Source organism: Neofelis nebulosa, chromosome 9, assembly GCF_028018385.1.
Source record: "Neofelis nebulosa isolate mNeoNeb1 chromosome 9, mNeoNeb1.pri, whole genome shotgun sequence".
NCBI classification, from domain to species: domain Eukaryota; kingdom Metazoa; phylum Chordata; class Mammalia; order Carnivora; family Felidae; genus Neofelis; species Neofelis nebulosa.
Genome location: NC_080790.1, coordinates 112,242,719 through 112,525,922, shown reverse-complemented (window position 1 = coordinate 112,525,922; position 283,204 = coordinate 112,242,719). Strand labels below are relative to the sequence as shown.

General features: G+C 48.6%; 6 protein-coding genes, 2 long non-coding RNA genes, 5 other non-coding genes and 1 pseudogene across 22 annotated transcripts; 9 read left to right on the top strand and 5 right to left on the bottom strand.

Moving 5' to 3' along the window:
• Positions 1-4,015: 4,015 nt before the first annotated feature.
• TGM3 (transglutaminase 3) lies at positions 4,016-43,020 on the top strand. Its single transcript, XM_058685103.1, has 13 exons — positions 4,016-4,148; positions 15,542-15,715; positions 16,066-16,308; positions 16,938-17,056; positions 18,284-18,412; positions 20,841-21,018; positions 21,109-21,244; positions 30,757-30,860; positions 32,002-32,247; positions 35,881-36,189; positions 38,581-38,738; positions 41,886-42,019; positions 42,393-43,020. The coding sequence occupies exons 1-13, from the start codon at positions 4,142-4,144 to the stop codon at positions 42,538-42,540; spliced, it is 2,085 nt and encodes a 694-aa protein (XP_058541086.1). The 5' UTR covers positions 4,016-4,141; the 3' UTR covers positions 42,541-43,020.
• A 32,996-nt stretch (positions 43,021-76,016) lies between these two features.
• On the top strand, positions 76,017-114,679 carry TGM6 (transglutaminase 6). 2 transcript variants are annotated; one of them, XM_058685101.1, is made up of 13 exons: positions 76,017-76,160; positions 89,104-89,277; positions 89,796-90,038; positions 90,803-90,921; positions 92,508-92,636; positions 93,950-94,127; positions 94,922-95,060; positions 97,259-97,362; positions 97,440-97,682; positions 107,626-107,967; positions 110,923-111,077; positions 111,351-111,484; positions 112,504-114,679. In XM_058685101.1, the coding sequence occupies exons 1-13, from the start codon at positions 76,154-76,156 to the stop codon at positions 112,655-112,657; spliced, it is 2,121 nt and encodes a 706-aa protein (XP_058541084.1). In that variant the 5' UTR covers positions 76,017-76,153; the 3' UTR covers positions 112,658-114,679. The 2 variants fall into 2 exon arrangements, with proteins under 2 accessions (XP_058541084.1, XP_058541083.1); XM_058685100.1 differs by lacking the exons at positions 76,017-76,160; positions 89,104-89,277 and having other exon boundaries at positions 89,499-90,038.
• Positions 114,680-114,805: 126 nt separating this feature from the next.
• LOC131485526 (uncharacterized) lies at positions 114,806-128,385 on the bottom strand. Its single transcript, XR_009248888.1, has 3 exons — positions 126,924-128,385; positions 120,732-120,783; positions 114,806-116,649 (listed from the first exon to the last, which is right to left on the bottom strand). It is a non-coding gene; the product is annotated as an uncharacterized LOC131485526 (long non-coding RNA).
• A 710-nt stretch (positions 128,386-129,095) lies between these two features.
• SNRPB (small nuclear ribonucleoprotein polypeptides B and B1) lies at positions 129,096-139,767 on the bottom strand. 2 transcript variants are annotated; one of them, XM_058685099.1, is made up of 7 exons: positions 139,610-139,767; positions 136,661-136,812; positions 133,680-133,791; positions 131,241-131,393; positions 130,559-130,697; positions 130,115-130,240; positions 129,096-129,381 (listed from the first exon to the last, which is right to left on the bottom strand). In XM_058685099.1, exons 1-7 carry the CDS (start codon positions 139,610-139,612, stop codon positions 129,371-129,373), a joined length of 696 nt encoding a protein of 231 aa, XP_058541082.1. In that variant the 5' UTR covers positions 139,613-139,767; the 3' UTR covers positions 129,096-129,370. The 2 variants fall into 2 exon arrangements, with proteins under 2 accessions (XP_058541082.1, XP_058541081.1); XM_058685098.1 differs by having other exon boundaries at positions 129,096-129,249.
• Positions 139,768-141,554: 1,787 nt separating this feature from the next.
• Positions 141,555-160,770, bottom strand: LOC131485523 (uncharacterized). 6 transcript variants are annotated; one of them, XR_009248887.1, is made up of 8 exons: positions 159,712-160,770; positions 157,698-157,783; positions 154,909-155,040; positions 153,069-153,219; positions 149,938-150,164; positions 148,129-148,254; positions 145,525-146,194; positions 141,555-144,011 (listed from the first exon to the last, which is right to left on the bottom strand). It is a non-coding gene; the product is annotated as an uncharacterized LOC131485523 (long non-coding RNA). The 6 variants fall into 6 exon arrangements; XR_009248885.1 differs by lacking the exons at positions 141,555-144,011; positions 145,525-146,194 and adding an exon at positions 158,137-158,440 and having other exon boundaries at positions 148,125-148,254; XR_009248884.1 differs by lacking the exons at positions 141,555-144,011; positions 145,525-146,194 and having other exon boundaries at positions 148,125-148,254; positions 149,460-150,164.
• Positions 160,771-186,121: 25,351 nt separating this feature from the next.
• On the top strand, positions 186,122-243,536 carry TMC2 (transmembrane channel like 2). The gene is made up of 19 exons (XM_058686401.1): positions 186,122-186,142; positions 188,708-189,051; positions 193,278-193,430; positions 204,603-204,693; positions 208,380-208,461; positions 208,826-208,932; positions 211,351-211,449; positions 215,740-215,882; positions 217,204-217,351; positions 219,820-220,008; positions 222,012-222,191; positions 223,709-223,858; positions 225,846-225,974; positions 228,704-228,771; positions 229,611-229,850; positions 235,999-236,124; positions 240,103-240,181; positions 241,032-241,149; positions 242,948-243,536. Exons 1-19 carry the CDS (start codon positions 186,122-186,124, stop codon positions 243,163-243,165), a joined length of 2,685 nt encoding a protein of 894 aa, XP_058542384.1. The 3' UTR covers positions 243,166-243,536.
• A 10,356-nt stretch (positions 243,537-253,892) lies between these two features.
• NOP56 (NOP56 ribonucleoprotein) lies at positions 253,893-259,242 on the top strand. The gene is made up of 12 exons (XM_058685094.1): positions 253,893-253,974; positions 254,128-254,217; positions 254,617-254,731; positions 255,287-255,448; positions 255,624-255,822; positions 256,190-256,377; positions 256,455-256,606; positions 256,784-256,884; positions 257,251-257,399; positions 257,629-257,750; positions 257,940-258,077; positions 258,784-259,242. The coding sequence occupies exons 1-12, from the start codon at positions 253,972-253,974 to the stop codon at positions 259,156-259,158; spliced, it is 1,794 nt and encodes a 597-aa protein (XP_058541077.1). The 5' UTR covers positions 253,893-253,971; the 3' UTR covers positions 259,159-259,242.
• On the top strand, positions 255,056-255,123 carry LOC131486469 (small nucleolar RNA SNORD110). The gene has a single exon (XR_009249369.1). It is a non-coding gene; the product is annotated as a small nucleolar RNA SNORD110 (small nucleolar RNA).
• LOC131486458 (small nucleolar RNA SNORA51) lies at positions 255,935-256,065 on the top strand. The gene has a single exon (XR_009249359.1). It is a non-coding gene; the product is annotated as a small nucleolar RNA SNORA51 (small nucleolar RNA).
• LOC131486467 (small nucleolar RNA SNORD86) lies at positions 256,947-257,031 on the top strand. Its single transcript, XR_009249367.1, has one exon. It is a non-coding gene; the product is annotated as a small nucleolar RNA SNORD86 (small nucleolar RNA).
• LOC131486445 (small nucleolar RNA SNORD56) lies at positions 257,464-257,534 on the top strand. The gene has a single exon (XR_009249346.1). It is a non-coding gene; the product is annotated as a small nucleolar RNA SNORD56 (small nucleolar RNA).
• LOC131486444 (small nucleolar RNA SNORD57) lies at positions 257,797-257,869 on the top strand. The gene has a single exon (XR_009249345.1). It is a non-coding gene; the product is annotated as a small nucleolar RNA SNORD57 (small nucleolar RNA).
• A 1-nt stretch (position 259,243) lies between the features above and the next one.
• Positions 259,244-264,219, bottom strand: IDH3B (isocitrate dehydrogenase (NAD(+)) 3 non-catalytic subunit beta). Of its 3 annotated transcripts, XR_009248881.1 has the most exons (13): positions 264,156-264,219; positions 263,947-264,027; positions 263,740-263,838; positions 263,519-263,639; positions 261,743-261,803; positions 261,534-261,666; positions 261,297-261,430; positions 261,100-261,202; positions 260,867-261,013; positions 260,526-260,620; positions 260,351-260,411; positions 259,488-259,691; positions 259,244-259,377 (listed from the first exon to the last, which is right to left on the bottom strand). XR_009248881.1 is itself a non-coding variant. In XM_058685095.1 (12 exons), the coding sequence occupies exons 1-12, from the start codon at positions 264,189-264,191 to the stop codon at positions 259,605-259,607; spliced, it is 1,158 nt and encodes a 385-aa protein (XP_058541078.1). In that variant the 5' UTR covers positions 264,192-264,219; the 3' UTR covers positions 259,244-259,604. The 3 variants fall into 3 exon arrangements, 2 of the variants coding, with proteins under 2 accessions (XP_058541078.1, XP_058541080.1); XM_058685095.1 differs by having other exon boundaries at positions 259,244-259,691; XM_058685097.1 differs by lacking the exon at positions 259,488-259,691.
• Positions 264,220-271,207: 6,988 nt separating this feature from the next.
• LOC131485519 (isoleucine--tRNA ligase, cytoplasmic-like) lies at positions 271,208-275,546 on the bottom strand (annotated as a pseudogene).
• Positions 275,547-283,204: the final 7,658 nt, after the last annotated feature.

The window sequence follows — 283,204 nt, the reverse complement described above, 5'->3', positions numbered from 1 at the left end:
ATATCTGCAATTGCCTGGAGGCAAATAGGGAACGGGTTTTGCATTCTGTCAGAGTCACCCTCTTGCCTTTCCAAAGATTCAGATTCAAAGATTCTTGCAAAAGCAAGAATCATTGCTTTAAAGTCTTTTTTTTTTTCCTTGCCCCCTGGAAGCCGGCTCGGTTGGGCAAAAAGGAGGTCTTGGAACCCCAGTCTCTTCCACTTCTGGTTAGCACACCTCCAGATGGCAGGGACCAGAGAGAGTACCCTCCCTAGGCTTAAAGTTAAGCTCTCAGTTGAGAACACAGAACAAGATGAAAGCAAAACCTAACCCAGTTTTTTATATATGCACATTCACAGCTTTAGCTAAGCCCTGGTTCTCTCCGAGCCACACTGATACCTCAGAGGGGTGGGGGACAGTGTGTTGTCCAGCGTGCCTGGTTGGACAGAAGTTTCCTTGAGGTCAGCAGGGGATCTAGTGTCCATCTGACCTATTCTGTGGCCAACTTATTCTAACCCGGGAGTCTCTGGGCAAGGGGGCTAGTGCTCTAACAGCTCTCAAGTGCCCCACCCACGCCCACCAATTTTGTGACTTTGGCTTCCAAGATGTCCCTTGGCAACAGCTTTTTTTTTTTTAATTTAAATTTAAATTTTATTTTATATTTTATTTTATTTTATTTTATTTTTGAAAGAGAGAGAGAGACAGAGACAGAGTGTGAGCAGGGGAAGGCCAGAGAGAGAGGGAGAGAGAGGGAGACACAGAATCCGAAGCAGGCTCCAGGCTCCGAGTTGTCAGCACAGAGCCCGACGCGGGGCTCGAACCCACGAACTGTGAGATCACAACCTGAGCTGAAGTCGGGCGCTTAACCGACTGAGCCACCCAGGTGCCCCTTAGCAACAGCTTTTACCTCGTGGGCATAGTGGCCCACAGCAAGCTTGTCTAAACAGACACTGGTCTGGGAGAACCATGAACTCAGCAGTCTGTGAGGCCGGCTCCATCAGTCGGCTTATAGGACCTACACTTGTGTTCGTACCCTTCTTATGACAAATGACACAGAAGACACAGAAAAACGGTGACTATCTCTGAGAGGAAATGGGTCAGTAAAACCCAAGAGCGCTCTATCAAATTTACCAGAGCCATTAAAACCGAGGAACGACTTCCCCATATGTTTTTTCCCTGCTCATCTCAATTTAGAGACAGAGAGAAAGGACTCCCCACTTTTGCTCCACCAGATGCCACAGACAGAGATTCCGGGCTGCTGCCGTGGTAAGAATTCTTACCTCTGCCGGCTGTTTGTCCTAGGATCTCTCCTCTGCCGGCTCTTTGTCCTAGGATCTCTCCTCTGTAGCGTCTCCAGCCAGGACAGTCTACCCAGCTAGCCGCGCCAACTATTGAGAAGGAAAAGTCTTCCTCTACTCCTCAAGGTTCTTCTGGCTTGTCTAAGAATTAACTTGATATGTGGGGCGCCTGGGTGGCTCTGTCGGTTAAGCGTCTGGCTTCGGCTCAGGTCATGATCTCACTGTCTGTGAGTTCGAGCCCCACATTGGGCTCTCTGCTGACAGCTCGGAGCCTGGAACCTGCTTCGGATTCTGTGTCTCCCTCTCTCTCTGCCCCTCCCCCGTTCATGCTCTGTCTCTCTCTGTCTCAAAAATAAATAAACGTTAAAAAAAAAAGTTAAAGAAGAAAAAGAATTAACTTGATACGAGACAGATTAGCAGGAGGAGATCGAATTTAATTACATACGTGCGGGGAATCCACATAAACGTGAGAGATTCCCGAGACCGTCAGGCAAGATGAGGTATGTGTGCCCTCTTGGACTAAGGGGAATGGGGTAGGGGTCTGGGGCCTCAGAGCAAAGGAAAGCAGTGCACCCCTGGAAGAATGGGAAGGGTCAAGGTTTGGTGAGCAGGTCGCTGCTGGGCCACCCAGGAACAACGGGACAAAGGGAGGATTTGGATCAGACAGGCCTTGCTGGGCTCCTCCCTATTCACCAAGCCAAGTTCATGTCACGCTGCCATTATCTGTGGTGATGGCTCCCTTCCTGGAGGAGGTCCTCTATAAAAAACCATTTTAGGCAACTGGGGAGGCGGGAGGTCAACGTTTCTTCCTGCGTGTTTTGGGCCTTGACTGCTGTCAGCTTGAAAAAAATCCACGTGCCCAAAGTAGCATCTTAGGGCATCAGACCCATTCAGCCGAAATGATCCACGAAGTTCTTCGGGTCTCGAGTCACAGCCAGTGGGGGCCAAGACCCCCACTCAAACCCCCTCGTCAGGGTCCAGCACTCTTTGTCATCCACCCCTCTGCTCTCTTCTTGGTCATTTGCCAGAGCCAAGGTGGGGAGGGGGGGGTCACATTCTGCCTGTCATGGGTGTGATGGCATCTCGCTTGGCCAGCGGACTTCAAACAGGCTCTGGAGGTGTTCACATATGGGTGTGATCTCCCGGTTTGCAGAGACTCAAGTTAACCCCGTTTCTCCCGCTGTGAGATAGAAATCCTATGTCATAGGATTGCTATCAAGATGAGAAAAGGTAACAGATATGAGATGTTTGATCTGCCCACGGCGAGCACTAATTTGACGGCGGTTAATATTTCCATGTTTGGGGCCCCTGGGTGGCTCAGCCGGTTACGATCTGACTCCCGATTTCGACTCAGGTCGCGATCTCAAAGTTCGTGAGCTCGAGCCCTGAGTCGGGCTCTGCGCTGACAGCACGGATCCTGCTCGGGATTCTGTCTCCCTCTCTCTCTGCCCCTACCCGCCCCGCCCCCCCCCCCCAGCCAAATAAACAAATAAACTTTCAACACTTCCGCGTTTATGGTGATTGATTGATTCACTTATCCAAAAATACATGTGCCAAGCCCGACGCTAGGCTCTGAGAAGATGCGAGTAACACACAGCCCGTGTTTCCCAGAGCTCAGTCTAGGGATGGGGGCAGACGTAAACAGGTGATCTGGTGTGGTGACATGCATCGGTAAACGAGGTCCCAAAGTGCGCACGGCACAAAATGCCCGTGGGAGCTGAGAGGCTGGACAGAGGACGCTGATTTCTCTTTTCCAACCCACCTGTCTATTCCGTCTCAGCTTTCTCAAGGCCCAGCCTGCCCACCTTGTCCCTAGAGACTGAATCTTGTCTTTGTGGTGCTAGGTCTCCATTCCCCCTCCACCTCTGGGGGAGGCCTTGAATCGTCTCTGCTCTGTCATGAATCTTTGAAGCATTATGCTACATTTTTTTTTTTTTTTTAGCATTTATTTGGTTGTTTATTTATTTAGTTCGTTGTTTTTGAGAGAGAGAGAGCAAGCCGGAGGAGGGCAGACAGAGAGAGGGAGAGAGAGAATCGCAAGCAGGCTCCTCGCTCTCGGCGCAGGGCCCGAAGCCGAGCTCGAACCCACGAACTGTGAGGTCGTGACCTGAGCCCAACATCACGAGTCGGATGCTTCACGGACTGAGCCACCCCAGCACTCCGGCATTATGATGTTTTTAAACTCCTTTGTCGATCACAGGAAACCTCGGTGCTTGTAAATACCCACAAGAGGGGTTTGGGGGAAAATACGTAAATGACAAACAAGCACACACAAGGGGTAGACTGTCTGGGTCCCCCCCCACCCCCATGCCCCCCTCCACCTTTTTTAAACCGGTGTGGAGCCTGGGCCCCGAGACAGACCATGCAGGACCTACCCTCCCTCTTACAGAGAGCACGAGGCAGAAGTGGCATGACACCGTGTCACGACTACGCGTTCTGTGGCTGTCCCTGCTGCTTCTTTAGAAAGAGTTGACCTCCCGGAGGACTTCTTAGCACCAACTCTGGACAAGGTACCTGGAGAAAAGCATGACATCATTTCCTAAACCCTACAATCCAGGAAGTTTGTCTTCGGGAAAAAAAAAAAAAATCATAAAAGTGAACGCCTGGTGTTTCTTATCTCCCTTCTTCTCCCTAAGCTGGTCTTGCACAAGCAGGATGACCTTCCATTGGGTGACAAGTATGTCGTAAGTGAAACGTTTACACGCACGACAGGAATGACCTGGTGCCTCGCCCACCTCATTAGAATTCTAATTGGATGTGTAGGAGAGGCTGCTATAAATGGTAAGGAGATCCCCAGCTGTCTCCCCATACCTTCTGTCCGTCTGTCCGCGCCATTCCCAGAGAAGAGGCAGAGGAAGGCGAACATGACGGGTGAGTGCATGGCGTCTACTCTACAGGTCCTTGCTGGAAGCTTCTCCTGGACCAGCCTGAGAGGCCAGTGTTCAGCTCGGGACAGCTGCCCCAGGGGCTCTGAAGGCTAGATCTTAGTATTTAAGGAGGGCATTCAAAGGCGCCTCTTTCTCAGTGGCTGCCTAGTCCCTCCAGCGTGGTTCCAGGGGTAGAACATGCTTGGAATGTAGTCCAGAGTAATGGGCCGTGTATTCAACCCAGCTGGACCTCACATCCCTCGGACAGATGGACGAGTCTCGCCCCTTTCAAGCCGGCTGAGACCTGCTTCCCGTATTTCTCAATGCGGTTTTCCCAGCTGTCAGTCATGTCGGCAAAGAAAAGCACATCTCAGAGCTCCAAGGGAGAGAGAGAGAGTGATGGCGTGTAAGTTGATTTAAAAAAAAAAAAAAAATCATTAGCGCGGCTGGAATGTTCCTAAGTAAACCACACATCCGGAAGCACCGCAGGCTCTTTTTTGAAAGGGACTTGATGAGCTGAAACTTCCCCGGGGCGGAAGGAGCAGGTGTACCACAGGCCATCCCTGCAAGCAGCATCGGGGAAGGAGGTGAAAAGGAGCTACAGAAAGTACAGGTTTTTTAGTTCTGCGGTCGCCGGTCGCCGGTGGAGGCTCTGGGCTCTTGTGAGCACCCCTGCCAGGCAGCGTGCTAATTATTGCCTGTCATGGGTGCTCAGCCTAGTGGGTTGCCAGAGACGCCAAACCCAAACAAGGCATGAGTCAAACCTGTAAAATATCGCGAGTGGGGGTTAGGACCTGGGGAAGCTTTGCCAAAGAAATCGCTCAGCACGATGCAAACGGCGAAGGCTGGTTACTTCGGAATCCCAAAGAGCAGGCCGGGGCGGGGGGGGGGGCTGCAAACACGAACCCCCCCCCCCGCCCCCCACGGTCCCCCGTTTCCTCCTGTGCACCTGCAGCATTGCTGGGTTGCCGAGAAGAGATCTGGATCCTGCAGACGTTAGCACGAGGGGATGTCAGGGTCCCCTGGGCCGACTCCCTCCCTCTAGGCGGACTGTCGGGGCCGCACAGAAAGTTGGTAGCAGAAGCCAGACTGCCCTTTCCACTCTGTCCTGTTACCAGAGCTGAGCTCCTAGATGAGCGTGTGTGACCTCTGTGACGTGGAAAAGCGGTACCGAACTTGAACTCTCCTCCCCAGCTGCTTTTGTGTTCCTTAACGTCACCGAGCCTCAGGTTTCCGTTTGCAAGAGGAAAGGCCTGGAGTAAATAGACTCCAGGCTCCTTCTAGTAGGTGTGCTCATGCTGTGCCATGAGAGGAAAACCAGGGGCGGGGAGCATGGGCCCCAGGGCCTAGTGTACCCCCCCCCAATAGCTCTGCAGGCCCTGCAAGCCCCGTCCCCCCAAACCTGCCCGCCGTGAGGTTGCTCCACACGTGTGGGCCCAGCGTGTCAGTGCCTGTGACTCGTGGAGACGCTGAGCTCTAAGAGCTCAGCATCTAAATCGACCAGAGATGTCCTAAGGTCACAACAGAAGGTAGACAATAGCCGGTTGGGGGAAAAAAAAATCAATTTTTTAAAAAGGCAGGGGAGAGACAGGTGAATTATCTTCACTCCCTTCGACGTGTCACATTGTCACACAGGCAGTTCCTAGCTCAGCGTTTAGCCCCCCAGCCAGGCGGTGCTCAGAAAATGTTTTCCGAATGAATGAATTTTACCTGTTGGACACCTCGGGAAAGGAGCCAAGGGGAGGTGCAGACGGGGACAAAGACAAATGAACTGTGGTCTCTGCCTTCCGTGAGCTCTCAGCCTGACAGCGCTTGGAAACACCAGCTGGTAGGCAAGTGACCCGCAAAGTGAACTGTCACGAGGCTGCATTGCGAATCGGACCCCCGTGCTGTGGGGGCCGAGGTGGGGAGGAGATTAACTCAACCAGGGATGGCGCCGGGGGAGCGAAGCAGACGGCATTTGGTCACAAGGAGTCGGGCACGGCGAGGAGTTTTGCGGGGTGAGGAGTGTTCTGGGCACAGGGAACAGGAAAAGAAATGTGGGTGGGCCGGCAGGCGTGACCCAGGGGACCAGCAGGGTCCCACGTGTGCAGGTTTGAGAGGACTCTGTGTCCCGTTCCTAACTTAAGGTTCTAGTTGGAATCTGCAGGGGCTCAGACAGAGCAGTCTGGGCTGCGGTGGGGACCACGGTGGCAGACGAAGGCGTGGCTGGCAGCGGTGGGGGGGGGGGGGGGTGTCCTGGGCCTGCTGCCCACTGGGGACATTGGGCTCACCTGCAGGGAAAGCCTTGTTCCCTCTCCCCCAGAGCCACTTGGGGGCCCGGGGTCAGAGGTACAAACCTGTGGGAGGCCAGGACCGACCTTCTGGGGACGAAACCCTCCGTCCCCCTGGGGCCGTCAGCTTTCTTGCCAATTGCTTTACTGGGCAGACCACTACCTTCCGGGCCTCGTTCCCGATGTGCAAAGGACCCGTGCCATTCTGGGCTGTGGGTCTGCCGCAAAGCATTTTTCCCCGGAGCTGGGACACCGGCGGCTCTTTCTGCTGTAGAAGCAGTCGGGCATTCCTGCTGGGGTCCTGCCTCCGTCTGTAGACCCGGAAGCATCCAAGACTCTCCTCGCAGGGGCCCTCGCTTTGCGTTTCAGCCCCCGGGACCAGAGCAACATCTAGGCTCTCTCTGCAGGCCGAGCCGAGCCGCCCTGTAAGGCTCCGGGGCTCAGGGTTGCAGCCCTCAGGCTCAGCTTGTGGAGGAGGACAGCTGCCCCCTGCCTGCCTCAGGCCCAGCGGCTTCCTCTCACCTGGGGTCGCCGCTGCTGTCCCCCTGCCTTCGTGGGACCCAGACCTGCCAGCGGCTGTATCCCCTTGCAACCCGGGCTGCCCATTTCCACCTTTGCTACCCAAGATTGTATGCGGAGGTCGAATCACCGAAGGGTGACAGACTCACATCCAGACAGGGGCCCTGGGTTGCATCTCAGCTCTGTCTCTGCCAGCTGAGTGACCTTGGGCAGCTGACTTAACTGTGTATCTCAGCTGTCTCCTCTCTGAAATGGGGCTCTTTCAGGGGTGCCTGGGTGGCTCAGTTGGCTAAACGTCTAACTCCAGCTCGGGTCATGATCTCGTGGTTCATGGGTTCGAGCCCCGCGTTGGGCTCTGTGCTGACAGCTCAGAGCCTGGAGCCTGTTTCAGGTTCTGTGTCTCCCTCTCTCTCTGCCCCTCTCCCACTCATGCTCAATCTCTCTCTCTCTCTCTCTCTCTCTCTCTCTCAAAAATAAACATTAAAAAAATTTTTTTAATGGGGCTCTTTTAATATCCCCTTTCTAGATGCTCAGGCCGCATGGCTCATTATTACTTGGGAACTTCTTTTCCTGAGCCTAGTTCCTCCTTGCCTTGGGGTCTGAAGACAGACGCTATGAGATGAAGTCCCTTTTTTTAATCGAGGAGTTTTTCCAAGGAACCTCTCCCACTAAGACCCCCATCCCCGACCCCCTCACCAGCCCCTTCTCAAGTCCCCAGTTCTCGTCTTTGTGTCGTTTTTATTCACCTCATATAACTTCTCAGTCTGTCTCCACCCTGCTGGGCTGTGCTCCACGGATGGGGCAATCCCTCTCCCCAGGGCCCACATGCCGGCCTGGGGTGTGAGCTGAAGGCAGGAAATTCTTTTCCCTATCACCTCGGAGGGGAGGGAACAAGGCCCCAGGGTTTTTGGTAGGGGCTGAGGGATGGGTTCAGAAGGTGTCTGGCCCCCCTGCTCTTAGCCTTAGCTTCCTCCCCCTGTAAAAAGGAGGCAGCGATTTCCCCCTCCTGCTTCCCAGAGCTGCCGTGTGGCTCCGGTGAGGCACTTGGTCGTGAGAGTCCTCTGATGGATGTCCAATGACGCACAGGCCTACGGGAGTGATTCTCAGTCCTGCTGGCATGTTAGAATCACCAGCAGGGTTTAAAACAGCAAAAAACATCCAACAAAACCCACCAATGCTGACCCTAACCGTGAGATCCTAATTTAGTTGGTCTAGGAAGGGGCTCAGGCCAGTAAGACTCTCTAGGCTATTCTTATGTGCGGCCAGGCTGGAGACCCACGGGGCCAAGAGGTTCTCACCTGTCTTTGGAAGTGAAGGGGCCAAGGAATCCTTCTTCCTCCCCGTGCCCCTGACCATGTAATGTCAAGGCAGGGAGTAGGCCATGGGGGCCCCTTCTCTCTGGCAGCTTCCTGGCACCGTGCCAAAGTTGGTGGCAGCTAGGAGTCACGTGTGGTCAGGCAGAACTTGGCTTCCAGTCTGGGCTTGGGTCCAGGAGCTGCCTGAGCATGTGCTACTTGGCAGATGACGTCAGCCAACTGGATTTTCAAATCTCTCATCCGTGAGATGGGCATAATGACATCGTAGGGGTTTTGTAACTATCGAAGGACGTAACGCAGGTAAAAAATGCACGGTGCCTGGTGCATCCGAGGCCCTCGATGGCAGCCCATGAGAAAGCTCAAGCCCTCTTCTATCCTGTGTTGCTATTGCCATTATGTGTGGGAAGGAGCCCAAGGGATTTGTCCCTCTGCCCTGCCCCCGCTGGGGCCCAGGCCTTAGTGAAGGGCACACGTTGGATCCCAATAATAACCCTACAAGGGAGGATGTTCAGGTGTCACTGTCCCTTCTACAGATGGAGATGTGGGGAGCTTGCCCAAGGCCCTCCAGACTGCCAGTGCAGGGCTCATGCCCCAGCACCCCAGGGAGCTTCACCAGCCCCTTGTTCAGCTGCCCGCAGAACCCCGTCTTCCCCACCAGCTGGGTGCCAAGGGACAGTACCCCCCCCCCGCCCATGCTGCACAGGGATTGAACTTGTCCGAACGTGGTGGGGGTGGGGGTGGGACGAAGGGAAATGGGCCAGGCTCAAGAGACCTGAGATCTGAGAGGAAAGCCCTGTGTGCCCAGGGCCAGTGGGAGACTGGCCAGGAACTAGGGGGTGTTCCAGGTGCCTAGAGGGGAGTGACAGGGAGAAGAGGGAGAACTGGGAGTGGTTCACAGCCCCTCAGTGACCAGGATTTCAGACCTGGTTTCTGAGCCAAGCTCTGCTTCTAAACTACCCTATAACCCTCTGGGGGCCTCACTGTTCTTCCTGTAAGACGGGAATATGGGATTACATCACTGTTTTTCAAGCTGCCTGTTGTCACTCATTAGAAGACTGTAAAATCAGTTTAGTGGATTATGACCAGCCATCCAAAAAAAAAAAAAAAAAAAAGGAAGAAGTAGAAGAGAAAATATCAGTACATTGTACATAGTAAATATTAGTATTGTTTTGTGAAACTTAGTTGTAGACCCATGTATCTAAACACTCTAAAATTTCCTTTCTTTCTCTCTCTCTTTCTTCCTTCCTTCCTTTCTTTTCTTTCTTTGTTTCTTTCTTCCTTCCTTCCTTTTTCTTTCTTCCTTTCTTTTCTTTCTTTTCTTTCTTATTTCCTTCCTTCTTTTCTTTTCTTTCTTTCTTTCTTCCTTTCTTCTTTTCTTCCTTTTCTTCCTTCCTTTCTTTCTTTTCTTTTCTTCCTTCCTTCCTTCCTTTTCTTTCTTTCTTTTCTTCCTTCCTTCCTTCCTTTCTTTTCTTTCTTCCTTCCTTTCTTTCTTTTCTTCCTTCCTTCCTTTCTTTTCTTTCTTTCTTTTCTTCCTTCCTTCCTTTCTTTTCTTTTTCTTTCTTCCTTCCTTTCTTTTCTTTCTTTCTTTTCTCCCTTCCTTCCTTCCTTTTCTTTCTTTCTTTTCTTTCTTCCTTCCTTCATTCCTTCCTTTCTTTTCTTTTCTTCCTTCCTTCCTTCCTTCCTTCCTTTCTTTTCTTTTCTTCCTTTCTTTTCTTTCTTTCTTTCTTTTCTTCCTTCCTTCCTTTCTTTTCTTTTTCTTTCTTCCTTCCTTTCTTTTCTTTCTTTCTTTTCTCCCTTCTTTCCTTTTCTTTCTTTCTTTTCTTCCTTCCTTCCTTCATTCCTTCTTTTCTTTTCTTTTCTTCCTTCCTTCCTTCCTTCCTTCCTTTCTTTCTTTCTTCCTTCCTTTCTTTTCTTTCTTTCTTTTCTTCCTTCCTTTTCTTTTCTTCCTTCCTTCCTTCCTTCCTTCCTTCCTTCCTTCCTTTCTTTTCTTTCTTTCTTTCTTTCTTTCTTTCTTTCTTTCTTTCTTTTCCTTCATTCCTTCCTTCCTACCTTCCTTCCTTCCTTTGAGAGAGAGAGAGAGAGAGAGAGAGCATGAGTGAGTGGGGTAGGAGCAGAGAGAGAGAGAATCCCAACCAGGCTCCACTCAGCTCAGAGCCTGACTCAGGGCTCAAACTCATGAACTGTGAGATCATGACCTGCGCCAAAATCAAGAGGTGAACACTTAACCAACTGAGCCACCCAGGCACCCCATACTCTGGAAAATGTATTTCTTAATGTGGTCTCTAACAAAATGCTTGAAGACACTCAGCTAGACGGTTTTTAGTTTATCTATCACCCTAATTAGGTCTAGAAATCTGTAAGATAAAAATCTGTCTTGTCTAGAGACAGGACCTGGGCAGGTGGGGAAGACCTAACCACTTGAGTATCAATTATGTCATGTTGGATCACCTACCAGCAATTGCATGGTGTGGCCCCCCCAGGAATAGGAAGTAAGAACCCCAGCCACACAGCTGGCAACCTCTGTCTGCTGCTGTCCTGTCTGCGGTGGGTGATTCAATTACAGAGCCAGGCTGATAAAGATGGAGACAGCTGACTAGTAGCACAGTCTGGAATCTGTTCTGTGCTTCTCATGCTATCCCTGCCAAAGATAGACCACAGAATAAGTGGGTGGGAGTTACATTTCGGGTGTATGCGATTAGGTTTGGTAATGAATAACACCGAGTTCCCAAGGAGCAATGGCTTAGAGACACAAGACAGGAGTTTACTTCTTCCTTCAACAATTGATCTTGATGTGGGCAGTTCTGGGTGCAGAAGGCAGGCGCACGGATCCCCGGGGGGCCCGGGCTCTGGAGGTAAGCAGATTAAGGGCATTTGTCAACTATTTTTATTTGTTTTCATTTTTTTAGTTGATTTCTTTATTTTGAGAGAGAGAGAGAGAGAGAGAGAGAGAGCATGCAAGTGAGGAAGGGGCAGAGAGAGAGAGAGAAGGAGGGAGAGAGAGAGAGGATCCCAAGCAGGCTCCACACCACCAGTGCAGAGCCCGACGCGGGGCTCCAACTCACGAACTGCGAGATCCTGACCTGAGCCAGAATCAGACGTTTCACCGACTGAGCCACCCGGGGTTGCCCCTGCCAACTGCTTTTAAAAAGAGGTTTCCTCAAAGGAACTGAAAACAGGTATTCAAACAAATGCTTGCATATGAACGTTCATAGCAGCACTATCCAGAAGAGCCAAAAGGCAGAAAGAACCCAAATGTCCCTCAACTGATGAGCGGCTGAACGAAATATGGTATAGCCATATCATGCAGCCAGAGGCAGGAATGAACTCCCCCAAAATGCCATCACATGGCTGAACCTTGAAAACGTAATGCTAAACGAAAGAAACCAACCTTAAAGACCACCTATCTGTGTGGTTCCTTTTATACGAAATGTCCGGAAGAGGCCAGTCCATGGGGAACAGAAAGCAGGTTAGTGGTCACCAAGGGGGAATGGGGATTGATGAGTGGTTCTGAAACCGGATAGTGGTGATGGTTTCACAACATGGTGAACGTACTAAGCGCCTCCGAAGCGTCCACTTAAAACGGCTAAAGTGGTCAATTTCCTGTTCTGTGAATTTTAGCTCAATGAGAAAAAAAAAAAAAAAAAAAAAGAAGTGTCCCGGCAGTTAACGTATAGAACTTCTGCCTACGGGTCATTGGCCAGAATTCATTCACGTGACTACTCTTCCCCATCCCCGCCCCCGTCCCTGGCTGCAGGGGGGCCCAGGAAATGTAGTGCCCAGTTATATGGGGGATTTAATTACCAAGAAAGAAGGGGCAAGGAAATATCGGGAGGGACACTTAGCAGTCTCTGCCCCATTGGGACTGCTGGTGGCAATGCTATTCTCAGGAGAAGGAACTGGAGACGTGGCCCCAGGCCTGACACGAGAGGCGAGCAGAACTCAGGGAGGTGGCATGGGACCAGGAGAACACGGGAATGAGAATCCAGAGTGTCCCATTGAGGGCAAGCCACCTTCCGGGCCTCCCTGTGCTCGCATCCGGAATAAGGACGTGAGCACATGATCCGTCTCCAAGGTTCCTTTCCCTCTGATGTTTTTTTAAGAGTGTGTGTTAATGAGTCCACTGTCGGAGTCACATCACACAACTCTCCCTTCCTCCCTTTGTTCTGTCCAGACTGGTGCAGAAAACTGCCCTGAGGCTCATAAACCTGAGAAGAACCTTACATGGTTGTGTCCCTCCCCCACTCCCTGCCCTTCCCCTCCCTTCCACTCTGGCAGAGGGGGCTGTGATTAGGGGGACATGAAGGGGTGGAGGGGGGAGGGAAATGAGGAAATCCACAGACAGGATGACCAGATCCTCGATTTGGGGGCTGGCAGAGCCAGTCCTAGGGTTCAGAGGCAGGACAGTGACTGCAGGTGGCAGCCAGTGGAAGGAGAAAGTTTCCAGAAACCACACCGGAGGCTTCACGAGCAGGCACTCAAGCTGCCCTGTCCACTCCGGGCGGCAGGGACAGGCTGCTCCCATTTTATGCAAACCCCCCCCCCCCCCCACCCCGTGCAGAGCGAATGCTATTTGGGAACACATTTCCCTTCCCTGCCCTGCTCACTCTTCTTTGTCGGAATGAACATGCCCATGGGGAGGAAAATGCATGGTGAGGTCCACTCACCCCCTGGGTAACTTGGGAACTGAAGGTCCTGCATGGGTCCCCGTTCCAGGCAGGGGCCCGGGGGCCGCCGGCAACAGGACGGTGCCAGTAAGACCTGAGTTCAGAACCTGGCTCTGCCAGTTACTAGGCCTACGGACCCCAACTCAGAAGTTTATCCCCCTGAGCGTCAATTTCCAACGCGTATGAGGATTCCACCCACGATGTCGGCCATGTGCTCTGTGTATTGTTAACAGCAGTTGGCGTATGCAGGAGACCGAGGCCACATGTGAGCCCTGCTCTCCTCACCTCCCTGCTCAGAGAGGCCCCGGTGCATCCCGCAGGCACCCTGCTGCGGAGTTTGGCTCCTTCGTGCCGGGGCTCACGCTTGGTGTTGGGAGATGCAGAGAAGGACACGGGGGTTTAAACCCTGAGCTGGTGGCAAGATCCCTCCCTGGACCCGCTGTCTTTGGCTCACACCAGCCCGGACAGCCTGCATTTCACTTGGGAGTGTCTTTGATGAGCCTATACCCATCTCCCCAGCTGCTTGGGCCGGAGCCCCTGGCCCCAGGCCTGCCTCGGAGGCCCACCCTCTCCCGCCTCCCCTTCCTCTTGTGCGCAGCGCCTCTGCGCTAGCCAAACGACACCCCTGCTTGCCCTGCCTTCGGATTCCCTTCCCCACCTTCTGGAATCCCTTCGCATCGAACAAAACTCTCTCCAAGACCTGGCACTTCCAACGAAGCCTTTTCTGATCTCTACGACTGGAAGTGGTTCTTTTCTGCCTGTCTCTCCTAGCCACCTTTTATCGGGGGAGAGTGGACTCACCCCCTTCCCATCATCCAGTCCCACTTGGGCTTGTCTTACCCACGGCTGAAGCTCTTGGAGGGTTAAAACTGCTTTTCATACATGTTTACACCCCCGGCGTCGTGCTTAATGTAATGTCCTGCAAATACTAGGTACTCTAGATGTGTTTAGTGAGTGGATGCCCCCTACGCACCTTTCCTTATGGACTAAATTTTGAGCTGTAGTCATCATGGCCATTGCGTGACTAGTTTTTTTATTTGTTCAGTTATTCCTTCATCCATTGGTTTATCTACTTGTCCTAACACCACCAAGCAAGGTGCCAGGCATCAGAACGGGAAGATCAAGAAGGCACATTCTGGGTGGCTCAGCTGGTCAAGCATCTGACTTCAGCACAGGTCACGATCTCACGGGTTCTTGGGTGCGAGCCCCGAGTCAGGCTCTGCGCTGACAGCTCGGAGCCAGGAGCCTGCTTCGGATCCTGGGTCTCCCTGTCTCTCTGCCTCTCCCCTGCTCACGAGCTCTCTCTCTCTCAACAATAAATAAACATTAAAAAAAAAAAAGAAGAAGGCATATTCTGATGGAGAGAGACAGACACATATAAAAAAAAAATAGTTGTGCCCAGCACATCTATGGGAATGCGTCACCACACTCCCATCATAAAGCCAGAAAAACAGTTTGGTTTGCAGAGGAATGGATCACAAAACATCTCAGATTCTTGCTTGAAGGAATAAACTTTCTCAGAAGGTTTTTGCAGGTGACACTCCTTGTACATCATGGCGTGGGTCATAAACCCTCCTCAGTTTAGTTGCACAATCACATAAGAAGGGGTTTGGGGGCGCCTGGGTGGCTCAGTCGGTCGGGCATCCGACCTCGGTTCAGGTCATGATCTCGCGGTCCGTGGGTTCAAGCCCCGCATCGGGCTCTGTGCTGACAGCTCAGAGCCTGGAGGCTGCTTCAGATTCTGTGTCCCCCCTCTATCTCTGCCCCTCCCCTGCTCATCCACTCTGTCTCGTTCTCTCTCTCAAAGATAAATAAACATTAAAAACAATTTTTTTTAAAAAAAGAAGGCGTCCGAGATGTTTGCCCTCAGCATCTTATCCAGAGAACTCCTGGAGCTTTGACTTGTTGCTATCTACCACTGTTTTCGGTGAGCATTTGAAAGTCCCCTCCAGACCAGTGATCGCCCCATCTCTAGGCCTAGAAGTGCTCCTTAGAGCACTAAGGAGTCCTGCTGTCCTCCTCAGCCAGCAGCAGAGACCCAGGCCGACATCCGGGTGCTGCACATCTAGGGAAAGCAAGAAATACACGGGTCAGTATTTGTTGGATGTTGGAGAGCGAAAAGGCACTTGGTATCTGGGAAGGCATGAAGGGGAAAAAAGCAAAGCGAGGCAAACCAGCATGGCAGATTTGAGAGACAGCGCCCCCTCCCGGTCCTGCGTGAGCCCCCCCCACCCCCAAAGCAATGACGCTCCCGCGACAGAGCGTGATTACCCAGGGCTGGTTACCTGGTTCTCCTGGCTGGTTGGGTGAAGCTATGCTGAACGCGTGGCCTGTTCTTTCAGGGTCGAGTGACAGTTGATCGAGTGCAAGAGAGGATATTCTCAAGCCGTGTGGGTAGTGTGTGCAGAGAGGCTCAGCTGCCTGAAGGGACCGAACGGGGAAAAGGGTGTCAAGGGCTCACCTTGCTCCATCAAGGTCTTTGAATTTTAATGGGGTGCTTCCTAGAAGTTGGACTCTTCCCCAACCGGCCCCACCCAAAAGCTTGTCCTTGTGGTAACGTACGCCTTTCCCCACCCCACCTTCCCTCGCCTTCCAGGACCTTAGGTCCCCTCTTCTGTCTTCCAGCTTTAGAACCCCAGAGTATCAACTGGCAGGTGACCTCCAACCGGCAGGCACATCGCACAGACAGGTTCTCCGGCCAGCAGCTCACCGTGCGCAGAGGCCAACCCTTCAGCTTCTCTATGAACTTGAACCGAAGTCTTGACAGTGGAGACAGTCTGGGCTTCATAGCCTCCACAGGTACCTACTTCCCGCTCCCACACACAGGCCTAGAACGGCCCTTGGGGCTGTGCTTCCAAGGGTTCGGTGGTGTCACACTGGGCCACTAGGCTCTGGGTCCTAACCCCGCTCTGCCACTGATACTTGGTGTGACCTTGGGCAAGCCTCTGCTGGTCTTTGAGCCCAAGAGTCCTATTCTTCAAATCAAGAGAGATTTGGCCTAGCTGCTCTCTGTCGTTGCTTTCAGGGCTCTTCTGTGGTGCTTCGGGGGATGACGTCCCCCTCCAAAGCACCCCTGTGGTTAGGTTGGAATCTGATCGCTCCCCACTGTCTGGCCAGCTGTTTTCATTGCCCTCTGTCTTCTTCTACAGGGCCTTACCCCTCAGAGTCGGCCAGGACAAAGGCTGTGTTTCCACTCTCCGGTGGGATAAGTCGTGGTGGCTGGAGCGCACAGCTCGTGTCCAACAAGGACAATGTTCTGACCATCTCCATCTCTAGTCCTGCCAATGCGCCCATCGGATGGTACACGCTGAGCACCCAGATCTCCTCCCAGGGCAATGACTTCGTTCAGAAACTTGGGACGTTCATACTGCTCTTTAACCCATGGGTGCAAGGTAGGCATCCAACCAGCCACACGCCTAGCCATCAGCTAAGCAACACCGATGGAAAGGAGATGGGGGGATGATTTTTATAGGCTCAAGTTTGAGTAGCAGGAGTGCGTGGGATATGGAAATAGCATAGAAGCCAGAAGTCAGAAGTCACGGATTTTCATCCCAACTCCACCACCTAATCAGCTCTGTAAGTCTGGGCAGTGGCTCTATCCTTCTGAGCCTCAAATTCCTTACCATTACATGGAAATCCTGCTGTCGCCTCCCGGGCTACTGTGGGGACCCCATGAGCTTTTACAAAGCGCGTCACGTGGTGTAACTATAAAAAAACAATGGCCACAGTATAATTCTACAGCATGGAGGCCGCTTCTTGCCCGAAGGAGCAAGTATCTCCCTCCTAGGGTCTCATTTTCTGCCCTCCAGGTCATTTCAGGTTCTCTTACAAGTTTATAGTTCCCACAATATGAGTTGGAAACATTAGAGCTCACAGGCTTCGTTCCTCGGTGGAGGTTGGGGGACGGGCTGCAGGTGTGGCCTGCTCCAGCCACCAGGCCGGCCCTCAGGAATGGGAGAACGGGTCTCTATAGTCCTCTGTAGGAGTCTAGTTCCTGGGATCTGACTTTTGTGTCAAACAGAGGATGGTGTCTTTATGAGCAACCACGCGGAGAGAGAGGAGTACGTTCAGGAAGATGCCGGCATCATCTATGTGGGGAGCACAAATCGAATTGGCATGGTCGGCTGGAACTTCGGGCAGGTAAAAGGGTCTTAAGAAGCTCTGTGGCAGTCCCAGCGGAGAGGCAGAAGTTCCCAAACCTGCCTACCTGCCTGCCCTTCTAGTCATACATGTACTCGTTCAGAAGACATTTATTGACCAGCCACTGTGTGCCAGGCCCCAGCCGCGCACTCGAGACACGGAAGGTGGAGAAAAGCACATTTTCTGTCTCTCTGAGGGGGACACAGTCTAGGGGGGCAAAACGAATATACAGCTAAATCAATACACTGAGGAATTATTGGTGTCATGACAGACGAATGAGGATAAGACCTAGGAGAGACGCTCAGGTTAACCACACACTTTCTGTTAATCGTAATTCTGCATAAGAATACGACGAAACTTCCCTAGTGTGAACATTTGGCCTCTCAAAGCCGTAGCCTCTTGGTCCTTCGTTACTGTGACCCCCCCCCCACCCCGACCCCCCCCAATCTGAGTCCACAGAGTTCTCAGCTGTGCTCAGCCTAGTTAGATGTTGGCCCTTTGGGTCGAATTGCGTTGGAAGGAAGACAAAAGGGGGAAAAAAATGTATAAGGGCATACAGTGCACCCAGGGGTGGAAGGCAGGCTGATTTTGACGGCATGGTCTGGAAAAACCTCTCTGAGGAAGGAACTTTTAATCAGAAACCTGAGAAAGGGAAGGGAGCCAGATAGATATCTTGGAGAAACACATCAGAGGCAAAAGAACAGCACACACAAAGCACCTAAGGCAGGAGAGAGCGAGGCCTTCTCTGTTTGAGAAGCAGTGACAACAAATAAGTCTTATTTGGGGAACACGGCTTCAAAATCTTTTAGTGAGATATTTTATCTTTATAACTAGTTCCCCGGAGTCTAAAGACTATGCTCAAAATCATAGTCAGAGCCAGATGGAAACTTTGGGATGAGCTTGGCCCGATCCCCTGTCGTACAGATGGGGAAATCGAGGCCCAGGCAGGCTAAGTGATTTGCTCCCCGGGCCATGACAGTGAGGGGGTCTCGTCCCCTCTCGGGACCTCGGCATGGGACCTCGTGCATGGCGAGGGCTCCGGACGAGTTTGCAGGTTAGAGGCTGGCGAGGTGGCTGCTCCTAGAGAGCTCCGTGTCCCAGAGGCCACGGAGCAAAAGGGCCCGAGTCATTCCTGTGGTTCCCACCAGTATGTAGCTCCTGTACCCTTCAATAGTGAACGCTGCTTGTCATTTGTCTCATCGTAACGGATGGTCCCATTTGGAACAGTTTGAAGAAGGCATCCTGGACATTTGCCTCTCAATCCTGGATCACAGCCTGAATTTCCGTCGGGACCCTGCTACCGATGTGGCCCACAGAAGCGACCCCAAATACGTCGGCCGAGTGCTGAGTGCCATGGTGAGTGACAGGAGAACCATAATAACTCGTGGCTCCCATAGATCAAACCCAACTATGGGTTAGTCACCTGCGTCCTTTACACCTGTCATTGAAGACTCACAAAATCTAGTTGGTGGCTATAACCACCCCATTTGGCACATATGGAGGATAGATGGGGAAACCCAAGTGGGAACCGAAGTGGGAACCCATGGGGGAACCAAAGTGACTTGCTCACAGCACACAGCCTGAGTCAAACCAGAACAAGTCTGCAAGCTGCCTGCCCACGGCCTCTGGCATTCACTCAGTTCTTCCACGTGGAAGACCTGTGCCCCCTCCCCAAACACACACACACACACACACACACACACACAGGCTGGATCCTGGAGGACTCTCTCTCTCTTAGGTACTGGCTGTGTAGAGAAAGCGTCCATTAGAAAGGGTCCAAACATGGAGTCAATCTGCTCAAAAGTTACCAGTTAAAAAGCTGAAAGTTGGGGCGCCTGGGCGGCATCCGACTTCGGCTCAGGTCACGATCTCACGGTGTGTGAGTTCGAGCCCCATGTCGGGAGTGGTGCTCACAGCTCAGAGCCTGGAGCCTGCTTCAGATTCTGTGTCTCCCCCCCTCTCTCTCTCTCTCTCTCCCTCTCTTTCTCAAAAATAAACATTAAAAAAAATTTTTTTTAAAAGCTGAAAGCTAAAGAGCTCTTGAACGTTAATCCTCTGAAACTAATTGCCCAGAAGGTGTCCCCCTTTCTGGTTGTTGTTAATGGACGAGGCATTCCTGGTCTCTACTTTTGAGTTGGAGCCTGAGTTAATGAGCTCGTTACGTTGTTAGAAATTGGAACCGTCTTCTGACTGCTTACTAACCAAAGGGCTTCCTGCAAGGGCATGGAGTCTAAAACGGAGCCTTGCAGGAAAGGAGAGGGGAGGCCCAGGGAGTATGGAGGCGGTGGGCTAGAACCAGGGAAGTGGGGCCTGGGCTGAGCTTTGAAAGCCAAGTGGCGCGGGAGGGGTGGGACGGAGCTGAGGCCCAGGTTAAGGGAGGCTGAGCCTCACAGGCCCAGGAGAGGGTGGGTGAGGCCAGCCGGCTCTGACAGCTGCTGACTCACTCTGACCCTGGGGACAAAGCACCGTACCTCGGTGCCAAGTTCCTCAGCTGCACCTCCCTGCCGCTCTCTCCAGACCTCCTCGTCGGGCTGGGCTTTGAGCTAATTATGGCCTGCGCAGTGCTTTGAGATGCTCTGTTTTCAGCTGGAGATGACCCTGCTGATTACCACTCCGGTGGCTGCGGCGGGGGTACCTGTGACTCAGGAGATGGGCTGGGCCGTGCAATCTTCCATCTTGGAGGAGGCCCGTCTTGCCTGATTCCACGATTATAGCCCAGGCCTTCCCGGAAGCTGGGCAGAAGAGCACATCCCTCATACGGAGGGGCTGCGGGAGGCTGGGTGAAGATCCTTCTGGGTCCAGACTATCTGTTCTCACCGGTCTTGCCACTCGCGGAGCCCCACAAAGAGAGGGAGCAGGCCTCGCAGCCTCGATGGTTGGGTTAAATGCCTGTCAAAGTTTCCTAAACTTCGAACACTTGGGCTGCTGGAAGTCATTTGTTTCTAACTTTCCCTGTAGGGGAAGGAAGGTGAAGAGCCAAGGCCCAGAGAGGTTGAATGGCCTGCCCCTAGTCACCCAGCTGACAAGTGGCAAAGTTGGCCTTATAACTTGGTTTCTCCTTTCTTTCTCTTTTAACTTTTCTGTCATGGAAAAGCCCAGACCTTCGCAAAAGTAGAGGAAAGAGTAAACTGAACTCCCGTGGACCCACCCCCAGCTTCAGTAGTTACTTTACCCAAGGCCAGTCTTGTGTCATCTCTGACCCCCTCCTTTACAGATTGTTTGAGGACATCATTTCATTCGTAAAGACTTCAATATGTGTCTCTAAAAGACAATGGAACTCCGGTCTCTTGATTCCTAATCGGGTGCCCTGTTCACATTGCATCTTGCTTGTTACTTCCCCAAGAATCACGTCTTAAGTTGAATGAATGAATGAATGAATGAATGAAGTGAATGAATGAAAAGCAATATTCCATCTTTATACGTTCCAAGAAGAAGTTGGCTGCTTCATAGACTTCCAAGTCAGACATCAACGACAGTCCCTGAGTTCTGGCAGGCTGGGGTACTGACTCTGCCTTGCCACTGAAAAGCCGTGGAGCCTCAGTTGGCCATGTGAGTCCGCTCACAGGATTGATAGATGGGTCATGGGCCATCGATCATGGCCCAAAGCACTTTTAAATTGCTAAACTGTTCCGTGCCCCTAGAGGATCGCTATTACAATGATCATCCCCAAATCAGCCAGAAAGACACAGAGAAACCACTTGACCATCTCCCCGGTTTCCTTCCTCATCTCCCCGCCTTGTCCCCTGAACTCTACGCTGGTTCATGTGGGGTTTTTCCTGCCCAGGTCAACGGCAATGATGACAACGGTGTGATCTCTGGGAATTGGAGCGGCAGCTACACGGGTGGCCGGGACCCACGGAACTGGAATGGCAGCGTGGAGATCCTCAAGGAGTGGAAAAGGTCTGGCTTCAGGCCAGTCCGATATGGCCAGTGCTGGGTCTTTGCTGGGACCCTCAACACAGGTACTCTGCGTCGGTGGGCCGCAGTAGGGGCCCCCAGGAGGGTCATTTCCACAGCAGCCTGGGTCCTCATACGGCCCCCTTGACTTGCAGTGCTGCGGTCTTTCGGGATTCCCTCCCGGGTGGTCACCAACTTCAACTCGGCTCATGACACAGACCGAAACCTCAGTGTGGACGTGTACTATGACGCCTATGGGAGACCCATGGACAAGGGCAGTGATAGCGTGTGGTGAGTAGTTGACCCTTTCTGAGCACCAGCCCTGAGCAGCTTCTGGGACCCAGTTCCCAACAGGAGCTGGGAGGCAAGTTAACGCATCGACACAAGCTTTAGAATGGAGACATGGGCAGTGCTGATTAGACGTCTAGGAAGATCCAAAACACCCCTTCCCAGGGTCCTGGGAAGTCTGGCGGTCCACCTCCCTGCCTTCAGATGAAGGCTCTGATACCAGTGAAAGCCAATGGCTCACGGGCTGTGCGCAATCGCCCTGAATTTACAGGGCCCATTAGACCCTCTGTACTTCAGAACGGTAAATGCTGAAACTATTGATTTTCCGTTGATAAATATAAATTTACCTTATTTCAGGCGACTCGTATGACTTAAGGGCTTTCTTAAAGGAAAGCAACACATTTTCTCTTACGCATATGTACTTTTCGTGTACCTGGATCGATACGATAAAAAGCTAGTTTATTCTGGATTCCAGCTGAATATAAGAAGCTTGGTATGTAATTGAACATATACATTTCTAACCGTATATATGGCATGTGCACGTGTATCTATACATACACATACACATGTAATGTATAATAGATGGGCCCCGGAGGCAGGCTATATAAAACTTATAGACATAGACCTATGACTTCATACGGCAATATATATACGTGCAATAAATATTATTACAGCTATCTGAGATTGTGCAGTAAGCCAAGTTATTACCAAATGGCAACTGAAAATAATTATGTCTATATCTGTACATACACGTAGATATCTCTGTGCCGATATATGCAAAGAACTACAGGCCTATGTCGATAATCTACTGTTTTAATCCATTTCAAAGGCTATCCCCCCCACACACACACAATCCCTCACATGCGTGCATATGGCTAGATAACCTGATGCCATCTATTTCCAGACGTTCAATTCTGAGACAGTCTTATAAAATATTCCCTGTTACTTAATATTCTCAGAAGAGGGAGGTCCAGCTTTTCTGAAATGCTCTTAGTGCAACCGATTTAATGAGTCAAAGGGGACTAAATACTAATGGGAAAAGTTGTTCAGACAAATCAACAACAACCCCCACACCAACAACGGAACTGGGTAATATCAATATCCCCTCGCCTCGGAAGGAGAGTAAAGCTTATGTAGCTCACCCAAGGTCACGTGGATTCCAGGGAGTAATGAGGGAGAGAAAGCTCATTTCAGGATGTCCTTTCTTGATCTGTGCACGTACAACTTCCTCTCTAATGGCATTGCTGCTTTAGCAAGATTTTGTTTTCCAGCTTCTCGTAAGTGGGTACCTTTTCTTCTCCCTGGTTTCTTCTCCCTGGTTTTCTTCTCCTTTTTGTTGTTGTGTCCAAAATCCCACCGCAACCTGTTTTCATCACTGGGGCAATGTCATTCCTGGCCTTGGTTTCCTTCACAAGAGTTGATGCTCGGCCCAATACCATTTGGGAGGGGAGGTCCCATTGGGCACAACCCTTCTGTGATTGTCCTACATGCTAGGAACCTCAGAGGGACCAGAGAGCTCGAGACTCGGTCCCTCTGCTGCTGTCAGAAGACAGGGAAGGGGCAAGCCATTAGTCAAGACCCTTTAGCGACACAGGATGGTGTGTGGTATGCCAGGGAAACACATCAGATGGCAAGCACCGTGGGAGCTCGGGAAAGGAGGCCTCAAGGAAGGCTTCCTGAGAACAGAAATGTGGGGCCTTTAAGCTGAATTTGCAATTAGGATCCAGCTCTCTTGGTTACTGGTCCACACTACCACACCACATTAGCTTTATAATTCAGTCCAGATGCGACCATCTTAGGACAAGCATGGGCCCCTGGAGGCATTCCAGGGTGTCTCTGCTGTCTTTTTGCGGGGGGGGGGGGGGCGGCCTTGTTGGAGGGTGTCAGGCCCCAAAAGCTCTGATTCTTGCTGGGGGTCTCCTCATCCCTCACCCCTCACCCTCTCACCTCCCACCAGCTTCTTCTGAAGTTTCCTCAGAGAGCAGTGGCAACCAGGGGTCCCTCCCCACCCCACTCCCTACCGGTTGCTGGTGGGGACTGGTTGATAGAAGGACAGGGAGGCCTGAGTCTTGGTTCCAGCCCCGCTAGCATCTTGCCCGAGGACTTTCGGTAAGCTACCTCATCTTTCTGGTTCCACGCTTATCCATCAGTGACATACGAGGGTTGGCCCCAGACTAACGCTCCCTTAAGACTCTCACTGGCTTTCGTTGTTTCGATTCCCTGCAACTCCGGCTCACCCCACTTTTTGTCTCCCTTCCCAAGGGACCCATGCTGTCCCTTCTGTGCAGATGCCACCTGGGGGGGGGGGGCGGGGAGGGAGAGAAACCACAAGTCATCCTCTGCCTGGAGGGACTTCGCTAACCTCTTAGTAGAAGGATAGTCTGGGTTTGGACAGAAAAACCTTGATCCGAATCTCTGCGGGTTGCAAATGTTGAAAGCCTGGAGAACCTTGCTCAGATCTGCCTCAGGTAATAAATAGAAGGTAGGGATCAAGTGAGGTGAAATGGCCAATAGTGCCTGATAATGACTGCAGCGACGAATAGCCTGTTGAGCAATCGCTGCTTACCGGACACTTCTCTCGGGCCCCACACGGGGTCTTCAGGAACAATGAGGTAGGGCGGTATCGTCATCACCCCCCGTTCTGGAGTCAAGGAAACTGAGACACAGAGTCACCCCCCCCTGCCCAGGGCACATAACCAGCAAACGGTGGAGGTGGGATTCGGAACCCAGGCAACTTGGTACCAGAGACATGCCAGAGAACATTGTTATTATTCCTGATTAATGTTACCTTGAGCAATCGAACCCTGCTGTCTCTGAGATTTTCCCGGTTTGGCTGGATGCCAAGCAGGGCTGCGGTGAGGTTGGGTGCCGTCCAACCCGTGCAGATGGAGGGGCCGGGTTCTTTGATTCACACTTCCGTGGCAGATGGCTCTTCTCTGGGAGACTGAACGCTCTCTCTCGGGCCCGGCACCTGGGTGACTCAGTCAGCTAAGTGTCTGACTCTTGATCTCAGCTCAGGTCAGGATCTCGCGGTTCGGTTGGTGAGATCGAGCCCTGAGTCCGGCTCGGCGCTGATAACCAGGGGCCTGCTTGAGATTCTTTCCCTCTCTCTCTGGCCCTCTCCCACTGGTGCACTGTCTCTCTCTCTCTCTCTCTCCCTCTCTCTCTCTGTCTCAAAATTAAAAACTAAACATCTTTTAAAAAGACTAAACGCTATCTCATGGGCTCAGTGAGGGGAAATGGCTTGCCCGAAGTCCAACTGTGAATTCGGGTCCAAGTGAGGGGTGGAACACAGATCCCTGTCAAAGGGACTCTCCCGAGTCAGAGAACCTTAGGAGACTGGAAGGATCTTGGGGAGGGACATGCTGATTCCGTACATGAGAAAACAAAGGCCCGGAGAGAAGTAAGAGAGACATTCAGCCTCTCTAAATTAAAGTGTATGACTTTACATAGGTTCCTTAACTTTTTTGTGCCTCAGTTTCCCATCTGCAAAACGAAGGGCTAGGCCGGGGGACCTCAGCAATTTCTTCCAGATCTTTCTTCAAATCACATTAACTGCATCCAGTGGGGTAGGTTTTCTTCCAAGCCATGCTGCTCATGCCAGTGGTTCGGCTTAAGAGGGACAGGGTTCTGGAGTATTCGCTTCTCGAGAATCAGGCTCCTCTGGGGGTGGGGGCAGGGAGCTTAGTTTGAGATGCTTCTTTCATTCGGCTCCTTTCCCAGCCACTGTAGAGGAGGCCTGTGGGGCCTTGTTCTGTCACTGAACGCTAAGCAAAAGATTTGGAACAAGTATGGCCAAGGTTATCGTTCCCTTGACATCTCTGGCCTGTTTTCCTTATTCGCCTGACTCGAGTCCCCAATTTCTGGAGTCACAGACCTGACTCCACTTGCAGACTTTATATAGCTCTGAGATAGAAGGCACGTGGGGCCCGCCCTGCCCGGTCACAGGGAGGTAGAGTTGCCCAGTTCTGGGGCAGAGCTGTTGGCAACCACACCTCAGCCTGTTAGCTGGCTCGTGATGCAATCTCTCCATGGCTACCGGCCTCCACGAACACGCGGCCGCCCCAACGCGCCTCGCTCACACTTGCGGCGAGGAAACCAAGGCTCCCAGAATGGCCCGGGCCCCGGAAAACACGATGAAGTGCGTCCCCCGTGCCAGGCCCTGCCCGGGGCCCGGGGCCCCAAGAGGAGCGAGACGCAGGCACTGGGCCAGAGGAGCTCGCGGCTGCGTAAGGAGACTGGCAGGTGTGGAGGAGAAAAGGCCAAAAAACCGCATCCTGAGCGAGATTCAGAGACAGCCCAGACGTGCGGCCGGCACTGGCTCCCCGCATCAGGAAAAGACTTTTTGGAGGAGGTTGTGTCTGGACTGCTTTGAGGACAAATGGGAGTCTACCAGGGGAAGGGAGAGGGCTTTGGGGGTTCCTTTCTAGATGGGGTCTCCTGACCCCATGAATTCAGCAGAAGGCAGATGCCGTCTCTAAGGCAATGGTTTATAAACTTCCAAGATTATATTAGAACCGACTTAGGTGGGGGGGTGGGGGTAGATAGGGGAATTCGCATCTTTTAGTAAACGCCTCAGGTAGTTCTAACACCTGCAGTGTGTCTTTTCTTGAGCCCCCCCCCCCCCTCCTGAAACCCCTCGAGAGACAGGCACATGCATCCCAAATAATCGTGCGTAAAGTCCTGGCTTCCAAATGCGGGAGGGACCAGGATGTAATCTGTTATCTGCTCTTAAATTCCCGCCCTGCAAATAAATATTAAAATCCAGCGACTTATCAATTTTTGATACAAACCCGCCCTTCCCCTAGGGTTCTCTGCCAGGAAGTAGACGAACGCGAAACTTGGTGTTCCTACTGCTTTCCCATCCCTGTCCCGTCCCTTGATCACCTCACACCCCCTGCTTTCTCCTGGGCGAACTCTCACTGATCTTGGAGGCCCGTTCCAAAAGACTTATGGATCTTCCTAGCAATCCTTTCTATGATGACCCTTTCTCCCCCCCAGTTACAGGCAGTTTCAGAATAAAGAAATGCAAGCCATCTGTAGTCCCACTGTTCACATACTTTGAGTAGTTGATCGTTTTCCAGCCAATCTTTCCTCCATCAGTTGTTTATGGAATTGGGATTATACATTTTACGAGGCAGGGTACAAGACGGAGCGTATCACAGATGCATCCTCCTTTTTTCCGCACCTGGAAACGAACCTCGCTGTTTTGTTTGTTTTCTATTTTATTTGTTTACATTTATTTACTTCTGATAGGAAGAGGGAGACAGAGCACTAGTAGGGGAGGGGCAGAGAGAGAGGGAGACACAGAATCCGAAGCAGGCTCCAGGCTCCGAGCGGTCAGCACAGAGCCCGACGCGGGGCTCAAACTCACGAACTGTGAGATCATGACCCGAGCTGAAGTCGGATGCTCAACCGACTGAGCCACCCGGGCGCCCCCTGTTTGTTTGTTTTAAAGTCCTGGGCTTTCGCCCAAACATTACATGATGAGCATTTTCCCTGTCCTTAAATAATCTCCAAAATAAGGTTTTGAGCGTGTCAAATTCCACTGTATGGTTGAACCATTATTTCTTTTCCTACCTTTGCTATTACTATAATCCCTATTCCCTAGGTTACCTATTTCCCTGTTATAAATAACACACTAATGGACGTTCTCAGATATAAATCTTGAGCACAATCTGTGATCAGTCCCATAAGAAAGATTCCTAGACATGGCATGTCCTGGATTAAAGGGAAGGAACATTTTTAAGGCTTCTGACATCTACTACTGTGGCCTTCCAGAAAGATTGTGATGACCTATGGTCACTGCAGTCGTGAATAAGAGCGTTGTTTTTCTTCACTCGTATCCTTGCTTCGTATTATGCTTACTCATCTGTTTATTCACCTCTTACGGCCTTATCCCCTTCTGCCTTGTGTTGGAGCTGACTTTTTATATCTCCCCTCGTTCCTTGCAGGACTAGCACGGTCATGTGGCACCCCATAAGTACTGACGGGGTGCTTCTAACTCCTTCGGTAGCTGCCTAGCATACACAGATTTCCGTCTGGCCCCACAGGAAGCCTCTTCCAAACATGCAACATGAAAACAAATTTTTCCTGATTATAAAATAATAACAAAGAAGTACATAAGTAATGCGCAATATTACTTCCCAAAGAAAAACACTAATAACATTTTGAGATGGATTCTCCCAGACCCTTTGTCCTGTCCACACATTAGATGGATGTGTGGTGGTTTTCATGACCCAAATAGGATCAAGTTAAACTATTTTATAATTTTTTATATCTTTCTAAATTTGTTTATGTTTTATTTTATGTTAGAGAGAGAGAGAGAGAGAGAGAGAGAGAGAGCTGGGGAGAAGCAGAGAGAGAGGGAGACGCAGAATCCAAAGCAGGGTCGAGGCTCTGAGCTGTCAGCACAGAGCCTGATGCAGGGCTCGAACCCACGGACCATGAGATCGTGACCTGAGCTGAAGTCAGGCACTTAACCGACTGAGCCACTCAGGTGCCCCTTTTTCTTTTTTCTTGGCTTTTCTTCTCTTCTCTTCTCTTTTCTTTTCTCTTTCTTTTCTTTTTGTTGCATTTTCTTTTCTTAAAATTTTTTAAAAGGTACAAATTTAGAGAGACAGGATCGTGTGGTGGTTAAAAATCAGGGACCATGCACCATTTCTTACTTGATATATTTTAGACGTCTTTCCACGTAAATGCTAGGTTGGTTTTGCTCATTCTTTTGGACGGTTTTCTGATATTCTGGTGCATGGCTGTGCCGCAATTTCTCTGGCAATTTCCCGCCTGACGAATTTCTCCTCCATTGTTTTTGCTATTGCAAACAATGCCACGGTGAGCGCCTTTCCACGTGTACCTATGTGAGCCCGTGTGACTTATTTTATAGAAGAAATGCCTAGAAGTGGAATTACCAGCTCAGTGGGTATGTAGATTTTTAAAGGTTTTTCGTACCCATTACCCAATGGCCCTCCATACATGTCACCCCAATTTAAACTCCCACCAGTGAGCTCTGACAGTGCCTGTGTTCCTACATCTGGAAACAGGCATCACACAACCACATGCATCATCCTGGGCCTTTGTCTTTTTCCTTGCATGGGTGTGATGGTATCTCTTTGTCACTTTAATTTTCTTTCCATGGTCATGGGATTAAACGTATGCTAGGGTAATCATATGTTCAGTGATCGTTTGTATTTCTTTTTTTTTTAATATGTTTACTTGACAGTTTTTTTTTTTTTAATTTTTAAGTTTTTATTTTTTTATTTTTGAGAGAGAGCACATGAGCAGAGGAAGGTCGGGGGTGGGGGAGGGGACAGAGGATCTGAAGCGGGCTCTGCGAGGACAGCAGAGAGCCCGATGTGGGGCTCAAACTCACGAACTGAGATCATGTCCTGAGCTGAAACCAAGTTGGACGCTTAACCAACTGAGCCACCCAGGTGCCCTAATCGTTTGTATTTCTTACCAAAATTGCCTGCTCATTGTCCTTTCTTGGTGTGTTTGACCCATCCTCTTGTGTTTTTCTTACTGATTTATAAGTACTTTGTAATATTAATTATAGTAAATCTCTGTCTATGTATATGTTATGTATTTTTTCCCTATTTTATTGATCTTTTTTCAACCACTTTTCTCTTTCTTCTTCAGCTTGGACAATTTCCACTGGTCTATCTTCAAGTTTACAGAACTTTTCCTCTGTCTTCTCAATTCCACAAATAAGCTCACCCATTGAATGGTTTAATTTAAGATATTCGTCTTTTTTCCGTTGAGAATTTCCATTTGGTTCTTTTTTTTTTTTTCTTTCAAATAGTTTCTCTTGCTCGGCTAAAAGTTCTCTTTTCACTTGCTATTGCCGTATTTCCCCGTATTTCACTGAGCCTCGTTCCGAGAGCTGCTTTAAAGTCCTTGTCCAATAATTCCCACATCTATATTGGTTTAAGGTTACTCTCTGTTGTTGCCTTTTCCCTTGAAGAATGGGTCATGTTTTTCTGGTTCTTCCTATGTTGAGTCATCTGGGACTGTAACTCCAGGCATTGAGATGTCTGGATTCTGTTATTTTATTTCAGCAGCCTGCCTGGGCTGGGTCCAAACTGCAAACCTCATCTCACCCTATGGGAGGAAACAACTCGAATCTCAGCTCACTTCTTTTATCTTTAGCCGACTGCTTGCTGTCTGCTGTATACATGCATGGGTCAGAGTCGCCCAGAGGCTTGGGCAGAGTTTATATACAAATCTGGGATTTTCTTTCTCTGACTTCTTCCCTCCAGGGCTTCCCCCTCACTGTCTAGTGGCCCTGGTTGACCCAGGCTGTTTCTTGGCTCCTCGGGTCAGAAACATGTGGGCTACCCGTTGAAGTTTTTACTGCTCTGCACCTCACCCCAGATGTGGTCTGACTTAGGGCAAAGTCACCCAAAGTCCAATTTGCCCCATGCTGGCTCCTTCCTCCAAGTTCAGACTCCTTTCCAAAATCCTTCTGTTTTGTTCACGCTCAGGTAGTTGTCTAGTTTTTTTGGTTTTTATTTTCTTTTTTTTGGGGGGGGGGCTTGTTTTGTTTTGCTTTCCTTTTCCGAGTTTATTGTTACCTGTGGAAGGGACCACGTACAAGGAGCTTCCTCTTCCATACGGGAAATGGAACTACACTTTGCTTGCTTGGCTGGTATATGCAAGTTTAATATCTTTGCCTAGTCAAATTTATCGATCTTTTTCCTTTATGGTTTCTGAGTGGGCACTCGGCTTCAAACTCTCTCCACCTCACGAGTATAAAACGCTGTGTTTCCAAGTCGAATGGAAGTTGGATTCGTGTCCGATGTGCAGTTTCTTCTAGTTGGATCAAAGCTGCCAAAGCCAAGGCTAATGTAGTTGCAGTGGGCGTAGAGAGGACAGGAGAGGGCAGAACCACCAGGTGGGATGACAGAGACATCGGCTAATTGGCTATCCCTGGAGACGCGACTGAGCCCCACAGATTGGGAGACGAGGTGACGCGGTTGACGAAGAACATCTTTGCGCTGGCGTGTGTCATTCTTCAGCCAGACCTCAGCCCAGAAGCACGTGGCTCTTAGCCAGACCTGTCACTCTTGCTGCAGCCCCATTTATTTTCAGCTGGCGTGAGATACAGACGTGTTTCCCAGCAGGACGCGCAGGAAAAAAAGCTGTGTGGGTTTCCCTGCTTGGATGCTCGCTCCCACCTGGGGCCATTCTGCTCCTCAGAAAGGCAGTAGAGCATCGTGGTCGAGGACCCAGGTTTGGGGGTTAGGGGTGCCTGGATCCAAACTGTGACCGTACCGTTGGAAGCTGCTTAACTGCCCTGAGCCTCAGTTTCTCCTTCTTATGAGATCGGCATGAAGGCGCTGTTTCCTAGCGCTGTGAGGACTTAGGTGCTCGGTGAGGTTTAGCACAGTAGCTGGCACAGGGGAAACTCGCTCGGTGACTAAGGGGCACCGCACTGTCAGGCAGAGGTGTGGTATTTTGCCGCCTCCTGCTTCGTGGCCTTTGGCCAGCTCTGCAATCTGTGGTTCTGTCTGCAGGAATTTCCACGTCTGGAACGAAGGCTGGTTTGTGCGGACTGACCTGGGCCCCTCGTACGGTGGATGGCAGGTCCTGGACGCCACCCCCCAGGAGAGGAGCCAAGGTAACCCTCCAGCAGCCCTGCTTACCGCCCCCTCCTCTGGGTTTCGCCCTATGTCCCGGCCTCTCAATTCTGTGCAGCAGTGGACGCGGCTCAGGAAAGCCACCCGAGGGCTCGATGGAAGGAAAGGAAGGCTCGATGTCAGGAAGGCTCGATGGAACGGAGACAAAATATTTTCAGCATAGATTTCCCATCCTAATTTTCCTTGGCTCAGGCTGCTACTTGGACGAGTGGCTTCGCCCACGCGACTGTTGTCACTGCTGTGGAGGCCCTGGCACGTGCCAGGCGACAAGGGGAAGACGCCACTCTCTGCCAACAGGGATTTCCCCACACTGCCTCGAGGAGCCTGTCCCTCCCAGCACAGAAACCTTCCGGTCCCCTGTTGCCCAGGGATTTCGCCCAGAGTCCCCCGCTCAGCTGGAGACCTCCGTGATCAGGGCCCCCAGCACCTCTGTCCCCTCCACGGTGCCCCTCTGCCAAGCCAAGCTCTCCTCATGCAGGCTGGCCCCCTCCCTGTCCCGGTGCCCAGGGCTTCGGCTCCCACTTCCGGCCTCTCCCTTTGCGGCTTGGGCCCCAGACTCTCCAGGAAGTCTTCTTCTTTCCGCTTGTGACCCGCGGGCCGTGTGTCGCGCGGGCTACATTCGTGTTGAATGTCACATGAAACTGTATCCTGTGTATCCACATCTACACCTGTCTCTGCCTGTCTGATCCACCTCGGCCAAGTGCGGGAGGCGCGAGGGGACAGGCAGGGCTTGGGAGCTCAGAGGAGCAAGACCCCTGCGGGCTGGGTTTAGGGTATTCTTCTGGGAATAGGGGGTGAGGATTTGGGAAGGTAGAAAAGGGCACAAGACGGCAAAATTTTCCTCTTTGGGAGACAGCCCCCCGGGGCGGCCAGCGGGTTGCGGGACTGGCCAGTCTTCCCGAGAAGTGCCATCTGAGCGGGCTGTCACCACGACAGATAACAGCACCCCCGGGAGGGCCCGTGCCCAGGGCCAAAGGAGTGGGGCAGGCAGCCGGGGCCGAAGCAGTCTCAGGGGGTAGAGGCAGAGAAGCTGTGTCGCCGTGGGCGGCCTCCCCGGGGTGAGCTCTCGCCCGCCTGGCCTGGCTTTTGGCACGCATCCAATCTCTATTCCTGGGCCACCAGGGGTGTTCCAGTGCGGCCCCGCTTCGGTGACCGCCGTGCGAGAGGGTGACGTGAACCTGGACTTCGACATGCCCTTCGTCTTCGCGGAGGTGAACGCCGACCGCATCACCTGGATCCATGACGTCCGCAACAACACCCAGAAGCAGAATTCCACGGACACCCGCAGCATCGGCAGGTACATCAGCACCAAGGCGGTGGGCAGCAACTCTCGCATGGACATCACGGAGAAGTACAAGTATCCAGAAGGTAGGAAGGGGGCACGGCCCCTGGGGGCTGCGCCGCCCAGGGCTGGGCGGTGGGAAGACGGCTTTGAGGGTGGAGGAGGGAGAGAATTCCTCCTCCTCCTCCTGTGCTCTCAGCCCGTTCGGCCTGAATGGGAGGACTGCTCCCTGGCGCCTAACGCCCAGTTCCTCCGACTGTTTCCAGTGGGGACGGAGCCATCACAGGCAGACGCGGCGCCCGTGGAATGTTGCTGCAGGGCCTGGCAGCTGGCAGTGCAGCTCCTCTCCGGCCGGGTCCCTTTCCCACAACTGGGGTGACAGCCCTGCAATGGGACATCACGAGGAGAAACACGACTCCCGTGGGAGGCTGCCCAGGGACTTTAGGAGAAATTGCTAGCCTAAAAGAAATACAGGCAGGAAACACTCTCCGGACTCCAAAATGGGCAAAGCCCCCGAAGATGTGGGTCCGTGCCTCGGTGCTCCCCTAAAGGGACCCAGAGCACGCCCTGGAGTGAAGCCCAAAACTCTCACAAATGCTGGCTGTTGATGTCGGCTGCAGCTCACAAAAGAGGAAAGCTGAGCACAGGAGACGGGGTCTGATTCCAAGTCTGGTGGCGGAAGGTGGGGAACCTGCCCGGGTAGTGGTATTTATGGGCATTTGGAAGCATAGGCCTAGGGTAATGAGACCGGTAGCCTCAGTTTGGTCCCTAAGCTGCCTCTGCAGGCCATCCCCAGGGCTGGGACCAGACAGCCCTTCTCTCAGTCAATAAACATGGACTGAGACCCAGCTGGTGCCCGCTGCGTGATCAGCTCCAGGGAGGCAATGAGTGACACAGCGGACAGGGGCCCTGCCCTCCCTGAGCTCACAGGCCAGGGGGAAGGGAGATGTTGAAGAATTTTCAACACTGTCATGATGTAGAAACAAGGGTAGGGGCCGGGGGGCAGGAGGTCAGTTCCCGTCATACACCTATAACCAGGAGACCTCAAGCAGGAGTCTTAGGATCTCCGATCCCTGGCTCCCTTCCCGGTAACATGAGAACAGCAATGCCTGTCTTCAGTAGGATTTAAATGAACTTGTGCAGGGGCGCCTGGGTGGCTCCGTCGGTTGAGCGCCCGACTTCGGCTCAGGTCACGATCTCGCGGTTTGTGAGTCCGAGCCCCGCGTCGGGCTCTATGCTGACGGCTCGGAGCCTGGAGCCTGCTTCAGATTCTGTGTCTCCTCCTCTCTCTGCCCCTCCCCTGCTCATGCTCTCTCTGTCTCCCAATAATAAATAAACGTTAAAAAATAAATAAATGAGTAAATGAGCTTGTGCACAGGAAGGGCCAAGAGCAGTGCCTGGCACAGTGAGGATGTATTAAATAGTGGTGATTTTTATCAACTTGGACTTCTGTCGCTGCACTGAAATGATGACCTCCCAAGGTGCCTTTTGAAGTGTACTGCTTCCTTGGACATATGTCCTGTGGATTTCCTTACCTTGCTGTCACCCCTTGATTCTGCTTACTGAGGGGCTCTGCCTGTCCCAGCCAAACCTCCTCACCAATGGAGAAGGGCTGGGCCGTGGCCAGGTTGGGGTGAGTCCATGCAGGACAGTGCCCCAGCCTCTGCGTGACAGCAGAGCTGATGACTGTTGTCCCCGGTTCTCCTTACCTAATGATGCCGCCGGCCTGTCTCCGAGGGCCCCGGGGAGGAAAAGCTCATAAAATGGGTTGCTAAGCATTTGCACAACGTCAACACCAAGGGAAAAGACAGTAGCAGGAAGCTGAGTCTTGAGTAAGCTCAGCAGGTGACCTATATAGGTATCTGGGCTCTGCGCCTCGTTGTGCAAACACGCCTGCTTTGAGGTCCTGGGGACAGAAGGCTCAGCTCCCTGCACAGACACCAGCCCTGGGTGTGGACTTACAACTCTGCTAGAAGATGGGAAGGCACCAGAAAGAACCCAGCCCACCAGGAGCTTTCAGCTTGGGTAATCTGGCTGCCTGTCTCCTTTTCAGTAGGATGTTCGGGGGGAACCTTGGACTACGGGTATAGACACGTGGGGACTGGCCCTCTTCTCTGCTTCTAACCCCATGATTAGACCAGTTGCTTGGATCGGTCGCGTCTTCTCTTAAGGCCTTCCTTTTAACATGATGGCCTTGGATGGGTTGGCCTCTGAGGTCTCAGCCAGTTGTTACATGTCACTTACGGGAAAGGCCTCGCTAAGTTGTAAAGTGCTTACGATAAGTCATCTGGTGTCTTAAAAATGTCACAAGTTGGTTGGGGAAGACGGGGGCCGTTAAGTATGGTCTGCAGATACAAACATGGGAATCCTTCCTTGTGTATGTCTGCCCACATTCCTGGAGGGTCAGTGCACCTTCTCCTTGATCTTGGGTCTATCGTCAGGTCAAGGCAGGGAGCCTTATGTGAACTGTGTGGCCACCATTGGCCCAGAGGTGTGGAGGTGGCTACTCACCTTAATGCCCAAGAGCCACGACCTTGAGGGTCACCATGGCCATTCTCCAGGGGACATCTCTACCGTCACATTTAGCAGTGTTCACAATCTGAGTCAGAGTCAGAAAATCCATCCTTGGGGTTTTAAAACCTGAACTCTCTCGACAATTTAAACCAGTCATAACGCGGGACCAAATCAACCACGGGAAGTTCTTTTTTGACACAGACAGAAGTGCCACTCTTTGACCCCAAAGTACCTCTGGAAACAAAGCAGAATAACACGGTGAAGTGGTTTGGAAAAAAAAAAAAATTTTTTTTTAATGAAGCCAATTCTAAATCATAACCTTTTTTCCCCACTTTTTTTTTTTTTTAATTTTTTTAATGTTTATTTATTTTTGAGACAGAGAGAGACAGAGCATGAACAGGGGAGGAGCAGAGAGAGAGGGAGACACAGAATCCGAAACAGGCTCCAGGCTCTGAGCTGTCGGCACAGAGCCCGACGTGGGGCTCGAACTCACGGACCATGAGATCGTGACCTGAGCCGAAGTCAGACGCTTAACCGACCGAGCCACCCAGGCGCCCCTCCCCACTTTTTGCTTATGAACTCACTCTAACCTTTTTTGACTCCGTTTTTGTTACTTTTTCTGTTTTAAAAGCTCCTTTCTTCATTTTGAGTGGGAGAGCGTGAGAGCGAGCGTGAGAGGGGAAGGGGCAGAGAGAGAGGATCCCAAGCAGGCTCTGTGCTGTCCTTGCAGAGCCTGGCGTGTGGCTCGAACTCACGAGCCTTGAGATCATGACCTGGGCCAAAATCAAGAGTCGGACGCTTAACCAACTGAGCCACACGAGTGTCCCCGTCACTTATTTTTAAAGTACCTGCTTGTTCTCGCCAGGGACCGTTTATCCAAACATAAATAAGTAAAACAAAGAAAAGGGGCACGAAATCTACACTGATTAAGGTGAGCAAAATATCAAGCCAGATGGTAAGTTGGTGCAGGTGTCGCTAAAGCTTTCCCCACTGAAAGGGAAAGCACCACAGACTGGTGGGTCTGGGAGCCTCGCGTTAAGGAGGATGAAATGGAGGCCCCGAGAGCGTGGCCACTTGCTTCGATGAGAATCGTGGCTCAGTGGGCAAAGCCAACTAGTCCCAGGCTGCCTTTCCAGGTAGAGCGCTGTCCTTTGTCCAGGCTCCACCCCCTCCCTGAGATGTTTCCCTCTTTTCCAACCACACAGGTTCCAGCCAGGAGAGACAAGTGTTTGAGAAGGCTTTGGGGAAACTTAAACCCCGCATGGCTTTTGGTGCGACGTCTGCGAGACACTTGGAAGGAGGGGGGAGGGAGCCCAGCATCTCTGGGAAGTTCAAGGTCACTGGCATCCTGGAGGTGGGCAAAGAAGTCAACATGGCCCTGATACTCAAAAACCTGACGAGCGACATGAAGACGGTGACCGTGAACATGACGGCCTGGACCATCGTCTACAACGGCACACTGGTACACGAAGTGTGGAAGGACTCTGTCACGATATCCCTGGATCCCGAAGAAGGTAACTTGCCCTGTGGTTTGTGGGGACGCCATGCATCCAAGGCGGCTCATGTTCTTTTGGGGTTGGAGGGTTCCTGTTGGAACGGATTCAGCTGACTAAGAGAGGAGCAGCCCATGGTCGCTGTGGTTAAGCCTTGGGTTTTGAAGTTTTGAAAGCTGTCACAGTGAGAACAGTGCAGGTCAGGGCGGTGCCAACCCAGATCCTTCTACACCCCTGGGGGGAGGAAGGAAGGAGGCTCTGGCAGTTAATAGCCACACCGCAACGTCCCTTGCAGGTACACGCACTTCGCTCAGCGTGCAGAGAGCTTCTTCACATCCTCTCTCATTTGATCTTCTGAAACGGGCAGATTTCAGTATCCCCTTTCCCAGAGGCAGAAACTGAGGCTTGGAGACATTGTGACCTTGCTTTAAGAGCTTACGCGTCACAGCTAGCGGCAGTACGGGGGTCTCAGCCCTGGGCGTCCTGATGCTAAATCCAGGCCCACCCCCCATTTTCTAGATTATATGTCTGCCTACCCTTCCCACACGCCTCACCCCCACCCCACCCCAGCGCACCCCACCCCCACCCCACAACGAATCACTTTTCAGATTTGCCCCCCGGACGGGTCGCAATACAGAGCAGGGTCTCAAACCCTTGTCCAATGTTCCTTCCCACACCGCAGCCACAGGGGAAGCTTCCCGATTTCCCCCGGCAGTGATGGGTGTTCTTGGAGGCCAGAGAATCTGGGAGGAGCAGAAACTCCCCAGTCCTGGGTAGCGCAGATGGGAAAGGAGCGAGTCGGGGCAGAAAAAGGCCCGGCGCTCTGAGAGGATTAGAAGGCAGGCGTGCCCACGTTGGCAAAATCCGCCAAGCTGTTATGAAAAGTTGGGACTTACAAAGCAGATTAACAAGGGTGGGGTGGCTATTTGCTTCCCATAATAAAAACTGATTAATTATACAGCCCGTCTTGAAAGAAGAGCTCTGTCTATAGGGACACTGAGAGGTGTTACACCTGTCAGGAGGCTGCAGCCCTAGCAACCTGTCTTCTGGCAGAATTTCAGCAGAAATCTTCCCCCCTCCAGAAGCAACCGCCGGGCTGCTGTCTCCCTTCAAGGCTCTAGGGGAGAGCTATTTTTGTGGACCAAAAAGAATTCACGTGAGAGAAAGGGTTGAAACAACAACTCACTCTGCACATCCATCTGTACAGTCGAGGCAGGCCTCGTACATTCCTCCAGTGCGAACAGCCGAGGCAGCTTCCCTCTCAAAGGGCATAGGGGTGCCGGGGCACCCCGGGCCACCCAGCGTGACCCCTGGGAGAGAGGTGGGAATGGCCTGGACCACAGAGGAGGGAGAGGGGCCCTGAGACTTGGGAAAAGCCAGGTGAATGGACAGAAGCTGGGGGAGGCATTTCTAGCCGAAGGAACCTTGTGGTTTGGCCACCATGTGTCTGTGTGGTCAAAGGAACAATGACAATCACTAAGGGCTCTTTCAAGGGGGAGGTGAGTTGGGCTCAGTGATGCAGGGCCAGACGGATGCATCGGAACGTGATTTCTTTTCTTTTCTTTTCTGTTTAATTTATCGTCAAGTTAGCTAACGTGCAGGGTATGCAGTGTGCCCTTGGCTTTGGGAGTGGATTCCCATGATTCATCACTTCCATACAACACCCAGTGCGCATCCCAACAAGCGCCCTCCTCAATGCCCATCCCCCATTTCCCCCCCCCACCAACCCTCACTTTGCTCTCTGTGTTTGAGAGTCTCTTATGGTTTGCCTTCCTCTCTGTTTTTACCTCATTTTTCCTATCCTTTCCCCCTTATGATCATCTGTTCGTTTCTGAGCCAGCAAGGAGCTTTTTGAAGTGGCATGGGAGAGGAGGAACATGATTTTGGAGGGGGTGGGTGGGGGGAGCGCTTCCAAAGCCGCGTCCGCCTGGTGTGCGGGCGGGGGGTACTCAGAAGCAGGAGAGATCAGCGGTGGCGAGGTGGCTCGGGGACGTGTCGCAATAGAATCCCAGGCTATTCGATTTCTTCAGCCGATCCCTGGCTTCCCTTCCTAGTTAAGATTTTGTTGTCATCGCCATTGTCGTCATCGTTAGGCAATCGGCTAACATTTGTATTCTTCCCTGCCCTCTGACATGTTCCAGGAAGGGAAGTGTCTCCAGCCCATCCAACCCATCCTCCTGGGAAGCTGTCCAGCCAGCCGGAGTCCTGGTCCCTCCCCAGCCTCGGCTCTAGAGGCTGCACAGAACAGGGGCCTGTTTCCCACCGGGCCCAGCAGGGAGGGCTCAGTCAAGCCCCGGGCTGCAGACATTCCCTGCCGGCTCCCGAAGCCTTGGCTTGGTATCATCAGCTCTGAAGGTTCCAGAAGTCCACCCCACTCTCTCTCACTCTGCCCTCCCCGGCTTCTCCTTCCAGAAATAAAGCATCCCGTGAAGATTACATACGCTCAGTACGAGAAGTACCTAAAGGCAGACAACATGATCCGGACCACTGCCGTGTGCCAGGTCTCCGACGAGGCAGAGGTAGTGGTAGAAAGGGACATCATCCTGGACAACCCCAGCCTGACCCTGGAGGTAAGGGGGGTGGTGAATGGGCGCCTCCCCAGCCAGCCCAGCCCTACCAATACCCCCAAACCGCAAAGCAGCTCCTTCCCCGCTGAGAGGGTCAGGGACCTAGGTCCAGCCTCCGCCAAGTGGATGGCCCAGCGTTCCCGCTCAGACCGGAATCCTTGTTTCTGGTAATAAACAAACACATTTGCCCCTGGGCTTCTTCGGATCAGGTTCCAGATGCACTGGGGGCATCAGCTGAGAAGCCGCTGGAGGGGTTCCTCAGCTCTGAACACCTGCCGTGTTCCAGGCGGGGCCAGGCTCGAGAATCACAGAGACTCACAAGGGGTGGGTCTAGCCCACAGCCTAGCCGCTGGCCACGTTTGCAGAGCATCGTCTAGACTGTGCTTCAGAGTGGGCAGTGGTCCCCCACCTCAGAAGGGCAGCCCCTGTCCTGGCCAGGGAGTTTAGGGGAAAACAGAGAGGGGCAGCCGTTCAGCCCTTGGGCCTGACCTTGTACCCAGGCCCCAACATTTCCCAGCAGCCACCCTGAGTTAAGTCCCTTGATCTCTGTGGCTCCGTTGCTCTAACTCTGTCATCGCGATAATAAAATACCTTCCTTGCAGGGGCCGTTTCCCCAGACAAGCGTTTCCTGACGCGCCCCCTCCCTGCCCCGCCAAATAAGGCTCGGTCTCCAGTTATACGTCCCTGAGAGCCTTCTGTGCTCTTACTTTATGGCATCTGTTCTAGTTCAAGTTATACCTGTATTTGTGCACTTTGACCTTGGCTCCGTTCCCCTACCCGTCTGTAAACTCCACCCGGGGAGGCGCTGCCCCTGCTCTGGGCCCATCACTGGCTCCCCTGCTGCCACATCTTAGAAGCTAATCAGATTTTGTAAAATAGTCATGAGCAGAGCAGGGCACTTGGCTTCCGGCTTGCCTTCTTCCCCACCCGTGCGTCCTCGTCATCAGCCGGTGCTTGTCCCCTGTGTGCCAAAGCCTCTCCTGCTTCCCAAGGCATTTCCAAGAACCGCGCATCCTCTCCGTGGACGTGATGGACAGCTGAAGCTGGGAGGGGACGCTGGGTAGCAGCTGGTTCAGTTATGAAAACATTGTGTTAAAATGATCAGTGTTTAAGTGAAGGTAATTTTCCCCCCATTATACTCCTTTATCCAGTATCATCAAATATTCTTATAGCTTTATCTTTTTTTTAAATTTTTTAATGTATTTATTTTTTTCATTTTTAAAGCTCATTTATTTTTGAGAGACAGAGAGGCAGAGCATGAGCAGGGGAGAGGCAGAGAGAGAAAGAGAGAGAAACAGAATCAGAAGCAGGCTCCAGGCTCTGGGCCGTCAGCACAGAGCCCAACGCAGGGCTCGAACTTAAGAACCGTGAGATCATAACCTGAGCCAAAGTCAGACACTCAACCACCGGAGCCACCCAGGCGCCCCTGTAGCTTTATCATTTCTCTTTTATTCAACACTGTTGTGCAACACTGTTGCTTTTGGATTTCCATATCGAGTGGCCTTTGTCTTTGAAGAGACTATAATATCTTTAGAAAGGAGATCAGAATACAAATAGGCTGGAAATGTGCCACCAAGAACTCTCTTACTTAATTTTTCAAAGGGCATCTGATCTCTCTTCTTTCGGACATCTCTGTGAGAATTTGCTCCTAACACAATCTCGCCTTGACATCAGCCTGCAGAGCACCACGCATTCTTACCTTGATTTGAAAGAATCCGTGCACAGCTCACTCAGAGCAGGGTGTGGATTTCTAAACCCGTGAGGGTAATCTGTATGAAAAGGTAACCATTTGGATGAAGTCCCGTTCTCTAACCCAGCACGGATTCGCAGCAAACATTGAGGACGTTATACTGTGGAATCAGACCATGAAATCTGAACTTTGTCCCAAAGGATGATGTCCCTCACGTTGGCCCGTGAACCACTGATAATCAGATTCAGATTTCTGGTGGCTCTTATCCTCCCTTTTGGGTGCACATACAGATTTGGGTCAACAGGACAGGGTGGTAAGCAGCAATAAGGCAAGAAGAACAAATAACACGAAAACCAAATATCAGTGTGAACACTACATCAGTGTTTACGTATCCATGAGCTCATCTGGCTCCTTCTTTGGAAGGCAGGGAGGGACAGAAGCACAGCTCTCTCTTCGACAGCAAACAAATAGTCCAGCTTGCTTTCCTGATGGGAACCCGAGGCTTCTCTGGCCAAGGACAGTGCGGGGCGGGAGCCCCGTCCAGACCACACATGACACGCAGGGAAAACTTTGGCTCCAGAAGTTTCAAAGGACATCGATAGACCGGGGTGTCATCAGAGAGTGGCCTGAATTGAGGGGCCCAATGCCATGTCCTGTGGAGAGGAGCATGAGGCTCTGAGTGGGGGTCTGAGTGGGCTCAGGCCTCCCAGGGAGAGGGCTTCCAGGCTGGAAGGGAAGAAAAAGACCGGTGAGTGGGAGCCTCAAAGAAAATACTGCTTTTATCTTTTCTTTTTTTTTTTTTAAATTTTTTTAATGTTTATTTTTTTTTTTGAGAGTGAGAGAGAGACAGAGTGTGAGTGGGGGAGGGGTACAGAGAGAGAGGGAGACACAGAATCCAAGGCAGTCTCCAGGCTCTGAGCTGGAGCTCAGCACAGAGCCCCACGCGGGGCTCGAACTCACGCACAAGTGGGGGAGGGGCAGAGAGAGCGGGAGAGGGAATCCCAAGCAGGCTCCATACCGTCAGCGCGGAATCCCACGTGGGGCTTGAACTCACGAACTGTGAGATCGCGACCGGAGCTGAAACCAAGACTGGGGGACGCTTAACCGACCGAGTCACCCAGGAGCCCCAGGAAAGTTCTAAGTTCAGAATGAAACAGTCCCCCGCCCTCTGAGCAGCCCACGTGGAACGGGCCCTCCTGGGAAGCAGGGCTGCCCTTCCCAGCACGACCAGGAAGAGGGGCAGAGAAGACAAAGTGCTCTCAGTCACTACAACGTGCCGCCTCTCCCTCCGAGCCTGGGGTCCCGTCGGAAGCACGGGGCCTGGCAGCAGTCCCCCAGGGAGCCCCTGCAGGGGTGGCTGCCCGTCACTGAGCTGTCCACCCAGCCTGCGTGGGCTCTCACCAAGTGGCAGGTGAGGCTACCAGCCCATGTCCCGACTCCGGCAACCCTTCTCCTCGTAGGTGCTGGACCAGGCCCGGGTGCAGCAGCCCGTGAACGTCCAGATGCTCTTCTCCAACCCGCTGGATGAGCCCGTGAAGGACTGCGTGCTGATGGTGGAGGGCAGCGGGCTGCTGCTGGGAAGCCTCAGGATTGAGTGAGTCCCGGGCCTGAGGGGCCAGTGTGGGGCGGTGGGCGGGGGTCGGAGGCGGCCTCCCCGCAGCACCTGGGAGAGTCTGCACGTGAGCACGCACGTTTGCATCTGGTTTGGGGGTTGACCAGACTTGAACTCCCAGGAAGTCCAGATCACCGGCGCTGGGAGCCAGTCCTCAGGGCTTTCCGTATGTGGGAGATCATGGGGCTCCCTCTCTCCCCAGCTGAGGAGCCCCAAGCTAGCAGGGGGTGGGGCATGACTCAGGGAGGGAGCCAGAGGGAGCCCCACCAGCGCAGGACTTGAGGCTGCAGGGGGCCCCTCTAGCCCGAGGTCCGCGAACCTCGCCATCAACCCTGACGGTGCGCTTCCCCACCAGCGTGCCGACCCTGCGCCCCAAGGAGCGGTCCCGGGTGCGTTTTGAGATCCTGCCCACCCGGAGTGGCACCAAGCAGCTGCTCGCTGACTTCTCCTGCAACAAATTCCCTGCGATCAAGGCCATGCTGTCCATCGACGTGGCCGAATGAAGGGCGCGAGGGGGCCCCATACAAACTTGGGTAACAAGGGGCAGGCGGCGCTCGCCTGTGGAGTGAGCCCTCCCGCCCATGATGTCCAGCCTGGGAAATCCACGACGTCCCCCGAGCCGGCCCGGACGGGACCCCCAGCCTCCGGCACATGCACGCCCCCGTCCCCCCCCCCCCTTTCCCGGGCTGGGCTGGCTACCTCCCGCCCTGAGACGCATTCACTTTTGCACGTTCCCATGAGCCCCGTGGCCCTGCTCGGCCCTCAAGGCCAGCAATGCTGCAGGACAGAGTGGCATCTGACCCAGCGACTCTCTGAATGGCTGTGGGGGAGGAGACGGTGCGGACGGTTTGCTGATCCCAAGCCTATGCAGTTGGGACATTCCCGCTCCTCCTTCCGGCCACCGCAGGAGGCACTGTCCCGCACTCACACTGTCGTGGCACTCACATCTTTACACTCAAAATAAAAGTTAAAAAGAACACAATTAGCACAAGCTGTACTAGACTGCTGCTTTGCCTAAGGTGGTGGAGGAGGAAGGGGGGCGGGGGCCATGTTCTTTTGCAGAAGGGATGACCCAAGGACATCTTGTTCCCCACATGCCAGTGTCCAAAGGGAGTGTGGGCTTGTGTGGGACAGATCACTGTTCTGCAGTTCAGTGAATAAACTTTCTAATAGGATGTCCAAAAATAGACGAGGTTGCCCGGAGAGGGAGCCCCTTGTCCCAGGCAGGCTTTGCGTGCTCTCTGTGTGGCTGCTGGGCCGAGTGGGAAGGGACCTCAAAGTCCTCCCTGGAACCCTTTTGCAGAGGAGACTCCCGGAGAGGCCCAGCCTCTGCTCACACCGGGCTCTTCCCTCCTCAAAGCCGCACCTCTCCTCCTGCAGCCAGGAGGCCACAGCACTGCTAACTCAGCCGGAACCTTCTCTGCCTTCGAGCACGCTTTGGTGGTTCCTCGGTCTCCCTGCCCCTCGAAATGACCCCAAGCAGAGCCTATAGCTTCCCGGTCCCTTGTGCTGACAGATTCCATTTTGGCAATCATACCGTGCTCTCTTGAGTCGGCCAGTCCAGGCTAAACAGAAGCTTCTGCCTCAACGTCCAGCTCAAAGCGTCTGCCTTCTGCTCGGCTCAGGCCCGACCTGCTCCTCCTTCCTTCCCCCTTCCCCTCATATGGCTTGATCCACTGATGTCGGCCAGCGTGTGAAGGCAGGCTTTCGCCACTACATGTTCCATGATGGGGGCAACATGGCCCTTAATTTCAGTCCCCAGAGATTCACCCCACTACTTCTAACCGCACTGGAAGGTCCTGTGCTTTTTCCTGAGCCCACTTGCCCTTAGTGGGGTCCCCTGGCCCATGGGACGCTCGCAACCTCCTTGATCCACCAAAAGGGCTGGCTGGCCCCAGCTGCCTCTTTCCTCCTCCTGCCACTCAAGCCGCTCCAGGCTCAGCTTCCCACCTCCACGGTTTCCTGGAGGCAGCCGCCACCAGCACTCGTGCCCAACTCTGCTCCCAACATCAAGGAACCATCACCAGACCCCGGCTCCCGTGTCTAAACGCAGCAGAGGCTTCCCCTGCGGAGCGAGGGGCTTGTCTCTCTTCCCGAAAGTTCTGCCACCCTCTCCAAGCGTTCTGGGGGCCTTGGCCCTGCACTAGGCCTGAAGATGCGGTGTTCCGTTCCTCCTCGGAAATTCTGCAGCAGTCCCCAGTGAGGTAGGAGAGGGTGAAATCAACAGACACCTACTCCCGTCTCTGAGAGAAAGAAGGAAATCCGTATCTTGCCATCCCTGGGAGGCCTGCCCCAGACCTTACTTTCCACAAACAGTCATCTTATCAGCAAGCATTTCCGGAGGGACCTACTTTGTGCCAGGCTTTCTGCTGGGCATGGGGTCAAGAGAGATTAAAAATCAACCACAGCATGATCCCTATCCTTGGGTTTCTCCTGGAGTGACACTCCTAAGGTGTCACATTAAAAATCCATCTGGAGGGGCTCCTGGGTGGCTCGGTCGGTTAAGCGCTGACTTCAGCTCAGGTCATGATCTCACGGTTCGTGAGTTCGAGCCCCACGTCCGGCTCTGTGCTGACAGCTCAGAGCCTGGAGCCTGCTTTGGATTCTGTGTCTCCCTCTCTCTCTGCCCCTCCCCTGCTCATGCTCTGTCTCTCTCTCTCTCTCTGCCAAAAATAAATAAACATTAAAAAAAATTTTTTTAAAACAGGGAGGGGGACAAAACAGAAGAGACTCATAAATCTGGAGAACAAACTGAGGGTTTCGGGAGGGGTTGTAGGAGGGCGGTGGGCTACATGGGTAAGGGGCACTCAGGCATCTACTCCAGAAATCATTGTTGCACTAGATGCTAACTAATTTGGATGTACATTTAAAAAAATAAAAAATTAAATTAAATTAAATTAAAAAAAGAAAGAAAAAAAAAGAAAAAAATATATAGGTTTTTATTTACCTTCACCTATTCCTTCTCCAGTGCTTTTCCTTCCTTTATGTAGAGCTGAGTGCTTGAACTAGATCATTTTTTCCTCTCTCCAACGAGCTGCTTTTAACATTTCTTGCAAGGTAACAAATTCCCTCATTTCTGTTTGTCTGAGAAAGTCGCTATTTCTCCTCACTTTTGAAGGATAATTTCACAGTTCTAGGTTGATGGATTTTTTTTTCTCTTGACACTTTAAATATTTAGCTCCACTCTCTTCTTGTTTGCACGTTTTCTGAGAAATCAGACATAATTTTTATGTTTGCTCCTATATAGAGAAGGTGGATTTTTTGTTTGTTTGTTTTTTTGTTTTTCTGCCCCACCTCTGGCTTGTTTCAGGATTTTTCTCTCTCTCTTTGATTTTCTGCAGTTTGAGAATGATATATGTAGATGTAGGGTTTTGGGGGGGGTTGTTTGTTTTTGTTTTTGTTTTTTGTGGGGTTTTTTTGTTTTTTGGTTTTTTTTTGGCATTTATCCTATCTGGTGTTCTCCGTGCTTCCTAGCTCATAGTTTGGGGTCTGACATTAATTTGGGGGAAATTCTCAGTCATTATTGTTTCAAATATCTCTTCTATTCCATTGTCTCTTTCTTTTCCTTCTGGTGTTCTCATTACATGGATGTTACATCATATATAGTTGTCCCCGAGTTCTGGCATATTCTGTTCTTCTTTTTTTCTTTTTTCTTTTTTTTTTTTTTCCAGCCCTTCTTTCTCTTTGCTTTTCTCTTTGCTTTTCAGTTTTGGAGGTTTCTATTGAGAGATAGCAAGCTCAGAAGTTGTCTCCTCAGCAGTGTCCGGTCTACTAATAAGCCCATCAGAGACATTTTTTTTAAGTTTATTTTAGCTATTTTTTGAGAGAAAGAGAGAGAGAGAGAGGAGGGGGAGCGAGCAGGGGAGGGGCAGAGAGAGAGGGAGACAGAATCCAAAGCAGGCTCCAGGCTCTGAGCTGTCAGCACAGAGCCTGATGTGGGGCTTGAACCCACAAACCGTGAGATCATGATCAAAGCCGAAGTCAGATGCTTAACTGACTGAGCCACCCAGGGGCTCCCCATCAAAGACATTCTTAATTTCTGTTACAGTGTTTCTGATCTCTTGCATTTCTCTTTTTATTTTTCCTTAGGATTTCCAGCTCTCTGCTTACATTGTTCGTCCGTTCCTACATGCTGTCTACTTTATCCATTAGTGCTCTGAGCATATTAACAGTTGTCTTAAATTCTTGCTCTGATCATGCCAACATCCCTGCTATATCTAAGTCTGGTTTTGATGCTTGGGCTGTCTCTTTAAGCTGTGCTTTTGCCTTTTAGTATGCCTTGTAAATTTGTTTCTTGAGAGCAAGACATGATGCACCAGGTAAGATGAACTACTGTAAATAAGCTTTAGTGATGTGGTCATCAGGTGTGGGAGGAGGGGAAGCATTCTATAGTTCTATGGTCAGGTCTGGTTTGTAGTGTGTCTGTGCCTCTGACCTGTGAAATTTACATAGGCTTCTCAGTCCCTGCCCCTTCTCCGTAGGGGGTTGGGACTGAAAGGGGGGGGGGGGTTTGAGTTGTGTATTTCCCTTCTCCCACATGGAAGGCTAGAAGAGGCTGAAATTGGGTATTTCCCTTCCTCGGGGTCAGTTAGGCATTGACAAAAGCCCAGCTCTGGTTAGTTTCTCCTGGGGGCCCACCTTGCTAAAAAGAACAGAATGTTCTGGCATATTTCAAAATAGTTTCTTTTCCCTTCCCTTCCTGAAGCCTGAGGAGATTTTTCTCTGATCTTCACTGTGAGAGTTTGGTAGCTTCCTGGGGGGTAAAGCTCACAGAGGTGTTGAGTGCCCTCTAGGATGGGGCCCCTCGGGGATTTTAACTCTCAGACTTGTCCACACCGAGCCTCTAGCCTTTCATCAATAACCATTCAGGTTTCCCTACCCCGGCACTGGCCTCTACAGAAGATGCTATTCGTGGGTTTCTGCTCCTGTAAATTATGATTATTCGCCTGTCAGTGTCTCCAATTTCGGGGAGTGGTTTGCACTGTGAAAAATTGGTTTGTTCAGCTTTTTACTCATTAGGATGGAGTGGCGACTTTGAAGCTTCGTTTGTGCCAGACCAGAAGCTGGAAGCCGGAAGCCTGTTCTAAGCGTCTCATAGGTATTTGTTGATCTACTCCTTCCAATAATCCTTTGAGGAAAGGGCTAATAATATTGCCGTCACTTTACAGATCTGAGAACTGAGACTTAGCCAGTGAATTGGGTCACGGGAGAGTTAGCAAAGGCAGCGCTGGTACCCAGGCAGGCTGGCTCCAGTGCTTCGCCTTGGTGTTATGCACAAATTCTAAAAAGGTATCCAGTGATGAATTCTGTCACAGGTTTGCAAAGAGACAGGGGCTAAAGGATGCAGAAACTTAAGGAAGTGTATCTGTGCAGTGGCACCCAGCCCCAGAGAGCCACTCTTGGATGCCTCCTCCCAGCCTACTCTCCTGCGACTGCTTGGCTCCTGGCTCTCGCATTCCCAACCTAAGGAGGTGCCATAAGCAAGGGACCTTAGAGTCCTTCTTCCCAGAAGCAGCCTCCTTATCTGCCCTGCTTCTGGCTCTCAACCGCTCCTCCTCCCAATCTTGATCATACGTGCCTCAGAAGCCAGCCTCAAACAACTGGATTCAGCCAGCATCTCCCGGACCCTGCCCAGTAGGAGAGGTTCCCTCATTATGTTGTTTTCCCCGCTGGCAACCTTCAAAAAGGGGACAGTACCCACCGTTGTACCAACGGGGAAGCAGAGGCTTAGAGCAAGCGTTCTCCATTCTTCACTCTCATTCTAGCCTTCACATGCCTTTATGATCACCTACAATATTTTATGGCAACCGTTTATCTGCCAATGGTTGCCGATCTACAGGGTGCAAGCATTGGCAAACATGCATAAACACGATTTATTGATATCACATTAGAATATATGATACATTCGGTGACATTGCATGATAAATTCAACGTGTTTGAATTATCGCACGGCATAATTTGTTGTGCTGTGCAAAACTGCGACAAAACTGGAGTGTTAACACAGTGATTCCATTAATCCTGCACGCTGCCTTGGATGATCTATGTCTCTGATTTCCATCGAATAAGCCCACACTTTTAGCATGCCTCGGAAAGTGTATTCGAGGGGGTTCAATCTGGAACAAAATAAAATAATATTACTTATGTATTTTGAGTTTATGGCCACTCCATAGTAAATTAGCTTTCTCTCTTGTGAAATAAAAAATTTAAAATATACACACACATTTATTAAAATATTTTTATGCAAATATGTTCGCAATATAAAAATTGCTTAAATACAAGAGCATGCGAGAGTGAAAAGATAGACGGTTCCCTTTCCCCACTTCTCTTCCACTTTTTCCCCCAGAGGACACCCGAGTTTTGAGATTGGAGTGTGCATCCTTCCTGACTTTTCTGAGTCCTTGAGGGATGAGTGGGGTGCCTCCCACTGTTCCACTGTGGGAATTGCAGGCTTTTCTAAAAGCATCTGATGGCCAATGCTTCAGACTGAAGGCCTAGCCTTCTATTTAAACTTGAAATGCCCTTGGGGGCTGGGGGCACCACTCTACAGAGTGATTTTGGTATTTTTGTGTATGACACCGGCAGTCTGACTCACCTGATCGTGGAAGTTGTGACCTCTCAGGGTCACCAAGCCATTAAAAATTCCATGGCCAAGATCTCACTGAATCACAGATGATTCATGGGCCCCAACCGTGAGCAGGTTCTAGGGATTCAGCACGGATGATCTGTGCTTTCTGGAAGTTTGTCATCGCGGGGAGGCAGAGGTACAGGGGTGGGTGTGGGGAGATAGGTAATAAAAGGAGTAATCGAATAAACACGAACTATAATGGATGAACAAAATCCAGGCTGTGGGTATGTGTTGGGGAAGCCCTCTGACGGGTGGTATCTGGGTAGAAACCCGGTGTGGACTATGAGGGAGAGCCATGTGAAGATCTAAAGGAATGGGTTCCAGGAACAGTGGGGACAAAGCCCCGAGGCAGGAGTAACAGGGGACACAGAGGAAGCACCACTCTTGCTGTGAGCAACGGAGGGTGGGAGGAGCGGTGGGGGAGGGGGAAGGAGCAGAGAATCTGACTCGTGTTTTGTTTTGTTTTTTTTAATTTTTTTTAACGTTTATTTATTTTTGAGACAGAGACAGACCATGAACAGGGGAGGGTCAGAGAGAGGGAGACACAGAATCCAAAGCAGGCTCCAGGCTCTGAGCTGTCAGCACAGAGCCCGATGCGGGGCTCGAACTCACAGACCGAGAGATCATGACCTGAGCCGAAGTCGGACGCTTAACCGACTGAGCCACCCAGGCACCCCTCTGACTCGTGTTTTTAAAGAAACCCTCCGGCTGTTGCCAGGCGTCCAGTGAGGAAGCGATCGTAACCAACCGTCCGGGGCAGGGGTGCCGGTGGCTCTGACCAAGGTGGCAGCAATGTGGCGTGAGACGTGGTGGAGAAGGCAGAACCCACCAGCTGTCCCAAGGGATTGGATGTGGGGCGTGAAGAAAGGAGGCCGGAATGACATCGTCTGATAGTCCGAGCCGTTCGATGATTCCAGACAGACCTCAAGCAGCACGGCTGCTTTGCTCTTCCTCCACCAATGTGAGCCGTGGGAAACAGTAAAGTGGGAGGCTCTTTACCTCCCCCTCCAGACTCCCTCCTGCGCCCCCATCGGCCGCCTTTCTGCGTCCAGCCCCCTTAGCCACTGTGCCGGGACCCTGGCCTAAGCTCACAAAGCATCTTCTTCAGCCAAGTTCCCAGGTGCTGAGAGCTCAACGCTAGTCCTGCAAGGAAGAGCAGAGTCCAGCGGGGAAGAAAGCTTGAGGTCCAGCTGGGAGGCTGGGGCAATCAGGGCGGACTTCTCAGAGGAGCCGGCCTGCAAAGGATGTTAGGGCTCCCTCACCCTGGCAGGGGGAGACAAGAGAAGGAAGCCGTGTTGGCTCAGTGTCAGAATGTGAGGCTGGAGAGGCGGGTGACCAAGGACCAGAGGAAGCCTGACCCTGACTGGCCAGAGTCCACTACGGTTTGGCGGGGCGGGGCGGAGCAGGGGGAGGAGCCCTGCAGCGAATGATGTTTTCCATTTTTCCGGAAAGGGCCACAGCGCTCGTGAGAATTCCATCCATGCTCTTCCAGACTCCATCAGAAGGTGGAGTCTAACTTCCTCCCTAAGAGTTGCCATTTGAGACGGCCTTCACAAATGGGGTGCAGTAGAACATAAGAATTATTAATGGATGTTTTATACCGCTAAGCCTGGGGTAGTTTGTTATGCATCGGTAGCAACTGGAACCATCCCAACACACGTCAGCCTGGTGGATGATTTCCTAGTGCCATTTATGTCTCCATATTATTTCCAGGGTTATCAATGTCTGAGTAGGTGTTATGCACAGGCGTTAAGGCTAATCATGGCCTTTTATCTAAATATTATTTTACTTTTGTTCCCCATCGTGCTTGGTTGGTGCCTGTGCGTTGGGGAGGCAGGCACCCTCCTCACCCAAGGCAGGGACAACCCTTGTGATCCTGTTTAAGAGCAGGGTTTTCTCTTCATGATGCTTTCTCGTAATATGACCTGCCTGCTCTTCGTGAAGGAGGAGACTGGGGGGAGAGGGGGGAGTGGAGAGATGAGACCTGAGATCAGGGGCTTATCTGCCCATCGGGTGCCTCCCACATCAGCCCCGTCCCAAACACCCCATCCACCGGTCATGTCTGTATCGCAACCACCTGGAGCACCTGCTGTGTGTCCAGAACTGCACCCCACACACGAGAACACGATGGTCTGTGGCCTCCTGGAGCCTATACTGTAATGCGGAGCCAGACAGAACAAGCGAACAAATAAAATACAAACCGTTTGCGATCAACGCGGTGAAAGAAAGCCAGGGGGGTTGTCCTGGGGAATAACAGGCCACCTTCCCTCCATGGCCAGCGAATGTCTCTCTGAGGAGTCGTCTTTCAGCTCAGACCTGAAGGGGCCACACTTGGTAGGTCTGTCCGCAATCCACGGAAGCCGACTCTGGCTGGACCCAGGAGAGGAGGAAATCTCTAAGGGACCTCAGGAAACTCCCAGACCGGGTGGAGAAGACAGAGGACAAGGCTTAGAAAGCGGCAGGAGCGGGGCGCCTGGGTGGCTCAGTCGGTTGGGCGTCCGACTTCGGCTCAGGTCATGATCTCGCGGTCGGTGAGTTCGAGCCCCGCATTGGGCTCTGGGCTGACAGCTCAGAGCCTGGAGCTTGTTTCGGATTCTGTGTCTCCCTCTCTCTCTGACCCTCCCCTGCTCATGCTCTGTCTCTCTCTGTCTCAAAAATAAATAAATGTTAAAAAAAAAATTAAAAAAAAAAAAAAAAGAAAGCGGCAGGAGCAAAGGGTGACCACACAGGCAGCATCGCAGCGAGAACTGCATCACAAAACCCACGGAGTGAGCACATGATTGCCGACCTAAGAATAACATATAGAAGAACCCATCTGGGCCCCCAGAGCCATCACCATTGTCCCCGGAATGGAGTCCTCACTGTCCCCAATCTTGCCACCACCTCCCAATTAACAATTCCAGGTGAGGGGCGCCTGGGTGGCTCAGTCGGTTAAGCGTCCGACTTCTGCTCAGGTCATAATCTCAAGGTCCGTGAGTTCGAGCCCCGCGTCGGGCTCCGTGCTGACAGCTCAGAGCCTGGAGCCTGCTTTGGATTCTGTGTTTCCCTCTCACTCTGCCCCTTCCCTGCTCATGCTCTGTCTCTGTCTCAAAAATAAATAAAAACATTAAAAAAAAAAAAAATTCCAGGTGAGCACATGTGCTTGGTTGAGCCTAAGTCACATGATGATGCTCTTGCTGCATCCAAGTCTGGGGACTTTGGACAAGATATCTGGATCTGCAGCAGCCACCTACGAAACAAGTGTGGGGGGCACCTGGGGGGCGCCGCCAGTTAAGCATCCGATTTCGGTTCAGATCACGATCTCACGCTTTGTGAGTTTGAGCGCCGCGTCGGGCTCTGTGCTGACAGCCCAGAGCCTGGAACCTGCTTCGGATTCTGTGTCTCCCTCTCTCTCTGCCCCTCCCCCGCTCACGCTCTGTCTCTCTCTCTCTCTCTCTCTCTCTCAAGACTAAATAAAACATTTGAAAAAAAGAAACCACAAGCGTGAAGAAGAAAAGCCAACAGCCAAGGAGAGCGTGACGGAAAGCCGAAAAGAACGAGGCCCTTGATAACACTGCCAAACTGCTACACCCGCCTTGAGACTGTCTCATTCTGGCCATTTTATTAAGCCGACAATAAAGCCCTTCATAACTTAAGCCACTGTTGTCAGAGGTCCTATTACTGGCAGCAAAAGCACTTTTTTTAACTGTGATCGAGGGAAAGCGACACGTGTTCAAGTAACTCACGTCTAAGATGACTGATAGGATGTGTTCTGATGGGTGAAAGAAGGAGGGCAGTAAGGTTGCTCGCTTTTTTCTTTTTCTTTTTTTTTTTTTTTTAAATAAATCGGGATCAACAGGGAGTTCTTGTTAAATGCACATTCTCACAGCCCATCATCCAAACTCACTGGCTCAGAATCGTGAGCCATATGCATTTTATGGCATCCAGATGTATCTGATATAGGCGCTCGATGAGCATCGCCGATGAATTCTGCCGACACAGGCGCCCTGGCTCAGAGGAGCTTCGGGACAGGCGAACCCGAGTCTACGCCATTGTCTGAGTCCTCCTGTCTGAATGCCGACTTCCCATCTGCAAAACTACATGTGGTCGTGACCATCAAGCACTTAGCGGTGCTTGGACACAGAAACGGTATCGTTAAAAAATTAATAGTAAATTAATCATCAAACCAACGATTTAAATTATTAAATTACATTATTAAATGAATATGGTTAAATGAATTAGATTATTAAAATTATTTAAACTAATACATATTATTTCTCGTACCAGACTGCCTGGGGGACCCCAGCTCTGCCTCTCCACTGGCCGTAGGACTTTGGCAAATTACTTAAACTCTCTGTGCCTCCGTTTCTTCATTTGTACGATGCAGATTAATACCTGTGCCTGCCTCACAGAGCCGAGTTAATCATGTTGAGCTCTTAGAACAGTGCCTGGCAGAGTGTTTGGTAAAGGGCAGCTTTAATTATTATTGCCAGGCCCAAGCACTGGTCCAAGCATCGCCCTGGCCAGAGGCTCCCCACCCCGATCTGAGGGCTAGGGTTCGAGAGTATTAGGGAGGAGGGAGGACTCGATCATTCTGCCTGGAGGTAACTGGGAGGGGAGATTTGATCTCCCCTTTGGTCAGGGTGGTCTAATCAGGGCTGAACTGGCAGCACTGGGGAAAGACCCAGGCTGAGGCTCAGCTCACAGCTCTGAGGGTTTTCCTGGAGTAGAGAAGAGGTCCTCTCCTCCGGAGAATCACAGATATAGACGCTGAGAGATGTGGCCTGGATATTAAGGAAAGGCTCCAGGGTGACGAAGGCTGGGGATGGCGTGCTGCAATCTTAAGGACAACCAACAGAGGGAGACCTAGCCTGCAACCAGCCTCCCTAAAATTCAACAGCAAGCAAAACACTGACCCAGGAAACCAGGTGATTTCGATGGGCATAAGACAGAATCAGCACCATAGAAAGTGCATTCACAGCACTGGGAGCTTGTTAGAGCTGCATGTATTAATCTAGTATGGATTTTTAAAAAGAAAACAGCATAAAACAATACCAGACAGCCTCGCATAAAGGAATAAGGGGGAAAAAATAGAATAAAGGACATAAGAGAAAGGGCAAAACAAAAACAAACAAAAACAAAAACAAAAAAAGCAGAAAACATTCAGTAGAAATGCTCAACAAAGCAAAACATTGGTTTCTTGAAAAAAATTAATAAAACCGACAAATGTATAAAAATGTATAATGTATACATTATAATGTATAAAAACGTATAATGTATACAATCTATAATGCATAAAATGTCATTTGTATGACAATAATTACACGATGGATTGGGGAGGAGAGGAAGGTATCCTAAAGTTTCTTTTTTTTTATTAAAAAAAATTTTTTTTAATGTTCATTTATTTTTGAGACAGAGAGAGACAGAGCATGAGTGGGGGAGGGGGAGAAAGAGAGAGACACAGAATCCAAAGCAGGCTGCAGGCTCCAAGCTGTCAGCACAGAGCCTGACGCGGGGCTCGAACCTATGAACCATGAGATCGTGACCTGAGCCGAAGTCAGACGCTTAACCGACTGAACCACCCAGGCGTCCCTTTTTAAAAAAAAAACTTCTAATGTTTATTTTTTAGAGAGAGAGAGAGGAGCAGGGGCAGAGAGAGAGGGAGACAGAGGATCCAAAGCAGGCTCTGCACTGACAGCAGAAAGCCTACTGTGGGGCTTGAACTCACGAACCATGAGATCATGACCTAAGCTTAAGTCCAACGCCCAACTGCCTGAGCCACCCAGGTGTCCCTGAAGTAAAGTTTCTACACGCAATTCACAGTAAGTCAGTATTCATCCAAATGGGATTGTTTTAAGATACTAATTGTAAGCCCAGGGCAATCACTAAGAAAATAAGTTTAAAAATTACAGTGAAAGAAACAAGGCAATGAAAATGGTATACTGGAAAACACCTACTCAACACAAAAGAAATCAGTAATGCAGGAAGGAAGACACAAAACAGAAAACAAATCGGCAGATATAAATTCTATCCTAACGGTAATTACCTTAAATGCTCTCAGTGTCTATCTCTGTGATTCCCGCCCCCCCCCACCACCCCAAAAGGCAGAGGTTGGCAGAATGCATAAAGAAAAGGACGTGACCCAACTCTACGCTGTCTACATGAGACACGCTTTAGATTCAAAGAGGCAAATGTGTTGAAGGTAAAAGGATACACAAATACATACCACGCAAACAACAACCGAAAGAGCTGGGGAGTCCATTCTAACATTAGACAAAATAGACTTTAAGACAAACATTCTCATTAGAGACATAGTAATGCCTGTTCCTGGTGCAGGATCTGTGTGGACAAAGCCCAGAAATACACACGCTTACCTTCACTCTGGAAGGTTCTCTTGAACACTGATGTTTAAGGACCGTTGGTGTATGAAGTAGGCCGATAAAAGATTTCATTTGGCCCATACTTTGGAATTGGGCCTCCCATCTTTTGGAAGGATGGTCCTAAGGTGTATTCCAGACAGTTCTCAGAAAGTGGCCGGCAGGATGAAGCCCCAGTTGCCCAGAGGAAGTGCCTTGGTCCATCCAGGCTGCTATTAACAAAGCCCCATGGAGTGGCCGAAACTCCTTTCTCACATTTTGGAAGCCTGGAAGTTCGAGAGGAGGGTACCTGTGTGCTCAGGTTCCGGTCAGGGCCCTCTGTTGGGTTGCAGACTACTGACTTCTTGATGTGTCCTCATGTGGCAGGAGGGACAAGGGAGCTCTCTGGGGTCTCTTCTATAAGGGCACTAATCCCGTCCATGAAGTCTCAGTCCTCGTGACCTACTGACCTCCCAGAAGCCCCTCCTCTCAATACCATCACATCGGAGGGTGAGGATTTCAATATATGAATTTCGGGTGGGACACTTACTAATACACGCTTGATTGACCTTCCTCACCTCCGTACCAGCCGGAGTGCTCCTTCTGCTTCCTTGGATCATCTCCCAGATCAACTATGCGCACCCAAGCCCTTGTCTTAAGCCCTGCTTTCAGGGGAAGCCAAATACACCATTCAACACTGCCCCCTGCAGGCCTCCCCAGATACTTGCCGGGGATCCTCCTGGGTGGGTGACGGCCTTTGATTGCCCTAAGCATCCCTAGACCCCATGCTTCTTGACTACTGTGGCCTTGCCCTCTTCACCTCCAAGAAGCCATCTGAACTCAGGAAAAAGTAGCCAAAAGAAAACGATCAAGGCCCTTGACTTCATACAACATTTAAAACACTTCATGTAAAATGAAAGTGTGATAAACAGGCCAGGGTGACTGGAAGCAGGAGTCCAGGGGCCAAGAGGACCAGAGGAGAGAGCTCAGAGCTTCTGGCAGAGACGAAGGTGGAAATCAGAGCAGACTGGGGAGAGATAAAAAGATTGGTTTTCAATGTGTGTTTGTGGCGCCTGAGGGGTATCCTGGGGAAGGTTGGTTATCGGTCTCTGGAATTCAGGAGACAGATGTTCAAAAGATATCAAGCTATAAGTGATCAACTCAAAGTCCTGGCCCTGGATGAGGTCAGTGAAGGTGAATGTTTAGAGCAGAAGTTTCAGAATCACTGTTTTCCAATCTAACTAGTGATTTCTGAGGGGTGGGGTTCTTTTTTGTTAAGTTTATTTATTTACTTTGGGGGGGGGGAGAATGAGCAGGGGAGGGGCAGAGAGAGGGGGAGACAGAGGATCCTAAGTGCTCACAGAGCCGGATGTGGGGCTTGAACTCACGAACCGCGAGATCATGACCTGAGCCCAAGTCAGACACCTAACCGAATGAGCCACCCAGGCACCCCATGAAGGGTGGGGTTCTAGCCATAATGAAGGAATTTCTATCGAAGAGTACTTCTATTCTTTCTGAAGGAATGTCTGTTTTAACTTCAAACACCTCTCTTTTGCAGCTTTGTTGAGGTGAAATGGACAAATAAAATTGTAAGATATTTAAAATGGACACCCTGACAATTTGCTATACGTATACATTGTGAAAAGATCCTCTCCATCTAGTTACTTAAGACATCCATCCTTTCCCAGATTTATCTGTGTGTGTGTGTGTGTGTGTGTGTGTGTGTGTGTGTGAATATTTACATTCCCCTCTCTTAGCAGATTTCAATTACACAATCCAGTGTTATCAACTATAGTCATCATTTTCTACCATGGACCCTCAGATCCTCCTCGTCTTCTAGCTACAAGTTTGTGCCATTTTACCAACCTCTCTCTGTTTCCCCCAGCAGACCCCCGGCTCCTGGCAACCATCATTCTTTCTGTCCCTATGAGTTCACTTTTTTTCAAAAGTACACTTTCCATTTGTTATTTTAGACAAATGTATCTGTAGCAGTCAAGAATGAGAGAACAGGACCAAAGACAGAGCCATGGTGACCCCCATGTTTGTACCTGCCAGATGTTCCTCTTGACCTCGGCTTCCCACCTGTAGGAGGGGGTCCAGCTCCCAACACACGCCCAGCTCAGTGCGCAGGCTCGTTCCAGTCTCTTGTTAATGCTGCTGGGCCTGTCCGGTCCCCCAAACACTGCACGCCACGAGATTTGCTCAAGGGAGGCAAAGAGCGTTTATTTGCTGTGTATAGTTAATACCTGACAGGTGCCAAGTCCCCCTGGGCTGTCTCAGGGGGCGGTTCCCCAAGATAGGCCACCGGCCTGCTCCCCTGTAAAGAGTGCCACCTGTAAATTCAGGATGAGACGCCAGCTCCACCAAAGACCCGGTCCCTGGGGAGCAACCAAAGTCTGGGAAAAGAGGCGTCACCCGTGGTCCTGATGGGGAACCAGGGCCAGGCCACCGAGATGGCGGGGACAGGGGGCAAAGGAGGAGAGGGGTAGACACAGCTCCCCATCTTGCCATAACCAACACCAGCGTGGTCCTTGGCCAAAGGAGCCCCTCTCTGAGCCCCAGTTTTCCTCATCGGCAACATGAAAATAATTACACATTTTTCAGCCTCTGAACAAAATTACATGAGATGATATGTTTCCTTTTTTTTTTTTTTTTTTTTTTTTTTAAGCAATGACCTGGAAAACCAGGCATTAATTTCAGAATCTCTGATTTTGTGCCACAGGCAATGGTGTGGAAAGAGCAAGCCCCCGGCCCCTTCATCCGCTCCACATTCCTTCCCACCTGTGGCCCGGGGCCACCCGTCAGCGTACAAAAAGGACACCTCGGCCTTTCCAGTGCAGACAAGATGACGTAGACTTGATCTCCCTGCTTGTCCCCACTCAATACTGTTAGAAACCCTTGAAATAATTCAAGAGGCAACCAAAAGAGAACCTTCCAGAGGGAAGATGGCAAGATGAGGGCGAGCTGGTTAGAGACCCAGGACTAGCGGAACGACACAACGGCAGGGCATCTTACATCCGCCACCCTGCAGAAGAAGGCGACCCACCCCCCGACCCCAGCATAGCAAGTGAAGGTGGCCCAACCAGGCTCATTCCTCCCCTGGATCAAACAGGAGTCCCCCCAACACCACCCAGCAGACCCCAGCACTGGCAAGCAAGTGGGCCCATCCTAATCCCACAGGCAGCTGGGGCTTCGCTCCCCACCCAGAGATGCCAGGTGCCCGGTGGCCTCAGCAAGGGACATCCCGCCACAGCCATCACCAAGAAATCTCCAAGCCCGGACGGTTTCATTGGAGAATTCTACCAAACATTAAAGAAGAATCGACACGGATTTTTGCGCCGTCTCTTACAGAACATAGACAAAAGAACACTTCTCAGGTTTTCTCGGCCCGCCTGTATCTGGCTGTGGCATCAGGGTGATATTGACTTCAAGTTGTCGTGCGTCTCAAGGTCTCGTTCCTCTTTACGGCTGAGCATCTTTCACATTCTTAAAGCATCAACATGACAGACATGGAGAACAGATTACTGGTTTCCAGGGGTTACAGACGGGGAGGGTGCATGCGGGAGGGAGATGGGTGTGGTTACAAAAGAGCGACATGGGACGTCCTTATGTAGATGACGCTGCTCTGCATCTTGTCTGTGGTGGTGGATACACAAACCTACATGGGTGATAAAAATTTGCACGCAACTAAATACACACACATCGATATGAGTAAAACGGGAAATCTAAATAAAGCCCATGAACTGTGTTAATGTCAGCATCTCGACGGTAATATTGTACTAGAGTTTTGTAAGATGTTACCCCTGGGAGAAACGGGACAAATGGTACCTGAGCTCTCTCTGTGTTATGTCTTACAACTGCGTGTGATTCTGCAATTATCTCGGAATTAAAAGCTTCATTGCACCATCTGCCAAGAGCCAGCCCTGGTCCTCTTTGCGGATCTAGGGGTTCACACAGCAGGTGTCCGGTCCACCAGCAAGAGGACCAACCCCGGGGGAGAGAGCTACTGGGGACGAACGTGGGGAAAGAATCAGAGGCAGGCGTGGAGCTGTTCCATCAGGGCATTCCTCATTCCTAGAGCCTGGTCAAAATTAAAGATGGCGTCACAAGTTCCATGTGGTCATGACCTCTAGCTTCCAAGAATTGTCTCCCTGGTGGGGGCGGGGGGGGGGGCGGGGGAGGGGACACGGTGCATGACCCAGGCTTAAGGACAAATCAAAAAACTCTACAAGGTTTGTCTGAAAAACATCAGTCACCCACTTCCTTTCCCCTAATTGCCCCCTCTCCAGTGACAACTTCTTTCCCTTTTTGTGGTAAATAGAATTCTAAGATGGCCGTTGTGAGCGTTAATTTTTTTTTTCTTTTTATTGGAGTATAATTGCCGTACAACATTTTATTAGTTTCGGGTATACAATGTAATGGTTTTATATTTGTATATATTGTGAAATGATCGCCACAAGTCATTAACCTCTGTCACCATACGTAGTTAACAAAATTTTGTTCTTATGGTGAGAACTTCTAAGAGGTACCCTCTTAGCAAGTTTCAAATGTGCAATACAATATTAGTAACTACAGTCACCATTCTGTATGTTACGTTCCCAGGACTTATTTATTTTATGACTTGAAATGTGTACCTTTTGAACGCCTTTGACCCATTTCGCCAACTCTCCACCCCACGCCTCGGCCACCTACCAATCTGTTCTCTGTATCTACGAGCTTGGTTGATTTTGCGTGATGGTCAATTTTATGTGTCAACTTCGCGGGGCCACACGGTGCCCGGATCTTTGGTCGAACATTGTTCTGAGTGTTTCTGTGAGGCTTTTTGGATGAGATTAACATTTAATTTGGTAGACTGTGGGGTCACTTAGCAAGTAACTGTGGATGGCCCCTCGCAGCCAAGAGCAGTCCCCAGCCCACAGCAAGACGGCAAGGACCACAGTCCTACCCCTGCAGCATTCTGTCAACAACCCGAATGAGTCTGGAAGAGAGCCTCAAGCCACCAATGAGAGGGAAGTCCTGGCCAACAACTTGATTTCAGGCAGGTGAGGCCCTCAGCAGAGGATCTAGTCACACTAAGCCTAGACCTTCAGAAACTGGCCTAAGAAATGGCTTGGGGTTCTTTTGGTTTGGTTTGTTTTTTCAAAAATGGTTTTATTTCACAAATGCAAGGTCATAATTTCTGAGTATTCCTCCCCACACTGGAGAATATGGACTTGTTATATTTGGTTACTACTCAAGTTTAAGGAACTCAGAACATTGTCAAAAGACGCTAATAAGCACGCCCCCCTTCCTCCATCCTTTAAAGAGAAGTGAGGGGGCGCCTGGGTGGCTCAGTCGGTTGAGCGTCCGACTTCAGCTCAGGTCATGATCTCGCAGTCTGTGAGTTCGAACCCCGCGTCGGGCTCTGTGCTGACCGCTCGGAGCCTGGAGCCTGCTTCTGATTCTGTGTCTCCCTCTCTCTTCACCCCTCCCTGACTCATGCTCTCTCTCTGTCTCAGAAACAAACATTAAAAAAATTGAAAAAAAATAAAAAATAAAAAAATAAAGAGAAATGAGGTTCTTTTCAGGGCACCTGGGTGCCTCAGTCAGTTAAGCGTCCAACTCCTGATTTCGGTTCAGGTCGTGATCTCGCAGTTTGTGGGACTGATCCCCACGTTGGCTCTGAGCTGAGCCTGGAGCCTGCTTGGGATTCTCTCCCTCTCTCCCTTGGCCCCTCTCGTTCACTTGTGCTCTCTCTCTCTCTCTTAAAAAAAATTTTTTTTTTAAATAAAGAGAAGTGAAGTACTACTCCATTTTCCATTGATTTAATTCTAATAGAATTAAATCAAAAACCAGAATGGAACAGCCAATGGGGGAGGAGGAGGAGCATGATAGATTCCCTTCATCACGTTAGTGGGTTGCTACATACACTAATCTAGAATGACACCATACAATTAGATTATATGGGATTTTTTTCTTTATGTGGTAAAATTCACGTAACATAAAATTAACCACTTTAAAGGGAACAATTCAGTGGCCTTTAGTACATTCATAGTGTTGGGCATCCACCCATGAAGCAGTCACTCCCTATCTCCCCTCCCCTCAGCCCTTGGCAACCGCCAGTCAGTGGTGTCTCCCTCGATATTTCCTAGAAAAGGAATCATACAGCGTGTGGCCCTCTGTGTCTGACTTCTTCCGCTCAGAATAATGCTTTCAAGGCTCGTCCACCCCGGAGCACGTATTAGCATCTCATTCTTTTAATGGCCGAATGCTACTCCATTGTATGCCTGCCCCGCAATTTGTTCATTCATGCATCCGTTGATGCACGTTTCGATTGCTTCCCCCTTTCGGCCATTGCGAATCACGCTGCCATGAACATGGTATACATGTACCCGTTTGAGGACCTGTTCTCAATTATTTTGAATACACACCTCGAGGTGGAATTGCTGGCTCGTATGGTAATTTTATGTTTAACTTCTTGCCGAGCCACCACACTCTTTTCCATACGTGTTGTGTTAGCTGCTCTTTGCGGTAATTTACTATGCAGAATTAAAAAACAAATACACAGGGGCGCCTGGGTGGCTCAGTCGGGTAAGTGTCCGACTTCGGCTCAGGTCATAATCACATGGTTTGTGAGTCCGAGCCCCGCGTCAGGCCCTGTGCTGACAGCTCGGAGCCTGGAGCCTGCTTCGGATTCTGTGTCTCCCTCTCTCTCTGCCCCTCCCCCACTTGTGCGTGCGTGTGCCTGTGTGTGTGTGTGTGTGCACGCGTGCTCTCTCTCTCTCTCTCTCTCAAAAATAAACATTAAAGGGGCGCCTGGGTGGCTTAGTCGGTTAAGTGTGCGACTTCAGTTCAGGTCACGATCTCGCGGTCCGTGAGTTTGAGCCCCGTGTCAGGCTCTGGGCTGATGGCTCAGAGCCTGGAGCCTGCTTCCGATTCTGTGTCTCCCTCTCTCTCTGCCCCTCCCCCATTCATGCTCTGTCTCTCTCTGTCTCAAAAATAAATAAACGTTAAAAAAAAAAACATTAAAAATTAAAACAAAATACACCTTTCTTGTACCTGATTATTTAAAAATCTACATCCATATCTTCAGATAACATGCTCTGGATAATTTAATTGCTACTTCTTTATTTTCCAGAAATAGAGTAAGAATTGTCCCCTGACTTCCCACCATGGAAAATGAAGGTCAGGTCCTCTTAATTCCCACCCCCCCACCCCACCCCCAGTACAGTCTTCCCGTCCTCCTCCTCCTCCCTGGGTGGTTATGTCATAACTTTGGCTTGATTATTATGTAGTGCTTAGAGTATTATAATATCCATGTAGTTACCATGCTTACTCTTCCTTTCCTGCACAAAATTTGTTTTCTCTGGAGTTAATGATTCAAAATCTAGGCTTTATATTTGCTTCATTGTCTTTTCTTTCTTTAATTTTTCTAAATATTTATTTCTTTTCGAGAGAGAGAGAGACAGAGTGCAAGCAGGGGAGGGGCAGAGAGAGGGGGAGACACAGACGCCGAAGCAGGCTCCAGGCTCTGAGCGGCCAGCACAGAGCCTGACGCGGGGCTCGAACTCACAGACTGCGAGATCATGACCTGAGCCGAAGTCGGACGCTTAACTGACTGAGCCACCCAGGCGCCCCACGCTTGCTTCATTTTTTATGAACTTACTACTATTTCAAAAATCAAACACTCTGCCAGTTGCTAAAATAGCCTCTCAAGCTTTATGGACACCTCAGCCATTCTATTTTATCATGCTGGAGAAGCTTCTCACAGCCTGCTGACCTACTGGACCCTGGACTGGTTGCCCCTTATGGCCAGTGCCCAGCAGGAGTCCTGGGGTCTCCCTTCCGGCTCATTCTGGAATTTGTACCTCTTCTCTGTTGGAGCTCCTGTTTCTTATATCGCCGATCTTTTCTCCTTCCCTGACTTACTCCCTCTTTTATGTTGCAAGATATGCTCCAGTAATTTCCCAAGAAAGGGTCCTTGGAGGAAAATCTTTTGAGACCTTGTATGTCTACAAATGTCTTTATTTTAGCCTCACACTTGGCTTACAGCTTGGCTGGATCGAGAATTCTGCAGCGGAAATTATTTTCCAGCAGAATTTCCCGCATCCTAGTGTTCTTGAGAAAATGGAAGTCACTTCTGTTCCCAATTCTTTGTGTGTGCTCTGTTCCTTTCCCCTGGGGGCTTGTAGGATCTTCTCTTTGTATTTAGTAGTCTGTAATTTCACAAGACCTGGCGGGTGCCTGGATTCAGCTGTCATCCATTCTATTTGTCATTCAGAAAGTCCTTTCAGGGGCGCCTGGGTGGCTCAGTCGGTTAAGCATCCAACTCCAGCTCAGTTCATGATCTCGTGGTTCTTGAGTTCAAGCCCCGCGTCAGGCTCTGTGCTGACAGCTCGAAGCCTGGAGCCTGCTTTGGATTCTGTGTCTCTGGCTCTCTCTGCCTCTGCCCCCACTTGCACTCTGTCTCTCCCAAAAATAAATAAGCATTTAAAAAATTAAAAAAAAAAAAAGTCCTTTCAGCCTGGAAAGGCATGTCCTTTGGTTCTGGAAATTTTAAGTTTTTCATTGATAATTCATGTCGGCCCCCATCTATCTCTTTTTTAATATATTTTTTAAGTTTATTATTTACTTTGGGAGAGAAAGAGAGAGAGCAAGGGATGTGGGGGGAGGAGAGGGCAGAGAGAGGGAAAGACAGAATCCCAAGTGGGCCCTGCGACGACAGAACAGAGCCCGATGCGGGGCTCGAACTCACAAGCCCACAAATCATGACCTGAGCTGAGATCAAGAGTGGGATGCTTAACAGACTGAGCCAGGTGCCTCTGTCCCCATCTATCTCCTTATGAAACTCCCATTGTTCGCATATTGGACTTTATGGACTGGCCTTGAAATTTTCTCATCTTTTCTTTATCATGCACACTTCCTTGTTTTTCTTTTTATACTGCTCACTGTGCAATATCTTCAACTTTCTCTGCCAAGACTTACATTCTAGTTTTTTGTTTGTGGTATCAAATCTGCAGCTTCTTAGAGCTTTTTGTTTGTTTTGAACGTTCCTTTTTTTTTTTTTTTTTTTTTGGTTTTGTTCCGTGACTGCACTATCTTTCCATGGTTCCGAGGTTCCCAAACGTAGTTTATTCTTCTGAAATACTTTCTCCTCAAACAGGCTCTTTCGTCCAAGTTTCTTGTTTCAGTATGTTTATTTTTTCCCCTCGTTCATGGTGAGAAGTTTTCTACAGATGTCTGGTAATGCTTTTCTGCTCATAGTTAAGGATGGGGGCATGAAGGGTTGATAGGAGGTGCTGGGGGAGGCCTGGGGACAGGAGCGTCATGGGCACCGTGACAGCTTTGGGCTGTTTAGCTGGGAAACTCCAAATCCGCATCTTGAAGTCTTTCCTTTGGGGCCGGTCAGGCTTCCGACAGGTGTTTCCTCCTGGCGGCCAGCATCACGGGTCAGAAGTTGAGAGGGAGGCGGAGGAGGGGTGGGCCAGCATCTCAGCCTGGCGTGTGCAAGCCGCCCCCTCGAAGCACCTGTTTTCAGCGCGGTACCCCAGCCCCTAACGCTGTGTCTGTGCACCAGTCTCTGCTGTGTTCTCTCCGAAGACTAAAGCTTCATAAACAGACTTCCAACCAACTCTTATTTTATTAGCAGGAGCCCCTGCACCCCAGCCTCCGATTATGGAGATGTCTGCTGCTCTCTGTTCCAGAGCCTTGGGGGGTGGTGGCAGCGGGTGGGGCGGGGGAGCTCTGCAGTGACTACTGAGTTGGTTTTCACCCCTGCCTGGCTCTCTCCATTGGTGATTCCAGGTTGGGAAGTGTTTTTCAGGTCTGCTAGCGATTTGCCACGCTTCCCTCTGCTCTCCACATTTCTAAGTTTTGCTGCTGTCACCTTCTCTCGGGGGTCTCCCATTCCTGGGCATGTATGTGTTTTGCGTAAAAGTTCCTTCCTGCCATTTTGGTGAGGTTTCAGGAAAGGCCTGCCCGTATCTGCTCCAGTGTCCTTCTTCCCCCACCCCTCCTCGTTCTGCAAAGTTCTCAGTAAGGCCGCGCGGGAGCATTCCCGGCTGGCTTTCTGGGGTGACGGGCCTGAGGACCATCCTGGACACAGCCAGAGCCAGAAGACCAGAAGGCTCTCACACATCGTTCATTTTCTTTCTGTTTCAGCTCCCTTGAGAGTTTGAAGGATGCTTTGGGGCGGCTGAGATTGGGGATTCGGTTGTGGGAGTATTTTTCCCAACTGGTTCCATTTGAGATTTAATGAAAATAAAAAATAAAAAATAAAAAATAAAAAATAAAAGCACTCAGAACTCACAAGAAGACCATCATTCTCCCAACCTTTTAGATTACCTTTAATTCATTTCCTGGGAAACTTTTGCTAAAATGGCCTCTCCCAGCCCTGAGCTAACCCGTTCTCTGTTTATGCATTTCTTGGGAATCATCAATTTCTAACATGTGCTGTAATTATGCGGGGTATTTGGTTTCTCTCTCTTATAAACATCGGAGTTTCTTTAAGGCTGGGGACTCTGTCTTATTCATTTTTATCTCTTTCTCCCCACCCCCCTATTGTCGCTTTGCCAGGAGCAGGTGTTAATAAACATTTTATAAATGATGGAGTGAATGAATGAATGAAGGGCTTCTGAGCAAGATAATACCTGGGAACAGGAGTGTGTCTAACTCCTTAATCTCGCACAGTGCCTTGCCCAGTGTGGGTACTAACATGCATTCAGTAGCTGGCAAGTAGAAATGGGGCGTCTTCAATAGTGCTAACCGGAGAATTAAGAACATAGCAATCTCCTTGTATGCCTGCTGTGTTCCTGCTGTGTCTATCCTCACCCCATAAGTAGCAGCAGCTATTTACTGAAGAAATGAAGAAACAAACAAAAAAAAATTGTCATCGGACTGAACGTTGATCCGCTGCATAACCCGGGTTAAGAATATAGGCTCCAAACTCAGGCTGCACGGGTTCAAGTTTGGCTCTGTCAGTATTCAAATTTGTGACCTTGAGACATATACATACGCATCCTTTCCGAGCCTCGGTTTTCTCCTCTAAAAAGGGGGCACAACACCGGTGACTAATAATACATAAGAGCAGGTTTGAGCAGCGGCACATAGGAAGCACAACGGTACATGGTGACTGTTGTAGTTTCTTGAAAAGGTAGAGAAAAGAAGGATCTTAAATGTTATATCATGACCTAATCTTTGTGAGCCCTGGTCCTGCTGCTCCCAGAAACAACAGATTTTAAAGGTGAGTCAGTCATTCTTTATTCTTCTAGTCCAAGTGGTCCAGAGTGATGATCCAGCTCTTACTGGGTGAATGCCCAGTCTCTCACATCTCTTTCTCTCCCTGTTTCTCTCCAGAACTGTACCTGAGGCTTATATGATGGAGTCCTCTGTTCGCAGACAGGCTGTCTGCTCCTTGACTGTGACAGGTGATGTGTGCCGGACCCCATGCGGCCCCCTGGGAGTGGGGCTGGCTCCCAGGGCCACAGGCTTTCACTTACTCTACTTGGTGATCTCTGAGCTACCTACATCCGTGATTTGGCGTCTGACATTCCCTCGGGGAAATTCTCGTTTGTGATTGCTTTGAGTATTTCTTGTTTCTTTCTCTCTCTCTTATAGTCTGGCATTCCCATTAAGCAGACGTGACACTTTCTGTAGTTGTCCCACAATTCTGGATGTTCTGTTCTGGTTTGGGTGGGGAATTGGTTTTTGTTTATTTTTTTCTCTCTTTGTTTTTCTTCTTTGGAAGTTATCGATCGACATAACCTCAAGCCCACTGATTCTTTGTCAGCCCTTTCCAGTCTTCTGATGAACCCATCAAAAGCATTCTTCATTTCCAGGGGTGCCTGGGTGGCTCAGTCGGTTGAGCGTCCGACTTCAGCTCAGGTCACGATCTCGCGGTCCGTGAGTTCAAGCCCCGCGTCGGGCTCTGGGCTGATGGCTCAGAGCCTGGAGCCTGCTTCTGATTCTGTGTCTCCCTCTCTCTCTGCCCCTCCCCCGTTCATGCTCTGTCTCTCTCTGTCTCACAAATAAATGTTAAAAAAAAAAAAAAGCATTCTTCATTTCTGTTACAGTGTTTCTGGCGTTCCCTTTGATTCTTTCTTAGAATTTTCTTCTCTCTGCTTACATTGCCCATCCTAAGCATATTGTCTGTTTTTTCCATTAGAGCCCTTAGCATATTAATTATAGTTACTTTAATTTTTTAAATGTTTATTTTTTTTTTCAACGTTTTTTACTTATTTTTGGGACAGAGAGAGACAGAGCATGAACGGGGGAGGGGCAGAGAGAGAGGGAGACACAGACTCGGAAACAGGCTCCAGGCTCCGAGCCATCAGCCCAGAGCCTGACACGGGGCTCGAACTCACAGACCGCGAGATCGTAACCTGGCTGAAGTCGGACGCTTAACCGACTGCGCCACCCAGGCGCCCCTAAATGTTTATTTTTGAGAAAGAGAGAGAGAGAGAGAGAGCATGAGTGGAGGAGGGGCAGAGAGAGAGAGGGAGACACAGAATCGAAGCAGGCTCCAGGCTCTGAGCTGTCAGCACACAGCCGGACACAGGGCTCCAACTCAGGAACAGTGACATCACGACCTGAGCCAAAGCTGGGCACCTAACCGACTGAGCCACCCAGGCGCCCAATCATAGTTCTTTTAAAATTCCTGGACCGGTAATTCCAACATCCCTGCTGTGTCTGAGCCTGGCTCTGATGTTTTCTCTGTCTCTTTAAACTGTGTTTTGCCTTTTAGGGTGTCTTGTGATTTTTTGTTGACAGCTGGACATGATGTCGGGGATAAAATAACTCTGGTAAATAGGCCTTTAGTGATGTGGCGGTGAGGTGTGGGGGGAGGGGAAGCATTCTACGATTGGGTCACAGTATTTTAATGAACCTGATCCTCTGGGCTGTGACCTTCACAAGCGTTTCTCGGCCCTCTCCACCCCCTTCGGTGGGGACTAGAGGATGGCTAGAACGGGACGGAGTTGGCTATTTCCCTTGCCCCAAGATAGTTAGACTTCTACAAAACCACAGTAGTTTAGGCTGAGGTTAAGTAGTTTCTCTTGAGGGCAGGCCTGGTTAAGAAAAACAGAGGCATGTTTCTAAATGGTTCCTTCCCCCTCCCCCTGACTGAAGCACGGGGGTGTTTTTCTCTGATGATCGATGATCGTCACTGTGAGAATCCAGGTAGGGTTTCTGGAGGTAAAGCTCACAAAGGTGTGGGGTCCCCTCAGGATGGTGCCCCTGGGGTTTTTATCTCTCAGACTTGTCCACACTGAGCCTCCAGCCATTCATCAATAACAGACTGGGTTTTCCAATCCCAGGACTGGCTCTCACGGAGGTTTCTGCACCAGTAAATTGCTATTCTCTCTCCATGTCTATCTCTCCAAGTTAGGGGTCAGTAGCTTGCCCTGTGGCTTCACTTCTCCAACAAATCTAAGAGGAGCTGTTGGTTTTCAGTTGTTTGCATGTTGTTAGAACAGCAGAAGGGCATCCCAGCTCCTGACATGCAGGTTCTGGAACTGGAAAGCCTCCTCCACCAGCCCTTTCAACTTCTCCGCTTCCCAGGGGCACGTGGGCACATCTGGATCCCCACCTGTTATCTACAAGAGGGTTGTTCTGGGCCCACCTCTCAGGCCTCCTCCCTGGCAACTGCTGTTTTCAGCAAAGAAAAAAAATGAGTAGGGGCGCCTGGGTGGCTCAGTCGGTTAAGCGTCCGATTTCGGCCCAGGCCATGATCTCACGGTTTGTTGGTTCGAGCCCCGCGTCGGGCTCTGTGCTGACAGCTCAGAGCCTGGAGCCTGTTGCGAATTCTGCGTCTCCTTCTCTCTCTGACCCTCCCCCGTTCATGCTCTTTCTCTTTGTCTCAAAAATAAATAAACGTTAAAAAAAAAAAATTAAAAAGAAAAAATGAGTTTTTTAAAAGGATAAGGAGGACTCACAGAATCATCGGGAGCACTCAGCTTCCAGGAAGGATGCCTGGCATTTCACCACTGGCCTGAAGAGGAAACAGCAGGTACTGCTGATGCCCCTGCCCCTGCCCCGCCCAGACCGCCTCTGGGGCGGGAACTCACCCTTGCGAGGTCTGGGAAAGCATAACCGGCATAGAAGCTGGCCTCCGCCACCATTCACGCGAGCAAACGCCGTGGGTGCGTGGGTTACACACTCTGAGCTGGAGTCCGGATGCGGTTTGAGGAGTACCGGTCACCGGCCTGCACCCAAGCTGCAAGGGAGGCTAGGCTTTGAGTGTCCTGTGTTCTGCCTTCGAATATTGGGACTCTTGAGGCTGGAAATTCATAAAACACAGCAAAGGCATCCAAAAGGGGCTGGGAAGCTGGACAAGATGATACAGCATGGAAGGAAAACCCTTTTTCATTTCATTAGGAAAATGTTCAGACATAGCTTTTATAAAATTTTGTCCAAGATTTTTCTAAGTAGGCTCCGCGCCCAGCAGGGAGCCCAACACAGGGCTTGAACCCATGACCCTGAGATCAAGACCTGAGCTGAGATCAAGAGTCAGATCCTGAATGGACTGAGCCACCCAGGCACCCCATCAAAGAGTTTCATAGTGAACACCATATAACTACCACCTAGATTCTACCATTGATACGTGACTATACTTGGTTTATCACACGTCCCTACATCCATCCATCCATCCATCCATCCATCTCATTTTTGGTGCCTTTCAATTGCACCATCATTAAATTCCAGATGTCAATACACTTCCTTGTAAACCAACATGCCTATCACTGACTAGAGTTTGAAATTTGCTTATGGCTTTCTTTTTCCTAAACGTTAAATGTGCATACAATGAAATATACAAACCTTAAGCGTACGTTGGTTGAAGTTTAACGAATGCCGGTGTAAACAAACATCCCAGTCAACAATCCCAATCAAACTATCACCCCAGAAATCTCTTTCACGCCCCTGCCCTCTCAATCCCTGTCCCCACCTCACCCCCAAAGGCAACCACAGTTCTGATCTCCCTCCGCAGGTTAGTTGGCAATTACCCTTTTCATTCTGGCTTTTCCCTCAAACTGTGTAGCTACCAACTATCCCCGCCTTTCCTCCCACCTCTGGAAATTTGGTCTGAAGAGGCGAAGTCAGGTCAAGAAATCTGCCGGCTTCTCCTCCTCTGGTCTCCGTTCTCTTCCCCACAATCAGCAGAGAGGGGCCTCCTTCACTTCCTGGATGGAAAGGATTTAAATGGACTATCTAGAGATCTCTGGCCTTGGTTTACAGTAACCTCGAGGATCATATCCATTAGGCCTGCCTGGCTTCTGATTGCTAGAGGAGGTTTAGAGTTTACTAAGCCCCTTCTTGGCAAAGCCTAGCTTTAAAGGTCATTGTCTTATCAGGCACTAATCAAAGCAAACAAACCAGAACACCCAATCAGGCAGCCGATGCCTGACATCCAAACTCTTGGCTTCAGTGGGGGACGGGGGGAGGGGGCCCCAGGGCAACACAATTTATAAGAAATACAGCTGAAAATACTTCAAAAACATTACCCCTGCTGCAGAATGAGTGAACCACAATGAACCAAGGGGAAGGTCCAGAATAGGTTGGTATCTTGACAATGATTGAAAAAAAAAAAAAAAGTGCAGGTACTGATGTCTCTGTAGGTTTCACAGAGATTCATTTGCCCTCTAGTGGGCACGAAGAAGTGTTTGTTGAATGAATTTTGGAAGGAGTGAATGAATGGGGAATGAATGTATAAGGATGTGAAGAGATCACGAGCACCCAATGCAAAAACACAGTAAGCAGGGGCGCCTGGGTAGCTCAGTAGGGTAAATGTCTGGCTCTTGATTTTGGCTCGGGTCATGATCTCACGGTTCGTGAGTTTGAGCTCCACATCGGGCTCTGCACTGACAGCATGGAGCCTGTTGGGGATTCTCTCTCTCCCTCTCTCTTTCTCTCTGCCCTCTCTGCCTCTCTCTCTCTATCTATCTATATATATATATGAACATTCTTTAAAAAACAACACAGTAAGCTGTGCATGTTCTGTAGATTCATAGTGGCTTCTAGGTCCTGCTGATGTTTGATAGACAGGCAGGTGGATGAACAGGGCGACACTTGGTCACTGGGGGCAGGGATGAGGGCACCTCCCGGCTTGCTTCACAGCTTCTGGCCCCCACACGGTAAGCAACAATAAGGTCCGCTGAAAATTGTGAGACGGCCACCTGCCTTCTCTGGCCGGGCAAACATCTCCCTCCCAGAGCCTGAACCCTGGCCGTCTGTGTCACCGAGGTTATTACTCTCAGGATGAAGTGATGTAGAGATGAGTCATTAGTTCCCCCAATGACTTATCCAATGGAGGGGAGCGGTATCAGCTCCCATGTCAGGGCTCGGGTTGACAGAGGCCCAGAGAGGGGAAAGGACAGCCTGCTACCAGACCAGTCCAGGTCTAACTGAGGTGGGTCCTGATGACTCATTGTCCCGTGAGGATGAATTCCCGAGACAATGTCGATGACTGCCAGTCTGAGCACAGAGGATCCTGTGTCCAGCCGGCTGCTCAGACCTTGGGATTCCCCCATGGGCAGCAGAGGGTTGGCCGTTGCTGGAGCCACGGGACTCTGGAAAGGAGGGCACCCAGCACCAGAGGGCTCAGTGGGCTGCCCCCTGCAGGGCACAGCTGCCCCGGAGTCTTCTGGCCCATGGCCTCATCTTTAATTGAGGCCACAGCCTCAGATCCCCACTCCCCACTTCCCCACTCCCGCTCCTAGAGGGGAGGTAGAGTCTAGACCAGCTGTCCTCAAACAGTTCCATCTCAGGACCTCTTTACACTCAAAAAATTTTTGAGCACCCCAAAGAACATTTGCTCATGTGGGTTACATCAGGAGATACTTACCAATTTAGAATTTAACACTGAGAGGGGCACCTGGGTGGCTCAGTCCGTTAAGCGACTGACTCTTGGTTTCGGCTCAGGTCATGATCTCATGGTTCGTGGGATCAAGTCCCTGTAGGGCTCTGTGCTGACAGCGTGGAGCCTGCTCTGGATTCTCTGTTCCTCTCTCTCTCTCTCTGCCCCTTCCCTGCTCGTGTGTGCTCTCTATCTCTCTCTCTCTCAAAATAAATTTTAAAAAAAGAAATTAACACTGAGAAACTTACGGAAATGTTTACGCATTAACTCACTTAAAAACTATTAAACCATGGAGTGCCTGGGTAGCTCATTTGGTTAAGCATCTGACTTTGGCTCAGGTCATGATCTCATGGTTCGTGAGTTCGAGCCCCGCGTTGGGCTCTGTGCTGACAGTTCAGAGCCTAGAGCCTATTTCGGATTCCGTGTCTCCTTCTCTCTCTCTCTCCCTTCCCTGTTCATGCTCTGTCTCTCTGTCTCTCCCAAAAATAAATAAACATTAAAACATTTTTAAATAAATGGATAAAAACTAATAAACCCTGCATCTTAACACAATTAACATGTATTTGTGAAAAAGAACCACATTTTCCAAAACAAAAAATAATATCAGTAAGAGTGGCATTGTTTTACTTTTTCTTTCCTTTTTCCTTGTTTCTTTTTTTTTTGAAAACCGCTTTAAATAGAAGCCTTCATAGGAAAACAGCTGGAGTCTCAGATCTGCTTTTGCATTCAGTTTTTTGCACTATCACATATCATGCAGCCTTCTGGAAAACTCCACGGTACACCCATGAGAGAATAAAAATGAAAGAGACCCCTTCCACACCCCCCAAAAAACCCTTGATAGCACTATAAAAATAGTACTGACTTCACAGATTCCCTAAAAGCGTCTTGGTGATTCTGGACCTCTCTTTGAGAACGGTTGCTCTCGGTAGAGTTTCTCGAACCGTATTATGCAGATGAATCATGCGAGGAACTGTTAAAAATGCAGATTTTGAGGGGCGCCTGGGTGGCGCAGTCGGTTAAGCGTCCGACTTCAGCCAGGTCACGATCTCACGGTCCGTGAGTTCGAGCCCCGCGTCAGGCTCTGGGCTGATGGCTCAGAGCCTGGAGCCTGTTTCCGTTCTGTGTCTCCCTCTCTCTCTGTCCCTCCCCCGTTCATGCTCTGTCTCTCTCTGTCCCAAAAATAAATAAAAAGTTGAAAAAAAAAATTTAAAAAAAAAAATGCAGATTTTGGTTCAGGGGGGCTGGGGAACGGCCCAGAAGTCTACATTTCTAACCAGCTCCCCGGTGACGCTGATACAGCTGGCCCAACGACCACACACTCATGGACTCACAGCTCTGCCTCTGACGCTCTCCAAGGCAGGGCCGGACAGATGCTCTGAGTCCTGCAAAAGTCATGGTGCCCTCCGTTGCCTACAATTAAAACAAGAGTAAACTTGAAATTAAATAAACCAAAAAAAAAAAAAAAATCCTTCCTTTTCCCAAAGGTGATCATTTTGATATTTTTGAAATTTTTTTTACTGTTTATTCATTTTCAGAGAGCAAGAATGAGAGAGTGGGGAGGGGCAGAGAGAGAGGGAGAAAGAGAGAATCCTAAGCAGGACCTGCACTGTCAGCGGGGAGCCCGGCGCAGGGCTTGATCCTACGAACTGTGAGATCATGACCTGAGCCGAAATCAAGAGTGGGAAGGACTCTTAACCGACTCAGCCACCCCGGCGCCCCCTCTGTTTGATTTTTAAAAAAAAATTTTTTTTAATTTTTTTTTTTAATTTTTTTTAACGTTTTTATTTATTTTTGAGACATAGAGAGACAGAGCATGAGTGGAGGAGGGACAGAGAGAGAGGGAGACACAGAATCGGAAGCAGGCTCCAGGCTCTGAGCCATCAGCCCAGAGCCCGACGCGGGGCTCGAACTCACGGACCGCGAGATCGTGACCTGAGCTGAAGTCGGACGCTTAACCGACTGAGCCACCCAGGTGCCCCTGATTTTTAAAACATTTCTTTTGCTGCTCACACTTTGCTGGTTATATCAATAACCCCTTACTGTTGAAAGGGCAGAGGCCTTGCCCAGATCACAATATGAGCCCAACATACGGCTGAGTGAAAAGGTTAAGTTACAAATTCACTTTTCTGTCCACTTCTTCCCTACAACCCTGAGGCACATTCATGCATTTACATATGTTTGCAGTGATATGCGTATATACTTTCTTCTTGTTCTATGTTGCTTGCTTTTTCTACACGAGCACGTAGTATCTTTAGAGTCAGAAAAACTATTTTTAAAGCATGTGTTTATTCCACAAGCACAGATTTTAACTTGTGAAGCAACATTGGGCTATCCCGAGTTGTCCCAGGCTTTGGCTCCTGCTTGATCATTTAGAACCAGAGAAGGTTGGGACAGGCGGGACCTAATCTGCAACGTTATCAGGCACCAAGGCCCAGAGAAGGTAAGTGACTGGCCAAGGGTCACACAGCCAGTTTGGCCTGGAGATAACAGAGCCCGGGCTTCTGCCTTTTATCCCAGGACATTGCCCTCCTCTAAACTTGAGTATGAATTGTTATTTGGGGTTGTGGGAAAGGGGGGTGTTTTTAAATGCCCTATATTCTGGGAGCCCCAGTCCGGGCAAACCCCAGATGAAAGATAAAGGGCCCTGGATGAGACAGTGATTAGTGGGGAGGAGCTTGACCGGCACAGGCAGAAAAGCAGCTTCAGAAGGGCCCGGGGTCTGCGGGCTGCAGGGCAAGAAGGAAGGAGAACCCTGGGCCGGGGCCAGAAGGCAGTAATTAAAGGCAGGGTAGGCCTCCAAGGAGCCCATTAAACATGTTTGCCCTGCACCAAACTGGCAAGCAGAACTCAACCCCTTTGCCATTTTCTAGAAGAAATCCAACCACATCAAACACTCGGGGTTTTTATACCCTTTCCTGAGTGCTCAGGTGATCACAGAGAGCAAAGGCGCACAGCACTCTCCCACCTCGCCCCTCCTTGCCCCTGTCTCCCAGCATCTACCCCCCCTACCTCCCCTTTCCTCCCCCACCCAGCCCCACCCGGCCCCCGTGGGCCCCAAGTCAGGCGCTTACCAACAGAGAGAAACCTCCCTCCCAGCTTCCAGAAAAATAAAAACCCCCTCCACTTCATTCGACAGAGACAACATGAGACCCGCTTTGCCGTCCCGGGTCTTGGAGCCCCGGGATCTTAGCCTGTGAACTAGGATGACACTTAAGAATACTTTAGGCCAGTCCTGTTAGGTCATAGGTGGAGAAGCCGGGGTTCTGAGATGGAGAGGTCTTGCTCGAGGTCAGGGCCCCCGGTGGCTCCAGGATGGATCCAGCTCACAAAGTCAGGTGAATTAGCCTTGCTTTTGAGCCAGAGAGCCGCTCCCCTCTTTCTTATTAACCTCCTCCCAAGAGCCTAGGGTGACAGAGCTCCGGAATGGGCCGGCTCCCACAGTATGCCAGAGGGGAGGGACAGGGGAGTCGGGATCCCTGGGTGCCCAGGCCCTGGCCGCGAGTTCCCCATGGTTGCATCGTTGCCATGAGTCCCCCCATAGCTGCCCTGTAAGGAGAGGCCTCCGTCTTCATTTTACCGCTCCTGTCACCAGGAGATGAGCTGGCCTTCAAACCCAGGCCTGTGTGGGCCTAAAGTGTCTCCGTCTGACACTCAGGGCTCCTCCCCCGAGGCTGAGCCTGTCGGTGGGGGGCCGTGCAGGAGGTGGAGGGTGTGGTGTGGTGGAGGCATGGCCCGGGGAGGACCGTGGGCCTTTCCCCCTGTACATGCCTCTGGAGGCCGCACAGAAGAGGGCACTGGGGCCCGGGAGCCTTCTCATCCCACCCAGGACGGGAGAAGACGGCCCCGCACCAGATGCCACGAGACCCGGGTCCTGGTCCCTGCTCTGCAGCTTATCACGATGTACCCTTAGGGCACCCTCTCTGAGCCTCCGTTTTCTCGCTGGGAGGGTAAGGACGGGAGACGGCAAACCCAGATCCCCCCCCCCAACTGCTTTCCTCTCCTCCCTCCTCTGTTCTTGCCAGGTCCCGGGACCTCTCTGGGCCTCAGTTTCTCCCACAGCCCAGCCCTCAACTCTGTGTTAGGAAAGCCTCTTGGCTGAGGCCACTCCCACGCCGGACACCTTCGAGGTGCAAACCAGGGCAATTACTGGGCGATTAGGTGCCGCTGCTAGGGCGAGAGGGGCCACGCCTCCGCTTGCACGCTGGGCGTCCTGCCTAGGAGTGCCCCGGGATCTGCCTTGTTAACGCGGGTCCGGCTGGCTGCTGTGACACGCCGTCCTGAAGGTGCACACATCACACGCCGAGGAAGCCAGGGCAGGCCGGCCTGGCATGGCAGGTGAGCGGGCAGGGCCTGGGGGCCTCAGGGCACAGGGCCGCTGAGAGGAGCTTCGGGAAAGGGGATGTCTGCGTGGGGAAACTTGGATCACTGATCCTTGGGGTTGTATTTCTGCATGGTCCGTGTGCCGTTCCCTCATGCTCCTGAGGGAGGCCCAGAGATGGAAAGAGCCGGCCCCAGACTGCCCAGCAAGTCCCTGGCAGAGCCCTTCCTGGGCTGGGGCCAGGCCTTCCCCATAGGCCTTGCTGAACCAGAGGAGGACGAGCAGGGGAAGACAGAGAAGGGGCAGAGAGAGGCCCCAGGGGCCACCTCCTCTTAATTCCCACCTCCAAGATTCGAGGGCAAGAACAGCTCTGTCTGAGGTGAAAGGAGTTATGTGGCCTTGAGCAAGGGAACTTGCCTTTGGTGCCTCCATGTTCCCATCTGTAAAATGGGAATTAGAATACATTTCGCAGGCCCGCTGTGAGGAACTGATGGGACCGAGGGTGCTGAACTCCCCACAGTTTTCACATGTGGGGCCCAGGAGGCAGCAGACTCAGAAAACGTGCCAGAATAGTGAGGGGCAAAGTCCCCTTGACTCTAGGAGCTTGCCCAGTAGCTAACACTTATGGGTTTTCCACCTCCTCTGGCGAGGTACTAGGGTCCCGCGGTGAGTGAGTCAGCACCCGCAGGGGTCCTGCTCTCATAGGTCTTTAAAGGTGTTCCTCATGTGGTGCTTCCTGCTTTCTATCGTCCAGGATCATGTGACAATTACATGAGTCAACTCTTGTTTATTTTTTCACGTTCGAAGCCAGGCAGTTTAGCTTCCTTGTCATATTTGAACTTCTTCTCACTCCACCCTGCGAGCTGCTAACACTTACAGGCATCCTGGGCCTTTCTGGCTCTTCGGATGGGGTCTGCTCCCTGAGGGTCACCCCACCCCGGCTCACACCCCAGACTGCTGCTTCGAGACCTGGGGTTCGTCTTCCCCGTCAGAGCCCCGGGCTCTGCTTCCTTTAGGATCTACTTTTCAGGGAGCACCGAGAGGTCCCTCCACCCCGATTCTCTGATACACTGTGGGCCTTCCGCTGGACAGAGTGTAACTGCTGAGAAAGGACCCTTCTGGGAGGCGACGCCAGTGACAGACAGTTCCAATGTCAGGTCTGTTACTAACTTGCTGGGTGGCCATGCCTCTCTCTGAAGCTCATTTTTCCACCTGTAAAATCACAGCGTGAGATCCATCACGCCTAGCAAATAGCAGTGATAGATAGTTAGGTTGAATTCAATTCCCCGGTCTTCTGGGTCCTCCTGGCTTCTTGGGGACCTACTCCTCAGAGCAGTGGGCGTGCGCCCATCATGCAATCGGTACGTGAATGACCGAGACATCAGATTCTGGAAGCAAAGTGTGTGGCCTGTGGGCTGTTCCTCCTGCCCTCACTGTCCGTGGCAGACGTCGTTGCTTGACCGACCCCCGAACTCCTCCCTACAGGGCCCCAGCGTTCTCCTCAACATAGTTCTTCAAGTAGTCCTAGCAATCGATCGGTGCTAGCAGACGAAATGAGACCCTTCTGCCACTGGTGGATTATAATTCGCTTTTCCCAGCTAAAAAATTCTAAGAATCAGGGGGCATACTCTGTGCATGGTTGGTTCCGGCTGGGATGTTCTCACCACTGCCTACTGGCAAGAGAGGCCAGCAGCTTCCAAGAGGACCCGGAAGGAAAGGGACAGTGGCCCCAGGCAACTCCCCAGTTAAGCATTTAGCTGTGGAGGTCAGGTGCCCATGATGCACACTACGAATAGGGTTATAATAGGGCCTATTAAAAACCGATTATGCTGAGTCCAGTGTCTGGGAGAGATTGCTGGCGTCAGTAGAGAACCTCCTGGGCTCGGCCCCACTGGGTGCCATCCCTGGGGCTGGGACAGAGATCTGGGGAGGAAGGCATCATCAGCTGACTGGTGTCACCCAAGGGTGGGAGGAGAAATAGTCGGGGTGAGCTAGGGCTGGGGGTGGGTTGGTGGTGAAGAGCTGGGCGGGCGGGAGGCAACCTTCCCTCCAAGTAAAACTCGTTCTTCGGCTGGCCTCTGGGACCAGCTGGTGAGCAAGCGAGCTGGATGGAAGATGAGGTTGGCCGGGAGGGGAGTGGGAGGCGGGGGCAGATGGTGAGGGACCTTGAACGCCAGCCTAACGGCCGTGGATCTGATGGCTCTAGAGCAGGGGCAATGACATGCTGACGCTCGTGCGGTCAGAAGGGTCCCCTCTCCTTGCTGAAGCTCGGGTTCTCCATAGTAACAGGATGGAACGAATGAAATGAGCTAGAAAATGCCGGGAGGCTGTGGGAGCCAGGCAGTAATTTAAGCAAGAGGCGAAGAGGGGGGAGTAAAAGGAAAAACAATGGGCGTAGGAACAGGGAGGGGTGGACCGAAGTGGCGGGAGGGATCCGGGGAGAGGAGGAGGACTCCCATCTGCTGACCCAGCTAAGGGTGACCCGGCGCCCGGCTAAGTACCGTATACAGAGCGAGACCACTCGCCGTGGCTGAAGCTTGTGGCTCAAGAGTGTTTATTGATAGCTCCTTCCACTCTCTGGGTTTCCAGGGCTAGGAGACGCATTCTCTTCCTTGCCCTACTTCTGGTCGTCACCTCATCTTCCAGAAAAGTCTATGAGGAAAGTATTAGTATTGCCACGCTTCAGGACAGGCAGTCTGAACCTCAGAGAGGTCCATTCACTTATCCAGGGCCGCACAGCCAATAAGTGGAAGGTTCGGGATAGCACTAATTGGCAGAACACTGGACTGGCAGCCAGCCGTTCTTGTGCAAATACTGACGATCATACGATTAATAACACGCATGCTTACTGAGCACCTAATACGTGCCGGGTCCCGCTCTACGTACTCTGTGGAAATTGTTTCACTTAATCGTTACAACCGGGGGAGGCGGCTACTATCACCAGTCCCAGGATTCAGAGGGGTTCAGTCCCTTGCCTCAGGTCACACGGCCAAGGATCCACGAAGCCTGCATTTGAACTGAAGTGTGTGCCTCTGAAATTGGGCGCCTAATTGCTATGGGAAGGAAGGCCAAGAGGGGAAGGTGGGAAGGAGAAGAAAAAGACGGCAGGTGGAGAGGCCACGAGGCTTTGGGGTGAGAGGGTAGGCGGAGAGAATGCTCTTACGGCTTCTCTCTTTCTGTATGTCTGGCGGGCACAGCCTCAGGTTTGGCGGTCATGGGCCTTGAGCTCGGGGCTGGAGCTCACCCAGCATATCCCCAGGGTGGGGGCCCAGGGTTGATAATACGTCATCCATTCTGTCCTCAGGGCCTCAGGTGTGGACCAGAGAAGGCCTTGGTGGGATGTCGCCTCTCCCATCCCTTCCCCGGTGCCCACCAAGGGGCTGTGTGACAAGCCTACATCAGCACGGGCTTGGGGGTGTGGGGGGCGTGTTGTGGGGAGGGGCTGAGAGGAGCCCTGGGGCTGTCAGAGACACTTGGTCCAGCAAACCCCCCCACAACCCAGTCCCTAAGTGCTCTTCCGGACTCATTTCACAGATAAGGACACTGAGGTCCCAAGAAAGGAAGCAACTTAGCCCACATCCCACAGGGAGCCGGTGGCCAGGGCTCTACCCATGTCCTGGGCCCATGACTGCAGAAGGCAGGAAGACAGGAAGGAAGGGCAGGTTTTGGAATGTGGCCGCTTGAGAGAGGGGATTACAGGTGGGTGGAGAGGACGGGGTGTGGGCAGCTGACAGGGCATAGGTGTTGATCCCCAAGGGTGTGCCAGGAAGCTGCGGAGCTCCCCTTTTCACACCCTTGTCCCAGCCAAGGGACAGGGAGGGACATTCGTTCATCCAACCAATATTCACTGAGCCTCTACTACGTCCTGGGCCCTGAGCGGGGCTCTAACAACCCAGAGAGAATGAGACCCAGGTCTTGCCTTCACGGAGCCCACAGTCCAGTGGAGGAGAAAGACCTGTGAGCAAACAACTGTGACCGGGCTTCCTTGGCGACTGATTAGAGACACAGCCTTGGTCTTGGCAGGATTCACGCCAAACATGTGGAGGGGGTGACATTGGGTTCGTTTTAATTGGGGATCTGGAATCCATCCCCTATCTCTCGTATCTCTTGTATCTCTTGTGTCCCTTGTATCCCTTGGCCTTGGGCTGCCCTCCTCTGTGCCCATCTGTCCCCAGGAGGGCTGAGGAGGACACCAGCTAGGAAAGAACTGGCCTGTAACCACCAGAATAGTTGTTTTCTCCCAGCGGGATCCTGGTTACCTAGCCCTGACAATCGGCCCACCCAGGCCGGGTCGTGAGGGTGTGATGTTCACAAGTACGGACGACTTAGGTCACCGGAGATGCAGCTCTAGGGACAGACAACACAAGGACCAGAGCAGTGACCTCCTGGGTCAGGGCAGGTCTGGCCTGGGGGGATGGGTGGCAGGTCAGGATTTCTCAGTAACAGCTCTGCAAAACCAGCAAAGGGCAAAAAGAACAGCCATGTTCGGGGGTGGGGGGTTAACGGAGAGGCAGAGTGGGAACAGCTGGGGGAGAGGTTGCAAGAAAAAAGTGGTTGAGCAGAAGGAAGGACGTTTTAACATCTGGGCAGCGGGTGAGTGGCCTGCCAGAGGCATGCAAGCTGGAACTATGGTCACGTATCTACCGGAAATTCGGAGGAGGGAATTCGACTCCGGCAGGAAGTTGTGAGAGAGGTGGTCTTTGAGATTCGGGGGTAATGGTGACAATGGCAGTTCTGGCTCATTCTACCCTTCTTGCCCCACTGTGATGCGGCTCTTGCCCGGAGGGTGGTGGGAGATGCTTTGGGCTGTGGCAGGGAAAGGTGAAGCCAAGGCGGGACTCCCAGGACTTGAACCCATGACCTGGAGCCCAGGGACCCTTTTTACCTCCTAACCACCCCCTTTGCAAGAATCCCTGGGGCATGCCAGCACTGAGATAATTACCACCCAACAACCTCACGTCCCACTCCTCACTCATCCCCTAAACACACACACACACACACACACACACACACACACAAACAATTGCACCCTGTGTTGGCCTTTCCCCGCACAAGCTGTGGCTTGGCTTAGCATCCTCAGGCAAGAAGTCTCTTTCTTCCCATCTCTGGGTCTCAGTTTCTGTCAATGAAACAAAAGACCTGGGCATCTAATGGCCCTTTGAGCTCTGCGGCTATTAGACAATCCTACGTACAAGGTAACTGGGGTTCTGGCCTATGTGTGCAGACAAAACAGAGGCCACCCGAGCGCAGACTTCTGGGACTTGAGAGGAAAGTTCCTGACCAAGAACCGCAGGGGCAAAGTCAGTGGGAGGCTTCCACTCTACTCTCAGATGTGAGAGGGAACTCTCCAGTGGGGAAAGTCCCCTGGCGCTGCTGTTCCAGCCGCCGCCCGACAGGGGTCGCTGTTGTAACCAGTCCTTGCTCACCCAGCACGCTGGTTGGCTGTAGGAGCTCCCAAGCTTGGGACTCACGCGTCAGCTATGTTAGTTCTCATTTGCATATTTGGTCATTATCCCCAGATCATGGTGCCAGGCTGGGGCTTCCAGCCTGGTTAGAGTTAGCTAGAACTAACCTTCTCCATGAATCTCAGGCCTGGGGATTGAGACTGTGGTACCAGCCCAGGTCCTCGTAAGTGGAGACCGGTTGGAAGGCTGTTGCCGTCTAGACAAGAAAGACGTTCATTGCTTGGCCTAGGGTAGTGGTGGAGACAGAGGTGTGTGATGGGCTTGATGCAGGTTTTGGAGGTGGTCCCATCGGGACTTGATGATGGATCGGATAAGGGGGGTGAGAGCAAAGGGGAAATCAGAGATTCCTTGCCTTGGTCCTGAGTGCCAGGGCAGATGGGACATCTCCCAAGACACAGGAGAGCAGGGATTTGGGGATGGGGTAGGGAAGAAATGGGGAGTTCTGCTTTGGGTGTGTTAGGTTGGATTTTCCTAGAAGACCACCCAATGGAGATTTCAAGTAGATGGCTGAACATATTGTTTGGATTTCAAGGGAGAAATCAGAGTGGAGATGTAACCTTGGCGTTATCAGCAGGAGATCTCCAATCAAGACCACTTAATTTTATCAGAAAAAAAACCTCCAGGGGCACCTGGGTGGCTCAGTTGGGAAAGCATCCAGCTCTCGATTTCTGCTCAGGTCATGATCTCGTGGTTCATGAATTTGAGCCCCATGTTGGGCTCCACGTTTGACAGTGTGGAGCCTGCTTGGGATTCTCTCTTCCTCTCTCACTCTCTCTCCCTCCTCTGCTCATGCTCCCTCTCAAAATAAATAAGTAAACATTTAAAAAAAAAAAAAACCTCCAGTAATATTGAACCTCAAAAGGCAAGAGTTTAGGGACCCCATTCTTTTCTTCCTGAGTTCCTCCTTCTATAAATGTACCCACCTCTTCCCCAGTTTCCTATATCAAGCAGGACTTAGAGGAGCTGCCTTTTTCAGGCCACAGAGGTCCCATCATTCCTTGACCCAGAGAGGGCCACCTGGTGCCCATAGTCTATGTAAGGAAAGGAGACCACACAAGGGATTTTTTTTTCCTCCAAATCATATCTTTTCTAAGCTGACTTTCTCCTTCCACCTCTCCATATAGAGATGCAATTTCTGAAATCCTTCCTCACTGTAGCTGCATAAAAAAATCACCCCAAGATTTTTTACTGGCTTCAGGCAGTAACAGTCATTTATTACCATCGTCACTCCCCGTTCTGATGTTGCACCTGGCCCAGCCATGCACCTGCTGCCCAGATCTCCTCATCCCTGAAGTTTGACCGTGGCTGGGGTGGGATTATCGTAAACACTTCTTCCCACCCTGTCAGGTGCTTGGGCTTCTCAGACACCTCTATCTTGGTCTTTCCTCAAGGCCTCTCCAGCATGGTGGTCTCTGTGTTGCTGCACTTTGTCAGATAGATAGGTGATTGGTTGATAGATAGATGTGATGGAGAGAGAGACAGACAGACAGACAGAGACAGAGGGAGAGAGTGTGCATGCTCAGGGCTCCAAAGGTGCTTATCCTGAGGAAGAAGTAGCCAGGCAGAAGCTGCATCCTGTTTATGTCTCAACAGCAGAAGGCCCGTGGCATTCACATTCCACCATATAAATCGGTCAGAACAGTCCCAAGCACCTGCCCAGAATTAAGGACAGAGTATATAAACCCCACCCCACAGTGGGAAGGATTTCAATCACATTATAAGAAAAATGTGTAGAATGGCATCCATCCATCATCTATACGAATTAGTGAAGCCACCTTTGAAAAATACAATGTTCCACACTCCCCTTGTGTATTACTCAAGGTTCTCCAGAGAAATAGAACCAACAGGATGTGTGTGTATGTAGACTAGATAGATAGATAGATAGATAATGGATGGATAGATAGATGATGGATGGATAGATAGATAGATGATGGATGGATGGATGGATGGATAGATAGATAATGGATAGATAGATGATGGATGGATGGATAGATGATGGATGAATGGATAGATAGATGATGGATGGATGGATAGATAGATGATGGATGGATGGATAGATAGATAGATAGATAGATAGATAATGGATAGATGATGGATGGATGGATGGATAGATAGATGATGGATGGATGGATGGATGGATGGATGGATAGATAGATAGATGATGGATAGATGAATAGATAGATGATGGATAGATGGATGGATAGATAGATAGATAGATAGATGATGGATGGATGAATAGATAGATAGATAGATAGATAATGGATGGATAGATAGATAGATGATGGATGGATAGATAGATGATGGATGGATGGATGGATGGATGGATAGATAGATAGATAGATGATGGATGGATGAATAGATAGATAGATAGATAGATAATGGATGGATAGATAGATAGATGATGGATGGATGGATAGATAGATGATGGATGGATGGATGGATGGATGGATAGATAGATAGATGATGGATGGATAGATAGATAGATAGATGATAGATGGATGGATAGATAGATGATGGATGGATGGATAGATGATGGATGGATGGATAGATAGATAGATGTTAGAGGGGCACCTGGGTGGCTTGGTCAGTTAAGCATGTGATTTCAGCTCAGGTCATGATCTCACAGTTCGTGGGTTCGAGCCCGCATCAGGTTCCACGCTGACAGCTCAGAGCCTGGAGCCTGCTTCTCTTTCTGTGTGGGTCTCTCTCTGCCCCTCCCCTGTTCATGCTTTCTCTGTCTCTCAAAAATAAATAAGTAAACATTAAAAGAGAGAGAGAGAGAGAGATGATAGGGATAGAGGAGAGAGAGAGAGAGAGAGAGATGATAGACAGGGATAGAGGGGATAGAGAGAGAGAGAGATTTTAAGGAATTGGCTTCCACGATTATGGAGGCCACCAAGTCCAAGTCCACAGGGGAGGCTGGATGGCTAGAGATTCAAGGAAGAGTTGCAGTTGGAGTCCGAAGGCGATCTGCTGGCAGAATTGCTTCTTGCTCAGGGGAGGTCAGTGTCCTACTAAGGACTTACCTGCCTGGAAGAGGCCCACCCACATTACGGAGGGTAATCTGCTTTATTTAAAGCCCACCAATTTAATGCAAACTCATCCAAAAAACAACTTCACAAAAGCATCCGGAATAACGTTTGACCAAATATCTGAGCACCATGGCCCAGCCAAGTTGATACATAAAATTAACTATCACATCATGCAACGGGAGAAGAAACAAAATGGATATTTAAGGAGCACCTAATATGTGCTAGATGCTTTCCACACATCATCTTATTCAATGTCATTATTAGAGCTGAGAGAAAGCGATTATTATACCCATTTTATGGATGAGAGTGGTGAAGTCATGCTGAAGGACACACAGTGAGCAAATGACAGACCTAGGATGCTGACCCAGGACTAAGTGACTCCAGGAAAATGAGAGGGAACATGGGTGATGACAGATTGGAAAGTGGGGCTAGCCTCCCAGTGGAGGTCTCAAGAACCAGACCAAGGAGTTGAGGCTCTTCTTTGGGGGAGGAGAACCACCCCAAGGAGTCATGGAAGCCAGGGGTAGAGTGGCTACAAAGACACTGTTAACAACTGACTATCACTGATCCATCATCATTAGAGGCTAAGGAAGAGTAATCCTGGGACCAGGTCCATTCCAATTATGGCGGAAGTATGGGAGGAATTAGTCACAGGGTCTTCCTCAGGGCTCCCAGGCTGCACAGAGGACTTGGACTTTGCCTTGCCCACGGGAGGAGGCAGAGGGCGAGCAGGAAGAGGGACAGAAGCCTGTGGTATCAGAGCGTAGGTCCCACCTTCTCCAGAAAGATGGAAGAAAATTATACTCGCTGAGTGTCTGCCATATGCAAAATGCCACACCGCTGGATGTCATATGGGGGCAGTCTTTTTGCCTTCCTTCCAAGAGGCCTGTGGGGCAGGTGCCATCAGTACCTGCAGTTTTTAGACCAGGACACCGAGACTCAGAAAGGTGACATGATATGTCCGAGGGCACACAAGACACAGCCCAACCAGGGTCAAGGTCCGGGCGTCTCTGGCCCCAAACCCTGTGTTTTCTCCATTCCACACCCCAACTACTCAAGATTTGCCAATTCCCAGTCTCAGTCCTTGATCATCAGAGAGGCAGGATAGCATGGAATCCGGGCATCACCCACACTAGCTGTGCGACCTTTGTAAAGTTACTTCACCTCTCTGTGCCTCCGTTTTCTCATCTGTAAAAGGAGGGTAATAATAGTGTTTGCTTCAAGATCGCTGTCAAGATTAAATGAATTCATAAATGTAAGTCACAGAGGATAATGTCTAGCTCATAGCATTAAATATATATATAAATACATATATATATATATATATATATATGTTAGCTATCCATCTTATTATTTTTTCTAATGTTTATTTATTTTAAGAGAGAGAGAGAGCATGTGAGTGGGGTAGAGGCAGAGAGAGAGAGAGAGAGAGAGAGAGAGAGAGACAATCCCAAGCAGGCTCTGCACTGTCAGCATAGAGCCTAATGTAGGTAGGGCTCGATCTCACAAACCGTGAGATCGTGACCTAAGCTGAAATCAAGAGTCGGATGCTTAACCGACTGAGACACCCAGGTGCCCCCACCTTATTATTCTTATTGTCATAGTTGGGGGCAGGGTGGTTCTCACATCACTGGGGACAGCCTTACCCAGCCTCTAAGTTAGGATACGCATATTGGAAAGAAGCTGAGTGTTATTGGTGAAGAAGCTCCTAAAGATATATCCAGATCCCAGAGCTGCACATTAAAAAGTTTAACAGGTATGAATGGACAACCCAAACCTGGATGCGAAAGATAGGTCACATTTACTGATACTCTTCAATCAAATGGAATCTGAGTCCTGCTCCCACGGGGCGTGTTGGAAAATTCCATCCAAGTTATTACTGGGGCTCCCCGCATGTTTCGGTTATCTACTGCTGCGTAACAAACGGCCCCAACACTCGGACAGTTAAAGCAACAGCAATCATTCGCTCACTCACAAACCCACAACCTGGGCGGGGCTCAGCTGGGACGGCTTGTCTTTGCCTCACTCAGGATCAGGGGAGGCACGTGACCAGAGGTGGGCGCTCAGGGGGTTGTGGGTGGGGAGTCTTGGTTCCTCTCCACGTGGACTTCTCCACGGGCCATTTGACTTTCTTCATGGCATGGCCGCTGGGTTCCCGGGTCAAGAAACTCAAGGGAACCAGGCAGAAGCTCTATCGACTTTTATGGTCTAGACTTGCAAGTCACAAAGTGTCACTCTGTTTTAGCCACAAGTCCTGTTAGATTCAGGCAGAGGGAATACATATCCTACTTCTTTTTTTTTTTTTAATGTTTATTTATTTTTGAGAGAGAGAGAGGCAGCATACAAGAGAGGGAAAGGGGCCGAGAGAGGGGGAGACACAGAATCTGAAACAGGCTCCAGCCTCTAAGTTGTCAGCACAGAGCCCAACGTGGGGCTTGAACTCACAAACTGTGAGATCACGACCTGAGCCAAAGTCCAACGCTTAACCGACTGAGCCACCCAAGTGCCCCTATCCTACTGTTTAAAAATTTTTTTTTAATGTTTATCTATTTTTGAGAGACAGAGAGAGACAGAGCACAAGTCAGGGAAGGGCAGGGAGAGAAGGAGACAGAGAATCCAAAGCAGGCTCCAGGCTCTGAGCTGTCAGCACAGAGCCCGATGCAGGGCTCGAACTCACGAACCGTGAGATCATGACCTGAGCCGAAGCCAGAGCTTAACCGACTGAGCTACCCAGGCACCCTGACCTTTATCCTACATCTTGATGAGGGCAGTACCAACATCATATGATAGGAAAAGCACGAGCGATGGGCGATATTATTGCAACCATCTCTGAAAAATACAATCTGCCTTTAAAAAGCCAAACAGGGGCGCCTGGGTGGCGCAGTCGGTTAAGCGTCCGACTTCAGCCAGGTCACGATCTCGCGGTCCGTGAGTTCGAGCCCCGCGTCAGGCTCTGGGCTGATGGCTCGGAGCCTGGAGCCTGTTTCCGATTCTGTGTCTCCCTCTCTCTCTGCCCCTCCCCCGTTCATGCTCTGTCTCTCTCTGTCCCAAAAATAAATAAAAAACGTTGAAAAAAAATTTTAAAAAATAAATAAATAAATAAAAAGCCAAACATTTTGGCCGGCTCTCCCCAGACCTTGGTCCAGACGAGCCGCTGCGCATGGTCCAAAGCCATGCTGTGTTTTAAAGTCAGGGATTTGGGGTCTGTGACTCCTGTGGGGCCAAAGGTAAAGGCAGCAGGGCTTGGGGGTTCCGTACAATCACAGACCCGACCGTGGCAGACCATACTTCACAGCATGGTCATATCAATATATATCTAATCCAGCACATTCCCACCATGTAACATGGACCCATTTTTCATCAAGCGGTGGGGTGTGTTCCCTCCCCTTGAACCTGGGCAGACCTTTGTAGCTGCCTTGACTAATAGCAGACAGTGGGGGCGACCCTGTAACTTCGGAGGGTAGGTCACGAAAGGCATTTCAGCTCCCACCTGGGTTTCTCGGATCACTTGCTCAGGGGACCACCGGGGGCCATGCTGTGAGGACGCTTTCAAAGCATGCTCTTAAACATCTGAGCTCTATCTGCTTAACGCCAACCTCCTCCCCTGGCCAGGGCAAGCCCGAGAGAGAGGGAGACACGGAATCCGAAGCAGGCTCCGGGCTCCGAGCTGTCAGCACGGAGCCCGATGCGGGGCTTGAACTCACGAACCGTGAGATCATGATCTGAGCCGAAGCCGGACGCTTAACTGACTGAGCCACCCAGGCGCCCCTAAAATTTATTCTGAATTCCAAATCTTGGTACTTGTGTGATCACCTGCAGCCAGGCACAGAATAGGAAAAACGGAGTCACCTAACATGCTCATTTCCAGATAAGGTTGAAAAAGTCCACACCCTGCCTTCTTGTTTCCACCCTCTTACTGTAAACAGTGTCCTTTTGAGGTCTATTTCATGCCACGGTTTTTTGCATGTTTGTCCCTCTCTGTCGGGGATTTTGCTGTTTAAAAGGGCCCCAAGTGTAGGGCTGAAGCGCTGCCCAATGTTCCTAAACACAGGAGGCTGTGATGTGCCTTCTAAGAAAACCAGTGTGTCAGATGAATTTGGTTCATGCATGAATTACGTTGTCCGTGAGTTCAACCTTAATGACTCAACGATATATTAAATAAGGTGTCTTTAAACAGAAGAACACACAAGAGAAGGTTACATATTGATCGGCGGATGGAAGAATTGTGAACAGAAGCTAACAAGAACCTAACCCTGCATTTGCTGTTAAGAGTCGTGGTTTGGTATTCGTTAATTCGGTGTCGGCGGAAACTTTAAGGAACGTGAACTACTGAGAATGACCAGAATCAATCGCATAGGATAAAAAGTAGCCGCGTGAACAAATGACTGCAGGAGGGCAAGGCGAAGGGGGGTGAGAAACATGTCAAGGGCTTGGCCTCACCTCCCTGTCCTCCCCCGGCTCAGGGATCAGAGTCACCGAGGTGGACTGGCAGAGCCTGAAGAATGGCGTTGCCCACCACACCCAGGAGTACCCCTGCCCTGAGCTGGTGGTACGCAGGGGCCACACGTTCACCTTGGTGCTGGAGCTGAGCAGACCCCTGGAGGACCAGGAGACCATCATCTTCACGGTGGAGACAGGTAATTGTCAGGCCAATGCCCTCTGCTGGTCTACATTCAGAAAGATTTGTCTTGTGACCGGTGACTGTTAAGGATGCCTTTGGTCATCAGCCCAGACTTGAGGGAAGCGTGTCCCTGCCAGGGGGGGCTGAGCTCCGGAACCCTAGAGGTCTTTGATGACAGCTTGCAGGGACGGCTGGCAGGCATTGCCAGCAGGCAGTGGGGGAGATGAGAGGACAGCTCTGGAATTCTCTGCATACCAAGGAATCGAGGGCTCTGGAAGATGATGGAAATTCTTCAGGTACTTTGGGAGCCCAAGCTTTTCTTTCCTAGACAAATGGTGGACTTTGAAAGTCCCCATTACTTTCTCCTAGATCCAGGAGGTGGGTGGGAATCAGAACCGCAGAGGTGGCCCCCCACAGTGTCCCAGCAGTTCAGGGAGCGAAGGTGGGCATTCCAGGGTTGTAGCTTTTCTGCTTCTCTAGAGCTGGGTTCCCTAGGGGCAGCTGGATCTCCTGAGTGCCTCTCCCCTCCGCCAGGACCCCAGGCCTCCGAGGACCGCCACACCAAAGCCGTGTTCCAGATATCGGAGCCGGAAGTAGGCAAGACCTGGGCAGCGGTGAAGGAGGCTGAGACGGAGAACACCGTGACCGTCAGCATCAGCAGCCCTCCCAACGCTGTCATCGGCCGCTACCTGATGAGCACCAGGGTCTCCTCTCGCCGAAAACAAAATGACCGAAAGCTGGGCGAGTTTGTTCTCCTTTTCAACCCATGGTGCCCAGGTAGGAGCTGGCAAGCTTTCCCGGAAGCTGTCCTAGAGGTGGGCCTGCCCTTAGCAGGGGCCTGGAAGACAGACTAAGCAACGGGGAGGTGGATGCCCAGAGCTTGGCGAGAGATGAGCTTAGGCAGAGGTGGGCACTGGGCAGAGGAAGCCGGTAGCAGGTGCTACAAAGGATCCTGGGCCGGAGGAGCAAGAATCAGCGGTTTCTGGCACGCGGGGGCCAGTAGGCAGGGATGGGGCCTCGTGGGAGGAGAGGCCCAGCAATGGGCAAGAGCCCGGCTTGAGCCATCAGCAGTCTTGGCTCAGTCCTAGCTCTGCTTCCCTCTATGAGTCTTGGTTTCCTCATGGGTGACACGGGAGTGATAACTGCCTACCTCCTGGGATTATGGTGAGAACTCCTAGCGCTAATGGTTGTAATGTACAAGGTCCGTCGTAAGGGGTACTGGGGTCAGTATTCTTATTAAATATTTCTAAAATATGAGGCTGCTGTCGCCATCAAGCAGGGCCTCTCAAAGGTGTCAGGATTCCTCGAGTCCTTCTGTCTTGGGCTGGGCTGGGCTGGATGGGTCCCTGCCCCGGGGAACGGAGCCCCCAGGGGGAATGGGGCTCCGCCGGAAGGCAGCCTAGGAGCCCGCAAGCCCCCTCTTGCCCTCTCCCGTCCCAAGCCTCCCGGCACCATCCCGGGGCTCTCCCTGATGTAGCCCCTTCCCCAGGCCTGGAAGGCCAGAGCCCCAGCCCATGCTGAGCCTGACAACTGCTTTTCAGAGGACGACGTGTTTCTGGCCTCAGAGGAGGAGAGACAGGAGTACGTGCTCAATGACAGCGGGATCATCTTCCGAGGCGTGGAGAAGCACATCCGAGCCCAGGGCTGGAACTACGGGCAGGTCTCCAGAAGCACAGGCCAGAGGCGGGGGGGGGGGGGGGGGGGGGGGGGGGGGGGGGGGGGGGCGGGGGATGCGGGCCGGGGGCATGCAGAAAGTCAGGCCAGGAGCCCTTCTGTCTGCTCTGCTCACTTCCTCCCTCCCCAGCAGGGACAAGCCGGGCTGACTCCTAGAACAGATCCATTCATTCACTAATCTACTAATAGCTGCGCTAAGACAGGCTCTGGGTCCTTGGGAAGGGGAGGTGCTTTGGATACAGTGCTTTGTAGAAGAATCGATAACTTCGATCAGGGATGCTCGGTCTTGTGCGTGCGCCGGAATCCCGTGGAGGGCTCTTTAAAACACACGGGTGGCTGGGCCCCACCCCAGAGTTGCTGATTCTGTAGATCTGGGGTGGGCTCTGAGAATGTGCATTTCTAACGAGGTCCTAGGTGGTGCTGAGGCTGCGGGTCTGGGACCACACATTTAAGAGACATTGGCGGATAAATAATTACAATAAAGGGCGTGATGGTGGAGCGGCGGGGGGTGGGGAGGGGGGCGGGCATCAGAGTGGTAGAGATGGGGCCAGAGGGAAGTCAGAAAAGTGTGAAAGAAAATCCACCCCGGGGATGGTGGAGACTTCCCGATAATGGGGCTGGGCACAGCCTGGCCAGGGAGAGGGCAGAGCCCATAGCAGGTGGGAGTTAGGGAGCAGAGGAGGGTCTGCTAGAGGAGTTAGGTCTGCTTGGGCTGCGGGTGTCCTGGAGAAAGTTTGGCTGGGCCAGTGAAGGACCCTGACTGTCATGTTCAGGAGCCAGAGTTTGAATCCGAGTAGTGATGGAGGTACTGGAGAGTCTGGGGCCCGCCTGAGGGGTAACCACTTCTCAGCACCCACCTCTTCCTGCCATGTGGCCAAGGGAACCCAGGGTTCCCCCGACCTTCCAAAGATCCTTCAGGGAGCTTCAGAGACCTGAAATCTTAATTTGTATGTAAAGATCCTCCAGTTTTTAAATGTTTACTTATTCTGAGAGAGACACAGAGAGAGAGAGAGAGAGAGAGAGAGAGAGAGGTAAGAGGAGGGGAGAGAGAGAGAGGGAGAGAGACAGAATCCCAAGCAGGCTCCGTACTGTCAGCGCAGAGACCGGCACGGGGGTTCGATTCCGTGAACCGTGAGACCAGGACCTGAGCCGAAATCGAGAGTTGGATGCTTAATCGACTGAGCCACCCAGGCGCCCCAAGATGCTCCGGTGTTTAAATGTTGTCCGTTCATTCAAATGTATTTGGAAAAAATCATTGAAACCAAAGGAGTGGGCAGGCCGGGTAGACGCGACTCCAGAGTCACTCGTTTACCACAGACTTTACTGCGGGTAGTGGGGAGCGTTGGGAGGCAGTTACGGCACAGGGCAGGGACTTGATTAAGGTTGAGCTTCTGGCTCGCGGTGACTCTCTGAGGGAGGGTTTCTGAGAGGTGGGGAGTGCTCTGTGGTGTCCCAGGGTGGGGGTAGGTGAATTCCCGTGCACAACACAAGGGACCCACTGGGTAAGTATTGTAGGAGGGTCTGGAATATGGGTGAGACTCTGGCCTCTAAGCACAGACTCTCTGGGGACAGTTTGAGGAGGACATTCTGAACATCTGCCTCTCCATCCTGGACCGAAGTCCTCTTTACCAAGATGACCCAGCCATCGATGTGTCCTGCCGCCATGACCCCATCTACATCTCCAGGGCCATCAGCGCCATGGTGAGGAGCCCCACCGGTCCCCGCATACACACTTTCTCATGGGTCCCTGAGCCAACCCCAGGGTCCCATCTATGATTTTCCCAAGTCACCTTTTGTTTTAATTCTCTATCGCTGCCCCCCAAACCACCCCAAAACTCAGTGGCACGAAACAGCCGCTTATTACGCTCACGGTTTTTATAGATCAGGGGACTTGGGCAGAGCGCTCTTGAGGACAGGATGGCTTGTCTCTCCTCTAAGATGCTTCTGCTAGGGGCATCTGAATGGCTTTGCAGTTGGCTGGAATGGTTTGATGAGACCGTATATCTGCGGCCTTGGTTCTAGAAGTCTGGATCTTTGGTTCTCTTCCACGCTGTGTCTGCTGGAGCTGGAATGTCAAGATGATTTGCTCACTGTCCTGTCCCTGGGCCGGGTGGTTAGAACAGCTGAGGCTAGCCCGTCACGGCTCTCTGTCCACGCACCCTCTCCGTGTGGCTAGCTTGGGCTTCCTCACTGCATGGCGATCTCAGGGTCATCAGACGTAAGCAGCTGGCTTCTCTCCAAACAACTGTTCCAAAAAAGAAGCCCTGGAAATTGCCATCCGCATCCCTTCTGCCATAGTCACTGGTCAAAGCAGTCACAGTCCAGCCCAGATTCAGGGAGGGAGTGCACAGGCCCATCTCTCTCCCTGGGAAGAGAGGCCTTCCTTATTATATTACACACAACAACACTTCCTCCTGCAAAGACAGCCAGAAGGCCGACCACAAGCGGGTTGTCAGAGGATGGCTGTGATTCCACAATTGGATGGAGCCGATTTTCTCATTTTTGGTACCCTTCATCCCTCAAGATCCCAGAGGGATGTTGGAACACAGAGACTCAAAAGCAGTGACCAGTTCCAGAGAGTAGAGCATCACAGCCCTGTGGGATAGCAGTGCAGGCTCTAAGTCAAAGTCCTGAACTTGGGGGTCACCCACACTTTTTGCTAACTTGCCATGTGACTGGGATGGGTCCCTCCACCCCTCTTAATCTCAGTGTTAATCTCACTATCTCTATACTTATACCAGCACCAGTCCCCAAAACAGATCATTTAAAAGGGGAAATGCTGCAAAATCATAGGTAATTTTCAGTAACAGAGAATCCTCATGGCAGGTCATTTAATAAATGGTACCCAAAGTAGGTATGTTAAGAGAGCAGATGCCCCTAATTTTCAGGTAATTTAAAAGTAAGGGGTGACCCCAAATGAGGAGGGCGTCCAAAGCATAAGGGGACTTTACAGTGGCGACGCCCTGAGGAGGGAGGCCCTGCCTGGTGACGGACCCATGCCCCCCTCCGTCCAGGTGAACAGCAACAACGACCGGGGAGTGGTTCAAGGCCAGTGGCAGGGCAAGTACGGCGGTGGCACCAGCCCCCTGCACTGGCGTGGCAGCGTGGCCATTCTGCACAAGTGGTTCAAGGGCAGGTTCAAGCCAGTCAAATACGGCCAGTGCTGGGTCTTCGCTGGAGTCATGTGCACAGGTACCCAGGGAAAGAGGGTCCCTGACCCCAGGCCGGCTCCCTCTTTTGCCTCCATTTGTATATATTTGCATACAGTCCACCCCACCCCTCCACCCCCACCCTCACCCCCCTTTAAAATGTGTTTCTCTTTTTTTTTAATTTTTTTAAGTTTTTTTTTTAGTTTTTATTTATTTATTTATTTTTGAGAGAGAGAGAGAGCAGGCACAAGTGGGGAAGGGGCAGAGAGAGGAGGACCGAGGATCTGATGTGGGCTCTGTGTGCACAGCTGAGAGCCCCACATGGGGCTTGAACTCCTGAACCCTGAGATCGTGACCTGACCTGAAGGCAAATGCTTAACCGCCTGAGCCACCCAGGCACCCCAAGTGTTCTTTAATTGGTGATGGGGAAGTAGAAGTCTGGTTAACGATGAGAGAAACCAGATAGTTCGTTTATGTAACTTTTGATCTTTTATTTTGCTGAAGGAGGCCCGGCTCCTGTCTCGAGCTCTTTGAGTGCCTTTGAGCAAATCCTGTGCCCCCCTCCCCCCCCGCCCCAGGCCTCCAGTCCCCTCGAACCCGAACTGGCAATTACATGGTTATTATATGACTTCCAAGTTCCCACTGGCCTCAGAACCCGCGATTCAAATGGGGGTGGCCTAGTGTCTTCGGAAGTCCCCTGAGAGGTTCTACAGGGAAGGAGGCGCTTCCGAGGGCGGAAGCAGGAAAAGCAGACAGACAGACAGACACAGGAAGGGCTGTGGAAGAGATGAGGCCTACTGCCTGCTGGGGGCACCTCGCCAGCCTCCTGCTTTTCAGTCCTCAGGTGCCTGGGGATCGCGACCCGGGTCGTGTCCAACTTTAACTCGGCCCATGACACGGACAGGAACCTGAGCGTGGACAAATACGTGGACTCCTTCGGGCGGACCCTGGAGGACCTGACAGAAGACAGCATGTGGTGGGTCCTAGTCCCCTGGGTCCCCAACCCAGCCCAGCCCGAGGGCTCCCTGACCCTGTCTGCAGGAAGGAGAGGCACCTTCAGGGGTGACCCAGAGGCCAAAGGGGGGACTCAAGATCTGAGCGCCTTGAACCCTGGTTCCCCATCCAAGGGACTCTGAGCCTTCCCCTAGATTCCTGTGACCTGGGGATGAGGACTGAGATTCCCTCTGCGTCCTGGCCCCCGTGTCACGCCCCTGCCTCTGTCAGCTGCCTGCGTGCCATGTGTGTTTCTCAGGTGGGAGGCAACCTCCCTCCTCAGCTGCGACAAGACTCTTCCCCGAGAGCTTTGAACAATTCATTTTAATTTAATGTTTTTAATAGGAAATACACGCATGTGCGTTCACGTTCAAACTGTACAAAATGGGCCACCCGCCAGGTTCCAGCCTCCCGTCCTCCTCACGGAGCCAACATGGCGACTCGCTTCCCGCGTCTCTTCAGAGGGAGGCTCTACAGACACAAGAACATACACGCTCAGTCTTCTCACTGCCCCGCTTTTTACCCACTTAGTATCGGCACCAGAGTGTAATACTGTTCATCTTGCTCATGCATTTCGCAGTTTAAAAGTAAAATTGGGCGGTGGTGGAAGGGTGGGGGGCCCTGGGTGGCTCAGTACGTCAAGCCTCCGACCCTTGATTTTGGCTCAGGTCATGATCTCACACTTCGGGAGACTGAGCCCCGAGTCAGGTCCCACCCTGATGGCGTGGAACTGTGTCTGCAGTAGGCATGGAGCCTACTTGGGATTCTCGCTCTCCGCCCCTCCCCCACATGCACACTCTCTAGGTCTCTGCCCTCATTCTTTCTCTCTGCCTCCCTTCTCCCCTTTCCTTCTCCTGTTGGCTCCCCTCATCCCCTCTCCCTGCAGGAGAACCACCACCACCACCAACAACAACAAGTTTTTCTTCACACAGAATGGACATTTTGGTGCCGGGGCCCCTGTCAATCCACAGGTTATCAGTCTGCCCCCAAATGCCTATCCAGATATTCTCCCAAAGATCACTACCTCCTTAAGAGGAATGCTGAGGTCAGCTCTAAAGATGCCAAGACAGGCAACCCGGGGTTTCTCCCTCCTGCTTCCTTACTGCGTGACCTTGGGCAAATGATGTCACTTTGCTTTGCTGGTCTCATAGTCCCATCTTTGACACGGGAAACTTAAAGTCTGAACTCCTTACCAAGACCTACAGAGCTCTGCGTAATCTGAACCCTACCTACCCCTCATGCTGGCTGTAGCCTAGAGATACATACCTTCTTGGGGTTTTTTTGTTTTGGGGTTTTTTGGGAGGGGGGTGGTTGGTTGGTTTTTGGGGGTTTTTTTGTGGTTTTTTTTTTTAGAGAGAGTGTGAGTGGGGGAGAAGGGCAGAGGGAGAGAGAGAATCTTAAGCAGGCTGCACGCTCAGCACAGAGCCCAATGCGGGGCTCGATCCCATGACCCTGGGACCATGACACCAAAATCAAGAGTCAGACGCTGAGCCAGCTGAGCCACCCAGGTACCCCAGTACTTACTTTCTGTTCCTTGAATACACAATGCCTTTTCTGGTCTCAGAGTCTTTGCACATGCTGTTCCTTCTCCCTGGAACACTGTTCCCTTCACTCTTCGGACGGCTAAGCCTTTCTTATTTAAGCCTCACCTTAGACGTCATTTTCCTAGAGCAGGTCTCCAGCAGTTACTCTCTACTCAGGTCTCTCTCTTTCTTCACAGTATTTATTGTTACTTGTATTTGTTTTATTTATAGCTGCTTCCTTATTTTTGGTGCCTCCCCCTCCTTCTCCTTTGTTAGAATGTAAGCTGCATGAGGGCAAGATCTTCTGTGTTGTCTGTGATTGTATTTCTGATACCTTGAACAACAGTTTCATATATATATGTCATATATATATATATATATATGTATACGCACACACATATATATACATCTATGTACATACATACATATACTTACAAGTGGAATATATATATACATGCATATATACACACATACATACATTTATACATACAGATCGTATATAGAACTGTTCATCAACATGGCGCACTGAATGTTTCGTAAGATTCAGCCACAGTACTGCGGAGTTTGGGCCCAGGGCCTGGCTCACAGTAGAAACTTGCCATCCTATGGGCCTCTGTCTCACTGAAGGCCACCCTGCCCCATCCTCTCTCTGTGGCAGGAATTTCCATGTCTGGAATGAGAGTTGGTTCGCCCGTCAGGACCTGGGCCCCTCTTACAATGGCTGGCAGGTTCTGGACGCCACCCCCCAGGAGGAGAGCGAAGGTAGGGGCTCAGCCGGGTGGGTCCCAGACCCCCGCTTTGCCTCATCCATTCCGCTCACGCTCATCCCTCCTGCCCAGGCGTGTTCCGGTGCGGCCCAGCCTCGGTCACCGCCATCCGCGAGGGGGACGTGCACCTGGCCCACGACGGCCCCTTTGTGTTTGCGGAGGTCAATGCGGACTACGTCACCTGGCTGTGGCACGAGGATGAGAGCCGGGAGCGGGTATACTCGGACACAAAGAAGATCGGCAGGTGCATTAGCACCAAGGCCGTGGGCAGCGACTCCCGTGTGGACATCACGAGCTTCTACAAGTATCCGGAAGGTAAGGACAGTATGGCAGCCTCGAGAGCTTTATTCGGCGCCGTGTCTGTGCTTTGAGCCGAGTGCCTTTAGCTTCTATTAATAGCTTCCTCCGTGTACAAGTAGAAGGCTTCCCACATCTAATAATAAAAGCTGCATTTCATTGACCACTTACTCTGCCAGGCACTGTGTTAGGTATATTCCCCCATGATCATAAATACTAATAATGATGATGATAGTAGCAGGTATTATTTATTGAACACGTGGGCCACGCAGCACCAGGCATAGTTTAAAATAATAATAGCAATGATAGCAGCTTCAGTTTAGCATCTGCCAAGAATTCTAGTGAATTCTAGAAATTCACAGATTGCTGGCTACTGGTTTCTTGAAGAGCCTGTGCTCGTCGGGGTACAAGAACACAACAGGCGTATTTTCTTAATAGCCAACTCCAGCTATACACGCTTCCAGTCACTCTTTCCCGTGGGATAACAGGTCTCTTACCAATGCCATGATCCGATCCAAATATGGCCCGCCAATTCTGCTTATTAAAACAATGTGATTTGAATAACGAGCGGGTCTGTCTCTCTCCGCTCCCCTGAGTGCAAGCCAGTTTCCCCCGGGGAGGCTGCTCTGCAGGAAGGGGGGCACTGGGCTCTCTGGACGCCTGCACCCCTCCCTTGTCTACTCCCCAGCATAGCGGTCTGCAGCTCCAGTCCACACTGGGATCACCGAGGGCGCTGTGGTTCGTTGTGTAGATGAAACAGCTCCTTGTTTGAGCAGGATTCCGGAGCTCGGCAATCTGGGCTGTGCTCGGCTGGATGGTGCACCTGCTCCGTGTGGAGTCGGCTGGGATCTTGCTGTGTCTGGGGCCTTGGATGGGTCCGCTGGGCAGCCTGGTCTTGCCTCCCCCCCCCCCCCCCCCCCCGTGGCCTCTCCTGGCCCAATAGGCCAACCCTGGCTCGTTCAGGAAGGGGCGGGATTCCCAGAGGGGGAGAATGAAGGCTGCGAGGTCTCTAGAGGCCTCGCTCAGAATTTGCATCGTGCCACTTCTGCCGTATTCTGTTGGTCAAAGCCGTTCTCCAGGCCGCCCCAGCTCCAGGCGGAGGGGCGCAGACTCCACCTTTTGGTGGTAGGAGTTACAATGAAAGTATCATGGCCATTTTTGGTCTATCGCTGCAGCCCAGACTGCGTGTGCCCTGCCCAAAGGAATCACAGCGCCCAGAGGGTGTGGCCCAGGCACCAGGACTTTTTAAAGCTCCTGAGGTGATCCCGCCGCACAGCTAATGTTGAGAACACAGTGTGGGTCTTCTAGAGTGTTAGGCCGAGGGGGAGGAGGAGGAGGGGAGGAGGAGGAGGAGAGAGGAGAGCAGATGTCTTTGACTGTACTGGGCAGGCAAGGATTCCCTGCCCCTGGGTGAGTGTGCCCTGCCCCCAGTTCACTCTCTCTGCTTGAGGGCAGGTGGTGGCTCCAAGACAACCTGGGCCATCGGGACCCGCTTCCGGGCTCTACCCTCCCCCACCAGGCACTGCCGATCTCCGGAGACATTTGGCCCCCACTTTAAGCAGATGCCCCCCGACCACACTGGTAGTCACACGGCTTCCCTCTGCTGCACGGCGGCTTTTGACCGCAGGTTCTGCAGGGCCTTTACTCAAAGGCGGGTGAGAGAGAGGCCTTGGCACGCCGTCCTCCCCCTGCCAAGGCCTGTCAGTTCTCCGCTGCTTGTTCGGTCAGCAACGCAGGATCCGCACACCTCTCCCGTGGGGACGCAGTGCCGGCTTCCCCTTCCTGTAGTCAACCCCGATCTTTCCCAGCCAGCACCCCCAAACCCTCACACCGATTCTTGTAAACACCCCTGCGTCCTCATGCACACCAATGTTCTGTCGGTCCCTTCCCTAGGAGCGGGGCACTTCCTTCGCTCTTGATGACCTCCCCCCTCGCAGGCCCCTTCCTGCTGTCTCAGGGTGCTGTGGACGGGGTGGGAGGTGGCGAGGCCTCCTCTGAACTGGCGCCTCTCTCGTTAAGCTCTGCGTGTTGATGTCTGGTTCCGTCCGCTGGGAGCATCAGGAGCTTAGGGCACGGAGTCTTGGAAGTCTTTTGTCCTAACCTCTCGCCATGGCCACGGGACACATCGCCATCATGTAACAGGGGACAGCGGTCACCATCACTGAGCGCCTGCCAGGGCCCGGCCGTCTTCACATGTTATTTAGTTATTGTATTTAACAAGTGCTTGTAAAGTGCTCGCGTGAGCTTGTGGGGTAGACGCTGGCACAGCGTCCAGTCTAAACACGGGTGGAGTAAAGGAAGTGGATTCAGCCAAGGGGCGTGGCTAGCAAACGGGGAGTCTGGCTCCAGAGCCCACGCTCTTGCGGTACATCTTCTGGCCACTGTCTTACCCCATCTACTACTGATCGACCGCCTATGGTGGGTCAAGTGGCTTCACGTCTAGGCTGGTAATAATAATAATCACACCAAGAGCGTCTGAAACGTGTGACGCATGGTGGTAACCGGTGCCCATGCACTATCTTATTTAATATTCATAAAAATGCCATTTTACAGATACTCAAACTGAGGCACAGCTTGGTGAAGTCACCTCCCCAAGTGGCCCAAGCCTCAAAAGAGCGGGGATTCTAACGAGATGTCTAATCTCAGGACCTCTGACTCTCTCTCCCCGCCCCCCGGGGCTAGACCACCCCTCTCTTCCATGAGTGCCCACAATATTCTGTATACCCGCTAGGCTCTTTCCTATGTGCTGGAAAGAGAGTGGCTCCTGACAGCCGGGCATAATTCAGAGGCAGGAAACAAAGAGAAGAGCCCAGAGAACTCGCTACGCGGTGAGCTGATAGTGTGAGGACAGCACAGGGTGGTCAGCACTGTGGTGGGGAGGCCAGAAGGCTGAAGGAGCACAGAGGAGGGAGTCCTGACTCAGCCAGAGGAGAAGTGTCCGGAAAGGCATCCCAGGGGAAGAGAGGCTGAAGGCAACAAGACTTAACCGGGAGACGAAGGGCTGGGAAAGCATGCTGCCTCCTGATTCCAGACTTCCCGTAGGTAGCGCTGTTCATCCAAGCCATGGGCTTGGGCAGCCCATTCTGGAGGTGGGACACCAGGGACTCGGGCCCGTCTGCTCGCTCTGTCTACTGAAGCAGGACACACACAATAGGGCACAAAGATTCAGAGCTCCTGGATGTGGTGTGCTTTGCTCGTACCCCCGAGTCAGCCCAGATGCTGAGCCACGAGAGAGCAAGCCCCTCAAACCAAGGAAACCATGCGTGCAAATAACACACTGACTGTCCTCGCATATTAGGCGACTTTAGATAAAATGGCCAAATTCCTCCAGGAATCGCCAAAACCGCCTCAAGAAGAAATAGAAGTTCTGAATGGGTGTGTAACAAGCAAAGCGACTGAATTAGTAACCCAGAACCTCCTACAAAGAAAAGACCAGGTCCAGATGATGTCACCGGTGAATTTTACCAGACACTGAAAGCATTAATATCAATTCTTCAAATGTTTTTCGAAAAAAAAATAGAAGAGGAGTGAACACTTCCCAATTCATTCATCCTGATAGCAAAACCAGATGATGACATCACAAGAAAACTAGAGATAATACTCCTTAAGAATGTAGAAGCAAAACTCATCAACAAAAATGCTAATAAACTGAATCCAGCAACATTATAAAAAGGATTACATGTCACAACCAAGTAGGATTTATCCCAGAAATACAGGGTGGTTTTCACCTTGAAAATTAATTAATAAAATACACCATATCAATAGAAAGAAGAAAAAGGATGAAGGCTACATGATCATCTCAATATAATCAGAAAAGGTATTTGACAAAATCCAGCACCCCTTTGTGATGAAACCACTTGACAAATTAAGAACAGAAGTGAATTTCTGAGCCTGATAAAAAGCCATCTATAAAAAAAACCATAGCTCACACCGTATTTGTGGATTCCATTTCCTGTGGAAAAATAGTAGGGAGGTTCTTTATAACATTAAATTTATGATGTAAAATAGAGTCATCGTATGACCCAGCAATTCCACTTCTGGATAGATACCCAAAAGAAGGGAAAGCAGGAACTCAAAGAGTTATTTCACTCATGTTCGTAGCAGTGTTATTCACCGTGACCAAAAGGTACAAGCAACCCCAATGTCTGTTGACAGCTGAATGCATAAACAAAGCAATATTATTGAGCCTTTAAAAGGAAGGTATTTCTGACACGTGCTACCACATGGGTGAACTTCAAAGACATGACGCTCAGTGAAATGAGCCCGTCCCAAACGTACCGACAAATACTGTGACTCTGCTTCTATAAGGCACCTAGAGTAGTCGAATTCATAAAGACAGAGAATAGAATAGTGGTTGCCAGGGGCTGGGCAGAGGAGGGAATGAGGAGTTTCATTATTTAAGAGATACAGGGTTTCTGTTTTGCAAGATGAAAAGAGTTATGCAGATGGATGGTCGCGATGATTGCACAACGAGAGGAATGTACTTAATGCCACGGAAATGTCCACTTATTAAGATGGTAAATTTTATGTTATATATAATTCACCACAGTTTTTTTTTAATTTTTTTTTAACATTTATTTATTTTTGAGACAAAGAGAGACAGAGCATGAACGGGGGAGGGGCAGAGAGAGAGGGAGACGCAGAATCGGAAGCAGGCTCCAGGCTCTGAGCCATCAGCCCAGAGCCTGACGCAGGGCTCAAACTCACGGACCGCGAGATCGTGACCTGAGCTGAAGTCGGACGCTTAACCGACTGAGCCACCCAGGCGCCCCTAATTCACCACAGTTTTAAAAAATAAAAAGAAGGAAGGGAGGGAGGGAGGGCGGAAGGGAGCGAGGGAGGAAGGGAGGGAGGAAAGAAGGGAAGGAGGAAGGAAGGAAAGGAGGGAGGGGAAAGAAAAAGAAACAGACGAATTTCCAGATTGGAAAGGAAGAAGTAAAACTACCTCTGTTTGCACGTGGCATGATCTTGTATATATAAAATCCTAAGATATCCAGTAAAAAGCTCTAAGAACCAAAAACTAAGTTCAGCAGGATTGTGGAATACCATATCAATTTACAAAAATTAATCGTATTTCTGGACACTAGCCATGTATAATCTGAAAGTGAAAGTAAGAAAACAGATCCATTTACAATAGCATCAAAAAGACTAAAATACTTAGGAGTAAATTTAACAAAAGAAGAGCAAAGTTTAGACGCTGAAAACTACAAAACACTGTTGAAAGACATCAAAGACCTAAATACATGGAAAGACCTCTCATTTTTATGGCATGAAAAATGGCAATGACCCCAAACTGATCTACAGACTCCGTGTAATCCCGATCAAAGTTCCAGGTGAGTTTTGTTGGGTTTTTTTTTTTTCCAAATCTGACAAGCTGATCCTAAAATTCATTTGCGAATGCAAAGGGCCCAAAATATCCAAAACAATTGAAAAAGAAAAACAAAGTTGGAAGGCTCACACTTCCCAAATTCAAAACTTACTGTAAATATATGATCACTCAGACAGTAAGGTTCTGGCATAAAAATGAACACATGAATCAATGGAGCAGAACTGAGAGTCCAGAAATAAACCTTAAAAATTATGCTCAATTGATTTGGACAAGGGTGCCGTGACAATTCAGGGGGGAAAGAGTAAGAGCAATCTGCAACAAATGATGCTGGGACCACTGATTATCCACATGCAAATACAAGTCAAGTTGGCCTCCGGCATCACACCATACTTGAAAATGAACTCAAATGGATCGCAGACCTACATGTAAGAGCTAAAAGTATAAACTTTTTTTTTAATGTTCATTTATTTTTGAGAGAGAGACAGACAGACAGACAGACCTTGAGCAGGGAATGGGCAGACAGCGAGGGAGACACAGAATCAGAAGCAGGCTCCAGGCTCCGAGCCATCAGCACAGAGCCCGATGCAGGGCTGAAACCCACAAACCGTGAGATCATGACCTGAGCCGAAGTCGGATGCTTAACCGACTGAGCCACTCAGGCGTCCCTAAAAGTATAAACTTTTAAAGGAAAACATGAGTTAATCTTCATGATCTTGGGGTAAACGAAGCCTTTTTAGTTAAGACATCAAGAGCACAAGTGACAACAGAAACAAATGATAAATGGGACTTCATCAAAATTAAAAACATGTGCTACAAATAACTTTTCCAAAAAATGGAAAGATAGCCCAGAGAAGAGGAGAAAACATTTGCAAATCATGTACCCAATAAGGGTACCTATATCTGGAATATATAAAGAACTCTTACAACTCAGTAATAAAAGAACAAATAATCCAATTTTTTGAAAATGGGCAAAGGATTTGAATAGATGTTTCTCCAAGGATGATATACAAATGGCCAATAAGCACATGAAAAGATGCTTGACGTCATTAGTCACTAGGGAAATGCAAACCAAAACCACAACGTACCATTTCATACCCACTAGGACCGCAATTATCAAAAATAGACAATGAGTGTTGGTGAGCTTATGGAAAAGTGAGCCACTCGTACATTGTTGGTGGGGATGTACAATGGTGCAACCACCTTGGAAAACGGTTTGACAGTTCCTCAAAATGTTAAATGCAGAGTTGCCATTCCCAGCAGATGTGCTTCTAGGTACATACCCAAGAGACATGAAAACAAACATCCACACAAAAAACCTGGACGTGAACATTCATAGCAACATTATTCAAAATAGCTAAAGAGTGGAAACAACCCAAATATCCATCAATGGATAAACAAAATGTGGTATATCCATACAATGGAATATTATTCAGCAATGAAAAGGAACCAAATACTGATACACGCAATGACACGGACGAACTTGGAAAACATTACGTTATGTTTAAAAAGCCAGTCACAGGGGCACCTGGGTGGCCCAGTCGGCTAAGTGTCTGACTTCGGCTCACGTCCTGACCCCACAGTTTGTGGGTTTGAGCCCCGTGTCGCGCTCTGTGCTGACAGCTCAGAGACTGGAACCTCCTTCAGATTCTGTGTCTCCTTCTCTCTCTGCCCCTCCCCCACTCACACTCTGTCTCTCTCTCAAAAAAAAAAATAAACATTAAAAAAATTTTTTTTGGAAGCCAGTCCCAAAAGAGCACACATTGTATGGCTCCCTTTATATGAACTGTCCAGAATAGGTAAGTTAGAAATCAGACTAGCAGTTGCCTGGGACGGGCCTCAATGGGGGCAGAGTTGGGAGCCCCCACTAATGGTTATGGAGTTTCTTTTTGAGGTGATGAAATGTCCTAAAATTAGATTGTGGGGATAAGTGGAGGACTCTGTGAACATACTAAAAGCATTGAATTGTATTCTTTAAATGGGTGAATTTTGAAGTTGACGGAATTATCTCTGAGGAAGGCTGTTCTCGAGTGGCAGAGAAGGCCTCCCTGAGAAAGTGACATTAGAATCTTTGGCAGGGAAATGAAACATTTTATAGTAAAAAATATATTGCGACTATATTACAGGGTAGAGTGCAACATTCACACACATTTCAATATTGAAACATGAGATGTTAAAGAACCTTTGGATCCACATGGGTCCCTTCAAGCGGAGGTCACATAGGATCAAGGCACTTGGAAGAAGTTGCTTGGGAGGAAGCATGGTGGGAGACCACACACCACAGGTTTCTTTCAAGTGGGGAAGTAGAGCCATCAAAGCCGGATTTGGGGGTGCTCAGGGCAGCAAAAGGACTGGAGTCAGGGTGGAGCCTACCTTCCCAGGAAGGGAGGGAACATTCTGGAACACAGCGCTTTGTGCCTTGCCTGTGAGCCTCTTGTCTCCACTTTACAGGTGGGAACACTGAGGCTAGGAAGGGCTAAGTAATAATAATTGCAATGCAAGTCCACAGCATCTGCTGGCAAACTGGCCCCATGGTGAGGCAATCTCGAGTTTAATTATTTTGAGAGAGAGAGGGAGAGAGAACAAGTGGGGGAGGGGCAGAGAGACGGGGAGACAGAGGATCCAAAGTGGGCTCTCTGCTGTCAGCACAGAGCACATCGTGGACCTCGGACTCATGAACTGCGAGATCATGACCTGAGCTGAAGTCTGCCGCTCAAACGACTGAGCCATCCAGGCGCCCCTGGTGAGGCAATGTATATGGGGGTCTGAGGAGAAAGGACAGCAGATTCTAGAGATCCATGAGGGTGCTCCTCAGGACTGGGTGACTGATTCACTGTGGGAGGGGAAGGTCTGGGAAGAGCCAAGGGTGCGGCCAGTTTCTGGCTTGTCCACTGGGGGAATGCCACTGGGCAGAAAGAAGATGGCAGGTTTGGTTGGGTTTGGGGCACCTGTGGGACATCATGCAGTGGAGACGGGAGGGCTCCAGTTGGACGTATTGGTCTGGAGGTCAAAAGACAAGTCTGTGCTAGCAACAGGGCAGGTGGGAGATCAGGGGTCCTGACCTTGCCCGTCGCCTTGTAGACAGCACCGAGAGTGCATCAGGCCAGTGGGGATTATAGGTGGGACCGTGAAGAACCCCAAAGTACATCCCCACTGGGGAGGGGGGGTGGGGGCAGCCATTACCCACCTGTAGACTGTTATATCATATTATATTATATATATATATATATATATATACACACACACATATGTATATATACACACCCATATGTATGTACATATACATACATACATATACATACATACGCATATATATCCTTACCTATAAAATATAAAATAATATAATAATGAATAAAAATAAATAATAACAATAAAATAAAAATAATATAAGTAAATAATAAATAAATGAACAAATATATATGTGTGTGTATATACATATCTATACACACACATATATATACACATATATATATATATACACATATATATGTGTGTGTATATACACATATATATATATCCTTACCTATAAAATATAAAATAATATAATAATGAATAAAAATAAATAATAACAATAAAATAAAAATAATACAAGTAAATAATAAATAAATGAGCAAATAAACATATATATGTGTGTGTATATATATATACACACACATATATACACACATACGCATATGTGTATATATACACACATACATATATGTACATATACATACACATACATACATACGTATATATATCCTTACCTATAAAATATAAAATAATATAATAATGAATAAAAATAAATAATAACAATAAAATAAAAATAATACAAGTAAATAATAAATAAATGAACAAATATATATGTGTGTGTATATATATATATATACACACATATATATACACACACATATATATACACATATATATGTGTGTGTATATACATATATATATCCTTACCTATAAAATATAAAATAATATAATAATGAATAAAAATAAATAACAATAAAATAAAAATAATACAAGGAAATAATAAATGAACAAATATATATATGTGTGTATATATATACACACATATATATATACACACACATATATATATCCTTACCTATAAAATATAAAATAATAATGAATAAAAATAAATAATAATAAAATAAAAATAATATAAGTAAATTATAAATAAATAAATATATATGTGTATATATATTTATGTGTGTGTATATATGTGTGTGTGTATATACACACACATATATATCTCCTTACCTATAGAACAGGGATGATAGCAGAACCAACCTCCTCGGGGAGAACACAGCATCTAGAACTGTAGAACCCGGCACATCATAGCAAGTGTACAAAAGCGTCAGCTATCCGCGTCACGAGTCTTCCGACCCAGTTGTCAGGGAAGCCGCGAACCTGCACTTCTGTGCGAAATTTCCCGATTTGAAGTTGTTGGCGACTGACTTGAAACGTATTCAAATGGTCCCAGAACCGAACACAGGGCACCTGGCTGAGGTGCGCCTCTGGCTCCTGGGCTGTCAGTCTGTAAACGGTGCTTTTGTCTGGAGAGGAAGGGAAATGGGCAGGGACGGCCCTGGGGGCCCCGGGTCGGGGGGAGGAGGAGAGGGGGGCCCGCTTCACCTTGCACGATACCTGCAGGATCCCGGAAGGAGAGGCAGGTGTACCGCAAGGCCGTGAGGAAGCTGTTCAGTGTGGAAGCCTCCGGGAGGAGGAGCCGGGTCCGCAGGGCCGGCGGCCGTGGTCTTTGGCGGGAGGACCTCCTGGAGCCCGCCACCAAGCCCAGCATCACCGGCAAGTTCAAGATGCTGGAGCCGCCCATGCTGGGCCACGACCTGAGACTGGCCCTGTGCTTGGCCAACCTCACCTCCCGGGCCCAGAGGGTCCGAGTCAACCTGAGCGGCGCCACCATTCTCTACACCCGCAGGCCGGTGGCGGAGATCCTGCACGAATCCCATACCGTGCGGCTGGGGCCCGAAGAAGGTAGGGAGGCCGCCGGTGGGAACCCCTTACTGGGGGGACGGGGGCGGGAGTTGGGGGGACGGGGCGGGACTTCCCAGCATCCTGCTCCATTCCCAGGAAAGATGGGCATGCTTCTGGCCATTTGTACAGTGCCTTGCCTCTCGTCCCCACTTGGCGGGTGAGAAAACTGAGCTCAGAGGGGCTAAGTAATGGGACTAATAATAAAAGCCCCTGGCCGTCTGGTGACAAACGTATGAAGAAGAGGGGATCGCAGTTCGTGTGAATAGTGACACCCCGAGTAAATACCTGCTGGGAGCGTTTCACGACATAGGCCCCGTGTTACCTTTCTAACATCCAACTTATTCTGGAGCCCGTCTGGCTACAAGAGTCCTGTGTGAGAGGCGTGGACCAGTAAGAAATGGCTGCCACGTGGTCGCAGGTGCAAGGGTCTGTCCCGAGAATTCTGCACACATGAGCCAGCATCCCTACAACCCTTCTCTGTCCTCACTCCTCCCTTCCCTCCCCTCCTGCTCTTTCCCCTCCCTCTCCCCCTCTCTCACCCCTCCCCCTCTACCCTCTCCCTTCCCCCACCCCTCTCCCTCTCCTCCCTCACATGACATTCGGAACTCTCAGGATTCAATTAAACAAAGAAACTGCTCCCCTGGGCCCGTTTCTGGGGAAGCTTGTGTGTTTTGACAGAGTGAAAACACATAGAGGAGATGTCACGCACCTTTTCACGTTTTTGCTTTTTGTTTTTCACGAAACCCAAGTCACACAATAACACTGCATAAGGAAATATTAACAGACACTTTCTCCTGGGTTGGTTTTTTTTTTTTTTTCATATTAAAAGTAAGTGTATATTAGGGGCGCCTGGGTGGCTCGGTCGGTTGAGCGTCCGACCTCAGCTCAGGTCATGATCTCACGGTCCATGAGTTCGAGCCCCGCGTCGGGCTCTGTGCTGACAGCTCAGAGCCTGGAGCCTGCTTCACATTCTGTGTCTCCCTCTCTCTCTGCCCCTCCCCCGTTCATGCTCTGTCTCTCTCTGTCTCAAAAATAAATAAATATTAAAAAAAAAAGTAGTATATATTCATTAAGGATTTCAAGAGCACAGAGAAAGGTCACCCGTGATCCTGCCACCCACCTACAAATTGTTAACATGTTTTCCTTCCATATTTTTAATTCCTCTTGCCTTTTGCGAAACATCTCTAATTAAACTGTGCATGCTTAATGTTCATTAGTGCTTTCCACATCACATTGTTCTTTCTACATCTTTCCACTCTTTCCACATCACATTGTTCTTTAAATATTTTTATAAGCTCTTCATTCGCATCATTTTAATAGATGCATAATCTTTAAATAAATAGATAGTTCTGTGTATACGTTGCGGGATTCAAGTCACTAATATTTTGTTGCAGAGCCTTAGAATTTGCATTTCTTTTATTTTTATTTTTAATGTTTATTTATTTTTGAGAGAGACAGACAGACAGAGCGTGAGTGGGGGAGGGACAGAGAGAGAGGGAGACACAGAATCCGAAGCAGCCTCCGGACTCCTAGCGGTCAGCACAGAGCCCGACACAGGGCTCAAACTCACAAACTGTGAGATCATGACCTGAGCTGAAGCCAGACGCTTAACCGACTGAGCCACCCAGGCACCCCGAATTTGCATTTCTAACAAGTTCCCAGATGATGCCAGTGCCCCTGGGCCCAGGACCACACTTTGAGAGCCACCCATCTCCCACCACACAAGGAGTGAATGATGTAAAATATATCAAGCATTTGGCATAGTTCTTACAACCTAAGGAACATGTGATTTTTTGCAGGGACTGACAGTGTTATTGATATTATTAGAAGTTGGGGATAATAATACTTGCTCATGGAATCGTTGTATGGACGGAATGAATTAGTTGATGAATGTGCTGGATCCCCAGGGCCCAGCAGCGAAGTTAGTAAAAGTCAGCTTTTCCCATTATTAATTATTGCTGTGATTGTAGTAAGGAGTCTTAGTAATGGCCTACTGGACTAAGGAAACCCATAAAACAATGTAGAATTTTGATAAATGGATCAGCACCTGGGCATTCAGGAAGCATCTACTGTATGCACATGTGCTCTGGGGGAGCATGGAGTGAACCAAGTTCAAATCCTTTAAGGACCCAAATCCACACATTGAAAACTCAGATGACTTCAGGGACAAGAAGGAAACAGAATTACAGGAAGAGCAGTGGGAGGTGGTAGGACCTAGAGCAAGTTGGAAAGAACGCATCGTACCTAAAAGAAAAAACATATGGTGGTCCAAAAAATCCAAATACGACTGGCAATCAGCTGTGGCCTTGCTCGAAAGAAGGAAATGCATAGGCAGGGTGTCTGTGGCTGGTGAGGGTCCCAGGACCATGGGAGCTCAGAAGGCAGAGGGCACGAGATCACTTGAGTGGGGTGTCCGTGAAGGCTTTCCACCCCTGGTGGGGCTGACTAGGATGGGCCTTCATGGCGAGGGAGGATTTGGAGAAGCTTCAAAGAAGTTGGCCTCCTCACTGGATTGGAAGCTTGAGGCAGACCTTTGACCTCTCTCTTCTCTGCACCTGGCACATAGTAGGTGCTCAATAAACGGGAAGTGGATTCCTAATGGGAGGAATACATACTGGACTGGGAGATTTCCATCTGGAATGATTAGGGGAAGTTTAAACACACCTCCGGGAGTTCATGGAGAAATTGTGTGGTGTGAAGGTAGCCCACTGGCCTGAATTTGAATCCCACCTCATCTTGGCTCCTTGACTTACTTGCTGTCTGCTATTGGACAAGAAATTAACCTCTCTGAGCCTTAGGTGTCTTCATCTGTGAACTGGTACTAATAATGCCCATCCCAGCTTGGTGACAAGGGCCAAAGAGGGTATAACTAGGAATTGAGACTTCCGCCTCATTCTGGATCCCGTTGAAAGAAAACGTTGGACCCCTAACTCCCACCTCTGCTTTCCCTTCCAGAGAAAAAGATCCCAATCACAATAGCTTACTCTCAGTATAAGGAAGACCTGACAGAGGACAAGAAGATCCTGTTGGCTGCGATGTGCTTTGTCACCAAAGGAGAGAAGCTCCTGGTGGAGAAGGACATCACTCTGGAGGATGTCATCACCATCAAGGTGAATCCAGTCTGCATCCCCCATTCCTGGAAGTCCCCGTTCACAGCTGAGGGAGGGCATCAGAGGCCGGGGAGTTGTGCCATGAGCTCTGGCAGTGGAGAGGTGGCATGGATGCAGGGGGATGGACATAATGATGGAGTTCACTAACGGGGTGGGAGGATGCCATGATTAATGCCCATGCCAGGATCCAACCGGCGTCCCAGCCGGGCCCCATAGGTTTCCTGGGGGAGTGTGGAGGAGGAGAAGGATGACTTATGGGTGTTACCCCTCCAGGTGCTGGGCCCAGCCATGGTAGGGGTGGCGGTTGTGGTGAAAGTGACGGTGGTCAACCCCCTCCTGGAGACAGTGGAGGATTGTATGCTGATGGTGGAGGGCAGTGGCCTTCTCCAGGGACAGCTCAGCATTGAGTAAGTATCAGCCTGGGAGTGGAAGGTCCACCTTCTATATCGGATGGTGAAGCTACCAACAGAGAGGGGTGCGGGAGATACCCTGGACTCCCAGGAACCAGCTCACAGCCTACATCAGCCTTCATTTACGTGTCCTTTCCTTCCTTCCTTCCTTCTTTCCTTCCTTCCTTCCGTCATTAGCTTAGTTGTGTAACTCATCCACTCACTCATTCCCTCATCCATTCACTTCATCTATCTGCTCAACTCAGTCTTGACTGGTTTCTTCCCCCACTCATTCACACATGTTCTGTTCATTCATGCACTTGTTGACTTACTCTCAACCATCCACGCCTTCGTTCTTGCATCCACACACTCACTCGTTCACATGATCCTTCATCATAATGACCTCTTCTCGGAGCCATGTGTCAACTTTGGGAACACCAAGATGAACAGATGGGGTTCTGCCTGGAGAAGTGTTCTCCTAGACTGGTGGTCCTTCAAATGAAGATACGTGTGATTTGCGCAGAGGAATGGATCTCCAGGGTCCAGAGAATCAGGAGTAGCCCTTAACTGGGGATGAGGTGGAACCAGGGAAAAGCTGCAGTGGAGCTGATATTTGAGCTGGGCCTTGAATGCTGACTTGAGAAGTTTTCAGGTACCAAGAAGCATGGAGGGTTTCCTAGTCATAGGTCTCAATGGCTGGTATTGTCGGGGAGGGTCTCCTGGAAGAAGAGACACTTGATCTGGCCCTTGGTTGTGATCGGAATAGAAAGGACAACCTAGGTGGGAGGAACAGTGCAGACAAAAGCCCAGAGAGAGGAAGTGTAAGGTAAGTTCAGGGCACAGGGAGCAGACAAGCCTGGTTGGGTGGAAAGAGGTGAGAAGTGGTGGAAGGGAAAATTATGCTGGAAGCCTACTGGTGAGGCTTAAATGTCAAGTCTCAAGGTGTGTCCTTGATCCCAAGGGCTCTGGAGAGGGCAGGCCAGGTTCAGAAGGAGAGGGGGCTGATGGTCTGCCTTTCTCCCGTCCCCTTTCCCCAGTGTGCCCAGCCTGGAGCCTCAGGAGAGGGCCTCGGTCCAGTTCAACATCACCCCCTCCAAGAGTGGCCCAAGGCAGCTGCAGGTGGACCTCGTCAGCCCCTATTTCCCAGACATCAAAGGCTTTGTGATCATCCACGTGGCCACAGCCAAGTGACTGGCCACCACCAGGGGCTGAGAGGGGAGGAGATGGCCCCTGGTCCCTCCCTGTCCACCTCTCTGCCTCTCCTGCATGGGAGCCAGGAGGCCTGGGTTCCAGTCCTGCTTCGGTTTCTGCCCCACTTTGCGAACATGGGCAAGTCCCTTCTTCTGTTGGGCCTGTTTCCCCATCTGTGAAACAAGGTGTTAGACTCAGCAATCCTTAAACTTTTGGACAACGATGGGTGATGTTGGGAACCTCTTCCCCTGTCATCCATCACCGTCATTGCCGAGAGGCTGATCAAGCATCACTGTGACCATGGCCCACCCAGCTCTGCCACCCCTGCCCTGCCAGCCCACCATCACCCTGGCCGACTCCTAGGTTCTCCTTGCTTCCATCTCAGGTCCTCAACACTCTGACCAGATCCAGATCCAAGAATGTCCTCCCAGCGTTGAAGAGGAACCCGAAAGTGTTAGAGCTGACACCCACACATCCCTCCACACTCCCATTTTACGTAGAGGGAAGAGCCTTGTCCACAGCCATAGGGGAGCTACAGACAGAATTGGGGTCCGCGTGCATGCCATTTACACCACCAAAGTGTTACCCCCAAAGTCATGTTCTGGAAATCATTAGATTTGAAGCAATGGGAGATGTTCCCTCAGTGAAGACCCACGACCAGCACCTGCGGACAGCAGGAGAGAGGCCATCAAGCCCGGATTGCATTTGAGGATGAAACCCCAAATCTGATCCCATCACGGTCATCAGGGGCCTCCTACCACCAGCCCAGGGGTTATTTACTTTCTGAAAATGGAAACAGTGTTAACTTTGCAAAACACCCCCAGCAGCTTACTACACACAACCGTGTTCTTGGCATCAAAACAGGACAGAGATTTCTGGAACGAGGACTGGAGTAGAGACCACCAGGACCTGAGGACAACTGCACAGGTCAGAGAAATCAGCTCGAAATGTCCCAGACAGTCAAAGGAATTACGATTAGTCACGGAATTTAAGTCATCTGAACAACACCAAAACAGGCAGTGAGACACCTCCTGAATACGGACTTCCGTGGAAACAATTTATGTAGTGAGTCTTTGCTAAAAGGGCGTCAGGCAAACACACAGACAGTGAGGGGTGGGTGATCCTTGTGACCAAGGCTTCAGTGAAGGCATTTCTCTGACGAGTCTACACAGCAGGACAGCTTGGAGAACCCAGATGCGTGGAGGACCCCCTTTCCAAGCCTAGGTTTTGGATGCTCATCCTGTCCATGTAAGAGGGGCAGCTGGAGGTTCAGAAGAGGCAGCCATTTCCTCAGGATTGAGCAGCAGGAAGGGGTACTGGGGGCTCAGTACAACAGAGCACATCTCCCACTCTTAGTAAAAGGGACGCTCCTTTCAGCAGGGAGACCAAGATGGTCTCCCCCCGCCCAGTGGCCCCAGACACCCCATCCTTGAAGCAAGTGCCGACTGCCCATCTTCCTCAGGCTTGGCTGAACCAAGTTTCACGTCCCAGGAGGCTGACCCTCTGAGTTGGGAGTGTAGGGTGCAGGACATTTAGTAAGGAATGACCTGGGGGTCAACACAGTGGAAGGGAGGGGGACGAAGCAGGATAGGCAGAGAGAGGAAGAGAGTGCTGAGGCCGGCCCAGTGCCAGCTGGGGACCACCCCACGGGCAGCTGTGGAGCTAACATGGCCTTTGAGAGTTGTCCTAAGTTGGGCCAAGATGGCTGGGCCTTCCTACGCCTGCATCCGTCGCCGATTGGCCCCCGAAGAGGTGTGACTTTGGGCAAGATAGCTCCCGACAGTGGAGGCCATCCCTGAGGGGGTTGACAGTGACGGTCATCTGCAGGCAGCACCCCCAGCAGTTGGTGCAACAAGCCGTCCACTGAAGGAAGGTCTGGACAATGTGTCGCCACATCCACCTGCATTCTGTCCAACCCAGGGACAGAGCAGTGACATTACAAGGTCCCTCTGCCCAGGGCGATGACTTTCTGGCAGGTGGACACAGGTATTCAATCACAGCACCTTAAAGGGTGCGAAAAGTAAAAGGAGACCTAAGAGGAAACAAGCAAACAAATCTGTAAATACGCTAATTACATGTCCCCGAGGTGTGGGGGCTAGGATGGCACCTGTCCCCATGGTGGCCTCAGAGAAAGACTCCCCGAGGAAGTGATATCCAAGCTCACATTTTAATAGTAACAAAACTAATGATTAAAAATCGAATCCGTGTTCTTACTACATGCCAGGAACTGTTTCGGGGGCTTGATGCATATGAATTTATTTAACCTTCATAACGACTCAGTGAAGGAGACACTATTATTCTCTCCATCTTCAACCTGCCTCACGGCGCAGCCAGGGCTGGGCACCTTCACTCACACAGGCACAGGCTCTCTCCTGAGATCAGGATGGAGGGAATAAATGTTCAGACGGTCTCACAGGGGTGGAGGGGTCCTCGGGGTCCTGGGCTGTGTCCCAGCCAGGTAATTTCTGCTCTGACACAGTGGCCGCATGTCCCAGTTATCAACTGCTGTGTAACAAACCAGCCCGTAACTTAAGGCTTAAAATCACGACGACCGTTATTTTGCTGATGAAACTGCAGTCTGGTCAGGGCTGCGTAGGGATAGCTCATCTCTGCTTGACTTGGGGGAGCAGAGACAGCTCAAAGGCTGGGCCGGGGACATCTGAAGGCTTATCCACTCATGGTTCCGGCCATGGATGCTGGCTGTTGGCCAAGCACCACGCTTGGCTGTCAGCCAGGACGCCCACCTACAGCTTCTCCACGTGGCCTGGGTTTCCTCACAACACAGTAGAAGGGCAAGCATCTCAAGAGAGTCAGACGGAAGCCATTTTGCCCTTATGCCTTGGGGTTAGAGGTCATCCAGTGCCACTTCTGCCACATCCTGTTCGTCAAGGCACTTGCAGAGTTCCTCCAAGTTTCAAGAGGAAATAGACCCAGCTCATGATTAAAAAAAAAAAAAAAAAAAAGGTGCAAAGATTCTGGAAGAGCTTGGCGGACTGAAAATATCGCCATAGATATTTCTGGAAAGACACAATCTGCCGTGCTGTCTCGGGCTGCCTACTTCTTGACCCTCTGAAGACTCGTGGAATCCCATATTTCCCGATGTCTGCTCTGTGTCTTACTATCTTCTCCAGTTTGCCCTTAATTTCTACCCCATCCCCTTTGCTTAAGCCGACAAGGATCAGTTTCTTCCGCTTGCAGCGAAGAAGTCTGATTCATGGAGACGCTGAGGCAAAAACGACCTTGTCCTGGGACACCCCGGGAACAAAGTGAAGGCCAATGTGCCCAAAGTGTCTTGTAGCTCACTACCTTCTTGATATGGGTCAGCAGCCTTAACCTTCAGTCTCGAGATGGTAACCGACAAGGGAGATTCAGAGGCCAGTACCTTGACCCTGACCCCTGCAATAGCTTCCCCTTCATGTTATCTTTGCCTCTGCCACAGGCCTAAGAGACTGTCCCCGCAAAAGATCCCTGGTCTCCTCTTCATTGGCGAGGCTTGGTGGGTTACGAGACTATTTCCCAAACCGAAGCAGGCAAGGTGGAAAAGTGGTTGTGGTAATGGGGGTGCTTGTGTGAGCCGGGGTTCTCCCGAGAAACAGAACCAACGCGATGTATATATCAGACTCGTCTGCCTCCAGAATCACGGGAACCAATATTTTAATCAACTGTATTCCTGTGGACTCTCATCGAACAATCCAAACCAAATTTATTTTTAATTTACATTTACAGTCCATAAACATGAAATATTTAGATGTCAATCTAACAAAACGTATGGATTTCCATGCGGAAAACTAAAAAATACTGATGAGAGAAACCAAGGCAGATTTAAATAAATGGAGAGACATCTCTTTTTCATGAATGGGAAGATTCAGCAGAGTTAAGTCAGTTATCCCCAAATTGATATACAGGTTTGCAACTCCCATCAAAATCTCAGCAAGAAAACTTGATAAATTGGACTTCATCACAATTCAAAATGTGTGCGTCCGTGAGAGATCCTGTGAAAAGAATGAAAGACAAGCTACATACTGGGGGGAAAAAACGTTTGCAAACCACGTATCTGACAGAGAACTAGAATCCAGGATACATAAAGAACTCTCAAAATCCAACAGTAAAAAGCAATCTAAGAAAATGGGCAGGGGCGCCTGGGTGGTGCAGTCGGTTAAGCGTCCGACTTCAGCCAGGTCACGATCTCGCGGTCCGTGAGTTCGAGCCCCGCGTCAGGCTCTGGGCTGATGGCTCAGAGCCTGGAGCCTGTTTCCGATTCTGTGTCTCCCTCTCTCTCTGCCCCTCCCCCGTTCATGCTCTGTCTCTCTCTGTCCCAAAAATAAATAAAAAATGTTGAAAAAAAAATTAAAAAAAAAAAAAAGAAAGAAAGAAAATGGGCAAAAGACATAACCTTTTCGATGAAGAGGATATACAGATGGCAAAAAAAAAAAAACAAAAAAAAAACAAAAAAAAAAAACAAACATGAAAGGATATTCAATATTATTAGCCACTAGGGAAATGCAAATTAAAACCATAATGAGATGTTACTATATACCAACAAAATTGCTGATGTTTTAAAAAGGTGACAATGTTGGGGCGCCTGGGTGGCTCAGTCGGTTAAGCGTCCGACTTCGGCTCAGGTCACGATCTCATGGTCCGTGAGTTCGAGCCCCGTGTCGGGCTCTGGGCTGATGGCTCAGAGCCTGGAGCCTGCTTCTGATTCTGTCTCCCTCTCTCCCTGCCCCTCCCCATTCATGCTCTCTCTCTGTCTCAAAAATAAATTTAAAAAAACGTTAAAAAAAAAAATAAAAATTTAAAAAAAAATAAAAAGGTGACAATGTCAAATGCTGGTAAGGAGAATCTTGATCACTCTTACCTTGCTGGAATAAATGTAAAATGTTGCAGCCACTGTGGAAAATAATTTCGTGGTTTCGGAAGGAAGGAAGGAGGGGAGGGAGGGGAGGGAGGGAGGGAGGAAGGAAGGAAGGAAAGAAAGAAGGAAGGAAGGAAGGGAGGGAGGGAGGGAGGGAAGGAGGAATGGAGGGAGGGAGGGAGGGAGGAAGAAAAGAAGGGGGAGGGAGAAAGACGGGGAGGGAGGAATATGCCACTAAGATACAAGCAAGCAATCGCACTCCTGGGCATTTATTCCAGGAAGTGAAACTTGTGTGTATATAAACATCTGTGCGTGGATGTTTAGCAGTTTTATTTGTAGCAGCCCCAAGCTGGAAACAACGTAGATGTCCTTTAATTGCTAAGTAATTCAACAATTGGGGCGCTTCCATGGCTCAGTGGGTTAAGCATCCGACTCTTGACTTTGGCTCAGGTCATGATCTCACGGTTTGGGAGTTCAAGCCCCACATGGGGCTCTGCACTGACAGTGCAGAGTCTGCTTGGGATTCTCTCGCTCTCTCTCTCTCTCTCTCTGCCCCTCCCCTGATTGCTCTCCCTCTCTCTCTCTCTCTCTCTCAAAATAAATCAATAAATAAACTTTGAAAACAAAAACAAAAAACAGGGGTCCATCTATAGCATGGAATACTACTCAGAGATAAAAAGGGATGAACGATGGATACCTACACAATCTGGAGGAATCCCCATAGAATTATGCCGAATTAAAAAAAAAAAAGCCAATTCTAATAGGTGACACAGTATAGGATTCCATTTCTGTAACTTTCTTGAAATGACAAAATTCTAGAAAGAGAGAACAGATTAGTGGTTGCCTGAAGTTAAGGAAGACTGAAGGCGAGAGAGAGTCAATGTGGCTATAACAGGGCAACACAAGCATCCCCATGATGATTCGAATGTGGACTCTCTGAACTCTGTCACCGCCAGTATCCTAGTTGGGATGCCGTCCTATAGTTTTGCAAGATGTTACCTTTGGGGCAAACTGGCTAAAGAGTACCTGGGATCTTTCTGTGTTGTTTCTTATGACTGCACGTGAATTATTATTATCTCAAAATAAAAAGTTTAATTAAAAAAAAAATTAATGGATAGAGGTTTGCTTTATTGTGTAGCATATCGTCCACTCTCAAGAATGTTACCGTGTGCTTGAGAAGGAGGTGTATTCTGGGGGGCGCCTGGGGGGCTCAGTTGGTTAAAGTGTCCGACTCTCGGTTTCAGCTCAGGTCATGATCTCACGGTTCGTGGGTGCGAGCCCCACATCGGGCTCTGTGCTGGCAGCGAGGAGCCTCCTTTGGATTCTCTCTCTCTCCCTCTCTCTCTGCCCCTCCAGCTCTCTCTCTCTCTCAAAATACATAAACTTAACCAAAAAACAACTGTGTATTCTGTTGTTGTTGGACAGGGTGTCCTATAGATCTGTTAGGCCAGTGAATTGATAAGAGCAGCTTTGGAGTCTTTGCTCAGAGATTGTGTGTATTGACTGTTGTTTTTTTACCCCTGGGCGGGGAGGGGGGGGGGGGAGGAGAAGGGAGGTCACATTTTCCTAGCGTGTGTGTGTGTGTGTGCGCGCGCGCACGTGCGTTGCAGGTCTTACAATTTTTACGGGAGACCAGACATTTTACATCAGATAATGCTCTCACACTGAATTCTGATCCCTCCAGGGAGAGGCAATTGTTACCGCTGTTTATTTGCTTCTTTGTGTCCTTGATGTGTTTGCCTGGATTCATCCTATGAAGTCTATTTCCCCTTGCATTGTGTGGTGACTGATTTCTCCACTTAGAGTTTGGGGGTGTTGTGTTTTTGATCCTTGTTTTTAAGTCTGACTTCTTAGAGGTCATCCCTGGGTCAGCAGATTAGTCAAGAGCTTGCGCTGAAACACCTTGAGCCACCTTGAGCGGAAGGGCTCCTAGTCTTTGCTAATGAATCTGTGGGTGGTTTCAGGAATGCAAAATTCGGGCAGTCTACAAGTGGGCCCCATCTTTTAAGTTCTGTGTTTACAACACCTCAGGGTCAACCAGCAGGGAACAGCTGGCCGGTGTGCCCTCTGATCTCCCTTTAGGTGCTCACAGCCTTGGGTATGACCTCAGCCTTCCAGCCCACAAGGGATTTAAGTAAGATCTTAATCAAGACCCACTCTGGCTGCCTCCTTCCCAGATATCCATTGTTAAATTTTTTTTTTTAATTTTTAAATGTTTGTTTATTTTTGAGAGAGAGAGAACATGAGCAGGGAAGGGGTTAGAGAGAGAGGAGACACAGAATCCAAAGCAGGCTCCAGGCTCTGAGCTGTCAGCAACAGAGACCAACTTGGGCTCCTACCCATGAGCCATGAGCTCATGGCCTGAGCCGATGTTGGTCACCTAACTGACTAAGCCACCCAGGTGCCCCTCGTTGTTAAACTTCTGGTCTACCAGTCTGCTGTTTGCCCCAACCAGTATGGACGTCACGTCTTAGACTGTGACGTGGGCCTTGCCTGATAGTTTGCCACTGATCTTGCTGTTGGGTTTGAGATCAACCCCGAGCATGTAGTTTTCTGCCCTTTTCTACAAAAAAATCTGGCCCTTTTACCCTTAGAGCTGCAATCCTCATGACCTGCCTCGCCCCGGTAGGACCACAGAGCTGGGGGTAGGGAGACCAGCTGCTCTGAGCTGAAATGCCGTGGATTCCCGTTGATTTTGCCGTCGTTTGCTAGATTTTCTTAAATAAATGCTTCTCAATTTGTGTCTATTTTAACACATCCAAAACCGAATCCCTGATTCCCGTCGCCTCCCACGGCAGATGGGAACTCCCTCCTTACAGCCTTTCAGGTCAAAAACCCTTTGGAATTATTCTTTACCCGTTTTTCCCTCTCGTCTCATGACATCCAAGGCAAATCCGGTCAGCTCCACCTTCGAAAGGTCCAGAATTCATATGCCTTTTGACTCCACCGCCAAAAGCCTACTCAGATCCCAGCCGTGGCCATTTTTTGCTTAGAATATTACCGTCGCCTTCCAGCTTGGTTTCCCTGCCTCTGCTCCTGCTTGCCTTCTCTCCTTCCTCCCCGAGGCCATCAGGGGAGCTTTCCAAATCTAAGTCACATCTTGTCATCCCTTTGTTCATACCCCCTCCATGGGCGCCCCATCTCACACAGAGTGAAAGCAAGGGTCCTCTGGCGCCCCCTTGGCTGCTCTCTGGCTTCTCCTATCATTCTCGTACTTACCACTCCTCCAGAGCCAGAGTCAGTGGATCAGTCAGGATCTACCATGATGAATCTGTATGGGGAAAGTATAATATAAAGAATTAATGACTCTAACGAGGGGTGGAGTAATTGGAGATTGGCTAATAAGAAATAAAGAGCCCTCCAGGGGCGCTTGGGTGGCTCAGTCGGTTAAGCGTCCGACTTCAGCTCAGGTCACGATCTCGCGGTCCCTGAGTTCGAGCCCCGCGTCGGGCTCTGGGCTGATGGCTCAGAGCCTGGAGCCTGCTTCTGATTCTGTGTCTCCCTCTCTCTCTGCCCCTCCCCCGTTCATGCTCTGTCTCTCTCTGTCTCAAAAATAAATAAACTTAAAAAAAAATTTTTTTTAAATTAAAAAAAAAAAAAAAAAGAAATAAAGAGCCCTCCAAAGAATTCTGGAATTTCATATTTAACAAGCAGCTGCTAGCCCCAGGGTGGAGAGAGCCCCAGGAAGAGCCCACTACCCACCCCCCCAACGCCCCACCCCCGCCAACAAGGTCGAGATCACGTCTACTGGGGAGAATATGCTATGGCTGAACATTGGCAGAGAAGTCCCTGTGGTGCTTCACTAGTGGAAGTTGCTGGAAATCTGCCCTCTCCGGGTGCAAGGGAGAGCCATTCATGGTGAGGTATCTCCCGCGAAATGCTCTTACAAAACCGCCCAAGAAAGGTGCCTGGGGAGGCTGCTGGTCACGGGGTGCTTGCTGATGGCCGGTGCATTGCAGGCGCCAGTGCTAACAAAGCCATCTTCCCTGCGGAAGCCTGGTGCTGCCGAGACCACCGGGGCTGTGGGAGCCGGGCCCTGGGGAAGCAATGGAAACTGCAGAAGCCCACCGAGAGCACGCCGGAAGCGAGAAAGCAAGCCCTCTCCATCCTGCAGTGTCTCTCCGGCGCCCTCTACTGACAAAGGTGGGTTTGGAGCCGAGATGGAATAAATCTGTAACTGGGGCTGTGCCCTTCTTGACGTTTTCTGAAAAATACAGAGCGCTCGGACCTCAGTGCCTTGGCAGTCGCTGTACCACCCACCTGGAACCCTTAGGGTCCATCCCCAACCAACACCTACCAGGTTGCTCCCTTATTCTAACAGGTTTCTGCTCAAACTGCTCTTTCTCAGAAGACGGTCCCTGACCACCCTAATGAAATAGTACCATGTTCACAGCACTTTGCATCTCCCTTTCTGATTGGTTTTCCTCCGTAGCAATTGTTGCCATTGGACATAATTTACTTACATGTTTATTATTTAGTGTCCATCTCCCTCTTGGAGAATGTAAGTCCATCAAGTACAGAGAATTCTCCTATTTTGTTCATTCTTATACCCAGCAGAGTTGAATAGAACAGTGCCTAGTACATAGGAGGCATGCAGTAAATACTTATTGAATGAATGAATGAATGAATGAATGAATAATAGTAAATCAGAAACATACAGAAAGAGGGGCACCTGGGTGGCTCAGTCGGTTGAGCGTCGGACTTCAGCTCTGGTCATGACCTCATGGCTTGTGGGTTCGAGCCTCATGTCAGGCCCTGTGCTGACAGCTCAGAGCCTGGAACCTGCTTCGGTTTCTGTGTCTCCTTCTCTCTGCCCCTCCCCCACTTGTGCTCTGTCTCTCAAAAATAAATAAATGTAAAAAAAAAAAAAAAGAAAAAAAAAGAAAAAAACCAGACAGAAAGAGTAGGGAAAATACCAGCCAGAGTCTCCTCGCCTAGACACTACCACAGTTAGCACAGTGGGAAGCTTCCTTTTACATTTTCCCCCAATGAAAATTTCATTTTAATTTTTATAGGGGCTTAACATGCATACAAAAATGTATTTATATCAAAAGTGTGCAGCATTGCTGCATTTTCACCAACAACCCACTTAGGTAACCGGCGCCCAGATCAAGAAATCGAATATTCCCAGCACCCTAGAAGCTCCCTTTGTGTCCCCGCCCGGAGTAACCATAATCCTAAATTGTGGAAGCAAAGATTAGTGTTTGTGCTTTATATGAATGGAATTGCACATATGTATCTTTTATTTGGCCCTGACTCCTGTCCCTTGACATTTCGTATAGAAGATTCATCTATATTGCTGCGAATTGTTGTAGATCTGTCATATTCTTTGATGTGCAATATTGCACGGTGTGGGTATACTGCAATTTATCTTTCCTATCTTTCAAACTGTATACTACAATTTATCCCTCTTACTGTCGATGGATAGTTAGGTGGTTTCCAGTTTGGGCTATTGTGTATGAATAGGGTTGCTATCTATCTACATTCTTGTGTATTTCTTTTTGTGAGCATATGCCAGCATTTCTGTTGGGTACACATCTACGAGTGGAAATGCTGGATCATAGAACATGCATATGTTCAGCTTTACCAGCCAGCCTCCCCACCCCACACCTCAGGGACATTCTCTTTCCTTCATGTCAACAAGCATTCCCTGACATAACACATGTGAAGCACCCAGCACTATGCAAGGCCCTCAATACAAGGCATTCTGGAAATGAGCATGTTCCTTCTTTGACTTCATGCAAAGCACTGTAGCTAATCCACCAGGATGAAAAAAACAAGCCACATCCTACGTAAGAGTAGCCAAACCCTGTAACTACAGATCCCACTCCTGAAAAAAAATATTCTAGGGTTATATTCAAAAGAAAAAAATCCCTTTACAAAGTTAAAATTGAAAGACTCAAGAACAATACTAATGACAAGTATTTACCGGCTTCCTTTGTGCTAACCTTATTATGTATATTATATAACGTCGTCTAATCTTCAGTGAGGTGCTGTTCCATCACCCTGTAATACAAAGTCCAATTTCATTTTTTTATGTTTCACTGCTAACAGCTTTGAAGCCCACAAGAAAGCCTTTGGGCTCCCTCCCTTGGCACGTGTGGTCCCTCTCAAGGGACCCTCACCACAGCCCCACCCTGTAAGCACAATAAAATGGGACAGTCACCTCTCCTTGCTCTCTCAAGCCATTTTCACACCTGCTTAGGAGCCTGCCCGCTCTGCCACAAAAGCCACTTTATGTCAACAATAAAAATTTTCATATCCCCTTGATGCGTGTGTAGGGTCATCAGTCCCAGCTATTCAATCAAATTTGGATGGGAGGGGTGTCAATCCCCCCAGCAAGACAACACTGGCATTTTACAAATGAGGAAACCAGAGCCTAGAAAATTTATTTATCTTTCATTCATTCAACAACATGTGTTGAGTGCACAAAGCCATGGGAAACAACATGGATGAATTTCCTGCCCTCATTAGAGTGGAAAGTCTCTCACAAAAAAATAAATATATGAAAACATCACTATCCTTCCTTATAACTATTTACTAATTAAAACAAGCCTTTTTTTAAATTTATCAGATTGAACAAGATCTAACAATGTATCAACACACCGACTTGGCAAGGATGTCAGAAACAGGCACCTGCCTACACTGTTACAAACGGTGCAAGATAACACAATTGGAGGGTTATTTATTTGGTGTATCTATCAGCATTTTAAGCGTATCCATTCTCTTCTTTGGTAAGTAATCTACTTTCAGGAATTTATACACACGTACAGAGGCATGGCCCACAGCCAAAGAGGGGCAGGGCTTGACACTTCCTCCTTTGCTTAAATAAAGTGTAGTTTATCTCCGTGTGGGTCTTTGTAGAAAATCAGAACAATACAGAAGATGAGGAAGAAAAAAGATCAACCCACAATCCCAGCACAGGTGCAAGACTGAGCTCAGACACTGGAAGCTCCCTTCCTGACAGAGCAATGCTGCCTCCTGGTGGATTTGTTTTTAAGTACATTCATTATTCACCATTTTTAACTTTTAAAACGTACTGAATTTTTTTAATGAGGTAATGCGCTCACATGGTTCATAGTTTAAATGTTCTAAATGGTATACAGTGGGAACTTCCTTTCATGTCTGTTCCCCTGGGACTAGATTCCTTTCCCCACAGGCAACCTAACTGGCTGAGCCCAGTACACAGCTCCTCCAGAGGGTGTAGGCACACGCCCCCATTCAGTAAACGAGAACTTCCTTCTTTCTAGTGCCCGCCTTTGAATCATGAGTATTTCTCCTAAAAACTTACAAAATCCAAAGAGAAAGTATTTCTACACGCAATATTCATTACTGCCTGGTTGTAGTCATGAAAAATCAGAGATAATATGAATTCCCAAAATAAGAAGCATCAGGTGACATCCATCCATCATCATTCTTAGGACTTAGGCAATAACAGGAAAACGTCTATCACAAAAGTTTTTTTAAAGACATACACAAAAGAGGAAATTGATAATTTAAGCTGCCTGGGTAGCTCAGCTGGTTGACTGTCCGACTCGATTTTGGCTCAGGTCGTGATCCCAGGGCCATGGGATCCAGCCCCTCACTGGGCTCTAAGCAGAGCACGGAACCTGTATTGTATTCTTAGCCTGAGCTGGAAGGCATTCCCTCTCTGCCTCTCTCCCTCTGCTCCTCTCCCACACTGGCACTAAATAAATAAATAAACAAATAAAACCTACCACTTTGAAAAAAATAAAGAAAAAGAAATGACCCCTTGGAAATAAAAAGACCACAATGATATAACAACGATATACCATTTTCAGGAGTGTATTTCTTCTTAATGACAATTATCAATTCTCAGGAGGATTCTGTGAAAAGTGTAGTCGTGTGTTTTGGAACAGGGCAAATCAACTCGGGTTTTAAAAGTTAACGAAAACATTTACAACCTTTGACTCAGAAACTCCTTTTGAATTACCTAAAAACAGAATGATCTTTATGCACAAGTACGATCATCATGTTATTTGACAGTGAAAACGCTAAATGTCCAACTGCAAAGATCTGGTTAAGTAAACAGTGATATGTTCAGTGTTCCCTTAATGAGACACTAAAGTCATTATAATGTTTGCAAAGATCTGGAGATGTTCTGATGTTAAAACAAACAGAAAGTTGAGGCTATAGCAAGATCACAAAACCCAAGGAGGCAAAGATTCACGTTGAACGTTCAGAGTGCTAGGACAATTTTTTCTACAGTCATTCTTAAATGAACACTTATACAATTAAATATTCTTAAAAGAAACCAGCAGAATATATAAACTATGGAATAGTATGCATATGGGTCTGACCAAGAATTTGGATGTAAACCCACAGCAAACCTGGTTTTACTCTGTTGTCTCTTTCAATCCTCAAGCCACAGACCAATTTACTAACTGAACTAATGTTAGAAAGGCTTAATACAAACACCAGAGTTGAGAAAAGCCTACAGGCAGGTCAAAATGTACACTCAATCCCAAACCTCTTTCACCACCAGAGACACAGGAATTATCTTCAAGAGAAAATAGTTGGAATACCCAGATGCCTGACTGCAGACTTTTTTTTTTCTTGTTTAATAAATGGTTCCTAAGGATTTTTCTGCACAGAACCACACAGACCATACTTCAAGAGGGTTTTATGGATTTTCAAGGATAGTTTTAAGCATCTAGTAGTTTTACTTTGCTAATTGCTTGGCAATGCGAGACTCTATATAATTTTTCCTTTGTTGAAGAAAATGTTTTTTGTGTGGTAAAATAAGAGTCTATGCCTTCCAGCTCAGGCTAAGAATACAAAACCCTTCTGGGTCATACCTGGTAGGCAAATGGGAAGCTAGCCAGGGGAGGGGGGGTGGGTGCCTCAGCCTTGCTTTGCAGTTTGTGCAACTCAGGGTATAGGTTCCGGTGACATTGTCTGAGCCAGCCACTGAGTTTTCTGCCAAAATCTACCGCCAAGCACCTTACTCCTCGGCCTTTTCCTCTGCTAACATATCCCGCCCACAACAAAAAGCCTTGGTAAACTCTCCACAAAGAAAACTGTCTCTTCCTTCCTTTTTAATTCAGGCAACATTCACCCAACATTAACAATTAACCACTTTAATGTGACCATTAGAAGCCGACTGTTATTTAGTTGCATTCACTATGTTGTGCAATAACCAGCCATCTCTAGTTTCAAAACCTTTTCATCACCAGGTAGAAACACCCCATATCCACTAAGTAATCAATCTCTATTTCCCTTGGCCCCATCCCTACGCCCTGGTAGCTTCTAATCTGCTGCCTCTGTGATTTTACCTATTCTGGACATTTCAAATAAAAGGAATCTTATAACGTGTCCTTTTGATTCTGGCTTCTTTCTCTTTGCTCAATGTTTTTGAGATTCATCCAAATAGTGCATATCAATACTTACATTTCTTTTATGGCTGAATAATATTTTATTGAACGTAATATCCCAGTTTGTTTCTCCACTCATCCATCGACGGACCGTTGAGTTGTTTCCGCTTTGTGGCTATTATGATTCATGTACTGTAAACATTCACATACAAGTTTCTGTGTTGACATCTATTTTCATTTCTCTTGGGTATATACTTAGGAGTGGGATTGCCGGATCATATGGTATTTCTATGTTTAACTTTTTGACGAACCGCCAAACTGTTTTCCACTCTGGCTGCACCATTTTGTTTTGCCAGCAGAGCACAAGCGTTCATTTTCCCCCCATCCTCCCCAGCTCCACCTCTGGCCCTTTTTCTCCATGAAGGCCATCCAGTGGGTATGAAATGGTAGCTCATTGTGGTGTTAATCTGCATCTCTTTAATAACCAAGAATGTTAACCGTCCTTTTCCAGTGCCTGTTATCCATTTGTATATAGATCTTGTTTGGAAGAAATGGCCATTCCTTTGCTTTTAAATTGGGCGGTCTATCTTTTTACTGTTGAGTCGTAAACGTTCCTTACAGAGTCTGGATATTAAACCCAAGTCAGATCTAGGATTTGTGAATATTTTCTCCCCTTCTACAGACTGCCTTATCGCATTCTTGATAATATCCTTTGATGCACAAGAGTTGTTCTTTTGATATCAAATCGAAGAAACCATCACCAGACCCCAGGTCAAGATTTACCTGTTTTCTTCTAGTAGGTTTATGGTTTTAGCTCCTACAGACTGTTGATCCATTTTGAGTTAATGAGTGACATGTGGAGTGAGGCAGAGGTCTAACTTCATTCTTCTGCGTTGGTTATCCAATTGTCCCAGCACTGTTTGTTGGAGACTTCTTATACCAGCCATGCACGCAAGGGTTTGTTTCTGGATTCTCAATTCTATTCCATTAGTCTGTATGTCTATTCTTATGCCAGTACCGCACTGCTTGGATTACTGAAGCTTTGTACTAGGTTTTACAATCAGACATCAACTTTGAGCATTGTTCAAGATCGTTTTTGCTAATTAGGGCCTCTTCCTTATAGCTTCATGCGAACTCCAGGATCCGCTTCTGTTCCTGAAAGAAACAAACAGAAAGAAGCCACTGGAATTTTGACAGATACAGCACTTGAATCTGTGGACCACTTTGGAGAGTATTGCCATTTTAACAGTATCAAGTCTTCCAAGTGGACCTTTCATTCTATATCCTTACCTAATTGCTGTGGCTGTAACCTCCAGGACAATGTTGAACAGCAGTGTTAAAAGCGGGCACACTTACTGGTTCCTTCCACTAAAGGGAGAGTTTTCACTCCTATTCTGTTGGCTGTAGGTTTTTCAAATAAACCCGTCTATGTTTACAAAGTTCCTTTCTATTCCTTATTTGCGGAGTGTCTTTATCACGCGTGTCAGAATTTTGTCAAATGTTTTTTCCGCATCTATTGACGTAACGATTAGGGACTTTTTTCTGTTAATGCGGGGTATTCTGTTGTGTGTTGAACCACCCTCACGTTCCTGAAGAAATTCCTAACACCCCAGTAGTGCATCACCTTTTTTTTTTTTTCAAGGGCTCCTTTGCATCTAGAATCGTCTTCCCCCAGACAGTAACCTAAGAGTAGCGTCCACTTCCTATTTCTGTAACCTCAAAGCTTGATGTACTAAGCACTACAGTCCTGCTCAGTGACCATCAACTGAACATGGACTCTAGGGGGAAGAAATCACGGAGCCCCACGACTTAGGCTATATGCACGGGTGACGGTGGGAGAGTCATACCAAAACTGTTCCTCTTCCAGTGGGATTGTTTTTCATTTTTACTACTTGCCTCCTACCTTATCATATAAAAATGAATATAATCTCAAGTAATGCACAAGAGGCTATCAAGGAGTGCCTTCCATAAAGGATCTGCCAACTCACAACTGTCGCCAAGGGTATGTGAGTGTTTACTTCAACAAACTAATTTTGCCAGTCTGATACGTGGAAACGTCTCGCAGTTCAATGTTGCTAATTCTCTCAGTAGGAGAGAGGTCTGTGCTTCTCTGCAAATGCGCTGTAAAATATTTCATAAGGGAAGCAGCAGAGATTAGGGCTAGCTTTCCCAAGGCAACCTTTCCTGACTCTATTAACTACCCAATATAACAAAGGCTTTCTAAAATTGAACAGACACACCAGACACGTTTATAATATTCTTAAGAGTTTATTATAAACTAGTTTCACAGGCCACAAGGAAGTAAAAGGACTATGTACAGCCTTACGGGAAACAGGCAGGGAGCTGAGGAGGGCCAAGATGAGTCTAGGGCCTTGGTGGGCGCATTCCCGGGGGAGGGGGCCCTGAAAGGGAAACCAGACAATCCCGTGAGACTCCGAGAACAACGGCATAACAAACAAACAGGTCTGTGGTAATCGGGCCCACGCCTCTGTGGAGCTACTTCCGTAACTCTGTGGCCAAGGGTCAAAGAAGGCCTGAAGTAAGAGTAAGAAGTTTAGTCAGTGCCTGATCTGCAACTCAAATCCCCAGCCCCACCCCAGCCTCCCACACCCTGCAGTTACCCGGTGATCAGAGGGACATATACAACATATATGCTAACTAGGGACTTCTCTGGGACAGACTGGGTTCCTAGGCTTATAAAACCCATCAACAAAAAACCTGAACTAGAGACACAGGGGTCAACCAGTGTGGCTGTGGGTTATCTTCGAGACCACTATGGCTTGCTGCAAAGAACACCAATCTGGGAGCCAGGACACTAAGCTCTCGGGGCCCATTTCCTTATCTACAAAGTGAGAGGACGAGTCTGTCAGCATTTCTCAAATTGGAGTTAGAGAGATATACATAATAAGTAGTACGGCAAGCTCTTCATTACCAGTCATTGTCAAGCCAAAGGACATAGGACAATCCCATGACCTTTGTGGGGGACTCTCAGAATGCACGATCGCACAGTGCCCTGAGAACACCACCGTGGACACTGAGAAGTACCCGGGTGTAGGACTGCCCTAACTGCTCTAAGAGGGAGGGAAGGCCAATTTCAGAACTACTTTTCCCCTCCTCCCTTGCTGGACAAAGCTGCCCTCTAAGAGTGCATATCCTTAGGCTTAAGGCCTGAAAGCCCAGAGGGTACGGTCAAAAGGCAACCTTCCTTCCATTCCCCATCCCAACATGCTCTCTAAGGAAGTCCAAATCACTGCTATTGGCACTTACCTCGCATCCCCGGGGGAGGGGGCCGCATCCCCGGAGGGGGCATGCCCATCGGAGTTCCCCGTCCAGGGGGGATCCCCATCGGGGGACCCATGGGAGGCCTCATGCCAGGTGGTGGGCCCATCATGCCTACGAGAGAAAAGCCCCAAGAACACAGCTCAAGTGTCTGTCTTGAAAAGGTAGCAGGGAACGTAACAAAACTGTCCACCAAGTTCTGAGGATGGACCATTCTACCCTCCCAGTCTCTGGGCCTTGAGCCAAAGAGGTGGGGCTCCCCATGGCTCCTGTCCAGCTAGTTCCGTGGTCAGTCAGTCAAGGCTGGATCTCAGAGTAATCCTGCTTAATTACACAAACTCATCACCAGTTTCAGTCAACGTTATGTCTCATCACGAATCCAGCGCAGGCACCTTCCATCAATTAGCAGGGGTCTCCTTACAGGCTTCTCACCTGGAGGGGGTGCCCCTCGGCCCATAGGTGGGGGAGGACCCCCACGGCCGGGTGGATACTGGGTTGGGGCCCCTGCAATACTGGCTGTGGCGGCGGCGGCAGCAGCAGCCACAGTGCCTCTTCCTTGCGGGGTCATCACCTAAGAGGACACAGGATCGGGGTCAGGCAGAACAGCAGAGAGCAATGCAACATCCCACTCTCCTGCCCCCAATGTGGTTAAGACGGAGCCAACACCCAATCGATCCCCCACGCTGCAACTCCCGGCATCAGGCTATCTGAAACCACCTGCCAGAGAAGATCAAGCCTGAATGCTCAATTCCCACCTTCTAGACCGGAGTTGAGGAGGCCCACTCCAAATCAGAGAAGGCAACTGCATTTTCAAGTATGACGGATAACCGGTTGTAAGAGAGCATTCCCTCACATGCTGTTGTGGAAACATTCTGCCCCAATGTGGTTGGCCAAAATACCTTTCATGCATCTCTTTACTTCAGTAGCATCAACGTTAATTTACAACGTTCGGTTTCCCTTCTCACGGGAGTCTGGGACTACATACGAAGGACAATGAGATACTGACGGCCTGAGAGTCACAGGTTGGTCCTTCTGGACTCTTCCCGAACTGTGGGGCCCCTCTCCGTCCTTCATTTTAACCACGAGAAGTTGGTGCCCTTCCCCAACCCCTTACCTGTTGCGACGGCCCACCAACCCCACGGACTGGCCCGGCAAGTCCTGCAGGAGCCTGCGGCATTGGAACACCAGCTGGGATTCCTCTGCCAGCAGCCCTGCCAATCCCTGGGCCCCCGGCAGCTCCAGCAAGTGGCACTCGGGCAATGCCAGTCTAAAAAATAAAGAAATATGCTAAAATGCTTAGGGCCTAGAGAATCCGTGCACTTTGGAACACCACTGCCAAGAGAGGCCCTCAGATTCATAGGACATCAAACCAAACAGCTTAAAAATACTACCTAGCCACCCACGCGTTAATGACATTCCTCTTCCATCCAAGATCATGTGCCTAGCTGTCACCCCTGCGCAGGCTAGAGAAACTTAAGAGTAAGTCTAGAGAAAACACACCACAACTCAACCTACGTGCATTCCTATGAAAATTAAACCAACAAAGGGCCAGGGCTCCATTCAGAAGGGTATATACCACAGGGGCTCCTGGGTGGCTCAGCTAGTTGAGCACGTGACTCTTGATTTCGGCTCAGGTCATGATCCCGGGGTCATGGGATCGAGCCCTGTGTCGGGCTCCATGGGGAGTGTGGAGCCTGTCTGAGATTCTCCCTCTCCCTCTCTCTGTCCCTCTCCCCTGCCTGCTGGCACACCCTAAAATATAATAAAATTAAAATTACAAATATTAAAAAAAAAAAAAGGGGGTATAGTAGTCAAGAGCACTGGACCTGGCATCAAAGAGAAATGAAGTCCAGTCCCAGCTCTGATTCTCACCTAGCAGGTGACAGTGGGCAAGTAATCCCACAGTTCTGGGGCTGTTTCCTCACCTGTAAATGATGGGGTTATAACAAAACCAAATGCAGTCATGAAGATTTAGAGTAGCAACTTCTACTGGAAACAGACACCAGGAGTTACGAATACAGACGTATGCTTCAACCAAAAAATGTGATAAACCCCTTGCAGGCATTTATAATTGGAAAGGCTCCCTATTCCCTTTGGATTCAATGTATGAGTCCAAAAAAGACAGAAATGACTAGGGGGCACCTGGGTGGCTCAGTTGGTTAAGCATCGACTCCGGATTTCCGCTCAGGTCATGATCTCAAAGTTGGGGAGTCCGACCCCTGGGGGATCCGCTCTCTCCCTCTCAAAATAAATTAAATACACATTAAAAAAGAGAGAGGGAGATGGCTAGGATAACTACTCTGTCCTCACTTAAGGGAATATTTTTAAGTCATTAACATGCCTTTTAAAAAGCATACAGCAGGGGAGCCTGGGTGGCTCAGTCGGTTAAGAGTCCCACTCGAGTTCAGCTTAGGTCATGAATTCACAGTTCAAGCTCTGTGCTGAGTGTGGAGCCTGCTTGGGATTCTCTCTCTCCCTCTCTCTGTGTCCCTCCCCCATTCTCTCTCTCAAAATAAACAAACTTAAAAGAAAAAGAAAAAAATACAGCAATCAGAAGAATGTTTACAATGTTAAGTGAAAAAGCAGAACACAGTATTACACACATATTATGTGTTAAAAAAAAAATGTACATGGACAAAAATAAGAAAAATTATTTCTTTTTTTTTTTTTTTTTTTTTTTAACATTTTTAATTTATTTTTGGGACAGAGAGAGACAGAGCATGAACGGGGGAGGGGCAGAGAGAGAGGGAGACACAGAATCGGAAACAGGCTCCAGGCTCCGAGCCATCAGCCCAGAGCCTGACGCGGGGCTCGAACTCACGGACCGCGAGATCGTGACCTGGCTGAAGTCGGACGCTTAACCGACTGCGCCACCCAGGCGCCCCGAAAAATTATTTCTTTGATGAATGTCTTAAAACGAAAACAAGAAAACTTGGTTAGATGCTCTAAAGTCTAGTCTATTTCTAAGTGCAGGCTGGTGTTTACAGAACCAAGATTGCCTGGGATCAAATGCCAGCCTCACCACTTAATGGCTGAGACACCCTGGGCAAGTTGCTAACCCCAGTTTGTTTTATCTTAAGTGGGAATGATTTATCTCAAAAAACGGCTTACGAGAAGTGGCTAAAATACTGAAGTGCTTCACACAGCAGATGTTTCATAAATGTTAACTAGTTTTCTCCAACTGTACAAAATATATACATTCTGCTGTTTGGAGTTAGGACTTTTTACTGTCCAGCTAGACTGCCATCACATTAAGAACTGACCAGATGGCCTTAAGTGCCTTTTGTCCTGACTCACTCTGTACATCAACTGAGGAAGAGAGGCTTTAAAGTTGGAAACCCTCAAATTCTAGTTCCCCATCGCTACTTCCTACTTAGAGGGTAACCTCTTGGAGATTCTACTGTCTGTAAAAGGAGGACAAAAATCTGAGGATGCCTGTGAATTATGCAATGAAACGCAAAGAAGCTAAGGCAGAGCCTGGCTCACAGCAGGGGCTCCCTTCTCCAAGGCTTCCTGGCCTTGCACTGGCGCGCTGGGCTCTACGCTGACTTACGTCTTTGGGAGGAGGTCCCTCTACAGTCATGGAGACTAGGTTCTCCCCGCGAAGCAGCACCAGACCAAGGACTCGCTTCTCTTCTCTTTCTGCTTGCTTTGAGTTCTTTGGCCTGGGGATGGGTTTAGGGAAAGAAACAAAAAAAGTAAGCATCAGAAAGGGGGTAAAGCTCCCGTTCACCTGCCTAGGGGCCTCCAAGATTTTTACACTGTATCTCTCGACAAATGGTACAAAAACTTTCTCTAAAGCAACTCCTCTGCACAGTCCTCACAGGCTGACTCATAACCCCTTAGGTGGCTGTCTCCCACGCCAAGAGGACGCACTCGCCAAGAGATAGGACAAGAGTTAAGAAAGCCCAGCCCTGGCTCAAATGTTACTCTGTAACCATGGTGAAGGTCTTTCCTCAGTCCACTCTTCTTTGCCATTACCCTATTCCCTCCCTTCAGCTTAAGGCCTCGTCTGTGTGAAGAGGCAGCCTGAACAACTCCAGTCGACCGAATCCCAGTCAGCCCTCTTGCGCGCAAGCATCCTTCCCCCACGAAGTCAACCCCGCAGAACTATTAACTCCATCCCTCAGGTCACCTCAGAAGTAGAAGAAAGGAAAAATAGCTTCATAGAAGTTACACCTCTATCCTCAAAGCACAAAAACAGAAAGTTCCAATGCAACAACCAGAAAAGGATGAACAAAATATACCGCTGACCCTTGAACAACCTGGGTCTAAACCATGCGGGGCCACTTAGATGCGGATTTTTTCTGATACAGTGCTATAAATGTATTTTCTCTTCCTTATGATTTTTAAAAACGCTTCTTTTACTTTACTGCAGGAATACAGTATATACAAAACAGAACACACTAATTACATGCCAATCAAACGTTTATCTTGTTGGTAAGGCTTCCTGGCCAACAGTAGACTAGTAGTTCAGTTTGGGAGAAGTCAAGAGTTACACGTGGATTTTCAATGGTGTGGAGTCTGCACCCCAACTCCTGGGTTGTTCGAGGGTCAGCTGTAAATGTAAACTGGGAAATAAAATAACCGTAACAAGACAGGGGAAGGGAAGAAAAAGCCAAAACCAATATCCTAAGAATAAAGGAAAGACAAAATGCCTGGATTTTTAGAAGCTTAAAGGTTTCTGGGGCGCCAGGGTGGCTCAGTCGGTTAAGCGCCCGACTCTTGGTTTTAGCTCAAGTCATGACGTCACGGTTTATGAGGTCAGCCGCACACAGGGCTCCGTGCTGACAGTGCAGAGCCTGCTTGGGATTCTCTCTCTCCCCCTCTCTCTGGCCCTCCCCCCGTCACTCTGTCTCTCTGTCAAAAATAAATAAACTTAAAAAAAATTTTTTAATTAAAAAAAAAACTTAAAGGTTTCCTTTTAATGATATTTTTTATATTAAATTAAGAGTTTTCTGGGGGTAGATAGTTCTTCCTTTTCTTTTGGGCCTATCTTTATTTTCTCTTTCTTTCTTTTTTTGTTTTTTGTTTTTTTTACTTAAAAACATGTATTGTTCTTTCATAAAAAAAAAAAAAAAAACCTTTCTGGGTATTTAAATTTTTCCTCATATACTTTTATGTATTTTTAAAATGTATCTTCTAATAGACATTTTTTAATTATCAGAATAATTTCATTTAAAAAAAATAAAAGATGGAACGCCTGGGTGGCTCAGTCGGTTGAGTGTCCAACTTCAGCTCAGGTCATGGTCTTGCGGTCTGTGAGTTCGAGTGCCGCGTCGGGCTCTGTGCTGACAGCTCGGGGCCTGGAGCCTGCTTCGGATTCTGTGTCTCCCTCCCTCTCTGCCCCTCCCCCGCTCATGCTCTGTCTCTCTCTCTCTCTCAAAAATAAACATTCAAAAAAAAAAAATTTAGGGGCGCCTGGGTGGCTCAGTCGGTTAAGCGTCCGACTTCAGCTCAGGTCATGATCTCACGATTTGTGAGTTCAGGCCCCGCGTCGGGCTCTGTGCTGACAGCTCAGAGCCTGGAGCCTGCTTCGGATTCTGTGTCTCCTTCTCTCTCTGCCCCTCCCCCACTTGTGCTCTGTCTCTATCAAAAATAAATAAATGTAAAAAATTAAAAAAAATTTTTTTTAATTTAAAAAAATAAATAAATAAAAGACAGAAGAGACCATTTGGAATAGTTCTACACTGATCTGCTGGCCCCTCTCTACTGTGTCCCTGGCACTTGGCCATCCTTATTACACTGTATCCTGTACTTCTTGACCTCTTGCCACAAAAAGAAAACAACAGCCCCAAGGGGAATCAAAAGGAAATCACAGCCACTGACAACCTAATATGGACCACTGCATGGGGCAGAAGAGAGCTGACTGATCATGGAAGTCACATAACCTCTTTGGGCCTCAAGATGCCTCGAATGTAATACGCACGACAAGCTAGCCCACGTCTTTTAAGAGGCCAGAAGCTCAAGATCTGTGAGGCGTGAGACAAAGGAGCTATCCAATTGCATACAGAATTGTAGAAAAGTAGAAAAGATCTGATTGTGTCTATAAACGCCAACAAAAATCACTGGCCCCAAACCCACACGGGAAGCTGAGCACTTACCCTGAAGAGGGTCAGAGGCTTCTTAAAGCAGTTTCAGACCAGGCTGCATTGGGAGAGCCCTTTAGGCTACAGCTTTACAAATAGGCAATGAGGCCAGAAAATCAAGCTCTCCCCCCTCACACACCTGTGGGGAGAACATGAGAGCCCTTTACCCCAGTACCCAGGGGCACACACAGAGAAACAAAAAGCCTAGCAGCCCTCCTTACAACGTGTACTCCGCTAGAACTAGAGAGCGAGGCTTGCTGGGCTAAGGAAGATTTCTTGGAGTCCAACGTCCCCATTTAAATCTGCCCTCTAACGCAGGAGAGCAGACCAAGGAACCAGCTACAGCTACATCGACCACCTGTCGCTTGGCCCACCCACCCGCTCCATTTCCCTCGCAACTCACATCCCACCCCCCCCCCCCCCCCCCGTGCGGCCCACTTCTCACTTGATCTTCCTGAACTCATCACAGTCACAGAGGATCAAGTTCATGTGCTTGTCAAAAGCCTTGAAGGTGCCAATGAAGATGCGGCCGTCTTGCAGGATGCACCTCATCCTGTAGTCGATGTGCTGCAGCATCTTGCTGCTCTTGCCCACGGTCTGTAAGGAGAAAGCAACGGGATGAGAGGCCAGCTGTCTTGGACCTATATATCCCCGGCGCTTCCTAAAACCTTCAGCTGTGACTTTCTTTTCCACCAGGCTATCTTGCTCCGTCGAGTCTTAGCTCTGTCTTCCAGCCACAGCCCTCCCCTGGGAATTCCCCCGCATCACCCTGTGCTCAGCCCTAACTTCTGCCCACTTCCCGGTTACTCCCTGCCCTTAAAATAAATCTTTTTAAAAAAAAAAAAAAAAAAAAAAAAAAATCATCTTTACTTTCAATTTTTTTTGAATGTTTATGATTTATTATTTTTGAGACAGACAGAGAGAGAGACAGAATCAGAAGCAGGCTCCAGGCCCTGAGCTGTCAGCACAGAGCCCGATGCGGGGTTCGAACCCACGGGCCACGAGATCATGACCTGAGCCGAAGTCGGACATCTAACTGACTGAACCACCCAGACGCCCCTAAAATCATCTTTGTTTTTTAGGAATAGGCATATTACAATTGCCTATGTCTATGCTGTGTCAGTATCAGGGGTGAGGGTGAAAACTACCTCCAAATGAATCCAGCCCTCCCCTCCACCAAATTAGCCATCTGCCACTGTGCAGATTATAGGTGTGTGACTCCAGTGCCATGGAACACCCACAGCCCGTTTAAAAGACAGAGTAAAGGGACACCTGGGTGGCTCTGTCAGTTAAGCATCTGACTTCGGCTCAAGTCATGTTTTGCAGTCTGTGAGTTCGAGCCCCACATCGGGCTCTGTGCTGACGGCTCAGAGCCTGGGGCCTGATTCAGATTCTGGGTCTCCCTCTCTCTCTGCCCCTTGCCTGCTCATACTCGGGGTGTCTCGGTCTCAAAAATAAACATTAAAAAAATTTTTTTTTAAATAAACAAATAAATAAATTAAAGACCAAGTAAAACAGGTGCTGGAATGATTGGCACTCAAATCCAATCAATGAGAAATCCGTCATCAGAAAGGAGATGATCGGCTTGGAGGCAAGAGGCATGGAATCTCTAAAGAAAAACATGGGCGTGCCTCCAAGACTACCCTTAAGAGGGAGACCTTCTGGTGGTCAGGGCGCTAATCAGTTCGAACACATAATGGTCTTGAAGAATATAGAACTTGCTTTCACTTCTTTATTAATCCAACAACCTTTTTTACTTTGTAGCCCGGATTCCAATGTAGCTTTGCTAAGAGACAAAATAGATCTTGCAGAGCAAGTTGTCAGATGTCTTTGGCAGTTCTCGCTCTCTCTAGAAATAAACAACCTGGCATTTCGTTTGCAGATCAGTCTCCTGTCAGCCTGATTGGTGTGGGCCAGTCCTAACTCACCCAAGTGCCTTCTTTGTGGCAGGCACCGTGCTTGCTGTTCATCTCTGTGAGCTTGGACCAGAACAGGGTTTTGAGCCCACAAATGTATGGATCAGAACCTTGACTGACACCCTGGAGACCCTGGTTATGTGGTTTACTCTCCCTCAAGCGACTATTTTAACCGGCTTGTAACTGCACAGCTTCTAGCCACACAGATCTGAACCTCTATGGTCTACCTTGTAATAGCTTAACGCTTCCTTGGTGCTCACTGTGTACCGGGCACTGTGACAAGCACTACACATCTCATTTAATTCGAGAAATCAGAACTGTCATTCCTATTTTACAGACAACAGCCACTGAAGCCAGGAGAGGATAAGCAGCTTGTCCTGTCTCACAGCCAGGAAGCCGGGATGGAACCTAGACAGACTGAATCCAGTGCCCACTCTTCCAACCAATCCCACAAACAATTCCCTGCTTTCGGTTCCCCCAAGTGTAACAGCTACAGAACACAGTGATCTTTCTGAACACAACTAAGTTTGTGTCATTTTGCTGGCTAAATCCTTGACTGGTATACCTCATCATCCACAGGATTGTATGTAACAGCACGTAAAATTCCTCCCGCCTTCTTCCTCTCTTCCTCCTTCAGAAACTTTCAATAGTGCTACCCTTCCTGCTTTGCTCTTGTAGTCCTTCCAAACTAGAATATTCCCTTCCATTTTCGCTGGGAAGACACTTCTAACAACGTCTAAGGGCTCTGCTGAGGAGTCCTCTACTCCAGACGGCGTTCTTACCCCGCCCCTCCCTTGCCGTTACTCTTACGTAATGCCCAACTACCTATCTATCACTCTGGATTAGATTATCTGTGTCCCCACCGAGAAAGTGAACTGGGTGAAGGAAGGAAGCATTTCATTATGTAGCTCCAGGGCCTGAAAAGTCAGGCATACTTAAAACACAGACACGCTGAACAAACGAGCTGAATTCTTCCCCCCAAACATTGCCGTTCACCCTCAGTCCCTCCTATCTACCGGACCCAAGCACTCTCTCTAGATTCGGCCACAAGTCTTCCCCACCTCTTTCCGCAACTCCTCCTCAGACCCCGTTTCACACGTCTGAGTCTCTCACCGGGTCTTCCCCACTCCTCCCGCGGCTCTAATGCCTGCTCCGAAACCCCAGACATGCATTTATTCTGCAAAAGTTTACTTCGTGCCTGCAGGAACCCAAGCACTGTGGCTACAGCGGCGTGGAGGGCCGGAGTGCTATCCTCGCCACCACCGAGCGACTCAGACCTCCGTTCCTCAGTTCCAGCCTTCCCCTCCCCCACCCTGCCGAATGGCCAAGGTCCGGGTCTCTCCTGCCCGGACGGGGCGGCCGCGGCCCGGGCCTTCACCGCCATGAACCCCCAACCCGTGACCTCCTCCCGATCAGTCGCGGCCCCCACTCCACAACAGACTCGGAAGTTCCCGCGCCCCCCGCCTGCGCCTCCTCACCATGGTGGCGGTTCTGATGGCTCCGATTCCCGCCGGATTCCCCTCGGCAGAGGCCTAGACGCCCGCCAGTAGTCCGCTTCCCGCCGCCGCTACCGGAAGAGCGGCCTCGTATAAAATGGGGTCGGGCGGAAGCTACTTCCGGTCCCTGCGCGGGCTCACGAGTTCCGGCCAAAAGGCGGAGCTGTGAGCAAGGAGCCCTCCGGGGCTTGGGGCGGGGCTTGGGGCGGGGCTAACGTCAAGCTGAACTTCGCGGAGATGTTTGGTCACCTTCCTAGTTTCAGTCCGTTCCTGAGATGCTCCTCCACACCTTCCTTTGTGTCCTCCACCCCATGTCCCGGCCCATTCTGTCTTGGTCCCCATCTCCCACCACTCTCCCTCGGCTCTACTGAAGCCACCGCCCTTGCTTTTCTGTTAACTTGCTTGACGCGCTCCTACCTTAGCATGCTTGCGTTTGCTGTCGCCTCTGCCTGGAATGCTAGTCTTCCAGGTATGTGCACAACTTCACTTCCTTGAAGACTTAAGCTCAAATAACATTTTCCCACTGAGGACTTCCCTAGCCATCCTGTTGAAAACTGCAGCCTTCCCACCCATCCCTGCTTTACCTTTCTCCTTAACAATGATCCCTAATATACTATATATTTGTTATTTTTCCTCCCCATTAGAATGGAAATTCTGAGGGTACAGATTTTCCTTTCTGTATTTTTTGTTAGTGCAATGCCTAGAACACTGCTTAGCACAAAACAAGGGCTCAAAACATATTTGAATGAATGAATGAATGAATGAGTCAATCAACCAATCCCACCCAGTCCTGTGACCTTTGAATATTACGTAAATGCTCAGGAATCTCAAATTTATTCCTCTGACCCTGGGTTCTTCATTTAACTCTTGGCCTTTTACATCCATCGCCTGCTTGATCTGGATGTCTAATAGGTATCCCAAATTTAACACAGTGAAAATTGGATTCTTGATTGTTGGATTCCCTTTTCTTCCCAAACCCACTTCTTACCAGTGTTCCCGATCTCAGGAGTTTCTCGAGTTAAAAAACAAAAAGCAAAATGACAAACTTGGGAGCATCCTTGATTCCTCTATTTCTCCCCCACCTCATAATCAATCAGTCAGCAAATCCTGGGGACCTCACTTACAAAATGCCTTGAATCTGACTGTTGTCATCTGTTCCACGGCTACCATGCCAGTCCTAGCCACCATCGGCCTGTCAATTTCCACAAACGAGGACAAGGGGGTCATGAATTCACTTGGCCTTTGGTAAAGTGTTCTTAAGGTTCAGTCTAGAACAGGGACTGACAACCTTTTCCTGTTAAGAGTCAGATCAGCTAGTATTTTATGGTTTGTGGGCCACGTGGTCCCTGCTGCAATTACTCAACTCAACCATCATAGGATGAAAGCAGCTATAGACAACATAACAAATATATGGCTGTGTTACAATAAAACTTTACAGACACACATACTTTTCTTCTTTTGATTCTTTCAACCATTTAAAATGGAAAAATCACTCTTGGTTCACACGCTTTACAAAAACAGGTGGCAGGCCCGATTTGGCCTTCAGGCCTATAGTTTCCCATCACAGGGTCTAAACCATTATATTTCTGTGTCCGGGTTCAGGGCCATAGCCCCAGCTAGTAGTAACAATAACTTTGACTTGCATTGTTTCTTTGGCTTATCACCGGGTTCACTGCAGATACAAAGTTCATGCTTTTGCTTTCATACAAAAGCTATACACATGTGGGGCGCCTGGGTGGCTCAGTCAGTTAAGCGTCCAACTGTGGCTCAGGTCATGATCTCTCAGTTTGTGAGTTCAAGCCCTGCACCAGGCTCTATGCTGACAGCTCGGAGCCTGAAGCCTGCTTTGGATTCTGTGTCTCCCTTTCTCTCTGCTTCTCCCCTGCTCATGCTCAGTCTCTCTCTCCTTCAAAAATAAACATTCAAAAAAATTTTTTAATATTTATTTGCTTTTTAATTTCCATCCAAGTTAGTTAGTATATAGTGCAACAATGATTTCAGAAGTAGATTCCTCAATGCCCCCTTACTCATTTAGGCCCCCACAACCCTCTGTTTGTTCTCCATGTTTAAGAGTCTCTTATGTTTTGTCCCCCTCCCTGTTTTCATATTATTTTTGCTTCCCTTCCCTTATGTTCATCTGTTCTGTGTCTTAAAGTCCTCATATGAGTGAAGTCATATGATATTTGTCTTTATCTGACTGACTAATTTCACTTAGCATAATACCCTCCAGTTCCATCCACGTAGTTGCAAATGGCAAGATTTCATTCTTTTTGATTGCTGAGTAATACTCCATTGTATATATATATACCACATCCTCTTTATCCATTCATCCATTGATGGACATTTGGGCTCTTTCCATACTTTGGCTATTGTTGATAGTGCTGCTGTAAACATTGGGGTGCATGTGCCCCTTGAAAACAGCACACCTGTATTGTTTGGATAAATACCTAGTAGTGCAATTGCTGGGTCGTAGGGTAGTTCTATTTTTAATTTTTTGAGGAACCTCCATACTGTTTTCCAGAGTGGCTGCACCAGTTTGCATTCCCACCTACAGTGCAAAAGAGATCCTCTTTCTCTGCATCCTCGCCAACATCTGTTGTTGCCTGAGTTGTTAATGTTAGCCATTCTGACAGGTGTGACATGGTATCTCATTGTGGTTTGATTTGTATTTCCCTGATGATGAGTGACGTTGAGCATCTTTTCATGTGTCGGGAGAAGTGTCTATTCATGTCTTTTGCCCATTTCTTCCCTGGATTGTTTGGTTTTTGGGTGTTGAGTTTGATGAGTTCTTTATAGATTTTGGATACTAACCCTTTATCTGACATGTCATTTGCAAATATCTTCTCCCATTCTGTCGGTTGCCTTTTAGTTTTGCTGATTGTTTCCTTTGCTCTGCAGAAGCTTTTTATTTTGATGAAGTCCCAATAGTTCATTTTGGCTTTTGTCTCCCTTGCCTCCAGACATGTGTTGAGTAAGAAGTTGCTGCGGCCAAGGTCAAACAGGTTTTTGCCTGCTTTCTCCTCTAGGATTTTGATGGCTTCTTGTCTTACGTTTAGGTCTTTCATCCATTTTGAGTTTATTTTTGTGTCTGGTGTAAGAAAGTGGTCCAGGTTCATTTTTCTGCATGTCACTGTCCAGTTTTCCCAGCACCACTTGCTGAAGAGAGTGTCTTTATTCCATCGGATATTCTTTCCTGCTTTGTCAAAGAGTAGTTGGCCATACATTGTGGGTCCATTTCTGAGTGTTTGGCTATTCTCCAAAACAATTTCTAGATTGAAATTAGTGACGAGGATACAGGGCTAGACAAAAATAATCTTTACATAAGGAGAACATGGATTTTTATCCCTTATACATATCATACATATTAGGAGAAAATAAAAAAAGCATAGCATGGTATTATAGCACATTTCCATTAGGAAAAATGCTGTGAAATCTCAGTGCTGAAAAACAAGGGCAGGTGTATGACTAGGCTGTCTGTCTTTGACCAGTGAGTAGAGGGATGATGGTGGGGTCACTAGCAGGACTGGCTCTGAGGAATGGAGGGCTGAGTGGACACAGTATTGAAGCCATGCTTAGGGGTCTTTAGACATATGAACTGACATGGGGAATAGCTAAGCAACCCAAAGCAATGATTCATGGCTGGAGAACAGGTTGGATGTGGTTAAAGGACCTGACCCTGGAATCTGGAAGGCCACAGAAGGAATGTGGTTAAAGGATCCCCAAAACTGGAGGACATAAACAAACCATTAAGGAACCATTAAGTGCTTCCAGAGGGTAGAGAAGGATTCAGCAGGGACCTGAAGAGAGACCAGAAAGAAGGAAGGAAGGGAACGTTCCCGAGAAAGGAGCTGTCACAGAAACCAGAGGGAGATCTGGTGAGGAGATCTCCAGTTAGGAGACCAGTTAGGAGAGGAGGCAACCTGTCCCCCAGAGACCTGGGAGGGCCCTCCCTTCAGCTGGCATGTCTCCAGAACCTAGGTGGTCCTCCCATGCAAAGGCTCAGATTTCCCTACAAATCTATTGGATTGATTCGGGACTTCTTTATTCTCAAGGGTTGAATTCATGCAGGAAATCCAGGTTGTGGACTTGAATTCCTTTCCAGATTGCTCAGAGACTAAGGCACACAGCCTGAGTGTGTCAAAGATTTCAGTAGAACAAAAGGACAAGAGGACCTGGGAAAGAATCAGTGTATGAAAATTAAACGAGACTGTTCTTGGATTACTTAAATAAAGCCTTCCACGTTTTTATTCCATCTGACCACAAACAGTGGAAAACCCAGGTCTCTAGTTGTGAGTGCCATCTTCCCTCTCATCAAGACTTCTGAAAGCCCCTTAGAGGTGAGTGACGTAGTGGTCTGCGGTGGCCAGTCTCTGTCCTTATGAGTCTGTCCAGAAGAGACATCAGGATAAAGTTCCACCCAGGAGCCCTCCCTGAGCGTGTCCGCTGGTGTGAGATGGGGGCCTCACATCCTGCTTAAGCCTCTCGAAGCTTTCCTCCTTGTTCACGGAAGGCTTCTCCCACACAAGCTATTTTCTGGTGGATACGGAGGCTTTCCCTGAGCCCTTGCTCACCCTCCCACACACACACAGCTTCTCTTCGGTATACCCTGGGGTCTGTTGAGGGATGACGTATGGCCAAAGCCTTGTCCACACTCCTCGCACACTCAGGATGTCTCGGAGTGGATTCCCCGGAGAGACCATGAAACGGGGTTGAGTGGTTTACTGGGGGAATGAAGGCAGGACTGGGCAGAGGAAGCAGCAGCCCTGCAACATGTTTGCAACCAAATCACTCAGTCTGATGGGGGCCTCTGGATCTGAGATGACCCTCTGGGGTCGCCCCTACTGGGTCAAGCGTTGGAGTTCTGTCTCCCCATATCAATCGGTCACTGGCCAGGAGCCCCCGCCGTGGGGAGGGTGCAGTTCCCTGTGGCTGCAAGCAAGTCCTAGTGAGGAATTCCTCTGTGCAGCCGCCAGGGGCGGTAATCTGACCCCTGAATGGGTCATCTGGACGGAGCTCCCCAGGATCTCCACGTACGGATTACCCTTCCGGTGTGTGAAGAAGGCTGACTGAGCACGAGAGTCTTACACCCCCTGCAAGCACACAGCTCCTCCCCGAAGGTGCCACCTGGTGCCCGCCTGCCTGCTCTTTTCCTAAGGTGTCTGAACACAGGACGCCTCTCCCAAGTCGGCCGCTGGATGTTCAGTGAATCCGGATTTACCGCTGAAGCCCCACCCGCGGTCCCTGCACACACAGCACTTCCCACCTACGTGCATCCTTTCTGTTCGGTGAGGGTTGACTTACGGCTGCTGAGTTGCCCACACTCTGCACAGATAAGCCTCCTCTCCTGAATGTGTCCTTGAAGGCTGTTGAGGACCAACATGCCTCTGAAGCTTTACTCACACTCCGTGCACAGATAGGGATGCCTCCCCATCTCTCTCTCTCTGGTGCAGGATGAGGTTTGACTGATTAATAAAGTCCTGCCCAGGATCCCCCCCCCCCCCCCCCCCCCACACACACACAGAAGGCTTCTCGCCTCAGTGTATCCTCTGGCGTCTGATAAGATTCAACGTGAGGCACCGGGGCGGCTCAGTCGGTTAAGTATCTGACTTCGGCTCAGGTCATGATCTCACGGTTCATGGGTTTGAGCCCTGTGTCAGGCTCTGTGCTGATGACTCAGCAGGCTTCAGATTCTGTGTCTCCTTCTCTCTCTGTTCCTCCCCTGCTCTCTCTCTCTCTCTCAAAAATAAATAAAAATTTAAAAAAAAATTTTTTTCAAATTTGACTTATGGCTAAAGCCTCGCCCACACTCCAGGCATGCATAGTGTTTCTCCCGGGAGCAGGAGCGTGTCCTCTGATGTCTGAGGAAGGAGGACTTCTCGCTGAAGGCTCACCCACACTCGCGGCAAAGGTAAGGCTTCTCCAGAGTGAGTCCACTGATGTCCAATGAGGACTGACTTATTTCTAAAGCTCCGCCCACACTCCCCGCACACATAAAGCTTCTCCACTGAGCATGTCCGATGGTGTCTGATGAGGGTTGACTTCACTTTAAAGCCTTACCCGCACTCCCTGCAAACATCGGGTTTCTCCTGGAAGTGGGCCGTCTGCTTTGTAACGAGGTCTGATTTGGGGCTACTCGCATTCTAGTGGGTCTAGTTCACATTCCGTACAGCTGGCTGCTCCAGATCTTGTGGCTTTTTTCACTCCTTTGTCTGTTTGCGCATGGGCTAGGGCTGAGGGGGCGCCCTCTCTCGACCCGCCATGTTGCCTTCTCTAGTTCTTGCGGACCGATCTCGGGGCGGGCTGGGGAGTGCGCCCGAAGTCTCCGTCTCCTCTGTCCTCGCACACCAGGGAGGTCACCTTGCCTCCCATGACCTTCTGTGTCTCCAGTGCAGCAGCTCTGAGCAGAATACTGCTGCTCTTGATGCCCTGGGCCAGGACCCCCTGGATGGGAATGATGCCCTATACAGAAGTCCAGAAAGATCTGAGGCACATGTTGTCTGAGAAATTGCTGGCAGGAGACGGCTAGAAGGCAGGAGGCATGGGGGTAGATTTCTGTCTTTGGTTCTGCTGAAGAGAGAGAGTTTTTCAGTTAGAGAAGCCCTAAGTGGGGCCGCTGGGCTGCTTTGCCTTATCCTAGGACAGCGTGTCTTATGGCCACATCTATAATTAGTAATAAACATACAGCACAATTTGTTCCTCACCAGTAATTCCTTCACAGTCCATTTCCGCACATTCCATTTTCTAGCAACCCGCAAAGTCGGGCAAAATCATCTTCTACACGTGAGCGTAGGAACCTTGCGAGTAGCCACTGTGTGCTATAAACAGCTTCAATTACCCTTAGCCTTTCCTTTCTACTAAATAAGCCATCGGCACTCACAGTGATACGTACTGTCCACAGTTCAGTTCTGCTTGGACGTAACAGTCTCTGTGACCTATGTGGACACCTTCATGAGTTTTCTCATTCTAAAACAAGACTGATACACATAAAAAGCCACGGGGTCTGGGGCGCCTGGGTGGCCCAGTTGGTTAAGCAGCCAACTTTGGCTCAGGTCGTGATCTTGCAGTTCATGAGTTCGAGCCCCACGAAACCCGGCTCTCTGTTTCTGGAGAGTCTACAAACTAAGAATGGCTTTGAAATTGTTAAATAGTTGGGGAAAAGTCAAAAGAATAATAATATTTCATGACACATAAACATGATATGAAATTCAGAATTCAGGGGCCGCAAATAAAGTCTTATTGGAACACAGCCTCGCTCATTCATTTACATGCTGTCTGCATTTAGCACTGCAAGGGCAGACCTGGGAACAGCCACAGAGAGACCATACAGTTACTATGTGGCCCTTTTACAGAAAAAGCTGGCCAACTCCTGATCCAGGGGAATGTCCTAATTGAAAGTGTTTATCAATCTAGGTTTAAATAACCAATGTAAGTTTTTAAATAAGTGAAAACACAAAAAATAGGACTTACGAAACCCCAAAGCCATACAAACTGACACGTAATTGTCCCTTCCACTGCAGAAGGCACCTCTCTCTTCTCTCCCCCTTGCTGACTGTGTCTCCAGTCTCACTGGCCTCCTGGCAGGCTCCTCATAGCCACAGGCACATCCCTTCCTAAAGGTCTTAGCACCGAGTCCCTGCCCCTGAAATGCTCTTCCCCCACATCCCCAGAGTTCTAACTTCCTCACCACGTTATATTTTTGGTCCCATGGTCACTCCTCATTGATTCCAAATCCCCAACTGCAAAAGTCAGCCAGCCACCCTCTCACACTCCATACTCCTTTATCCTGCTCTAGTTTATTATGATTTTATACTATGCAGCGTTTATCACTTTCCAACCTACCATGTTATGATATTCCTGGGTATGAAGCTTATGGTTTATTGCCTGTCTCCACACACTAGAAAGTAAAGATCAGAAGGCGGTTACTAGTAAAGACTAGGAAGGGATTACTATTTTGTTACTTACGTGTTCTAAGTGTCTAGAACATTTTCTGGCACATAGTAGGTAGCCAATAAATCTCTACAATTTTTTTTAATGTTTATTTTTGAAAAAGAGACAGAGCGCAAGTGGGAGAGGGGCAGAGAGAGAGGGAGACATAGAATCTGAAGCAGGCTCCAGACTCTGAGTTCTCAGCACAGAGCCCGACGCGGGGCTCGAACTCACAGACCGTGAGATCGTGACCTGAGCCCAAGTCGGACACTCAACCGACTGAGCCACCCAGGCGCCCCTCTACAATATTTTTTAATTAAAAATTTTTAAGGTTTATTCATATTTTGAGAGAGACAGGGACAGAGACAGAGCACTAGGGGCAGAGAGAGAGGGAGACACAGACTCTGAAGCAGGCTCCAGGCCCTGAGCTGTCAGCACAGACAGAGCCTGATGCAAGGCTGGAACTCAGGAACAGGGAGATTATGACCCGAACCACAGTCAGACGCCCAACTGACTGAGCCACCAAGGTGTCCCAAATCTCGACAATATAAATAAAGGAAAGAACACAGCCTTACCCAACAGAGCAGATTCCTGTAATTCTCCAGCATCACTTCTTTGTGCAGGTTCCTCTGCTCAGAGCTCAGTGCCTTCCATTCTGAATCTGTGAAGACCACAGCCACATCCTGGAATGTAACCGGCACCTACAAATAAGCAGTAAGTTAACGGACAGCAAATCACCATCCATTTTCTTTTTTTTTTTTTTTTTTAATTTTTTAATGTTTATTTATTTTTGAGACGGGGAGAGACAGAGCATGAATGGGGGAGGGTCAGAGAGAGAGAGACACAGAATCCGAAACAGGCTCCAGGCTCTGAGCTGTCAGCACAGAGCCCAGCGCAGGGCTCGAACTCACGGACCGTGAGATCATGACCTGGGCCAAAGTCGGCCGCTTAACCGACTGAGCCACCCAGGCGCCCCAACCATCCATTTTGTCAGAGTGAGAGGGTGTTATCTGGTGGCCCTGGAGAGCCCGGATATGTGAGAAATTGATCTAGTTCTCTGAAAGCACACGGTTCTCCCTATAAAGCTCTTCTAAGCATTCCTAGGCTTTGTGTTAAAATCTGAGGGGCACACAGCTGATGCATGAAACACACTTCTGGCCCTCAGACGCTTGGGATTTCCTCGCAGAAATGATCGGTGACTTAACCTGCAAACCTCAAGCAGTGCAGGGGAAAGTGACCTTGAGGATCATTCTGGGGGAATTCTGAGGTGGAAGCATGGGGCCTGGGCTGGAGAAGGAAAGAAGCACATGTGCACGGGGCTTGTGCTGGGCATCAGGGGATGATGAAGATTTAGCGGAGAAAACGGAACAATCTTCAGCTATAGAGAAAAGCGGGAGTGAACAGACGGGGACCACAGTGAGAATGTTTGAGGGATGCAGGTCACTAAGTGGGATCTGTAGAAAGCTGTCTTTGCCTGCTATTTTAAAAATAAAGTCCTGGGGCGCCTGGGTGGCTCAGTCGGTTAAGCAGTTAAGCATCTGACTCTTGATTCTGGCTCAGGTCATGATCTCACGGTTCTTGAGCTCCAGCCCCAGGTCTGGCTCTACGCTGACAGCACAGAGACTGCTTGGGATTCTCTCTCTCTCTCTCTCTCTCTCTCTCTCTCTCTCTTTCTGCCCCTCCCCCGTGCCCACTCTCTCTCCCTCTCTCTCAAAATAAATAAACTTTATAAAAAAGCCCCTAATGCTTCACTCATCACGTAGCGCAGTATGTCACATATGCAAAACAGCTGGCAAGGGGAATGGCAGGGATCTTCAAGGAAAGGGGCACTTACAGATCATTTCATCTTTTTCAAAAATCTGACGCTTTATCAAGATATAATTCAAAATTCACGGCTTCATAAAACTCACCCCTTTCAAGTACAGGCACCCCTTGCTTTGCACGGTTCCGATGTGCACAAATCGGAGTCGCCACGGTTTAGCTGAATAACACCAGACCCCGACCACAATGGTTCAAACGTCAGTTACTATGATATGGTGACCGCAAGCGCGAGCTCTGCCGCTAGCTCTCCAGTCCACCAATCACTATGTAAATGACAGATGGCGTCGTGACCAGTAACCAATCACATCACTTCTTGGGAAGGCTCCCTTCCCTCAGCTCCCCTTGGCTAGAAGGCCACCGTCTATGTGCTGGCCTATTTCTGTACCCTCTTCTGCGCCACTGGTCTACCCGTCTATCTTTATGTCAATCCCCTGCTGCCTTAATGACACTGGCACCATGACAGATCTTTCTCCAACTTTTGTTCTTCTTCAAGAATACCCTGGCTAGTTGGGGCCTTTGCGTATGAAAATAAACTGCAGTGCAAAATGAGGTACAATTCTTACCAAAAACGAATCCCAGACACAAGGTTGAATAAAAGAAGCCAAACGCGGAAGAGTGCGGACGATGTGATGACATTCATTAAAAACCAAATAGGAAACGTAATCTGTGATGCTAGGGGTCAGGATAGAGTTATCCTCAGGGGAGACTGGAGGACTGGAAGGCTTACACACATGTAATGCTCACAAGTGGCAGTGTTCTGCATCTCAATCTGGTCCCATGGCTGTGTTTGCTTTCTGAAAATCAGAGTACGTTTTTTTAATGTTTATTTGTTTTTGAGAGAGAGACAGAGCACAAGCAGGGGAGGGGCGGGGGGGGGGGGTGGGAGGGACAGCGGCTCTGAAGCGGGCTCTGCGCTGACTGTGGAGAACCTGAAGCGGGTTTGAACTCACAAACCATGAGATCATGACCTGAGCCCACGTCAGATACTCAACTGACTGAGCCACTGAGGCGCCCTGAGTACGTTTTTGAACTACGCACTTTGTTATCTATTACACTTCCATCAAATTTCAAACAAACAGAAACACCTTACCCTGGCCGGGCGAGAGAGTTCATGCTTTCCTGACATTTAAATTGCTTCTCTCCCAGAAAACTGCTGACGACAGCATTCCATATGCATCATTCATCAAATAACACAGACCCGTTCCTGAGGGTTGGAAAATATGCTCCCACATTTTTTAGATTGGGATTTATGTTGCAGCAAGAAGGCTATTCAACACATTAGAAGATATCGGAGCTTAGGAGTCAAGGAAAACCGGGTTTAAATCCTGGCTCCACCGTGTGGTAGAGGAGTGTGGCCAGGTACCAGTCACACGCCCCTCCAGGCCAGACTTTCTCCTTCTGAAATAAATTGTATTACCACCACCACCACCCTTTTATACCTATTATTAAGAATTACTGAGCCTGGGTGACTCAGTCGGCTAAGCGTCCAACTTCGGCTCAGGTCATGATCTCACAGCTCGTGAGTTCGAGCCCCACATCGGGCTCTGTGCTGACAGCTCAGAGCCTGGAGCCTGCTTCGGATTCTGTGTCCCTCTCTCGCTCTCCCTCTCCTCGCTCATGCTCTCTCTCCCTCTCTCTACGAATAAATAAAACATTAAAAAAAAATTTTTAAAGAATTATGGAAGAAATGTTATCATGTCCAAGACTTGTCTCTAAAATAATCCAATGAGGGAAGTGAGGGATAGAAATGGCATAAGACCGGCCATTATAGGTGACTACTGAAGCTGTATTGACGGGACCTGAGGCCTTATTACAACTTTGCTCCTACTTCTCTGTATGTTCCAAAACTTCAGCGATAACCAGGTAGAAAGACGTCCAGGGCACGATAGCATTAGATAGGGCGGATATGGGGTCAAACTTGATAGTACACTTAGAATGTTCAATAGTCGGTTTTTCAAAAATACTCCGCGTGTTGAAAAGTCTCCTGAACCCTTAATATTAATCTTGGATACATTTTTCAACAAAGACAATCAAACACACCAACGCAGGAGCCGCTCATTATGAAGTGAGTCAATGTCTGACGCAGGCATGGACGACCGCCTTTCCCCTTTTCACGAGAGAGAAAAGATGCTGTTCTCCGGGAAACAAGCCAGCATTTCGGGGAGGGCGGTGGGGGAGTAACCCACCTCCCCAGAATTTGGGGCTTGTCCTCTTTCTCGGAGCCGGTCAGTAGCACAAGAAGGCAGCCCCGGGGAAAGGGGCAGCAGCAGCTGTGGGGCGCCAGGCAGCCCATGGGCATTTCCAAGGCAGCGACTCCAGGCCCCGCAGGGAGGAAGGAGCCCTTGGGCGCACCTGTGGTCGCTGGGGCGCTCTTGCTGAACCCGAGCTCGCTTCCCCCCACCACGGTGCCTCTCCAGACCCACCAGCTCTCACCTTCTGCTGTATGATTTTGATCTGTGTCTTCATGGCCTCAAGTGCCTTCCCTGCCCTCCAGAGGCAACACCTGCCCCCTGGTCCTGCTCGCAGTGGGCAGAAGGATCAGGCAATGCCGGGGCCCCACGGATAGCCTGGAGTCTGCCTTGAAACTCTGCCAGAGGGCCGGGGAAAAGTTACTTCATCTCAACTTCCGCTGCCTGGGGTGACTTCTCAGAGCCTTACTTGTGAAAGCCCATCTTGCTTCCACGAAGCCAGGACCTGTGCGATAGAAAAGTCACTCAACGTTGCCGGGAGCTGTACCGTGGGCCCTGAGCCCATGCCTCCTGGACAGGGGCCCTGTCCTCTCACGTCTCCTCATTCAACATGGCGCCTCGGGCTTCAGGACTTCCTCGGATTTCTTTACTTCACCCCCTTCCAGCCTCTACGTCCTCAAGTCTGTCCCCCGCCCCTCTTCCTCAGCTGTCAAAATATACAGTTCCTATCCACCCTCACGCTGCGGATTCAAACTCCATGTCCCTGCTCCCTGGAGCGTGAGTCAGAGTGAAAACGTGGCATAATGCCTGTGGATAAAGAGGTGCAGAATGTCTCCTCCCAGACCAATCTGGGCATGCAGAACTCAGCTCCCGCCTCCCTTGGCCCTGGTTCCAGCTGTGTTCAATCCCACGTCCCTGAACTCTTGAAGGCTCGGGGTCTCAACTGAGTTCTTCCTCTTTAGGTCATGCTCCAGGCCTCACGGTGACTCTGTGAAGGTGGCCCCCACCTTCCTTATCACATGGCCTTATCAGAACGGTGCATCTGTGTCTCCAGATGAACCCAAGAGGAGATCCTCCATTCATGCGGTCCCAAAGGAGGCAGGTGGCATCGAAGCTAAACTACCATGAGAAGCAGCTCGGACTGCCCGCCCAGGATCTCAGCCCCGAGGGCTGTGGTCGCCCTGTTGCCAGTACTCTTTGGAGGCTGGCCAGGTCCCCCTTAGGATTCATCCCTTAATTCCATAGGCAGAGACTCACTCCCTCTTCTGTCCAACCTGGGCATCTCACCTTCTTCATACCACGTTGCAAAGTTTCTATTTATTTGACTACCTTCACTAGATTCTGAGCCTCTTGTAAGAAGAAACACATCTCAGTCATTTTGCTAATCCTGGGGACTAGGATAAAAGAGGCCTTTATGGTGGATTTTTACCACTGTTCCCAATTATTTATTTCTCTATACAAAGACGGCACCTCCCTGCCCCTGACATCAGGCTTGGCCTTGTGACTTGCCTTGGGCGATGAAATGTGACTGAAGGCCGCCGTGCCACTTCTAAGCACTGCCTGATTCCACCATCACTCACGTTCTGAAAGAACCATGTCCCCAGAAGGGGCTTTGGTTTCTACTGTAAAAGATCACAGTGCAGAGCCAAAGCCGACCTACGAAGGAAGAAGAATTAGACTGGGGTTAAGGTCAGATAGCCGGGTAGGCCACGGAGAGTTGGGGGTCACGTGTCACTGCAGCACAGCTTGGCCTAAGCTGATAGAGCCCTCTGCTCCTAGTAATACCAACATCTATAAAACGAGTACTGTCCAGAGCTCATGAATCCTTACAACATAGCCAAGAGGAAGGCACTGCTATTCTTTCCATGTCACAGAGGGCAAGCTAAGGCACTCAGAGGTCGGTTGATGTGTCCTTAAGATCGTAGCTACCAAGCGTCAGGGCCAAGCCTAGAATCCAGAATTCTCATTCCAAAGCCCGTTCCTTTCAGCCTTGCTACGGCAATGCCCAGTGAACAAAGGACTAAATGAAAACGCCGAGAGCAAGCGTATGTCCACAGGGTTCTGAGTTCGCCCTGAAGAAGACAGGACCCTCACAGCAAAAGGGAGGAGGGGTCAGGAAGGGCCAAGTTATTCTGGAGTGACAAATGCTTCCCCTCAGATCTCCATGGCTTAGAGCTATGAAGTTTCTTTCTCACTCCGGCTCTGTGTCCATCATTTGTCATCTGCAACTGTGCTCAAAGCCATCTTCAGTCCAGGACCACAGCTGCCGGGACCGCCTCTGTTTGGAAAACGGTCAGTAGGAATGATAGAGGGAAATGTAAGATAGAGAACCATATTCACGCTCTTACCAACTTTACCCAAAGTGACACCTCGGATATAGCTCATTAGCAAATCGAGACACATGGTCACTTCTGAGTTCAATAGGGCAGGGAGAGACCCCATAGGAGGGATGTCAGGATGTCTGGGAAACGTTGACATGCCATTCCACTATAGGGTCAAAAGGCCATAAATTGATTGTCCGCCTCCCCCAGGCCCTACTCTGATTGGCAGTTCAGTGTGCTGGGATCTGTGGCTGTGCCCAGGCCTTAAAACTAAAGGCACAGTTCCTTAAACCTGCCACACCATTAAGAACAAGCAGGGATGCCGACCAGGAGAACAGGGTTCTGTCACAGAAGACCTACAGCCGTGAACATTATGCTGCCACTCAGAGCGTAAGGCAGAGGGGGCCCAGCCAGCCAAGAAGGGGCTCTGCAGGGAAGGGGGCGGGGCGGCCAAGAGAGAGAAGGAGAGAAGAGAAAGGAAAAGACTAGGAGAAATGGGGGGTTTCCTAGAAGAACAGAAATTGCCCAAAATCGAGTCCAAAAAAAAAAAAAAAGGAACCAATTATTAACCGAAAAAGAGAAGCAAAGGACAAAGGTCTCTCCCAAAGGCACGGGCCTCAGACCATTTTATTGGCCAATTCCAGCAACACTTCGAGGTATAGGTCATTCTGTAATAAAGCTTAAGTGCCCCAAAGCATTAAAACCAGCTTCCTAGCTCATTCATCAAGGACACCAAGAGCAAGCAAGGACCCTACAGAAGAAAGAAAACCAGGGGTCAACGCCACTTATAAAACGAGGTGCAAAAGTTCTAAATAAAACGTTGGCGAATTGGATCCAGCTGTGCCTTCAAGAAATAAGACTACATCGTCACCAAGTAGACTTTATCCCAGGAAGGGACAGGATGGTGTAGTGTCAGAAAACCTACTAGGTGAGGAAAACTTCCTTCTTTTAGTAAGCTGATTGTGTGTGTGTGTCTGTGTGTATGTGTGTGCATACGTATAAATATGTGGTAAAATATTTCTACCTGAGAATCTTCCTGCTAACGTACGACCCAGTTGTCAACATTTTGCTCTACTGGCTCTGTCACACCTATCCATCCATACTGGCGAGTACGTGGACATTCAGAACAGCAAAACTTTTCAACTTTTCTGCATGCCTGTAAAACGTCAGAAGAAAACGTTGGGGGCAAATGGGATCCAAAAAGACTTCCATATTCACACGATCTATGAACGAGTGTAAAACACCAACTTCAATCTGCACATTGCTATTTCCCAGAGAAACCAATTTAACATTGTCTTGTTCTCCCAACGGTAAAGAAATACATCTCTTACGCCATTGTAAGAGACCTCAAGGATGAGACGCTACGGCTAGAAAGAAAGTGCGATGTGAAATCTGCAGAAAACACTGTCAGCACGACTTGGGTCCTAAAATGCTACATCTCAACAACACCTCAGGACGGGATCTTGTGTCAGCGACGTGCGATTGTAACAGGTGTCCCTGAGATGGAAACTGCTACAGTTTTTTTATACGGTGCAACCAGATTCGCCACACACTGTCTTCTGTTTGCCAAGTCCACTGTGACCAATCTATTTCCTTATAAAAAATATGAACACATGAAGTGCATAATCTTCCTCAGGCTCCTGTGGAATTACGGAAGAGTCGGCTTTAAGGGATCTCCATTTCCCGCTAACCATTTGATTTGATACAACACAAGAACATTCCAACTTGCTCTACCTTCTTGGTCAGCACTTTTTTCTCAGGATCTCTCCAGCTATTATTTATTTGTTCCAAAGCCGGTAACGACGATGTTTCAAGTACACTGACCCTGTGTTGGTCTGGTGGCAATTCAAACTGGGTAACCGCAGAACGCTTAGCCTAGGGACTGGAACGCTTAGCCTAGGGACTAGTTACGAAGGTGTGAGCAGAGTTAGGGGAAAACAAACAGATGCTTTAGCACCACGGATGCTTACGAGAGCCGAGGGTCTCGACCAACGCCAGGTCTAAAGGTGGAGGGAGCAGTTACCAGGTTCAGGAGCTAGAGTCATGGAGAGAGGGTTGCTTGGCAGAAGTTTTGGCTTTTGGCAGAGGTACACCATTAACCCGTGGTGACCCAGTAGGGAGGGAGCCATTGGAATAAAATTCACAGAAGCAACAGAGGTTAGCAACGCTATCTGAACCAAATCTCCTTCTGAAGCAAACGAGTAATTATGGGATATGCTAATTCCATCAACCCCCGTGGACTAGAAAATCTAGAATTTTGGTATAGCAGTAAGGAGACACAAATGTGATACTCAAAGGGTTAGGTAACATCCCAGTAATCCTGAATTTGGATCAGGAATATCAGTGTGAACAATGAGGTACTTCTTAGCTCTGTCCCCTGCCAAAGGCTACAGTGACCAATTCAACTGCAGCACCCATCCCTGATTTCCAGACTGTGGCTTTTTTTTTTTTTTTAAGTTTATTTATTTGTTTTTGAGAGAAGAGGGTGCAAGTGGGACAGGAGCAGAGAGAGGGAGAGAGAATCTCAAGCAGGCTCTGCACTGTCTGTTAGCACGTGGAGCCCAAAGTAGGGCTCGAATTCACTGTGAGATCATGGCTTGAGCCAAAATCAAGAATCAGATGCTTAGGACGCCTGGGTGGCCCAGCCGGTTGAGCATCCGACTTCGGCTCAGGTCATGATCTCGCAGTTCATGAGTTTGAGTCCCACATGGGGCTCTGTGCTGACAGCTCAGAGCCTGGAGCCTCCTTCAGATTCTGTGTCTCCCTCTCTCTCTGCCCCTCCCCTGCTCATGCTCTGTCTCTCTCTTTCTCTCTCTCAAAAATAATAAATAAACATTAAATTAAAAAAAAAAAAAGAGTCAGATGTTTAACTAACTGAGCCACCAAGATACCCCCAGATTGTGGTCTTGGCTTACTATTTCCCATTAAAAGAAATACGTGCTTCCAGAAATAAGAAAATGGCTTATGCCTGATTTGTTGCAGGAAATGTACAAGATGAACCTGAAATATCTTGACATACCAGAAAGCAAGGATTTACAAAGACTCTTTAGAATCATATCACTATGACTTCGTGGTTAACTAGATAAGGCTGCCAATGGCCAGAGATGGGGCAATGTTAGTTTTAACAAGAATATGACTTGCAATAGATTGAAACCCATCAGATGTGTTTAAACCTACGAGTTTATAATATTTTTTAAAATAAAGGTCAACTTCTAATAACAGGTAACCAATTCACTGTCTTGAAAACTCGTTAAGGGGCGCCTGGGTGGCGCCGTCGGTTAAGCGTCCGACTTCAGCCAGGTCACGATCTCGCGGTCCGTGAGTTCGAGCCCCGCGTCAGGCTCGGAGCCTGGAGCCTGCTTCCGATTCTGTGTCTCCCTCTCTCTCTGCCCCTCCCCCGTTCATGCTCTGTCTCTCTCTGTCCCAAAAATAAATAAAAAACGTTGAAAAAAAAATTAAAAAAAAAAAAAAAAAGAAAACTCGTTAAATGGAAGATTGAAGCATTTAATCTCCTTCCCAATATGAATCGTGCCTCTGGATAATCAAATAGTAGATGAGGGGAAGTGTCTCCTTATGATATTATTCCAGCGAAGACAGGAAAATGACAGAATTAGCATATCACCGTTTTACATTCCTCAGTGAATGAACACATCTAGGCATTACGAATCAAGAATGGCTAACATCAAAGAAAACCAAAAGCAGATATTATATGCATCCTGATAAAGGCATACATCACTTATAATCTTTTCAAAGGGATTGAACCTAAGTGTGATGAAACTCCACACCAAATGTGGGGGAAATACAAAGGAATACCTTTATCTGCAACGAGAATATATCAGCAAAATCCAGCCTGCAGGAAGCTCTACATATCAAACGGTCTTGGTCCTTCAACAGATAAACTGGCAGGAAAGGAAGAGGATGAAAGAACCTATAAATTTTAATTTTTTTTAATGTTTTATACATTTTTGAGAAACGTAGAGAGACAGAGACAGAGACAGAGAGAATGAGCAGGGGAGGGGCAGACAGACAGGGAGACACAGAATCGGAAGCAGGCTCCAGGCTCTGAGCTGCCAGCACAGAGCCTGATGCGGGGCTTGAACCCACGAACTGTGAGCTCACGACCTGAGCCAAAGTGGGACGCTTATCCAACTGAGCCACCCAGGGGCCCCAAGAATCTATAAATTTTAAAAGACACATTTTAAAAATCACTATTAGATTTTTTTTTTTTTTTAAGATAAAAAAGCTAGGGTACCTCAGTTGGTTGAGAGTCCAACTCTTATTCAGCTCAGGGCATGATCCCAGGGTCATGAGATCGAGCCCCATGTTGGGCTTCGCGCTGAGTGTGGAGCCTGCTTAAGATCCTCTCCCTCGGGGTGCCTGGGTGGCTCAGTCGGCTGAGCGTCCGACTTCAGCTCAGGTCATGATCTCACGGTTTGTGAGTTCGAGCCCCGTGTCGGGCTCTGTGCTGACAGCTCGAAGCCTAGAGCCGTCTTCGGATTCTGTGTCTCCCTCTCTCCCTCTCTCTCTCTGCTCGTACTCTGCCTCTCTCTTCCGCTCTCAAAAATGTTAAAAAAAATTCTCTCTCTTTGCTCCTCTCCCCCACTCCCGCACTCCATCTCTCTTTAAATAAATAAGTAAATATAAAAATAGCAAAATAAAAGGTAAAAAAGCTAACCTATAAAGTTTAGAGATGCTTACTCAGGTGACGGACCTTAGAGACGCTCAGGGAAAGGTTGCTTTTGAAGGGAGGGACAAAGTTGTGACTGGGGAGCATCTGGGGAGACCAACAAAGCACTACTTTTTGACCTGGTGTTCACTTTCTGTTCATTCTACACTATCCCTTCTGTGTGCTTTACTTCCTGTGTTGTATTTTATAATAAAAATGAAATTCTACAATGGCACAAAAAATAAAACCCGTGTAACTGCAGCAACAGACAGTAAGTGGAACAGAATAGAGAGCCCACACATTCTTGGGGTTTTAGGTAATAGAGCCTCTCAACACAGCCAGGAAAGGATGGCCTCTTCGTGAAAGCGTTCAGACAAGCTGCTGTCAGATTGGAAGTTAGATTCCTAGCTCACACCTTGCATAAAAATAAATTCCAAGTAGTGTGAGAGCTAAAGATTAGAAAGAAACAAAAATATAGACATTTAGAAACATACAGGAGAACATACAGAGGCCCTTGGGGAAAGACAGATCTTTAAAAAAAAAAAAATCCAGAAGCCATTAAGGAAGAGGTGAATACATATCAATTACTATATATCAATTAAATACTGCCAGTTAGGGGTGCCTGGGTGGCTCAGTCGGTTAAGCGTCCAACTCCGGCTCAGGTCATGATCTCGCGGTCCGTGAGTTCGAGCCCCGCGTCGGGCTCTGTGCTGACAGCTCAGAGCCTGGAGCCTGTTTCGGATTCTGTGTCTCCCTCTCTCTCTGCCCCTCCCCTGTTCATGCTCTGTCTCTCTCTGTCTCAAAAATAAATAAACGTTAAAAAAAAATTAAAAAAAAATACTGCCGTTTAACCAAAGACACCTCTAGGAAACATGGGGAGGGCATAAACATGTATGTGTGTATTTAATCTCTGATTGTCTTTACATTAAAAAAAATGCCAGAAGGATACACAGAAAGTTAACAAAACTGATTATCTATGGGAAATAAATCTGTCTTGAAAGTGTCCTAGAATCCAAAAAAAACAAAACAAAACAAAAACAAAAACAAAAAAAAACTTCAATAGTTGAATTTAAATTTAGCAAGGTGGCAGGATTTAAAGGGTCAATATACAAACATCAATTGTCCTTTTATAAATACTGACAGAAATAGTTGGAAACTTACCTTTTAAAAAACATTTCCAGGGGCGCCTGGGTGGCTCAGTCGGTTGAGCGTCCAACTTCGGCTCAGGTCATGATCTCACAGTCTGTGAGTTCGAGCCCCGCATCGGGCTCTGTGCTGATGGCTCGGAGCCTGGAGCCTGCTTCCGATTCTGTGTCTCCCTCTCTCTCTGCCCCTTCCCTGCTCATGCTCTGTCTCTCTCTGTCTCAAAAATAAATAAAAACATTAAGAAAAAAAAATTTTTTTAAACATTTCCAAATGCATCCCGGACACAGACGGATGGGAATAAACTTACAGAGAAATGTTGCTGGGACAAAGATGGTGGTAATCTGGTCCAGGGTAATATTCTCTGTAAAGGCTCCTGCCCTTAAATCAGTCCTGGATCCTAGGGGACCGAGCAAGGCATCTGAGCCTCAAATGGGACACTGTAGGACACAACATGTCAGAATAGGCAAAGGAAACCGGCCCATGATGTGGAGCTCGGAAGACACTATAGGAATGTAAAGGGTGAGTGGTACCCAGCCAAAAGTGGGCTGTCAGGAGCCCAGAAGCCCTCTTTCTCTACCAGTCCTCCCTGGGCAAGAAGGGATACAGCAGGCGGTAAGAATGAAAGAGGCAGGGTGAGAGCCTCAGTTCTGTCTCCCAGCACCCAGATACCTGGCTAGAAATCCCCAAGTTTAAGTGAGGAGTGCTCCTCTTCCTTTCAAGGCAAAAGAAAAAGAAAGCCTCAGATCTGCCACAGAAGAACGTGGACAGCTTCTGAGGGACAGAGTCGGGTGTGGACATCACTACACAACCTGCCCTGATAGGCTCTTATTAAATAGGGAACTGATCCTTTTTCTACCAATGGGCCTCAAGGTGTAATACTATTAGGAATAGTTAACGTTTACATAAGCTAGGTCTTGGGATAAACTGAGGCGGTTATAAATCTCGCTCAAGCTGACAAAGCTACAAAATCCCTAGATTTGAACTCTAGCTGCAGAGTGCCAAGGCAGTTGGGTCAGTGGTCATGTCACTAGTGGTCAAGCCCTGTGGGGTGTGAGAGTTCCCAAAGTGTATCCACACATATATGAAAGACTGGCTGCCAATTAATAAATGTTGAATATAATGATAGGTCCATGGCGGGGGGGGGGGGGGGGGGTCCACTGTACTATTCTACTGGTAGGTTTACAATTTGTCCTTGCCAAAAAATTAACAATAAAATTAAAGTCCTGACACCTGGGCCCCATAGGTTGCCAGAGGAGATTTGGATAATCGCCCAACAGCCCTCAAAGTTTCCCACTAAGTTCCGGGCAACAGGTTTGACCCCCAAGCACAAGGGAGAAGCAGACAAGGGGGAATCAGCCAAACTGGCCACCCACATTACAAACAAACCCGAGATCCCTGCCACAAAGCAGAATGCCTAGACGAACCTTGGGACCACAGGTCCCAGAGCAGCAGACCTGCCCTTAGTCAAAAAGCTGCTTAGATGTAAGCCCCAGCGATGCAGTCCACCATCACTGACAGACGTGTGTCCGGGGCCAAAACCTGCCCCACCCCCTAAAAACCCAGGGACTCTAGACATTCCTCCATAACCCCTAAGTATATCTATTATACCGACATCAAGCTCACCTCCACCCATCCCCAACAAACCAACGCACAGTGAGGCCTGAGAAGTTCCACAAACACCCCGATTATGGGCCCCGAATAGTAAAGAAGCCCCCTTCGGCCCCACCAAAAACCACCAACCAAGCCAAAGCTTGACATTCTCTATCAGTCCCGGGTTTCCACAACTACACCAAAACGCAGGACCCAAGTAAGTGCTTCCCCACCAAAACACACCCGAGCATATATGGCCCTAGGCGTGCCTCCACCGCCCCCCCCCCCAAGGGATGTTTGTTATTTGGCCCTGGCTGAACTCATCCCCACACCCAAATAAACTCAGATGCACGCTGGAGCTCCCCCTCGTAAATTGTTTGGCTCTGAATATATCCACCCCCTTCAAAAATGAAAAGTTGTGGAGTTCCATGTCACTCGTCCCAGTCGGGAAAGGAGGTTCCGCGCAGCGCCCAGCAACTCAGGGATTCAGGGCTGGCTGAGCGTCACCCTACTCCCCCGCCCCAAATGTGCCCCCCCCCCCACACACACACCTCCTAACATGGAACCCCCCAACCCGCGGGCCTGAGCCGCCGCACTCCCCATTCTAGCCTTGTCCCAGACCCTAGGCCCTCCCTGTCCCCATTTGGAAGGATCTCTCGGGGCCAAGGACGGGGGCCGGCTTCGGTCACCGGGGCCGGCGGGACCCGTCCAGCCAGCCCTCGGCCCCGGCCGTTCTTCGCCAAAACTACACTTCCCAGAATCCCCGCAGGCACCGCCCCCCGTGGGGGCCAACGCAGCAGCTTCTGGTTCCCGCGGTTGATTCACTAGGACAATGGCTATTGCAACGACAGCCTACGCATAAAATACCCGTGAGTGAAACAGGCACTGGCTTCTGTGCAAAATCGCTCCTCCTCTGCCCGCTCTCCGGAGAAACTACACTCCCCAGAAGCTACTGCGGCAGCTCTGTACACGACTTCCCGATCCAGATCCTCGGTGGGAGGGCGGGGGTCTTCGCCTCTCGAGGCATTTTGGTTTGGCTACCGGCCCGGGTTTTTGCATTTCAGCTTTGTTTGCTTTCCTCCCGGGACAGAGCTGAACTCCCTAGCCTTAGGCTCTGTGACATACACACCACCCTCTGTGAGCGCTGTCAAATGTAACAAATGGTATAGCCACTTTGGAAGACAGCTGCCGGTTGTTTATAAAACTAAACATACTCTTAACCATATGATCCAGCAAATGTGGTCCTTGGTGATGTGATGTGGACCTGGAGCGAGCTCTCAAGAAAGAATTCTTGAGAGGTTTGGGGTGCAAAAAAGTGCTTTCATTATAGCACAGGGACACAACCCATGGGCTGAAAGAGCTGCACTGTGCTTGTGAGGAGGGATTGATTGTATAGTTTTAAGTTGGGGGGTGGGGAGAGATAAAGGAAGTCTCTATAGAGATTTACATTTGTTAAAGAAGACTTACAGGATCCTGGAGGTCCAGAGAATGCCAAGCTAAGTTTGCTTGTTACTTCTAGCAAAGCATGAAAAAAGGCAGTTGTGAGTTCCTTGAGGAATGCCATACTTTGCCTGTCTCGGGTATTTATCGATGGGCTGCAAGTAGTAAGGAAATTTAATTTTATCTACATTTCTTTCGCCTTCGTTCTCCTCATCGGTTATGACACTTATAAAAATGAGCTCAGAATCACATACCAATTTTCAATAAATTTTCAAATGTAGTCAAAAGCACTCAAAAGATTTCTTATTGTGACACGGAGGAATTAGAAAAAACCAAAGCAGGATTTGTATCAACAACCCCATAATCACACACTATGTTAAAAAATCCTTTTCATTGAGAGTTAAAGTGCACCAAGAGTCTAAGAGTATTTGTGAAATCAGCTCAGAATCACTTATTATTCTCCAAGGAACATTCAAAAGTCTTCCAAAAGACAGAAGTATTCAAAAGCACTGAAACTCCTTTTTTTTTTTTCTTGTTAAAATTAACTACCGCTGACTACATAACTAGATAAATAGTGACAACTTCAGACACGTGCATCTTCTGGAGCCTCTCTTTTACATTCTCTAGTTTTCTAATTATATCTAGTTAGGTAGTTCCGGATTATCTTGTTATTTCTACTAGTGCTAGTTCTCACTAATTATATTAACAAGGAATAAATTATAGTTAAGAGGAATATATGATTCAGAGGTTCTTTGCTGAACCTGTTGCTTTGACTTTGACCATAGATATGGATTCCAACTTTAGATTGTGAGGGTCAATATGAGGGTGAGAGGCAGGGTCAGGGTGGTAGGGTCAGAGTGAGCATTACACGATCAGGAAGATGATCCCTATGGGTCATGGTGAGGATCAGAGTAAGGGTCAGTGGTCAAGGGTCAGTGGTCCTGTGAGGGGGCAGGGAGAGCCAGACTCAGGGTATTTTAAGGGTCAAGGTCAGAGTCAGAATGAAGGTAAGTGTACAAGTGTGAAGGTGATGGAGTGAGGATGTGGGTCAGGGTGAATGAGGGTGAGAGTTACAGTGAGGGTCAGGGATAGGGTTTGGGAAAGGGTCAGACTGAGTGTTTGGTTCAGGTCAGAATCAAGATGAGGATGAAGGTCAGGGTCATGGAGAGGTTACGGGTATGGTTTAGGGTGAAGGTGAGGTCAGAGTGAGGTCCAGGGTCATTGTTAGAGTCAGGCTGGGGTGGGGGGCAGGGTCAGTGTTTGACTTAGGATAAGATAGATCACAACAAGGGTCAGGTCAGAGGGAGAACGGAAGCAGAGTGTGAGGGTCAATGTCAGGACTCTCAACGGGGAGAGTGAGATCAAGGTCAATGTCAGGATAAACACCTGTTTGAAGAATAAATTTAGAACGAGGATGAGTAAGAAGGGGAGGGGAGGGTCTTGTTTAGAGTCCAGGAAAAGGCCAAGGTGCAGCTGAGGGTCAGGGTGAGAATGAGTGTGAAAGTCAAAGTCGAGTGTGAGTCGGGTCCCAGTATGAGGCTTAGGGACAGATTTAGGGGGAGAGTCAGGATCAGGGTCATGGTGATGTTCAGAATCAAAGTGAGAGGGGGCAGAGGAGTAGGAGGTTCAGGGTCAGGATGAATATGGTAGTGAGATTGAGTCTGAGCATATCGTTCATGATCAGTGTTAGCGTCATGGTCAAGGTCATAGTTAGGGTTAGGATGAGAATGACTGTCAGGGTCAAAATGAGAGTCCGGTTCAGTGTGCAGCTCGGGGTCAGGGTCTGGGTCTAAACATGCTCTAACTCACAATAAGAAATTTCATTTGAGGGGCGCCTGGGTGGCGCCGTCGGTTAAGCGTCCGACTTCAGCCGGGTCACGATCTCGCGGTCCGTGAGTTCGAGCCCCGCGTCGGGCTCTGGGCTGATGGCTCGGAGCCTGGAGCCTGCTTCCGATTCTGTGTCTCCCTCTCTCTCTGCCCCTCCCCCGTTCATGCTCTGTCTCTGTCCCAAAAATAAATAAAAAACGTTGAAAAAAAAATTAAAAAAAAAAGAAATTTCATTTGAAATATTACTGGACCTGAACCTGGACCTTAATTGGAAGTGTGGTTTCCTGCCTGTTTTCAATTATTCTGCTTATTTTATACCGATTTTATCTAAATCATCATAGGAAGTTAGCTTAGATAGGAATGCACTCAGGTTCAGGAAGGGAGATGTAGCCTCTGGGTCATCAGGTCACCGCTGCGGCCAAAACTGAGACTCAGACTCTGCAAGGGGAAACGTGGACCTAGCCAGCAGGGCATGTGGTGGGGACTCTGCCTCTGTGTGGAAAAGTAGGATCTCAGCCTCTGTTATGGGGAGCTGGATCTTAACTCCTCAAATGGAAGATGGAGACTTAGCTCCTGGAGCCGAAATCTGGACTGTCTCTGGAGGGGAAAGCAAGGGCATAGCTGCTGGTGGTCTCACACCAAACTGTTTATTTCTGGAGAAAAGAGAGGCCTTTATGCCAGACCTGAAGAGCCCCTCCCAGTGAGTGAGAGAAGCAGGAAATTTTAAGCTTGTTCGCACATGTAAAGTTTACAAAGTACTTACGAAGCTTACAAGATTTGTTTGAAATGAATGAGTGGTTTCAAGCTTGATTTCACATAAACTCTTAGCTACACTCTAAGTTACTCTAAGAATGTCCTTTTAAGAATGCTCGAGTGTCTCTTGTGTTAATATCAACTGTTACATTTGCATTCTCTTTAAGGGGCAATAAGAAGTTTCATTTGAAATGAATGAGTGATTTGGAACTTGATTTCACTGAAAGTGCTTAGAATTGAATATATTTAGTCTAATTCCTTCTAACAAGGTAGATTAAGGAATAATGACATAGTCCCTAATACCGCTTCCACTTCTCTAAATTGGTTTTAACTCATTTTTGCTTTCACACCATTAGAAGTTTCCTTAGAGGGGAATGTCTGATTCTGAGCTTGTTTACAGAAAAATTGCTTGTTTGTACACATAGTTTAGTTTCATCTTTCTTTTCACTAACTCAACATGTTACTTTTGATTTACTTTACCTGTAAATGTGTGATGTGACACTGTTTTTACTTAACCTACTTAATTTGCTCTAATTTGCCCTAAGAACTTTTGAGGTGATGGTGTGTTTCTGAGTTTATTTGCACATCAAAAATTCTTATATAGCCCTTTAAAGCTTCTACATTTGGAGCGCCTGGGTGGCTCAGTCAATTAAGCATCTGACTTCAGCTCAGGTCATGATCTCATAGTCTGTGAGTTTGAGACCCCTGTTGGGCTCTGCGGACAGCTTGGAGCCTACTTCAGCTTCTGTGTCTCCCTCTCTCTCTCTGCCCCTCCCCTTCTCACGCTCTCTCTCTCTCTCTCTCTCTCAAAAATAAACATTAAAAAAATTTAAAGCATGGGGCGCCTGGGTGGCTCAGTCGGTTAAGCGTCCGACTTCGGCTCAGGTCATGATCTCACAGTTTGTGGGTTCGAGCCCCGCGTCGGGCTCTGTGCTGACAGCTCAGAGCCTGGAGCCTGTTTCAGATTCTGTGTCTCCCTCTCTCTCTGACCCTCCCCCGTTCATGCTCTGTCTCTCTCTGTCTCAAAAATAAATAAACGTTAAAAAAATTTTTTAAAAAATTTAAAGCTCATATATTTTATCACAAATGAATGATTTTGAGCTTGATTTCACAAAGATGCAATTTGTTCTAATTTTCCATAGGAAGTTATGTTTAAGAATACTGCTTAGATTTATCTTAATTTGCTCTAACTTGCAATAAGATATTTAGTTTGAGATCTATCTTTCTGGGCCAATTTGTTAATTTGTCTTTCTGAGCTAATGTGCCCTAGCTCCCGATAAGAAGTCAATATAGCTTAGTCTTAATTTTAACATGAACTGTTTAGTTACATTTTCATCTGCTCTAACTCACAATAAGAAGTGACTTCTGGGGCACCTGCGTGGCTCAGTCGATCAAGCGGCTCTTGATTTTGGTTCAGGTCCTGATCTCACAGTTTGTGAGTTTGAGTCCCGCCTAGGCTATGAGCTTACAGCCCTGAGCCTGCTTCAGATCTTCTGTCTCCCTCTCTCTGCCCTTCCCAACCTGTGCTCGCTGTCTCTCAAAAATAAATAAATGTTAAAAGTTAAAAAAAAAAATTCTTTTAATAAAAAAAGAAGTGACTTTTACTACAAAAACACAAATCTGGTTCTGCCTGTCTACATCAGACTTGCAACGTCCTGGTGAACACCTGTCCTGCCTTCTTATGTCACAACCAAAGCCGTAGTAAAATGTTGATTTTAGTCATCCACATAATTTGTTGCCGTTCCAGGCTCTTCCTTTGTTTTCCTATGAATTCTAAGGAAAATATATTTGGGAAACTGAAGTTCTTTGGGAATGCCTACTAACCTAACGCAGAAATCTTTAGCCAAAAAAAATAATCACTGACGACAGCAGCTAATGTTACTCTCAATCTCTACTAATGCCGATTATCCTACCATGTTGAGAAATTCTAATATTGAGAATAAAAAATAGGGGCGCCTGGGTGGCTCAGTCGGTTAAGCCTCGAACCCTGGCTCAGGTCACGATCTCATGGTGTGTGAGTTCAAGCCCCATGATGGGCCCTGTGCTGACAACTCAGAGCCTGGAGCCTGCTCCGAATTCTGTGTCTCCCTTTCTCTGCCCCTCCCCTGCTCACGCTCTCTCTCTGCCTCTCTCTCTCAAATATAAGCATTTAAAAAAAAATTTTTTTAAGAATAAAAAATAAAAAGCTACTTTTGAGATCAAAGATCTGGGCCTCTTAAATTCTATGTTAAAATTTACTTTTACAATTTAAAAGTAGCCTCTTTTAAAACTATATTTTAAATGCGATTCCTCTAAAGTTGCTCTAACTCATAACAAATGCTGACCTTGGCAAAGAACGGTGCGATTTTGAGGTTGTTTTCACACATGCCGGTTAGTATCTACCCGGGCGGCAGCTCACTCAGTCTTCCAAGGCCCCTGCGCGGGGCTGGTTCTGGTCCTGGCTGCAGGGTCTGTCCCCACTGCCCGCCCCTGACACTGAACCCCGGGTTTGTGCAATCACCAAGTCCCGGCCTGGTCGACAGGGGGCGCCGACGGACCAGCCAGGACCAAGCACCTGTGTGCAGTTTCCCTGGCCGATTTTTCTAGTCTGGGGGCGGATGGGTGAGCGCCTGGATCCGCAGGGAAGGCACCATGAGGGTGGAAGGCACCAGGGGGCATGGGAGGAGCGTGAGCGGTTTTCGGGGTGGGGGCACCTGGCTTACAGCCGTCCTGAGAGGCCAACTTCCCCGTTCTGGATCCAGAAACTGAGTCCCTCACTCAAAGTCTACCTGAATCCCGCCGGCCACTCCCACCCAATGCTCTCCTCTCCCTTCAGGGGCTCTGGCCCCACTGTTCCCTCAGGAGTCCCAAATTGTTCACCCCAGAAGCAGAATCCAGAATTGTTGACCCAAGGTGCAAGTCCCCACCTTCGGCTCCAGAGACTGAGATCAAGGACCCACAGACAATTAAAACAAACTTCAAAAAAAAAAAAAAAAAAAAATGAGGACTCACAAGAGTTTACCAAGTGACTAAGGGAGATAAATGGTGTCCCTGACAAACATTTGCACCTCAACGGAAGTCCTCTGCATCCTTTCCGGCTTTCTTTGTCGTGACCCATGCAGCCCCTGGTCTGGTGGTTTCGCAGGGATCTTAAAAGCGGGGATTTCCTGCTCAGTGTAAGTGCTTTTTCTCCACCCCAAATTGTGCAGAATTACCCTGACATTCTAGTGTATCCAATGAGCCCTGTCTCGCTAAGAAGAGGGGGCTCTCCAAACAGAGCAGCAGAAGAAAACATCTGTGGGATGGGGGAATTCTTGTGGCAGAGGTGGCCAAGGATCTTCAAGCTGTTCGGTTGTCCCTGTTGAGGGTTTCCTGCCCAGAGCTCTGCTATAACCTCAATCGGTGACCCGCAGACTGCTGGTGAAGATAATCGCACACCACGGTCAGGGTTTGGTGCTGATCTGTGGAATAGAGTAGAAACCACCACCCCACAGAGCCAAAGGAGCCGGAGGGACCACAGCAGAGGCCAGACAGAGGTGGGGCAGTAACGGGGTGAGGTTGACCCTCCTGCCACTGTGATCACACCTCAGTGAAGCAGTTCCACACATTAAAGAGCTCTGTGGCAGGTGCACAGAGGAGCAGAGGAAAAGGGGCTGGTCTGTGCCCTGATAACAAGTGGGGCCCGAGATGCACCTCAGGCCCACGCATTGTGGCTGTGAGCCAGGTGACGGTGAGCAGGCACCCCAGAGACCCCTCTGAACTCTTCAGAGAGGGAGACACAGAATCCGAAGCAGGCTCCAGGCTCTGAGCTGTCAGCACAGAGCTCGATGCAGGGCTCGAACTCGTGAACCATGAGATCATGACCCAAGCCAAAGTTGGAAGCTTAATCGACTGAGTCACTCAGGCCCCCTGATGTGTGTGTGTGTGTGTGTGTGTGTGTGTGTGTGTGTATGTATGTATATATATATATATATATATTTGGGGTTTTTGTAACTAGAGAGATAAGTTAACAAGATGGCCCAAGAAGCTTCCACATTAACAAAAGCTTTGGATATAAAAGCACCACTGGCTTTAGATGCCTTGTGACTTTTAGTTGAAATTATACGTTATTTTTGTTGTTGTCATACTGGATTTTAGGGTTTTATTTCTCGGATCAGGCCGCTCCCAGTGAAAGAGAATTACTACAGGGCTCACCATCCTCAACCCTAGCAAGATAAATGTTCACCATCCTGGTGAGATATTCAGAGCAAACCACTCCAATGTTTATTTATGTTGGGTTGAAGGTCCAACAAATGTAACTCAAGTAGTAAGTAGCTAAAGCCAGAGAACTCTGTTGGGAAACATCGTTCCAAGTCATATTTTTATTTTTTATTTATTTTTTAATGTTTTTATTTATTTTTTGAGAGAGAGAGAGAGAGAGCATCAGTAGGGGAGGGGCAGAGACAGAGGGAGACAGAGGATCCAAAGCGGGCTCTACGCTGACAGGCTGACAGCAGTGAGCCCAGTGTGTCCAAGGCTCTACCACAAATCCTGAGGGCATCGTCCTTCAGAGTTGTGCCCCAGGCAGAAAGGACAGTAGCAAAGGAAAATTATAGTCCTGGAAGGAGAGCGAGTTGCATTATTGGGTTGGAATGGGGACTGAAATGCAGAGACAGAGGGGACCTGGAAAGGCCCAGAGCTCTCTGGCCTTAAATGGCACAACAGGGAGTCTGGATTTCATCTTGAGGCCATGGGGTTCCAAGGCAGGTTTTAAAGCAGGGTCAACTTCTGCTTTAGGGGCTCCCCTGGCTGCCGTCCAGGAGAGAGACTGAAGGGGCAAGACCAGAAGCCAGGTGCCCGGGCGGGGGGGTGGGGGGGGCAGACGCAAGGACCTTTGGAAGGAACGATATGATATGGTGTGGTCCAGACTTTTCCTGAGAGGTGAAGAGTGTGCCTGATAAAAGCCTGGCCCAGGTGTGAGGCCGCCTTCCCCCTTTCCCTGGGGAATGTGGGGACACATTACTTATCTCAGCCTCACTTTCCCCATCTGTAAAGAAGGAGAAGGAGAAGAAGAAGAAGAAGAAGAAGAAGAAGAAGAAGAAGGAGGAGGAGGAGGAGGAGGAGGAGGAGGAGGAGGAGGTAATGAGATGATCTGCCTTAGATGGTTGTGGTAATGATTAAATAAATCATTGAGAGCTTGGCACATGCCTGGCAGAAAGGAGTAGAGAGATCTTTCTGAGAGCTCCTGGCCAGGACAGAGCACATGGCCCTGTGCAACACATGCGTGGCATGAATAAGAGTTATAAAATATTTAAATTTTTTTTACATTTTTATTTATTTTTGAGAGACAGAGAGAGACAGAGCACAAGTAGGGGAGGGGCAGACAGGGAATGAGACACAGAATCCGAAGCAGGCTCCAGGCTCTGAGCTGTCAGCACAGAGCCCGACATGGGCTCGAACTCACAAACTGTGAGATCATGACCTGAGCCGAAGTTGGACGCTCAACCGACTGAGCCACTCAGGCGCCCCGAGTTATAAAATATGTTAAAGTCTAGATTGTCTGATATAAGTATGGCTACTCCGGTTTTCTTTTGTTGACCATTAGCATGATAGATGGTTCTCCATCCCCTTATTTTCAGTCTGAAGGTGCCTTTAGGTCTAAAGTCAGTCTCTTGTAAACAGCATATAGATGGGTCTTGTTTTCTTTTCCATTCTATTACCCTATGTCTTTTGATTGGAGCATTGAGTCCATCGGCGTTTAGAGTGAGTACTGAAAGATATGAATTTATTGCCATTGTGATGTTGTAGAGCTGGAGTTTCTGGTGGTGTTCTCTGGTCCTTTCTAATCTTTTTTGCTTTTGATATATATATATATTTTTTTTTTCATCTTTTCTCCCCTCAGAGAGTCCCCCTGAAAATTTCTTGCAGGGCTGGTTTAGTGGTCACAAACTCCTTTAATTTTTGTTTGTCTGGGAAACTTTTGGTCTCTCCTTCTATTTTGAATGATAGCCTTGCTGGATAAAGAATTCTTGGCTGCATATTTTTCTGATTCAGCACACTGAATATATCCTGCCACTCCTTTCTGGCCTGCCAAGTTTCTGTGGATAGGTCTGCTGCAAACCTGATCTGTCTTCCCTTGTAGGTCAGGGACTTTTTTTCCCTTGCTGCTTTCATGATTCTCTCCTTGCCTGAGTATTTTGTGAATTTGACTATGATATGCCTTGTGGATGGTCAGTTTTTGTTGAATCTAATGGGTGTCCTCTGTGCTTCCTGGATTTTGATGTCTGTGTCTTTCCCCAGGTTAAGAAAGTTTTCCGCTGTGATTTGCTCACATACCCCTTCTACCCCTATTTCTCTCTCTTCCTCTTCTGGGACCCCTATGGTTCTGATGTTGTTCCTTTTTAACGAGTCACTGATTTCTCTAATTCTTAAATTGTGCTCTTTTACCTTAATCTCCCTCTTTTTTTTTGCTTCATTATTCTCTGTAAGTTTGTCCTCTATATTGCTGATTTTCTGTTCTGCTTTGTCCATCCTTTGCCACCCCCGCATCCATCCGTGATTGCAGCTCAGTTATAGCATTTTTAATTTCATTCTAGTTTTTACTTCTTTTATCTCTGCAGGAAGGGATTCTAATCTATTTCTGACTCCAGCTAGTATTCTTATTATCGTGATTCTAAATTCTGGTTCAGGGGCGCCTGGGTGGCTCAGTCGGTTAAGCCTCCGACTTCAGCTCAGGTCACGATCTCGCGGTCCGTGAGTTCGAGCCCCGCGTTGGGCTCTGTGCTTACTGCTCAGAACCTGGAGCCTGTTTCCGATTCTGTGTCTCCCTCTCTCTCTGACCCTCCCCCGTTCATGCTCTGTCTCTCCCTGTCTCAAAAATAAATAAAACGTTAAAAAAAAATTTTTTTAATAAAAAATAAAAAAAAATAAATTCTGGCTCAGACATCTTGCTTGTATCTGTGTTGGTTATATCCCTGGCTGTCGTTTCCTTGGGTTCTTTCTTTTAGGGTGAATTCCTTCATTTTGTTATTTTGAAGGGAGAAAAGGAATTAATGAGGTAGAAAAATTGAAATTAAAAAAATTAAAATTAAAAAATGTTAAAATTAAAAAACTAAACAGACACACACACACACACACACACAAATCGAATAAATGATGCTAGATCCTAGATGTGTTTTAGTCTGGGTGTTGAAAGTGGTTTGACATATTAGAGAAAAAAAACGGGGGGGGCAAGAAAAAAAGGCAATCGGTTGAGAATTTGAAAAAATGAATACACTGAAGTAGACTAAAATGAGATGATGGGAGTAAAATAGAATTTGAAAAAATATACACAATAGTAAAGAATATAGTAGAAAAAGTTAAAGAAAAATATTTTAATAAAAATTAAAAATAAAAATGAATTTTTTCTTTTTCTGTATTCAAGAAAAAGAAAAGAAACAAAAAAGAGAAAAAAAGGAAAAAAGCAAATACACTGCAGTAGACTAAATGAAATGATGGAAGTAAAATAGAATTTGGAAAAAAACTTACATAAAAGCCAAAAATATAGTAATAAAATTAAATAAAAATATTTTAATAGAAATTGAAAGTAAAAATGAAGTTTTTCACTTTCTGCATTCAAGAAAAAGAAAAGAAACGAAAAAGAGAAAAAAAGAAAAAGAAAAAAAGGAAATCGTTTGAAAATTTGAAAAGGTGAATACACTGAAGTAGACTAAAATGAGATGATGGAAGTAAAATAGAATTTGAAAAAATTTACACGAGAGTAAAAAATATAGTAATAAAATTTTAAAAATATATTTTTAATAAAAATTGAAAATAAAAATGCATTTTTTCTCTTTCTATATTCAAGAAAAGAAGTGTAAAGGAGAAAAAGAAAGAAAGAAAATTGAATAGATAGACCTGCTAACATATTGAAGTAGGACTGAAATTACTTCGTTTTCCCCTAGAAGTCAGACTATGAAGCGCTTTATAGTCCATAAACTAAGCCGGCAGTGTGACTTGTGTTCTTGAAGAACAAGGTTGGCCCAGTTGGGAGTGGCTCAGTGTAATGGCTCCGATCTCCACTAGATGGCGCTGCTAGCATACTGGGGTGGAGTGTTGTGGCACTCGTAGGTGCGTATGCGCATGCGCGGGAGTGGTGAAAATGGCACCACCCAGCTACCCGGTCTGTCCTCCTGGATCACCAATGGCGCACCCGTCCTCCATTCTCAGCTCTCATCCCCTACCTGCTCCTTCACTCTCCGTGACCAGGCCCCAGGCAGTACCTCTCTCCCGAGTTTTTTCTCGGATGCGGCTGTTTTCCCCGGCCCCTCACTTCCGACAGACTGTGGCTTTGACCCGTTCCACCCCTCTGTGGGAGGGTCTCACCGAACAATGGCCAAATGTCAGCTGCACCAGGAATGCTTGCTGGATCCTGCTGCTGCCGGTGCCCCGAGTCGACAGCCAGGTGCCAGCCCGCTCCAGAAAAAGTTTGCGAGATAGTGTAGCAGCAGCTTTTCAGGGATTATGGAAAATCACAACACACATCTGGCACCAGGCTTCACCCTTAACAACCTTGTTCCAGCACCAGCGAATGTGGCCGTTTTCTGGGGTCTGCTGGGACCAGGTGGCTTCCACAGTGTCTATCAAATGTCCTTCCAGCAGTGGAACCGCTTTTCCCCGTGTGGCCCGAGAGCCTCCCGGACCCCACTCTGCTGCTGGGGATTCACTTTTCCCACCAGAGCACTGCCAGGTATGGAGCTGCAGAGTTGCAGCCTTTGAGCTCCCCTTGTTTACAGTCTTAATGGAATTTAAACCCTCTCCTTTCTCCTTTCTCCCTTTTCAGTTTAGTCCCTGCGGCTGTTTCCAACTTTCCACTTTCTTGCTTTTGGGGAGAGGTGCTTTTCCCGTATTCTCCCCCGCCCCCAGTCTCCGTCCTCTCTCCGCCCGCAAAAGCACCTCCCTTCCTGCGCCTTCTAGCTCCCCAAGTTCACCTCTCCGCACCGCGTACCTGCTGAATTCTGTGGTTCAGGTTGTGCAGATTGTTGTGTTAATCCTCCAATCAGTTTTCTAGGTGTGTGGGATGGTTTAGTGTTGCTCTGGCTGGATTTCATGGACGCGAGAGGCACAAAAAACTTCCATGCTGTTCCGCCATCTTGGCTCCTCCCCCCCTAGAGTTATAAAATGTTAATGTCATCTCTTTTTGTCACCCCTTGAGCAAGTAGCTCAACCCCAGGTCCCTGGGCCTCACAAACCCTGTTGGCTTTCCCCGTCCCCTGCTGCTGTGGGTGGACCCTTTGGAGATGAGGACAGAGTGACCTTGCTCCCTTCCTCAGGGCAGAGTGACGCCTGCACGTGTGTTTACTTCAGCAAGCCTGGAACTGATATTTACGTGGTGTGCCACGAATAAAGCAAAATACTCCGTGTTCGGTGTGACTCCCAAACCTGGACTTGGAATTCCGTAACAATAGTTGTCATAGGTTTTGTTGTGAGAATTTCTGAATTCCCAGCTTCCCCCTTCAGATGCCAAGGCCTCACCCGCCCACCTGAGACGGCAGAGACGGCCCCTCGAGGGTAGGGGTCTCCGCTTTATTCACTGATCATCCCCCCCGTGCCTAGAACTGGGTCTAGCCCTGGTGCCTGCTCGGCATTCTCTGGGGGAAACAGAAAAGTGATGTGTTCCCTGGTGTAGACAGGCCAGGTGCTGGAACGCGAGGGAATTCCCCTGCAGGAGTGAAGGTAATGTAGAAAGCCTTTCCCCCTCAGACCCCAGAGAACCAGGAAGGGCTGAGAGGGTCCTCACTCATTAAGAGAGGCGGGCAGGCAAGCTGGGAGCCCCCTCAGCCACAGGGATTGCCTGGCTGGGAGAGAGGCTGGCTGTAGTCACTCCAGGGCCCTGGGGCTGCAGTGTGGAGGCCAGAGAGTACAAGAGTCCCCTCACTGTCCTGGAATCCTGGGGCTGGGGAGAGGCCAGGTGACAAAGAGAAAGATTTAAAGCCTGAGGTGAAGCGTGTGCGTTTCAGATGCTCCCTCACGCGATGGTTCTTTGGCCCTTCCCTTCACCAAGGTGGCCAGGCGACAGGCCCTCCTGATAAGTAAATAACAAGGTCTAGCAACAGGATTATAATTGTCCTAATTTCGAAGTAGTGATAGGCATACATGGAACTTTGAGATTCCCCCCCACAGCTTAACGTGCTGAGAAAATGTCTATGACTTCCACTGGGGGGACAAAACTCACGCGTTTTTGTTTTTGTTTTTTTTTTTTTTAATTTTTTTTTTCAACGTTTTTTATTTATTTTTGGGACAGAGAGAGACAGAGCATGAACGGGGGAGGGGCAGAGAGAGAGGGAGACACAGAATCGGAAACAGGCTCCAGGCTCCGAGCCATCAGCCCAGAGCCTGACGCGGGGCTCGAACTCACGAACCGCGAGATCATGACCTGGCTGAAGTCGGACGCTTAACCGACTGCGCCACCCAGGCGCCCCAAAACTCACGCGTTTTTGAGGGAAATGCTGAATTTCAGTTGAAGACAAGGAAAAATGAAATTGTTATGTTTCCCCTCTTTTCTGCCCCCGGGGATGCCAGGTTAAGAACCCAACACCCTAGGGCCTGTGGCTTCCTGCCAGAGGATCAGTCTGAACCTCTGGTTTGCAAAGCAGCCAGATGTGCCCTTTTGCAAGGCGGGCAACAGTGGGAAGAGTGGCTGAGCAAGTGACAGGTGGCAGGAGCGGGAATCGTTCATCAGAGGGGCCCGGGGACTCGGCATCAGGATTCAGAGAGTAGATTTCTTGGGCGCTGCCCCGACCTACTGATTCTAATGCCCAGTGTCAGTCCTGGGAATCTGCACTTTAACCTCTTTATTTTTGAGACAGAGAGAGACAGAGCATGAACGGGGGAGGCTCAGAGAGAAGGAGACACAGAATCTGAATCAGGCTCCAGGCTCCGAGCTGTCAGCACAGAGCCCGACGCGGGGCTTGAACTCACGGACCGAGAGATCATCACCTGAGCCGAAGTCAGACGCTTAACCGACTGAGCCACCCTGGCGCCCCAGGGAACCTGCGTTTTAAACAGAAGGCCTGGTGATAATTTTCACCAACATCCCACAACTTTCCTGGTGCCTTGTCCCTATTAGGGACTCCGGATAGAGGGAAAGGGCCCTGGGATGCTCTTCACATCCCCCATGGCCAGAGTGCAGGTGGCGTCAGAGCTGGGAGGTGAGCTGGCAGCTCCTGGCCCCTCCAGGGCCCCTCCGTGTGTAAGTGATGCCTGAAACGTGAGGCCACACTGCCCCTCTGCTGGGAAACCTGAGCGGAGGAGTGTGTGGCCGGATTGAAGGGCTGGGAACTCCCCGCCTCCTTCCTCACCTCTCTCCCGACCTTCACCCACCTCCAGTTCAATCTCGAACAAGCCAAGAGGCCCCGGCTGCCATCAGGGCCCAGAAAGGAAGCCCGGCCACCATGAGGGCAGGAGAGCGCCCCAGGCTGAATGAAGGTGCACGTGGGCCAGCCATCGGTGTGAGCCAGCGTGGGGGCTGAGGCGCTCCTCTGACCATGAGCCGCCAGCTGAAGAGCCTGGGGGAGGAAGGTGAGTGGTCCCCAGCTCCGAAGGGCCCACCCACCGCGTTCCAGAGCAGCAGCAGCAAACCAGGGGAGCAAAGGGGGTCTCTTGAGGCACAGGGACCAGGCTTGAGCCCAGGGTCTGCCACTTGCCTGCTGAATGGCCCTAATCTGGATATCCAGCCTCTCCCAGCCTCACCCATGAGATGGACGAAGGCAACTTGCTCCCAGGCAGGACCATCGAAGGGACTGCCAAGGGCACATGTAAAGTGCCCTGCACGGTGCTGGTGTTGGCAGAACCCTGAGACCCCAGCAGGGGTCTCAGTCTGCTGCTCTCTTGGTTAGAATCACCTTTCCTCAGCAATCCCCTCAGCAAATTTCTCTATCTGTCTGTCTGTCTGTCTGGGGCGGGGTGGATGGGGGATGCGGGGATGTTCTGACCTCGTGTCCGCTCCAGGGTGTCAGAGATATGTCAGGACTGGGGATGCTTGTTAGTAAAATTATCGGGGCCAGGTCGTCATCTGGGGCAGTGGGGACCGGCTGAGGGCTCCCCCACAGCAGAATGGGGGTGATCCAGGGAGGGGGATGCCCAGAGGTCGGCCATCTGTCATGCTTCATCTCTTCCAGCAGGCAGTGGGGTGAGAGGACAGGTGAGGAGCGGCTCTCCAGGCACAGGTGAGGTGGGGTGATGCCTGAGTTGGGGTGTATGTGAGATGGGGTGATGCGTTCCTGGTCTGGCCGACACCCAGCGTTCTCTTCCACCCTCCCTTCCCCTCCCCCCTCCCTTGTAAGGACCCCTGGGGGCGGGGCGGGGGTGGGGGGAGTGGGGAGGCAGGTGCTTTCATTGGGGAAGGGACGGGATGCTGCGCAGAGAGGCCCTGCCCGCAGCCCAGAGTTAGGGACACTGAGTCGAGCCTCAGGAAGCAGTGACCATTTAGCAGGGAAGCACCGTCCAGGCAGCGGGTTGGTCGTGGAGCCAGGACTCACACCCAGGCCGCCTGACTCCAGACAGCACGCTTGTCACCTCCACAAAGTACCAGCGGTAGTGGGGTTAGGCCACCTTCCCATCAGGAATGCAGCCACAGCTCTTCTGTGAGCCGGGGAAGGCTATACCCAAAGTGGGGTCACCTGCTCCAGGAGGAGCTGGAGGAAGCCATCAGCAGGAGAGAGGACCCTTCGAGGCCATGAGGAGGGCAGAGGCCATACTCACAGGTCAGGCATCCTACGCTTCGGGTCATGAGACGTGTTGTGGATGTTATGATGCCATTTTCTCTTTCTTGAATCCCCCCGATAAGCGAGGAAGCAGAATTGCAGGAAAGGATGGACTTCTGGGGTGAGGGTGGAAGAGATTCCGCCAGCCAGTTCTGAGGGGGAGGGACTCGTCTGGGCCCCCACCCAGGCACACTGGACTGGCTCGGACGAACTGGCCAGCATCCACCTCGTCTGTCTCCTTTGCCAAGCCCTTCCCTCTTGTCACCCTCTGCTTCCCCACAGCCAGGGGCCCGAGTCCCGTCATGACAAGTCGGGGGGTGTGGGGGGGAGGGGAAGAACCCAAGAGCAAGGCTTGTGCAAAAGCCAGGACCCTGGGCAGGAGGGAGGGGCCAGGGTACCACCACTGGCATCTCAGCCCTCCTTTCTGCCCCCAGAGCTCCAGAGCTGCCCCTTGGCCACTGTCTGTCCTCCCTACCCCACCCACCATCCAGTCATTATTTCCCTCCAGACATGGGGTTGTCCCCATTAGACAGACGTTAGAAATTAGGCAGGCATTAGAAATTAGGCAGGCGTTAGAAATTGTGCCTGCGTGTGGCTGGATGAGAAACCCCTTCCCCACAGAAGGGTCAGCTCTCTTGGCGATGGTTGTCTAGGTGTAGGATGCACAGATCTGTTTCTCCACATCCCATTCTCCTTGCCCATGTCCCTCCTACACCCAGCCTGGCTCCCCTCTGCCCCAGCTGAGGGGGCTGGCCTTGGTGTCATGGGTGGGCACATGGCCCTCAAGCAGGACTGAGATGGAAAGTCATTTTGCCTAAAACACAAACATTTTCCTACTGAAATATGCCACTCACCGCCCCCCCCCTTGCCATGCACCCTTCTCCCATAAAAAAGAGGAAATGAATTTTCATTTCAGGGGTCCAGATGGTTAAGGAATACAGCAAAGTTAAATATTGGGAATCCATTAGGTTAACTGAAGCCCGATTACATAAAGATTTTCATTTTAAATCTCCTCTGGAGTCACCTCTGACGGGACCTGATAGCCTATTCCTTCAGCTTCTAGGATGTTGAGGGGGGAAAATGTCTGAGAATACAAAGCTATTTTCTCAAAATAATGACAATCTGTCATTCTGTTAGTCGAAGAGGAGGGTCAGAACTCTCCTACCTTCCAGATCCTTCGGTAAACGTATTTAACGGTGAAAATCACCGAGCTGGAGGGTGAGCCAGACCCTGCTGGGCCTTCCAGCTTCTCCTCAGCCAATTTTCACTTTGGATCAGGTCCATGCGCCTGAGGAGGCCTGTTACGAGTGAGGGAGTACATGCTGGGGCTTGGAGGTCTTCCTAAGGTAGCAGCTGCTTTTCTGGCTCCTAAATTATTCATTGTGTGGAGTCCATGGAACACTGGCTGTAAAGAAAAACTAAAAAAGTAGAAGAGGCTTGGGGAAGATTGAGGAGCAAATTCTGACTTGCTTTCCACATTCCGTATGGATTTCGTTCAGTTGGGAAATAACATTACAACAGGAGTTACAGCCTGTAAAAAATGCATGAACCCTTGACTTTCATCCATAGCATTTGAAAAAATGCTTGGTATAGCTCATTACCAGAAAGAAAACCATTTGTTAGCTGATTGAGGACACACAGAGCTCAGAAGAAGATGCAGACGTATATCGACATTTTTACCCAGTTCTTTCAAGCAACATGCAGCTTGTGTCGGATGGGACCCAGGAGACCTGATGCACACACTCTCTGCTCTTCTGTCCTCTCTGAGAGCATAGCTCAGTTCTAGAACTCTTCTAAAGAGTCACAGCTGCAGTAACACACACTTTCTCACACTCGCTCCTGGTCTTTGGACAGGGTGGCTTAGTTTCTGGCTCCACCTCCCCACCCCCCCACCCCCATGATGGGGGCCGAAACCTTCCAGAGCCATGCGGAAGAACATCTACAGGACAAACCCATCTCTCACTGGCTGATACTGACCTGCTTCCTAATTTGGATGAGTTACCATTACACTTAAATAATCTTGCGTTCACATTTTCTGACCGAACCCCTTTTCCTATAGGAGGGGAGTCAGAGAAGAAAGAGATCAGGGCAGGAGGGAACCAAGAAAACCTATCCGGCCACACATATGATCACCTGTCTTTGCATCTAGAAACAACGCTCATTGCTTTTCAATGAGCTGACACCAGTTACCTCGTGCCATAATCGCAACAATGAGAAACCGAGTCCCAAAGATTGTTAATGGTGGAGTCAGACCCTTGCTCGGTGCCTTTTCTTGCCTTCACAGTGAACATGCTCATGGGGCCTGCCCTGCAGTGACCGGGACCCGGTGTCCCAACCCCACAACAGTTTCATCAGTGCTTCTAGCAACATTCTCTGATGCAGACCACATCCTGCAAAACAGGCTCCAGTATCACACCCTCACCCTCCAGATTTCAACCCAGCTGCCCCATGGGTACAGCTCTCTGGGCAACCTCCCCTGTGCGAACTCCCCACCCCAGCAACCAGATTATAGCCCAGACTCTGCCCTGCCTTGCTCACCCATGCATCAGACCTCTTGGCATTTCCACTGGAGCCCCTCCATTCCCTGTTTCCTCCGCCTAGAATCCCCCCACCTTGCTAGCACCGCCACTCCCTTCTCCCCTTCTTCTCTTGGCAAAATCCTGTTCATTCTTCCAGAATCAGAGTGAACATCAGTTCTTTGCTAAGTATTTCCAATCATCCCAGTTATACTTTATCACTCTCTCTCTCTCTCTTTATTTCCATGACTTTTTTTTTTTTTTGGCCTACCATATTTATTCCTTCTTTCTAAAAACAAAATGTGTTTATCTAACTTGTTGTCAAAAACCGGCTTCCTAAATATCACCAACACAACCTATTGATAAGATAATGCTGCTTTATTGCTTATAGCGAGAAAAGCTTTGGAGGGCCTCAGGAAAGGGAAGGGAAGGTCAGAATTTACTGAAAATTGAAAGTTTGATTTCAGGCAGGACTTTCAAAGTGGGGGCTAGATTGGAATTGGATGAGAATTCTAATACAAGAGTCAACAATAAATGGCAAGGTCAGGATTTTGAGGCAAAGCATTCAAAGAATCTTTGGGTGCAAATTTTTGGTGATGCTTTCCATTGAAGAGTTGATGAGTCTTTGGGAAAATCCTGCAATGACCAATCAAGCCATTTGCCTGGGGGAGGAGACTCTTGGAAAAAAATAAAGTCATGCTAATGAAGACAGAGGTATAACACAAAGTCATCTTACTGAGGACCCTAAGGTGTAGTTTTGGGTTCTCTGTGTCTGGGCGGAGTGTGGGATAGATGGTTTCTGTTCTCAGTGGGTCCTTGTGGTCATTATTCAGCCCAAACTGAAGGTCAGACCATCAATATCTGAGAACATCAATCCAGATCTTCACCACTGTTTGAGGTATCATAATTGCATGTCAATCACCTGTGGATAGTTGTTTCAACCTCCCAGTTTCTGGGGATAGTTGTTTCAACCTGTGTGTCAGGTTTTCCAGTTCTTTCTTCTGCATGACCTTTTGTTGAATCATTTGATGCATAGCAGGTATGCAACAGCATTTAAAACTCTGGAGATCACACATCTGAACACCGGTACACAGACAAATACAAAGAGAAGGATTATGGCCAGAGTTTGCATAGTTCACTTTTCAGCCAGGAGCCAAGAATGCCCAGACTAAATAAAATAACAAATCTCATGCACAATCGGAAAAGTCCATGGAACCAAATATGGGATCAAAGTTCCCTGCTTCCTGATATCTTTGTTTACTTCTTGGATCTTTTTAGTCATGTTAAAGATCTCTGAGAGGTCTTCAGGAATGCAAGTATAACATTCCTCCCCTGAACATTGCACATTACCCTCGAAAGGCCAAAATATATCTGAAGCAGCTCTGATATAAATCATCTCTCGTCCAATGTCATAAACCTCTCAGGAGATGGATTCTTGGTGGATTATCTAACCACCTTTTATTCTCTCAATAATAGCATGTAAGTTTCATTTTACCATCCAGACTTCTTCTAAAGTATGGAAATGAAAGTCCTGAATTTCACAATACCCCTAGAATAAGTAGGAGTTTCGGTTCTGGAATTAAGGCCCAAGTTTTCTTTCTTCAATGAAACTGTTTACTAATCTTGTTTTCCTAGAGGGCAAACTACTGGGCCAAAATGGATCCTGGGTGATGTCAGAAGCAATCCTGAGAATAGGTATTAGTTTACCTAAGTAACAAGTGCCTGTCTGATTTGCGGGTAATAGTAGGCTTCTGTACCAGATCCAATACCAGTCACTGGGGGCCACATAATGATCTGGTTTGGGCCAAAATACTACTATGGGATTGTGAAATAATGCTGTAAAGTTTTGACACCGTTCATCAAAAATAGATTGGTATCAGGAGTGAATGTTGTAGTATCGAGGTTATTAGGTGGGTCTAAAGGAAAAGTAACGTGTTTTGTTGATCTGCGAAAGCGAGACAGTCTCCAAAAATACACCACCTGTCCCCTGATCTCCTTCTAAGCTTTAGTTCAGTGACACTATTGTTTCAGCAGAGTCAAGGCCCTCCTAGAATGTGATGGGGGTTTTGGGTTTCCGGCCACTTGGCCTATTGTGGAATTTACCATCTAAAACATCACGCAATGGTTGAGTCCAGTTTGCCAGAAAACCAACTGATTTCTTACATGGAATTGGGACCAAAGACAGCTGAGTGGTTCCCAAGGGAAATATGCACTTTAGGTAGTTCATGGGTGAATTGTAACTGGGTATTGGATTCATACCAAGGAGTGATTAAGGAAGCAAACAGGGCTTTATTAGTAACACAACTAAATACAGCCTTACGTTAGTGCAGGATGGAATTTAGGTTAAAGAGTAGAAAACAGGGGAATACAGGTTACAGAGTGACAATCTATGGTCTTGTTCCATGGATCTTGGGCACACTGTCTATATCCAAAGACTGTCTGCTTCAAGAGGACTTCTAAGCACCCTCAGCTTGAGGCCACCAGTAGCGATGGTCTTCCAGTAATTAGAAGATGGTGATGTCTCTTCAGTTGAAAGACACGAATCCAAGAATCGACCCCTTGAGAGTTTCACTACTGTGCTAGTTGTTAACAATACCTGCTAGAATCCTTCCGGTTGGGGTTCTGAGACAGTCCTTTGGTTAAAGACAAAAACTCTAGACTACAGCTGAGATTTCAAAGAAGTTTCAGGGTAAAACAAGTAGTATCTGTAGGTGACAGAGACTTAAAATGGCTATGGTTAACTTATTACTAATAACTTACAAAAGTGAAATATTTCATAGCAATAATGAAACTGGCCAGGAAATTTGGTTGTTTCTATGGGATGCAAAACAAACATAATAGGGCAATCTAAAAGTTTTGGGCAAAACGTTTATAATGAGTAGGCATGTTTTTGTATAGACAGGGAACATTATATCTGACTTATAAAGTTGGTTAAACATAATCTTTACAGAGAAAAAATATCTTGAGATATAATGTATAATTAGATAAAAACATATACATAATATAACAAGAACATATCAATCAGATAAGAAAAATAGATCAAGAAAATTATGTAAAGAGGGGCGCCTGGGTGGCTCTGTTGGTTAAGTGTCTGACTCTTGATTTTGGCTCGGGTCATGACCTCATGCTTGGTAAGATCAAGTCCCACACAGGACTGTCAGAACAGAGCCTGCTTGGGATTCTCTCTCCCTCTCTCTTTGCCCTTCACCAGCTCATGTACATGTGTTTTCTCTCTCTCTCTCTCTCTCTCAATCTCAAAATAAATAAACATTTTTTAAAAAGAATATTATGTAAAGAGATTCATTCAGTCCAGAGTAGGTCCTAAGCTTATGTGGGTTTTTTTTTTTTTTGAGAGAGAGAGAGAGAGAGAGAGAGAGAGCACATGCACATGTGCACTGGAGAGGCAAAGGGAGAGGGAAAGAGAATCTTTTTTTTTTTTTTTTTTTTAGGAGACAGAGAATCTTAAGCAGACTCCACAGCCAGTGCAGAGACTGATGCAGGGCTTGATCTCACAACTGTGTGCCAGAATCAAGAGGTGGACACTTAACCTATTGAACCACCAGGCGCCCCAGCATGTGTATTTTAATAAAACTCTATAGGTAAATCTGATGTGCATCTCCAGTTGTAAAGCACTGTCCTAAAAGATGCCAGATTCAAATTAAAGAATATTGTTATCAAATAAACATTTTAAATGACAAGTGAGTTGTGACTGATTATTATACTGTTGCCTAACATCAGGCAAATCACCCGCAGGACTCTGATTAATGGAAATAAGTCATGGACAGCAAGGGCATGCAGCAAACCTCTCAGAACTGCCCATAGGGCATACAGTTGCTGAAATATTTAAACATTTGACCTATCCCAATTTAACCTAGGAAAGGCTAAGCGTCTCCTCTGATTTGACAACTCTTCCCATGAAACTCCAACAGTAACATATCAAATAATCCTAATTGTTTCTGGCACCTCTCTTTGTCATAAGGTGGAATAAGTCTTTGAGATTTTCCAGGGACCTTCTGGGAAATCTCAAAGATAGTTTTAGATACAAAAGATATTCTGAAAGTTATTTTTCTTCATTTTACACTTAGGATTCAATCTTAGAAAAAAGAAATCAACAGTTGTCAGATCTGAACACTTAAGATAGGATCATGGTGCCTTAGCAACCATATCTGGCTACTCATTTGTTTTACGGGCCAGAGTGTAATCTATCTTCATGAATGTTCCATGTGAGCTCAAGAAGAATGTGTATTCTGCTGTTGTCGGATTAAGTATTCTATAAACTTCAATTAGATCCAGTTGATTGATGGTGTTGTTCAGTTCGACTATGTCCTTACTGACTTTGTGCCTGCTGGGTCTGTTGATTACTGACAGAGGGGCTGGACTCCCCAACTGTAATTGTGGATTCGCCTGTTTCTCCTTGCAGTTCTATCAGCCTTTGGTGTTGTGTTGTTAGGCGCATACATGTTAAGGATTGTTATGTCTTCTTGGAAAACTGATCTCTTTAGCCTTATGTAATGCCCTACTTTTTGCCTGATAATTTTCCCTGTTCTGAAATCTGCTTTGTCTGGAATTAGTACAGTTACTCTAGCTTTCTTTCGGTTCACATTAGCATGGTATATTTTTTTCCATCCTTTAACTTGTAATCTGTATTTGTCTTTATATTTAAAATGGGTTTCTTGTCTTTCCCAATATCGGCTCTGACAACCTCTTTCTCTAATTGGTATATTTAGACCATTGTTGTTAAAGTGATTATTGATATAGTTAGATTAATATTTGCCATATTTGTTGCTGTTTTCTATTCATTGCCCTTGTTTTTTGTTCCTATTTTTGTCTTCCACTCTTCCTTTACATTTTGTGGTTTTGACTGAGCATGTCCTATGATTCCAGTTTCTCTCCCTTTTTAGCATATCAGTTGTCCTTTTTTTAGGGGTTTCACTAGAGCTTGCAATATCCATTTATAATTAACACGAGTCCACTTTCAAATAACATTATACCACTTTATGGGTGGTGCAGGTTCCTTATAACAGAGTATTTCCAGTTCCTCCTTCCTGTCCCCTTAACACCACTGTCAGTCATTTCACTTATCCATACGCTATAGTCATCCAATATATTTTGCTATTATTATGTCACACAAACTCTTATCTGTTGGATCAGTTAAGAATAAGATCTTAGATCTCAGCTTGTCAGTTTCCTCCTTCGAAAGGCCTTCGTTAAGTCTGGGTGAAGCCCGCCCCTGTGCTTCTTGAATCATAGCACTGATCACGCTGTCTCTTCCACTAACTCAAAATGTGTTGAGGGACAGAATCTTGTCAATCTCATTTGCTGCTGTAGCCTGTAGCCAAGCAGGCAGGCACATTGCCCATTTGAATAGGCCACCGATATCCTGGTTTGAAACCCAAAAAGGGAACTTTGAGTAGTTTCTCTCTGAACCTCAATGCAAATTGCACTCACTAAATCTAACTGCAGCTTACATCACACTTGCACTGATACTATCTCGGTTGGATTTCCCGACCACACTTTGAGGTAGGTGCCTATAGATCGATCAGGTTCCCTGGAAGCAGAGCCCGATATGGGGATTTGTGGGCATGTGATTTATCGAGGATGGCGGTCAAGAGACAAGGAGTGAGGGAAGCAGGACAGGGCAAGGGAAGGAATCGAGCAAGGATGTATGCTCAGATGGACTCTAACCATCCTATGATCCCACAGGAAGCTCTGGAGTATGAATGAGCCACAGATTTGCTCAGCCTTGAGGCAGAAGACTGGACTTTTGTACCTCTGTATCGGTTAGTAATTGGCCATGGGCTGACTCAAGGAGAGGAAAGGGATGTAAACATCTGGGCATTTCCCGGCAAGATGGTTCCCATCAACCAAAGGCTCCCTGGAGAAGGGAGAGCCTGTGAGCTGTTACAGCCACCATGCCCAGGAACCAGGGGATGATGCAGTGGCCTGGTAATGGGATCTGGGTTGACCAGGGGCAGCACTTACCAGAGTACCCACAAGGAAGCTGACTCAGAAAGAAAAAGCAACCTGCCCAGCGGTACCCAGATAATAACCATCAGAACCAGACTTCAGACCCAGACAGCCAGACTCTGAATCCCCAACTCCGTCTGCCCAAATCCAGCCCCACCTACCACAAACTAGTTCTGGTTGCTGTTTGACAGGGTGGCCTGCTTCTCAGAATGGAAAATCTCTAGGGGCAGGGAAGCAGCTAGGAAAGCTCTCTGTGGCCACTGCATTGCATGCACAGCCTTGAGAGACTGCATAAGGAGTAGGGTAGAGGTGAGAATTTGGGAAGCTGAGAGTCCACATCCCAGCCTCCATGACTGCTGCTGGGAATGGCAGGTGATGAACTTCTACTCTGCTCTGCCCAAAGTTGGGGCTCTTGCAGTGCAGCTGGGGAAATCTGCCTGGCCATGACACAAAAGCCTGGATGGTGGCTCCTGTGGACAATGAGAACAAGTGCCCTGCAGAAGAGTTCCCAGGCACTGCCCACTCAGAGGCAGGGCCTCAGGGTGCAAAAGTGGGAGGCAGGCTGGAGACAGGAGGGGAAGGGGCCTTCGTTGAATACACCCCAGGGGCCAGACTTTTTACTCCTGCTTTTCATTTTTATTTTTTTAATGTTTATTTGTCTTTGAGAGAGAGACAGAGATAGAGTATGAGCGGGGGAGGGGCAGAGAGAGGGGGAGACACAGAATCCGAAGCAGGCTCCAGGCTCTGAGCTGTCAGCACAGAGCCCGGCACGGGGCTCGAACTCATGAACCGTGAGATCATGACCTGAGCCAAAGTTGGACGCTTAACCAACCGAGCCACCCAGGCGCCCCTACTCGTGCTTTTAATTAACCTCCCAACCACATAAGGAAATAAAGGTTACTAGAGCCATTTTACAGATGAGGAAACTGAGGTGCAGAAAAGTAATTTATTTGTGGCCACAGAGATAATAAATGATAGACATGATCTTTTCATGCAAACCAGCATAGCTCATAACCTGTGTTCTTTCTAGAAGTAAAAAATATCTTATTTCTGGGGCACCTGGGTGGCTCAGTCGGTTAAACCTCCAACTTCATCAGGTCATGATCTCAACCTCAGTTCATGAGTTCGAGCCCCGCATCCGGCTATCTGTCAGCACAGAGCCTGAAGCCTGCTTCCAATCCTGTCTCCCTCTCTCTCTGCACTTCCCCCGCTCATGCTCTCAATCTCTCTCAAAAATAAACAAACATTTAAAAACATTTTTTCAATACTTTATTTCTGGATTAAAAGTATCAGGGGAGTGCCATCCGTTCTCAGATGTCTGTCACTGTTCTGTGTTCATTAACAAGCTGATGGAGAAAGTATGAACATCCCCATGGCAGACGGGAGCTCAGAGAGGTCAAGTGACTTGCTCAAAGACACCCAGCTAGTAAGTGACGAAGAGGTTGGTTATTCATACCAGAACTTCATGATAACCTTGCCCGCATGTAATTCGTAACTTTGTGAATAGTTGTACTTAGCATAGCTGTTGGGCAAACTGTTGAGGAAATTTCATACTGTAGATTCTGTTCAACCAGGCCGTTTGCCAATGCTACAAAGTCATGGTTGATACACACACTCACAGGCGGGGTCCCATGAGACAGCAGCCCCTGGAGTAAGGAGCCTGTCAGTGGTCCAGACAGAGCCTTGCCAAACAGAGATGGGGGCTTGGCCTGGCCCTGGGGGTCAGGAGATGACTCCGCTCTGACCCCAAAGAGCTGCACACCCACAAAGAGGAAAGGCATGTGCCTAAATCTCTAACCGAGCTTTATTTTTTTTTTTTGTAATGTTTACTTATTTTTTGAGAGAGAGCATGAGAGCGTGCACATGAGTGGGGGAGGGGCAGAGAGAGGGAGAGAGAAGCCCAAGCAGGCTCCACACTGTCCGTGCAGAGCCCGACGTGGGGTTCAAACCCACGAACGGTAAGATCACGACCTGAGCCAAAACCAAGAGTCGGTCACTCAACCGACTAAGCCACCCAGGTGGCCCCCCCTCTACCTGAGGTTTAGGCAAGAGCGTGGGAGTGCCAACCGGTCAGAAGAGGGAGACATTAATTCTCATCCCAGACCAGGGGCTCCGAAAGAGGTGGCCTTTGGAGCCAACAAGCTCCAGGAAGTATCTTGGGCATCTGGTGTCTCACAGCTGGGGGCACCTTCCTGGGGTGGAGGCGGGTGAGGCCAGAACTGCCCAATTCCTGCCCCTGCAGGTGACAGGTCCGGGAGGAGACCCTCAAAGAAGCGGGCTCCCAGAGCCGAGGGTGCCGCGGGCAGGCGCGGAGCCCAGCCTGGCCAGAAGGAACGGGTCGGGGGCAGCCCAGGGCCGGGATCCCCCCGGAGGAAGCAGGCAGAGTGCAGGAGACACCGAGAAGAGCTGGGGGAACGGGGGCGGAGCTCCGCAGAGAGGACCTGCACAGAGAGGAGGAAGAAGGATGGGAGGACTTCCCTCAAGGAGCAGAGAGCACCCTCAAGGAAGGAAAAGGAGGCGCCGAGGAAGGAGGAGACTTGGAAGCGACTGAAAAAGCACAGGTATGTTGTAATTCTGATCCAGGTGCGTTTATGATCAGTGCCCTCCTCTCCTTTGGCCCTTCTCCCTCCCTTGACAAAGGGTTGATGTCCCCTCCCCTGGTATAGGTGACCCCTCCAATCTCCTGCTTCTGTTTGTCCCCCGCTTTTCCACCACCCTGCTCTCCCCCATGAAATGGGAAGAGGGTCTTGGCCACGCTTGGAGGGGACACTGGGTGATCTCAACCGCAGTGCCTCATGTCCGGCAGGTGCAAGTGGACGTACTGAGTGGGGAGGTGACATGGCAGCGGGGTGGGACCAGATCCCAAGTCTCCTAAATTTCAGCTGGTGGCTCACCGCAGCTCTTGAAGAGGAACTGAGAGAAAAGAACAAAACTGGATTTAGGAGTCATCGTAGGACTTAAGCACGCCATTTCCCCAGTCTGGACCTGTGTCCTCTTCTGTGAAAGGTGGCGTTGATTTAAAGGACCCTCGAGGATTCCACCAGCCCTGAAACCTAGGATGCGGGGGGGGTTTGTTTTTTTCCTTTGTTCCATTAGCACTGGCACATGTGGGTTCACAGACAGAGCCAGCTTCAGGAGTCAGCAAGTCAGGATTTGGGTTCCATTCTTTGCTGCCAATTTTGATGGGACATCTCCTTCTCTTTGCACTCCCCACCCCTTTTTAGCTTTCCTCACTTCCCGGGATGTTTTAAGAATCCCTGTTGGGGGCGCCTGGGTGGCTCAGTCGGTTAAGCGTCCGACTTCGGCTCAGGTCAGGATCTCGCGGTTCGTGAGTTCGAGCCCCACGTCGGGCTCTGGGCTGATGGCTCAGAGCCTGGAGCCTGCTTCCGATTCTGTGTCTCCTTCTCTCTCTGCCCCTCCCCCGTTCATGCTCTGTCTCTCCCTGTCTCAAAAATAAATAAAAAAACGTTAAAAAAAATTTAAAAAAAAAAAAAAAAAAAAAGAATCCCTGTTGATAATGGCTGCAGAGGCTTTTTTTTTTTTTTTTTTTTAATGTTTTTTTATTTATTTTTGGGACAGACAGAGACAGAGCATGAACGGGGGAGGGGCAGAGAGAGAGGGAGACACAGAATTGGAAACAGGCTCCAGGCTCGAGCCATCAGCCCAGAGCCCGACGCGGGGCTCGAACTCACGGACCGCGAGATCGTGACCTGGCTGAAGTCGGACGCTTAACCGACTGCGCCACCCAGGCGCCCCTGCAGAGGCTTTTGAAACAGAGGAAGGAAGCAGGGCCAGGGTGAAGGCGATGTTCCTTTCCACCGGGGTCTAACCCCCTCAATAGGGTGTTCCACCGCCCCTCCCTGCCTTTACAGAGGGAACTGAGGCCCTCAAAAGGGCCACTGATTTCTTCTGTCACCCATGCCGGTCATCTCCGGCTTGGTTAGGGCTTTTGTCTCCTGCCTGATTGTCCTTGGACATAAGCTAAAGGGGTAAAGAGTGCATGGTGCCCATAGCAACTTAAAGAGAACTTGAATGCATGTTGATCAAGCCCTGAAGTGTCCTGAGTGTTAGAGGGAGGCTGCCCCACCCCAAGCAGACTGCAGGTGTCTGGACGGCAGAGGCAAAGCGAGGGGTGCCATTCTCAGCTGAGTGCCACAGCAGGGCAGAGAGAGATGGAAAAGACTCAGTCGTGTTCCCCAGACGCTGACGGTCTAGTAGGTAAGATAGGACATGGGCATCAGTCATCATAAGACAAGGCGGAAAGCAATATGCACTCAAGAAAGGGTTTGATGAAATGCCTTTTCCATGGGGCCCTGGGGCATCCGGGTTTCTCCATCGAGAAGGTAAGCATTTCGGCCAGTCCCTGAAGCACATGGGGAATTGAAGCAAATCCTGAGTGCCCTGCACCCCGAGACCGAAGGACCCCTGAGGAGAGACTCAAAGGAAGCTGTCATGGGATGTGCATGAGGCATGGCAAGACACCCCTGTGCCCTCGGCTGTCCAGCGAGGTGCTGGACCCCTCTTCTCTCCTCTGGCCCATGAGGTCTCCTCCGTTCTTTGAGTTCCTCAGAAATTAAAACTCATGGGGGCTGCTGCAAATTGTTCTCTAAAACCTGCAGGGACCCAAGTCCACATCCTGTATTTACATTTATGGAAGTGGCTGAGAAGGCTGCCTGGGCCTGGCCTTCTCCAGCCACTCCCTCACCCCATGGGCAGCTGTCCCGCTCAGAGTTTTTTTCTGCAAGCAAAGGACACTGTGAGGAACACACACAACAACTAAAATGTTGCAGCAGCCGGGGATGCCCAGGTGGCTCAGTTGGTTGAGCGTCCAACTTCGGCTCAGGTCATGATCTTGTGGTTCATGAGCTCGAGCCCTGCGTCAGGCTCTGTGCTGACAGCTGGGAGCCTGGGGCCTGCTTTGGATTCTGTGTCTCCCTCTCTCTCCCCCTCTTGCACTCTGTCTCTCTCTCAAAAATAAGTAAACATTTTTAAAAAGTGGTTTTTTTTAAATTTTGTGGCAGCTGAACACACATGGTCTCGGCTGTGAGATGTTGAGGCTCCTTACACAGGGAGAAGGTTTCTGGATGCAAGTCCCTTCCCCCGTGCCATCCAGTACGACGGCCACCAGCCACATGCTGAGCCCTTGAAATGTGGCCAGTGTGACCAAGGAGCTGAATTTCTAATTTAACTTCACTTTATTCTTTAAGTTTATTTATTTATTTTTTATTTTGAGAGAGAGAGAGCGCAAGCAGGGAAAGGGCAGAGAGAGAGAGAGAGAGAGAGAGAGAGAGAATCCCAAGCAGACTCCGCATGCCAGCACGGAGCCCAACTTGGGGCTCGATCTCACGAACCATGAGATCATGAGCTGAGCTGAAACCAAGAGTTTGCTTAACTGACTGAGCCATCCAGGCACCCCTCACTTAATTTCATTTTAATTCGGTGTTAATGCTACTGAGCTGACACAAAAGTTAGTGAATTTACTTCACTTGGACAGACAGCTGTAGTTTTGAAATCGACTTAACTTTGAAGCCGATGCATTTCTCCTTTAAAAAAAAAAAAAAATGGGCCAACTGCTTTTGTCCATGCAGATGCAAATGTCAAAGGAAAATGATATTCTACCACGTAATTCGTTGGCTGGGAAACTTTTAAGTATGTCTAAAACCATTTGGGAATGGTTTCAACCATACCCAACCAAATGGGTTTTACCCATTTGGGTAACCGTTTCAACTACAAATCTTATGAAATCCAGATACAGATCAAATATGTTCACTGAAAATTTAATGTCTAAATCGACACACACAGGGGTTGTGAGAGGAACACCAGATTTTGAAGACAGTACAAGAATATAAAATGCCTCATTAGGGGCGCCTGGGTGGCGCAGTCGGTTAAGCGTCCGACTTCAGCCAGGTCACGATCTCGTGGTCTGTGAGTTCGAGCCCCGCGTCGGGCTCTGGGCTGATGGCTTGGAGCCTGGAGCCTGTTTCCGATTCTGTGTCTCCCTCTCTCTCTGCCCCTCCCCCGTTCATGCTCTGTCTCTCTCTGTCCCAAAAATAAATAAAAAACGTTGAAAAATTTTAAAATGCCTCATTAATAATTTTTAGATTGGTTACGGGTGAGAATGACAATTTTTGACATGTTGGATTCAACGACGTGTATTATTAAAATGAACTTACCCATCTCCTTTTGCCATTTTAATGTGGTTACTAGAAAAATTTCAGGGGCGTCCGGGTGGCTCAGTCGGTTGAGTGTCCGACTTGGGCTCAGGTCGTGATCTCGAGGTCTGTGAGTTCGAGCCCCGCGCCGGGCTCTGTGCTGACAGCTGGGAGCCTGGAACCTGCTTCGGATTCTGTGTCTCCCTCTCTCTCTGTCCCTCCCCCGCTCATGCTCTGTCTCTCTCTCTCTGTCAAAAATAAATAAACATTAAAAAAAAATTTTTTTTAATTAAAAAAGAAAAATTTCAAATGACAACATGTGGCTCGGGCTGTATCTCTCCTGGGCAGCACTGTGCTAGAATGTGGCGGGCAAGGAGCACGCAGAGAAATCAAGTTGGGGGAGGTGACCCTCCCAGTGTCTTAGGCTACAGGACAGAATGGCAGTCTCTTCTGATGGGTGCTGGGAGTCACCGCGGGCTTCTGAGCAGGGGCGGGCCTCTGAGGGGTGGTCAGGGCTGGGAGGGTCAGGGAACACAGCCTGCCTGCCTTGCCAGTGGGCTCCCCTACATTCCGCAGGGTGCCTAAAGACACCAACTTCTCACTCTCCCCTCCTCTGCCCCGGGCTCTGCCTCCAGATCGCCCTCCTTGGCCTCCGGTGCCTCTGTCGGGGAGTCTCTGTCAGAGGAGGAACTGGCCCGAATCCTGGAGCAGCTAGAAGACAAGAAGAAGCTCATTGCCACCGTGCGGAGCAAGCCCTGGCCCATGGCGAAGAAGCTTACTGAGCTCAGGTGAGCAGGTGGTGGTCGGCCGGGGGCCTCTTGATGTTCGAGAGGCTCAGCTCCTTCTGATGGGCCCGGAGTCCCTTCTCCCTCTCCGCCCCCTTGACAGGAAGGGAGATTCACCCTCCCACTCTGCTTTGGTCCCTTCAATCCCTAGCACAAGCATAGTGCCTGGGCGGGGAGGGGGGGGGGTTTGTTAGAGCCTAGACAGGCATGAGCAGTGACTGTTTATTGACTGAGGCCCTGCCGTTGGCCAACACTGACAGGGTCTGGCGGGAGAGACAGAGGATCGTGGCGCTCTGGCCTACACCCAACCTGGCATCCTTTCTGTTTCGTGTCCCTTTCCTCTCATCTGGCGGCTTCTACACCTCCCTCACAACCCAGCACAGACGTGCCTCCCTTGGGCGGCTTTCCAGCCCCCACCCTCCCTACCTCGACACGTTCAGAACGCCCTTTGTGTTCTTTGGGCCCCAGAACCTCTTTGTGTGTGGCACACTCACGCTGGGCGTGTGGAGAACGGGGAGTGTGTCTGTCTCAGCTACTCTTGAGTCCCAGATGCCCGACAGCTCAAGGCCCAAGCTTGAGGTGACGCTCCATGAATGTTGTTCGGGCCTCCTCCTCTCCAAGCCCCTGACTCCTGTTTTCAGCTCAGCCCTTCTCCCGTTTCCACACGAAAGGCCGGCCCACCAAGCGTTTTGTGAGTCTCGTGTCTCTGCCGTAGTCTTGAGATAAGGCCAGGGGTCACACTGTTTAACTGGTTTTCTACTGAAAAAAAAAAAAAAAAAATCCCATCCAATATTACCATTTCCCCCCAAGTTCCCCCTTGGTTTTTCTGCCACCGGGGGCTGGGGGCGGGGGGAACACTCCCCTTGTCCTTCCCTCTTCATAAAGCCACTTTTGCTGGCTCCTGTCACACCTGAGTTTCCAGTCTGCCAACTGCCTCACCCTTTATTATGTAGAACAATTTGGCAGCTGTATTTTGACGCCCCGTTTGCCCCCAAGAGGTGAGCGAAGAGGCTGGCTGCACACAGCGCAGACCCTGAGGGAGTTCTGGTAAACCCAGCTGACTCTACACACCCAAGCAAATTACTACCGGGTGCCCTACGCTCCTACGGGAAGAAATGCCTCCCTGTGGTGCCTCCGGGCCAGTGCTGACCAACAGAACTTTGGGGCGTAACGGGGATGCTCTAAAGCTACACTCTTACTGCCGCCGCTAGCCTTATGTGGCTGGGAACCACTGGAAAAGCAGTTAGTGTGACCGAGTAACTGAATTTTTTGTTCTATTTTAATTTATTTAAATGAAATCATCCCACGTGGCCGCTGGCTACGGCTCGGGTGGCAGGTGCAGGCGTGGGCAGGGGCTGTCTTCTGGGTCTCCTCTCCCTGATCCCTCAGGGCCAGCTTCTTCCTCCTGTCAGGGGGCCCAGAACAGCCATCTGTCACTCTAACACCACCTCGCCGCCACTCAGGTGTCACCTGAACACATCTTTTATTAACAGCGGAAAAAGAGCAACCCAGGTGCTCATGGAAATGAGATCTCCAGCAGGCTGAAGTCTCGGGGACCGTGAACATTTCTTGAGGGCTGTTCGGCTGCCCAGAGGAGACACGTGACATCTCCTCCAGCCGGAGGGCAGAGCTCCCGCCCCCAGTACCAGCGGCTAAGGCCTGGGGAATCAAACAGACCCAGGCGTCTGTCTCCGGGGCAGGTCTCCTCAACCCATACCGGCTTCTTCCCTTCACGATTCCCTCCTTCCTCTTCCCTCTCCCAAGATTCCTTATCCCAGAGTCAGGTCCAAGGTGGACAGCCTCTGGGTCTCCAAGCAAGCTGGGGCCTCTACCTAGAAGATCTCTGCTTTCTGCCGGCCTGCCTGGCTAATTCCTACAACCCTGTAAGACTCGGGCCAAGCGTGCCCTCTGCGGGGAAGCCCCCACCGCCCGCCCCACATTCAGGCTGAGTTACTTACTGCCCCTCAGATGCCCAAGGCACGGTGTCCTCACTCAACTGGATGCTCTTGTCCACGGAGCTGTGTCTAACACATCTCTCAGTACTCTTTCTTTTTGTACATATGGCCACCGCTTGCTGAGTCCCCCCTGGGTACTAGATCTATTCTGAATGCTGGTATGTAACAACCAGTTACATACCAAACCAGTTGTTGGTAACAACTCCTTTACTCCATTGTTATTGCCCCCGCTTTACTGATGAGCAAACACAGAGCCATCAGGTCACTTGCCCATGTTTTACGAGGTGAGGTAAGGGGCCTGGCCCGCATTTGAATTCAAGAATTCTGGCTCCGGTACCTACACTCTTAATGTGTCTTTTGCGTTTGTCTGTTTATTTGTTTTATTTTTGAGAGAGAGAGCAAGCAGGGGAGGGGCAGAGACAGAGGGAGACAGAGGGAGACAGAGGATTGGAAGCAGGTTCCAGGCTGTCAGTGCAGAGCCCGATGCAGGGCTCAGACTCAGAACCATTGAGATCATGACCTGAGCCGAAGTCGGATGGAGGCCTAACTGACTGAGCCACCCAGGCGCCCCACCTACACTCTTAATTTGTAATCATCTGTCTAGGGTTACTAAACATTCTAGAAGGCATCCCTTCGCGTCCTCCATGATTTCCTCCCATCACAAGTAGCATTCCCAGACTACATCTTCTTTTTTTAGAAGCAATGGTGTGGGGACCCATCTCTGGCCCACTCGGGCAGCTGGTTGACCCCGGGCAGAGTTGTTGTGACAATCAAAGCAGGATGACGGTGCATGAAGAACAGAGGTGAACTGGGGCAAGGCTGTGTTCACACCTCTGCTGCATCTAGGTGACTTTGGCTGGCTGTCCAGTGCCACTCGGATGATTTCCTTCCCTGAAGCCCTCTGAGCCTCCCATTCCTCGCTTACAAAATAGGAGCGACAATTGACATCTGCCTTGCAGAGTTCTGACAGATTCAAACTGTTTATATTAAGTGTCCAGCACACCGTGTGGACGCATTTTAAAGCTTGAACATCTTTTGTGCCAGACACCATGCTGACCTCTGAGAGGTGAGAATGGGGAGCAAAGAAGAATCAGAGAAGACGTTGCTGACAGGCATCATTAGTAACACAAGATGGGCGGTGCTGTCGGCAAAAGCGTTTCTAGAGCCCACGAGTCGGGGATGTTTGCTTTAACTATAGAATTAATCGGGTATGTCCCTCTGCTTTATCAGAATCCTGACTGATATCTTCGAAATTTACGCAAACTGCTTGCTTTCTTTAGAGAAATCTGAAGAATTCCACTTCCAGGAAGATTGGGTAGACATACTTTTCCCTATTCTTCCCTAAAACCCTGGACATTATCTGCAAAACAAACATGAGAAGGCTCAGAAAGGTAGAGAGAAGAAGACGGTCTGGTGAAAGACCTCAGGACCAAAGGGTTGATGGGCCATTGAGTTTTGGGGTTTTCTTCTTGCCCTATATTTCCTAGACTGAATATTGGAGAAGCCAGCAACCCAGAAACACGAATAAACACAGACAAAGAACACCTCAAGACGGGGCATGAGTGGTGCCCCCAATGCCCTCACCAGGCTGGTATTAGAGAAAGCTGGGTGGGAAACAGGGACTTTCATCCCCAGTGGGCAGTTATGAAGTAATAAACCCTCCCTCCCCCTCTGGTGTCCATGCAAGTCCATGGGGAGGCTGGCCTTTCACCACCACCTGATAGTAACAAGGCATCCCTCCTAGGCAGGATGTTATGAGTAAAACCTGCTTGGGCACCTGAATTCCCATTCCCACTCAGCAGTAATGAAGAGTCCTACCCAGCCCCAGGTGCCAAAGTAGGCCAAGGGAAGAACAAGGACCTCCATCTGGAAGTAACCAGACAGCATCCCTTTCACCCACTGGGCCAGTGTCAGAGGAGGCCTGCTAAAACAGAAGATTTCAACAAGATCCGGAGTGTTTTAATATCCAAAGTGTCCAGGCTTCAACTGAAAATCACTCATCATACCAAGAACTAGGAAGATCTCAAGGTGAATGATAAGAGACAACTAAAGATTCTAACACCAAGATGATATAGATGTTAGAATCACCTGGCAAAGATTTTAAGAAACCATTACAAAAGTGCTTCACCGAGCAGTGAAACTAACGAAGAAATAGAAAGCCTAAGAAATAGAAGATATAGAGAACAACTAGAAATTTTTATTTTTGAGACTACTTATTTAATGTTTGTTTATTTTTGAGAGACAGAGCTCAAGCAGGGGAGGGGGAGCAGAGAGAGAGGGAGACACAGAATCCAAAGGAGGCTCCAGGCTCCGAGCTGTCAGCACAGAACCTGACACGGGGCTCGAACTCCTGAACTGTGAAACTATGACCTAAGCCAAAGTCAGACGCTTAACCGACTGAGCCACCCAGGTGCCCCACAACTAGACATTTTCGAAGTCAAAAAATACAGTCACTAAAATTTTTAAAAACAAACGAGTGGGCCCAACAGCAGAATGGAGAGAGCAAAGAATCAATGAAATTGCAAGTAAAACAAGAGAATTTACCCAATCTGAACAATAGGGAGAAAATGGTCTGAGAGAAAACGTGAAAAGAACCTCAGGGACGTGTGGGACTATAATAAATGTTCTTACATTAGCGTCTCTTCCAAATCCCTCACCCTGAATATGAGAGGGTTGGGGGAGGGGTCCCAGAAAAGAGGAGAAACAGAGTGGGGCTGAAAAAGTCTTCAAACAAACAATGCCCCCAAATTTCTCAAATTTGGCAAAACTTACAGATTCAAGAAAGCTAAAGAAACCCTCCCGCAGGATAAACCCAAAGTGATCTATGTCAAGACATATCATAGTCAAACTTCTTACAAGCAGTCAGGATATTTACAAGCAGTCAGAGAGAAACAGTGCATTGCCTAAAGGGGAAAGCAATTAGAATGACAGAAAATTTGTCATTAGAAACCCTGGAGGACAGAGGAAGGGAGCACAAAAATTTTTCAAGTGCTAAATGAAAAGAATTCTATATTCTGCAAAATATCCTTTAAGAGTAAAGAAATCAAAACATTCTCAGGTGAAGAAAACCTTAAAAAAAATCTGTTACCAGCAGACTATCCTAAAAGAATGGCTAAAGCAAATTCTCTAAGCAAAAAGGAAATGATAAAAGAAAGAATCTTCAAACATCAGGAAGGAAGAACATGGTAAGAGCAAAAATATTGAAAACTGTCATAGATTTCCCTTCCTCTCTTGAGTATTTAAAATTATGTTTGACAGTTGAAGAAAAAAATCATACCATCATCTAATATGGTTCTCAATGAATGTAGAGAAATATTTAAGACAATTATAAATGGGAGGATAAAGGAACACACAGGGAAGTAACACTTTTACACTTTACCTAGTAAAATGTCAGCTCCAGTAGACTTTGATAAGATATATATATGTGTATATGATATATATGTATATGTATATGATATATATGTGTGTATATATATGAGTGTTGTGTACAAACACACACCTTACATTACATACTATATTATATGATAATATACAGTAATAATTAAATTATATTTAATTATTATATTATATTAATTATTATATATTAATATAAGTATATTAATTATAAATATAATATAATTATATTAATATAAATATAATATATAATATAAATATAAATATATTAATATAATAGTTAATATAATAATATATTAATTATATTAATAATATAATGTAATAATTATATTAATAATATAATATAATATATTACATAATATTTTTCTTAGAGCAACTACTGAAAAGGCCATACAAAGAGATAATGCTAAAAAGCATCATAGATAAACCAAAATGGAATCCTAAAAAATGTTCAAGTAACCTGCAGGGAACAAGAAAACAGAAATGAAACACAGAGAGAACAAACAGAAAACAAAAAATAAAATGGTAGGTTTAAACCCTAACATGTCAACAGTTACATTAAATGTAGGTGGTCTAAATATACCAACTGAAAGACAGATTGGCAGAGGAATTTTTAAAATGACTTAACTCCATACAGTCCACAAAGTGAGTCCATAGACTCACTTTAAATATGATGATATAGGGGCGCCTGGGTGGCTCAGTCGGTTGGGCGTCCGACTTCGGCTCAGGTCACGATCTCACGGTCCATGGGGTCGAGCCCCGCGTCGGGCTCTGGGCTGACGGCTCGGAGCCTGGAGCCTGCTTCCGATTCTGTGCCTCCCCCTCTCTCTGCCCCTCCCCCGTTCATGCTCTGTCTCTCTCTCTCAAAAATAAATAGAACGTTAAAAAAAAAAATTTTTTTTTAATAATAAATAAATAAATATGATGATATATGTAGGTTGAGAGTACAAAGATGGTAAAAAGACATATCCCATGCAAATGTCAAGCAAAATAAAGTAGAAGAGGCTATGTAAATATCAAATAAATTTGACTTCAGAGTAAAGAAAATTGACAGGGACTGAAAGGAACATTATACAATGATAAAAGGGTCAATCCACCAAGAGGAAGATGTAACAAACCTAAAAGTGTAAGCACCAAAAATAACAGTGGTTTGAGTTCTACAGTATATTATCTCGGGATGTATAGTAAATTTCCCCAAAACATAGTAGTTTAAAACAATAAGAAACATTTATTATCTTCTATGGGTCAGAAATTCAGGAGCAGCTTCGCTGGGCAGTTCTGACTTGGAGTCTCTCATAAGGTTGGGTTAAGATGTTGGACAGGGCTGCATTCATCTGAAGGCTTGACTGGGGCTGGTGAATCGACTTCCAAGGTGGCTCACTCACGTGGATGACAAGTTGCTGCTGGTTCGTAAAAAAAAGGCCTCAGTTTCCCTTCAGAGGATACTTGAATATCCTCATGACATGGCAGCTGGCTTCCCTCAGAAGAGGATGTATTCGAGGAAGAAGTCACAATACCCTTTATGTCCTCATCTCAGAAGTCATAAACTGTCACTTCTACCACTTTCTAGTCATTGGAAACAAGTCACTAAGTCTGGCCTGCATTCAAGGGGAGAAGAATTTAGTTCTGCATTATATTTTATTTTTTATTTTTTATTTTTTTAATTTAGAGAGAGAGAGCAGGGGAGAGAGAGAGAGAGAGAGGGAGAGAGAGAGAGAAAATCCCAAGCAGGTTCCATACTCAGTGTAGAGCCTGCCATGAGGCTCGATCTCACAACCTTGGATCATGACCTGAACTGAAATGAAGAGTCCAATGCTCAACCCCAACTGAGCCTACCCAGGCACCCCTGGTTCTCCATGTTAAAGGGAAGAATAATAATTTGGTGACATATTTTAAACCACCACTTCTGGAAGCCAGGCATGCTCGCTTAACCTCCCCTCTCTCAGATTGATTCACTGAGGTCTCTAGAGCAGATGCCTCACCTGACTGATCTGAGTTTCCACTTAGCATGAGTTCAGGGTTTCTTTGACCCTTGTCTCCACAGCTGAAAATGGAGATTGCTTGGGGACAAAGAGAGACGCCAAGCCAGCCTGGCCCAGGCCGCCTTTAACCACTCTGCACCTCCAGCCCCCCGCCACCTCCTTTTGACCTTCGAGTGCATCCTTCCTATTTCCAGGTGTCTTCTAGATGTCAGGCTGGCTGATGCTCTCTCCCAGTGTCCTGCAAGGGACAGCAAAGCTCTGTGAGGATCAAGCACACAGTGGCTCTGTGTGCATCTATAAATTAAGTGTGATTTTGAATCTGAGCTCCTTCATCAGGGAAGAGTTTGGGGAGGTATGTAATGTCTCTGAGAGATGCCTTGGGTCGACTTCAGAGTGTTTCCACTGTGGAAGGCCACGTCACTGAGCCCCTTGTCAAGGCACCTGGGAGAGCAGAAGGTTCCACCCCAGCCCCTGAGCTTGGCAGAGGCTTATCAGCTGCCCACCCCAGAAACTGCTGCTTCCTCCGAAGGGGGAGGGGTGACTGCCTGCTGAATGAAGTCCCTATGCTCACCTTGCGAGCATGCACACCTCCAATTTTCACATCCTTATCCCCATTTCTAGATGAAAAGTGCCACTCTGGGAGGCACAGAACCCTGCCTGGGGCTCCACTCTGGCGCAATACATCCTCCTTCCCTCCCAGCAGCAATCACTGGCCCCCTCCCAACCGTGTTTTCCAAACTGTGGTTTGGGCCACTTTATTTCCAAGGAGGGTCCTCCAGGAGGCAAACGTGAGGGGATTCTGAAGTGCTGTCTGTGGGGTGACCGCGCCTGAAAGCCCCTTCCTCCATAGCTTCCTCCTCTGCCGAGTGTTGGAGGCGCCTAAGGGGCTCATCATCACTGCCAGGAGTGACCTGGAGATCCAGGCCCCGTGAAGCTTCCTCAAAACAAACGGGTCCCTCCTCTCTTGACTTCTCACTGCGTTTACCGCACACCATCCGATGAGAGGAAAAAGGCGAGTTTGTGCCATGTTCTCGTTTCAAAAGACCGTTGGTGACGAGGAGGGGACAGAAGCACCTTACAGAAGTGAGATGTGCAACGATTAGGAAGTGCAGGGCAGGAGCGAGTGGTTCCCATAAACCAAATACTCTCTGGTAAGGAAGAACACGAGAACCTGGATTGCAGGTAACAGGGGTACAGGAGTGTGCTGCAAAAAGGTAGTTGTTACTATTTGTATCCTTTTGCAGGACCCAGAAAAGCTTGCTGATCAGTGTTCTTAAATGAGGTGGGTCCTTCACTGGGAATGGTCCTCAGAGTTTGCACCCAGCGCTGGGCAGGGCCCTCTGTTCCCCCAAGTGCTCTTTGGGGGTCTAGACACAGAGTCTGGACGTCAAGAAGAGAAGCATTTGCCACCAGGCTCAATGGCTCAGGCACAAGAGCTGGCTCTTACTTTTGAGAATCCTCATTTGAAGTCCCCAAATCGTAAAAGCTGGCACATTGAAAGTCACAAATTCCAAGCGCTTACAAGCCTCTGCTCAATGTAAGATACAAGAAGAGAACAGAAACACGCATTTTATTGGGGCGTTTGGGTGGATCAGTCGATTAAGCGTCCGACTTCAGCTCAGGTCATGATCTTACGGTTTCTGGGTTCGAGCCCCGCATCAGGCTCTGTGCTGACAGCTCAGAGCCTGGAGCCTGCTTCGGATTCTGTGTCTCCCTCTCTCTCTCTGCCCCCCCCCCCCCCTGCTTGCACTCTGTCTCTCTCTCTCTCTCTCAAAAAATAAAATAAAACATTAAAAAAAAAAAAAAGAAATACACATTTTATGAAAACATTTTTTTGTGACATGGCTATGTTGGTAGCTCCAGATAGCTCATTGACTGGACATGTCCTGCCTAGGGGACAACAAGGAGCTGATCCCATTACAGAGACTTAATCCCACACAGACCAGGCTTTGACCCTGGGCTCAGGAGCTAAACAGTCAGCCTCATTAATTTGAGACATCGGAAAAAATAAAAACCAACTTCAGGATTGACCTGAGGTTAGAATGCGACTTTGACTCTTGTCATCTGCCCACGCCTGCGCTGTGGGGGTAGGGTAGGTATTCTTCCGCCCCCCCCCCCCCCCCCCGCCATAAATGGACTTCCTTCCTCACCCGCTTGTGCGGGTCAATCCAGTGGCTGCTGGCAAACTGGGTCTCTGGGGGGGTGGGATAAAGGGGGCCTGATTTGTAGCCTTTGCTGATTTCTGTGGTCTAAAGACTCCCACCGTGGCCAATTTCAAGCTACCAACCGTTTAACAGCTCGCGGGACAAGTTCCTGATTTAGCAGTCGGGTCTCAGCCAGGAGTCGGTTCTGACCAACTGATCGGTGTCTGACTCATTCAACATTCAGGCAGTCCACAAATGTCTGGTGAACACTGTGTTCGTTTCCTTTTTCTTCGCTGAAGCGTGACATACAACGCCCTGTTAGTTTCAGGTGTTCAGCGTAGGGATTCGACATTCATATACATTAGGAAATGCTCACTGCGCTAAGTCCGCCTACCATCTGTCACCATACGACACGATTGCAATATTATTGACTGTATTCCCTAGGCTGCACTTTATATCCCCGTGATTTACTTATTTGATAACTGGCATCTTTTACCTCTCAATCCCCTTCATCTGCTTTGCCATATTTGTTTCTATTGCTGCCGCAACCCAAGTTTCACAAGTGTAACCGTTTAAGACCGTGCTCACCTACGTGTTCACAGTGCTGCTTGGCCAGAAGTCCAGCGTGGCATGGCTGGATTCTCTGCTCAAGGTCTCGCCGGGCTGAAATCAAAGTAGTAGCAGGCCTGAGGTGCCCATGTGAGGCTAGAGGTCCTCTTCTGGTTTTTGCGGAATTCAATTCCTTCCCTTGCTTTCCACGTGGCGTCCTCTTGAGGGCCCCCAGCAACAGAGGGTCAAGAATTCATTCTAATTCCTCTGACTTCCCCTTCTGCCACATCTGTCTGACTCTTCTGCCTTCTTCTGTGTGTAAGGGCTCATGGAGTCACTCTGGGCCCTTCCCGAGAATCCAGGATAATCTCCGTATTTATTTATTTATTTATTTTAAGTTTCTTTATTTTTGAGAGAGAGAGAGAGAGACAGAGTGCTAGTGGGGGAGGGACAGAGAGAGAGGGAGACACAGAATCTGAAGCAGGCTCCAGGCTCTGAGCTGTCAGCACAGAGCCTGACGCAAAGCTCAAACCCATGGACTGCAAGATCATGACCCAAGCCGAGGTCGAATGCTCAGGCACCCCAAATCTCCCCATTTTAAATTAAGTCATGGGGTGCCTAGGTGGCTCAGCCGGTTGAGCGTCCGGCTTCGGCTCAGGTCATGATCTCACAGTTCGTGGCTTCGAGCCCCGCATCAGGCTCTGTGCTGACTGCTTGCTCAGAGCCTGGAGCCTGCTTCAGATTCTGTGTCTCCTCTCTCTGTCCCTCCCCCGCTCACGCTTTGTCTCACTTTGTTTCTCAAAAATAAATAAATGTTAAAAAAAAAAATCTTTAAGTCAGGAATCTTAATTACATCGGTAAAGTCCCTTTCGACATTCATGGGTGTACCACCAGAGGGCAAAGGTCATGGGAGCCAAAATTCTGCCTACAGGTGCCTACCATGTACTAAGCACCATTCTTAGCATTTGGGAAACGTCAGTGAATGAAACAGACAAATGCCCTACCTTCACAGAGCTTACATTCCAACTAGGGGTATAAAAACACATAAGGCTTCCAGCCACATGTACACTCTCATAGTTCAGATTTTTTTCAGTTTGGGATTAAAGTTCTGCCTCTCCCCTCCTCCCCCCCACCTTTTTTTTTCCTAACCAGAGAGGCCCAAGAATTTGTGGAGAAGTATGAAGGAGCCTTAGGAAAGGGGAAAGGCAAGCGACTCTACGCCTACAGGATGCTGATGGCTAAGGTGGGTGATAGAGAGGTAGCAAACCCCAGGGAGGGCTTGCTCAGCCTCTGAACCTGGGTGACATCACAGGCACCTGCCCAGCCTCTGCATTTGTGGCCGGCTCCCCCACCCCAGATCCTCAGCGCGAGGTCCAGCCGACTGACCGATTTGTCCGGGAAAGGAAACCAACTGTTTCCTGTCAATTTCTCTACATTTATCTGTGAGGGCTCCGGTGTATCTGAGACTCATTTCCTCCCCAGTGAAGAACTAAGCTCACAAAATTGATGAGGTTAAAAATAATAAAATAATAAAATAAAATAAAATAAAATAAAATAATTGATGAGGTTAAAACCACTGGGATCTTATTTTCCAAGCCCCAAATCAGGACAGTTCGTTTGATAAATCATTCATTTTTATGCAACACCTTGAGCGTTTTTTTCCTGTATTCCCTGTTCATGGGTGTGTTTGAGTTTTAACTTTTTCTTGGGGCCATTTTGATATTTCGTATTCTTCCCAAAACTCAATCATTTAATTAAGATCTTCGTATGTATTACCAGAAAGTTGCAGGTGGTGGTCCCACAATTTTTGGAACTACTTTCTGTGTATGTTGGGTTGGAGTCTTTTTATTCCTAATATTCTCTTTTCTCCTTTTTCTTAAAATTTTTTTAGGTTTATTTATTTATTTTAAAAGGCAGACAGACAGACAGAGAGGCAGAGAGAGAGAGAGAGAGAGAGAGAGAGAGAATCCCAAGCAGGTTCTACACGGTTAGCACAGAGCCCGAGGCAGGGCTTGAACTCACGAACCGTGAGATCATGACCTGAGCTGTTTTTTCTCCTTTTTCAATTTTACTTGCCCGATAACTATCTTTGGGTCATTTTATTAATTTGATCTAGAGACTATTTACCACTTAATAACTGCACACTTAGGTCTTCCCCCCCCTCCCACCCCAGCTGAGGAATGTGCTCTTCAAGCATATCTTTGCTAAATGATTCTGTTTAATCGTGTTTCCCTGCAAATAGTTCTAGTTCCTTCCTTAGGAAAAGGATGGCTGTCCATCCTCTGTGTTTACCTTCCCTCGTTGTTTTAAATTCTTTACTTCCTCTCTTTGCATTCTCAGAAATGTCTCAGGTTTATTCTCAATATCACTGAACCCATTTTCTTCGGCTTCAATTATAGGCTTTATTATATTATTATAATGTTTCTTCTCCTTCAATTACTGGGCTTTGAGTTACCTTGTAATCCTTCCATGCTTCCCTTACATTCTTTTTTAAAACTCAAAGTGTTATCCTTTACTTAGAAACCACATTTCTTGTATCCTGTTGTGAATGCAGGCTCGTTTGTCAAAAATTAGTTATGGAGCCTAGAGGCAATGCTTTTCTTTTTTTTTTTTTTTTAATTTTTTTTTTTCAACGTTTTTTATTTATTTTTGGGACAGAGAGAGACAGAGCATGAACGGGGGAGGGGCAGAGAGAGAGGGAGACACAGAATCGGAAACAGGCTCCAGGCTCCGAGCCATCAGCCCAGAGCCTGACGCGGGGCTCGAACTCACGGACCGCGAGATCGTGACCTGGCTGAAGTCGGACGCTTAACCGCCTGTGCCACCCAGGCGCCCCGAGGCAATGCTTTTCAAAAGTTACAAAGAGGTGTGTCCCCTTTTCCTTGTTCTGCAATACTATTTTTCAGGCCTCGCTGGCTGTTTTAGTCATCCAGATCTGGATTTCATGCGCGGACAGAATGGGTAGCTTGCCTGTGTCTTATTTGCCTGCTATCAGAAAGCCTGTTTCTGTACCCAGCCGGAGACAAGCATATCTCATCGCCCAGTCCTCCCTGGTTCCCGCCAGCTCCCGCCTCACCTGGCTCTGAGAAAGGGAGCTGAGGTCTTCTCCTGCCCGCGTCCCATCCCAGTTTTCTGATTCTCTAAACCAATGAGGGATAAGAGCTTCACTACAGAGCTTCCCCAAGGCCTTCTCGGCCTCTGCCCCACCTGTAGGGCATCACTTTTCAGGCCGAGATGCCCACAGCCTTGAGGGGTTGTCAGCTGGTTGCCGAGTGGTCAACTAACTGGCAGGCCGTCCCCAGGGGCCTCCCTGAGCCATGTTCATTACCCCTATTGGCCCCAGCCTTGCAAGCCTACATTCTGTACTGATATTATCAGCACTCCGACAGGGGATTGATCTCTCAAGGGAGGACTCCTATTAATAAAGCTTCTGAGACCGATAGGTAAAACCAGGTGGTGGATTATTAATTTACAAGGAGAAATAGCCGATGACAGAACTAGAAATGCGAAGTCCACATCAACGGTGCCTTTTATTTTTGATAGTAGAGTTACTTACATGGGTGGCTAAACCATAATCCCAATTCCATTTTATTAATTTGCAATGACAAAACACTGCGTTCGAAACCACAATCCTCACAGCCCAGGTGACGGGCAATGCTTTCCTTAGAGACAGGCTTACATAGAAAGCCAAATAAGCCAAAGATTAATTTTTTTTTAATGTTTGAGAGAGAGAGAGTTCGAGGCAGGAGAGGGACAGAGAGAGGGAGACAGAGGATTCAAAGCAGGCTCTCGAGATCATGACCTGAGCTGAAGTCAGACACTTAACCAGCTGAGCCACCCAGGCACCCCAAGCCAAAGATGAATTTTGAGCTTGGAATCAGAGCTAGGGAAGCCAGATAAAGCCATGGGACTGGAGTGCCCAATATCCACCGTCTGCTATTCCCCTTCTGGTCTTAGGGATATATATCTCTGCCATTGTTCTCAACCAGGTTTTGCCCTCGGCTCGTCTTCTCTGTTGCATCTGTGACCACCGCCCTCTTCCACAGATGGTTTCCTTCCTTATATAGCAGTCATCCCATCGGGTTACGGTCAAAGCCTACAGATCTGGAAACTCGTCTGATAAACTTCCCTTTTGATCCTTTAGTGAATTTACATGGGAAACCTCATTTCCTTCAGGAACATGTTCTTAGGACTCCTTTATCATAATGGAAACTGACCTTAGGGTCTTCTCCCTCCTACCTCCTTGTCCTCAGTTTTCTGTGAGTTGTCGCTTCTATTGTTGTTCAATTCCAAATGGATTCATTGCCAGGGAGTGGGGTTGTTGGAGAGCAGCCCCTTGAGAGCTAACCAATTTTCACCCAACCAGCAGCCAGACAGCCACTCAAGTTCCTGACTGGCACGAACTCTGAGTGTTGGACCTGGAGACAGACCATGGAAAGAAGCAAAATGCCTTTCTAACTCCTTTCAGCAAAAACAAAAAACAAAAACAAAGAAACGGGCTGTTGTTTCACCAGAAGAATGGAAGCCATGGTTTGAGGGGGTTTACCCATTTTACCAGCACCGCATTGGAGTGACAATTCCTATCAGATTTAGACACCTGAGTGTCTGCTAAATGCGGGTTTGAGAGCTACGAGACTTCTTTTTGCCTTCAATTTTTGTCTTAAGATTAAAAAAAAAGTTGTGTCAGAGGCTGCTAACCCAATGTGATCCCCCAAACCAGACGTCATCTACAGAATTCCTAAATTCATATATACACGGTCCAAACTTGATATTTTATCAGTGCCACAGACCAACACAAGACTTTATGTTGTCCTGGCTTCTCTTACCCTCTGCTCCTGATTTTGGTGGTGATGTGTCAGCATCAGTGTGTCCCCCCAGGCCCCAAGGCGGGATGGTAATGAACTGAGTGTGTTGCCTGTTTACTTTCAGAAGTGGGTCAAGTTTAAGAGAGACTTTGATAATTTCAAGACTCAGTGTATACCCTGGGAAATGAAGATCAAGGACATTGAAAGTGAGTATTTTGGTGTCAGCGTTTGTAGCTGGTGTGCTGGAGTTTTCCAAGGGCTTGGGTTGCGTTCGTGACCAACTGATCGGATTCTTTCATAGGTTCTGTTGTACTGGAAAACAGAATGGGCTTTGAACTAGTCAGACCAAGATTTAAACTGTGTTTCTTCACTGTCTGACTGTGGGAGTTTAGGTAGAGTGGTTAATCCCACAGAGCCTCAGGTCATTTATCTGGAAAAAGAAAATGGAGATGAGAACATCACGTTCCACAGCTGATGTGAAAACTGAATCCGTCACCCATACAAAGTGCTTGGTAGTGCTAACGTCCTCCTTCTGCGGTGCTTAAATCCTACCGTCTTTTCTCTCCCCAGGTCACTTTGGTTCCTCAGTGGCATCGTATTTCATCTTTCTCCGATGGATGTATGGAGTTAACCTCGTCCTTTTTGGCTTAATTTTTGGCTTAGTTATAATCCCAGAGGTAAGACAAAGGCTTCCTGTATCTTCAGATAGTGTTGAGGCTTATCATGACACCATCCTCTTTAATCAAATACTCTCTGTTTTACAAAGAACCAGTCGTTCATTTTAAATTCTATACTCCCATCAATTGCCCAGATAGTTCAGGACAGAGGATGGAACCAAATACTTCTGTCCTAAATTAAGAAGTGGACCCTACACTTTTCTATCTTGTGTTTTACTTTAAGATCGGTAGATGGGGCGCCTGGGTGGCGCAGTCGGTTAAGCGTCCGACTTCAGCCAGGTCACGATCTCGCGGTCCGTGAGTTCGAGCCCCGCGTCAGGCTCTGGGCCGATGGCTCGGAGCCTGGAGCCTGTTTCCGATTCTGTGTCTCCCTCTCTCTCTGCCCCTCCCCCGTTCATGCTCTGTCTCTCTCTGTCCCAAAAAAAAATAAATAAAAAACGTTGAAAAAAAAAATTAAAAAAAAAAAAAAAAAAAAAAAGATCGGTAGAGAATATCTTCATAAGTTTTTGTTTTACTCTGAAAAAAAAAAAGAGATGGAATGCATTCTATCGTAATTTATTACAAAACAAACAAACAAACAAACAGAAATGAACCCTCACGAGGCACCTGGGTGGCTCATTCAGTTGAGCGTCTGACTCTTGATTTCAGCTCAGGTCATGATATCACAGTTTGTGGGTTCAAGTCCCATGCCAGGCTCTGTGCTGACAGTGAGGAGTCTGCTTGAAATTCTCTCTTTCTCTCTCTCTCTCTGCCCCTCCCCCACTCATGCTCCCTCTCTCTCAAAATAAAGAATGAAATAAACTTTAAAAACAAAACCCTCACATTTAAATAGCACTCCTCACTGTTCTCCCACTATACCCTTATCACAGATGTAAGTACATCCTTACCTACTGATGAGTAATTGAGAAACAAAAAAGGAATAAGCAAGTTATGTAAAGTCACACAGTAAGTTTGCAGTGAATGAGATCCCGGGTCTCCAGTGTGGGCCTGGAATCTTTCCCAAGGGAAATTTGATAAATTAGAAGATTTCTGTGAGGAATACCAAGCATTACAGGACCAATATATGAGTGAATAAACAGGATGACTTATTCTTGGAAGGGAAACTTAATACCATAAAAAAAGTCAATTCTTCCTAAATCAATATGTAAAGTTCATACAATTCTGATTTTTTTAGAATTAAAGATGCAAACACAGGCATATATATTAAAGTATTGATAACAGAACTAGATACATGCAAAGAACTAGCAATATTTCTAATGTCCAACAAAAGGTAATTTGTTAAGTAAGTTTATGGTAGATACATGTGGTTAGATATTTTGAAGTCATTTTATTTTGAGACATACTACATGCCATATAGAACTGGTCATAAAACGGGGTGCCTGGGTGGCTCAATCGATAAGCATCCGACTTCAGCTCAGGTCATGATCTCGCAGTTTGTGAGTTCGAGCCCCACGTCAGGCTCTGTGCTGACAGCTCAGAGCCTGGAGCCTGCTTCGGATTCTGTGTCTCCCTCTCTCTCTGCCCCTCCCCCACTCACACTCTGTCTCTCTCACACAAATAAATAAACATTAAAAAAAATTAAAAAAAAAAAGAATTGGTCATAAAACAATAAAACAATATTATGCTAAATAACCACACTAATATATATTTTATTATATATATGTTTATATATTTATTTGATATTCATGTTTATGTATGAATTTATATAACTATACATTTATATAATATAAATGTATACAAGTATATAAAATAAAAATGTATACAATTATATATAATAAAAATGTATACAATTATATATAATATAAATGTATATAATTATATATGCAATATAAATTTATATGATTATATGTATAATATAAAATTTTATACTTATATATTATGTTTATATAATATAAATGTATATAATTATATATAATAAAAATATATATAATTATATATAATATAAATGTATATAATTATACATGTAATATGAATTTATATAATTATATATAATATAAATGTATATACTTATATATTATATGTTTATATAATATAAATGCATATAATTATATATAATATAAATGTATATAATTCTATATTTTATATATTTATCTAATATAAATTTATATAATTATATATTTACATAATATATATATATAACTCAGAAACAACTACGAGGAAACATACAAATATCTAACCGTCATTATCTTCGGAATGTGGAAGTGATAGGGAATTTTTTTAATGCTCTCCTGCACTTTTTCACATTTTCTACAACGAGTACATGATAGGTCTAAAACCAGAGAAGTGATTAATGTCATCTAAAGGAGAAAATGGGTATGTCCTGCTCTAAGAAGGGAAATATTTCACCCGGGTATGAATGTCTCCATGTGTTTGTATTTTCTCCACACATGTCATCATGTCGTTCTGTCCCTTCACAAGGTACTAATGGGCGTGCCCTATGGAAGTATTCCCAGAAAGACAGTGCCTCGGGCTGAGGAAGAAAAAGCCATGGATTTTTCGGTCCTTTGGGACTTTGAGGTACCATCACTAACAAGCCAATGCACTTCTATTCTGTGACTGTGAGGCCTAAAAGATTGCATGGATATGTGTGAAATATTGCATCAAATCACTGGAAAACCAGTGCTTTACTCAAATGGGAGCCCCCACTATGCAAAATGAGCTAGCCAATCATGTCCTCCTAAGTCCCCTCCGTGGGTCCTTTCTCCAGCCACACACTGCCCCCCTCTCTCTGCCAGATCCATCTAAATGATCTTACAGGGTAGTTTTCTCTCCCCACACCCACATTAAGACTCCAGGGCTCTCGCCAGTTCAGCCGTTCCCAAGCTTCACGTGGCATCCTCAACGGAATGTCCTACCTGCTCCTGAAATTCAATGCCTGTCCAGCCAAACCCACATCGCTTTTTCCATCTCCTTTATTGGAACCACCATCCATCCGAACACCGCTGTGAAATCTGAAAGTCATCCTACACTTCTCCCTCTTCCCCACCACCACGTCCCATAACCAATCAACCACTAAATCTGAGCCTTTCTCCTAAACCCATCTTGACTCAGTCCCCTTTGCCCCATCCCTCTTGCCTCTTCTTCCAATACTGTCCCCACCGTACCAGGACCATGTCCGAATCTTCTACCTCTGCTCCTTGCTTTGACTTGGCTCCTAAAATCTCCATTCCCTCTGCTGCCAGCGTGATCTTTCTGAAAGGCAAACTTGGCCCTGTCACTTCGCTACCTTGGATATTCATCTATTCCCGTTCCCAAATGGAATAAAACCCAGTGTTTTGAATCAGGTTTACGAAAGAACCGTTCACCATCTGGCCACTCCCTCCCTCTCCAGCTCCATTTCTATCTCAGCCCTCACACCTTATGTTCCTGTATGTGTCAAGTTTGGGAGAGATCCCTGAACCCATCACATATCATTGCCTCCCTGCTTCGGCTCAGGACACTGCCTGAAACGCCCTTCCCTCCTTTTTGAATCCCCTCACCTCCGTGCCTCTGGAGGGCTTGGTCTGTAGCTCCAAGGAGTTCCTGAGGCTGAGAGGCCCGGCTGTGATAGTTCAGGCAACAGGTCATTGCTGCTGCTATCCTTCACACTCCTAGGCAGGTTCGAGACCTCTCAGGTATGCGTGGAAGTGAATTGGAGTATTTTTCAAAGACTTTGGAATAAGTGTGTTTCAAATAATACTACACAACTATGTATTATATACAACTACTACCGTGTATTACCACTAAGGATTTCCTTTATTCTTTTTTTCTTTCATTTATTTATTTTTTGAGAGAGAGAGAGAGATTGCATGCACACATGGGAGGGGCAGAAAGAAGGAGACAGATCTGGAAACAGGCTCTGTGCTGTGAGCGCAGAGCCCAATGGCAGGGCTGAAATTCACAAACGGCGAGATGACCTGAGCCAAAGTCAGACACTCAGACGCTTAACACACTGAGCCACCCAGGCGCCCCTCCGTTCTTTATTTCACTCAAGGACTCCTATGGAATATCCTATATGCCTAAAACAAACTGAATTTACTCAACAGTAATCCTCTGTTTTGTTGTCGCTGTTGCTCCCAATGGGAAAATTTTCTTTTTCTATTCTTTGTAACGCGCTGTTTAAAAAAGTAATCTCTACCCCCAGTGTGGGGCTCAGAGTCACAACCCCAAGATCAAGAGTCACATGCTCCACCCACTGAGCCAGTCCAGGTGCCCCTAAAATGTCTCAGGCCAGAATTAAAGTTTTGGAGAACTTCTATCCATCACCACGAAACGACAGTGTCCGTTTCTCAGTGATTAAATCCTTTTCTGATGAGATCAACGAAGATATTAACAAATGTGACTTTTTAAATATGGTGTAAGAAGTAAGTATGTCAACATTTGGCAGATTTTTATAACGTACGGAACCATTATGTTCCACGTGACCAAATACATGATGTTACAGAATTACGTGTGGGTAAAAGATAGTACAGGATGGAACAATTAAGCTTTAAAAACTTTACATCTCGAGGGGCGCCTGGGTGGCTCAGTCGGTTAAGCGTCCGACTTCAGCCAGGTCACGATCTCGCGGTCCACGAGTTCGAGCCCCACGTCAGGCTCTGGGCTGATGGCTCAGAGCCTGGAGCTTGCTTCCGATTCTGTGTCTCCCTCTCTCTCTGCCCCTCCCCCGTTCATGCTGTGTCTCTCTCTGTCTCAAAAATAAATAAACGTTAAAAAAACAAAATTAAAAAAAAAAAACTTTACATCTCGAGATAATTTTTTAAAATCTTGGGACAATTTGAAACTTACAGAAGAGCTGCGTAAATAGTACAGAGTTCCCGTGCACCCCCCACCCAACTTCACTTTATGACAACATCTTACATGATCAAAACTAAGAAATTAATCTTGGTAGAATAGTAACTGAAGTGTGGTATTTATTTGGATTTCGCCAATTTTTCCACTAATATTCTTTTCCTATTCCAGGACCCAATTCAAAATCTCATACTGTATTTGTCATGTCTCCTTAGTCTCCTCCAAATCCATGACAATTCTCTGTCATTCAGTGACCTTGATACCTTTGAAGAGTACTGGACAGTTGTTTCGGAGAAGGTCCCTCAATCTGGGTATCTGTTCTCTCACGATTGTAGTGAGGTTATACATCACTGGGAAGCCTACCACAGAGATATATGCCCTTCTCAGGGGGTCAAATCGGGGTTACTTTATGCTGATGTGTATTATTAGTGGTGATGTTAACAGTGACCAGTTGGTTAAAGTAGTGTCTGCCAGAATTCTCTGCCATAAAGTTAGTATTTTTCTCTTTTTAATTACTCGGTATTTTGGGGAGTGTGATGGATTTTAATATAACAAGGTATGAAAAGTTAATTACGTGATTCAGATTCCACATTACAACTAACATTTAAGATGACGGTGTATTCAGCTTAGGTATCATATCAAAGAAACAACCCAGGGGCCCCGGGCTCAGTCAGTGGAGCGTCCGACTTCGGCTCAGGTCACGATCTCACAGTTTGTGGGTTCGAACCCCGTGTCAGGCTCTGTGCTGACAGCTCGGAGCCTGGAGCCTGGTTGGGATTCTGTCTCCTTCTCTCTCATCCCCTCGCCTGTTTGCACTCTCTCTCTCTCCCTCTCTCAAAAATAAATACACATTAAAAAAAAATTTTAAAGAAGAAACAACCTTAGGTATATGAAGAGACTGTTATGATTTGCCTCCCCTTTCCAGCTACATATCTATGTGAGGTCAGAATAACCCCCCGCTTTACATTTTCAGCAAAGATGTCAAAGAAGTACCAAAATTCTAAGCTCATGTTACAAATAAAAAGTGTACTGATTATACCTAAAACCAAATTATATCTGAAAACCAAACCAAAACTTGAAGTTCAGGGGTGCCTAGTTGGGTCAGTCAGTCGAGCGTCCCGCTCTTGATTTCGGCTGAGGTCATGATCCCAGGGTCGTGGGATCGAGCCCCATGTTGGGCTCCATGCTGAGTGTGGAGCCTGCTTGAGATTCTCTCTCTCTTTCCTGCCCCTCTCCTCTGCTTGTGCACGCTCTTTCTCTCTAAAAAAATAAAATTAAAATAAAGGGGCTCCTGCGTGGCTCAGTCGGTTAGGCGTCTGTCTGACTTTCGAGTTTGGCTCGGGTCACGATCTCACGGTTCAAGCCCCACGTTGGGCTCTGTGCTGACAGCACAGAGCCTGCTTGGGATTCTCTTTCTCCCTCTCTCTCTTCCGCTCCCCCACTTACACTCGCTCTCTCTCTCTTTTTCTCTCTGTCTCTCTCTCTCTAAATAAATAAATACACTTTATAAATAAATAAACTTGAAAAAAAAGCAAAAATCCTAAATAAAAATGAAAAAAAGACTTGAGGCTCAGATTCGACTGTGAGTCTTATAATGTATAGTTTTCTCTGTAAGTTTTGCACTGAGAAAGCTCACAGACTCCCATCTGCTTCCAGAGTGTTAAATCAAGACCCTGGCATTGTGGGGGGAAAGAATTTGGAGCTCTACATGCCTGTGAGCGTGCACGCATGTGCACACACACACACACACACACATCCCCTTATCCCTAATTGTATCCAGGATGTTAGCAACGCTCTCCTCCTCGTCCTGTATCTGTAAGCATTCTGTATAATGGAAAATAAAGAGAACAAAGGAGAGACATGGAGACATGGATAGACTCGGGAGCACTGGGGGAAGTAAGGGACCCACAATTCTTCCTTTCTCCTCTCAGACTCCCATTAACCCCCTGAGAAAGACATTCCCGGTAGAATGAAAGTGTCTGGTGACTATATGCACGAAGCTTACAAACCCGGAGCATTTGATCTGCTGTCCCGCAGGGCTACATCAAGTATTCTGCTCTCTTCTACGGCTACTACAACAACCAGAGGACTATCGGGTGGCTGAGGTACAGGTTGCCCATGGCTTACTTTATGGTGGGGGTCAGCGTGTTCGGCTACAGCCTGATGATTGTCATTAGATCGTAAGTATGACCGTGTCTTTCACAGGCTTTTCATTTCCTTCACACAAACATCCCGCTCCTATGGCCACTCTGTGCCTGCTTACCTTCCTGTGGGAATTTAGAGAGAAAATAAGGAAACAAAGAATGCAGATATGGATTGTCATATGTAGTATGAAAGGCATAAACAGGGTAATAGGGGAAGTTTGGGGAAATGGGATAGAAGCATCTTTACATGATGCTGAGAACTGCCAATCGCACTGAAAGTCTGGGGGACAGCATTTTACGCAAAGGAAGAGCATGTGCAAAGGGCCTGAGGCAGCGAATATCCTAATGAGTTCCAAAACCTGTCAAAAGGCCAGTGTGGCTTGAGAGGGAGCAAGTACCTGATAAGGTAAGACCAGAGAAGTCTTTGAGGTCTGTTTTTGCTTTCCCTGGAGCTCAGCTTCCTCAAAAAAAAAAAAAAAAAAAAAAAAACTCTCCTGCTCCTCTGTAACTCTAGCTTGCATGTCAGTACTGAGCCCCTCGCTTATCGACAAAACAGCGCAAAGGAACGTATATGGTGCGATTAACGATGGGTTAACGATGGTGTCCTCTCTAGTCCCAACTCCACCTGTCTCTGTGGTCAGAAATGGCCTTTTAATTTGTCGGTGCCTCTTCATTTATATTCTCTGAAGAAAAACCTTGGCCCATGAATTGCCTTCTTCGAAGCCAGGGGACCCCAATCAGCACAGGCTGGTGCAGGGTGGGGGACACCGTCTCCTGCACAAACCTGGCTACCAAGGCCCACCCACCCTTCAGCAAGGCCGTAAGAGGTCACTCCTCCCAGAAGCGTACGAGTAGCTGCGTCCGCAGGAGAAGAGTGGGGCACTCTGGGAGCCTGGATAGGACCTCTGAAAGGGCAGTGTGCGGGCCCAGGATGGCTTTCTATCACATCATCTCGGGGGAAAACGCTGCCGTCCGCCAGGGCCTGCCCTGAACGTGACAGTGACCTGTCACCAGGTGATAGGCAGCCGTCCGGCCAGCCCCATCAGGCAACAAAGAAAAGCAAGGAGATAAGCTTGGCCCTCATGTTGTTACATTTTCCCCCTGCTATTATCCCAGATAAGTACAGAGATATGGAATGTTTCCCCGATGAACCAGAAAGCTAACTAAGCCCCTGGAGTAGCAAATCCCGAAAGCCAACACATGAGACGGAGAGGCACGACCTGTCCTGGCTATCGTTAGCCCAGTTCAAATCGTCTTGGCTCTCTCCTCCCCATTGGATGTCTGCCACCTGTGCCCCAGACGCGCTGAGGCCAAGGTTCCCTGGGCAGTCATGACAGCAGTGGTGTGCACCCTACAGGATGGCCAGCAATACCCAGGGCAGCGCAAGCGAGGGGGAGAGCGCTAACTTCACCTTCAGCTTCAAGATGTTCACCAGCTGGGATTACCTGATCGGGAATTCAGAGACAGCCGACAACAAGTATGCCTCCATCACCACCAGCTTCAAGGTAGGTGCCTAGAGTAGTTCCCACTTCCTGGGGGGAGCTTCGGGTCCCGCCGGTCATTAGGGGACTTCACCCAGCTGGGGCATGGTGGATAAGATCCCCCAAGTAATTTGTGGTAAGAGCTCTACTAGAGGTGTGGGCCTAGCTCTCAAGCCTTCCGGAAAGGATGCTCAGAACTGATACCCACCATCTGTTTTTTAATATGGCGGAGACTCATGGATGCTGAGACCTGGTCCTGCCTGTTTCTTCGTGGAACTGTTTTCAGCCAGAGGGAGTAGAAGGACTCAAGTGGGGCTGCAGTTCTCAACCTGTTATGCACGACAGAATCACCTCAGCAGCTTTAAAAATCTTTTGGACCCAAACCCCCAGAGATTCTGGTGTCATTGGTCAGGGGCTGGGGAATTCCTGGCAATGGATTCTTTCGAAGCTCTCTGAGAGATTAGAAAACCTAGAACGAGTAGCGAATGCTGGTTGTGGGAGTCAATTAAATGTGCAACTCCAGGGGCGCCTGGGTGGCTCAGTCGGTTGAGCGTCCGACTTCGGCTCAGGTCATGATCTCGCGGTTCGTGGGTTCGAGCCCCGCATCGGGCTCTGTGCTGACGGCTCGGAGCCCGGAGCCTGCTTCGGATTCTGTGTCTCCCTCTCTGCCCCCTCCGCACTTGTGCTCTGTCTCTCTCTGTCTCTCAAAAGTGAATAAACGTTAAAAAAAAAATTTTTTTTTAATGTGCAACTCCATACTTAATTATCTCATTGATTTGTCACAAAAGATATGTGAGGTGGTCTATACATCTCTATTTATTTTAAAAAATAGAAGCAGACCTAAGGGTAAGCAAATGAATGAAGGCAGAAACTGGTATGCCAAAGCACTGTACATCTTATTTTTTCCTCCATGACTGTAAACACCATTCAGAGCTATTGATAGTTCAATATTTCCCCCATGCGACCAGTCAGACTTTCTTCCCTCACGACCTGCCAAAGGTCAGATGCACGACATCAGTGTGCTTGTCTTCTTCCTTCCCCTCTCTCCTTGCCCTTCCTGGCCGAAGAGGGCTGCTACAATGCAGACAGACGGCAGGGGCACCCACCAGGGGCAGAGCTTGGGCTCAGCAGCTCACTACATGGGTTTCATGAGCCCACAGTCCTGACAGCTTGGCAGTGGGAAGCTCAGGGAGCTGCCTGGGTTCTCCTCCCTTCTCCTTCTTCCAGCACTGGGGGCCCATTGACAGAGCATCCAAGGGCAGGAAAGGGATCAGTGAGGGCTCTGCCTCTTCCTCCAGGCCTGTCTGAGAAAGACAAAGAAGGTCAATGCCTATGAAGCACTTTAAACATCTGGGAAGGTGAAAGCTGCTTCTCTGAGTCTATTAAAACCAGGGATAAACCCTTACATAACAGGACACATGTGCCAACAGCATGAGCTGAGGTATATTAACGGGTTGATAAATTAGTTAAATCTGAACCTGAATATAGTAACTGTTTATTGAGTGGAAAAGTCTCCTTCCAGGTACTTTGGAAACTGGGAGGCCTCCTTTATCATCTTTGGTCTGCCAATATACTGCCATCTTGTGTCTTCATAGAGAATTACAGATGCAGGATGCAAAGTTTATAATAAAAAAAAAATCTATTGTAGTTTTATATACTAACAGCAAACAATTAGAAAAAAATTTTTAATTCCATTTACAATAAAATTACATGAATTACATAAAATTCTTAGGAACAGAGTTAACAACAACAAATATACAAGATGGCTACACCAAAAAATATGACATTTCTGAAAAAAATTAAGAAACCCTAAATAAATAGAGAGATATACCATGTTCATAGATTAGAACAGGGATCAGCAAACTCTGGCCCAGGGTAAAATCCAACCTCCTGCCTATTTTTTTAAATAAGATTTTATTAAAACAAAGCCATGTCTATTTATTGCCATATTGTCAAAGGTTGCTTTCATGGAGTTGTGAGAGAGACCCTTTGATTTGCAGAGCCCAAGCTATATACTATATGGCTCTTACTAGAAAATGTTTGCTGGCCCCTGGATTAGAAGACTCAATATTCTTAACATTTCATTTTAATCTATTTAATCTATAGTTTTAAAACAATCCCAGTCAGACAGTTGCTGAAATCTTTCCGGGCCTTAGTATCTGAGATATGGGTAATAATAGAAACTACTCCATTGGTTTGTTTTGGGGATTAGGAGAGATAATGCAAAGCAAGGGTTTAGTACCATGTCTGGCATACAGTAAGTATTCAATAAATCTAAGCTTTTGTTATCACATGTTCCAAAATAGCAATAACAATAAGCTATATCGTCTTAAAAAAAATTATTCTCCATAGGGCAACAGTGCTCTGCACCACCTCCTTTGTATTATTTCATTTATGAAAATATAGTAAATAGTCATCTCAGGAACCCAACAACAATGGTTCCTGTTGGTTCCTGGCCTGTAATTATTCACATCTCATTTCCACACATTAAGGAATCGATAGTGGATGAACAAGAGAGTAACAAAGAAGAAAATATCCATCTGACAAGATTTCTCCGGGTCCTGGCCAACTTTCTCATCATCTGCTGTTTGTGTGGAAGTGGATACCTCATTTATTTTGTGGTGAAGCGATCGCAGGAATTCTCCAAAATGCAGAATGTCAGCTGGTATGAAAGAAATGAGGTAAAGAGGACATCTCTGTGGAAGTGAATATTGAGGGCAAACACAGAAATTATACTCATTCCTATGCCATTCTGCTGAATTAATTGAAAATCTGGATTATGGGACATGTTTCAAAGAGTGAAATTACATCCCTTTCTAGTCAGGTAGCATGAGCATTTGAACCAAGAGTCACCTCTTATAAGGCTTTTGTAGGTTGATAAAGCTCCATTATAATTAGCATGTCAGTCAACTGAATAGTCAGTTGTCTTAGCACCAATTATTAAAAAGGTGATCCTTTCTTCACAGCTCTACAGTGCCATACATCAAAAATCAAGTATCTGTTAATGTGTGGGTGTGATTCTGGGATCTCTAATCTATTCCATTGGTTTATTTACCTGTTCCTGCACTAAAAACTGATAAACTGATAAAGCCACTGATAAACTATGGCTTTATAGTACGTATTGATATCTGGTAGACTGAGTTCCCTCCCAACAAGATCCACAATAAGATGCATTGAAGTTTCATTGTAATTCTATTAAATCCGTAAATCTCTTTTGGCAATTTAACATCTTAGTAGCTAGCAAAAATGGCTACAAATTCTTCCCCTTATTGTATTCCTATATTTGTTTGCAATATGATTTTCTAACTCCTCTCTTGAAGAGGTGGAATCTGTTTCCCCATCCCTTGAATCCAACTAGGCTTGGCCATGTAAGCTCCTTTAGCCAATGAGACAGTAACACCCATGATATAAGCAGACTTGAAAAGGGCTTGTGTATTAGAACTTGCTCTCTTGGAAACCCCGAGAACTCCACCATGTGAATAGTTCCAGACTAGCCTATTGAATGATGAGAGATACAGGACCCATTTATCTCATCATTCTACATTATAGCCAGCCAGTGACCAGACATATGAATGAAACCATCAACCATCAGCTGACCACGGATACACGAATGAATCCAGGTGAGGCCAGCAAAAGAACCACCTACCTAAGCCCAGAGAACAAAATACTGACCCACAGAATCATGAGCTACATAAATTAAATAAAAAGAATCTATTTCCTCCCACAAAGCAAGAAAGGATAAGAAAAGAAATATGGAACTTATAGGACAAATGTAAAGCACAAAATCAGACAGATTTAAATCTAAATCTATCAGTGATTACAATAAATGTAAATGGATTACAACTACAGTTTAAAGGCAATGATAATTGGATTGAATTTTTTAAAAACTACATGCTATTTACAATGAACCTATCTAAAACATCAGGTCACTAAGCTGTGAGGGGGATACAAAAATGCTTGAGATGGATTCTGCCCTGAAGTGGATTTTGCAGTTTCCTTAGGAAGCAGACTTGACAAGAATAAACCAAAGTACGAACAAAAATAGGCTGGAATAGTGATCAAATAAGATGTTTTGGGTTACAGATGTGTGGCAGGTGGAGAGGCTTATGTGAGCTGGAGAGACAGAGGGAGTTTGTGGCAAAGGCAGGAATTAGGCTGTGCATTAAACAAACATGTGAAGAAAGGTAGTGGTGGAAGAGGTGCAGTGATGGCTTTCCAGGTGGGAAGCACTGCATGAGCCGGTGTGAAGGTATGAAGATGATGAGAAACCAAGCCAACAGTCAGTGTGATTTGAGCTCCCTGTCTTCCATGCTCCTGAGATAAGAGCTACCACAGTGACTCTTGCCCAGCTCGTGACTTTTACAGAACACAAAACACTGTTCCATATGTTAATTCATTTATTTCTCAAAGAAACTTTGTTATTTCTATCAAGACTAATGGCAACATCATGAGAGCAACCAGTCACAGAGCAGGTATGATGTGTGGGACATACAGTGACTGCTCAGGGTGTGTTGGTCCCTTAGCCAAGGCCATACAGCAAGTTGTGGAGACCAGAGGGCATCTCCAGAGGCAGAGGAGGGGGCAAGAAGGAGACGGGGATTCATGGCCCTAGGGAGTGCAGAGACAGTGGCCAAGCAAGTGATATTAATGGCACAAGTAATCCAGGCTTTCCTGATTTTCTCAGGTAGAAATTGTGATGTCCCTGCTTGGTATGTTTTGTCCCCCTTTGTTTGAAACCATCGCTGCTCTGGAGAATTACCACCCACGCATTGGACTGAAGTGGCAGCTCGGACGCATCTTTGCACTCTTCCTGGGGAACCTCTACACATTTCTCCTGGCCCTGATGGATGATGTTCACCTCAAGGTAAAGACCACAAACTCCCCCTAATCCCTGGTGCCCACCAAATTTCCTTTTTCCACTGTAATAATTTCCTTATGAGTAATTCCTATTAAGCGAAGAAACTTTGGAAAGTTGAGGAAATGAAAATGAAGAAAAAAATATCCCCAGAATCCTATGACCCAAAGACAACCATTGTTAACATTGCGCTGCAGGTCTTTACAGTTTTTTCCTTAGTTGTCTTTTTTACATCATATACATGTCATTTGGTCCCCATAATATTTTATCTGCAGCCTCTCCTATGTTGTATCGTAGCTGCCATAAATGTTTACCAGCCAAGTAAGTGTCCATTGAGATGATATGGTATGATTGACCCAACCTTTCATCACTGCTCACCTGACGGTTATGGAGCACCCACTATGTCAGGCCCTGAAGGTACAGCAGACAGCAAGACACAGTGCTGTTCCAAGGGTATTCACATCTAGGGTGGGAGACAGACTCGTTCATTACAGTGTGCTGTGGCATGTGTTTTGATGGGGGCAAGCCCAGGCGGCATGGCAGTGCATAGGAGGGACTCCAGATTTCCCCTACCCAACCTGAGAGTCTTACAAGACACTGGAAAAACCAGAGGGAACAGCTGGTGCAAACAAGGAACTGCAGGATGGCTAAGAAAGGAATGGAGGGAAGAAGGGGAAAATGAACCTAAGGGAAGGGTCAAATGATGATGGTCCTCTCCCCCCCTTCCTCCTCATTATTGGGCTGCATGAATTTTTACCTGAGGTTATCAGAAAGCTATTGGAAGGTTCTAAGCATGGAAGTAATTGTATCTGGCCTTTGTCTACCCCTCCACCTTCATTTCTGGCTTTCCTCCTACCCCAGTGAACTGCTCTATTCTCCTGAATCTCACATTTCTTCCCCAGGACAAAAATTTCTCTTGCCTGTCTCTCCACCCTTCTCCCCTTCTTTGACTAGTTGACTAATCCTCCCCAAGGTTTTGTCTCAGATGTCACTGCCTCCAGGAGATTCTCTGTGGCCCCCATGGTATGATGTGGATTTCCTTGGTCCCCAGAGGATATTTCCCATAGCTCTTATCCCTCTGTTCTATAATTGACTGTTCGTCTCTGTCACCTACTAGACTGTGAACTTTCTGAGGAAAGCCTGTCTCTCTTGTGCACTCTTGTGTCACCCTGCCTTGCATGCCCAGAATAGACTCTCAAAGTATTCTCAAAAGAAGAATGAACGACTGGATAGATGGATGGATGGATGGATGGATGGTTGGATGGATGAATGGATGGATGGGTGGATGGATGGATAATAACTTAGAAAAGATAACTTCGTAGAAAAGACCCAAGGACTTCAGCCAAATGCCCCCCTCTCCTGTACAGACTGAAAGGCTGGGAAGGTATTCTTATAAAGACTCTTGTGGGGTAGGACAGAGGCTAAGTGGTAGGGTAGTGGCATATTCTGCTTTAATTGTTGTTCCCATGGAAACAGTTGGACCATCCTTGGCTCCTTCCAATCCACATCTCCATCTTCCATTTTAGCTTTCTAATGAAGAGAAAATAAAGAACCTCACTCACTGGACTCTGTTTAACTATTACAACTCCTCGGGTTGGAATGAGAGTGTCCCCCGGCCACCCCTGCACCCTGCAGATGTGCCCCGGGGTTCTTGCTGGGAGACAGCTGTGGGCATTGTGAGTAATTATGCTTCCCTGAAAAAGTGATCCCTGTTCTCAGTTCTTTGTTATTTCTTCCTTGATGTTTCTATTTTTAAGCCACCAAAATGTCAAGCCAGTATTTCTTCGGAAAGTTTCACCTTTTCTCTTCTCCCTTTTTTTTCAGCATCCCACATATTTCTCTGAATGCTCTGTTCAGCAGTCTAATGCCACTTGTATTCATTTAGAGTTTTACTGCAGATCTCACTGAAAGCCTGAGGCTTCTCCACCCGGAAATAATGAATCAATACTCCTAAAAATTGAATGCAGGATTCGTGTGTGTATATGCCTCTGTGCATTTTTGTAAAGAGAATTAATGGTTATGGATTAGTCTCAACAATTAATAACTACCCTTTCTCCTAACCACGGTCACCACTGTTCCTGTGGGTCGCACAGTGTGTGGACTTCAAAGGCTAATGTCTTTTGCCTTCCTGGGCAGACACTTAAAGTATCTGCTGGCAACACAGGGATCAGCGGCCTTCTTTTCCTCAATTTTTGCACAGGATTTCTATTCGTACGCCACCCCACTGAGAGGCAGAGTTTATCACTTCTTCGTGGGCTCCCTGAAGAACCCACTCACATCCACCCGCATCAGACAACAGTGTTTTTAACTGAGAATGGCGAAGTACAATGAAGGAGGGGATTACATCACTCAGTCCATCAAACACTGCCTATCAATCCACGAGCAGATGTTTTCCTGCTGCACGGTGTCCTTCCCATGTGGCCCTGGGGGGCCTTTTCTCCCTCCTGCCCCCCGAGCCTTCCCTCCATGGAGGGCTCAGACTCACCATTTCTTGTCTCTTCCAGTCCAGATTCCCCCATACTCTTTAAATCCTCCTCTTCGTTATTGTACAAAGCAACCCAGCTTCCCTAGCTCATGCATTTCTAAAGCCCTCACGTGTGTAACAGAGAAAGCGTCTTCAAGTCAATAAAACCCACCCTCCTTAGAAGGCCGAAGAGAGTTTATTACCTACATGGTTCCTTTGGAGTATTCTGCGATAGAATGTCTCATTTCCTGCCTGGATGCCCATCACCGTTCCAAACACTGATTAAAGCTTGTCTCTTTCTGAACCTGTAGCAATGACGAGTGTGAGCTGTTACGTACTGCTCACCTGTACCCTCCACCACCTCCACCCCAGGCCCCAGACGTGGAGACCTGATACACATTGATTTGTCTTTTACTTAGGAGCATTAATTTGAATTATTATTGAGGAATACTACTGAAAACTCATCGGCCATTCATCCAGCATTTATTAATCATCTTGGAGGATGCAAACAATGAATAAAGCAGACCCTGTGCCCCATAGGAACTCCAAGACGTCTTAAAAATTGTGATAATGCCTGGTGGATCTTTTCCACTTTTTTAAATTAATAAATTATATTCACCCCATAAAGCAGAGAAAAGCTTTGCTTTTGGCTCTTCCATTATGTGCCTCGTGTAAAATCTGCATTATTATCTCCATATAACAAGCAAAACATCCAATTAGCAGGAGATGAAGAATGCTGGCTGTTGTCCTGAGGGCAAGTGGTCAGATTCAGTCTTAGCTGGGGGCAGCTGCACGTCAGAGGAGGTGGGGGAAGCAAGGAGGAAGACTTCAGATCCTCTCTCTGTGCAACAGTGCTGATAACTACCATATACTGGGCCTTGCCAATGTGCCGGGCAATTCGCATGCATAATCACTAAGCTTCCCAATAACCCTGCAAGGCTGATATCATTATCAGCTTCGAGAGGCTCCGAGATTATTCCAAAGCAATGCAATTGGTAACTTGTAGAGCTAGGACCTAAAAATAAACATTTTCCAAAGCCGAGGGGCCTTTTTCTGCACTACCTCTCTGTCACCAAGAACCAGAAGGTCGCAGAGAAGATTCAGGTGGGTGAGGAAGACTTTGCGTGGCTGCAGTCCATTGGAAGGGATCGGCAAGGTTTGACCTTAACCATGCCCTTTTCCTGTGTTCCCCCTTGCAGGAATTCATGAGGCTGACGGTGTCTGACATGCTGGTAACCTACATCACCATCCTGCTGGGGGACTTCCTGCGAGCTTGCTTCGTCCGATTCATGAACTACTGCTGGTGCTGGGACCTGGAGGCTGGGTTTGTAGGTCACCGTTTCAGGGACATTTCCACAGGAAGGCATCTCAGCCATCCTGTCTGATATAGCCAGACGCATTCCGAGGCATTTATTTAGATAATTGATGCCAATCTCTGCTCTGTGAAGTATTGAAGTATCCCACGTGTATGTCCTTTAAGTGTCATATTTGCCTTCTCAGAGGAAACTCCACTTCCCCCACGCCCCCGTGTAATTAACAATGCAACCTTCCTATCTGGGAAATGGGGGCATTTGGTCTGGGGAAAAGCGGATCCCATGCTTCAGTGCTGAGCAGACGGTAGTAAAGAAATGCCACAGTGGCATTGCCTCTCATTCGAGAAGGCAAAGAACACCAGCCTTTGAAGTCCGCACTGAGCAAGCGATGGGAACAGTAATGGAAGTGGATGAGGGGACAAGGTAGCTCGTAATTTTTGAGACTCTGTGAAATCTCGGGGTGGGAGAGGGCAGATGTGGACATGACTGCTTCAGAAAGTCTTGGAACACCCAAAGAACACAGTCGCCATTGGTGCAGTCTTCTGGATTATGCTTTGAGACACCTCTTTGGACTCATTCCCTCCACCTGGAATACTCCTCTTCCCCACCTACCTAGGAAACTGCTCGTTCTAACTGTGGGTCATTTCCCCTCTGGGTGGCCTTCTGTGATATGGCAGAATCTCTGGCCTCATCCATCCTGTGTGTGGCTCTCTCACAACGCATCACTCACTGACCCTGTAGTCGCTGGTGTTGGGGTGGGGGGCACTTTCCCTGAACTGAGCTCCATATCTTGTTTACCTGAGTCGCCAGTACAGGTTTGTGGCATATTTTTTTTTCTTTTAGCCACCAACCACAGTGTTACACAAGCCTCTTCAACTCCTCCTCATAACAAGGAAAACTTCATAATTTCATCTGAGAACAAGAGTAATGACCTTTGTGCTCAAAGAGAATGCCATCTTTATTTTTTTATTCAAAAAAATTTTCAGGGCGCCTGGGTGGCGCCGTCGGTTAAGCGGCCGACTTCGGCTCAGGTCGCGATCTCGCGGTCCGTGAGTTCGAGCCCCGCGTCGGGCTCTGGGCCGACGGCTCGGAGCCTGGAGCCTGTTTCCGATTCTGTGTCTCCCTCTCTCTCTGACCCTCCCCTGTCCGTGCTCTGTCTCTCCCTGTCTCAAAAATAAATAAAAACGTTAAAAAAATTTTTTTAAATTTTTTTTCAATCTTTATTTATTTCTTTTAATTTTTTTTAACGTTTATTTATTTTTGAGACAGAGAGAGACAGAGCATGAATGGGGGAGGGGCAGAGAGAAAGAGACACAGAATCTGAAACAGGCTCCAGGCTCCGAGCTGTCAGCACAGAGCCCGATGCGGGGCTCAAACTCGTGAAACGCGAGATCGTGACCTGAGCTGAAGTCGGCCGCTTAACGGACTGAGCCACCCAGGCGCCCCAAGGAAAAAATTTTTAATATTCACTTTTATTTATTTTGTTTATGGGGGGGGAGGGGCAAAGAGAGAATTCCAAGCAGGCTGTGCTCTGTCAGTGCAGAGCCTGACATGGGGCTCGATCTCACGAACCATGAGATCATGACCTGAGCCAAAATCAACAGTTGGATGCTCAACTGACTGAGCCACCCAGGCGCCCTGGGGCGAGGAAAAATTTTCTAACCAGGACACAAAACCCAGCAGATGAGAAGTTTTTAAAAATATTTTTAAGTGTTAAATTTCAAATTTCTAAGATTTAACCCTCCCGTATCTGGAATACGTATGTTTCCTCCCTTGAGCCATGCCTGACCTTCCTTTCTCTCTCTCTTGACTTCTTCCTCCTCCTCCCTCCTGTCACCTTTGACCTCCCTTCCCGAAGGACAAATGGGGAAGTCGGTTTAAGCATGCTGCATAAGGAGGCCCAACTCCCTAGTGCTCACACACTTTGTGTTCTTTCACATAGTTGACAGATCTCCGAAACCCTGAAAATCAGATTCAGGCTGAAAATAGGAATCTGGCTGAGCTCTTTCCTTTCCATGAACTGCTCTGAGACTAGAGGAAGGTGAAAAGGAGAAAAGAGAATTGAAAGAGTGGTTTAGTTATTTTGTTTGCTTGTTTGCTTTAAGAAAATGTTTATTATGTTTATTTATGTTTGAGAGAGAGAGAGAGGCACAGAGTGCGAGTGGGGGAGGGGCAGAGAGAGGGGGAGACTCAGAATCTGAAGCAGGCTCCAGGCTCTGAGCTGTCAGCCCGACACAGGGCTTGAACTCACAAGTGTGAGATCATGACCTAAGCAGAAGCCGGTCGCCTAACCGACTGAGCCACCCAGGTGCCCCTGCCTGTTTGCTTTCAAAACTATGGTTTGATTTGACTCCTCATCTGATTACTCGCATTTGTTTATTTATTCGATTTATGCCTCGGTTATAATTTCAAGGTCCATCTCTGATTAGAGCATTGGTAAAATGTTCTCCTAGGGGCTAGTGCCCTCCCAAGAACACACTGTTGGCCTGCAATCCCTAAAAGGTAAAAATTCTCACTTTTTTCGTCGAAAAAGTCATCGGAAAAAATTTCAACTTTGAGAACTTCAAATCTTCTCTTGAAACGTGGAAAACGTGTTAAAGAAACAGAGCCGTGAAACCCAAGTTTCTTCAGTCACCGGAGCAGGCCCTTTGGGATAGAGTGGCCTTGGCTTGGCCAGTTGGCCGGTAATAGAGGCTGGCTGATACCTAACGGATTCCTTTCTCTCTGTCTGCCTCCCCCTGCAGCCCTCTTACGCTGAGTTCGATATCAGTGGAAATGTACTCGGTTTGATCTTCAATCAAGGAATGATCTGGTGAGCTCTGCATTTTCTATCTGGGGACCACCTCATCGGGGGAGTCAGAAAAGTGGCGTCCCAGGCTTTGCCCCCCAGCTAGCTGGGGAGAGGCTGGACAAATCTTCAGACCTCTCTGAACTGCCTCTTTTGAGATGACAAATAGAGGGCAGGATGGGATGAGAACCAGGGTAGTGTCTGGCCAACCCATGTGCTACCATAGAGTGGGGAGGGGAGAAGAGTAGGAAGAAAGAGAGGGGAATGAGAAGGAGGAAGGAAAAAAGGAAGAAGTAGAGAGGGGAGGAAGGAGGAGAAAAAAAGGGAGAGAGGGAGGAGAAACAGAGGGGAAAGGAAAGAAAGAGGGAAGGAGGGAGAAAATAGGAAGGAGAGGAAGAGTAAAGGAGCCAAGGGGCTCCCTCCTCTGAGACACGAGTTGGAAGAAAAGGCTGTGTAACTAAAGACTTTCAAGACTTCCGAGGGCTCGCCGCAAGCCAGTGTCCAATGCTCTCAATTTAAGGACTCCAGATACTTTTCTGGGCAGCAATGCTGTTTTAGGGGGGGCCACGGAGAAATGGACAGGAGGCCAAAAAATTTGCTAGGTGCCTTGTGGTGAGACAGTGGTTAAATCCTGGCCAGAGCCCAAGCCGGGGGTGCTCAGAGCGCCTCCTTCCCCTGAGGAACCGGTGGCCAAGGCTTGGTGAGAAATGTCCTGCTTACGTGGGAGACCCCAGCCTTCGGGACCTGCAGGGAAAGCGGCTAGACTTCGTGCTCCCAACCGCTCGGTCCCGTTTCCTCCTGTCTTCCTTCCCTGGCCTCTCCTGCTGTTGGGCCAACCAGGTGTGTGATGTCTGTCCTTCCAGGATGGGCTCCTTCTATGCCCCGGGACTGGTAGGCGTCAACGTGCTCCGCCTGCTGACCTCCATGTACTTCCAGTGCTGGGCGGTGATGAGCAGCAACGTCCCCCACGAGCGTGTGTTCAAAGCCTCCCGATCCAACAACTTCTACATGGGCCTCCTGCTGCTGGTGCTCTTCCTCAGCCTCCTGCCCGTGGCCTACGCCATCATGTCCCTCCCGCCCTCCTTTGATTGCGGGCCGTTCAGGTGCACAGGCTTAGTTGCCCGGGAGCAGCTCCTCTCCCAAGGCAGCCCGCTCAGAGAGTGCTGGCTCAGAAGGCCAGGTCTAGCGTCACATCGGGCTGCGAAGGGCCATGGAGCCTTGGGCAAAATCATCAGGGCTGTTCAGTAGAGATTGTCGCAGGGCCGGAAGGGTTCTATGTCTGCACGATCCAATATGGTAGCACCAGCCACACGTGGCTCCTGAGCACCTGAAATGAGGACCGAGACACTAAATTTCTATACTTCATTACAATTCATTTTCACTGAAAGAACGAAAAACATGGCCGAAGGCTACCATGTTGGACAGCACAGCTCTGACCTTTTAACATCTGGATAATCTACCGCCCTGGATTACCTTACTGTAGCATGAGTAACGGGAGATATTCTGAAGACAAAATAACCATATATTTACAAGCGCCTTTCAGGCGTGAAGCAGCCACTGAGACCCTGGCCTGGGTCCCCACGCTCTGCAGAGCATTTGTCAGTGCTGTGGGCTCAGGGGATAAGCCGGGCTAGTTTAGGGGGCTGGGCGTTGCGTAAAGAAATAAATAATTGCATAAGGAGGTACATTGAGAAGCCATATGCATCTGTTGCTATCTTTCCAAGGGTGAGGCCCCTTGGAAAGAAAGCCATCTCTCTACTTCGTAAGAAGGAGTTCTGTGGTTCAAGCAGTTTGGAACATGCTACCCCTTTCACCCGCCACCTTCTCACTTAGAAATGCTGGAGGCACACTCTGTATTAAAGGATTGGAAGAATCGTGCGATAAGATCACGAATGCACACCAGTGTCTCCAGCCTTATTGACCACAGACTCTTTCTTCATGTAACAACCATCCAGGGCCAGGAGTAAGGTGAGGTCAGGAAGGAAGCTCCATGAGGGTGTGATGTTTGCTTCCTCTCTCGCTGCTTCATACGCGGCGTCTAGAAGAGCACGTCTGGTTTATGGTCACCGCTCAAGCTAGACCCTTCATGTCACAAAAATTCACTTGTACAGGGAGGGACTTAGGGTTCCAACCAGATCCAGGCAGGCAGCATAAATGAACGAGATGGGCAGTATTGCATGACATAAAGTTTTTGCAAATAAAGTGTAATTGGAGCACAGCCACACCCACTTGCTTACTTCTAATCTACGGTTGCTTTCTCAATATAACAGCAGAATTGAGTCATTCCAACAGAGACCATCCGGTTCAACAAGCCTGAAATTGTTATTATCTAGCTCTTTCCAGAAAAAAAAAAAAAGTCACCAACCCCCTGACTTAGAGCATAGACTCTCGAGTCAGCTCTGTCATTTGCCAGCTGGGTCATCTTGAGAAGTTACTTAGCTCCCAACACCACAAGCTAATTGCCCCTAAGATGGAAACAATGGTAGCGCCTACCCCAGAGGGTTGTTCTGAAGATTTAGTGTATTATTTGCCAAGTACTTAAAGGAGTGTGCTAATCCATAGTAAGCCAAGCCTGAGCCCTGGCCAAACTGGGGGGAGCTGGGGCTCATAACAATGCTATGAGGTGGGAGGTATTATCTACACAAGGGCTTAGCTAACTTTTTCTGTAAAGAGCCTGACAGCAAATATTTTAGGCTTTAGGAATCAAGAGGAAAAATCAAGCATATCACGTAAGTACCGATATAACAAGAGAAGGAGATGGCCACAAAGTTTTTGTTGACGAAATTCAAGATAGGACGACAAGAGAGAGTAATTTTTTGTAATATAGGTCTACCAGTGAAAAGAATGGAGTTCGTTTATGAGAGCGGGCGATAATAGTTCACATAAGAGAGGCTCAAAGTTACTGTTCCCCGTCATCAAACGTCAATTTCACTGCTCGGATGGCCGCCTTTGCCGCCTGGATCCATCACTGTACCAGACGTGACGACACATCTCCTCCCATAGGAAAACAATTGCCAGTTAGCTTTCCTGCTGCTAAGCCATCGAACTGCTGTGCAGTAGGGCAAGTCAGAATAGTTGGCTTCCGTCTCTTTCCTTTTTTTAAAGTTTTGTGTATTTAACTAATCTCTACACTCCACGTGGGGCTCAAACTCACGACCCTGAGCTCAAGAGTCACACGCTCCTCCCACTGAGCGAGCCAGGCGCCCCTGGGCTTCTGTCTCTGACAAAAACGTACGTGTTGGAAAAGGACTAAGTCATGAGAGCGAAAGAAGTTCACCGTCGACACTACTGATGGCGATTGCGCGTGACGGATTCATCTAGTTTCTGCAAATTACCTACAGCTGAATAAGAGAATGAATAACCATAGTCTGCACACATCCAAAATTTCACAAGCTTTGTCGATTTGTCCAGCTAAGCCGTCTTCTACTCTACACATGCTTCGACCGTTATCAGCTACAGCACGTCTTAGCAGATCCATTTCATTTCACCCACACTGAATTCCATTCCATTCAATGGAATTCGGGATGGAATTCGGGACTAGTTGTACCAAATTAGGGTTTACTTAACTTCTTTGAGAAATTTTCAGCCAAATTTGTTCCACACAGTATATTCACAGAAATCAGTCCTTCAGTCACTTCAAACTTGGCATCAATTCCTCAAATGAACAACTGAATAGCATCAGTAACATCTATGGACCCGTCAAGAGCCAAAGAAAAGCACTCAAACTCATTTGCCGTCCTTTGAATACAACGTTGCTCTCAGTGTCCTCAACTCTTCCAGCAGCTGCTTTTGCCGGAAACTCTAAAAGTCATAAGTAAGTTTCTTTTCTCCAGATGCATTTCTTCAGCTCCTGCAATCAAACGCAATTTAATTACTGCACCACTGGTCAGTGACGAACATAATTTTGGAAAGCGGAGGAAGGCGGGGGGTGGGGGGGGGTGGTCCTTGCTATATAGAGAACAGAAAGCTTAGCTGAATTATGTCCAACAAGTGTATGGAAATCTGAATTTATAAATCATGAACTTGCGTGTTTGGCTAAGGAGACTTCTAAGCAAAGTGTTGAAGGTGCAGCCTGGTTTCTTCTTGCTTTAAACTGAAACGTGAGAGGAAAGAGATAAATTGAGAAAAGAGCTGACTAGAGAAAAGGAACCAGAACTTGATGATTTGGGAAAACCTTATCCAGATTGAAAAAGACCCTAAAAACGAATTCATGGTCAGGAAAGCACACTCGAAAGAGAAAACAAAGGGGCAGCCTGGGCAACTTTTTGCTAGTGCTTCTGAAGAATCAAAAAAACCTGAATATTCATTCATGCAGAGAATTTTTTTTAAGCTTGTGACTGGGATCTCTCAACCACCCCAGCGGAAGCCAAAAGTAGAGACAGAATTCTCCAGGAAAGATCTGGGTACCACCCTCTGGTCTAAGGGACTGAATTCCCACAACCTACATGGAAGACCCACCAGGTACTTAAGAATGTTATATAAGCCAGGGCTCCGGGGTGGCTCAGTCAGTTGAGCATCTGGCCTTGGCTCAGGTCATGATCTCACAGTTCATGAGTTCAAGCCCCGCATCGGACTCTGTGCTAGCAGCTCAGAGCCTGGAGCCTGCTTCGGATTCTGTGTCCCCCTCCCTCTCTGCTCCTCCCCTGCTCATGCTCTGTCTCTCTCTCTCTCTCCCTCAAAAATAAATTTAAAAAAATTTTAAGAATGTTATATAAGCCAGCTTTAACTGTTATCTTATGGCCGACTGACCAGTGTATTCATGGAGTAAAGAACTTGTTTTCTGGTTTCCCAGGTCCACAGATAGAGAAGAATTTTGCTCCAGGATGAATCCTATCCAGAGTCGCATCTATACCTGATTTAGATGATGAAATTTGGGGCTTTTGAGCTGATGATGTTTAGATGAGATTTTGGACTTTGGGTTGATGCCATAATGGGCTGCAACTTTGGGGGAGGAAGGGAAGGCAAAGAATGTGTTTTGCAGGTGGGACCAATGTGAATCTTCAGGGACCAGAGAGGATGCAGTGGTTGGCTGAATAACGGCTCCCCAAAAGATTTATGTCCTAATCCCTGCAACCTGTGGGTGGTAGCTTATTCAGCAAATGGGCGTTTGCCAATGTGATTAAGTTAAGGATCTTGAGATGGGGAGATTATCCTAGATTATCCAGGTGAGTCCTAAGTCACGAGTGTCCTTATTAGAAGGAGACAGAGGGAGATTTGACCACAGAAAAAACAGAAAGTGATGCGACCATGGAAGCAGAGAGAGATTTGAAGATTCTATGGCACCGGCTTTGAAGAAAGAGGAAGGGGCCATGAGCCAAAGAATGTAAGGAGTAAAGCTCTAGATACTGAAAAAAAGGCAAGGAAACAGATTCTCCCCTGGAACCTCCCTCTGAAGGGAGCGCAGCCATGCCCAACGCCTTGGCTTCAACCCAGTGAAACACGTCAGACTTCTGGCCTCCAGAGCGATAAGAGAACAAATTTGTATTATTTGAAGTCACCCGTGTGGGAATCTGTTGTAGCGCATCCTGGAAACTAACACATCATCTAATACATCACGATTCAAGGACAAAATAACCCATACTTGACTGTGACTTAAAATCAGAACACGTGAGATTTGCTTTTCTTGTGTTTACACGACGGGTAGGTGGTGATAATAATAAAAAATTAATTACCTGTCATACTATGGTCATACGCATGGCCCTTGAAATGCTGTCGTTACAACTGCATCAGGGCAATTCATAGTTTGCTGTGCGACAGCACTAAGCATTGAGATGGCGACAAATGGTCTCTGACCCAACTATTCATCGTCTGCCATCGTAGCACAAAAACAACCCTAGACCATATATGAAGAAATGAGCGTGGCTGTGTTCCAATAACATTTTCCCTACTGACACCGAAATGTGAATTTCCTACTTCAGTTTCTATGGATCACAAAATATTCTTCTTCTTTTTTTTCCCCCCCAACCGTTTAAGTACATAAAAACCATTCTTCATTTTCAGGCCATATGAAAATAACAAGCCAAATCTGGCCCGTAGACCATTATTTGCCAATCCTTGATCAATACTTTCCAGAAGAGAAAAATGAAGCTTCTGGCTATAACATTTTGGAGGGCACTTACAGTCTGACGGTCCCATACACAATGTTGTATATAAATTCCTATCTATGTCCTCTAAACTACCCTCGGGGGCAAATACTATTATTATACTTATAATCCCATATTATACTATATTATTATTATACTATATTATGCAGAAGAGGCGACTAGGGAAGAGAAATTTTCAGTACCTTGGCCAAAGATATCAAACCTCCACAGCACTGTCCAATAAAATTTTCTATGCGAGGGAAAACATTTCATATCTCCTCTTCAAATACAGTAGCTACAAGTCACATGACTACCAAGCACTTGAAATGAGTGACTAAAACCCTGAATTTTTAGTTTTACTTAATTTTACTTAATGTCTAGTTTCTTTTCAATAGCTACACTGGACAATACTGCTCTAATGGGGAGAGCGAGGGAACAGGTAGACACAGGAAGAAAGAGAATAAGTAAATTATCCATGGTGTCCCACAGCTAATAAATGAAGGAGCAAGGACTTGAAGCAGGAATTTCAAGCCCTAAAGTCCATTGTCTTGGCACTGAAATGACCAGCCAAAGCTAGCAGTGGACCATGATTTCTGGGCAGGTGCTTGCGGAAGTCAGTCTACATAGAGGTTCTTAGGTATTTGAAGAAAATCGAAATTACCACTGTGACCTGTCCAGGAGCCCGTCCCAGGTGGTCCATTCTCCTGAAACTATAATCTGAAGACTGATTGTAGGTGTTTTTGAGAGTCACCATGAGGTTGTCTATCACGTAAGCCTCTGGAGAACTGTTTCCAAGCCAGGGGGTCCAGAGGGAGCTCCATGTTGGGCTTACGGCTACATCTCGCAGGCAGTTTTCTCCCACGAGTGTCGTAGAAAACCCGTTTCATCTTGTGGAGGAAGGTATCAGACACAGGAGACCCATGTGGTCTGAGTTTTGAGGGACCAAGGGGCCAGCATGAAGCTGGTGACCCGGGGCTCTGCCCCAGCTCTAAACCATAGCCAAATGGCAGCTCCTCGTGGGGCATTTTTCACCTGCAGCCCATTTGGAGCAGAGCTCTGGGTTTTCCAGGGAAGCAGGGGTGAGTGGCAGCTTTGGACCCACAGGGGCAGGGGCGCAGTTGTGTGTCAGGCGAGCTTTCTGACGTGCCGTAATGTGTTCTCTCTACAGTGGGAAAAACAGAATGTATGACGTCATCCAAGAGACGATTGAAAATGATTTTCCAACCTTCCTGGGCAAGATCTTTGCTTTCCTCGCCAACCCTGGCCTGATCATCCCAGCCATCCTGCTGATGTTGTAAGTCAGCCAGGGCCCCTCCCCTTGCCCTTGAGACTCCCCTGGCGGGTCCTCCTTTCCTGCCCTCTTACTTAATCTACACTTCCCAGAGGCAGAGCCCAAGAGGAAGACTCGAACGCAAATAGTTAATTGGTGAGGGAGGAAGGTCATTATCACTGGGATGATTTTAATGTGGATGTGGATGGGGGTTGGGGGGGGGGGGGCTCTGGGAAACAGTGTGTCTGAGTCATCCTGCTCAAGGGTGAGGGATGGGGCTTTCGTAGACCAGCACCCATCAGTCACTGGTTGGGTGAGATCAAAGGGGAGAGGGGTTGTTTCCTCGGCCATTTGAGTCAGGTGCATTCGTGGGTAGAACAGATTCCGCAGGGGAATGGAAGGGAAACTCCAGGCACAGAGGTGAAGGAACTGGCAGTTGTAAGTCTTTCGGGGAGCACGCTGAAAGACGGGGTCCAAGGAATACAGATGGGCAAGCCAGTATTTTGCAGCACCCTCCTAAACGTTCGCTAGAAATATCAAAGATTTCTGGGCTCTGAGTCTCTGAGGGCTGATTCAGCCTGTCCCTGGCTGGGCCCCGGAGGACTTCTCCACAGGGCACGCCGTGCACCTGCACATTTGGGTCTCACCACTATCCCTCCCAAAGACTGAGAAAGCCCCGAGGACAGTGGGTGGGTTTGATGATTTCTCTACCCCCAACACCAGCCTAGGCCATAGGAAGTAAATGACAAATAGTCAAGGAAGGAACGAAGGAAGAGAGAAAAGAAGGTGGGAAGCAAGAGTCCTGAATTTGAATTACTGTCATCAACAATGTTCTAGTGAGGGGCGCCTGGGTAGCTCAGTCGGTTAAGCGTTCGACTTCAGCTCAGGTCATGATCTCACAGTTTGTGAGTTCGAGTCCCGCGTCGGGCTCTGTGCTGACAGCTCAGAGCCTGGAGCCTCCTTCTAATTCTGTGCCTGCCTCTCTCTCTGCCCCTCCCCTATTCATACTCTCTCTGTGGCTCAAAAATAAATAAATGTTGGGGCACCTGAATGGCTCAATCGGTTAAGCGCCCAACTTCGGTCTCATGGTTCATGGGTTCAAGCCTCACATCGGGCTCTGTGCAGACAGCTCAGAGCCTGGAGCCTGCTTCGGATTCTGTGTCTCCCTCTCTCTGCCCCTTCCCCAGCTCACACTTTGTTTCTCTGTCTCTCTCAAAACTAAGTAATTGTTAAAAAAAAAAAATTTAATAAATAAAGGTTAAAAAAAATTTTAATGTACTAGTGAAAATATTAGGGCATTTTTCTTCATAAAAATCTTTTTTTGGCATGCTTTTTTTTTAATTGTGAAATATTCCTGGGGCACCTGGGTAGCTCAGTCAGTTAAGCATCAGACTTTGGCTCGAGGTTTGTGGGTCCGAGCCCCGCGTCGGGCTCTGTGCTGACAGCTCAGAGCCTGGAGCCTGCTTCGGATTCTGTGTCTCCCTCTCTCTCTCTCTGCCCCTCCCCCGCTCGCACTCTGTCTCTCTCTCAAAAATAAACAAACATTAAAAAAAAATTATGTAGAGGCGCGTGGGTGGCTCAGTCGGTTGAGCGTCCGACTTCAGCTCAGGTCACGATCTCGCGGTCCGTGAGTTCGAGCCCGGCATCAGGCTCTGGGCTGGTGGCTCAGAGCCTGGAGCCTGTTTCGGATTCTGTGTCTCCCTCTCTCTCTGCCCCTCCCCTGTCTCATGCTCTGTCTCTCTCTGTCTCAAAAATAAATAAATGTTAAAAAAAAATTTTTAATAAAAAAAAATTATGTATTGTGAAATATTCCTAACCTACAGAAAAGTAGAGACAACCATGAACATGATTCCAAGAGTAAACAGATGTTAATATTTTGCAGTGTTTGCTTCAGATCTGTCACTTTCCACGAAATAAAATGTTACAGATAACACTTCAAGTCCCACCTAATCCTGCTCTCTCCCTCCCTCTCTCTCTCTCTCTCTCTCTCCCCCACAGTAACCGCTCTCGAAACCATTTGCACACACGGTTTGGTATTTTCATCACGTTGGCCGTGTCCTATTGTTTTCTGGGCTTTAAATTTTTTCGTGAATGGTTCACGCAGCATAGCTTTCCTCACTCAACATTATGTTTGGGGAATACATGACCACACATTTTAACGGCTCTACTCCCATCTGCTGTATGATTAAACCACAGTTTATCCACCCCTCTGCCTAGAGGTGGGTAGATTGTTTCCACTTTTTTGCTACTGCAGATGTGGTCGTTGGGCAAATGTGAGGGATTCCCTAGGACAGACCATGGGAAGTGGAGTAGGGAATTGTGGGTATGAGTTTCTTCAATCTTTCTGTTTTATTTTATTTTATTTTATTTTGTTTTGTTTTGTTTTGTTTTATTTTATGTATGTATGTATGTATTTACTTGAGAGAGAGAAAGAGAGAGGCAGAGCAGGCGAAGGGCAGAGAAGAGAGGCAGACACAGAATCCGAAGCAGGCTCCAGGCTCCGAGCTGTCAGCACAGAGCCTGACACGGGGCTCGAACTCACGGACCATGAGATCATGACCTGAGCCAAAGTCCAGACACATAACCGACTGAGCCACCGGGCGCCCCTTTCCAGTCCTTTTAAATAGTGCTGAAGTGCTCCCCCAAATAGGTGTATTTCCTCCCATCCTTGATTGGAACATCAGCCTCTCTCACCCTGGCCTGAGAGAGGACTGGGGTGATGGTGACAACCTGGCCTATGCCTTGACCGCCTGAGGAAATTCTAGAACCCACACACCAAGCCTGACCCTTGCAGGTGGCACCAGGAAGTGCTAAATTTGGGGACGGAGGGACACAGCCACCCATGAGGATTTCATCCTCTCCCACCTCCGATTCCTCCCTAATAAATGGGTTGTTAACTAGGAGAGAAGGTGAGGCCTGGCACAGAGCAGGGACTTGCGCAACAGATTCCGCTCCCCCTGCCTGTCTTCCCTTCTCTCCTCTGAGTCTCTGCTGCAGGAGGCTCCCATGACAGTCTGGGGCCCACGCTGTGCCCTGAAGACAAGGTGATTCCTCCCCTCTGGCGGGAGGGAGCTGGCCGACTGGAGTTGCCCTGAGCGGGCCCCACCCTGAGGGGAAAGCTTAGAAGACCCAAGCCGGAGCAGCTAAGGCTTGAAATCCAGGGAGAAAAGTGACAAATAAGGATGAACCACGAAAGCCCCCAAGGAACAGGCCGACACAGCACCCCATCCAGGTGGCACCTCGGCTTTTGTGGCCCCTGCCCTCTCAGGTGGTGCACCCAAGTCACAACCCCCCCGATCTCAGGTCCTGTGAAAGGGAAGCCCACGCTCTGGCCTCAAAGGACGCCTAGGCAGCCGGTAGGAGCTGGACCTTGAAAATCATCAGCCCAAGACAGTGCTCACTAAGCAGGGACCTCCAGGACTTCGGCAGCTGTGTTTTCAAGCAAACTTGGAGCAGGCACCTAGCGCCCAGACTCTCCTCTCTCAGCCCTCGAGGCCTGTGGAAAGAGCTTTAGCTAAATGCGGGCTCCACCAAGAACTGATAGATGGGGCCACCTTGGGCAAACTCCTTAACGTCTCACCATTCCGGTTGCTGATCTGGAAAAGATCATCCTTTCTACCTCATGGGGTTTGGGTGAAGACCACTGAGATGTGGAGTGGGATGCCCGTGGCACGGAGCCTGACACAGGGCAGGTACCCAGGAAGCAGGGTCAGGAGACCCTGCCCCTCCCCCACCTCTTCAGATTTCCAAGAAGGAAGGCTTTACTGAGCACTCTGAGAGCTAAAAATGTGTATGTCATTTCCACATTCAATAAAACAGAAGGCAGAGGTGTCCAGAACCTCCTCCGCACTAAGTGGAGACAGGAGAGTAGGTGTTCTATCCCTCCAGCCTGCCCAGAGGCGACCTACTCCAGGAAGCCGGCCTTGATTCCTCTGGAAGGGGTCCAGCTCTTGTCACTTTCCAAGACTGCGGTATCACAGGAGGCTCACTTTTCTCTTGCAGCCTGGCCATCTACTACCTAAACTCGGTTTCCAAAAGCCTTTCCCGAGCGAATGCCCAGCTGAGAAAGAAAATCCAAGCGGTGAGTCTGTCGGGAGTTTTCGCTCAAACAGATGTCACGTTTTTGTTTTCTGCTGATTTGCTCTTTGAGCCCAGCTGTACGATCTACATGGCCTTCTTCTAAACGAAATCCCAAACTATCCGTATTGCAGGAAGCCTTGTAAGATCGAACAACACGCATATATGTTCTGAGGCTATTTGGGGGGCAGACAATAATAACGCCTTCGATTTGGAGAGGTTGCTAAAGAACAGGAGAAATTCAATAAAACCAGTAAAAATTTCAGTAAAACCAGTACCCATAATAATACCTACAGTTTAAAGCTAACACAGTAAACACTAGAGAAAATATTGTCAAAATGACTTAGTGGTTGTGCCCCGGGCCTAAGGGGTCTCTTAAGCCCCTTGCCACTGTTTCTCTCTCCCTCTCCCTCTCTCCACCAGCTGACTTCTGACTGCTGTTTTCCACTCTCCCAGTCCCCAAACCCCTCCTACACATGGTAAAGGGCAGACCCCAACCCTCTCTGAGCCTTGTCCTCCTGGCTCCTTGCCCCCCCCCCCCCCCCCCCCGCTCCTGGAATAATCTCATTTGCCTCGCAGCCACTTCCCGATCCGCATCTCCCTCTGTTAATCTCACCATCCTCCTGCCCAGATTCCAGAAAGCCTTGAAATGGAGGACTGGCGAGGTTTCTGTCCTCCCCTGGCCAGATGTTCCTTCAAATACTGTGCAAACTTGAGTCTTGGGCTGTCCCTCTTCAACCAGTGTTGAGGACCGCAAGAACTGAAGACAGAGTCCTTGTCCCCCTACATCTCAACGTCCTAGGCTCTGAGCCTCAAACACTCATTTCCCTGAGAACTAATTATTTCTCCTGCAGCTCCGTGAAGTTGAGAAGAGCCACAAATCTGTCAAAGTCAGGACCACAGCCAGAGATTCAGAGGACACAGCTAAAGGCAACTCCAAAAATGCCACCCAGCTCCAACTCACCAAAGAAGGTAAATTCTAGGGGCGAGTGGGAGGCTCAGTCACTTGAGCATCTGACTCTTGATTTTAGCTCAGGTCATGATCTCACGGTTCGTGGGTTCGAGCCCCGCGTCGGGCTCTGGGCTGACAGCTCGGAGCCCGGAGCCTGCTTCCGATTCTGTGTCTCCCTCTCTCTCTGCCCCTCCCCTGCTCATGCTCTGTCTCTCTCTGTCTCAAAAATAAACATTAAAAAAAAAAATGTTTAGTCTCCAGGGATGAGATGCAGAAGAGTGACTGGCTGGCAGCTTATCGTAAAGCTGAAGAAAATATTTGAAATCTTCTCAGTTTCCCACATGGGACAGGAAATGGAGTAAATGCGATGTTATGTTGTAATTTCACCAGCAGAAGTGAGACCGAAAAATGGAACGGACATATCTGGGCGCCAATAGACTTAAGTGTGGAAGGGGAAAAAAATAGATGTACAAAAGGTTTTCTATGAGAAACCAAGGAACGCACACTGGCTTGGCAGTGGTAGTCTCATAGCCCCCACAGTCCCAATGTGCCTGTCCCTCTTACCCACTCCTTCCCCGCCCTGCTCTTCTGGCTGCTGCTTTCAAGCCGGCCCTTCTCCAAATTTGAGTTTTAGGGGCCCCTGGGTGGCTCAGCTGGTTAAGCGTCCGACTTTAGCTCAGGTCACAATCTCAGGGTTCGTGGGTTCGAACCTGCTGCCGGGGCAGAGCCTGCTTCGGATCCTTTGTCCCCCTCTCCGTCTCCCCCTCCCCAACCCACAACCAGACGCACGTGCCCTCCTCTGTCTCTCAAAAACAAACACTTAAAAAACTTTTTTGAATTTTTGTTACAAATCCAAAGGCCTTTCAATTGTGTACTGAGTAACTCAGCACTGCAGTGTTTGATGTTTAAAAAGTTAGCGTGATCTAGAGCACATCAGCGGGAGTAGGCTGGCGGGGGAGCGCCTAGGAAGATGGCCAGCATTTCATCTGAAAAACTCATGGCCTCCATTGCTGCCCTCACTTAGCTTCTCTTCTTGAAGAATTTGCTAGAATGATACCAGTTACTGTAACAAACAGGCCCAAACAACTAATGACTCAAACACAATGAAAGTTTCCTTCTCACTCCACGTAAAGTCCAAATTGGGTGTTTCACCCGATGGCCACTTTCTTCGCAAGTGACAGCCGCAGGGACGCTGGCTCCTTCCATCCCGTGACTCCACCCGCATCAGGTTGGTGCAGGGGGAAGAGGCCAGAGGACACCTGGAAGTGGGGCTGAGCAAAGCCTGGACTTCAGTCACAGGCCACATTCACCCACCGTGAGAACCTAGTCCATTTCTGTGTCCCAGGAACTGGGTCTGGTTAAGAACGTGCCAACAATTGCCCCGAGGTCAGAGTGAGGGGAAGAGAAGGACACGGGTAAGCAAAAGCACTAGAAATTGGATATGATGCCACACAGGTTGCAAAGGCCCTTCCAGCATTGTCTGTGACCCTGTCAGCCACCTGGGAGGCTGTTATTATCATCCCAACGTCATGCTCAAGAGAACCCAGGCTCAGGGAGTCCAGCTTAAGGCCAACATTCGAAATCTAGCTCTCCGGCCAGCAGACCATATTCCTCCAGCAGATCCGTTTATGCTAAGGCTAGGCCGAGGCCCAATAGTGGCCCCCAGACACCTAAGGGCCACCTGACCATTGTCACATCACCAGATGGGACTGAAATCCACAGGCCGAGCAGGGCAGCTCCAGAAGGGCTCCGATTCGATACCAGGCAACTGAAGCAAATCCTCCCACGCCCTCATTCTTGTCTTGGTTCCTTTTCCAGGGACCACGCCTCACTCTGCCAGCCAAAACCAGACCACAGGCAAGAAGGCCCAGGATCCTGGGATCTCCAGTTCTGCCAGCAGGATCACGCTGCCTGTCTCCCAGCACCTCCCCGTATCTCGGCCTCCTGGTGTCAGACCAGATTCTGGCCAACCTCGGCCTCAGACCCATCCTTGGAGGTCAGCCTCTGGAAAGAGCGCTCCCAGACCTCCCCACTGATAGCGGGGATACACAAGCACCATTCTGGGGCTGATCCTTGGGCCCCGCCAGCTCACACACCCAAAACGATATTCTCTCTTCCTCTCTCTCTCTCTCATGCACACACACACACACACACACACACACACACACACACACACGATACCCATGCACGCACGTTCTCTCTCCTCTCATTGAATGTGGGAATTTCAATTACTTAGTCTCAGGCAGTTGTTGGCCACCACAACTGGAAGACAATGGCTTCATCCACTCTTTAGGGGAGCTGAGCCTCCCGACTCCCCCTAAACTGCCCTTCCTAGTATCTTGGTTCAGGCAGCCTGGACCTTGAACTCACCATGGTTCTCTCGGCTCCAGACTTTGGGAGGAGGGACCAGGGCCATGATCATCACCATAGACTTTGTCATGGCACCCATGTTGGTGTTATGCCCAGAATTCGTGATCCCCAAATACCGCCAGGGAGCCGAGTCCGATGTAAAAGCAAAAGAGCCTTTATTCGAGCTAGCTCAAGCTCAGTCCCCCACCTGCACCTGACGCAGCGGTGAGATACCGGGGAGAGAGAGCGAGTTTCAAAAGGACAAAGGTTTTATTGGGGCCTAGGGGCAGTTGGTGAAGTAATGGCTGTGGCCTCAGCCGATTGACTGGGGAAGGGACCGAGTCTTGTTAGGCAGGTGAGGGGGGGGGGGGCGTTGCTCAAGGGGAGGAGGTGTGGTCAAGGTGAAGGACACAGAACAAGATGGAGTCAGCAGGCGTAGGCCCGCCCTTTCATTGGGACCCTGGTTTCTGCTAGCCTTACTAACTGGGAGGAGGGGCCCACATTCCTAACTGTCAGCCCTATCCAAAGGAGATGAGGCGGTTTAAATAAAAGGTACAAGAAAGCACTGAAAACAAAGGTAAATGAGCCAAAGTGCAGCCATGGTGAGTGGGAAGATGGCTCTCCCCCGGAACCCAGCCTGAGGGGAGCTGAGGCCATTAAGCAGCAAAAAATGCATCGGAGCCTTCCAGCAGCAAGGCAACAAGCAAGTGTTTCTTCCAACCGAAGAGGACTTAGATTGCTCGGGGCAGAAAATCCTTCTCAAGCGTCAAATTCTAAAAAGAATTTGATAGTCTGCTTACTGTCTAGGGAATGTTGAAGATGGTTTCTCTGAGGAGTTTTGCAAAGGATGCAATGCAATCGCCTTGTCTGGCGATTCAATGTTCAGCTAGCATCACGATGTGGTTCTCTGCAAAATGTCTCCTCGGGGGCATAAGCCAGGGAGCCCCATGCCAAGGAGAAGGCCTCGACAGCAAGGACAGAGGCTCGGCAGGGAGTGAGTCATAGCCCAGGACACTGACAGCGCAGGTATCCTGCAGGTGGTTTCCTCCCCTCCTCTGCCCCTTGTTCCCAGCCCCCCTTAGGCCATGTGGCTTCAGAATCATCTCATGCCTGGTCTCTGAGTGCTCTAAGGGGAGTCCTCTCCCCGACCCACGGCCCAACCACGGCCCCAGGGGTTTTCAGGAGAAGCCCCCACACCTTGGAGGTCAGGCAAAGTCCTGGTGGGGAGATGGAGATTTTACAGAGATTTCATAAGCTATAAATTAAAATAAGTCCCAGGTTCCCTCCCACTTCCTTCCCCTTCCCAACCCAGCACCAACGCTTCACGTGTGACCTGGAATGGAGTGGGAACGGGGACCACATGATGGGGAGAAACAGATCAGTTCTTTCTCCCCTATCTCTGGGCGAGGCTAACGAAGATGTTTGTGGAACTCAGGTCCAACCCTCAATCCCAAACTCTTGTGTGTCATGTGCCTTCTTCTGGGAGGACACAATCTGGTCCTGAGCTTACTACCTACCTGACCCCTCGACATGGGAATCCAGGCTGCCTAACCCAACCGCCCAGGACTGGGAGGTCAGACACCTGACCTTGAGTCACCCGCCTAGATAATGCCAGCCCCTGGGGAGGGGAAATAGAGGGGCCTGAGTCATCAGCCTCCTAGTGATCCCTGTCCGGCTTCCAAAGGCTACCAAGATGCCTAAGCACCCACTATAAACACAAACACACTATCCTTTTCTTTTTTTTAAGATTTATTTTTGAGAGAGAGTGCAAATGGGGGAGGGGCAGAGAGAGAGGCAGTCAGAGGATCCAAAGCAGGCTCTTTGCTCACAGCAGTGAGCCCGATTCGGGGCTTGAACTCACAAACCGGGAGATCATGCCCTGAGCCCAAGTGGGACGCTCAAACGACTGAGCCACCCAGATGCCCCACAAACACTTTATCCTGTCCTGAGGATGCACAATTTTATGTGAGGGAATGTATTTGTTGTCTGTTTCCGCATAACAGATTACCCCCCAAACTTAGCAACTTCAACACTTAGTATCTCACAGTTTCTGTGGGTCAACCATTTGGGAGTGGCCTTCCTGGGCAGTTCTGCCTCTGGGTATCTCTCAGGATCTCAGGCCGGGCTACAGGCGCCGGAAGATTTGGCTGAGACTGGAAGATTTGCTCTCAAGATGGTTCCTACACATGGCTGTTGATGGGAGGTTTCATTCCCTGCTGGCTATTAACAGGAGACTTCGATTGCTCCCCATGTGGATCTCGCCAGGGAGCTGCTGGGGTGTCCTCACAACACAGCAGCTGATCCCCACCCCCATCCACGCCCCCAGAGCAAGCGATCCGAGAGAGAGAGAGAGAGAGAGAGAGAGAGCGCAAGGAGGAAGCCACGTGCCTTTTATAGCCTAGTCTCAGAAGGTACGCCGTCAATCCTACCACTTTCCATCCGTTAGAACTCAGTCACTAGGTCTAGCTCACGCTCAAGGGTAGGAGATTAGGCCCCATCTCTCGAAGGGAGTTATCGAAGAATTTTTGAACGTGTTTTAAAAGGAGCTTTCCTAACTCAAACAGTCGCAAGACTTCGGTCAAACTCTAGAGCTTTTTCGAGAGTTGTCCATCAGAGAATTAGCTAAGGTGGTTCCCAGGACCCTCAAGCAACAGGAATCTTCCACCGAGCTAGGGAGAGAGGCAGGGGAAGAAGGCACGGGTTGTTGATACAGTGTGGCTTTACAGTGGGGGCATGTTATTAGAAAACGGTCCTATCTGCGATTCAGCCTATCCAGGAGCCATCAGTCATGAAGATCACTCTTTCTTCTTTTTACTCCCTCCCTCCCTCCCTCTGTCTCCCTCTCTGTCTTTCCTTGTTCAGCTCACCTAAGAATGATTTGAAATAGAAAGTCTATTTAACAATTTATCCAGAGAACTACGGCTGGTGTCTTACTGATGATACCTTGTTTGTGCATTTCTTACTGGGGGAAAATCAAATGGACACTGGTTTTTATCTGTCAGGGGTTATTTCTGCAGTCAGATCCTTTCATTTCCGATAATCGCGCTCTATGACCATAAAGAACGTCGTTGTACACAGACTCACATAAGTAGGAACACATCTTTGGGGAAGATCAAGGAAGACACCTGATCTCGCCATGGCTTACATACTCACAGAAACCGGGGTATGGTGCACCAGCCAGTAAGGGGAGCTGGGCCACGTACCAAGAGCATCCACTCTGCTGGTGACCCTCAATTCAGTAAACTCCCTTCAGACATTCTCGGGAGAGGCCCGCCCAAAGCTGAGACACCCAAGTTCCTATAAGGGATAATAAGAACAAAACTTGCACTGCAAAAAGGGACATTTGTCCTTTTTTGGCCTTGGCAGAAAGTGGAGGAGGAAAAAGTCTCCCTTGAGAATTTATACCCACAAGGCAACCCTCACACAGAGGATCTCAGTTCCCACACCAACTGGACATTCCCAAAACCTCATATGGAAAATTTTAATTTAAAGTGATCTTAGGTTCATAGCACCTCCGAGAAAGAGGGGGGCAGAAAGGCAAAGCAACAACAAACAATGTAACGAACAGAAAGCGTGTAAGATGAGAGAAATAGGATATATCAGCAATCAAAACAAATGCAAATAGACCAAGCCCTGCAGATAGAGGACAGAGATTATCAGATGAATATTTTATAATCCCATGTGCTGTTTCTAAGAGATACCTTTAAAACCTAAGGCTAGAGTCAGTAGGGACTTTATCCCTTTTTGTTCCTAGGGAACAAAACTAAAATACAATCTTCAAAGGCAAAATCACCAGGGGTGTGAGGGCCATCCAATTTTGTAAGTTAGGCTTGTTTTTGAGTGCTGAGGGTTGCTGTTAAAGACAGCTCTCTGCAGCACTGTGCCAGGTAATTTATTCTGCGATGCAGTATTGGTTTTAGAAAGCGTGAAGAAAGGCCCAAGATAATGGTTGGGGCAGATGAGGTATACAGAGCATTACAGACATCTCTGTCACCGGACCATGTCTGCAAAATGAGCCATAGAAACCTGAGCTCCAAATTCCGTTAGAAAGATCCCACAAGTTGACACGTGTCAGACACATGTAAGTCAAGCACGGTGCTACAGGCTCAGAAAAAACAGATATGATCACAGGCGTGGACGAGATCAAACATCCTGGAGGGGCGCCTGGGTGGCTCAGTCGGCTAAGCGTCCGACTTCGGCTCAGGTCATGAGCTCACGGTTCAAGGGTTCAAGCCCCGTGTCAGGCTCTGTGCTGACAGCTCACAGCCTGGGGCCTGCTTCGCCTTCCGTGTCTCCCTCTCTCTGCCCCTCCCCCACTCATTCTCTGTCTCAAAAATAAACAGACATTAAAAGAAAATTTAAGATCAAAAATTTATGAACTCAATGATCTTCCTTGGACGCTTTTCATTCTTCTGTGTCTGTGGAAATATTGTTCATATGTGTAACTCATTACCAAAGACTGTTGCAGGGGTTCTTTCCACATTTGAGAAAAGGGCCAAGGAATTCCTGGAAGCCTTTCAAATGCAGTGTGAGGGTTTTCCATTCTAGAAATGAGTGTAGAGTGCCGCCATCTTGAGGTTGTTTCATGCAATTTCCTTTCCTGAAGTTCTCCCTACGCGCTGGAATTCAAAAAGCATATTCCATTTCCATAGGTCCCCAATAGTGTCGACAGGAGTGAAAACTCTGGGCTAACTTACACCAAAATGACACAGTGAGCCACAGCCTGGGCTAAATGAAAGCGGAATAGATGCTATAGCGTATGATTCTTCCCAGTGAATGGACAGTTCTATCTACAGGGAGAAAGAAAAGGCTCCAGGTGCCACATGGCTTTAAAGCTTGAACCTGGGGCGCCAGGGTGGCTCGGTCAGTTAAGCGTCTGACTTTGGCTCAGGTCATGATCTTGCGGTTTGTGGGTTTGAGCCCTGCGTTGGGACTCTGTGGTTGGAGCCTGAAGCCTGCTTTGGATTCTGTGTCTCCCTCTCTCTCGCTGCCCCTCCCCTGCTTGTTCTTTCTCAAAAATAAACTTTAATAAATAAATAAATAAATAAATAAATAAATAAATAAATAAATAAACAAAAGCTTGAATCTGGAACATGCCCGGGCAACCAGCACTCTTGTTCCATCCTATAGCTCGTTTTGTTTTGTTTTTTTCAAACATTTCTTTTTTTTAATGTTTATTTTTGAGAGAGGGAGACACGGAGGGCGAGCGGGGAAGGGGCAGAGAGAGAGAGACCCAGAATCCGAAGCAGGCTCCGGGCTCTGAGCTGTTAGCACAGAGCCTGATGCAGGGCTCTAACCCACGAGCCGAGCCGTGAGAGCCCAAGTCAGAAGCTTAATCTGCCGAGACCCCACCCCGATCTCTAAATGACCCACACATTCTTCTCGTAACTACCTAAAACCTCTTCTAGCTGTAAAGTCTTCCCCAGGAACTTCCCCAGGAAGTTGTCTTCCGGTTAGCCTCCCACACTATTGCACTAAAGCCCTTGGTGATGCTCCACTCCTGGGATTATAAAGTCTCCGAGGTCAGAGGTCACAGGTTAGCATCACCGGCACCATTGTATCTCTGCTGGATGCCGCCTCTTCCCTGAGGGCCTGGGTAAAACGACGCAACCTTCCGTATTGTTGCACTACACATTTACTTGATTTTTTTTTTTTTATCTCCTCCTAGAATGTAAACTCTGCCATGGCAGTGACTTGGTTTCTTTACTACTGTCTCCAAAGCACCTAGAAAGATACCTAGCATGCTATAGGGACAAAAAAACCCTTTTTCCCATTTTGTTGTTGTTTTTTTTTTTTTGAGAGTGACTGAGTGGGGTGGGGGGAGGGGGGGAGAGAATCCCAAGCAGGCTCCATGCTCAGCAGGGGCTCAATTCCACAACCCTGGGATCATGACCTGAGCCAAAATCAAGAGACCGATGCTCAACCAACTGAGCCACCCAGGTGCCCTAAAATCTTTTTTTTTTTTTTTTTTGGATAAATAGAAGAATTCACTGATGCTGTCACTTCTTGAATACCCAGATTCCTCATCCTGACTCCTGAACATCCTCATTCCTCCTCTGCAAAAAGACGTCGGATCGTACAGCATCCAAGGTGCCTGCTAGCTTGAAACCTACCTATATCCTCAAAGACTAGCCCAAAAAAGACTGGCTGAATTCAGTTGTTTAGTTTGGCTTCTGAGATGAATGGAGGTAGCTTTGGGCTCGCTTCTCTGCTCCCTCCCCCCACCACTTGCCACCAGCCCATCTTCCTGTCTGTAAGGTGTCTGCACACTGAAAGAAATCACCTGGGCCTAATACAGGGCGCCCGGGTGGCCCAGTTGGTGAAGCGTCTGACTCTTGATCTCAGCTTGGGTCTTGATCTCTGGGTCGTGAGTTCAAGCCCGATGTTGGGTTCTACACTGGAGAAGGAAGGAAGAAGGGAGGGAAGGAAGGGGAGTCCCCTGGGCCTCATGCATATAAGGATGCCAGAGGTCAGGACCACATCAGGATCTACAAGACTGAGCTGAAATGATACAATCAGGGTAGTAAATCTGAGGTTAGGAAGTTCACCGGCTTATGGCACCCCCCATTTTTGCAACAGCATCTTGCCTCCTTATCCAAAAAGTAAGCAACAGCCCTCACAGTGCATAACTGGATGCCCCCGGGCAGCGATGGGTAGCCGAAGTTTTTCAAAGAAAAAGAGGAGGAAATAACGCTTAGAAAGCAGCAACAGGAAGCAGGGAGGACATCGACCTTTATCACCAATCCAAATAACATGTGGGTCCTCACAGCATCCATAAAAGAAACTAGAATACATTTGGAATTGAATTGCGATGAAAATGTTGCACACCGAAAATGTGTAGACTACAGTGAAAGCAGTGCTTTGGAGGGAATGCAGAATCAAAAAGAAAGGTTTACATTAATGAGCCAAATGAACCCACGTTTGCTGACTGATTCATGGTTATGGCTGCTTGGCAAATCATCCCCAAATGTAGTGGCTTTGAGCCACAACGTCATTTCTCACAATTCTGCAGGTAGATGGGACTCAACAGGTGGTTCTTCTGCTGGCCTTGTGTGGGGTTGCTTGTGTGACGGCAGTCAGACGGTGGCTGGGGTGGGAACACACACAATGGCTTTATCTACCTTCTTGACGGGGACAGCTGGAAGGCTGGGCTCAGTTGAGCTGCTCAGAAAGCTGGACCTGTCCGTGAAGTCTCAGGGCCTTTCCTTCTCTACGAGGTCTCGCAAGCAGAGTGGCTGAATTTCTCATTAGGCAACTCAAGGCTCCGAAGAACGCAAAAGGCTGAGGCTTTGCCCTGGCACAGTATCACTGCTACCACATTCTATTGGCTAAAATGAATGAATCAGAGGCCCAGCCTGGTTCTTTGTGGGAGAACTACACGAGGACCTAATGCCAGGAGGGATGGATCACTGGTGGTCATCTTCGGAGACGAGCTACCACAAGGTGATCCTGAGACACCAAGCCCTTAATCTTTCCTTTACTTCACGCTACAATGAGCACCTACAAACAGAACGTGATTGGATTCTCTGCCTTAGGAAGATCATTCTGGCAGTGGCGAGGAAGATGGCTTAGAGAAGGGGAAGCCAGAAGTTTTGCCACTTTGGTGGCAAAGAACTGAACCTAGGTAGGGATGAACCCAGCCCAAAGGGAAGGAAGATATGGTCTCTAATATCACATGCTGCAGAGATGCCCATCGAGGTCAGGATCATGACGTATCAATGAGACAGCTTAGTTAAAGAGGTGGAGGTGAGCGGCCCCCGGGTGGCTCAGTTGTTTGAGTGTCCAACTTCAGCTCAGGTCATGATCTCATGGTTCGTGAGTTCGAGCCTTGCACCAGGCTCACTGCTGTCCGTGACGTGCCCACTTCGGATCCTCTGTCCCCCTCTCTCTCTACCCTTCCCCTGCTCGCACTCTTTCTCTCTCAAAAATAAATAAAACATTAAAAAAAATAAGAAGCAAGGGCGCCTAGGTGGTTCAGTCGGTTAAGCGTCTGACTTCGGCTCAGGTCACGATCTCACATTTGGTGAGCTGGAGCCCCGCATCAGGCTCTGTGCGCAGAGCCTGGAGCCTGCTTCAGATTCTGTGTCTCCCTCTCTTTCTGCGCCTTCCCAGTTCACACTGTGTCTCTCCGTCTCAAAACTAAATAAAAATAAAAATAATTTGTTTAATTTAAAAAGCAAAGAGGTGGAAGTGAGGAAGCCAAAAGAGTAGTGTTAGTGGTCACACCACATCCCATCTAATCGTGTGTGTATTTCACCAGTTGAAGTGCTATTCTCTTCCGCCATTTCTGTAAGTTAGCCAACCACTGTAAGTTAGCTCTGTAAGTTAGCTCTACCACAGTTACTTTATAACCAGACAGCTCAAATCTATGGTTAACTTTCAGCTCGGTGACTCGCAGGCCTCTTGAATTTAATCCATAGAAATGTATGTTTATGTATATACACCCACACTATAAATTTGCATGTGTGCATATGGATTTTACACACATACATACATACATATTTCTGCGTATGCTTAGCTGAAGCAAACGTCTTACAGATCAATCCTCTGTAGGACCTACTATTATGTCCTATTCTCTTTCTTCCGATTTTTTTTAAGTTTATTTATTTATTTAGAGAAGAGAGAGAGTGTGCACAAGCAGGGGAGGGGCAGAGAAAAAGAGAGAGAGAGAGAGAGAGAGAGAGAGAGAGAGAGAGAGAGAGAGAGAGAATCCTAAGCAGGCTCTGCACTATCAGCACAGGGCCCAGTGTGGGGCTCCATTCTATGAACCATGAGATCTGGACCTGAGCTGAAATCAAGAGTTGGATGCTTAACCAACTGAGCCACCCAGTGCCCCACATCCTATTTTTCTAATGCTGGCCAAGAATGTCTAAATTAATTCTGCAATCCATTGATGCATTCTGACTTTACCTTGAAAACCCCTACCTTAGCAGGTAAGCACCTGTAACCCTGGGAATATTTAGGATTAAGTACAGAAATAATGAAAAAAATCAGTCATAGCATTAATATTTTGTTACATTTTGGAAACATCTACTTAGTTTGGTATTTATAATTTAAGAGAATTTAACATACTGATGTATGTAACAGATTAATTTTGCAATTCCACTTTAAAATGTGAAAGAGTGGGGCACCTGGGTGGCTCCTTTGGCTGAACATCTGACTCTGGATTCTGGCTCAGGTTACCATCCACCGCCAACGGTCCAGGGTTGTGGGATCAAGCCCTGCCTCGGGCTCTCCACTGAGTGTGGAGCTTGCGTAAGATTATCTCTCTCACCCTCTGCCCCTCTCTCCCCTATTCACGCTCTCTAAAAAAAAAAAAAAAATTTTAATGTGAAAGAGTAACTGATTCAGATTCATGACTGTACAAGAATATATGTAATAAGAATTTAATCACATTTTAAGCAATATTGAGATTATGAGATTTTAAGGTTCCTCCTATTTTTAAGAGTGAGCTCAGTACTTGGATTTTGTTTACCAAGGAAGTGAATTGCCTAAGAAGAAAATAGGTTCAATTTATAAATGCGCTTTAGTTATGGGGATATATGGAATAAAAATCCCCTTAAAATGATTTTTTTTTTTAATTTGCCAGCATATTTACTACCTTAGGATAACCAGGTTTGGGGTTTATAGCTCTAATATTCATTACTAAAGCAAAGGAAATTTCAAAAGTCACCAGATTGCCCAGAACCCCGTCCTAGAGGGCCTGGAAGCAGCTCCCATTCACCTGGAACTGGGCGTTCAACGGGGCGAGCAACACGTGGCCCTACCAAAGGAACTGGTTCTGCTTCAGCAGGGGAACCAGAAGCCGACCAAGGAACAGGTGAGACTGTCATTCGTTTCTACTGTATCGCCTGCCACCCTCATTTTTTAAAGTAATAAACAAAATACAACCGAAAAGCTCGAAGCGGGTCACGAAAAGCCGTTTCCTCCGGGTCTGCGCCATCGCGCCCCAGGCCCCGCTTCCATCCGCGGGAGCAGGGTGGTCCCCGAGTGGGAGGCGGGGACGAAGGGGTCCCGGGAGGCGTGGGGAGCAGGGAGGGGTCCGGGGCTCTAGATCACCCGCGTTGCGGAAAGCGGGCTCGGCAACAGTTTCCGCGTGGGAATAGTCGCCGCGGCCCGCACGGGACCTCCCGCCCGGTCTCTGCCGAGCTCTGCCATCCACAATTCCTATGATGAAGACCTGGGGCTGGAATATTATCTGGGAAAGCGCCTTCCCAAACTGCTTTGCGGCCTGCTGGCCAGGCCACATCCCGCGTGTCCCTGGCAACCAAGCCGACCCGCGCCGCAGCGGAGGCCGCAAGGCAGACCGCGCGCTCGCGCTCCCACCTCCCGCCCTCCGGGCGATACCACCGCGGCGCACCCCTCCGAAGGCCCGCAAAGGTATCGTCCCCGGTCTCTGATTGGCCGGCGGCGCGGAGGCGTGGCTTCCGGAGCCCGGTTCCGCGCGCTGGAGCCCACTCGCCGCATTGCGAGCCGGGCCAGGAGCGGGCGCCATGGTGAGGAGTGGTGGCGGGTGCGGGTGAGGCGAAGGCCGAGGTTTGGGCCTGAGTTCGGGCGGGATCCCGGGCCGGGGCGGGAGTCTGCCCTGGGAGCGGGGCCGGGTGAACTCGGGAACCGCGCTGACGCTCGCGCCCCGGCTCCCGTTCCAGGTGCTGCTGCACGTGCTCTTCGAGCACGCGGTCGGCTACGCGCTGCTGGCGCTGAAGGAGGTGGAGGAGATCAGCCTGCTGCTGCCGCAGGTGAGTGGAAGCGGTGGGCTTGCCGGCCGCGCCACAGCTCCTCGGGCCGCCGGGCCCCGGCATGCACCGCGCGCTCCCACGTGGCCGGTCGCGCTTTGGGGGGTGCGCTGGGCCTGAAAGCTCCCGACTTGGCGGTGGGTGGGTGTGTGTGTGGGGGGGGGGGGGGGGTCCTTACCTGCGTTCGTAATTAGTGTCGCGTTAGAAGCACTTGCAAGTAAGCCCCCCCCGGGTTGCACCGCGTACGATGAAGCCGACCGGGATTCAGGGCCTATACTCGGTTCGTTTTCAAAGCGTTCGGTTGGTTCTTAAACATGCGTGCAGGGCTGAGAACCGCTGCTTTACTGCGCCCTAGAGGCAAGAGCCAGGGAAGAAAACCGCTCATCCTGTTTCTTCCCCAAGGTGGAAGAGTGCGTGCTCAACCTGGGCAAGTTCCACAATATCGTTCGTCTCGTGGCCTTTTGTCCCTTTGCCTCGTCCCAGGTTGCCTTGGAAAATGCCAACGCTGTGTCTGAAGGTGAGTCGGCCACCACCAAGTATTTTACGGAGATAAGTCGATGTTATTTCTTTGTGGGCCTTCTAGAGATAAATGCTCCATAGGTGAAATCCGGTAGGGTGGCATGGTTTGATGGTAAAGGTGGTTCTCTGGTAATTGTCGAAGTGCTTGGAAAAGGCGGTTTTGATACAGAAGAGCCAAGAAAAAAAGATTATTCCAGAAGGCAAATCAGGCACTAAATGCTTATTTACACAGCGCCCTAGGGTGTGTTGAAGGCTTCAATTATATATTGCACACGCTTGCAATTGGACCTGAGTCCTGTTCCTTCCATGGTTGATGCAGGCTTTGCAGTGATGACGTGAATCTGTCAATCCCCTGAGTGCAATCATTGATGTCTCCATGTCTCTGAGCAAAGCCTGAAGCAAGGAAGGATCTAGGTGTGCCATCCCAGCATGCCCTGTGGGACCAACATAGGATAAGTCTATCACTTAATCAGCGTTTAGGGTGACAGGATCCCTTTTATGAGTTAAGCATTCTTCAGTATGTTAGTGGAAGCTCTCTGTTCTCTGCCCTGAGGTGTTGTTCACGAGGACCTCCGCCTGCTCTTGGAGACACACCTGCCATCCAAAAAGAAGAAAGTACTCTTGGGGGTTGGAGACCCCAAGATCGGTGCTGCTATACAAGAAGAGTTAGGGTACAACTGCCAGACTGGAGGCGTGATAGCTGAGATCCTGCGAGGTAGGACTGCTATTAACATTCACTACATTCGTGGCATCTCTGAGGGGGGATCTGGAAACTTAACAGGGTGCTTAGCCTAAGGTTGCTTCTGGGAAGCCCTTCTGCTTGGCTGGTGCCCATGGGTGCAGAGGTTGGCTTAGAACCTTCCCTTGCTCACAGTCTCGCTCTCCTCCAGGGGTTCGTCTGCACTTCCACAACCTGGTGAAGGGTCTGACAGATCTGTCTGCTTGTAAAGCCCAGTTGGGGCTGGGACACAGCTATTCCCGTGCCAAAGTTAAGTTTAACGTGAACCGGGTAGACAATATGATTATCCAATCCATTAGTCTCCTGGACCAGCTGGATAAGGACATCAATACTTTCTCCATGCGTGTCAGGTAAAGAGCCTGAGCAACCCCTGAGAAGGGGGTCTTTGGCCTGTGGTTTAACTAATTTGAATGCTGAAGTCAGGACTGGCTCCTGCCAGCAAAACTGCATGGGGTGGGGCTGAGCCTCCTGGTGCTTACCACAGGCTGTGTTCTTACACTGACTGTACAGAAAGAGGAGGCAGAGTAAATCCACCCATATACACCCCAGCCCAGGTGCTTTGCCTGGTCTGTATTGTGAATGGGGGGACATGGAGTTGACGTTTTAAATCTGACTTGTTTCCTGTTCTTCAGGCAAAGAATAGAAATGGAGAGGGTTGAGGCTATAGCTTTGAGACTTGGCAGCTGGGCAGGGAGTGACTGTGCTGGCTTTTTGCAGGGAGTGGTACGGGTATCACTTTCCTGAGCTGGTGAAGATCATCAATGACAATGCTACATACTGCCGCCTCGCTCAGTTCATTGGAAACCGAAGGGAGCTGAATGAAGACAAGCTGGAGAAGCTGGAAGAGCTGACAATGGATGGAGCCAAGGCTAAGGCTATTCTGGATGCCTCGCGGTCCTCCATGGGTCAGTACAGCTTAGTGGCCGGAATAAGTTTGGGACTGTGAATATCTGGTCTTGCATTCATTCTTGGTGTCCCTTAGGCATGGACATATCAGCCATCGACTTGATAAACATTGAGAGCTTCTCCAGTCGTGTGGTGTCTTTGTCAGAGTACCGCCAGAGCCTACACACTTACCTGCGATCCAAGATGAGCCAAGTAGCCCCCAGCCTATCAGCGCTAATTGGGGAAGCGGTGCGTCAGGGGGAACACAACATGGGGTTAAGGACTATTACAACAGAGGTCCATACTGCTGTATTTTCTGACCCATTGTTAATCTTCCCCAGTTGCACTTGATGACGGGTGAAGCGGAATTATGCAGTTGGTAGAGTGGCAATTCCAGCTTCTCTAATTCCTTGAATCCTTTTCTAGGTAGGTGCGCGTCTCATTGCTCATGCTGGCAGCCTCACCAACCTGGCCAAGTATCCAGCGTCCACAGTGCAGATCCTTGGGGCTGAAAAGGCCCTGTTCAGGTACCAGTGAGGGCACCTGCCCACACACAGGTGCCACTTGCGGTGCCCACTGCTTGTTTGGGGATCACGGTGATGGCTGACCAGGGCTCCCTGACCTATACAGACCTCTGCTATGGGGTGATGGCCAGTCCTGGTGTCTGAGTGATTCCCAGGGCCCAGCAAAGGGACCAGATTTCCAGGTCAGCGACATTGGATGCCTTCCCTCTGCCTCTGGGAGCTGTGGGTTGGCATGAGGTGGGGGTGTAGAAACCCAGTCCAGCCTAAGGCTCACTTTGGAGACTGGGAGCACGGGAGGGGAGGAGCTGCCTCGGCTGGTGGGGTTGAGATTTCTGATCTTAAACTCCCCACTAAATATTCTTCTCCCAGAGCCCTGAAGACAAGGGGTAACACCCCAAAATATGGACTCATTTTCCACTCCACCTTCATTGGCCGAGCAGCTGCCAAGAACAAAGGCCGCATCTCCCGATACCTGGCAAACAAATGCAGTATTGCCTCACGAATTGATTGCTTCTCTGGTATGGGTGGGGGGGTTGGAGGAGAAGGGGCTGGGAGGAGGGGAGGCTGACTACCTAGCAGCTTCTACAATGATGGCAATATTTTTCGTCAACAGCAGTTCACCTAGTGAGTGTTGATACCTTGGGTCTGAGTGAAGCTGAGGGTAGAGGGAATACGGTGGGGAGAAGCTGGCCCTTTAGGAGCTGACAGGCTTTGTTTACCCACACGCACGCACACACACACATCCAGAGGTGCCCACAAGTGTATTTGGGGAGAAGCTTCGAGAGCAAGTTGAGGAGCGGCTGTCCTTCTATGAGACAGGAGAGATTCCACGAAAGAATCTGGATGTCATGAAGGAGGCGATGGTTCAGGTCAGTTTGGGCTTTGCTGGGTGGGGGGAGGACCAGAGCTGGCTGTTGGAGGTGATGAACTGGCTTAGCCTGACTTTGTAGAGTGGAGGCAAAAAAAACTGATTTAATGAGCCTGATCCAGTGAAGCCGGAAAGGAGGCCTAGAGAACCTGCAGTCTTCAGGGCCTTTTCAGCACTTTTCTTTGGCCAGGCAGAGGAAGCGGCTGCTGAGATGGCCAGGAAGCTGGAGAAGCAGGAGAAGAAACGCTTGAAGAAGGAGAAGAAACGGCTGGCCGCCCTTGCCCTCGCGTCTTCGGAAAACAGCAGTAGTACCCTGGAGGAGTGTGAGGTCAGTGGGCAGGCCAACCCTCAGCCCAGGGTGAAGGCCCTGGGTATAGGGTTCTTGACAGCAGAACAGAGGATGTGCTACCTCACATCATGGTCTCAAGTCCAGGCTTTTGGACTAATATCAGGACCTGAAACATCTCAAACTACCTCTTGATTCTATAGGAAGGAGATAGGTGCTGAGAGAACTGGCTCAGGAGCCCAGAGAGCTGGTTGTAACACACCCGGTCCCTGGGCAAGTGTTCTGTCCTCTGCTGCCTCCCAGGAGTCCTCAACCGGGGGTAGTGTAAATTCCTGCTCTGCGTGTTCTCAGCCGTGTGTCCGGAGGTGGTAGCATTTCATAGTGGGGCTTGGGGCAGGGAGGTCTCCACGATGTGTGCTAGGTTAGGGTCCTCCCCAGGATTTTCATGCAGCGCCCAGTTTGTCAAGTAGTCTTTCAGGGTCCCCTTTGGAACATGGCATGATGGTTCTATTGTGTGTTTTTCTATAGCTATTTCATGGGCTTAGACAGCAACATATCCTCCTTAAGTGGGAGTCCCCTTGGGGATGGGTTTGCAGCATCTTGCCTATAGTTAGAAATCCTTTCCGAAACACTGGGCGATTTTCACACTATTTCCACCAGTTTCTCTGCCCTATTTAGTTGCTGGAATTTTCAGAGGTGCGCACATGCATACGACAGAAGATAGTTTCATGCCCATTTTTCTCTTTAGGAGATAAGTGAGAGACCCAAGAAGAAGAAAAAGCAAAAGCCCCAGGAGACTCCTCAGGAGAACGGAATGGAAGACCCATCGGTTTCTATCTCCAAACCCAAGAAAAAGAAATCTTTTTCCAAGGAGGAGCTGGTTAGTAGTGATCTTGAAGAGACCGCTGGCAGCGGAAGTCTTCCTAAGAGGAAGAAATCTTTCCCCAAAGAGGAACCAGTTAGTGATGCCGAAGAGGCAGCAAACAGGAGCATCCCTAAGAAAAAGAGGAAATTCTCTTCCAAGGAGGAGCCACTCAGCAGTGGACCAGAAGAGGCTGTTGGCAGCAAGAGCAGCAGCTCCAAGAAAAAGAAAAAGCTCCAGAAGTTCTCCCAGGAAGATTAGAGCGGACATTTTCCCGGTGGGGCATAACCCACATGGCATTTCCCAACCCATCCCTTACATCCCAATAAAAACAAATTCACAGGAGTCCGTATATTTGTTTTATTGAACACCTTACATGGCTATGGGTGTGGATGGGACCTACTGGTGAGGCAGAGCACCAATGACCGCCTCAGTGAAGTCTTGGCAGGTGGCATAGCCACCCATGTCAGAAGTTCGAACCTGTAGGGGAGAATGGTCATCATCCCTGTGGCCTAGGCCCCATCCCTAGGCGGCCCCCTACCCGCACCTAGTAATACACAGGTCCCTAAGGAAGCCAGCCCCAGGACAACCTAGGCTCTGCCCAGATGATTATGGTCTAAAAGGTTTAAGAGCTCTTCTCTGGTCCACTGTACTGAAGGGAGGTGTAGGTAGTATGGTCCTTGTGAGGTTGGAGGGAATAAAGGGGTTTAGCCCCCGTGGGGGTGCAGGTGGCCGATGACAGACTTGATGAAGTCGGTTGTGGTACTGTAGCCGCCCATGTCTCGAGTCCGCACCTACAGCCACCACCGGCAAAAGCCGTGGGGAAGAAGAGAAGAGAGCCCATGAAGGGGGGATAGGGCAATGTGATGGGCATGGAATCCAAGAAGGAATGACAAGGCCAGAAAGAAGATGCAATGCAGCAGAATCGCAAGGAGGTGGCCAGGTTTGGAAGAGCATGGGCTCCCCCACTCCTGTCTGGGCCAGAGCCACTATCAGAGCTATGCTGCAGCCTGAGCAGGATGGGAGGGAGGCTGAGCGTGAAGTGAGATGGGAGATGCAAATCCTGGAGGACCCCGGACCACGTGGGAGGACGGAAGGCAGGGGAATGCAGATGAGGAAGGGCTTGCAGGTGTGGAGAAGCAGACACCTGTGCCTCATCCTGCCTGCTACCTCCCTCTGCTCCTCTGGCCCCCACACCCTCCCCCAGACAGCAGCCACTAAAGAGCCGATGGATGGAGCAGGAAAGAGGGCATAGCAGACAGTAACCAAGAGGCAAAGGAGACTCAGAGGATGAAACAGCCAGGAGAAGGAAGGTGAGGAACAGCCCTGAGAGCTGCAGGGGAAGATCAGAGCGCAGAAGATGTTCTGGGGACCTGGAGGGAAAGGAGGCCCCGATTCAGGTTCCCCAAAGAGGAGTGCGGAGGCCCTGAAACCCACAGCCTTTCTAACTCACCTTGCCAACTTTGATCACCTTCTTCACAGCATCTGCAATCATGTTGGAGTGATACTCAAGACTGTCAATGTAGACAGGAAGAAACTGAGATTCTCCCCACATCATCCCCCTGATTTCCCCACCTGTGCTCCCCCTTAAAACACCCAGCCTCCTGCCCCAACCCACCAACACCTACTTGAGATGCCGCAACATGTTGGAAGCTGACAGCAGCATGGCTGTGGGGTTGGCTATGTTCCTGCCCACTGCCTGGGCAAATGGGTGCCGGGCGCCCTGTGGAGAGAGGGCAGGCCAGAGTCACTAGGAGCAGAGGTTACGCAGAGGCTGAGGTCAGGGAAGGGCACTGAGGAAGAGAGCTCAGGTCAGATACCCAGGGTAGAAGCATATGGCAGTGGGGGAAAGAACACACCAGGGTCACTGAGGAGGGGGATGCATCGGAGGGCAGCTGTCAAGGGACCTGAAGTCAGAAGCCAGGCATGCAGAGAGGGCCGGGCGAAGAGAAGAGGTGACCTCACGTACCGTCTCAAAGACCGCATACTCTGCACTATAGCTCTCACCAGGGACCACACCAGCTCCCCCAACCAAGCCAGCAGCCAGATTGTCAATAATGTTCCCGTAGAGATTGGGCATCACCAGCACATCAAACTGGTAAGGATTCTGCACCAGCTAGGAGGCAAAATGGCGGCATGGAGAAGTTCTGCTCCGTGCCCATCCCGGACACTCTGAGGGTGGAGACACGGGGAGGACATTACCTGCATGCAGCAGTTGTCTATGATCATTGTCTCAAACTTGATTTTGGGGTACAGTTCAGCAACTTCCTCACAGCACTGCAGGAACAACCCATCCCCAAGTTTCCTGTCCGTGGGCCAAAGGGAACAGATTCAATCAAGAAAGTGCAAGGGCCTACCTTCTCAGGGGCTCCTATCCCATGCAAAGACATGTCCCTCACATGATGTTGGCCTTGTGAACAGCCGTGACCTTGCCCCGCCCCTTCTTGGTGGCATAGTCAAAGGCAAACTTTGCAATCCGCTGAGATTTGGTTCGGGTGACGATCTTCAAGCACTCAATCACACCCCTCGCACTCTGGATAAGAAAAGAAAAACAGCCAGGTGACCCTGAAAACAAGGGAAGGAGCCATGCCGCTCTCTCCCTTCACCCCTGCCCTCCCCAGTTTCCAGGGCCTCACCTCGTGTTCCAGTGAGCTGTACTCCCCTTCTGTCTGCTCTCGAATGATCACGAGATCTAGATTGTTGTGTCGAGTCTTGTACCCAGGAAGCGATTTCACGTGGACTACATTGGCAAACAAGTCCAACTTACGCCTGAGGGTGGGGCAGAGCCATCAGCACTCTGCCTGGTGCCCCAGGACCCCTCTGACCCACGGCCCCCGCCACTTACCTCAGTCGCATATCGTAGGAGGCCAGTTCTCCCTTATACTCCATCGGGGTATGGATCTTTCCTGTGTAAACAAAGGGGGAGGGGGAGGGCACAGGCTAAGACCAAGGGAACCCAGATCAGTGTCCAACCCTCTCAGTGACATGATGCAACCCAGACTCTCCTCTCCCACTCCCAAATCACTGACTCTTAAATGCCTCTGGAGACAAGAAACTGATGCTTGCAGGTCTATTTGACATTTTTTCAACCAATACTTATTGAATACTGACCATGTATCAGGTACTAGGGATATCAACCAAAAAACACAATTCCTGTCCTCAAAACGTAAACAAGACATTGGGAAAGACGAATAATATGAAAGACACGATAAGTACCACAGGAGAGGTATTAATGTCGTATACAGAAGCACAGAATAGAAATTCCCTCTTGTAATATCAAGAAATTTATGAAAACAGCTGGCACTTCAGCCAAATCTTAGGTTAAGTGGGTAGAGTAGGTTGAATAGTGAGCCCACAAGAAATGTCCATGCCCTAACCCTCAGAACCTGTTAAGTGTGACCTTATTTGGGAAAACGGTGTTTATAGACATAATTAAGGATCTAGAGATGAAATCATCTTGAATTGCGGTGGGCCCGAAATCCAGTGTCAAGTCTTTATCCAGGAAACAAAAGAGAAACAGATACACAGACACAGTGGGAGAAAACCTGTTCGAAAAATGAGGCAGAAATTGCAGCGATGCATCTACAAGCTAAGAAACACCAAGAGCCACCAGTAGCTGGAAGAGGCAAGAAATGATTCTCCCCTAAGCCTTCAGAGGAAGCCTGGCCAACACCTTAATTTTGGGATTCTAGCCTCCAGAACTGTAAGAGAACATATTTGTTACTTTAAGACACTAACTTTCAGGTGATTTCTACAGTAGCCCTAGGAAACTATAGCAGGGTAAGTGAGGACTATTCTAACAGCATCAAAGGAAGAACATTCCGGGCAGAAGTAACAATGCAAATCAAGATAGTATTTGAAAACTAACAGTCCAGTGTGCCCCAAGCACAGAACAAGTGTTATGGAAATGAAGGCAGAAGCTGAAAGTCAGCTTACGAAGAACTTACTCTCCCACGCTAAGGCAGGGTCTGGCAAAGCCATGTCCATCTTTCCAAAAGAACAGACGCAGAAGACAGATTGTAGGGGCAGAACTGGAAGCCAAAAAAAACTCTAATGGGGAGATTAAAGCAGGGAAGGAGGGGGGAAGACAGAAGAAAAGAGGAAGCTAGAAATGGCATTCAAGAAACACAATTAACAAGATTTGATGACCCATGATATAGCCCCCTGACAGACTTCAAACCCTTGAAACCCTCCTGCACAGGCAGCTCATATTCTCTCTCAACTCCTGGGTCCCAAACAGAAGAAACAAATGGCCACCACAAAATAGTGATGAGAGCCTGGGGGACTTAAGGTGTTAGTATGTGCCAAAAGAAGCTTAAAGAACGTTTGCTCGCGTGATTTTATTTAAAAAAAATTTTTTTTTTTAACGTTTTATTTATTTTTGAGACAGGGAGAGACAGAGCATGAACGGGGCAGGGTCAGAGAGAGGGAGACACAGAATCCGAAACAGGCTCCAGGCTCCGAGCTGTCAGCACAGAGCCCGACGCGGGGCTCGAACTCACGGACCGCGAGATCATGACCTGAGCCGAAGTCGGCCGCCCAACCGACTGAGCCACCCAGGCGCCCCAACTCGCGTGATTTTAAAAGGCATATGGGTGGAATAGCAAGGGGGCACACGTACCAATGATGGCCACCTTGTTCTCCTTCATGGAACTCAACACCTGCTCCAGCTTCTCCTCAGATGCCATATTCTGCACCTCGCTCAGGTGATGCTCCTGGAACTCCACTGGGACAGAGGCAGCCTTCAGGGACAGGTCCCCAAAATCTCTGGGTCACGATGGGGTAAGTCCTTTCCAACCCGCCCCATTAATGTGTGCTGGCTGATTCCCCGACGTCACTCACCTTGAACACCTCCTTGACAGCGTGCATCAGTTCAGGCCCCACGCCGTCGCCTGGCAGCATGGTCACGGGAAAGGCGCCCTCCACCCTCATGTCCTCAGCCTGCCAGCGGGACCATCAGAGCTACAGCTGGGGTGGGAGCACTGGTCCCGGGGAGCGGGGGACGAGGGGACAGGCGCGTGGACAGACCGGAGACGGACTTTCCCTTACCTGGCTTCGAGAGGCGGCGTGCGCCACGGCAGAAGTACACAGATTCCTCCATGTCCCGGAATTCGGGGCGGCGACCAGCGCCTGAGACAGAGACGCACACGCCCGTGAGGTCGGGTACGGGGGTCCCACACCCCGAATACTGCAGTGAGCCTGGTACACACCCGCCGCACCCCCACCCGCCCCCGGCACGACCTGACCCCAGGCCTCACCCGGGTCAGCCAGCGGACACCGCTGAGAGCCGCCATGTCCTCCGCAGGAAGTCGCGGGGGAAGTGACGTCAGAAGCCCGCGCGGGCCCAACCCCGATTTCCGGTCTGTTGTAGGGCAGTGGGCGAGTCTCCCTTGCCCGGACCAACGCTAGCCGCTTTCTCCTTTCCTTCTGCTCTTGACTCTTCTGCTTATCCCTTGCCGTGGAGCGTGAAGGGACACACACACTTTGCTGCTTTGTTTTGGGGCTCCATATTTAATTTATGTTGAAACTAACACTAAAGGAGAATATGAGGTTTCATGCTTAGGGAACGAGTGCCGGAGTTTAACGGGGTGAGAAACAATACTGAGGAATCTGTCCTTTCTTAATGTTTTTGTCTCTATGCCATGGTAACTCTTTTAAGCAATACGCACTGAACATTCCGTATCTCAGGGACTAAAAACATTAATGAACACAACACAGTCCTTGGGGGAAGGTTGTGTGTCTGGTTTCTCCGGCAGTCTCCTAGCCTGCCCAGTTACTCTGTATTAATCACATTTCCTCGTTGTTTCTTCCTATGTGGTCTTGTTCTTTGCTCTGACAGTTGTTTCCCTAAAAGTGTGTCCCAGGCCTCGACTACCCTGGGCAGAACCATTAGTTGGAGACAGAAATTATCTCAAACATGTAAGTGTGATCAAAGGGGAATTTTGAACTGATTTTCTTAAAGATTTTATTTTAAAGTAATCTCTACACCCAATGGAAGGCTCAAACTCACAACCCTCAAGATCATGAATCAAAGGCTCTACCTACTGAGCCAGCCAGGTGCTCCCAGACTGCTTTTTTTTTGTAGTTTTTTGATGTTTATTTGTTTTTGAGAGAGAGAGAGCGTGAGCAGGGGAGGGATAGCGAGAAGGAGACACAGAATCCAAAGCAGGCTCCAGGCTGTCAGCACAGAGCCCGACAGGGGGCTCAAACCCACAAACCATGAGATTATCTGAGCTGAAGTCCCTATGCTTGACCAACTGAGCCACCCAGGTGCCCCCATATTGATTTTTTTAATTCCATTCACATGCTGCTTTCAGATGACCTGCCTAAAAACAAAACGACACAGGAGGATTTTGCCTAAACCGATATTCTAGCAGTGTGGTTTTGGATCACCTGTCCCAAGTGGACCAGTGGTACTTGTTTTTTGTTTTTAATTTTTTTTTAACATTTATTTTTGAGAGACAGAATGAGACAGAGCACAAGTTGGGGAGGGGGGGGGGTGAGACACAGAATCTGACGCAGTCTCCAGGCTCTGAGCTGTTAGCACAGAGCCTGACGCTGGGCTCAAACTCACAGACCGCAAGATCATGACCTGAGCCGAAGTTGGCCGCCCAACCAACTGAGCCACCCAGGCGCCCCAGCAGCACTTGTTAAAGATGCAGACTTAGGAGTTCTACCCCAGACTTGCAGAATTTGAATCTCAAGTCTGGGGCACCAGAAAATACATTTTTAACAGGCACCCCCAGATGATACACACTGAAAGTTAAATACTAGCTCTCTGTAATTTATATACTTCATCCATCAAAAAAAGGTGCAGGGCATTCTGGCAGCCAAAGGGAGGGAATGTAGTCTTCTAAATTTTTTTAAATGTTTACTTATTTTTGAGAGAGAGAGAGAGAGAGAGAGAGCGAGTGGGGAAGAGAGAAAGGGAGAAACAGAATCCAAATGAGGCAACCTCCAGACTCTGAGCTGTCAGCACAGACCTGGACGCGGGGCTCAGACCCACAAACCACAAGATCACGACCTAAGCTGAAGTCGGACACTTGACCAACTGAGCCACCCAGGTGCCCAGGGGAATGTAGTCATTCTATTCTTAGGGACCAAGTACAGGCTTTGTGCTTCCTTCTCTGCATTCCTTTAGACAGCGCAATCTCTACAGTCGTGGGATGAAAAGATTTATAGATTTTTAAAGATTAAGTAGGAGCCTTGAGCAAATGACAAGTGCTGTGTAAATATAAGGCTGTTATAAACTTATAGTTAATATAATTAATGTACACTATTAATATAATGTACTCCTCCATCCCCATTCATATATTAACATGAAACAAATCAAACCACAGAGCATCACCACATTGTTCCGGTAGACTCCCTAGTCCCACCTTCCACACTGCTATTGCCATCCACCACCACTTTTCTCCTCCAAATATTACTCTTTCTGATGAAGTGAGAGATTTACTTTTCTTAGAAATCTATATCCTCTTACTTGAGGAAATTTAAGGTGGAAAAGAAGAGGGATGTGCCATCTTGATCCAATCTCTGGTAATAACCTAATTTTTATTCCCCCAAAATGTTAATTTTCTTTTCTTTTCTTTTTTCTTTTCTTTCTTTTTTTTTTTTTTTCAACTTTTTTTTTTTTTTTTTTTTTTTTAATTTTTGGGACAGAGAGAGACAGAGCATGAACGGGGGAGGGGCAGAGAGAGAGGGAGACACAGAATCGGAAACAGGCTCCAGGCTCCGAGCCATCAGCCCAGAGCCTGACGCGGGGCTCGAACTCACGGACCGCGAGATCGTGACCTGGCTGAAGTCGGACGCTTAACCGACTGCGCCACCCAGGCGCCCCTCTTTTTTTTTTTTTTAGAGGGGGGCAGAGAGAGAGGGAGAGAGAGAATCCCAAGCGTTGAGCAGGGAGCTGGATGTCGGGCTCGATCTCACGACACTGAGATCATGACCTGAGCTGAAATCAAGAGTCGGATCCTCAACCAACTGAGCCCCCCCCACCCCCTCCCCCAAAATACTAATTTATCTTGAAGATAACTATGTTATTTTCATCCCTAAATTCTGCCCAGCCTGACATTCGAGCAATATCTGCTAACTGATGTGACACCCTGTAGCTACCCACAGGGTGACTCCAATTGACTCAAGCCAAGAAGATGAGACCATCATTGTCTGGAGGCCATTGCACCTTCCCTAGGAGCTTGGTGAGTTCTCCTGGCCTTCAAGTCCCCAAGGAAGTCATCTCTCACTGATACTGCCTGACAACAGGGAAGTTTAGTCAGGACCCTTGAAAAGTTCCTCAACCAGTCTCTTGGGCAGGGGAGAGAGGTTAAACCATCTGTTTAACTGTTAAGTTAAACCAAGCATGTAGTGCGAGGCTGAGTGAATTGAATGTCGGTTTCCTAGGCCTAGAAATCCTCTAGTACGGAGGTCCTAAGCTGGGGTCCACAGAGCCTTTAGGTGTCCACGAATACAAATCAGTATCATGAACTTCGATGGGGAAAATCCAAAAATCACATCTTTGTTCTTACTAACCTCCAACTGAAATTTAGCATTTCCTTTCACTCTGAAGGTAGAATGAAATTTTAGTTCTACCTCTAGTACCCTTGACTTGGTTACTAATAAAGATTATATTTCACTCCGCATTTCACTTAGGCCCTGCATGGCCTAACCCCCCAGGCATCTCTCTGGCTCTTGGAGGCTCCTCTTGTCCATAGACAACCCACCAGAGAGGGGGGTAACTGTGAGCACTTAACAACTAACATCTGAAGCAGTTGGGGAAATGGATACACCCGCTGACAGAAGATCTGAACCAGAGCAGGCATGTTTGAGGAGGTGATGTAGAGTGAGGAGTAGTGAGTGAAACTGACACAAGTCTTAGGGCTGAGAGAAATCGGAATTTATGGGCAATACCAAGGACCCTGTTGGGATGGCAATGTCAATTTATCATGGTATGGTACAATTGTGTGCGATTTCACGGAGAAAACTAATTCTTGGGTTCACCCAAAAATATTTTTTGGCCAGAGAGAGGTACAGGGGAGTTGAGGGTGTTGGCAACATGGAGTCCAGGGGGAAGAAAAGACAGAAGCTAATGGATAAGCAGGTGAGGAGAGGATCAAAGATCCCAAGATATTCTAAGAGTAGTGCTCGTGGGAGTCACTGAGCAGTAAGTTGGAAGGGAAGGAGGGATTCTCCACCAGCAATAATGAAGCAATAATGAACTGGGAATAGTGAAGTCCCAGACGGGGCTGTCAGAGCGGGTGCCAGAGAGAGCTCAAGATGACTCCTACAGAAGAGGACTCGGACCCACAATTATTGGATGGGTCATCAGTGTCCCCATGGGAGTCACCCATGAGAGTGTCATCAGCTGAGGCAGGGGAAGGGCGAGGATTCAGGTGCCAGAACCTTCCCCTGAGAGCGGGAGAGACCAGGAAGCCAGTCATGTCAGAAATGAGAAAGGTGGTGTCAGCGACTAGCAAGAACCCTCAGAAAGTAGGGCTGCTTTTTTCTGTGAGAGAAACAGAGCGAGTGGTGGAGGGGTGGAGAGAAAGGGAGGAAAGAATCCAAAGCGGGCTCGGCACTCAGCAGGAGCTCACCCGAGGGGCTTAATTTCAAGACTATGAGACCACGACCTGAGCCAAAATCAAGAGTCGGACACTCAACCAACCAAGCCACCCAGGCGCTACGCTTGGATATTTTTAATTAGTAAATTATTACATTCCTTTTAAAAAATATTATAAATTATAAAGAAGGCCAGAGTTTCTTAGCACCCCAGCCACAGCCCCCAAACCACCTGCCCTATCTCCAGAGGCAGGTTCTCACCTCCTTCAAAACCTTTTTCCTGTGCATGTACAGCACCCAGAGTATGTAGTATTGTTTTTAGTGGATGGGTGTGCACTTTAGAAGAAATAGTTTCATGCTCTATATACTTACTGTCCAATAATGCACTTTTTTTCACTCAATACTATGTCTTAGAAATCTCGGGGCGCCTGGGTGGCTCAGTCGGTTAAGCGGCCAACTTCGGCTCAGGTCATGATCTCGCGGTCCGTGAGTTCGAGCCCCGCGTCAGGCTCTGTGCTGACAGCTCAGAGCTTGGAGCCTGTTTCAGATTCTGTGTCTCCCTCTCCCTGACCCTCCCCTGTTCATGCTCTGTCTCTCTCTGTCTCAAAAATAAATAAACATTAAAAAAAAAATTTAAAGAAATCTAAGATACCATGTTTTAGAAAACAAGCGTTTTGTTTTGCTGCACGGTATTGTATAATGTCTGTTTACTAAATTTATCGAGCCTTTCCCAAGTTGATGGATATTTCGGTGGTTTCTAGTTTGGGCCATTACCAGCAATATTGCTGCGTAAATCTGATTTTCTTGGTACACGTGATAAACATTACAGAGTGCCCCCAAAGCATCTGTACTCATGTATGTGTTACAGGTTGTGAATATGTTCTGCCGTGATAAACAGAAAACTCATTAAACAAATAAGGGTTTGGGTTTTTTCCCCCTCATTTCTGAATTTAAGGAGTCACTGGGGTTGGTTTAACTGCTTGGTGACACCCCCTGAGGCCCCAGCTTTCTGACTTTGCAGTCTGCTAACCTTAGCGTGTTGTATGATAACCTCATCCTTGGTGCCTCATAATCACCATATGGCTGCTGCAGCTCTAGACATCACTTCTGCATTCAGCTGGGAAGGGGAAGAAAGAAGAGGCCCAGCCACATCTGCTCTTTCTAACCAGAAATGTAAAAGCTTTCCCAGAAACCCTCTCGGCAGATTTCCACTTAGGAATCACAGGTCAGAACTAGGTCCATGACCACTCTGACTGCAAGGGTGACTGGGAAAGAGGGGAAGAGGTTTGTCCTGATTGGCTTAAGCTAATTCTTCACACCTGGCTGTATTTTGCTGTCACCTGGGGAGCTGATAAAAAATGCCTGTATTCGGATGCCACTGCCAGATGTTTGAGGTAGCAGTCTGGGATGGGGCCCCTACTGGTGTTTTTCACAAGCTCCCTGGATGATTCTAAAAGTTGACCAGAGTTGAGAACCAGTGGCTTACCTTAATCATGACCCTTCACCTGGGACTGGGCAGGTGTATCAGTTAGGATCAGATTCAGGTGCAAGGAACAATGTACGACATAATCGAAGCCCAGATAAGGGAAGGATTTATTTCCCACTCACATAGAAGTCCGGTGACAGTGGGTTCAGGGCTGGGTTGGCCCTCTGCGGTCAGAGGCTCCGACTCCATTATCTTGTTGCCCCTCCTTGGAAGGCCTCCATTCCCAAGTTCATTCAACACCTAGGACAGTTATTCCGGCAAGAAGGAGGAGAGCAGAGGCCCCCAGCCGACTAGTGACACTCCCTGAGGTGTCCACACACCATTTCTGCTCACAAGCTGTGTGACACAGAAACATGACAGGCTTTGTCTTCAAAGCTCTGACTTCCGTTTCAAGTCCTCCCCTAAAGATGAGAAATATATTCTCCAATTCGTTTCTTATCTGAGAGAAAGTTTATTGTTCTGATTTACTGAAACTTAAAATATTCCATCAAATTTTCCAAGAAAATCCAGGTAGCAGAAATATTTGGGGGCGCCTGGCTGGCTCAGTCAGTAGAGCATGTGACTTGATCTCAGGGTTGTGAGTTCAAGCCCCATGTTGGGTGTAGAGATTACTTAAAAACAAAATATTTTTAAAAATATATTCGATACTGTCCGCTTCTTCAAGAGATCTCAAATAAGTTTTTATTTTTGAGAGAGAGAGAGAGAGAGAGAGGGAGAAAGTATGTGTGGGGGGGGAGGGGCAGAAGGAGAGAGAGAGAGAGAGAGAGGGAGAATCGTAAGTAGACTCCACACTAAGCGTACAGCCTGATGCAGGGCTCAATCCCATGACCCTGGGATCACGACCTGAGCTGAAATCAAGGGTCGGTCACTCAACCAACTGAGCCACCCAGGTGCCCCTCAAATAGATTTTAAAAGACCAAAGAATATATACACACACACTATGCTATGCCACTTAAATCACTTCTACCTCGTACACTTGGAGAATTCGAGTATAGAAAAATCTAGTGCTGAGGTTCTGTTGTAGCCTTCCTCTCAACATGTCTGCATAGGTATTTACGGTTAAGTGTGAACATCACTCTGAGGTTCCAAGTCACTTCATGAATCAATACCATTTCAATTTCAGGCCAAAGGGAGCATATTACACATGACTGTCTTCAGTGTGCGTGTGCCTCTGTGCGTGTGTGTGTGTGTGTGTGTGTGTGTGTGTGTGTGTGTAGGGGACAGGTATGTGCCAGGGTAAGGCTGCCTGAACCACACTGGTAATGAATGTTAGAAGTCTGCTGTTGTTGGTAATACAGAAACATACAGTCTTTAAGTTCAAAGTCTTCATGGGGATTTCCTCGTAATTTTATCTGTTTAAGTCTCATTCAGAAATTTAGCTTCCTGCTCCAAAGGCCAAACACCTTGGCTACTTCGTACCGAAGACCTTGGTGGGCCAGTCCACTCTGCCCAAGGGGGGTTTCGAGCAGGAGAGTGCCACTGTTCCCATGAAGCACTCCTGCAGGCCTGTGTTCAGGAGCTGCAGGTTGATGCACTGGCGGAGAATAGCGCCCGGGCTGTCCCCCCACAGTGGGGGCAGACCCTGCTTCCACCCGAAGTGTTTTTCCAGTGAGACTCTGTAAGTCGGTTTGGTTTCATATTTCTGTTTCACCATGGAAGGCAGCCAGCCCTGTATTCGTTACACCAAAAATCCTAGTAGCAACACCTCAGCTTTAAAAGGTCCACCCTACTCTCGCCTTTGGATTTTCCAGAAGCAATACTCCACCTTGCTTGCTGGCATTTGTACACATGTTAAGATGAACATATGCACCAGCAGGGCCCGGCGGGGATAATCCTTGGGTGAGTGTGATTTCCGGGTCAGACCCATTTAACTGTGTTTTCCCCGGAGTAAGGACTTTATCTGATGTTGGAACTGGATATGCTTCCAAGGGAGCCTTGATGGTGGCAAGTTTGAACTCCATGTGGCTTTTGATAACATTTTTCGGACACTTGCCTTCAGACTTTGCTTCATAGTAAGCTACTATTTCATCAGTTGCAACCAGATTGCACTTTTTGCCAATTTTCTGGATATGAGCCACTCCTTCATCCATGACTGACTGGTCAGGGGTGACGCCCAAAAGAACCAAAGCCTGAGCAGCCAAGTGTACAAACCGCGTCGTCCCGCCTGTCATCTGATCGAAGGCGTACAGGAGACCAATGTCCCCTTCATTTGGTTCATGCCTTCTCCAGCAACGGTCCCCCTCTCCTGGAAGCACTCCGGCTCCTCCCCCCTCCGCTGCTTGATGGACACATCACAGCCTTGAAGGCCCCCTTTAGAGACTTCTCCGAGGACCACGGGATCAGGATCTGCCCTGAGGCAAAACCCGTACGTGTATTTTGTCTGTGGACAGCATAACTTTTCCAACACTCAGTTCCTCAGTGATATACTTCTCCAAAGACTTGATCTCATTAAGAGCTCTTGATCCTGGGGTGCCTGAGTGGCTCAGTCAGTTGAGCATCTGACTCTTGGTTCGGGTCAAGTCATGATGTCAGGGTCAGGTGGTGGGAACAGCCCCAAGTTGGGCTCTGTGCTGTGCATGGAGCCTGCATGGGATATTCTCTCTCTCTCTCTCTCTCTCTCTCTCTCTCTCTCTCTCTCTCTCCCTCTCCCTCTCCCTCTCCCTCTCCCTCCCCCTCCCCCCCTTTCTCTGTCCCTCCCCCGCTTGTGATCTATCTCTAAAATAAATTGAATGAATGAATGAATGAATAAATAAATAAATAAATAAATAAATAAATAAATAAATAAATAGAAACAGCTTCTGGATGCTGACAGATAACCACAATTTTTTTCAAAAGATACTTTGTCAGAATGGTTTTGGGGTCTCGAATCACTCGCCGACATTCAATCACAGACCATATCTCAGATACTGTGCCCTCCATTTTCTTGTCAGTCAACTTCTCTCGAACATGGGGCAGCATGGGGTGGTGGATGCTGAGGGTGTCTGTGTCCTGGACAGAAACAGGGGTCAGTCAGCATCTTTAGATTCCGGTACACCAATTTAGGAAGAAAAGGTGTCTAGGGGCCATCAGTCCGTACAGAGAAATCAGGATACTAAACAAGGTCTCCAGGGGCATAACCTGGTCCTCCTCTCCATTTCCACCCTTTAGCCCTCTGTGGTTCATCCTGACATAGCAATTGGTCAGGACATCCAGAAAGTTGACCAGACAAAGCATTGCAATATAGAGTGTGTAAGCTGCCATTTTGGTCTCAAAGAGCCCAACAAGCAACTAACCGCATGAAGGACAGGACCTGCCAGTGTGGGGTGTTGGCACTTTCTTTAACCGTGTTCTCATTGTAGAGGAAGTCCATTTCTTCCTCCTCCTGAAGCTTCAGGAAGTTCTGGATGAGGAAGCAATAGGTAATGTACCAAGGGAGGAGCATGTCCTTCAAGACATCATGCACCCCCTCCTCCTTAAAGCAAAGGTTTTCTGTTCTCACCACAGGGGGGTTAATCAGATACAATCTGAGGACCTAGGCACCACATTTATGGATGATTGAAAGTGGATCCAGATAATTCTTACTCCGTTTGCTCGCTTTTTGGCCTTCACTTGCCAGGATGAGCCCATTCACAATCACATTCCTAAAAGGTGGCTGTCCAAAGAGAGCAGTGGCCAGCACCACCAGAGTGTAAAACCATCCTCCATTGTATGGTCAGTGTCTTCAGCAGTGAAGTCTGTAGAAAATGTATCCTCAGACTCCCTCTTGTTTTCAAATGGATAATGAACTGGAGCATAGGGCATGCTGCCATTCTTAAACCAACAAACACTTCAGAGGCGCGACACAACACTTTTCACAGCAGGAAGGGATGGTCTCTCTGTGGAGATCAGAGATCTTTGCTCCCAATAGCACTTCACGTTCTGCCATTGATCCAACGCATGCTGCCTCCTTGAAGTCATCACTGACCCACAGTGGGATAGGGGTGCCCCAGTATCTGTTTCTGGAAATTGCCCAGTCACGTGAATCCTTTAGCCAATTTCCAAGTTGCTTTTCCCATACAAACTCTGGGACCCAGTAACACAGGTCATGGCTCCTCAGCAGCTGGTCCACCCCGGCCTCCACCCACAAGGACCAGCCAGGCACTAGCTGGTACATGAGGGGAGTGTCTGACCCCCAGCAGAAAGGGTCGTGGTGAGTGAGGTTGCGGGCGACAAGAAGTCAGCCTTCTTCCTCCAGGGTCCTGATGATATTTTTATCAGCCTCCTTCACATACTGTCCTGTGAAACCTGTCACTTCCGCAGTAAAACAGCCTGAAGCATCCACAGGGCAAACAGGAGGAGAGTCTTTTTTGGTTTTTAATTTTTTTTCAGTTTATGTATGTTCAGAGAGAGAAAGGGAAAGAGACAGCACGAGTGGGGGAAGGGCAGAGAGAGGGGGAGAGCGAGAATCCCAAGCAGGCTCCCTCCACACTGTGAGCACCGAGCCCGATGCGGGACTCAAACTCATTAACCGTAAGATTATGACCTGTGCCAAAACCAAGAGTCAGACACTCAACTGACCGAACGCCCCAGGAGGAGAGTCTTTATGAATGATGTTGAAGTCCATGCAGACTCGAAAGTCATCAGCACCGAAGTAAGGAGCCTGGCGTACCACTCCAGTGCCCTCCTCCTCCTGCATAGAGCCATCAGTAAACACAGCGAAAGCACCACCAACCTTAACCCGCACAAAATAGTCAAACAGGGGCCTGTTTGACTTCTCGCCTTTGAGATAGGTACCGGGAAATCTTGCAAGGATCTCATGGTCACTCTCCAACTTATCAAGAGCTGATACCATGGCTTCCATTAAAATGAGTAATTTCCCCCCGAAAACATCTTTAATCTTCACGCACTGCATATCTGGATTAACGCACAGGACAAGGTTACCGGGTAATGTTCAGGAAGTGGTCGTCCAAACAACCAAGGATACGTGTTCATCTTCCTCCCGAAGGAAAGTTACAAATGTCAAAGGACCTTGGACATCCTTGTATTTCTGGTGAGACTCAATGTTGGAAAGTAGGGTGTTGCCCGCAGTTAGAGAAGGGCATGACTTTCACACCTCTATCCACAAGGCCTTTCTCATAGGGTTGTTTAAAGACCCACCAGACAGATTCCATGAATTATAGATACAGCGTTTTGTAGTCAGTGTCAAAGTCGATCCATCGGCCAAGTCTGATAACTCTGGACTTCCACTTAGTAGAATATCTCATCACAATTGCTTGGCCCTGATTGTTCTGCTCTACAATCCTCATTTTGGCTACATCCCCTGGTCCTCTGATTCCCAATATTTTATCGATATCATATTCCACAGGTAAGCCATGACAATCCCATCCAAATCTTCTGTCAACAGGAAACCCACTCTGGTGAGGATATCTGGTAACCATATCCTTAATTGTCCCTGCAAGTATATATCCACAGTGAGGCAGTCCAGTTGCAAAAGGAAGCCCATCGTGAAATGTAAATTTTGGCCTATGTTTGATTGCTTTAAGCATGCCTGAAAACAGTTAATTTCAGAACAGTACTGCAAGATTTTCTCTTCTTCAGCAGGAAAATTCATGTTTCCTGCAACTTGCTGAACCATTTTGTTGCTGAAGGGCCCCCGGACCAGTGCACCCCAGAAAGAGCCGAGGTGATATATTCTCCAATATTTTTGCTAATGCTGTTATGGTTTTGTGCGTTTATATGGTTTAGATCATTCATTTATCTGAAATGTAGTTTTGTAAGAGGTGAAAGATAAATGCCTAACCTTATTTTTTCCAAAAATATTAGCTCATTGCCCTAGCATCATTTATGATCTTTTCTTCCAGATGGGAAATCTACCTTTATCAAACGCTACACTTGCACATATGTATTAGATCAAACCATGTGAGATCATTGACATCTATCATCTCCCTCAGCTTTATTTTCCCAATGATCCCAGTCACTACTAGATGTCATATTACATATTTGTTTGTTTGTCTCTGTCTCTCACTTGAATGTAAGTTCAGTGAAGGCTGGAATTTTGTTATTTTTGTCAACTCCTGGCTCATAGGTATCTGCTAATCGAAATAACAGAATTTATCCTTGAACCTGTTAATGTTCATGGATGAGCCTTTTAATGCTGGGCCATCCTTATATATGTTAGAAAAGCCAAGTTGGTTATGACATACTGTTCTTTAAGCACACTGCTCCCCTCTACTTACGTCTTTTGTGTCTGTGATCCTAAAAGAGCTTGGATTTCTCTTGTCCTTGTTTCTTCTCCCACCATCCAGTCTGGGCATCAGGACTGAGAAGCAGGGCTTTTAAAAAAAAGAGATAGGCATGGCCTGGAAGTGGACATGGGGTGGGAACTATTGGGAGAGCTCGGAGGTCTCTGCACATTCTTTCTGGGTATGCCAAGAATGCAAGGTCCTAACTGTTCTTAGCCTGTGCCGTCTCTCAGGTTTGTGTTTGCAGAGCAACTCTGAGGAATGTAGTAATATCTCCCTCCAGGACGAAGAGCAGGCTTGCCTATTTCCTGCTATAAAAGAGGTAGGTCCCCCAGGTTCAGTGTTCCTGAGCTGCAACACAAACCTGTTGCACGCACAGCGTCCCCTGAGGTCCTTCACATTGTCCCTGTGGGACTTGGCAGGGGGGGGAGAGGGGGCAGGGAGCCAATGTAAATGTTATGTTTATGCTACTTACTGTGCCGTGAGTAATAAAGTTCTTAGTCTCTGACCCAGGAGCCTCGTCTTGGCCAGCATCCATGAAACCGTAAGAGGCCAATTAATCACTTACCAGCAGGATAAATTCAAATGCCAGACCCTGATGGTTTTGGCAGTGAGGATGGGATGCTGACAGAGACAGGGCTTTCTGGAAGAGGCAGGACCCTGTGGACGAGGCCAGGGGTTATGAAAAGATTCCCTGGCATATGTTAGTGAACCCTCTCCCCCACGTGGTGGGCAGCAGGGCAAGAGCTGCTCAAGGGAGCGTCTCACACTGGCCTACCTGTTAAGCAGTGAGAGGTAGGACTGTTAAATAAGTCACCAGAATGGTGCTTTGGTTCCTGCTTATTCTCCTCCATGCAGGAGGTGGAAGGGATTTGTTTTTTTAATGTTTATTTACTTTTGAGCAAGAGAGAGAGAGAGAGACTGAGAGTGTGAGCAGGGGAGGGGCAGAGAGCCGAAGGGGACAGAGGATCCGAAGCAGGCTCCGCGCTGACAGCGGAGAGCCCAACATGGGACTCAGACTCACAAACTGTGAGATCATGACCTGAGCTGAATCACCCGGAAGCTTAACCAGCTGAGCCACCCAGGCGCCCCAGGAGGTGCAAGGGATGTTCTGATAGTGGGGCAACAGTATCCATGTGGCTGCTACATCAAAAGACCCCAAAGGGCTGAAATAAACAGTGTCAGCCAGGATGTTTGAAATAGAACTTTAGGTGAACCAAAAGCAGTACAAGTTTATTTGGGTGAGCCCTGCAGGTGACCATTCAAACCCAAAGCCAACGAAAAACTTTGCTTACTGGCCCAGACCTCCTCTGTCCCTCTCTGCGCCCTGGTCCCTCTCTCCCCTCTGCTGCTTTGATGAGAAAGTATGCTTGCAACTTGCTAGAAGCGAGGGCCTCAAACGTTTGTAGCTCTCTAGAATCCAGCCATCCATGGCACCACCTTACCATGTCCTATGGATAGACGCAGCAGGGGTAGCTGAAGGCACCAAGGAATGCAGTGCAGGACGGGGGGGGGGGGGGGGGGGGGGGGGGCTGCAAAATGCCCCTGGGGTCGGGTGCTCCCAGGACTGACACTAGAGATACACGGGGGGCGGGGGGTGGGGTGGGATGGGGAAGTGGTATGCCAACTCTAAACCCGGAAGCCAAGAGAAAATAATATCCTGCCAGCTGCCCCCACTGCTCCCCCGCAGCACTCTCTGCTCTCCCCCATCCCTCCTTCCACCCCCTCCCCAGCACTCCTTGCCACCCCCCCCCACCCCACCCCCGCCCCTTGGAATGGCAAGGTCTCCTGCAGCTGTTTCGACAGCTCCTGATTGGCGCACAATAAACTCCTTGGTCTGTTTTCCCATAAGGTGAAAAAAAAAAAAAATTCTTTTTCAATTGCTGGGCTCTGAGCAACGTTTGCAGTAGGAAAAGGAAATGAAAGCGCCCGTAGCTGGGTCCTTTGTGCCAATTCAGTGTACCGCGCGGGGCCCCCAGGGCTGAAAATATAATTGGTATTGGTGCTTGTACAGGCTTGTGCCGTGCGTGCCCCTAAGTGTCAGCGCATTTGCCCTTTCGGAGGCTACTGTTTGTCCCCAGGTGATTCCTGAGCACTTGGAATGGCCCAGAAGAAACTGTATAGGCTTCCAAGAGGAGAAAAGTTAACGGGAAGAATGGCTTCAACAGCCGCAATTACGCCAGAGGCCATCTTCCAGCACAACAGCGCCACCAGCCTGACGCAGTCCCAAAGTACATGGCTTTTTAAAAGGAACCTAGTAACCTGTTACTGACCTATACAGGTCCTGTCACTCTCCAACCTGACATTTTGGAACAGGTCAACTTGGATTTGGTGGCTCTCAAGAGAAGGGGACAAAAATCCTTAACAGTCAAATGGAAATTCTTTATTCAAGAGCACAGCTGGCCTGGCCCTGACATTATCTGAATTGTACACGAAAGGGTGGTGGCGATCCCTCTGGGGAGAGCTTCATTCCTCACCTCATCACATGAAGCAAAGCTGCTACCTCAATGGGGCCCTCAATTCACAGAGTGTCCCCCAAGTGCCTGCCTGGTTCCTTGGTGGTTTAACTAAGCTGATACCCGATGATGTCCATATTCAACCTCGGCACTAACAATGCAGAATCAAAAGTATGGGGGCACCTGGGTGGCTCAGTTGGTTAAGCGTCCGACTTCAGCTCAGGTCATGATCTCGTGGTTCATGGGTTCAAGCCCCACTTCGGACTCTGTGCTGACAGCTCAGAGCCTGGAGCCTGCTTCAGACTCTGTGTCTCCCTCTCTCTCTGCCCTTCGCGTGTTCGTGCTATGTCTCTCTGTCTCTCTCAAAAACAAATAAACATTAAAAAAAAATCAGAAGTATGCATGGTCATTCTGCTCAATGTGCAGAACTCAAGGCAGTGCTGATAGCCCCGGCTAATACTTCCCGTGATGAGGCCAGGTACATTTTTACTGCCTTTTGTGTTGTTGTCAATGGGCTGGCTGTCTTGTCTGCAAGACCGGCCGATCGAAGACGTTTTTCTTGGGAGCTGCAAACCGTGGAAACAAATTTATCTGCCAATCAGACAGCCTGGGTCACTCAGAGAGATGCCCACAGTCAAGACCCTTCTCTGGTATGACCAACCGGAATCGGCCTGTTGATCCAGCCATACCATATGGCAGTGGCCATACCACTGCCTAGATCCATCGTTGCACCAAACACGGTAACACATCCACCGCTGTGGACGGAGCACAAAGTAAAGAATTGTATCTTTCTGATGAAGAAGCCACCGCTACATACCAGCTTTGGGATGCCTCCCCAAAGTTGGACTGTCTGTCTTACAGTAAAGAGGCTGCACTGCATGGGGCATCACTCCTGCCTGCTCTTGGATGATTGACCACCTCAGACCTTTGACCCCACCCCCTCTCTGGACTCTCACTGGTGCCTCACTGCTGTGGGCAGATTTTCAGGTCATAGCGTTCCTGTTCTAGTCTGAGCAGGAGACTGGCCACACCACTGTGGCCCTTGTAACTAAGCCATGCCAACTTTTTGGCTTTTCACACCATCCACAGTCTGACAAGGCTACCTCTTTGCTGCAGAAGCCACCCAACCCTGGGTGTTCATCAAGGGATTTGCTGGCCACGCCATCCTCCCTACCTTCCGTATTTGGGGGCACTGGAACGGCCTCCTCAAAAATAAACTCAGCTTCTGACTGCCTACCTCATCTCCTTTTGGCCCACACACTTCAGGGAGACAGTGTGGTCACTGCACGCAGTTGTCCCCAGACAGGAATCCTCCTTCGGCCATTTCTTAGGTGACGATCGGGACAAGAGGGGTGGATTCTATAGACCTTTTCTGGAGATTTGAGATTCTGACTAATCCTGGGCATAGACAGTGCTTCCGTTTTTCCTCCAACAATAACCCCAGGCCAGTCTAGCCGGTACAGCCTCTGGTTGTCAGCCTGGCAAAGGGGGCCTAGGGGATTCAAACTTCATTCTGATTTAGCCACCTGGATTCTCCTGATGGATGTACATGATCCCAGGTCACAAAGGTAATGACCGCTCGGTTGAGTACACTGCTTGCCCAGTCCCCCCTACGCTGGCCCACAGAAGCCAAGGTGGGAGATATAATAGGTCTCTGTACATTTGGTCGCACTCACCCCTGGCCCCTCCAGATAAAAGGTCAGGGTGTGAATAGGGAAAGACTGGAGAAGAGGTGAAGGTGTAGCTATTGGAATGGGGCACACTCCTCCCATAGCCACGGAGGCCTGGTGGCACCCAGATGCCAGTGGGAGCAGGGAGGGAGGGATGACTAACATTCTCTTTGTCCCCCAAATCCTGGCAAAACCATCACCTGGTTGATAGGAGTTAAGCTTCAGCCAGAAACCTGACCCACCTGGCTTTGTCATCCTGTCCGCATGCCATGGAAACAGGAAACATGTAGGCAGGGATGGTCCCAGACTATGCGGCTGTGCCCTTTGTCACCAATGGCAGCTCCTGAATACAGAACCCCCCCCCCGCCCTGTACTTGTACAAACACACCATCCAGCCCACCCCTGTTGCACTTTGACTGGCACAAGTGCACAGAATTTCCCTGTCACCCGAGTGGTCTTGGTTCATATGTGGCGGATGAGGCTGTACCTCCTTGGTGACACTGCCCGTGTGGCTCAAGCAAAGCAGTGTAATGATGGCACAAATCAGAATTCACCACAAATCTTGAATTGGAGTGGCATGTGAGTCTTCAAGGCATATGTTTGTATGTGGGCCATGGAATCTCTCCGTCAGAGATGGGATTGCTTTTTGGCCCATCCACTGCCTCTTATAATTATTGGCAGTGATAGCAGAAATCAGCAGATTAGTCCAAAACTCACTTGTGAGAATTTTAATGGATAATGGCCCGGGTTTAGACTCTATCCTAACTGTCTGGAGTAAGACCTACTGATTCCCTTGGGACTGATTCACTGGTGACTGGATCTGGGACCCTCGGTGGCAAGTTTGAAGCTAATACTTTTAGGGTTGCCTCATCTTGATGCTTGAAGTTCTATAGATAGTAGCCTTAATTAGATTCTGTATGAGACAGATGGAGCAGATTTGGTCCCAGTCTCTGTTGATCAAACTAATCAGAGTGGCGGATGGAGTGGCATATTCATGTGAACATTCGAGTCAGCCAATCGTGCACAGGGTCGATGGTTGGGAGAGGCAAACCACATCGGCCCTGGGCACCGCTGTACATTTTTTACTGGGCATGTCAAGAATATAAGGCCCCGACCACTCCATCTGGGCTATTTCTTAGGGTTGGGTGTGTCCGGTAACCTTGAGGAATGAAGCCCTATCTCTAAGACAAAGAGCTTGCTTATTGCCTTCTGCAAAAGAGGCAGCTTCCCCGTTCTCATGTTCCCCAGACGCAACAGCCCCCAGAGGGCTCCTCCACGTGCCCCTGTGGGACTTGGAGGGCGAGGGAACTGATGCAAACATGATGCTTTTGAACTTGCTGTGCTGTGAGCAATAAAGTTCTCTGTCTCTGCTCCAGGAGTCGTGCGTCTTCTGGCAGCATCCATTAACAGGTTGACATTAACGTCCGGTAACAGGTTAACTTATCAGCTTGAAAGTAGGGCAAGATCAAATTCCAAATACTCACATGTAGTGAGGTGGAAGGAAATAAATGGTCACTGCTAGAAAGGGCCTTGGGAGAAAGGCTGACCTTGGGCGTTATCTCAGTCTGCTCAGACTGCCATGACAAAATACCACGGACTAGGGGCTTAAATAGCAGACATTTCTTTTCTTACGTGCTGGAGGCCGGGAAGTCCAAGATGAAGGTGCCAGCCAGTTCATTTCCTGGTGAGGACTCTCTTCCCGGCTTGCAGATGGCTGGCTACTCACTGTCATCACATGGTAGGGAAAGAGCTCTCCCTTCCTCTTCTCACAAGGCCACCAACCCTACCAGATTAGGGCCCCATCCTTAGGTCATGCAACCTTTATCACCTCCTCACAGGCCTATCTCCAAATACAATCACATTGGGGTTAAGGCTTCAACATATGAATTTCAGACGTCAATATTCAGTTCATAACCAGTGTCACTCAGGTTTCAGTTAAGACTATAGATGAGGGGCGCCTGGGTGGCTCACTCGGTTGAGTGTCCGACTTCAGCTCAGGTCACGATCTCACGGTCTGTGAGTTCAAGCCCCGTGCCGGGCTCTGGGCTGATGGCCCAGAGCCTGGAGCCTGCTTCCGATTCTGTGTCTCCCTCTCTCTCTGCTCCTCCCCCGTTCATGCTCTGTCTCTCTCTGTCTCAAAAATAAATAAACGTTAAAAAAAATTAAAAAAAAAAAAAAGACTATAGATGAGATGGGGTGCCTGGGTGGCTCAGTCGGTTAAGCGGCCGACTTCGGCTCAGGTCATGATCTTGCGGTCCGTGAGTTCGAGCCCCACGTCAGGCTCTGTGCTGACAGCTCGGAGCCTGGAGCCTGTTTCAGATTCTGTGTCTCCCTCTCTCTCTGACCCTCCCCGTTCATGCTCTGTCTCTCTCTGTTCAAAAATAAATAAACGTTAAAAAAAAAAAAGACTATAGATGAGAGAAACCTTTCAAGAAATATCGAGAATATGAGGAAGTTGGCTAACTATGGAGAAGGGACTCTGAGTGGTATGGCCAATGTTTTGGGAGGATGAGTCGGGGCCAAGGAGAAACAGAGCACTGGGGGGACTGGGTATATGGCCAGGAGGGCCAACCTGTAGAATCCACGGTTTCATAGGTGGGTGACAAAGATAGGCATGAGAAGCATTAAAACAAAACAAAACAAAAACCTTTTATTGAGGTAAAGTTATTAAAAGTCAGCACTAGGAAAACTACCCAGAAATGGGAAAACTCTTACCCATGACACATGGATAAAATCCCACAGATATAACAATGAGTAAAAGCCAGATACAAGAAAACCACACAGTGCATGATGCCATTTAGATGAACTCCAAAGATGGAGAAAATCCGTTTACGGTGCTGGAAGTCAGGATGGGAATGCAAGCTGGTGCGGCCACTCTGGAAAACAGTATGGAGGTTCCTCAAAAAACTAAAAATAGAACTACCCTATGACCCAGCAATT

Excerpts from the sequence above, each read along its gene's own strand:
- SNRPB (XM_058685098.1), bottom strand. Across the intron at positions 133,792-136,660 it reads GATGAGTTCAGGAAGATCAA|GCCAAAGAACTCAAAGCAAG; the intron begins GTGAGAAGTGGG and ends ACCCATCCCCAG. Across the intron at positions 131,394-133,679 it reads AGGGACCTCCTCCCAAAGAC|ACTGGCATTGCCCGAGTGCC; the intron begins GTAAGTCAGCGT and ends TTTATTTTTTAG.
- TGM6 (XM_058685100.1), top strand. The coding sequence starts at position 89,540 with ATGATGGAAATTCTTCAGGTACTTTGGGAGCCCAAGCTTTTCTTTCCT. Across the intron at positions 97,363-97,439 it reads CCCCCAGGAGGAGAGCGAAG|GCGTGTTCCGGTGCGGCCCA; the intron begins GTAGGGGCTCAG and ends CCTCCTGCCCAG. Across the intron at positions 97,683-107,625 it reads CTTCTACAAGTATCCGGAAG|GATCCCGGAAGGAGAGGCAG; the intron begins GTAAGGACAGTA and ends CGATACCTGCAG.
- IDH3B (XM_058685095.1), bottom strand. The coding sequence starts at position 264,191 with ATGGCGGCTCTCAGCGGTGTCCGCTGGCTGACCCGG. Across the intron at positions 264,028-264,155 it reads GTGTCCGCTGGCTGACCCGG|GCGCTGGTCGCCGCCCCGAA; the intron begins GTGAGGCCTGGG and ends TCTCTGTCTCAG. Across the intron at positions 260,412-260,525 it reads AACATGTTGCGGCATCTCAA|TCTTGAGTATCACTCCAACA; the intron begins GTAGGTGTTGGT and ends CTACATTGACAG.
- NOP56 (XM_058685094.1), top strand. Across the intron at positions 257,751-257,939 it reads TGAAGGAGGCGATGGTTCAG|GCAGAGGAAGCGGCTGCTGA; the intron begins GTCAGTTTGGGC and ends TTCTTTGGCCAG. Across the intron at positions 258,078-258,783 it reads GTACCCTGGAGGAGTGTGAG|GAGATAAGTGAGAGACCCAA; the intron begins GTCAGTGGGCAG and ends TTTTCTCTTTAG.
- TMC2 (XM_058686401.1), top strand. The coding sequence starts at position 186,122 with ATGGCGGTCAAGAGACAAGGA. Across the intron at positions 193,431-204,602 it reads AAGAAGCTTACTGAGCTCAG|AGAGGCCCAAGAATTTGTGG; the intron begins GTGAGCAGGTGG and ends TTTCCTAACCAG. Across the intron at positions 240,182-241,031 it reads TGAGAAAGAAAATCCAAGCG|CTCCGTGAAGTTGAGAAGAG; the intron begins GTGAGTCTGTCG and ends TTTCTCCTGCAG.
- TGM3 (XM_058685103.1), top strand. Across the intron at positions 16,309-16,937 it reads CTTTAACCCATGGGTGCAAG|AGGATGGTGTCTTTATGAGC; the intron begins GTAGGCATCCAA and ends TGTGTCAAACAG. Across the intron at positions 42,020-42,392 it reads CTGGGAAGCCTCAGGATTGA|CGTGCCGACCCTGCGCCCCA; the intron begins GTGAGTCCCGGG and ends CTTCCCCACCAG.